This window comes from Eulemur rufifrons, chromosome 30, assembly GCF_041146395.1.
Source record: "Eulemur rufifrons isolate Redbay chromosome 30, OSU_ERuf_1, whole genome shotgun sequence".
Lineage (NCBI taxonomy): Eukaryota > Metazoa > Chordata > Mammalia > Primates > Lemuridae > Eulemur > Eulemur rufifrons.
Window position 1 is genome coordinate 19,006,264 of NC_091012.1, and position 288,358 is coordinate 19,294,621.

General features: G+C 43.5%; 4 protein-coding genes and 2 non-coding genes across 10 annotated transcripts; 2 read left to right on the forward strand and 4 right to left on the reverse strand.

Annotated features, from left to right (window-relative positions):
- The first annotated feature begins 25,629 nt into the window (after positions 1-25,629).
- On the forward strand, positions 25,630-57,257 carry MPP1 (MAGUK p55 scaffold protein 1). Of its 3 annotated transcripts, none has more exons than XM_069462805.1 (12): positions 25,630-25,802; positions 39,460-39,603; positions 39,835-39,913; positions 40,981-41,066; positions 44,467-44,535; positions 47,612-47,808; positions 49,645-49,751; positions 50,986-51,066; positions 52,007-52,087; positions 54,213-54,415; positions 54,697-54,771; positions 56,670-57,257. In XM_069462805.1, the coding sequence occupies exons 1-12, from the start codon at positions 25,701-25,703 to the stop codon at positions 56,844-56,846; spliced, it is 1,401 nt and encodes a 466-aa protein (XP_069318906.1). In that variant the 5' UTR covers positions 25,630-25,700; the 3' UTR covers positions 56,847-57,257. The 3 variants fall into 3 exon arrangements, with proteins under 3 accessions (XP_069318906.1, XP_069318909.1, XP_069318908.1); XM_069462808.1 differs by having other exon boundaries at positions 47,672-47,808; XM_069462807.1 differs by having other exon boundaries at positions 39,460-39,552.
- Positions 57,258-58,259: 1,002 nt separating this feature from the next.
- DKC1 (dyskerin pseudouridine synthase 1) lies at positions 58,260-71,420 on the reverse strand. Its single transcript, XM_069462918.1, has 15 exons — positions 71,325-71,420; positions 69,650-69,714; positions 69,065-69,151; positions 67,393-67,484; positions 66,994-67,178; positions 66,291-66,355; positions 65,969-66,095; positions 65,293-65,423; positions 64,733-64,876; positions 62,207-62,327; positions 61,879-61,997; positions 61,224-61,327; positions 60,602-60,710; positions 59,524-59,661; positions 58,260-59,037 (listed from the first exon to the last, which is right to left on the reverse strand). Exons 1-15 carry the CDS (start codon positions 71,338-71,340, stop codon positions 58,960-58,962), a joined length of 1,581 nt encoding a protein of 526 aa, XP_069319019.1. The 5' UTR covers positions 71,341-71,420; the 3' UTR covers positions 58,260-58,959.
- Positions 60,791-60,919, reverse strand: LOC138379341 (small nucleolar RNA SNORA56). The gene has a single exon (XR_011232108.1). It is a non-coding gene; the product is annotated as a small nucleolar RNA SNORA56 (small nucleolar RNA).
- Positions 65,066-65,198, reverse strand: LOC138379338 (small nucleolar RNA SNORA36 family). Its single transcript, XR_011232105.1, has one exon. It is a non-coding gene; the product is annotated as a small nucleolar RNA SNORA36 family (small nucleolar RNA).
- A 12,750-nt stretch (positions 71,421-84,170) lies between the features above and the next one.
- GAB3 (GRB2 associated binding protein 3) lies at positions 84,171-165,483 on the forward strand. 3 transcript variants are annotated; one of them, XM_069463938.1, is made up of 10 exons: positions 84,171-84,242; positions 120,927-121,230; positions 123,992-124,211; positions 124,699-125,180; positions 144,973-145,028; positions 145,519-145,738; positions 148,090-148,171; positions 149,140-149,242; positions 163,965-164,081; positions 165,367-165,483. In XM_069463938.1, exons 1-10 carry the CDS (start codon positions 84,171-84,173, stop codon positions 165,481-165,483), a joined length of 1,773 nt encoding a protein of 590 aa, XP_069320039.1. The 3 variants fall into 3 exon arrangements, with proteins under 3 accessions (XP_069320039.1, XP_069320040.1, XP_069320041.1); XM_069463939.1 differs by having other exon boundaries at positions 123,995-124,211; XM_069463940.1 differs by lacking the exon at positions 163,965-164,081.
- A 95,045-nt stretch (positions 165,484-260,528) lies between these two features.
- LOC138378809 (olfactory receptor 10Q1-like) lies at positions 260,529-261,464 on the reverse strand. The gene has a single exon (XM_069464153.1). The coding sequence runs from the start codon at positions 261,462-261,464 to the stop codon at positions 260,529-260,531; it is 936 nt and encodes a 311-aa protein (XP_069320254.1).
- Between the last annotated feature and the right edge of the window lie 26,894 nt (positions 261,465-288,358).

Genomic DNA, 288,358 nt, shown 5'->3' on the forward strand with positions numbered 1-288,358 from the left:
GTTTTTTTTTTTTTTTTTTTTGTGACGGTCTCACTCTGTCGCCTGGGCCAGAGTGCTGCAGCGTCAGCCTAGCTTGCAGCAACCTCAAACCCCTGGGCTCAAGCAATCCTCCTGCCTCAGCCTCCCAGGTACCTGGGACTACAGCCGCCACCACCACCACGCCAGGCTAATTTTTTCTATTTTTAGTAGAGACAGGGTCTCACTGTTGCTCAGGCTGGTCTCGAACTCCTGAGCTCAAGTGATCCTCCCACCTAAACCTCCCAGAGTGCTAGGGCTACATATGTGAGCCACCGCACCTGGCCCTATACCATATGGATTTTTTTTTTTTTGAGACAGAGTCTCACTCTGTTGCCCAGGCTAGAGTGAGTGCCATGGCGTCTGCCTAGCTCACAGCAACCTCAAACTCCTGAGCTCAAGCGATCCTCCTGTCTCAGCCTCCCGAGTAGCTGGGACTACAGGCATGTGCCACCATGCCCGGCTAATTTTTTCTATATATATTTTTAGCTGTCCATATAATTTCTTTCTATTTTTAGTAGAGGTGGGGTCTCGCTCTTGCTCAGGCTGGTCTCGAACTCCTGAGCTCAAACGATCCGCCCACCTCGGCCTCCCAGAGTGCTAGGATTACAGGCGTGAGCCACCGCGCCCGGCCACCATATGGATTTTAAGAATAACTTTTCCATTTCTGCAAAACAGGCCACAGGGAGGCAGGGCATGGTGGCTAATACAGGGAAGTAACAGGAATAAGAAAGGAAATAAGATTCTTTGGTTATTTGTGTTTCTCAGAATGCCTTCTTTCTGGTTCAAAGGGAAAATGGCCTCCTGGGGCTGCCCCACATTTACTCTGTCACAGATTTAACATTCTTTTTTTTTTTTTTTTTTTTTTTGAAGCAGAGTCTCACTTTGTTGCCCAGACTAGAGTGAGTGCCATGGCGTCAGCCTAGCTCACAACAACCTCCAACTCCTGGGCTCAAGCGATCCTCCTGCCTCAGCCTCCCCAGTAGCTGGGACAGCAGGCATGCGCCACCATACCCAGCTAATTTTTTCTATATATTTTTAGTTGTTCAGATAATTTCTTTCTATTTTTTTAGTAGAGACGGGGTCTCGCTCTTGCTCAGGCTGGTCTCGAACTCCTGAGCTCAAATGATCTGCTCGCCTCGGCCTCCCAGAATGCTAGGACTACAGGCGTGAGCCACCTCGTCCAGCCCAGATTTAACATTCTTATACTCCCTTTGGGTCTCACTGAACCTCCATGCACCATGGGTCTGCTGGAATTTTGTACTCATGGGCATGGCAAACACCATGTACAAATAGAGTGGCAAAGGATGGAGGGGGGCTATAGGTTGCATTTATTTACTCCGTTCATGTGCATGCTCCATTGTTCCAGCAAACTTCACTTACAAAACACAAGTTCAAAGATAAAATTATTAAGAATTTCAAGAAAATGACATCAGAGCATTAAATCAAGCTCTGTGTAACTGCACACATTGAATTCCCATGAAGCCAGCCCTGAATACCAGGCAAGCTGGGACTTTTGTTCATCCTAGCAACACCCATCTCAGTGCACCACTTGGAACCACTTCCAGTGTGTTCCTCCAGCACAGTCAAGCCTTCAGATGACTGTAGCCCCAGCTGACGTGTGATTGCAACCTCATCAGAGACCCCAAGCCAGAACCACTCAGGTAAATCACTTTAGAATTCCCGACCTGCAGAAACTGTAAGATAAGGAATGCTTTTTGTTTGCAGCTGCTAAGTTGGGGGTAATTTTTCATGCAGCAACAGATAACTTATACAGAAGCCATATTGTCTTTACACTGGAAAAGCCACAGTAGGCACAAGATGCTAATTTGAAGCTTCCTCACATTGTCACTATCTGTTGGCTTATCTTGTGGGTACAGGGTAGCAACCAACTTTGCAGGTCCTTCAACTCCTGCTGGATCTTTTGGCTCCTCCAAATCCTAGGAAAGTCATGTTTAGCTCTTTGATGAAGGATATCACCTTCTCATGCAGAGTACCCCAGCATCAAAGTTGGAAGCTTGGAGGTATTATGAGACTGGTGCATGTTTTAGTGTTTAGGGTTCCAGCTTCCCATAGACTCTGGGTTTATTTTTATTTATTTATTTATTTATTTATTTATTTATTTTTTGAGATAGAGACTCACTCTGTTGCCCTGACTACAGTGCCATGGCATCAGCCTAGCTCACAGCAAGCTCAAGCTCCTGGGCTCAAGCAATCTTTCTGCCTCAGCCTCCCGAGTAGCTGGGACTACAGGCATGAGCCACCATGCCCGGCTAATTTTTTCTGTATATTTTTAGTTGCCCAGCTAATTTCTTTCTATTTTTAGTAGAGACGGGGTCTCGCTCTTGCTCAGGCTGGTCTTGAACTCCTGACCTCGAGCAAACCTCCTGCCTCGGCCTCCCAGAGTGCTAGGATTACAGGCATGAGCCACCGCGCCCGGCCCCCCATAGACTCTTTAAACAATTCTCACAATAGCATAAGGTCAAATCCTTATAATAGATCTGTTTTGTTCTGCCATGCCCATGGCTAGAGTCACCTCAAAAGCAGTGGCAGGGGAATTCCCATAAGAGAATGCCCCAAACCCTCCTGAGATGGGGCCAGTTGGGATTGCAAAGAAAGAAGCACTAAACACCAGGGTGATCAGTCCACAGAATTTATTAGGGGAACTTACATACAGAGTGGGCTGCAGTGTATCCTTGGCAGACAGCAAGAGAAAGGGAGATCCTACCTAGGTATGTCCACAGCCAGAGGTTCAGGGTATGGCGTTTTCATTGGGGTTTAAGGAAGTTGGCTCAGGGCCAGGCCCAGTTTCTTTCAGTACTTTGGACAACAAGCTTGATACCTTTATCAGTGCCTGGGAATGTTCAAGGCCCCAGTTTGGGTTCAAGCCTGCTGGGAAAAACCCACAACTGGCTGGGATCACAGAGCGGCCAACGCATTCTGATCTTCAGTCAGGACATAAAAAGAATGTGGGGACACTGGGGAACTCTACAAACTCCCTTATTTTAGATATTTCCTAGTGGCTTTGTTTTCTCATAAAACCTTCATTGGTACATCACTGTTGCCAGTTCTGCCCAGAACTTTTTTTTAAAAAAAATAAATGATTGGGACATGATTAAATTAAAAAACTTCTGCACAGCCAAAGAAACAGTCCAGAGAATAAACAGACCACCTACAGAATGGGAAAAAAATTTTGCATACTACACATCAGATAAAGGACTGATAACAAGAATCTATTTAGAACTCAGGAAAATCAGCAAGAAAAAATCAAGCAACCCTATCAAAAAGTGGGCAAATGACATGAATAGAAACTTCTCGAAAGAAGATATAAGAATGGCTAACAAACATATGAAAAAATGCTCAACATCCCTAATCATCAGAGAAATGCAAATCAAAACCACAATGAGATATCACTTAACCCCAATGAAAATGGCCTTTACCAAAAAAACCCAAAACAACACATGTTGGCGTGGGTGTGGAGAGACAGGAACACTCATACACTGCTGGTGGGACTGCAAACTAGTGCAACCCCTGTGGAAAGCATTATGGAGGTATCTTAAACAGACTCAAGTAGACCTGCCATTTGACCTAGCAATCCCATTACTGGGCATATACCCAAAGGAAAAAAGGTCATTCTTTAACAAAGACACATGTACCCGAATGTTTATAGCAGCACAATTCACAATAGCAAAGATGTGGAAACAACCCAAATGCCCATCAATACATGATTGGATTAGTAAGCTGTGGTATATGTATACCATGGAATATTACTCAGCTATAAGGAATGATGAAGATACGACATCTCTATGGTTCTCCTGGAGAGAATTGGAACCCATTATATTAAGTGAAGTATCCCAAGAATGGAAAAACAAGCATCACATGTACTCACCAGAAAATTGGTTTCCCTGATCATCACCTAAATACAAATCTGGGAACGACACCAATTGGATATCAGACTGAGGTGGGGGGCAGGAGAGGGGATGGGGGTATGCCTACACAATGAGTGCATTGCGCACCGTTTGGGGAGTGGTAACACTTGAAGGTGCTGACTCGGGAAGGGGGGGGTGGGGAAGGGAGGGATATATACCTACATGATGGGTGCAACGCGCACGACCTGGGGAACAGACACGCCTGGAGCTCTGACTTGGGGGGAAAGGCGGTACAGGAGCAACGCATGTAACCTGCAATTCTGTATTCCCCATAACAAGATGAAATAAAAAAAAAAGTTAGTTTCTGAGAGTTATTTGTATGTTAACAATACTAATCTAATGTCTGTCATATATGCTGTGAATTTTATTACTTAATTTATCATTAATCTTTTACTTTTTTAACAATGCTTTGTTTTTCTTTTGTTTTTTGTTTGGTTTGTTTGTTTGTTTGTTTGTTTGTTTGTTTTTTGAGACAGAGTCTCACTCTGTTGCCCTGACTAGAGTGCCATGGCGTCAGCCTTTTGTTATATGAAAGTTTTACAATTTTATGTCATAAATTTACCAACATTTTCATTTATGACTGTGGGTTTTATGACATGCTTAAAGGAGCTTTTTCCACTTCAAGATTATAAAAATATCCACTTATATTTAATATATGGTTTTGTTTTTGTTTATTCCTTGTTGATCCATCTAGAATTTATTTTTCACATATTATGGCAAATGGCTCTCATTTTGGTGCATCCAAATGAATAGGCGATCATCCCAACGTCATATTAAATAATCTCTTTTCCCCAACTGATGTGAAATGCTACCTTTATCATCCATTAAATTTTCATATACACACTATTATAAGGTGTAGTAGATACTATGTGGTGAATAAAATATCTTAGAATTTTTCAAGCCTAAGAGGGCACAGCTACTGTGAGGATGAGTTTCACTATCAACACAGATGTTCACGTATAGAGAGAAAAAGATGTATGTGTGCTTAGCAGTCAAATAGAGCCTGGGGGAGGGTCAAATGCAGTAGATGATATCATAAAGAGGGGTGGAATTCTATTTGGAACTTCAGAAACCTAAGAGGAAGACTCTGCCCAGCTTCTTCTGAAGACACCTACACTCTGAAGACTGAGGCCTAATTCATTGGCTGCTTTGGATTCCTTCGTGCTAAGCCAATTTTCAGGTAAGTGGCTTCCCACTGGACATGGGTCTCAAACAGTAAATGAGTTTATCAGTTGTAAATGTCTTAAGTAATAGAAAGCCCAAATTATAATGGCTCAAATAGAAGTTTATTTTTCTCAAACCAAGCAGTCCAGAGGTAAACAGATACAGGTGTCAGTTTAGTGGCTTGAAAATATCTGAGCCAGAACATGTGTCATTTTCTTGGCCTTTTCCTCATGGACATTGCCTCATGGTCACTAGATGTTTGCTCCAACTTCAGGTAATGTTCAAAGCAGCACAAAGGGAAAATGGTAGCACCATCTCTTTTATCAAGACAGCAAAAAGCCTTCCCAAAAGCTACCCATCAGATTTCTATTATGTTTGGACCATGCAATGAACAATATATCTGCCAAAATTCATCATTCGTTCAAAAAATAATTATTGAGTACCTGAATATCCTGCATGTGCTAGGTTACTGTTCAGCAGTGAACAAAACAGACAAAAATCTCTGTACTTGTGTAGCATTATAATTAGGAGAGACATATAATAAAATAAAATAAACAAGTAAAATATATTATGCTAGATTCTGATAAGGTTTTGAGACAAAAATCAAGCAGATAATGCAATTAGGAAGTTTGTGGGAAAATGGTACAATTTTAATAAAGGGATCTCAGGAAAATCCTCATTGAGAAGGTGATATTTGAGCATCTGAAGAAGATGAGGGAATAAATTCGGAGACCATGGAAGGGAAAAGCATTCCTTGGAGAGGGGATAGCAAGTGGTAAAATCCCCAAGGTAGGAACATGCCTAGCTTGTTCAAGAGGAAACACGGCTGAGTCAGAATGATCAACAGGAGGCTAATAGGCTGTGAGGCCAGAGAAGTAACTAGGACATAATCTGACCTACAATTTAACAAGGTCTCTTTGGTGGCTGGCTCAGTGTGGAAGAGTCTGATGGAGTCAGAGATGATGGTGGGTAGCAGGGGAGGTGGTGTAAAGTGGCAGGATTCTGGGTACAATTTGTAGATTTTTCTGATGGATAAAGATGTAGAAGAGAAAAAGAAGAGTCAAAGATGATGCCACATGTTTTGGCCTGAACACTTGAAAAAGTTTCTACTAATTGAGTTGGGTAAGACTGAAGAGGGATCAAGTGTAGGAGGTAATGTCAGGTATTAATATCTGAACTGATAGAGCATAGTAAGGTTTTATTTTATTTTGTTTTTTGGAGGGGGACATGCATTTTGTTTTGGAAACTGACCATGTTCAGTATTCACCTGTGTAAGTCAGTGAATTGTCCTTGTGTTCCCAACAGGTGGGAAGGTTTTTGCAATAACAGCTAAACCACCACTTTCTAACTTTTCAGACAAAGCTGCCGTGGGAAAGAGCTAGGGACAAAGAAATCTCCCCTTGACAGAGTGATCTAGGAGCACCAGCTGCAGCTGAAGGTGGAATCCATGGAACTCCAGAAGCTGCTGAGCCTTGGATTTCTGCTGTGCTCTCTGACTTGCCTCATGTTGGAGATGGTAGCTTCCTCTCCTTCACCTTTATCTGCTTTGAGAATAAAAGACAAAGCAGGATTGAAGCCACGCTCAAGAGGTGTGTTTACTGTTAGGATCAATGTTCCTACCTACATAAGACATAAGATTCCTGTCTCAGGTCAGGAAAAACTGAGTTCATGTTTGAAAACAATGTTCACCGGAAAGCAAACTCTTCTGGTTTGGTTCGACTTAGTTTAACAAGCATGAACCTACCCACTGTGTGCCAAGCCCTCTGCTGGACTACACAGATTAGGAGTTGAACAGCCCCTGTTATGAAGGAGCTCCTAGATGAGCAGACAAAGCCATAGCAGGCAACCTTCCAGGGTGAAGGATCAATGTTCCCAGAGGGCAAGGAAATAATTAAGATTGTTTTGGGGAAGGGGTCAGAAAAGACTTGACAAAAGAGGTGAAATTTGAAATAAACCTGATGGTCCACTGATCCACAGCTTAGGGCTCCCAAACCCCTGCTTCCTACCTGCACACACATGCTGCGCGAGTGTCTTGCTGGTGAGCGGTGAACCCTCCCGACACCACGCTGCAGAAATTTTTGTCTTCCTCTTTCCTTGGTGTCAAATCACTTCTTCCCCTACTTCCTAAAGAAAAGACCCAACATGTCTAGCCTTTACTTCATCATTTACTTGACCCCTCCTCAGTGAATGTCTATGCTCTCTCTGCAGACAACTACAGGGCCTCGCCGATCAACTTCAGGGATTACCTGTGGGATTTCATCAAGAGCTCTGTACCTCCAGCAGCCATTTTTGCTTTTCTTATCACCACAGTACTAATGGGGACCCTCTGCTGCCTCACGTAAGCTTCTGTGGTAACTTAGGAAGGGAGGAGAGAGGAATCATGAAGGGGGCACAGAAACACTCAGGCTCCTCACTGGTCTGCACGTCTGTAATTAAGGGAAAGCTTTAAGGAAGGCAATTCTGGGAGCAAAACTCTGAAAGGCCATACAACCCACTTTTAAAAGTTCTCTACTTTCTCTTTTTTTCCCTCCAACTTGCCCCACCCATTACCAATGACTGACAGGTAACATTTAATAACCAGTATTTAGAACTGATCATTTCTTTTATTAAATTCATTAACTCCTAATTTTCCTTCCCTTTGGCTCAGGAACTATACTTGGAAAATATATAATTAACTGTGTTCTCAATTGCCTGAAAATTTACCAAAGTATTTATCTACATAAATCATATGAAGCCAAAGAGATTCCTAAGGAAAACAAAATAGTTAAACTTAATTTTGTTAATTCAATTGGCATTTACCAAAAAGTGACTATTTGCCTACTTCTATCCTGATAACCCCAAAATTATCACAGAATCAAGAACTGTGTCTAGGAAACAACCTTGGGCACATAGAACTGGTTGGTGGCAAATAGCTGAGAAGTCAGCGAAGCTTTTGAGAAAAGCTTATTGCCAAAGACATCATAAGCCAGAACTAAATGAGCCATCAGTTGTAAACAATATTTAAACCTCTGACCTTCCAAGAGAAGGCACCAGTTTTGAAGGCCCCTAGGACGAGAAAAGCCTTCCAGAAGATAAACAACAGGCCAGGGCGCTCCCCTTAGAAAGCAGGATCTGGGACTAATCAACATCTGCCAGCAGGATTCCGGGATTACTGCAGAACAGTGACTGCGGTGTGTCTCCCGTTCTTCCTGTTTCCAAGTGAGAATGTTTATGGTGGTTATCCTCTTCCTGTCCCATCATTGTTAGGGGGTGCAGAAATCAAGGGCAGATAACCGGGTTTAGTTCATAGGTTACTTAACCAAGCAGAGCCACACCCAGACTTCACAGAACCAAGCATCACCTGGATACCCTAGACTTTGAGCCCGACCCAGTGATGAGGGGGATTTTAGTCCTGAGGAAAGGGTTTGCCACAGGTCAGGTGTTCTGGAAGTAGACAGGAAGACAGGTGTTTGGTGTTCAAAGTATTATTAGGGATCAACACCTGTGGAAGGTAAGGGAAAGGAGAAGTAAAACTGCCTTGCAAGCCCAGCAAAGCCTCAGTTGACCCCATCAGAGTTGTCCTATATTAGCCTAAAATGGCTGGACCCCTATAACTCCACCTCAATCAACTACTGGATGTGGGCCGCCCCAGGAGGTATGAAGAAGCTGTCTGCAGCTAAGGCCAACTCCAAAAGAGCTAACAGCTAGAGGCTGTCTGCTGACAACATTTTCAGCAGCTACGGAAACAAGGCCTTTCTCAAGGGGGAAATTGGGTAGCTGTCTTCCGTGTATGAAAGGAAAAGGGAAACAGATATCGGCTGATAAGAAAGATAGACTGTGATAGAGACTGGTTATAGGTTCATCAATCCTGTTGCTTTTTTCCAAGCATTGAATAAGATTACATTTCCCAACCTTCCTTGAAGTTAGGCTGGGACCATGGAACTGAGATTTGGCCAATGAAATATGGGCAAAAGTAGTGTATGAGGCTTCTAAGCCTGGCCATAAAATGTCCTGCACAATTTTCCATGCTGTCCCTCTCTCTCACATATGCATGGCTTAAAGTGATGGAAGGAACTGAGATCCCTGAATCATCTCATTGAGGAGAACTTGACCTACATCAGAATGAGGCACGAGGGAGGGATAACGTTTTATTGTGTTAAGCTACTAAGGTCTCAGGATTGTTTGTTACAGCAGCTGAGTGTTACCCTAACTAATGTACTTAGTAACCAACTAAGGAAGCCAGGAGTCAAATCAAGACATGTCTGATTCTACACCTTTTAAGTCACTGTTACTCAAACTCTGGCCAGTAGGCCAGCTGCATCAGAAGTATTGGTTAAACATGCACATTTAGAGGGACTTCTGTGAAGATAAAGCACATAATATGCCAAGAGAAATTAATTTCTGCTTTTAAGTAGATGGCTTAACCTGAGGAGAGAAACCAATATGCCCTTGCTGGGAACAAGCATCCTAACTAGTGAAAGAAACATCTTTGGACCCAATTGGGCACCAAATAGAAGCCTAAGAGATAGATTTGTGGGGTTTTTTTCTTTGTTTTATTTTTTTTTGTTTCAGCATATTATGGGGGTACAAAAGTTTAGGTTACGTATATTGCCCTTGCCGCCCCCTCCGCCGAATCAGAGCTTCAAGCGTGTCCATCCCCTAGATGGTGTGCATCGCACTCATTATGTATGTATACACCCATCCCCCCCACATCTGCCTGACACCCAGTTAATGTTCTTCCTGAATGTGCTCTTATCTGATGATCAGTGAAACCAATTTGATGGTGAGTACACGTGGTGCTTATTTTTCCATTCTTGGGATACTTCACTTAGTAGAATGGGTTCCAGCTCTACCCAGGAAAATACAAGAGGTGCTATATCACCATTGTTTCTTATAGCTGAGTAGAACTCCATGGTATAGATATACCACATTAATCCACTCATGTATTGATGGGCACTTGGGTTGTTTCCACATCTTTGCAATTGTGAATTGTGCTGCTATAAACATTCGGGTGCAGATGTCTTTGTTATAGAATGTCTTTTGTTCTTTTGGGTAGATGCCCAATAATGGGATTGCTGGATCAAATGGTAGGTCTACTTGTATCTGTTTAAGGTATCTCCATATTGCTTTCCACAGAGGTTGCACTAGTTTGCAGTCCCACCAGCAGTGTATGAGTGTTCCTGTCTCTCCGCATCCACGCCAACATTTATTGTTTTGGGACTTTTTGATAAAGGCCATTCTCACGGGAGATAAGTGATATCTCCTTGTGGTTTTGATTTGCATTTCCCTGATGATTAGAGATGTTGAGCATTTCTTCATGTGTTTGTTGGCCATTAGTCTGTCTTCTTTTGAAGAGTTTCTGTTCATGTCCTTTGCCCACTTTTTAATGGAGTTGTTTGATTTTTTCTTGCTGATTTTCCTGAATTCTAAATAGATTCTAGTTATCAGCCCTTTATCAGATGTGTAGCATGCGAAAATTTTTAAGAGATAGAGTTGAATGAATAAGCATACAAGCAAGCCATATTTTCAAGAAGCAGTCTGTTGGTGAAGCAAGAAGGTAAAGTGTGAAGTTTCATTATGCTCAGACCTATAGCTGCTGCTTGCAGTTGGCTGGAAAGAAGTAAAGGCTTATAAGAACTCACTAGTAATACACACATCTCAGCATCATGAAGAGAATTTATTAGCCTCAAATACAGCACTTGCCCCTCCCCATGCAAATTTCCTGTAAATAACTGGTCCAGTAAGAGTTGATCTCATTCAACAGGAACCAGCACCAGATCTATACAAACTTGCTATATGGAAAAGATAAGAAATGTATAAGCAAAAAAAAAAAAAAAATGGCAGATGAGGAATAGTCAGCAGAAAAAAAAAAGTCTCAGAACAGATAAAAATTGTGCACTAATGTTTGTCATAAATTAAAAAAAAACTTGATATAAAAATCACATCTTTCCCTTCATTAGTAGGACGTGGGAAAAAAAATCACATTTCTACGTGATGACTTGGGATATAGAAAAAAATCACTTCCATAAAATAATAGTTGTAAGCAGAAATATTAACATAAGAGAGAAGGTATGAAACAGCAAAGCAAAAAAAGAAAATGAAAATTAGACAGAAAAATCTAAGAAAAATATGAAATACAATAAGTAAAACTATCACAGAAATGAAAAAGCACAATGGAAAAGAGACATTGATGAAAAAATATGAAAGAAAATATGGATAACAAGATTTAAAAAGCAAGCATTATTAAATAAAGAGTTTAGTGAAAGTAAGATTGATTAGAGAAAAAATGATAGATGCAGGAGGCACATAATGATTTCTTTGATGAAGAGACCCAAGATAATCCAAGAAAGTTATAATTTTTTAAATGCTGCAGAAATAAAGGAAGATTTGAGTCTATAGTCATAAAGGGCACATCGAGTCTCAGGAAAAGTTGTCAGTTGGTGCTGGGCACATAGTAATACTCATTGATTTTTAATTAATACATTTCACAGCAAGGACTGCAAACAGCCTCTCTCTGCCTCCTTTTTTATCCTCTATACTCACCTATATGCCACTAGCTGCTCATTGCCTGAGGAAACTAACATGGAAGCCAGGTTAATCTCCCATCCTCCTGGAAACAGAGGTGACAGTCAGGAGGACCGACTGGCACTGTCAAGATATATGTACAAGGAATGTTTAGTATGGTTTACAATAGAGAAAAAATGGGAACAACTTAAATGTCTGTCAACCGGGGGCTGAGTGCTAGATAGTTACCAAGACCTTGATGTAGAAGAGTAATATTGTGGAAACATATTAATGAAATACTGTTCACTGGAGAAAGCAGATTATAACAGAAAATAAATAGTTTAATCCAATTTTTTATATGGAGAAGAAGCCTCTAAAGTCCTAAGCAAAGTATTAGACATTGGTTATCTCCTTGTGCTAGAGAAGGGGTTGTTTTGATTATTGTCATTGTCATTGTTACTTTTTAGTTTTATTTTTATTCTTGTCTGCACTTTCCAATCTTTCTGCAATGAACTGTATTATTTGATTAGTACATTTTTTAAAAGATACTTTAAAAACAAAAGAAGAAAAATTATCTGACTATACTTTTACCACTACGTCCCATCCCAACTGTACTAGAAACACATTCTCACTATTCTTTTCTCAAGTCACCAAAACATTTTGTCTGTATGAAATCATTTGGTTCATATTAAGAAAAAAGCCGCCTAAAATCCAATCTTGGAAAAAGTGATATAATTATATAGTAACTCCGTGCAGACCAGGAGAGTGTATAAAAACTTAAACTTAGCTCGGCACTCACCATTTTATGTTCCTTTCCCAGCATTCTTATAAGTGAACCAGTCCAGTGAAGAACTAGAAGATTCAACGAGGCAAGTGTGGTATTCGGCTTGCTGAATTTCAAGAGAGTGGAGAGTGTGCTATATGCTCAAAAATGAGAAAGTATCTATTGGTGAAAATTAAATTGTCTTCCATCTTAAATTGTATTTGCCTTCATTTTCTCCTTCAAAAGATACAATTGAAAAATGTGAATAATCTTATTTCTGTTTTGATTATAAAGTAATACACATTTATTGCAAAAAAATTTCAGGAAATAGGCTGGGTGTGGTGGCTCACGCCTGTAATCCTAGCCCTCTGGGAGGCCGAGGCAGGAGGATCGCTCGAGGTCAGGAGTCCGAGACCAGCCTGAGCAAGAGTGAGACCCGTCTCTACAAAAAAATAGAAATAATTAGCCAGTAACTACTGAAAATAGAAAAAATTAGCCAGGCATGGTGGCACATGCCTGTAGTCCCAGCTCCTCGGGAGGCTGAGGCAGGAGGATCGCTTGAGCCCAGGAATTTGAGGTTGCTGTGAGCTAGGCTGACGCCATGGCACTCTAGCCCGGGCAACAGAGCAAGACTCTGTCTCAAAAAAAAAAAAAAAAAGAAGAAGAAGAAGAAGAAGAAGAGGCAGAAGAAGAAGAAGAAATAAAAATAAAAGAAAAAGTACTCATAATCCTAGCACCCCAAAATAAATATAGTTAACATCTTGATGTTTCTCCTTTCAAATCTTTTTCCACGTGTATGTTACCAGTTTCCCACAGTCTGTTCTCTGAGACAATAGTTCTGTTTTAATAAATGTCATAAACAGTAGGGTTCTGTGGTCAGTTATGTTTGGGAGATGCTGGTTTAAATTTTAACATATTTCTTTGCTCCAGGACTTGTAAGAATTTTTAACAGGCTATCAATAATATGAATCTCCACAAGGGGGTATAATAAGCAGCATTTCCCAAACTAACTTAAACATGGGATTTTTTTGTATGTAGTGGATAAGACACAAGTGGTTTAACCACCTCCCCATATAATAATTATTTAAGATGTTTCTATGTGTTCACTATTATAAATGTAATACAGGTAATAGTATTAAATTTATTAATTTGCTTTTCTCTTTTGCTGTTCTGAGTTTGAAATCATTCAACAGACACATTGAATACCTTCTGTGAGCCAGACACTGTTCTGGGCAGGTAACAAAACAGACCCTAATCCCAGCTCTTGTGGAGCCACCGCTAATGGGAAGATTCAGATCCTTGCAACAGCAGCAAGGTGCTGAAATAAGAGCATTCCTGGTATGTTTGAGGGATAGCAAAGAAACCAGAGTAAGCAAGGGGCAGAATAGGACCTTGTGGGCCATTGAAAGGATTTGGGCTCTTCCTGGGGGCCATAGGAGAGCCAACAGAAGGTTTGGATCAGAGGAGGGATGTGATTTGTTATACATTTTTGTTTTGTTTTGTTTTGTTTTGTTTTTGAGACAGAGTCTTGCTCTGTTACCCAGGCTGGAGTGCAGTGGTGTCGTCATAGCTCACAGCAACCTCAAACTCCTGGGTTCAAGCAATCCTCCTGCCTCAGCCTCCCGACTAGCTGGGACTACAGGCAAATGCCACCACACCTGGCTAATTTTTCTATTTTTTGTAGAGATGGGGGTCTCAATCTTGCTCAGGCTGGTCTCGCACTCCTGACCTCAAGGGATCCTCCTCCCTCGGCCTCCGAAAATGCTGGGATTACAGGGGTGAGCCATGGCTCCTGGCCTTGTTGTACATTTTTAAAGGGTCATCTCAGCTGCCATGTTGAAAATATAGGGGAGCAAGGACAGAAGCAGGGAGACCAGTGTGGGGGACAGCAGAGTTTCAGAAAGTGTCCAATTCTGAAGATATTGTGAAGGGAGAGCAGGCTGGATTTGATTGTGGGTTGGATGAGGTATAGGGGAGAGAGTGACTTCAGCAATGACACCCAGGTTTTTGGCCTAAGAGCTGGGGATAACTGCAGGAGGTCAGGAATTTACTACAGAGAAAATGCAAAGAGAAAGAAAGACTGAAGTGATCTTTTCACTGATGCTGAGGTGAGATACAGCAGGCCGCCACATGGCCTGTTGTGTGGCCTGCTGTGGCAAGGCATGGTGAAGTCAGTAAAGACGAGGTATGTTGCACAAGTCTTCTGTTTCCTTACTGATTTTCTGTCCAGATGATCTATCCATTGTTGAGAGTGGGGTCTTAACATCCCCAAATATTATTGTATTTCTTGTCAGTTTCTCCCTTCAATTCTATTAATATTTGCTTTATATAGCTAAGTGCTCCAATGTTGGGTGCATATATATTTAGAATTGTTGGCCGGGCGCGGTGGCTCACGCCTGTAATCCTAGCACTCTGGGAGGCCGAGGCGGGTGGATCGCTCAAGGTCAGGAGTTCGAGACCAGCCTGAGCAAGAGCGAGACCCCGTCTCTACTAAAAATAGAAAGAAATTATATGGACAACTAAAAACATATATAGAAAAAATTAGCCGGGCATAGTGGCGCATGCCTGTAGTCCCAGCTACTCGGGAGGCTGAGGCAGTAGGATCGCTTAAGCCCAGGAGTCTGAGGTTGCGAGGTTGCTGTGAGCTAAGCTGACGCCACGGCACTCACTCTAGCCTGGGCAACAAAGTGAGACTCTGTCTCAAAAAAAAAAAAAAAAAAAAATAGAATTGTTATGTCTTCTTGAAGGATTGACCCCTTTATCATTATATTAATATAAAGACCTTGTTTGTCTCTTGTGACAGATTTTGACTGAAAGTCTATTTTTGTTATCTTCTTAAATTTTTTATTATTTATTTATTTATTTCATCCTGTTGATTGACGATTCAGAATGAAAGTCTACTTTGTCTAAGTATAGCCACCCTGCTCTTTTTTGGTTACCATTTGCATGGCATATGGTGAGAGTACATATTAAGTGTGTTTACCACAAAAAAACAGTAACTGTGAGGTGATGCATGCATTAACTCACTTGATTGTGGTAATTATTTCACAGTATACATGTATACCAATCATCATGTTGTATGCACTAAATATATACAATTTTATTTGTCAATTATACCTCAATAAATCTGGGGGAAGGGGACTTAAGAAGACTGGGAGTGTTCAGCTAGGCCAGAGGCTTCAGGTACTACTTCCAGTTGGGAACAACTGAGAGCGTTGCTCAAACCAAAAGATGATGGGCTGCATTAGAGACTAACAGGGAACAAGACAAGGGTGACCAGGGACACCCCTGTGACACCAGTAGGTGCCAGCTCACACTTGCAAGCTGAAGTGAGGGAGCCGATTTCCCCCCATAGCATCGTATTAGTCACACAGCCTTTGTCCCATACACTGAGATGTTAGGAAGAGATTGCCATTCTTATCAGAGACTACCTGCAGTGACTGTTTATCAGTTTACACTAAGCTTTAAATCAGATTGATATTTACTTAAGTTTTTTCCACTAAGCAGCAGGTAGGAACTTGGGAGGGAAGTCAGTAAGTTATAACAAAAGAGAAGAAAAACTGTGAACATCTGAGTTTTGGTGTTAGTAGTATTTGGGACCCTGCTACTCCAACAGCAATTTGATGAGCATCCTTTTTTTGTTTTTTTAACAGTCGACATTGTTTAATGAGTCCAAGATTTACAGAGAATACTAGATTAGGTGCATTAGTGGAAATTTAGTTACAAAAGAAAACAGAAATTATTATTATTATTATTATTTTTGATGAGCATCCTTACACACGGCTTTGTAGTCTTTATATTCATGTCCAAGTTGTTCCTTGATATAAATTGCTTAATGGGGAATTGTTGGGTTATAAGCTATGACTATATTAAGGTTTTTGATATTGTTCCACATAATGGTTGTACCCGTTTACACTCTGGACGCACAGCCTTCCCTCCTCTGTCCTTAACATTGTGTTATTTCCTGCGTTTTCTTTATATTTTGCCAGTTATGTTTGGCAATATGTTATTTAATTTTGCCTGTATTTTAGAAAATGATCTGTGCTCTTTTCTGCATAAGTACACAGCTCAAAGTGAACAAATTCCTCCTCCCCTTCTCTGTCCATATCACCAGCTCCTCCTCACCCCCAAAGTAACCCCTATCCTGTCTTCTAACACCATAACCTTGCATATTTTTAAACTTTATAAAAACCAAGCCATACGTATGTATTCTTCTGTGATTTTCTTCTTTTGCTTGCATTATGTTTGGAGATTCATTCATTTTGATGCTTATAGTGAAAATTGTGCATGTCTCATTGTATGGAGAAAGCTCTACTCATTTAGACTGTTAACTATAGAAGGGCATTTGTATTGTTTCTGTTTTTTTCTATTCTAAATAAATCTTTCATAAATATTCCTCTACATGTCTCATAGTGCGCATGTGCAAGTTTCTGTAAAGCACATACCCTGTGATTGAATAGCTGGGTCAAAGGATAAGCGAATGTTCCACTTTATGATGCAATGCCAGCTTCCCAAAGCCAGCAGTTATGAATGTTCCCATTATCCCATTTCCTTGATAACATGCAATATCATCAGCCTTTTAATTTTTTGTTAATCTGGTGAATAAGAAATTATGTCCCATTGTTTTCTTAATTTGTATTTCCCTGATGACTGATGAGATTGAAGTCCTTTTCATGCGTCTGTAGATCATCTGTCTTTCTCTTCTATGAAATTCCTGTTAATGGATTTTGCCCATTTTTCTAATTAGTAGTTTTGCTTATTCCCTATTGATCAAAAGAAATTCTTCATATATTTTATATGCTAATCTTTTGTAGGCTACATATGTGGAAAATACTTTCTCCCAGTTTGAAGATTGTATTTTCACTCTTCATATGATGTATTTTGATGAATGGAAGTAGTTATTTTAATGCAGTCAAATTTGGCAATCATTTCCTCTATGTTAGTATTTTTAGTGTCTCTTTAAGAAATCTTTTTCTACCCCAAAGTCATAAAGGAATTATTCTATACTGTCTTCCAAAAGTTTTTATAGTTTTGCCTTTTATGTTTGAGTCCTTAAGCTACTTGGAATTTCTTTTTTGTATGGTGTAAAGCAGCCCAATTTCTTTTTTTTTTTTTCATATTGTGAAAAGTTACAATTTTCCACTCATGAACTTTGAACTGAACTTCTGTACCTAAAGGCAGTTCTAGGAACTGAGAGAAGCAGATAGTTGCAATAAATTCCAAGAACCAATAAATTCCGAGGAGCAAAACCAGATTCTCAACACTGACCACCTTAAACTGGAGCTGGCCGACCGACCATAAAAAGACATGAGAATGTTGAAAAAAGACAAGCTGTGCGCCCGCCTGGCCTGAGTCAGCTGCCTTGCTTTCCCAGTACTTTTCCACTCTGAGCTTTGCCTTAATAAAGACTAACGAAATTTTGCTCAAAGAGTCACTCTTTCTACAGTTCTTCCTACTAAAGTAGTTCGGATGAAGCGCTTACCTTCACCTCTGTCTAGTCTCAGTTTCTGTCTTGACGATATGAATACCCAACGTGCCCAGTACCACTTAGTGAACGTCTGTCCTGTCCCTACTGATCAGCAGTGCCACTCTGTCATATTATCAAGTGTCTAAATATGCATAAATCTGTTTCTAGCCTCTCTTCTGTTTTATTGTTCTATTTCTGTGCCTACACCACACGCTCTTAATTACAGAATATTACAGTCCCCCACTTTGGTCTTCTAGAATTCTTTGGCTATTCTTGCTCTTTACAACTCCATGCATATTTTAAAATTAAATTGTTAAATTTCACAAAACATATCTGTTGAGATTTTTATTATATCAGGATTGCATTGAATCTATAGGCCAATTTCAGGAGAACTGACATCTTAATAAAATTGAGTCTTCCAAACCATGAACATGATTTGTCTGTCTCTCCATTTTTTAATTCTTATTTAATGTATTACAATAGAGTTTTATAATTATCTCTATACAGTGCCTACATATGGTTCAATTTATTCCTAGGTATTTGATAGTTTTAGATGTCATGATGAAATGGTATCTTTTATAATTATATTTCCTGCATGTTGTTGTTGTATAGGAATGCAATTGATGTCTTCATAATGACTGTAGCCAACAACCTCGGTGATTTAGTGTTTACTAATTTTAATAATTTATCTGTAGATTTTTAAATATTCTACATAGACAATAATATATCTATAGATGACAACAATTTTGTTTCTTCCTTCACAGTCTTTATACTGTTATACGTTTATCTTTGCCTTACTGTGCTGAATAGGACTTATAATACAATATGGGAAAAAAGTGGATATAGAGGCATCTTTGCCTTTTTATGGTCGGCCAGCTCCAGTTCAAGGTGGTCAGTGTTCAAAATATTAAGGGAAATGCATTCAGCTTTTCAACACTAATTATATTTGTAGATGTTTAACAAGTAACTTTTTTTTTATTTCAGCTAATTATGGGGGTGCAAAAGTTCAGATTACATACATTGCCCATGTACCACCTATCCCCCCGAGTCAGAGCTCCAAGCGTGTCCATTCCCCAGACAGTGTGCGTTGCACTCATCATGTAGGCATACACCCATCCCCTCCCCCCACCCCCCACCTCAGTCTGATATCCAATTGGTATCATTCCCAAATGTGCATTTAGGTGATGATCAGGGAAACCAATTTGCTGGTGAGTACATGTGATGCTTGTTTTTCCATTTTTGGGATATTTCACTTAATATAATGGGTTCCAACTCTCTCCAGGAGAACCATAGAGATGTCGTATCTCCGTTATTTCTTATAGCTAAGTAATACTCCATGGTATACATATACCACAATTTACTAATCCATTCATGAATTGATGGGCATTTGGGTTGTTTCCACATCTTTGCAATTGTGAATTGTGCTGCTATAAACATTCGGGTACAGGTGTCTTTGTCATAGAACAACCTTTGTTCCTTTGGGTAGATGCCCAATAATGGGATTGCTGGATCGAATGGTAGGACTATTTTAATCTATTTAAGGTATCTCCATAATGCTTTCCACAGGGGTTGCTCTAGTTTGCAGTCCCACCAGCAGTGTATGAGTGTTCCTGTCTCTCCGCATCCACGCCAACATGTGTTGTTTTGGGACTTTTTGATAATGCCCATTCTCACTGGAGTTAAGTGATATCTCATTGTGGTTTTGATTTGCATTTCTCTGATGATTAGGGATGTTGAGCATTTTTTCATGTGTTTGTTAGCCATTCTTATATCTTCTTTTGAAAAATTTCTATTCATGTCGTTTGCCCACTTTTTGATAGGGTTGTTTGATTTTTTTCTTGCTGATTTTCCTGAGTTCTAAATAGATTCTTGTTATCAGTCCTTGCTACAAAACACAGTGGAAAGTCTCAAGAGCAGGGTAGATCAAACAGAGGAAAGAATCTCAGAGATTGAAGATAACTCTTTCCAATTAAATAAGTCAGTCACAGAGATAGAACAAAGAAATAAGAGAAATGATCAGAGTCTACAAGAAATGTGGGATTATGTGAAGAAGCCTAACGTGAGAGTTATTGGCATTCCTGAGGGCAAAGAAAATAATAAGCAAGGGTTGGATAAGCTATTTGAAGACATAATTGAGGAAAATTTTCCAGGCCTTGCTAAAACTCTAGATATACAGGTTCAAGAAGCTCAAAGAACCCCTGGGAGATTCATAGCAAATAGGAAAACACCACACCACGTGGTCATCAGACTGACCAAAATACCCACTAAAGAGTCCCTTCTTTGAGCTGTAAGGAGAACAAGTAACTTTTTAAATTCAGGTTAAGGATGGCTCCTTCTATACCTAGTTTGTTAAAAGTTTTTTTTTTATATCATGAATAGATATTAGATTACATTGAATATTTTTTACCTACTGAGATATCATGAGTTTTTCCATCAACATTAATACATTTTCTAATTTAAGATAATCTTTAATTCTAATATCTGAAGTTGTTGGTCCAATTTGGTTATCTTTAGTTTCTGCTGTATTTTACTCATGGAACCTGGTTTCCTTGTTTGTGTAGTGATTTATTTATTTGTGTCTTACTGTGAGCTGCATATTTTCTTAGCAAGTATATGTGGAAAGGCCTGGTCTCAATGAAGACTCCTAGAAAAGACTTGTGTTTTGCTCTGCTAGGCACCTTGTAAATTAGCCACTTAAGGTTTATCAGGTCACTCAGGTAGTGTGACTTTGGGCTGCCAACCAGAGCAAGGATCAACTTGTACTTACAAATTCTCAGGGGAAAACTTTTTTAGCCCCTTATTGTAGATTCAGTTAGTGGTCCTGCGGAAAGTAGATTAGCGGTTGCCAGGGGCTGGGAATGGAGAGTGACTGCTAATGGGTATGGGATTTCCTTTAGGGGTAATGAATATGTTCTGGAATTGTGCTATGGTGCGAATATTTGTGTTCCCCCCCGCCCCACAAATTCATATGTTGAAACTTAATTCCCAATGTAATTGTATTAAGTAGGGCATTTGAGAGGTGAGGCCTTTGGGATTAGTGCCCTTATAAGAGAGGCCTAAAGGAGCTTTTTTTCCCCGCATGCACCATGTGAAAACTCAGCAAAAAGGCCCTATGAGGAAAGGGCCCTCATCAGACACCGAATCTGCCCAGTGCCTTTATCTTGGACTTCCAGTCTCCAGAACTGTTAGCAATAAATGTTTGTTATGTATAAGCTACCCAGTTTGTGGTATTTTGTTATAGCAGCCCAAACGGCCTAAAACAAATTAGATAGTAGTGATGGTTGTACAACTCTGTGAATATACTAAAAACTACTGAAGTTTTCACTTTAAATGGATGAATTTTATAGTATATGACTGTTATCTCAATTTTTTAAAAAAGTACTTGTTTCATAGTGTAATGGTCTGAGATGCGAGAAACGACCACCTAGAGACCGATTTGAGCCAAATCAGGAGTCTTTATTAGCTGGCCAGCGACTACCCTCTGCACCGCCCAAAGGCGGCACAGAGAGCAGCAGTGAGCCTTTGAAACAGAAAGTTTTTATATTGTAAGTTTGTGGGTGGAAAATTATTAAGACTGAGCAAGCATGAGTACAAAAAGCCTTGAGTAAGCATTATATCATTTTCTTGTCTTTGGTGTAACAGGATCTGGGCAGTTTGGGCTCCGGGCCATATTTTGTTTACACAAAACGTGGGGTCTGGAATCATTTCACGCAGAACATGGGTGTTGTAGTTACTTAGGAATTTTTGTGCTGGGGGTACTATCTTGAGTAAGCAGGAGCAAGCAGGTTTACAGAAGCAGAATGGCAGATTAATGACTTTTCCGTGCAAAACTCACACTCTAACAATAGGATTGTCATAAGGCTAAATGAAAGAAAGTATGTAAAATGCACAGTGCCTGTATTCAATAAACAGTAATTCTTGAAAAAAAAAATAGTGGTCTAAAGCTTCACTACTGTAATAGAATTATAAATGAACATCCTTGCCATGGCCTCATTGTGGGTAGAGCACACTTTCCTACTCCTTGACTATGGGCTTAGTCATGTGACTTTCTTTGGCCAAGAATGTGTTCAAGAATATGTTTAATACTTTTTATCCAGCATTTTTAGTTGTTTTAGTAAGAGAGTAATTCAGGTACGGGTCTGCCACGGAGCCAGAAATTGACATTTTTTGCATCAGTTAAGTTGTATTCCAAATTAGCAGTGTGGATTCATATCTTTCCATAACTTTATTGTACTTGTATTCCTTTTGATTTCTCATTTTTATATTGCCTGCTCACATCTCTATCCCTTTGGTGCTTTTCTTCATTTATTTTAAAGAATTCTTTGTAAGTTAAATATATTAACCCTTTATATATCATATATTCAAATAATTTCTCCAGTTTGTCTCATGTCCTATAATTTTATTTGTGATAAAATCTTTAAACCACAAAGAGATTGAGTGATATTTTTTCAGTGAAGAAGGCAACATGTATGTTTATATGATTAATTTTCCATCCATTCTCTCCCCAACCTGTCCCATAGCATGTATCTGAGCATATTATTTAGTTTTAGTGTGTTAGGATCTTGGTCTACATCCCTTGGAAAACTGAACATGAGGCAAAACTTACATGCTAATACTTTATTATGGGGCACTATACTATGGCAAGAGTAAGGGGAGAAAGGGAAGTGGGGCAAGGAATGAGGAAAAGCAAATATGAGGCAATGGTAGATAGCCACAGCTTTATAGAATGCTGCTGGCTGTTTGAAGCCCTAGAAGCCCTCATACAGATAGTAACAAAACCACTACAGTTTGGAATAGTCCACTGAGGAAAAGAGTTGCAAGTCCAATCCTTCAATATGGTGGCAGTCTCCTAAAAGGACTTAAAGAGGGTTGGTAAACCTAGCTAGAGACTGCTGAAGCTTGTCTCAGGATTGTAATTGATATTCATTATCTCCCTGTTCCATCACCTGTTATACATCTCCCTCTTCTAAAGCCAGCCCTTGAATGGCCTAGGTTGCCAGTCCACTGGGGTGACTCCATTCTTCATCTTTGATAGATCTGAGCTCTTAGTTGCCTTGTCCATGTTGGGCTGTGGTTACTGCATTATTCCATTTATAGTTTTCATTGGGCATGGAAACACTAACGGGACACCCAAGTGATCCCAAGTTCCAGACATATTTATCCCTGATCTAGCAACCCTAGATCCTCATGATATTCAGCGTTGACTTGCTGGCCATTAGCACAAGGAACACAAAATAGCCAAGTAGTGGTCACAACTTCCAGTTTAGTGGAACCTTTATTGTGTCCCTAGTGGAACTGCTTCTCCCACCCCCAAGTCCTATCCGAAGGGTCTATTTCCTAAGGCAACCCCATTTCTGAGAACTGTTTTCTTAGCTGGGGTTCACTAGAAAACACAGCCTGAAGCAAAACATATGTGCTAAAGCTTTACTGAAAAATGTAATCTCATGAGTGTAAGAGTGAGGCAGAGAATGCTGAAAATAAAATATAATTTTGTTGCTCCTGAGCTTTCCACTGCTACTCAAGAAAATACAGCTTGTTTCTCAGTCTACCCGGATGCTTCCAGACAGGCTGTATCGAACCACAGCAATGAGAAAAATGAGACAAAAACCTGCTGGCAGACCAATCGCACCAGGGATCTGGTCAGAATGAGCTTGAGCACAGAAGCTCCTGCTGCAGTGGGCACAATAGAGGTCATTCCAGAACCTGGCCCTCACTTTTGGAAGAGTCTGAAGGAGTCAGAAGTGTTAGGAGATGTGACAATGGCAATGGTAGTTGGGGATTTCCATTGTTCACGGGACCGAGGGCCTGGTAAGTAGATAAGTCTGAGAAAATATGGCAGTGGCATAAATTGGAGCAAGGCCATATATACTATGGTTTCTCTACCTGGACAACCAAGGCAATTCTAGTCATGACTATTTTGAAGATGCATAGATGAAGGCTTGGAAGGTTACAGACCAAATTGGAGATAGTTGTTCCCTCTAGGAGTGGAATTGCTGGCTCAGAGGGTAGATGTATGTTCAACTTTAAGAGATAATGGAAAACTGTTTTCCTAACTAGTAGTACCAGCTTGGATTCCCACTGGCAAGATTCAAGAAATTGTATGGATTCACATCTTCTCCAACACCTGATACTGTTAGGCTTTTTAATTTTTGACAATTGAATGGATGTACACTGATATTTCATTGTAGTCTTGGTTTGCAGTTCCTTCATCACTAATGAGGTCAAATATCTCTTCATATGGTCATTGGTCATATGTGTTTCTCCATCTGTGAAATGTCTATTTATTTATTTATTGAGACAGCTTGTCTTTTTTTGCCCTTTACGGTGTCTTTTGATAAATAAAAGCTCTCAATAAAATCACACTTATTGTTATTCTATTTCATAGTCAATGGTTTGTCTGCATTGTTTAAGAAATCTTTATCCCAGTCTAAAAGTTCTTTGCCTGTGTTTTCTGTCAAGAGCTTTAAAGGTGTGTTTTTGACATTTAAGTCTTTAATCCATCTGGAATAGATTCTTATTCTTTTCAGTATCGCATGAAGGAGGGCTCCAGTTTCAACTTTTCCAATATAAATAATCATTCTCCAGCATCAATTAATGAAAAATCCCTCTTTACTTACTTAAGCTGCCACTTCTGCCACTTGTATCATATACCACAGTTCGATACATGCACAGGTGTGTTTCTGGGTTCTCTGTTCTATGCCATTGCTCAGTTAGTCCATCCCTGAACCAATATCACACTCTCTTAATCTCTCTCTCTCTCTCTCTACCTCTCTTTCTCCCCACTTTCCCCCACCTCATTCTTTTAGAGTGATCTTGGGGAAGGAAACGACCAATCATGTGAGCTTAGCCTTTGAGCAGAGGAAACTGGGCCATGCAGCTCTAAACTCCTGCCCTTGGATTTTCCCCTCTTGGTTATGAGCTCCTTCCAGAGAGCTTTGAGGAAGGCCAAAATAAGATTACATGGAGTAATGAACTGCTTCTAATACTGTAAGGCTACTAGCTTGAAGTAAGGGGGCCAGGAGCTCTGTGAGCACAGTAAATGTTTGTTTGCATCAGAAAGACTTCCATCACTGTGACTGCTATTTTATCAATTCCAAGGCATTAGGATACTAAGAAATCTTCCCCTAGGATTTGCAAGGAATGTCTGCTTTCACTGATCCCTAAAAATTTTGTGGCATTAACGGCAGATTTGGCTTAAGTAAAAACAGTTTGCCCTTGAAGGCAGTAAGGTCCTTCATCGTTGAACAACATGCAGCGATGTAAATGACAGGGTACTAGCAGCACAGGGGCCTTAAAGGCATTTTCGCAATGTCCAAATCTCAGAGGGTGCACTGCCTCTACTGTGTCCCCATTGATTATAGGTAGGGGCTGGAATCTCCAACATTTTTCAAGCTCCGGTTAAACCGGGTGATTCGGACTTCCCCTGCTTTCCTGAGTACACGAACCGCTCCAGGGGTCGCATCAGCTAGAAGCTAGCGCAGCCCAGGTGGAGTGAACGGGTGGCCGCTGCAGCCGTGGGCGCCCCGCCTGTCGCCTCCACGAATTTGCCCCCCTCCCAATTCTTGTCCTTCCGGGATTCAGCCCACCCTACCACCTTGGGCCACAGGGGCTAGGCTAGACCTATGCCTCCTTCTGGCCCCGAAGGGCCGCTGCCCCGGCCCCGGGAGCCGCGGGGTCTGGGCGTGGGCGAGCCCGTGGGCGGGGCGAAGGCGGGAGTGGGCGGGGGCGCGGGCGGAGCTCCGCCCATGCCCGCCCGGCGCGCCGCCTGCGGGGCGGTGACTGGCCCAGCCGCTCCGCGTCCCCGCCGCCCCGCAGGCCCCGGGGCCCTCGCATTCCCAGCGCTGCCGGGTCCTGAGTCCGGTGTCCCAGCTGCTGCGAGATGACGCTCAAGGCGAGCGAGGGCGAGGGTGGGGGCAGCATGCGCACGGCGCTCTCTGACCTCTACCTGGAGCACTTGCTGCAGAAGCGTAGCCGGCCGGAGGTGAGCGGGCCTGGCAGGTCCCCAGGGTGCTGGGCCGGGGCTCGGCTCCAGGCCCCTCCATCCACCCCGGGACTTTCCCGGTCCGCGGCCCTATCCCCTGGGGGGGAGGTCTGTCTCCGGGGGCCCTGTCCTTGGGGGTCCTGGCCAAGGGGTGGAGGCCGCTGCAACCAGCGGGGTGGGGACCGGGTGAGCTCGCGGCCTGATTTGTGCCGGGCTCCTGGTGCCGTGAATTGTTGCTTGGAGCAACCCTTCTTTAAGTGGAAATCGTGAGAGGCCGCGGCCCGGACCTTATTAAGGTCAAGGAAAACTTCCTCATAGACGGAAGTCAGAATAACAGAAACACTTTAAGGAACACACATCCAGGAGTAGGTCTGCCTGGTTGTCGTTGAAGTGCTTGTGTTTGGGTCAGCAGACGTGGTTGTGAAAGCCAACTTCAGGGTCCAAATTGCTCCTCACTGTCCCTCTGCGTTTAGGCAGGTCCCCTTGTGCTATGGTGCAGATGGGGTGGCCTGTGTGTATTTGTTGGTGGAGAAAGGAATCCAGGGATTTTGGAGCTAATTCTGCCGGCGAGATTCCAGTGATGGCCAGTAAACAGCTATTAACCTCTGTTCTCAGAGATGACCTGAGGCTAGGTTCTGTTGATGCCTAGCAACTCTCTCCCAATCTCAGTGGTTTACAACACTGAGCATTTTCATGTTATTTCTTATACTTCTCAGTGTGGCCTGAGCCTAGAAAGGTTGTTGTCACGCAGGGTTTCTCACTCAGGGTCACACCAGAAGGATGCTCACTCATGTGGAGGTTGATGCTGGCTCTCCTTTGGACCCATTACCCAGAATATCAACCAGCAGCCTCTCCATGTGGCTTAGTCTTCCTCACAGCATGGTGGCCAGGTCCCAAGCAGTGAATGTTGAGAGAGAGACAGAGAGACAGAGAGACAGAGAGAGACAGAGACAGAGAGAGAGAGAGAGAGAGAAAGCGTGCCAGGCAGAAGCTGTGCTGCCTTAGAAGATCCAGGCTCAGGAGTGACTGCAGGAATCTCTTTCCTAGACTGCAAGGTCTTCCAGGGCAGGGCTGTTTCCTACTCCTTTATTTTAAGTACCCAATAAGGGGGTCCTCAGAAATGTTTTCTGAATTAATAAATGACTAAAGAGGTGGACATTAAAGATTTAGAATAATCCTCTAATCTCGCAGCTGAGGAAACTGAAGATCTGCAAGGTAAAGCAAACAGGAGAGATGTAGACTTCTTTGGGCTGGGTGGCATTAGCTCAGGGAAACAATTGATGGATATCAGAACTGAGCTAGATTTTGTATCTGCAGAGTCAGAGATCAGTGTGCTTTCTGCTTCACCACATTGCCTCTCCTCCGTATACCACTCAGAGTGAGGTCATCACACCTGTCATTTCAAATCATGACTTCAACAGCCTGGGCTTAAATGAGTGCAGAAGTGAACAGGCGTGGAAGACGCTATTGCTGTAGGAATCACAACACAAAATTGGAATGGGCACTAGGAGAGAAACAGGGTCTTAAAGCTACCTGATTGCCCATGAGCTTGGACGTGTGATTTTCTTTTTCTTCCCCACAATCAGCTAACGTGGCTGAGCCTTAACTATTAAAAAAAAATCTCTTTATTTGAACTTATTTTTGGCAGTTTTATTGAGGTATGATTGGCACATCATAGAATCATGAATTTTAATTGTGCAGTTTGATAAGATATGACAAATGTATACAGTCATGTAACCACCACCACAATTGTGATAAAGAGCAAACATTTGCAACATTCCAGAAAATTCCCTCCTGGCCCTTTGCGATCAATCTCTTTCCCCCACCTGAAGCCTGGCAACCACTGACCTATCACTACAGATTTGCCTTTTCTAGAATTTTATATAAGTAGAATCATAGGGTGTGTAATATTTTGTGACTGGCTTCTTTCATTCAGCACAACCTGATTTTGTGTAAACCTGTCTGCTCCCATATGGGCATGCTGGAAAGACTGTGTGCCTCCTTGAAAAGAGGCCCTCTCACTACCAGAGTTATATTGTGGGCACACCCTTTGAGTAAACAGCAGTTTTTGTGGGACTGAATTTATACCATAATATTGGATACAATCTATCAGTTAGCTATTATAATTTGTTTTGGTTTTATTAAAGGATTTGAAGAAGATAGAATAAGAAAACTTGCTAAATCCCAAAATGAAATAGCATTCAGATCTGTCGAGGTGAACGTCTGATGGAGAATCTTCACATGATAAGGGGTGGCTGGACCCCACTAACCTGCAGATTCTTATTTCTTGAGATTCGCCTTCCCTCTGGGGCTCTTACCAGTCTTTGCTGCAGCACTAGGCTGCGCCTTTCACTTGTGTGGCCGTGGGCAAGCTACTGAAGCTCTCTTGTCTCTATAAGATTGGCATGTTCAGAGGGTTGTGGTGATGTTTACATAAGTTAGTGCTTGTCAGGCACCTTGAACCACACTGGGACATGCAGGGGAATGGCCCAACACCTCCCTGCGAGCTGTCTGCCCAGTAGTAGCAGTCAAAAAGTTTTCATACAGTGGCAAGATCAGAAGCAAGGAAACCTATGAGGAAGTTATTGGCCTCAATAGAAATCATAAAATTATTTTGCTAAAAACTTCATTTGAAGGTATCACTTTATGAAAAAGTACTAAAGATTGAAAACACAAAATTTCACTTCGAATCCTCGTCCACATTTATTTAGAGACAGAGTCTCGCTCTGTTGCCTCGGCTCGAACTCCTGAGCTCAAGGGACCCTCCTGCCTCGGTCCCCTGCAGTGCTAGGATTACAGGCCTGAGCCACCGTGTCCCCGGCCCACATTTAATATTGCAAAAGTATTGTCCAGGCTGTTGTTTATTGGAGGAGTCCACTCTCTACCAACTTGGAGAGTATACTGTCCTTTCAAAACAAAAAGAAGTAAAAATAAAAGTATTGTCCAAAGATAATTTTGTAATAAGTTCGAATGTAGCCTGTCTCCCATATTCAAGTATTTCTCCTTCCTTGGAGAAACTAATTTTATAAGCTCTTCCTTCTTTACAGTAGTATCCATTAATGTACATAAAATTGGTTGTGAAATTCCTCATACGGCTTCTCTCTTCAGGCCTATTGGAAGCAGCACTTTTTCGTGACCTGAAGCGATAGGTTGAGAGTCCCTGAAAATTCACTTGGGCCTATCCCACATCAAAAAATAACGTAACAAATAAGTCAGGCTCCAGATGAGTTTCCACTAAGAAAACTTTTGATTCTTAGGCCATTGGATGCAGCATTACTCCACACTGGTGATCGTTCACTGTGACTCCTACTGTGGGCCTGGTGCTGGGGCTCAGAAGCAAATCAGGGAGGACACAAAGGCAGAAGCACGTGCGGTGGCGGTGGGGTGTTATGCTAGAGGCAGACAGAGGGTGTTGTGAAGCGGTGAGGGGCACCTGGCGCTGTTGCAGTTTGCAGTGTCTGGGATGTAATTGACAAATAGCACTCCCGGCAGAGGGAACAGCCTGTGCAAAGACACCAAGGTTCATGCCGAATGTGGCACATTCTGGGAGTGTTGAGTCTGTGTTGAGTCCCGATTATTTATGATTTTGCCTAAGGAAGAACCTTTGCTCCAGACTTGGATCTGGTTGTTTCATTTAAGGAGGGAATGTTTCCGTTCAAGGCTTTTCTTTTCACAGAACTTGGGCTCAAAAATAAAGTGTAATGTTCAAATTATTTAGTCTTCTCCTCAGTTTTTCCAGTATGTGATGTGGTCTCAGCCAGTCTACCTCCCGTGTCCTTCACTTCCAGGCAATTCATGCCTTTTTTCAAAACTAGGAGAACTTCATATACTTTGCAGGTAGGAATCTGGTTTTATTGTGGGCCACTGGGAGCTAAATAGATTAGAATTTTGTCATGTAAGCTCTATTCTTTTTAACTAATTTGTTCTCCCTAGACAAGACACCAAAGTAGAATGTCAGGAACAGATATTTCAGGTCAAGATCAATTCCTTTAAATCAGGGTGTCTCATCCTGGGCACTAACGACATTTTGGAAATGATAGTTGTTTGTTGTGAAAAGTACTGTCCTTTCACAAGACAATCACAAATGCCTCGAGACATTGCCAGGAGCGGAGATGAAATCAGTTGACATTTCACCCATGCAGAGATTTTTCCCCTAAGCAGTGAATTGCTCTAACCTTTCAGTATAGCTAAAAAAGGACTCTGGGTGTGGAGTGCAGAAAGGCAAGAATACATAACCGTATTTCCAAAGTTGGCTGGGGAGATGGGAAGTGACGCCAGAGATGAGGAAGAGGAAGTAAAGCCCCGAATTAGGGAACCAGTACACAACTTTAGTAACATGCAGTTTTCTTTTCTGATTTTTCACTTTGTCTTTTTTTCTTTGTATAAAGAAATATCTATGAGCAAAACACATAATAGGTTTTTGTTCAAAAGTTATCCTCCCTTGCAAGGCTTTTTCTGCTTTATTTTCCTCCATAGCACCTATTGTCATCTTTGAATGTTCTAAGCAATGGGTATTGTTTAGCAGCTGTATCTGCCACTACAATGCCAGCTTTGCGGTCTCCCAAGCACCTCCATAAACCTTCACTGGGTGAACAGTAGCCCTCTTAGGTAGTCTAGCTCCAGGGAAGCTCAGATGGTCCAAGTTGTGGAATCAGCTGGCTTTCACCTTTCTGAATGCAAAAGAAAAGCTCTCCTGACATTTACACTCCAGAGGAGGAGACAGAATAAATGAGTCCTTACTTACTATAACGTTGGGGTGATAAGTTCCTGAGGTAAGGTGAAGCAGAGGAAGGGGGTAGAGAGTGGGGACGGTGGGGGTCCTGTCTTGTGCAAGGTGGGCAGGGGGCCCCTTGGTGTGGATGTAACTTGGGAGTAGAGAGTTGCCCTGAGTTATGACAGGCCCACCCCTGAACTGGTATCGCTTCTGCCATATTTTGTTGATGGAGTTCATTTGTGTTAACATGTCTGCATCCCCAGATGCTCCTTTTTACCCCAAACATTAAGGCCACCTCTGGGCCGGGCGCGGTGGCTCACGCCTGTAATCCTAGCACTCTGGGAGGCCGAGGTGGGCGGATAGTTTGAGCTCAGGAGTTCGAGACCAGCCTGAGCAAGAGCGAGACCCCACCTCTACTAAAAATAGAAAGAAATTATATGGACAGCTAAAAATATATATAGAAAAAATTAGCCGGGCATGGTGGCGCATGCCTGTAGTCCCAGCTACTCGGGAGGCTGAGACAGGAGGATCGCTTGAGCTCAGGAGTTTGAGGTTGCTGTGAGCTAGGCTGATGCCACGGCACTCACTCTAGCCTGGGCAACAGAGTGAGACTCTGTCTCAAAAAAAAAAAAAAAAAAAAAAGGCCACCTCTGTACTGTGCACTTCGGGAAGCCCTGCACCTACATTCTCTCCTTGAACCCTCACAAATTCTGAAGCCCATACTCATAGTTTAACTTCTGAAATCTGAGACTTACTAGTCATTTAAGGTCAGACAGATTTCTAAACCATTTCTTTCTTTTTTTAGACAAGGTCTCGCTCTGTTGCCCGGGCTAAAGTACAGCGACATCATCATAGCTCCCTGCAGCCTCAAACTCCTGGGTTCAAACGATCCTCCTGCCTCAGCCTCCCCAGTAGCTGGTACTACAGGCATATGCCACCTGGCTAATTTTTCTATTTTTAGCAGAGATAGGGTCTTGCTCTTACTCTTCCTGGTCTCGAACTCCTGACCTCGAGTAATCCTCTGGCCTCGGCCTCCCAGAGTGCTGGGATTACAGGCGTGCACCACCATGCCTGGCTAATTTTTCTTTCTTTTTTTTTTAAGAGATGCGGTCTCTCTGTGTTGCCCAGGCTGGTCTCAAACTCCTGCACTTCCACCTCAGGCTCCTAAAGTGCTAGGATTACAGATGTGAGCCACCATGCCCAGCCTCTAAACCATTCTGTGCCTTCAAATATTGATCACAAAATGGGATGAGAATTTAATTTAATGAGTGGTATTGTTTACACACTGTCCCGGCACGGGTTTAATGGTAGTGCAGGGACTCGGCACCAGGTATGTAGATTTGCAATCCTGTGTTTCTTCTGTGTAGAATGGTACTGCTTGCGTTTCCTGTTTTTCCTCAATGGAAGGAGAAGGCTTTGTGTGCGTGTCCAGAGTGCATTGGATAGATAAAGCATGTTGAAAAAGGATCTTTAGAGACTTGGCCTTTGGATTGATGTATGTGTTCTCAGAGGGATTTACTGCCTGAGAAACAAAGCACCTAGTTAATGTATGATTTTAAGACAGTACCTGCCAGAAAATCCTGGCTCTTAGGCCTTCCTCTCTCCCTTGTTCTTGTCATTTCTGGTTAAACAGTGTTAATCTCTTTTTGATACCTTGGAATACTCTTGGCTTTCTCACAGTTTCTATTGGTTTTTCCCAGAGTGGAAGAGCATATTGCCTGTGTGACGAGTGGGTAGGTTTGGCCACCGAGGTCCAGGGCAGGCTGGCGAGTGCTGTTGGGCAGTTCCCAGGGTCTTTGGTGTCGGCTTACCGTCTTGGACTGGGCCTTCCCTAAGTCTCTGTGTGGGAGCAGTTGGCAAAGAGCCTAACAAAAGGCTGAACAAATGTTTGTTCTTTCCCACATTCACTGTCACTTACTCTTAATCTAGTTGTTTAGTTGCCCCTGCTCTATTCTCCCCCACCACCGCCCACCCCCCACCAAGTTTCTTTTTCATCTCTTTTTTAATTCCAACTTCCTTTGAGCAACTAACTGCCTCCGCCCTTTGAACCCTGCAGCAGATGTTTCCTCCGAAGGGGGTTTCAGAGCAGCAGGCATTGCCACTCCAGCACTTTGTATGATTAAAGGCCAGAGTCTGGAGAACAAAGGCCAGCCCTGGAGTTGTGGGTGGGTGTTTACTCCCCGATTCCTCATGAATCTGAGCAGTTGTCTTTAACCAGGCCACTTCCACCCTGCCTTGTCATTGGTAAGGGGTATGCCCACCATAGCCCTGTGGCCTCCTGTGTCCACTGGAGATGAGGGGATAGTGTGGAGGTTGTAAAGTGACCTCTGTGAAATGGAATCTAATGTCTTTGACCTTCATTACTTGTTCAACATTACTCATGTCACATGGTGGCCTCAAGTACAACTGTATGTCTGCATATATCCTTGCTCCTATGATGTATCCGTAATGAGGACATACGGGGGCCAGGTGAGGGACTTTCTATAAGGTGAAGTTGTAGAGAAGCTGGCCCTCCCATTCTGAGAGTCTCAGGAAGATAGGGTGACTCAGGGACAAGTTCATGGTGGAGAAAATTGTGCTTTGCTTTTAGAAGCCTTGCTATTGCGAGCTGGTTCTTTAGTTACCATGTTGGAGGTTTCCGTTTTTCTTAGTCTTCATTTGCAACTTCTGGGTAAGTGTGATAGTGACTGTTAGTCATCGCAAAGGGGAACATCTTGATGGATAAGCACATTTGAAAGACCAATCTTTGGGATAGCAGAACTTGAACTTTTCTGGCTAGTATGTGTTTTGCCTCTAGTAAGCTTTGCTGAGTCTTTAATTTAAAGGCTGACATGTTAAAAAGCAATCATTGTAATAAAGCTGAATAAGAAGAACATGACGTAAAGGTGCCAGTTTATCTTCCTCTTCTAGGTACACTATGAACACTTGATAATATTGCATGTAGATTTCTCCTTCCTTTCAAAGGTCATTTTGTATTCAGTGGACTAAGACTTTGATCGTCATTCTTTAGAACATGCAAGGGTCCACCAAGCCTTGAAACACAGATGAATCATCATAAATGGTTCATTGATGGTACAATACAGCAAAAGATAAAATAGTACGATCTATGTTTACAGACTTTGTAACCATCTATATGTTACTATAGTTACCAAGACACATAAATGCGGATAAACTCACAGAATTCATTTCTGAGTTTGGTCTTCAGTTTTCTCAACCCCACAATTAATAGTAGTAAGAGATTTGTAAGTCAGAGTGAAGGAAAATCCCAAGTTTCTTTTATTTTATTTGAGACAGAGTCTTGCTCTGTTGCCCAGGCTAGAGTGCCGTGGCATCAGCCTAGCTCACAGCAACCTCAAACTCCTGGGCTCAAGCGATCCTCCTGCCTCAGTCTCTCAAGTAGCCAGGACTACAGGCGCACACCACCACGCCCAGCTAATTTTTCTATTTTTAGTAGAGACGGGGTCTCGCTCTTGCTCAGGCCGGTCTCGAACTCCTGACCTCAAGCAATCCTCCTGCCTCAGCCTCCCAGAGTGCTAGGATTACAGGCATGAGCCACCACGCCCAGCCCCTGAGTTTCATCTCACACTTTGAGGCCAGAAATTTGGGATTCAAGCTGATCATTGTTTCACAGCAATCATTCAGTCAGTGGTCTTTGAATTCCTCATTCTCTACATTCTGCTGATAATATATGCATGGGTGAAAACAAACAGTACAGATGATTAATTTGAGAAAAGGAATTCTTCCTTCCAACTCAATGCTGATTTTCTTCCAGTATTCTTTAATCTACATAGATATTTGATTTCATGCCCTCCAAATTGATCTGTGGCAGAGTTTGAGCCATATGGTCTCAGGTCACCATAGGTGGTACTTTGAGGAACATATTTGTGGGCCATCAGTTTGCAACTTCTGCTTTGTTGGTTACCTTGAAACTTTAAATTATACAATTATTCCTTCATTTATTGTCCAACTAATTTATATCCTTCCTTTTGACTCCCATTCCTTTCATTTCTTTTCCCCCTTTTTTTTTTTTTTACCTCTCAACTTCTATCATGTATCATGGTTCTGACATTTACAGTCTGTTCTTTAATTAGTATTTCATGACTTGTCTACAGGTAGATTCTAAAAAGTAGAAATTAATAAATGGTTTTGATATTATTATAACAGGTTGCCGACCCAACATCCCACTTCTCACTGACAGATCCCTGATCTTGTTTGGATGATAAGATGCCCAACTAAATTCTTCCCTTCCCATCCCCTTTTGCAGCTTGGGATGGCCACGTTGTGGCATAGATGCCGCTGACCTGGGCCTGGTCCTTCTTTTTTCCTTCCTGCCTTGAAAGCATCGTCCTTTGCAGAGCTTTTAGGAATAATAGGCTTTCAATTGCCTGAATAGAAATTAATCATTGGAACATAAAAATGAAGGAATGCATGAAACTTTGAATGCTGAACATTTTCTTTAGCAATATCCTTAAGGATTCTAAGTGTATCTCACATTCCCATACTGAGTGTTAACTGTGTCATTGAATCATATACTGTAGAGTACCTTGGAGTTATGTGAAGTTCTGTGATTCCAGATAGCAAAGTCAATTTTCTAAATATAACCCTGTCTTAGACAATTCTGTTATAACAGCAATGCCATCTGACTTGGTGTCATGTGAGTTTTTTTGAAGTTCTAGTTGCTAGATGAGACAGTTTCTCTTTCTCAGTACTTCCCTCATTTGAGGTCATCCAATAACTAATACTGCTTCAAGCCTCACCATTTTATCAGAATTTCTACTGACCCTTTAGAAAGGATGCAATAAATTAAAGTTCAGATGTTATTTTGTATGATTTTATGAAGAACACCCCCCTGTGTTATGAGACATATATGTCTATCCACAAGCCCCGAACCTAGACTTCCTTATCTCCCACCTTCCAGTCCTTTTTCCTCAGGCCCTTGGGTAGGCCAGTGGACATTGCCCAGGGATACATATAATCCCACCTGGGATCACTTCTACTTCCTCACAAAGTAGTCACAAGCTACACTTCTCACCGCTCTGCCTATTGGGAAGATTTTCCCTCCACATTGTCTTTGAGGGTCAACCCTGGTGTGGCTGACCATCTATTTTCAATAGATGCAGCTGCCATCTATTTTCACCTTGTACCCCAACCTTTACCCTTCCATAAACCAAGCTCAGGCCTGCTCCTCCTCCTCCAGATGGCCATATAGTTTTTGATTTAATATTTTATCTGGGGTGGGCAGGGAGCATTTTCAGAGGTATACACTTATACTTCCCCATTGTGATAGCTCTTATCCCAAGCCCTGGGCTGCTTCAACATTAATAGGTCAGTAAGATGAAAAGAACCAGCAAGAGAAAATAAGAAGGCCGGGCACGGTGGCTTACGCCTGTAATCCTAGCACTCCGGGAGGCCGAGGCGGGCGGATCGTTTGAGCTCAGGAGTTCGAGACCAGCCTGAGAAAGAGAGAGACCCCCCCTCTCTACTAAAAATAGAAAGAAATTATATGGACAACTAAATATATACATACAGAAAAAAATTAGCCGGGCATAGTGGCGCATGCCTGTAGTCCCAGCTACTCGGGAGGCTGAGGCAGGAGGATCGCTTGAGCCCAGGAGTTTGAGGTTGCTGTGAGCTAGGCTGACGCCACGGCACTCTAGCCCAGGCAGTAGAGTGAGACTCTGTCTCAAACAAAAAAAAAAAAAAAAAGAGAGAAAGTAAGAAGTCTTGTTTCAAGGAGAAGAGAGTGGTTATCCCTTGGTGTGTGGTATCCTTTGGATGGCTATGCCAAAGCGTATCCATTCTACTGTTCATGGACTTTGGAGGTGTTTCCAGGTTTAGGCTTTTAAGAATATTGTTGCGCTGAGAAAGGCATATACTTCCCTGGGATTCCTGCCCAAAATGCATAACCTCAGTCTAATCATGAGAAAACACCAGGCAAACCCAAACTGACAGACATCTACAAAACAGTAGATGTGTCCTCTTCAAAAATGTTGAGGTGATCAAAGACAAAGAAAGGCTGAGGAACTTTTCCAAATTAAGGAGTACTATAAAAATGTGAAAACTGCATGATCCTAGATTGGATTCTTATCTGGGGAAAAACTATATAGCTATAAAGAACATTATTGGGATGGTTGGTGAAATTTACATGTGAACTGAGGACCAGATGATAGCATTGTCTTAATGTTAAATTGTCAGTTTTGAGAATGCTTTGTTATTAAAAAACACACGGAAGCATTTATGGATAAAGGAGAATGATGTCTTTGGATTACTGTCAAATGACTCAAACATTAAATTTTATATTTTTTAAAAGAGTGCTGGCTGTGCTGACATTCTCTCCACGTTTTGGGTACACGTGGCTATCTGTCTCTGTTGAGTGTGAATGGGATGGCTGCGTTGTGGCCACATTGGTAGAGACCCCAGTGCGATTTCCCCAGCTTGCATGCCCACTTGCAGAGTAGGAGAGTGTCAGCTCCCCATTCCATGGCTTGCCTTTTTAGTCTCCTAATGCCATTTGCCCCCAATATTTTGTTTGAAAACTTTCAAACTTACCAAAAAGATGAAAGAATTTTATAGTAACACCCATATAGCCACACCTCCTAGATTCTACAATTCACGTTTCCATGTTTACTTTATCACATATCTATCCAAAAAACATCCATCTATCTACCGGTTTTTTTTTTTTTTTGGCATTTCAAAATAAGTTGCAGATATCAGAGCACTTCACCCCTAAAAGTTTCAGCATGCATATCATTGGCTAGAGGGGTTCAGTAAGTGTTTGCAGTTCTTTTTTTGAGGTAAAATTTACATACAGTGCGATACACAAGTGTTACATGTATGTTTGGATGAGTTTTATCAAATGCATACTCCTGTGTAATCCAACCTCCCATCACGATATAGAACATTACCAGCATCCCAGAAAGTTCTTCCCAGCTAGTCCCTTCCCCATCCCATCAGAGGCAACCACTGTTTTAATTTCTTGTTTTACAATAGTTTTGCTTGTTCTAAAACCTCATATAAAGTGTATCATATGCTATGTACTCTTTCACTCAATATAATGTTTCTGAGATTCATCCATATTGTTGCCTATATTAGCAGTTTGATCCTTTCCATTGCTGGGTAAGGTTGTATCATATGGAAGCACTACAGTTGGTCTGTGCATTCTCCTGTGGATGAACACCTGGGTTACTTCCACTTGTTGTCTATTATGAACATGAAGCTGCTGTGAACATTAGTGTACAAGTATTTATGTGGACACATGTTTTCTTTTCCCTTGGGCGAATCCCTAGGAGTGGGATTGCTGGGCCATAACTTTATGTAAGAATTTGCCAAACTGCTTTCCACAATGGCTTCACCATTTAACATTCCCACCAGCAGTGTATCAGAGTCCCAATGCTTGATATTATCTGTCTTTGTCATTTTAGCCATCCTAGTCTAGTGGGTGTGTGGTGGTATCCTGTTGTGGTTTTAATTTGCATTTTCCTGATTACAGTGGTGTTGGGCACTTTTTCATATCTTATTTGGTAAAGAGTCTGTTCAAATCTTTTGTCCATCTTTTGGTGAGTTGTTTGTCATCTTGGTACCGAGTTGTAAGAGTTCTTTATACGTGCTGGATTCAAGTCCTTTGCCCTCTGTAGGTATTGCAGATTTTTACTCTCAGGCCGTGCCATACATTTCCAGTTTTTTATGTATCTTTTGATGAGAAGTTTTTAGTTTGATGAAGTCAATGGTTTGCTTTTATGATTATTATTCCCTGTGTCTTGTCTACTAAACCTTTGCCTACCTCAGTGGAGTTTTCTTTGTTGAATAAACTTCTTAATTTTAAGTATTTATCTTTTTAGTTTTTGTTTGATACTTAGGGCCTTTTATGTGACATTTTTGCCTACTCCAGTCTCCTATGTTTTTTTCTCAAAGCTTGGCTGTTTTACCTTTCACATTTGGGTCTATAATTCATCTGGAATTGGTTTTTATATATAAAATGAGGTCAAGATTCATTTTTTCCATGTGCCTATCTGATCAGTCCAGCACTGTTTATTATGCACTGCAGGGGCACCTTTATCATAAACCGGCTGAGCGTGTACGTATGGGTCTGTTTCTGGAGTTTCTATTCTGTTACGTTGGTCTTTCTGTTACGCTGCCTCAGTGCCTTCAGTTGCTTCAGATTCATAATAAAGAGGCCTTGCTCTCTAGTATTGCATGCAAGTCATCCAGCTTTGCTGTGTTTGAGATTAGGGGAAGGGGCCACAGTGGCAGTGCCATCTTGGGATGGTGGGGAGGGGTAGTGGTGACCTCATCTGGAGGTGGCCGTTTGGTACGGGCCAATATTATTGTTATCATCATGGTCCAAGGCCTAGCACTAAGTGCCTGATTCGCCAGATCCAAGCTCACCTTATGATGTGTGAGAAACTAATACTGACCTGGATTACTTTTACCGCTGTGTGACCTAGAGCATCAGGTTGCCTGAGGGAGTGAAGAGGAGAAGAGGTCTTGTGCTCATCAGTGAGCCTGTCGCCAGAGAGGTGCTCATCGTTTGGGACGGGAATGCTGTTGTCATCTGTGCTTTCTTCTCCCTTTGCAGTTGTCCCCTTCTGCCTCCTCTCGTCATGAGTTAATTTAGACACACCTTGCATCTTTGCTGTAGTGTGTGTGTGCACCGTCCAGGTACACAGCCACTTACCAGAAACCCTTGGGGCCTGAGATGCTTTAGGATTCAGAATTTTTCAAATTTTGTCATAACATTTGTGCAGCAGTCTAGATAAATAAACATGTCTGTTAAGTTGGATGAAGAAAGCTCACAAACAGCTTCACGTCCATTCAAATGAGATTGGAAGCCAAATTTATGAAATAAGTTTTCTGAGCCTTTTGGAATTTACAGTTACAGATGCGGACCGGCTGTGGGCCTCCGCTCCTTATTTCACACGTTGCTCTCTCGTTTGGCCTCGCCAGGCTGTGTCGCACCAGCTGAATGCTGTCACTGAGGACATGTACACCAATGGTTCTGCTGCCCCAGGGAGCCCTGCCCAGGCCAAGGGGCAAGAAGTGCGGAAAGTGCGACTCATACAGTTCGAGAAGGTCACAGAGGAGCCCATGGTAATCCCCTGTCATATTGTTACCCACCACTCACTCTCTATCCTGAGAGCCACTGGGCGTCCCCCGCTCAAGTTCTTCCTCAGAGCAGGCTTCATGCCCGTTCTAGTTGAGGACTATGCCGGGTATGGATCAAAAATATTTTTCCTGAGAAATCACCTTAAATTGTGTTTAAAAAAATAACCCCAGAAAGAAATTAATATAAAACTTATTGTGCCATTGCCTTTATTTCAGGGAATCACTCTGAAGCTGAATGAAAAACAGTCCTGTACGGTGGCCAGAATTCTTCATGGTGGCATGATTCATAGACAAGGTACTCTGGGGGGAGGTCATGTTTTATTCAGGGATTAATCATTTATTCCCTGTGCATGATAAGATCGCCGTAGGAATTGCCCAGTACCACCCTCTCTCCCCCTGAGCCTTCTTTTGCACAGATATTATTCTAGTTAGTTAATCTGTGAGCAGTTACCACACGCCACCAATTAAGACTTTGCATATACAGCAGTGAAGAGAACGACCCTTTCTACCCTCCTGGAGCTAACAGTTTAACTGAGAAAGCAGACATTAAGCAAATAATTATGAACTATTGTATTTCCTTCATATTAAACTGCCATCAATTTTCAGATGCATCATGTAGTAAAACCTACTTTGGGGAGTGATGACAGAACACTAAAATACACTAAAACACTAAAATACACTAAATACACCAAAACACTAAAATACACTAAAATACAGCATGTCCTTAGCAGATGATGGTAGCCTGTATTTGGCCACCTGATTCACACACACTTTGAACCCTGCCTGAGACTTGTCCTAGTGTTGGGGTCATGGCTACTCTGAAGGAAGTAGTTTTCCTACTCCATTAACTCCTGCCCTTTTATGTTTAAGTAAGGCTTCTTTTTGTATCCAAGGTGACACAAATATTGGAAGCCGCTCTTCACATAGAATCCAAACACTGATTAACTTTACCATGTGATAGCATGTTGGGGTTTTAGCTAAACAACAAAGAAATATTGAACTTGCTGGTGAATGAGGAGTACCGAGTTCTTTGTCTTGCTTTGTTATTCTTTTTAGTATGTGCATGTGTGTCACAGTCTCCTGGAGGCAGTAGCCACTCTAGTTCCAGGACTTTGAGGGTGAGGTGCTTTTATTGCGCTGTTGGAGGTCAAGGAGGATGAGATAGTCTCGAACCGAATCAAGGGATTCAAAAGGACATTCCCATCTCTCATGGTTGAGTGTTTTCAATCCTGCATACTTTATACAATCTGTTTTATAACATGCTCGAAACACTGGGTTCTCTTCTATGGTATCTTGAGTTGTAATGACAGCTCTTGTGTGAACTTTTGTTCTTTTGTGGATTGATTTTTCATTTCATGGCAGGCTCACTTCACGTGGGGGATGAGATCCTAGAGATCAATGGCACCAACGTGACTAATCATTCAGTAGATCAGCTGCAGAAGGCAATGGTAGGTATTTTCTATGCTAGATGAAGATCTTCCATTGTGTCTGTGAACTGTTGATACACATTTTTCTGTCAAAGTATTTGTACCCTATTGAGGCAGCTCTTATCGCTGCTAATCTTTATTCTGTGTAAGAAATGATAATTCTCTGCTTTAATTTAGTAAAATTCCAAAGCAGGGCAAATAACCCAGAGCATCGATCTGGTGGGATGTAAAGAACATTGGACTGGGAGTCAGAAGGCTTTGGTCTTTAATGGCAGCTCTGAATCCTGGCTCTACTTTATTTTAGCTCTGTGATTTCGAGCAGGTAAATTAACTTCTCTAAGTCTTCATTTCCTCAGAGACTTATTATGAGGAGTGAATGGAATATTATAAATGAAAAGTTGGGTATGCTCCTTAGAGCCAATTGATATTTTGCCAAGCACCTATTACGTGCCAGGCATTGTGATAAATATATATATTATCCTATTTGCTGAAGGCCAGACCCTCTCCTGTTACAGGTACAGTTTTCAGTGGGTTCTGGCAGCCACCCATTCAGGCCTAGCAGTGGTAATGGCTTCTCCCAGTTGCAGATCCTGGAGTGTTTCAAACCCTTCCTTGCTGGATCCCTTGTTGTGAATAGTTCCTTCATTAAACTCTCTTCAAACACCCTTTTTGAATGTGCCATCTATATCTTACTGGGATCCTCAGTAATTAGTACCAGGAATACCCTCAGCAAACAGACCCTAAAAATGGGATTCTGAGATTGGGCTGCTTATAGATGAGCATATGAAAATAACCTTCTTGCTGGAGGAGATGGTACACTGGTAAGCCACAGCATGCAGTGGCCATTTGGGTCGTTACTTGTGGTGTCATGGGATGGAGGACAAGTGGAGGATGAAGTGATGGGGGATCACGTGGCTGTTGCCCTTGGTTACTATGGCAGCAGTGAGGCATACAATGATTGTAGTATAGGCCAGCTGCTTTTGATGACTCTATAGATCAACAGAGAGGAAAGGAATAATTGGAGGCATTAACTGCCCAACTCAGCAAGGTTAGAAACCAGAAAGCCCCTGGGCAGCATTAAGGGCCTTCTTTATCTATCTCCTGGAGACACCAGGCAGATGTGACTAAAGAGCAACACCAGGGCCAGGCTGTAGGGTTTAATACCACTTGGATCTGCAACTATACCAGGTCCTTTAGGGTCAGGTCATGGCACTTGAGGAGACACATTCCTTTCTGGAGGAAGCAGCACTCTCACCCCCAGGGAACTCAGTGAGGGCCTGCAATAAGCGAGGTTGCGATCTAGGAAATTTCAGGGCAGGCTGTAGAGCAGTGGTTCTCAAAACTTTAGTGTGAATAAGAATCACCTGGAGGGCCTGTTAAACCACAGCTGCCTGCCTCCCACCCGCACCCAGAGTGTATGATTCAGCCAGTCGAGTGGAAGGGCTCAAGAATTTGCACCTCTAGCAAGTCCCAGATGGTGCTGGTGCTGCTGGTCCACGGACCACACTTTGAGAAGCACTCCTTGGGTCTTGCTGCACCAAAGTATTATCCCCGGACCAGCAGCATCAGCATCGCCTAGGGTTTGTTAGAGATGCAAAACTCTTAGATCTATGCCCTAGATCTCCTGAATCAGAATCTGCATTTTAACAAGAGTCTCAGATGATTTGTATGCATGTTAAAATTTGAGAAATACTCCAATAGAGGAAGTAGATCAAAGATTCAAGGGATATTGAAGTAGGTCTATTATGTACACTCTACTCATCACTCTCTAATTGAACCAGAAGGTGGTTTTTCACTTGAGATAGAGATGAGGAAACTGAACCTTGGAGAGCTTTGAAACCTGCCCATAGTCACATGGCAATTTAAGGATAGACCTGGGATTTGCTTTAATCAAAAGTCCACACTTAGACTTCTGCTTCTGACCAAGATGTAGTAACAGGGACCAGATTTGCCCTGCCTTTTGAAACAACCCAAATGCTACAATTTCATGCACCTAATGACAAAATACTTGGAAGAAAAACTGGTAGAACTTCAAGGAGAAGCTAAATCCACAATTAAAGTTCTAGATTTCAGTACCCCTCCCTTAGTAACTGGCAGAACAAATAGCCCAAAACATCAGTGAGGATGTAGAAGACTCAAATGACACTATCAGCCAACTTGACCTAACAGACATACAGAGAACACTCAACCCAGCAACAGCAGAAAATACATTCTTCTTGAGCAGCGGTCCCCAACCTTTTTGGCACCAGGGACTGGTTTCCCGTGGACGGGTGTGCAGGGGGAGGAGGGGCTCAGGAGGTGATGTGAGTTATGGGGAGAGGCTGTGAATACTCACGCTGGCACCTTCTGCTGTGTGTCCCCCCGGCACGTGCACCCCATTTCCTAAGTTTCATGGAAGACAATTTTTCCACGGACGCAGAGGAGCGGGGAGAGGGCAGCAGAGCTCTGTGGCCGGTCCCTGACAGCCCACAGACCAGTACCAGAGGTTGGGGACCCCAGTTCTAGAGTACACAAGGAATATCCTCCAGGAGAGACCACATGCTAGGTCACAGAACAAGTCTCAAGAGATTTAAAAGGATTCGGATCGTACAAAATGTGTTGTCTGACCACAATGACATTAAATTAGAAATCAAAACCGGAAAGATACTTGGAAAATCCCTAAATATTTGGAAATTAAAGAGAACACTTCTAAATAATCCATAGGTCACAGAAGAAATTACAAGGAAAATTAGAAAGTATCTTAAGGTGAACATAAATGCAAACACATTGAGAATGTGTGGAATGCCGCTAAAGCAGTTCCAAGGGGGGAATTCACGGCACTTAATGTCTATATTAGAAAATAAGAAAGGTCTCAAATCAGGGTCCTCAGCGTCCACCTTAAGAAATTAGAAAAAGAACAAATGAAACCCAGAGTGAGAAGAAGAGAGGAAATGAACAACACAAATAGACTGGACAGGAATCTGGCTGAGTGTGAAAGGCAAAGGAGTTTTTTAAAAGATAGGTCTGAAGCAGGTTACTTGTATTTTTATGTTTATATATAAGCTAATTAGAACATCTGAAGGAACCAATTCATTTCTTTGAAAGCGGGTAAATAAAGAGAAAGCATTTATCCTTTCTTTCCTATATGAACTGTACCACTGGGTAACGAGACAGTAAATTAGGAAGAAGATTTCTCTATGGAAGTATTCTGGCTCATAAATGAAGACAGGATTATAGAATTAACATATCATATTGTTATGCTAGTTTATGGGGCACATATACTTTTATATTAAAGGAAAAATTGCTCCATAAAATCCCCAAATGTAAAGATGGCTGTTGGGGGAAAAACCTGGGGCTTTGAGGGGGAAATAATTTTATGAAACCTCAAATCATCCAAGTTAGTTTTCCTTACAATTTTCTTTCCCCTTTCTGTTTTTAATAGAAAGAAACAAAAGGAATAATCTCATTAAAAGTAATTCCCAACCAACAAAGTCGTCTTCCTGCACTACAGGTGGGTGGCGCCATTTTCTCTGTTGTGCTGATGGCAGGATTCAGGCCATGTTGTCTTGTGTTCTTAGAGATTTCATTATAAGTGATGTGAGTCTAACTGTTAAGTTCTAAATATCTCGTAAGTGTGTAACTGCTGGGCTCAAGGTCCCAATATACCCTGCCTGCTGCTCTCTGAACTAAGATACAGGCACTCCTCCCTCTTTTATTGAGGCAGAAGGCAGTGATCCTTTGTGAGTGGTCAGAGAGGAAAGGGTAATCTTATTCTACAGATGGCAAAGAATCAGTGCAACTCCAAGGGGAAAACGGGCAAAGGGAATGAAGAGATCATTCACAGAAGAAAAACTACAAATCACCATTGAACTTATGAAAAAATATCCAATCTTACATGTCATCAAAGAAATACAAATTAAAATATGCATGAGATACTAATTTTCACCAAGGAAACTGGCAGATATTTTAAAAAATAGTAATCATAAAGCCCAGTGATTTATAGTGCCAAAGTAAAGAAAGAAAAGATAGAGTCCTTTGAGCACTTATTCAAAATTTATTGAGGGTCCACCATGTATAAATTACTGTGCTAGAACATGGAGGTGATACAAAGAGAAATGGTATATTCCCAGTTCAGCAGCTGGTGGAGGAATAGATTGGACAGGGCTTTGGCAAGTGAATATGGAAGAAGTTTAAAGAAAGTCCTCACCAATACTTAGAATGGTCTGGCTTTTTTTTTTTTTTTTTTTTTTTTCATTTTGGCCATTCTGGTGGTGGTATCACATTGTGATTTTAATTTGTACTTCTCTGATGACTAATGAGAGTAAACTCCTTTTTATATATGTTTTCCCCACTTGGATATCCTCTTTTATAAAATATCAGTTCAAATATTTTCTGGTAAGAGTACTCTGTCATATGTATCCCAAGTATGTTCTCTTCCTCTGGGGCTTGTCTTCTCATTTTCTTCCTGGTGCAGGTAATGACTAGAAACTCTTAATTTTAATGAAATACCATCTACCACTTTTTTCCTTTTATGATTAGTGCTGTTTATGTCCTGTTTAAAAATTTTTTGCTTACTGCAAGGTCAAGATGATATTCTCTCCTATGTTTCCTTCTAAAATTTTACTTATTTTCTTTTTCACATTTGGATCTCCAACCCATCTGGAATGGATTTTTGTATCTATTGTAAGGTAAGAGGTCACAGGGCCAGTTTTTCCATATGAGTATCAATTGATCCAGCATCATTTATTGAAATAAGCATCCTGTTCCTATTGTACTGCATCATCACTTTTGTCATAAGTAATATGTGTAGGTCTATTTTGGAACTCTTTCTTCTTTTCCATTGGACTATTTGTTTACCCCTGTGTTAAACCTACATGTCAATTTGGGGAGAATAGACATCTTCATAATATCCCGATAGAAGTAGTGATAGCAGACATCCTTGTCTATTTCTGAATCTTAAAGGGAAAGCTTTTAATATTTCACTGTAAAGTATGATGTTGGCTGTAGGATTTTGGTAGGTTAGGGTCAGGGTTAGGTTAGGTAAAGAGGCTCCCTTCTATTCCAAGTTTGGTCAGAATGGGTTTTAAATGTTATCAAATGTTTTTTGTATATCTGTTGAGAAGATCATATGATTTTTCTCTATTTTTCTTTTAATGTGGTGAATTTATTGCCTTCAGACGGTAAGCCTTCTTGTGTTGCTGAAGTATTAATAGATTCTGTTCACTTGTGATTTATTATCCTTTTTATATATAACTATTTGATTTGCTTAATATTTTGTTTAGGATTTTTACATCACTGTTGCTGAGAGATTCTTATCAGATTTTGTTGTCATGGTTACGCTAGACTTATGAGTTGGGAAGTGCCATCATTTTCTGTAATTTGTGTTTGTTGAGATTAGCCCTCTTTCTTCAAAGGATGTTTGGAAAATTTACCAGCGAAGTCATCAGACACGCGTGCATGCGCGTGTGTGTGTGTGTGTGTGTGTGTGTGCGCGCGCGCGCTTGTTTGGGGGCAGGGGAGAATTTTCAATGATAAATTCAAGTTCTTTGATAGAAATATGAGTGTGTATATTTTCAGTTTCTTATTGTGTCACTTTTGGTTACTTATGTTTTTCAAGGAATTTGTCAAATGTATTGGTGTGAAATTGTTCATATCCTCACATAACCTTTTTATCTCTAAGTTCTCTACTGATCTCTCCTAGTAAATTGTGTCTTCTCTATGTTCTTCATCTTTTCAAAGAACCAATTTTGTCTCTGATGATCTTCTCAACTCTGTTTATTTTCTGTTTCTTTCTGCTCTTTATTATTTATTTCCTTCTTTCTTTGAGTTGCATGCCTAATCTTACTACCATACATAACCAATATTACATTCTCATGTAGTGTCTTCTGGTCTTTTTTCTATGCATAATAAATACTTATTTTTTATTTCCAGTATGCTAGTTATTATTTTTGTTTTATGATATTCTCATTTAATGTAATATCAGTACCATTTTCCAAAGGCATTACATATCTATCCTTCTACAAATTGATTTTTATCATTTATATTAAGTAGATGACCATACTTGACTAATTCCCCATTCTTGGAAAATTAGGTTGTTTCCAATACTTCACTCTTATAAATGCTGTTGTGATGAACATACTTATCTACACCTCGTTACTGACAGTTCTGTTTTGTATCAGGTAAATCCATAGAAGTAAAATGTGCGGCCAAGGGATATTAACATTTTAAGACTTTTGGCACATTCATATTGTTACATTGTCTTCTAGAAAAGGTCTACCAAGTTTATTTAACGTACTTGTAAAAATATTTTTTCAAGGAAACACATATATTTAAGATACTCAGATCCACTAACTACAAACATGTTGACCTAGAAAGGCATTTCATGCCTTCTTGTTAAAGGGATTAGTTCGGATCCTTCTGCAAACACAACAGTAAGCAACTCCAATTACTTCAGCGTTCTGATTTCTCTCTCTTATGTGCTCCTCGTTGTTCGTTCAGTTCTGACCCTATTTATTCTACTTACATGCTCTGATGCAGGTGTTTCTTTTGGAGCTGCCGCCTGCAGTTCCCTTTGCCTTCTTTTTCAGATGTTCATGAGAGCGCAGTTTGACTATGATCCCAAAAAGGACAATCTGATCCCTTGCAAGGAGGCGGGACTGAAGTTTGTTACTGGGGACATAATCCAGATCATCAACAAGGATGACAGCAATTGGTGGCAGGGGCGGGTGGAAGGCTCCTCCAAGGAGTCAGCAGGATTGATCCCTTCCCCCGAGCTGCAGGAATGGTGAGCTGCTTTTATGCAGGTTAAATCTGCAGGTGGAAGGGCCACATGCCTGCCACAAATAATTGCTTAGCTTCAGAAATCTGGCATCTGGTGTATAGTTTCTGTTTCTTGACCAAGCAGACCTCCTAGCTCCCCTGGCATAACGAGTAAGGGAGAGTCAACCAGGAGCTGATAAGCTGACTACAGCCTGCTATAGCAAGGGAGCCTGAGTAGCTCTCCATTGCAGTGTGGGCTTCCTGTTCCCTCCAACGCTTTCCCCATGGTCACTAAGCAAGTGACAGACAATGCTGGGACTACAGCCCTCCCTGGTCTCCTGCCTCGTAAGCTAGTACCCATGCTGTTTCTCTGATTTCTTCTGAGTCCGACAAAAACAGTCACATATAAGCATGTGTCCTTTTTACAAATTCCTAGCACATAGAAGAAATAATTCCTGTTCCCAAGTCACATTGCTCACATAGTTCCAGGTCATACCATAGGAGTGGTAGAAAAATCCACATATAACAGTCTAACTGATTTCACATCCAACACTGACCCTCCCTCTGCCTCTGCAAAATAACCCCACTGTATCACAACCTCGAGGTGCATTTTTGCACGTGCCAGTCTTTCAGTTTTAAGCCAGAATTCGGGTTGATCTTGTCTCCAGTGATGATGCAAAATGGCACTGAACTACAGGATGTGCTTTATAGAAATAAACTTTTAGCATTAGAGCAACAAAGGAAATACAGTACAGACCCTGGATGATATTGGTAAAAGCCCTGAGCATATTGGCTGTGGCTTCTAGGCCATTTTCAGAGCTAACACCTCATGGAGAACATTGTGGGATTGGGAGCAGCAGGTGGCTGAGGAAGACCCACAGAATACAACATCAAACTGTGGATCATAACTTATTAATGAGGCATTAAATCCATTTAGTGGGTTACAACAAGTATTTCTTTTAAAAAATGAAATTTTGTTAACTTTGGGAAGCCGAGGCAGCAAAATCACTTGAGGCCAGGAGTTTGAGACCAGACTGGGCAACACAGTTAGACCCCATCTCTACAAAAAAATTTTTAAAAGTTAGCTGGGCGTGGTGGTGTGCTCCTGTAGTCCCAGCTACTTGGGAGGCTGAGGCAGGAGGATGGCTTGAGCCTGGGAGTTTGAGGTCACAGTGAGCTATGATCATGCCTGGGCAACAAAGCAAGACCTGTCTCTTTTTAAAAAAAATGATGTTGAATAGAAACATGAGAATATATTACACATAGTAATAGAAGTTATTTGTAATGAAGCTGTTGTTTTAGTTGTATGTGTGCTGCGTATGTAGGTGTGTGTTTTCTTTATAGATGCATGTATGTGTAATATAGGGCTAAATGTATAATCTATTTCATACAATGAGGTAGGGTCATAAAGGTTTGAGAAGCACTGGGCCAGAGAAAGTGATTTGTTTGTGGGTTGTATTTGGAATGTCCTGAGAGGTGGGTGGGCACAGACTCAAGGAGGTGGTCCCTCTGCCTGCTGCCCATCTTCCTTCCCAGGTGAGAAGCGGAGGCATAGGGGGAGGGATAGAGAGACACAGAGAGACTATGAGACAAAAGAAAAACAGAGACATAGAGACGGAGAGGCTGAGAGACAGAGAAGAGGCTGAGAGAGAGTGAAGGGGACGCTGTTAGAGAATGAGTGGCTAGGAGGGTCAAGGACAACATGAAGCTTTGTGGCTAGTGCAGAGGAAGGAAGTGAACTGGTCTAGAGGTTTGGTGGAGAGAGGACAGGGGGTCATCCGGGCCGGCACAGTACAGGCAAATGAGCCCGAGGCCTTTTCACTGAGGATCTGCTGACTCTGCGGTCGTCTTTTCCCCTCAGGCGCGTGGCAAGTGTGGCTCAGTCAGCTCCAAGCGAAGCCCCGAGCTGCAGTCCCTTTGGGAAGAAGAAGAAGTACAAAGACAAGTACCTGGCCAAGCACAGCTCAAGTAAGCTTCCTCGGCCTTCTCCCTCCAGTTCCCTTAACCAGCAGAGAAGGGGAGGTGGCGCAGCGTGCAGTGGAACATACATCATACAGAAAGCATGTCATTTCTTCCGGTTTTCTCTTATTAAATTCATCTTCACAAGCTAACTGCAGTCAGACAGACAATGTCAGTAGATGTAAAGGAAGGCTCGTGGCCTGCCCACATCTCATTGCCTCACCCCTCAGGTAACCAACCCAACAGCCTTCCAGACTGTTCTCCATGCTCACACCTTGCTTAGTGTGTCAACGCCTTCGGCACCACCCGACTGCAACCCTAGAGAGGAGTATGTTTTCCTGACAACTAATTCTGGCTTTTTGACCTGCCATGATAGAACATATAATATACCAAAATTATAAATGGGTTCAAGCAGGTTCCAGATAACAAATGAATAATCAATCTACCATTCAACCACCATTTATTAAATGTACGTCAGGAGCCTACACAGAAGTAGATATGGCTGGAGTGTGTGTCCAGGGAGAAGGGAAGTGGGCTGGAGGGGCAGGCCAGAGGGACAGGCCAGGGCCAGGTCATAGGGAGCTGTGTCCACCTTCTCTACTGTTTTACATTTTGTATTGTAGTCTCTGTGGAGCTAGTGAAGGGTTTTGAGCAGAGGATTAATGTGATCAGCTTTTCATTTGCTTCTGTCTTTCTGGTAGCAGTGGAAGAAGAACCCCAGAAGAGGCCAGGAAACAATTGTGGCAGCCCAGGGGGTTGTGGGGGGTGGGATGGATGGAGAGACAGGATGAAACCCAGGTTCCATCTTGAGTAGCTGGGTTGATAGCACCATTCCCTGAGGTAAGGGACATTTTACACAGTACCGAGATCATGTTGGCGTTGTTGAGTTCTGAGTGCCCATGAGACAGCCAACTGACACGTCCGGGGACTTGGAGCTGAGGGTAGCATCTATGTTGGAAATGCCATCAGGTTACTGAAATTATAGAGAAAAAGTACAGGGGACCAATAGGGTTGGCTCAAAGTGACAGAAGAAGAAAGGTCCAAAAACTTAAACTCCCTTGCTCAAAACTCCCTCATAACACTAAAAAGAAACACAATCCAAGGGCCTTTCTCCCACTGACCTCGTCCCCAGTCGCTCCCTCCCTGTTTGTTAATATGTGGCCAGGCTCTTTCCCACCTCAGGGCCTGGACCACTGTTCCCCAGCTCTGGGAATGAACACTGCTTGGTTTTCTTTGTCTCTAGTTTTTGACCAGTTGGATGTAGTTTCCTACGAGGAAGTTGTTCGGCTGCCTGCATTCAAGAGGAAGACCCTGGTGCTGATCGGTATCTTCTCCTTGCCTCCATGCTGCTGTGATAGTTAAAGAGTACATTTCTGTCCTCACTTTCCTGCCCGCATTATGTACCCACCCCAGAAAAAGGCAGTGAGGAAGAAATGGAGTGAGGTCTCTTAGTTTCTCCGTATAGAAGAGGTATAAAGAATTTTCTGGGTCCTTTGAAGTACCCCATCTGGGTTCACCTCACAAGTGAAACTAAACCTTACAAACTATTCTTTTAAGTTGGGTTTTGTGCTGGCAGGTCCTAAACTGGGTTTTGCTCTTTGTTCATCCAAGTGGCTGGCAGTGATCTATGCTTTTTTGTTTATGCACACACGTTAGAGTGCTTTGCTAGCACTTTGTTAGTGGGGTCCCTGCGCTGTTCAGTCACACACATTAGCCCTGGAAGCTCCCTTCACCCAAGCAGTGACTCTGACCTGAAACAGAATGAGTCCTTGCTCCAAACCCAGGTATGTGAGCCTTGGCCCTGGTGGGCGGCTCACCTTCTTGTCCTTGGAGTTGAAATGTTAGTCACTTAGAGGAAGTGTATTAGGGCTCTGGTGAAATTTCCAATAAAAACACTGGCTTAGATTCAATTCCATTAATTTTGGAGAGCTCAGAAAAGTGCATATCCTTAGGAAACAAACAGAAAACCCCACATTAGCTAGCTCCTCTGTAGAAATGACAATTTTATTCTGAGCCCCAAACCGTAGTTCTTAGAAAGAGCCTCCTCCCCCAAATGGAACAAAAGGACCTAAAGCCACTTGGTGGCCCCAAATCTTCTGATGGCTTAAAGGCCCTGACCCCAGCCCAGATATGACACCAACTCATTTTTACCTCTTGGCAATTTCAAGTGCTGAGAGATGGAAATCCATACCCTATCCCCACTCACAGCCCCACCTCTGTCTTTGTGGGAAAGACGTGGAAGCCTTTCCTCCCTCTCCACACAGGAGCCAGTGGGGTAGGCCGCAGCCACATCAAGAATGCCCTGCTCAGCCAGAATCCGGAGAAGTTCGTGTACCCTGCCCCGTGTAAGTAGCTCTTGGGTGCCTTGGAGGGGAAGTGGCAGCCTGAAGGATGGAGCATCAGCGGCGCATTTGATCACAAAATATGGAAAGATAAAAATTTGTACCCACGACTGTTCTGCCTAACAAAACAACTATGTTGTTTTCTTATTGTTCTCTTCTATGCTGTTTGTCTACATAACAGAAGCTATAGTAAACATTTTTATCTTGCTTTAAAAAATTACTAAGCAAGTATTAAAATTTATGCATATTTCTTTTTTTTCATTTTACCTTATAAACATTTTCCTATGTCCCTATACTGTCGGCCTAATTCACTTTGAGAATTATTTTGTAGTGCATTGAATAGATGTACTGCAATTTCCTTAGCTATTCCAATCTTGTTTGACTCTTAGGCTACCTCTAATTTTCAGGAAATGTCTTCTAAATAAAACAGTGCTTAAGAAAGGTGCAAATAATTTTGGTAGTAGTCCTTCATAGGCGGAAGAATGGCAACAGTGATCATTTGGGGAATTAGATAACCTTTCTGTTCACAGAAGTGAATCCACATAAGATAGTTGTGCATATTCCCAGAAAGAGGTACAGTAAGTCCTCACTTAACATTGTCAATAGGTTCATGGAAATTGCAACTTTAAACAAAATGACAGACAGCAGGTCCTTGAATGACATCATTTCATTCAATTTCATTATAACATTGATGAGAAAAAAACCAGTTTTGTTATATGTCATTACACTTAAAGTCACAGTTTCTAAGAACATATTAACGTATGTTAAGTGAGGAATTACTATGCTGCTAAGCAGAATAGCAAACCAGATTCAAAACCTGATATTAGTATTTTTCTTATGCTTTGTTTCTCTGTTTTGCTTTTTTACACATTGATCATTGAAGGTTGTCTCCTTGTCAAGAGGGACAGAGAGAGAGTCATTTCAGTGGCACATTGGGAGCAGAAAGCAGATGGCCCTGACTTGAGGAGTAGAGGAAGTCTGAAAATAGAAATAGCCCATATGGGCTCCTCATTCAGTAAGATTGAATGAGAAGGGAGTTAGAGAAAGAGGATGATAGATGAAGATAATGTCAGATCAAAGGAGAGTTGTTATAAAATGTGGAAAGAAAGACATTCGTATGTGGTTATAGATTAAGGGGAAGGAGCCAGTTGAGAGACAAGTGGATGATACACAAGGCAAAGGAGATGCCCAATAGAAGATGGAAAGAAGGGGAGAGGTTGGGAGGATTGTATTTCAAGCTACAATATCTGGAGAATACTTTACTAATTAGACAATTTATATGAGTAATAAAAAATGTGACTTTTAAGAACATTCCAACTTTTTTTATTTATTTATTTATTTTATTTTATTTTTTTGAGACAGAGTCTCACTCTGTTGCCCGGGCTAGAGTGCCGTGGCATCAGCCTAGCTCACAGCAACCTCAAACTCCTGGGCTCAAGCGATCCTACTGCCTCAGCCTCCCGAGTAGCTGGGACTACAGGCATGTGCCACCATGCCCAGCTAACTTTTTTCTATATATATTTTTTAGCTGTCCATATAATTTCTTCCTATTTTTAGTAGAGATGGTGTCTCGCTCTTGCTCAGGCTGGTCTTGAACTCCTGACCTTGAGCGATCCTCCTGCCTCGGCCTCCCAGAGTGCTAGGATTACAGGCGTGAGCCACTGCGCCCGGCCTCCAACTTTTAACAATATGAGTTTAAACCAAACGAAAGTACTCTTCTTTCCAAGTCATGAAAAGGAAACTTTAAATACATTTCCAAGAAATCCTGACTACAGCCCATAGATGTTTTTAAAATATTTTCAGCTGTCATCTCTTCATTTCTGAGCTTCAGTATTCCTGGATTTGGTGGTTTGAGAGATGTAAGAGATGTAACTTCATATAGGGAAAATGATGACAGGAATTTTCTACATTGGCCTTTGCCCCTTAAAACTTAAATGTGTTCTGGGCAGATGAGGGGATTTCTCGGTCTGCATCACCTGGCATCAGCCCTTCAGGAGCCCATGGGAGGAACCATCTGTGAAACATGGCACGAAATGCAGCTGGGGTCTCAATGCAGACACCATGGTCCAAGCTCTCGTGCAAGGGTGAGGACCCAGAGTTCATCAGGGATTTGGGTTCTTATACACAGATACAACACGGCCACCAAGGAAGAGCGAGGAAGATGGGAAGGAGTACCACTTCATATCAACAGAGGAGATGACGAGGGACATCTCTGCCAATGAGTTCTTAGAGTTTGGCAGCTACCAGGGCAACATGTTTGGCACCAAATTTGAAACAGTGCACCAGATTCATAAGCAGGACAAGATTGCCATCCTTGACATCGAGCCCCAGGTGGGTAGGCACGGAAGGGCAGGCGTTATGGGCTCAGCCACACACAGGATGTGGAAGGGGGTGCTGAGGAGCAGTGTTACTGGGAATCTCCTGGGAGCTCAGGGTTGCTTCAGTACTTTTAATGGCGTCAGCCTGGAACAGGAATAGTAGTACTGGGAAGGATGGAAAATAGTATTGGGATAAAGCCCAAAGCTGTTTATTAGAAGAAATCCATTATGACAGCTATGTTTTTTTTTTTTTTTCTCTTTCCTTCTCTTCCTTCTTGCCTTTCACTTTTCTAGACCCTGAAGATCGTTCGGACAGCAGAACTTTCACCGTTCATTGTGTTCATTGCACCCACTGACCAGGGCACTCAGGTGGGAAGGAGGCTGTGCAGGGTGGGTGGGGGTTCACTCTCTCTGGGCCTGCCCAAACTAGGACATCAGTCCCAGTCATTGGCCAGAGTGCTGGCTGAAGCTCAGCTCCAGCTGGGCTTCTTCCTCCAAGGCCAAGAAGCCAAAGGCATGCACATTTTATTCACTCAACAGTTATTAAACCACTAGCTAGGCCAGCGCCCATGCTAGGTAATAGCAGGACAAAACAAACCAGACCTAGTCATTGTCCCAGAGGCGCATGGGTCCAGTGACTGAGGTTGACAACTGAGCAAATCCTGACACTGGTTTGATGCAGGCTCAGGCAAGGCAAGCAGGGAGAGCTGTGATGACTAGGGGCAGTGCCGAACCCACCCTGGGGTGCGGTGTGGCTGTGGGGAGAGGCCAGGAATATATTGAAAAGCCTCCCCTGCTCCCCACTACCCGGTTCCTACCTGCTCCACCCAGTCCTACCTATGGACTTTTTTGGACCTTGCTTTTTCATGGAACAATGGAGATCCTTCCCTATTTGCATGTAAAGAACTTCCTTTTTCCTTAAAAGCTGCATGGTCTTCTATTGCATGTATATATCATAATTATTTAGTTTAACCATTCCCTTGTTGATGGCCACTTGGGTTGTTTTAAAACATTGACTATTATAAATACTGAAGTCAATAGTCCTGTACATATGGCATGTCACATGCATGCAAACACATCCACAAGAGAAACTCCAAGAAGGATCAGTGGGTCCACGAGTGTGTGCACTTGGAATTTGGATAGGGATTCCCAAATTGAGCTCCTTTAGCACTGATTTACAGTCCCTCCAACTACCTGTGAGAGTGCTTGGTTCCCTTTGCTTGCATCTTGTTGAAATTTCCATTTTTTGCGAATCTAGCAGAGGGAAAAATGGTATCTCATGCTTTATCTTTTACTGTAATCGACTATCTTTTCATACCATTATGAGCCATTTCTATTGCATTTTGTGCAAATTATCTGGTCATGTCCTTAGCTCATTTTTCTGTTGGGTTACTAGCCTTTATTGCATTTCTAGGAACTCTGTACTAGGGTAATTAGCTCTTTGTGATATCAGTTGCAAATACTTTTTTCCCCAATTTGGCATGTCTTTTGGTGTAAAGCTTTGCATACATTTTTACTTTTATGCAGTTAAATGATCACTCTTTTCATTGCTGCTTGATTTGGGGTCAAAGAAAGAGGCCTGGGATTATAAATCACCTTTATCTTTGTTCTGGGATTGCAGCTCTAGTGGTTGCTGAAAATGGCTCTTACATGATCAAAGGGCATGAACTGGGAGATGGTGAAATCCATGCTATTGGTAGTACTGGTCACCCAGAGGGTGAGAATTGCAGTGTTCTTCATTGATTGCCTCTCTGTACTCTGTTAACAATCTCAAGCAGAGTTTGTGTTTTTAAGTAGATGATATGGAGCTGAGCAATGCTAACAGCAAATGCCTGTTTAAAACCTGTTGCTGGGCCGGGCTCAGTGGCTCATGCCTGTAATCCTAGCACTCTGGGAGGCCGAGGTGGGCAGATTGTTTGAGCTCAGGAGTTCCAGAGCAGCCTGAGCAAGAGTGAGACCCAGTCTCTACTAAAAGAAAATAAATTAGCCAGACAACTAAAAATAGAAAAAATTAGCCAGGCATGGTAGCACGTGCCTGTAGTCCCAGCTACTCGGGAGGCTGAGGCAGGAGGATCGCTTGAGCCCAGGAGTTTGAGGTTGCTGTGAGCTAGCCTGACGCCACAGCACTCTAGCCTGGGCAACACAGTGAGACCCTGTCTCAAAAAAAAAAAAAAAACCAAACACAACAACAACAAAAACCCTGTTGCTGGCCTCTCTGGGCTGATGTGCTGTGGCCTGCTTCATACGTGGCTCTTTCTTCTTTGCAGACAGAAGCCCTGCAGCAACTGCAGAAGGATTCAGAAGCCATCCGCAGCCAGTATGCTCACTACTTTGACCTCTCTCTGGTCAATAATGGCGTTGATGAAACCCTTAAGAAACTGCAAGAAGCCTTTGACCAGGCATGCAGTTCTCCACAGTGGGTGCCTGTCTCCTGGGTTTACTAAGTTTACGGAATGGGGGAACCCATGTGCTCCTTTCCAGCATTTATAACCCCATTCTCCTTGCTTTAAGACAAACAGGGCCACTCCAACTAGTTTTGTGTCAGCTTCCAGCTCTCTGCAACTATCCTTATTAAGCTAATAGGATTCAGTCTTCTTGCTCAGGCTTCTAAAAGGGCTGGGATTTGATTTTCCCGATAGATGGGGCTCCATTGATCTGGATTTCAAAAGGATCTCTGGAAATTGGGGGTAAAAAGTACTATCAAAATATAACTGCTAATCAAAGATGATGCACAGAAAAGCAATGGACCCCATCCCTCTAAAGCCTGTCCTCCTTCAACTTTAAAATGCCAAAATGAGCCATCTGTGCAATAGAATGATGTTTGCTCTAGGAGACCCTCAAAAGCAATAAAAATGTTGCTGTGTTAAAATACCAATGACCTCGTAACTCTGTGTTTCCACCAGCACCACAAACCTCTGGAGAGGAAAATGTTGCTGACTTCATTAAGCTCCTAGACAAGGGCATCAACACAAGATGCCTTTCCTGGGTTCATATGGGACGACTAAGATTATAAACACTCCTGCCCTGGAAGAACCCCCATTCTTCATATCCCCACTATGGTCTCTAGCAGCTGATGCCCATGAAGAGAAGCACCTTAAGTTTGTCTTATCTGGGTGGGAGCCCATTGTGGGCACACATTTAATCTTCCTGCTAAAACTCACATTTAGAAGGATAAAAACATGGCCTGGGCCCAGTGGTGCACCAGATGAGCGCCGGTATGAGCCAGCGCCAGGGTCAACTCCGCATACCAGGCTCATCGCACAGCTACAGCTCAGGGCCTCTCTTCACTGCATCCAAAGACCCCCACAAAGTGCTCCTTGTTCTTGATTTTTAATACCAAATTCAAAGCAATCCTAGGACCTTTCTTCCACTAACCACCTATGTCATGAAGGCCTTCAGAGTCCTCTTCCCTACTCATCCTGCCATCAGCACCAGAACTGATAGCTTCCACGGGCTCTTTCCTCCCACCAAGTCTGATCTAGACGTGTCTGCAGCTACGTAGCCCCCCAGGCCCGCTACATATAACACGTCACCTTTCTTCTCTGTTCTTCTGGAGATATCACTGGATGTGTGATGATCACCCCCTCAGAGCATTTGCTCCCATGTCAGATAGGTCCCAAAGGTAAATGTTTTATGACACAGAATCAAAGAAATGTAACGCTAGCCAAGCATAAAGGAAAAGCACCGAATTTCAAATAGGATATAAAGGTCCCCAGAGTTTTAATCAAAATATTTTATATTTTTTGCTCTGTTAGCTTGAGGTCACCAAGAATTAGAAAACCCAAGAGGAATACTTTAAAAAACTTAATGAGTCAACTTTAATGAGTAAAAATTATAACATTCTTTTCCCAGCAATGAACAATTTCATTCTTTAAAAGTAAAAGAGGGCTAAAACGAAAGGGTATAGGAACGGTTCGGCTTCTGTCACAAACACAAGCAGCCAGGTGGATTTAGGTGAATACTGCCACACACACAAGCTTGGAAGAAGTGGATAAAAGACAGACTGCTGGGCCAGAAACAAGATGAAAATCCACCAGGCTGCCAGGCCTATACCTCAGACGCTAGAATAAACCACTGTCTTCATAGCACATTGGAGACAAGATTTTCCCCAGTGAACCACGTGATTCAGTTATAGTCTTCTTTCACTTACTGAAGGTTCTACACCATTTCCCCGAGCAGACTTAAGTTTTTACAAGCGTTTTAAAAAGATGGGCTAAAAAAGCACACGCAAACTAGGAGAGGACTGTGTTTTTAAAACAACCACTAACAGACAGCTGTGGACAGTTACTGGGTCTGAAGGTGAGGCTTCCCAGCGCAAACAGAGAAGTCACTGGCAGAAAATCTGCCTCTTGTATCACCCGTATCCTTAAAACAGGACAAGATGGGATGACCACACCAGGTAACATCAGCAAGGTCTCAAATAGCAGCTAAAATGTGCCAGAACTCTCCACCCTGTGCAGGACCTATGTTCCATTCCCTCCACAACAAAAGGAACAATGTTTTCTCAATAAGGCTTTAATTTCTCCTCCCAGTTGGACACAATGCTTAACATGGCCCTCACGACTCAGAAACCACTTCTTCTACCCCTTTTGCTTTCTTCTTCTTCTTCTTCTTCTTTTTGACGGTGTCACTGTCCTAGAGAGAAAGAGAAAAAGCTCCTAGCATCCATTGACGAAATAATTATGGAAATCTGCTGAGTTCCACATAGTCAAGTCAGCCTTTATTTTCAAGATCCATAAGGATATTTTGGATGAAATAAATTTTGCAATGTCATACCAAGTTCTGTGAAATTTTCAGTGACACGCTAAGTGGTCTACTTTTATAAGTGGGAACATTCAGATTACCAAGGTACACATCCTCCCCATCCACCGTCAACAGTTCTAACTCTGAGCAGTCACTCTATGATGCCAGGTGCCTCTATCTGTCCATCCCATGGGGGTCAGCAAGGGTACTCCGGGAACACAAGGGGGCACTAAAGGCACTGACTAGCAATAGGCAAGGGGAGCATCCCACCTTTGGGCCACAGCTCCTCCCAGAGTAACAAAGCTGGCACCACCTGGGTAACTCTTCCCCCACTAAGGACTAAGCCAACCCAAGGAGCCTGAACGTGTTTATACTCACCCCGTCTCCGGGCTCGCCCCCACTCTCTAAAGCAGCTTTGGCCTTCTTGTCCTTCTTACTCTTCTTCTTTTCCTTCTTGGTCAACTGGGGAGCCGCTGGAGGAGTCTCGTCGCTTTCACTCTCACTTTCTCGCTTCCGCTGAGATGAGAGCAATTGGTCAAAAGTTAGATAGCTCTCGGGCAATAACAAACAAGAAAATTTCAGTAAGTCTAAAGATAGGGAGGCACCAAGATCCCATTTGGCCCCAACAGTGAGTTTTCTGATTCAAAACCCCGATAGGGCTTTAGTTTACTGTGGATTTGTCTCATCCCAGAAGTCAAGCCGTGGGTCATGAAAGTAGCAGCACTGGGCTTGGGGACTAAAAGGCCCTGAGGAACTGACTGTTTCATGAAAGGGGGACCACAAGGACCTCTAAGAGTGCTCCCTTAAGTCCTCAAAGAAAGCAGGCGAAGCAGGAATTCACATTTGGCAAGTGAGCAGTTGTTCCCACACAGCGTGTTGCAGGACACTCGGCACCACCCAAGGATTCTGAGTGCAGACACGTCGTTCTGCGCTCTAATGCCAGTGGTCCGCGGCCCTGGGGAGCCAAGGTGCCTCTTTAAACACTGGACTGGTGCTAGCTAGAGAATTCTGCCCATCTTGGAGCAAATTTTGCTCCCTGTTGAGTTTTACACAGCCCCAAGTGTCAACTACAACCTGCCATGGCCTCTACCTGTGCTACCACCTGACCCGGGATAGGGGCTAGAATACCGTATGTGCCATCCATCCTATCCCAGTGCTGTTCCGTAGCTGAGGGCGGAAGCCAAGGCCAGTCTGATTCCCGAGCCTACACTCCCCCCCAGTAGACGTGACAGGGACTATGAATCAGAGCGTGCAGAGCCCAACAGACAGATACCCAGGGGTACGAGATGGCATCGTGTACGTGTGTGCTGCAGCTCTGATGAAGGTGAGAACCCTCCTACACCAAGCCAGGACATGTGACTAGACTGCAGACAGTCACCAAGGTAAGCCAAAAACCAGTGCTTCTTAGAATTATCTCCAGAAGCACATTCCAAACAGATCACAGCATGCCACTCACCTTTGGGGTTTTTACTACTTCAGCAACTACCTGCGGGACTTTTACTGTTTCAAGAACTACCGGTGGAGCTTTTACTGCTTGAGCAACCACCTCTGTCTTGGTAGAATCACTGAAAGAGGAAAGACAGCAATAGGTCAAATTCACTGAATGGCTTTCCAGGGTGGCATGAATGTATCCTCAGGTGTGCACTGGTATCTGGCAAGTCTAAAGCCACCATCAAAATACTGATGCTGGACAGAAGAACTCACCACTTACTGTTGCAGACTGACTCCCTCTAGAGTCCCAGGAGCCAGACTAGAAAGGGATAACTGTCTGCTGTGCAGGCCAAGCCCTAATTGGCCCAGGCAGCCAAGGTCTCACGGGGCCCAACAAGGAAAACGGAGCTGTAACATTAATTGGTCCCTATGGGCCTGCATTTAGCAAGTTTGCCCCAAACTAAGCTACCGCCTCTCCTGGGCTCCGCATCTCCCATCCTCACCTGTTGTCTATGTGCTCCTGTGTCCAGATGCCAAGTATTCTGTCTCTACTACCTTCCTCTCCTCACCCGTCATCGATGTACTCCCACATTAAGACAGCAAGCATGCTCTCTGCCCACCCCGGCTCGGAAACAGCCTGCTCTCACCTGTAATCAACATACTCCTGCTTCCAGGTGGCGGGTGTGCTGTCTGTAGGTTTGCCATGCTTGTCCAGAAGGCCCTGCTTGATCATCAGCCTCTTCTGACTTGCCTGGTGGAATGTCATGGTCTCAACATTAGAACAGTGTCAAGGCAGGAAGCAGGCATTAAGATTGCACAGAACGGCACAAGGTTCTTCCCTTGTGTATTCTCAGCAAGGCCTCAAACGCACGTGCAAAGACTTTTGCACATGCTGTCCCACTGCCCTGAACTCTTCCCTCCCCCCTTACCTCATTCACATCTAACCCACCCATCACACTGGCATGGCTTAGGAGAAGATACCTTGCCCAGACCCCCGACCATGTCACACTCCTCACTGTGGACTCTCCAGGTGCCAGGCACCGCTCTGTACTCCTTGAAAGCCATTAACATGGCTGAATTCACCACTCCACTGTGTGATTATTCAAGTAATGCCCAACTGTTTCCCTCTATTAGACCGAAATCTCGAAGGTCCACGTCAGGGCCTATTTCCACTCACCACTGACAATCCAGAGTCCAGCACAGTACAAGGCTGGGGCAGTGGGGACACACCAAGAGCTGCCTGAGTGTTCAACAGTATAAAACAAAATAACTTGGCAGGGCACACAACCCAGTCCCACTTACCTTCGGACCCAATCCCCACTTCCGAGGGTAAGTATCTCTCTCCATGATCACTCTCTTGATCTTGGCTACTATACCATGGTCACAGGTAGAGATCACTGCTGTGGTCATTAATGCAATAGCTAGAGACATTGAAGAGAGAACAGAATGACTTAAAGGGGAAAGACCTGATAACTGATGAGCCCCAATACCACCGTTTTATGCCACTTTAAACCTCATTTAAAATCCTGAGCTCTACTACTTCAATGGTGGTTTCCTTTGCTCAGGATGTGTAAATGGAGCCCCAGCTTCAGAAGTGTTCAGGGATGTTCAGGGCAACATCCCTCCTTACCCATGCAGATCGCTTCCCCTTTGGTGGTGATGACCACAATCTCCTGATTGACCTCAATGCCGTCCTCATATCGGAGAACACCTGGAAGCATGATCTTGGCCCCATAGCAAATGGCATTCACCTGCAGAGATGGCGTCACGTGAGGGCTGCAGCCGCTGTCCTCCATCCCACTCCCATATCAAAATGGAGGATAACAAGGGGGCGGGAGCTAAGGGGGGAAACAAGGCTAATAGCAGTGATAGCCCACTGGCCGTAAAGGGGCATGAAGGGACTCAGAATAGCAGTGGCCACCTACTGTGTGCTAGGCATTCCTCTAAGTACTTTACATACACGACTCAAAAGTACTAAAATAATATCTATTTCTCCTATGTCTGTAATACTTCAGCTACTAAAGAATAATGATGTATTCAATAAATTATGCAATCAGGTTTTTAGGCTCTACCTTTTCCCCATGGAACCTACAGGCATTTTCATTTTAAACAAAAGAACAGCCTTAGCTTTCCTTAGTTGCTCCTATCTCTTATCAGGAGAAAGTAGATTTAGTGGAGATCCAGGCAAGAACAGGTTCCCAAAGAACTTGCAACGAGATTACAGAGGTCTGTTGAACCAATCACACAAAAGATTTGGTGTAGAATTTATAGGCCAAATTGGTACAAGTTCAGCTCACCTCTCCAGTTCAATGGCACCATCTGCCCCGGTGCCATCTCCACTCACCTAGATCTCTTCTGCTGACTATATTCTGCCCTCCCCTTAAATTCACCCAGAAGCCCACAGTTTGACAAGGAGGGTGTATCACATTTATGCTGTTCACTGTTTTATGTGATTAAGTTTTTTTTGATTATACTGCCACGTTTTAGTGTATCTTTTCTTTTTATGTTTTATTATGGACTATAACATTAAAATGCATCAAATGTTATACAATTTAGGATTTGAATATGAATAATTATCAACCTCAAATTACTAAATATACAGAAATTTTTATCCCTCAAGTTAGAGAAAAAAATTTTTTTTTTGGCTACATAGTATTTAACAAAAACTGATTATGTGCTGGGTCACAAAGACAATTTATAAAAGCCCACATTCTCTTATCATAATAAATAAAAATTAGAAATAAAAAGGCTATTTTAAAAATTCTGGACTACTTAGAAAATAAGAAATCCATCCTTAAATCATCATTAAAAAAGGAAACTCAAACTGAAATATTTGCATATTTATTTGCATTATTAAGAGAACTACTCTCAATTATAAAGCTATTTAATAAACATGCCAGGAAAAGGGCTTGATAAACTCAGTGAAGTTTGGGTTTTATAGCTTCAAACTATGATTTAAATAGAATAAAACCTTTATGGAAGTTCCTACAGGACAATTAACTGTTACTATAGCCCTGAAACACTCTAGTCCCAACTTTTTTCTCCTATCAAAACCTTTTGTAACAGTAATTTTTTTTTTTCTTGAGACAGAGTCTCGCTCTGTTGCCCGGGCTAGAGTGCCATGGCATCAGCCTAGCTCACAGCAACCTCAAACTCCTGGGCTTAGGCGATCCTCCTCCCTCAGCCTCCCAAGTACCTGGGCCTACAGGCATGCACCACCATGCCCAGCTAATTTTTTCTATATGTATTTTTAGTTGGTCAGATAATTTCTTTCTATTTTTAGTAAAGACGGGGTCTCGCTCTTGCTCAGGCTTGTCTCAAACTCCTGACCTCGAGCTATCCACCCACCTCGGCCTCCCAGAGTGCTAGGATTATAAGCGTGAGCCACTGCGCCTGGCCTCTAACAGTAATTTAAATAAATCAAGGTTTCTTAGGCTCATGCAGAACTATAGGAGGGCAAATTTTATCTACCACTGATAGTCTATTACTTGAACAAAGTTGCTTTGGGAGACCTCTTAAGGTAAATGTTTAATTAACTTGCCTTATTTTGAAATGGGAATAGGCCTACCATTAAATTTTTACTGTAAATTAGTATACTTGGTTTTGATTTAATAAAAAAATTAGCCATAACAACAAAGAATCCAGCGTCCAACCTATGAAAAGCCAGAAAAAAATAAATAAACCAGCTGGGCGCAGTGGCTCACACCTGTAATCCTAGCGCTCTGGGAGGCTGAGGTGGGAGGATTGCTCGAGGTCAGGAGTTCGAGACCAGCCTGAGCAAGAGTGAGACCCCCATCTCTACTAAAAATATAAAGAAAATTAGCCAAACAACTAAAAATAGAAAAAATTAGCTGGGCATGGTGGCGCATGCCTGTAGTTCCAGCTACTGGGGAGGCTGAGGCAGGAGGTTTGCTTGAGCCCAGGAGTTTGAGGTTGCTGTGAGCTGGGCTGACACCAGGGCACTCACTCTAGCCCGGGCAACAGAGCGAGACTCTGTCAAAAAAAAAAAAAACCAAAACCAAAGAAAATAACAAATATAACTTCACAATGTCAATGTTTCATTTCTTTAAACAGAATGAAGTCTTCAGAACAAGGACCAAGTGTCATCTTTGGATTCACATTCTATCCAAACCTGGATTCCTAGCTCAGAACTTACTGCACTGTCTTTCATAACCACCCTTTTATGAGATGTCAACAGCTTTTCCAAAGGGTAAACGACCCGCCGCAGGTAACTCTCATCCTTGTGGTTATCGTACAGCCACTGGGCATCAAGCACGTCATGCATCGTCACCATGTGGTCCTGAAAAGCAGCCATGTATGAAAATAATTCAGTGCCTTCATACGTCAAATAGCCCATCAGACTCCAAACTTCCTAAAAGGGAATGTAACTTGTCTGCTAGTCCAAGCTCATTAAGAGTCTTCAGCCTCTTCAGAATCACCTCTCTTCTGGACATCTTTAACTGTTGATACATTAGATCTAAGCAGCCATTTTTGTAGGACTAGGAGGTAAATGAATAGAATAATGCTTTCTACCCAATCGTCTCCTCTAGCCCATGTCAATGTCCCAAAGTTTAATTAACAGAACAGGGAAGCTTCCCTGAACTGAACTCAACACTTTGGAAAGTGCCTTTCCCAGGATGTGAAGCAAGTGGTGTTCCACCAAGGTCTGAGATTATAGTAACCAGCTCTGAAACTTCTAGCCCCATGATGGCGTACCTTCTCACTCATGACTCCAGAACGAACTCTCCGAAGTTCCTGCATCTGACCACCGACTCCCAATAATAAACCAAGGTGCACACACAGTGTCCGAATGTAGGTGCCAGCCTCGCAACTCACCCAAAAGATTCCTAAGACACATACAAAAGAAAAGCAGCGCCTATTTGTCAGAGTAAACACATCACTGGTTGAGAGACCCAGAGTTATTCTTCATCTGAGACATCAAGACTAGAGATGAAATACATAGGCCATGACTACACACAATATGCTAAGGGCATCTCCCCTGTTTAAAAAATGTAAGAATTGGGTATTTGCTGTATTGAAAAGATTTTTAGTTTTAATACTAGCAGTATAGAGTCACAGAGCATAATTTTTCACATTAATTGCAGGTATTTAAGTATGGAATGTTTTAAGGACTGGAGGAAAACGGGCATTGTAACTTTAAATTTACTACTGACAATTCAATCTGAACAGTTTGTGCTAAGCACTGATATGTTACAAAAGTAAAACTCAGACTGTTTATTGTTGCTTTTTGCCATTTAGTAGCATTTTACACATAGGCGTCAATCAACTTCAAGGACATGTACTTTTCGTTACAGGACAGAATTCTCTAGAATGTGTTCGTACCCACTTGTGGTCTATGTCAATTCAGTTCCTCACAGGCCTAATGACCCACCTAATCTTCTTTCAGGATCGTATTCAATCATTTTGCTCTCGTAGATAGTTCTCACTCGGAGCTGCCTCTTTACTGCAGCAATAAGTGGGGGTCGCTGGAACAGGGCACCGGTCAGAGTTTCTAGGGCCTAAGAACAAGCACAAACCAAAACACTCTCATCAGAAGGGACATTGCTGGCAGTTCCCCTGCCATCTGCAGTCACCCACCAGGTGGGCTAGGGCAGTCTACTGAAAAGGGCACAGGAGAGGCCAGCCAGGAAAGCTGACCTGTCTCCAGAGACCCAGGCTGCCAAAGGGCGCCCTCCCTACAATTGCAGACTTACCCTAGAAAGCTGGGTCCCCCCTTCAATAGCATTGTGCAGCCGGACAATTCCCACATACTCTTTGCCTGAAAAATGACAAAAGAGTAGTCAGGTGTGGCCACTGAGTTTTCTGTTTTCTGTATTTTTATATGCTCAATTATTCCCAATTTACATTAGCAGGAAAAGCAGGAAATTTGACCTCATGTTTCTGTAAAATCTGCATTAAGGCAGATTTCATGGTGATGATGTGAGAAAGGAATGAAGACACTTTCCCTGGGAGTCCAGTGTACTGATAGAACAGTTGGGAGTATCAAGTGTAGAGCCTGCCTGGAAAACACCTTGCAAGGTAAGAATTTTCTCAGACGAAAATGAGGCAAGGAAAAAAAAAAGAGGGAAGGACACTTTAGGCAGAAGCAACAGCAGAGAGGAGCCTGGAGTAACAAGCCAAGAGCCGGACTTGGACAGAGCTCTGCCTCAGTGCTAGGAATGGATTTAGTCAGCTCAATGTGTACATGTCTACTATCTGGAACTTCAAGAAGGGCAGACCCACCAGGACCTGGCAGGCAGAGGACAGAAAGCAACCAGAAATCAAAAGAATTTCTCTGCTTCAGGATTTTCTTTGTTCTAAGGAAGAAATAGTTTCCAAGAGCCAAAATGCAGAAGAGAAAGGCAGAAAGCCTTCCAATCTCCAAGTAGCCAGCCCTTCTCCCCATCTTCCACATACCTGCACTCTGTTGTGATTTCACCAACCGAGTGGCTCGTTCTATGCACACAATTAAACATCCAGTCACCTTGGGATCCAGAGTACCACTGTGTCCTGTCTTCTCCACCCTAAGTATTCGTCGAATCCAGGCTACCACCTCATGGGAAGAGGGGTTAGAAGGCTTGTCAAGATTAATGAAACCTGTCCTAGGATGGGGAAAAAAAAATATCACCTGTTCTCGTGCTCTAATAAAACAACAAGTATGAAGAGTTAAAAAGAAAAAGAATTCACCATGGTTACAGGTTATATATCCAGGGCAAAACTATTCTAATATGCCACTACCTCCTTGAACAGGTCATGTGAAAGCACCATTTTCAAAACAATAGATGTTTGAACAGTGCTTGCTCCCAACACACTTACCTGATATAGTCCCCAATCTCTCTCTTCAGAGGATTTGAACCTGAAGGAAGGGGTGTATAGTGTGTTGTCCTCACATTCAGCTTATCGAAATTCTAGAAACAAGACAAAGTAAAATAACAAACCATTAACACATGTAAATCAAGAGTCAGCACCACAATCGACCATGATATTGTAACCCTTTGAGTTCATAAATCTGGATTTTTTTGCTCCTATATTTCCGTTACCTGCTGTGACAGACTGTTAAGCCTCCTTAAATACCAGAAAAAATACCCATATTAGTAAGAACAAGACAAATCTGAGCAACCATAGGTTTAAGTCATTGCTGTAAAAAGAGGAGACTTCTTGGGAGTAGCACAGAATAGACTGGGATTCACTGGGTAGGATTATGAATAAAACACAAAATAGCTCTGACTTTCTCAGGGACAAAAGATACCCAAATTGAGGACACCTGGCAACATTGTTCAAGGTGGCCCCAGATACCAGAGCAGAGAGAGCTCTGTTCTCCACATGTCTGTTCTTTTTGGTCTCCTCCTTTCTGAGGCTTGACCACCACTCTGAAAGAGCTCCCCCGACTAAACCCCATCTTTAATCACTAGTTTCATTTCGTGATGGTACTTACCACAAATAGCAATTCTTTTTTTAACTGTCTATCTCACATCCCTTGATTTTAAGTTCCATGACAGTAGGGACCTTGCCTACCCTGTTCACTAGCGTATCCCCAGGGCCTACAATAGAAAAGCAGATGCTGCCTAAATGACAGATATCTGGCCAAAGAAAACCAAACTGTGTTGAATTATATAAGCAAATCTCATCCTATTACCACCTCATATATAATGGTTTCTTAAAACTCTTTCTTACAGGCTGTATCAGTAACAACTTCTACTCTCTAATTTTTTGTCCTAACTTCACAGCAGGTACCCATTTGTCTGTGAAAATTATAAAAACACAGTATAATTAACTCACTACTGAACTACCCTATTTAAACCTCAAAATAATAGCCAATAACTTCTCTTTTTAAAAAATAGATACAGGGTCTTACTATGTTGCCAAGACTGGTCTCAAACTCCTGGGCTAAAGCAATCCTCCCACCTCAGCCTTCCAAGTAACTGAGACTGTAGGCACATGCCACACCATGCCTAATCTAGCCAATAATTTCTGAAGGACATGCCAGGAACTGTGGCTAAACATGTTTCATAGATTACCTCCTGTAACCCTCAGCACATCTTACTAAGAGAAGAGATCATGAGCAAACAGCCTCAGAGAGGTTCAGTGACTGACCAAAGATCACACATAGTCTGACTCAAACTGTCTGACTTCAAAGCTCATGCTCTTAAGCACTAAAGCAGTCCTACTCCAAGTGTGACCCCCAAACTGGTACAGGTCTGCAAGATGGAGTTAAGTACAGAAACTGAGAATTGTTTACAAACTTTGATAGCAATTTAACATTGTGACATTTACGCTGTATTCTCCAAGTGTTGGATGCATTGGAAATTTTTAAAAAACCACCTCGTCCTTCATCTCAGATACCTTAAGGAACACTGCTTTAGAATGTATCATCAAGCATTTCCTAAAATCAAGCATGCTAGCAGTAAGCATTCTTAATCAACTGTTAAACACAGGGAAATAACGTAAAAGCCATGCATTCACCTGACACACGATCTTAACCACGTACCTTTAGCAACAGGGGCCACTGAGATGTGTCCAGCTGAGCAACTTTGGATTCAGGTTTGATAAGAAATTCTTCGGCATGTTGTATTTCCTTCAACAGGACAGAAACACAACCTATTTAACTTCCCACATGATTTTGAACAATTCTATTACTACCACAGAAGTATATACCTTTTAAATAGAAAACAAGGCATTCTATGTCTCTTCACTGGGCCCTCCAAGGGAAAGAGAGAAGAATAAATAGACCAGAGACTCAGAAGAGGAAGTGAAGTGCTACTAAGATGGGTTCAAATATTTAAACAGAAAGGGGGATAGTGGGTCTGTGGGTGGGATAAAGAAGAGAAATTGGTGAGAGCAGTTGGTGTGGTCAACACCATTTTAGTAAACTATGCCTGATAGGAATTAGGCCATCTGAGCTTGTGTCATTTTAGTGCTATAAGATGATCACCCAATGCCAGCCCATTCCTTGGAAACCTTTAAAAACACTTTTCTTTAGTTTATTATTTAAGTAACCTTTCTTTTAAGTCACCTTAAAAAGTTATTTAAGTAACCTTTAAGTCAAAGAAAATTTAAACACATTCCTACTCACAGCAACATCTTCTTCTGGTAGTGACTTTCGGTTCTTTTTCTTCTTATGCTTCTTTGGCAAAATAACTACAAAAAAAACAAACACAGAATTTTGTTTGGGAATTTTCCCCCAAAATAAATGAAAACAAAATCTAAAATAAAGACTGAAATCAAGGCAGGCAGGAAATGGATTTTAGGTCTACAATTACAGTCATGCACCACCTAACAATGTTTTGGTCAACAACATGGTAGTCCCGTAAGATTAAAGTATAGCTGAAAAATTCCTATTGCCTAGTGATGTCTTGATGATTCTGACCCTGTGTGGGCTTAGGCTAATGTTTGTGTGTGTGTGTGTGTGTCTTAGTTTTAAAAAAAAAGTTTGAAAAGGAAAAATTTTAAGCAGAAAAGCTTGTAGAATACTATTTGTACAGCTAGATGTACAATGTTTGCGTTTTAAGCTAAGCGTTACTACAAAAGAGTTAAAAAGTTAAAATTTTTAAGAAGTTTATAAAGTAAAAAGTCATAGTAAGCTAAGGTTAATTTATTAATGAAGAGAAAAAAACATTTTCTCATAAATTTAGTGTAGCATAAGTGTATAGCATTTACAAATCATACAGCAATGTCCTAGGGATAGGTCTTCACATTCACTCACTCAGCGACTCAACCCAGAGCAACTTCCAGTGCTGCAAGCTCCATTCATGGTAAGTGCCCTGTACAGGTGTACTTTTTAAAATCTTTTATACCATATTTTTACTTTACCTTCTCTATATTTAGATACACAAATACTTAACACTGTGTCACAATTGCCTACAGTATTAGCAGAGTCACATGCCGTACAGGTTTGTAGGCTAGGAGTAGTAGGCTATACCATATAACCTACGTTGTGTCATAGAATATACCTTCTAGGTTTATGTAAGCACACTCTAGGATGTTCACACTGTGACGGAAATCGCCTAAGAAGCACTGTATCCCTGTCTTAAAACGACGCATGACTGTACTGGAAAAAACAAAGTGCGTAAGGCCTAACATAGGTAGCAGGGCTGGGAGACTGACTGCAGGCTGATGCACGTGTCGGCTTCCCTTCCGGTTCACCACGTGGCTGTGGCAGAGCTTAAGCACCCCACAGAAGCGCTCTCCCGCGGGCTGGAAAGTTCCATAAGTGATCACTCCACTGTCCCCACAGGCTTGTGGCCTCTAGAACTTTCTTGCAACTCAACGTTATCCCCACTCTGGGACCCCGTGGCGGCTTTTCTTCCCCGCCTGTTCTCACACCCTTGCTCCCCTCGGTAGCGTGTAACTAACGGCAGCTCCGGGCTGGGTGGCAGCACAGGTGCTGCCAGGTCTCCCGCCACCACCGGTGCTGCCAGGTCTGCCGCCGCCGCCACCACCGGTAAGCGGCATGGCAGACGTCTTTCTATGGCGACCCGGGCTCTAGGGGCACTCTCGTGGAGGAAGACCCGGGCCCCGCAGAGCCAAGTCATTGCGAGGGCCTCTCACTCTCGTGCTCTCGCCGGTGGAGCCAGGGCCGAAAAACAAGGACAGCTTAAGGCCCCGCGGCTAAGGGGCCGATCCTCCAGCGGGAACCGGAGGCTAGCGCGGGCCCCGATGCCATAGCCCATAGCTCCACCCCCGATTCCTTGAGACCTTGGAGGCGGCCCCGGACGGAGGAGCACAGCCCTGCGGCCCGCAGCCCTTACCTTCCGCATCCGCCATGTTACTCTGCAACGCGTGCGTACCACCCGGGCCACCACCTAGAGAACCACCACAGACTCCCGCCGCCCCGGTGGCGTCAGGCCGCGCCGCTAGGGCCCGCCCACTCGCGCACCGCCCTGTGCGTGCCGCGCCGCCGGGCAGTGAGGGGCGGGGCCAGACCGGGGGCGGGACCTGAGGCGCGCCCGGCCCATCCGCGCAATCCCATTGGCTGGCTCTGCCACGGCTGGTGGCGCGACTGCGCGTGCGCATCGAGCCTCACCCAGCCGGAGCTAGTGAACTGAGCTGCAAGCTCCAGCGCTGCCCGCCCCCGCGCCCTGTTTGTGGGCGTGGCCTCAGCAGTCGCTTGCTTACGTCTGGGTTTAACTCGGGAGCTGGCGCCTGGACACCGGGTTGAGGGCTCTGTAAATAGTATCTCATTGCTTTCTCACGCCGATCCTTTCAGGTTGGTGTCAGAGTAGTCCAGATTGAAAAAATGAACACGTTGAGGCACGGAGGTTGAAAGGCCTTTGTTGCTTGCAGTTAGAGTTCCTATCCTGTTAGAGTGCAAGCCACTTGTGGACTTTTTAAATTTTCCAGCAGCCGCTTGGACGAAGAGTGAAAAGAAAAAGGTGAAACTGATTTTAATAATGATTTTTGTTAAACCCAGGGTACCCAAAATATTATTTCAGCATTATAAGCAAAACACATTATGAATGGGATATTTTCCGTTATTTTTTTCGCACGAAGTCTTTCTGGTGTGTTTTACACTTAAGGCACACCTCAGTTCGAACTCCACGACCAGGCTTCATGTCAAGCGGCGCTAAATCTCATAGAAACAGTATGGGCCTGAGTGTCATGAAAGGCAACGGTCTGGAAGCTGGAACCAAACTGATTTCTCCCCAAGGGTCTTTGGTGGTGTGACTAATTGATCATGGTGTCCTATAATAGGCCACATGTACTAGACCATTATCTGCATAACCCCAACAGCAAACACTCTAGGTCTGGCTAAGGGCATCCTACCTTGAATCACAATAGAAAATAATGTCTCCCCACCCCTTATCTAATTCCCAGACCTAGTCAGTCCACACACCAGAGTCTGTGAGATGAGCCTGTGAAGGTTGAGGCCAGGCACATGTGATACCACAAGTGTGTACTTTAAACCTTCCTCCTACTTTCCCCTGGGACCCATAGCCACTTACTGGGGTCCTACACTGGCCTGTGCTAATACCTGGGGACACAGAATGTCATTGTGGTGCACTGGTCAGAAGTGAAGTTTTAACCCATCTCCCTCTCAGGGTTGGCCACCCTGTGGTTTTCTTCCCAGTTCTTGAATTTATAATTGGAATAAACACAATTGGCAGCTGGAGAAATTCCCACAGGTGCTTTCTGACTTGAGGACTGAGGACAATTATGGCAATTCCTCGAAAGGTGAAACAGAGTTACCATATGACTCAGCAATTCTACTCCTACGTATAGACTCAAAAGAATTGAAAACAGGTGATTAAACAAATACTTGTGCACATACGTTCATAGCAGTATTATTCACCATAGCCAAAAGGTGGAAACAACCCAAATGTTCATCAAAAGAAGAATGGATAAACAAAATGTGGTCTATCCATACAATAGGCTATTATTTGGCCATAAAAAAGGAATGAAGTACTGATACATACTACAACATGGATGAACCTTGAAAGCGTTGTGCTAAATGAAAGAAGCCAAACACAAAAGGCCACATATTGTATGATTCCATTTATATGAACTAGCCAGAATAGGCAAATCTAGAAAGAAAGCAGGTAAGTGGTTGCCTAGGGTTCGGAGGTTTAAGGGAATTTGGGGAATTACTGCTAATGGGTAGAGGGTTTCTTTTAAAATTACACTGTGGTGATAGTTGCACAAGATTTCAAGAATTATGGGATAAGATGGACGCTCCTTGCTATTTTGGATAGTTTAAATTACAATCAGATTCCTTGAATTTTTGGTTCAGGCCATGGACGGAAACCCAGGGAATTTCTATAACAATGCTTAAGAAATTACTTATCTCTTACAGCCATAAGAATGAGATAACCTAAAACCAAACTTTTATATTCTGATCCGTCACCTTTCCAAATTACAAAAGTCAATGAATTCACAGCCTTGTCAGGTCTCTTAGTACAAGAGACCTGGGGCAACAACCAGAAAAGCATAGAACTCAGAGATTTGAAATGGGAATACACAGGAGAATCCCCAACTCCTATTTAGCCTCCATTGCTCAACAACCCCCATATTCTTTGTCTGATTGAAGATTCCATTACTCTCCTGAGGGAATTAGCAAGGGAAAGAAAGCACATTTCCCCTCAGGCACACCCATCCCTCCAGCTGTCTCACCCCGCCTCCAAACCTCTAGCTACAGTTAACCTCTGCATTGCCTCGAGGGAACAATTTACAAAGTCAAATGCAGCAGGAGTAAGCTTGCATGTGAAAACAATAGTATGAGTTTTCAAATATGTCCCAGTAAACAGACAATATTTATGTAAATGATATTTGAAGGTTCTTGGCCCAACGGGGAAAAAGATAATTTTAGATTAGGATGGGTTATTGGTATAGACGCTGGAATGTAGGTTCATGTGGAGGTGATGCCTAGACCCAGAAGCTTATCCCAGAGCTGTAGCTGCAAGGGACAACAGATTTCAGGTGAGAACAGCCAAGAATTTAAGGAGTTATTTTGCTAATATATATTGTAGGCTATTAGATTCCCATCCCAGAATATTTTTCACCACATTGTTTTCACCACATCCGGCCAGATAACAAAAACAAAATTATCACACTTGTCTGAGAATTTGTTACATGGAAGACTTTGCTTCTGGTATCAAATCTTGTACCAGGCAGAAATATTAATACTTTGTTTGCAAGTAAAAGAAGTTGACTCTTATTGTTAGAAGGGTATTATGGGCTCTTGGACTCAATAAAGAACAGCTTTAAATGATGGATATTATATATGCGAAAATGAGAATAAATGTGTGCATGGGATGAGTGAACATTAAGGATAGACCTCAAAATTTTTTCACCTCTCACTTCCACAGCGCCACTCCACACAAGGTTATACCATTAAATTCTCTTAGAGTCTTCCTGTACTCCAAGAGAAAAGCTCCTAACAACATAAGCTCTTCACGTTGTCTCTTCTTACAGATGCTCTCCTGCCCTCCGGTCCTATAGGGTTATGACTGGTTTTAAAATGTTTCACTAGTCATGTGTGGTAAACACTTTTAGTTGGCTATCTAACAGCCATCTCTTTCCTCTTGTTCAGTAATAAAGCCCCAGCTTTCTTCAGGATAGCACTGTGCCCAGCAATGTGGGGTGAGTCATAGTTGCTCTAAGCCAGTCAGATCCTTTGTTACATCCTTTACTGGCCTCTCTTGCAGTTATGGTGGCCATGTGACATAGTTCTGGCCAATGAGTTGGAAGTTGGCGGGAGAGGGCAGGGGTGGGTAATGGCATGAGGAACCAGAAATGGCCAAGTGCCTCTCAGTTTCCAAGTTAGTGGGGCAATTCTCATGTCTCTAAGTGGAAATGTGTCTTTATTCAGTACTAGAGTCTAAACCAGCCAGGTCCAAAGTCACGAGGTTGAGAAGCAAAAATTCTAAAGGCAGATCATTCAGCACACCTGTGAGATATGTCATTCTCCACCTCAACTCTCTGTTTTCCAGACCCCTTATATTCTACCTATGAGAAAAACTTCACTGTTTAATAGTCTCTGGCTCGTAGTTTATTTCAAATTCTGTAGGCTAGCACTCCAGCTTCACAAGGTTTTGTGTCCAAACTAGCAACATGGCAGAATTTTCACCAGGCCATTTTACCATTGGCCAGATGAACAGCTGTATGCAAAATGTTGAAAAAGGTGTGGAATTGTTGCAGCAAATAGACCACATCTGAAACTGCAGCAGCAGGTGGAATAACCACCTGATTAAGCTTACTGTAATCCACAGTCATTTAATGTCCACGGTTTTTGTTTTTACTGCTGCATAACAAACCATACCAAAAGTTAGTGACATTAAACAACCATTTCATTGTGCTGACAGGTTCTTCAGGTTAGGAATTCAGACAGGGCACAATGGGAATGGTTTCTCTTTGCTCCATAATGTCTGAAGCCTTGTCTGAGATGACTTGATGACTACTGGTGCTGAGATGGCTGGAGGCTATAATCTTCTGGGAAGCTCTTCGTGAACATTCCTGTTGCTTGCACTAAGATGGCTGCAAGGTCAGGTTCTGCTAGAACTGGAGCATCTACTTCACATGGCCTCTCCACGTGGCTTAGACTTCCTTACAGCATGGCAGCATTAGAGTAGTTGGACTCTATACTTGGTGGCTCAGGGCTCCAAAAGCAAGTGCTAGGGTGACTAAGGCATAAGGCTGCATCCCCTTTTATGACTTCGCCTTGGAATCTCATAGCATCACTTCTGCTGTATTGTATGGTTGAAGCAGTCACAAGCCTGTTGAGGTTCAAGGGGAGGGGACATTGGCCCCACCTTTCAATGGGAGAAGTGTCAAAGAATTTTGGAGCCCTGGTTTAAAACTGCCGCATTCACCAAGACCTAACCAACTGCTGTGCAGGCCAGACTAATGAATTAAATGGGAGTGTGATAGGAATTTCCTTCCATGCATTTTCCAGGTCTGTGATGATAGAACTAATGTCTGAAATTGCCCCCTAAGTATGTGGCATTTCATTTGATTTACACTTTTGTGGGAAGGGGACCTCTAGGGGTTTCCACTTGGGCCTTTCCCCTTGATGGCCTCATTTCATAGGTCAGTAAATCAATGTGGGAATTCTGCTGATTTTTTTTATTTTAGCCATTATGATAAGTGGGTAGTGGTATCTCCTTGTGGATTTAATGTGCACTTCCCTAATAGCTAATGATGTTGAACATCTTCCGATGTGCTTATCTGCCCTCTCTGCCCTCTGTATATCCTCTTCATGAAATGCTTCTTCATATCTTTTGTCTATTTTCTAATTGGATTATTAGAGTTTTTGTTTTTGTTTTTTACTGATGACTTTTAGGAATTTTTCATATGTTCTTTTTTTTTTTTTCTTTTTTTGAGACAGAGTCTGGGTCTGTCACCTGGGCAAGAGTGCCATGGCATCACCCTTGCTCACAGCAACCTCAAACTCCTGGGCTCAAGCAATCCTCCTGCCTCAGCCTCCCCAGTAGTTGGGATGACAGGCATGCACCACCATGCCCAGCTAATTTTTTTAATGTATATTTTTAGTTGTCCAGCTAATCTCTTTCTATTTTTAGTAGAGACGGGGGTCTCACTCTTGCTCAGGCTGGTCTCAAACTCCTGAGCTCAAATGATCCACCTGCCTCGGCTTCCTAGAGTGCTGGGATTACAGGCATGAGTCACTGTGCCTGGCCTCTTTATATATTCTTTATATGAGTCCTTTGTTAGGTATGTGGTTTGCAGATACTTTCTCCCAGTCTGTAGCTTGTCTTTTTATACTCTTAACAAGGTATTTTGTAGAGCAAAAGTTTTAATTTTGATGAAGTCTAATTTATCCATTTTTTCTTTTATGGATTGTACTTTTGGTGCCATGTCTAAGAACTCATCCATCACCAGGTTCTAGGTTCCAAAAGTTTTCTATGTCATCTTCGAAAAGTTTTATAGTTTCACATTTTACATTTAAATCTATATCTATTTAGAGTTAATTTTTGTATAAGGTGTGAGGTTTGGGTTGAAGATGTTTTGTTCTGTTTTGCCTATGGACATCCAACTGCTGCAGTTTGTTGAAAAGACTATCCTTCCTCCACTGAATTACTTTTGCACCTTTGTCAAAAACCAGTTGGATTTATGTGAGTCTATTTCTAGGCTCTCTATTCCATTCCATTTATCTATATGTCTGTCCTTTCACTAATACCACACCATCTTGATTACTGTAGCTTTATAATTAGCCTTGAAATTGTATAAAGAGATTTATGTGTTGGTCTTACATGCAACAACCTTTCAAAACTCACTCATTAGTTATAGGAGTTGTTTTTGTAGATTCCTTGAAATTCTCTATGAAGACAATTATGTCATCTGCAAATCAAGACTATTTCTTTCTTCCCAATCTATATGGCCTTCATTTCTTTTTTTTTTTTTTTTTACCACCTTATTGCACTGGATAGAACTTCCAGTGCTATGTTGAATAAGAGTGGTGAGAGTGAATATCCTTGCCTTGTTCCCAATCTTAAGGGGGAAAGTATCCAGTTTTTCATCATTAAGTATGATGTCAGCCATAGGTCTTCTGTACACACTCTTTAACAAGTTGAGGAAGTTATCCTTCTAGTCTTAATTTTCTGAGAGTTTTTGTTAAGAATTGGTGTTGGAGTCAGTCAAATACTTGTTCTGCATCAATTGATATAACCATATGACTTTTCTTCTTGAATGAGCCTTGCATCTCTGGGATAAACCTTACTTGGTCACAGTGTATAGCTCTTTTTATGTATTTGTGAATTCTATTTGCTAGTATTTTGCTAAGGATTTTTATATCTATATTCAAGAGGCATATTGGGCCGGGCGCGGTGGCTCACGCCTGTAATCCTAGCACTCTGGGAGGCCGAGGCGGGTGGATCGCTCGAGGTCAGGAGTTCGAGACCAGCCTGAGCAAGAGTGAGACCCCGTCTCTACTAAAAATAGAAAGAAATTATATGGACAACTAAAATATATATATACAAAAAATTAGCCGGGCATGGTGGTGCATGCCTGTAGTCCCAGCTACTCGGGAGGCTGAGGCAGGAGGATCGCTTGAGCCCAGGAGTTTGAGGTTGCTGTGAGCTAGGCTGAAGCCACAGCACTCACTCTAGCCCGGGCAACAGAGTGAGACTCTGTCTCAAAAAAAAAAAAGAGGCATATTGGTTGATAGTTTTTTTACCTTTTTCTGGTTTTGGTATCAGAGTAATACTGGCTTCATAGAATGAGTTGAGAAGTGTTTGATTTCGACTTGTGACAACAATTTTGTGCCATTTTAAATACAACAATAGAGGATGTGATGTTAGGATTCTCTCATGAGACATGAGAAAGACTATCATTGATAATAATAAAGTTAAATTCCTATTCAGATGGAAATTAGATGGCTTTCACTCTCAAAGAAGCACTTTATAGATGTCTATATAAGAAAAAGGGAGTTCCCCTATCTGAACTTGTACCATGGCACTCCAGGCCTTTAATTCATATGCTTTATAGATTTACTAGAACAAGAGGTAGGTGGGAGGTGGGAGATATAGGAAGGTGCAGCCCTTTCTCCTCATTATTGTCCTTCATACACATGTGTAGATATCTCCCTGTGTGTGTCCATGATCCAAAATTTTCTTTTCAATTTTCTTTTCATAGCAAATAAGTTAGATGCATAGTTACTTTGCTCATCGTGACATAATTGAAATAGAAACTCTTCTGCAATAGTGGACTTTTTTTTTTTTTTTTTTTGAGACAGAGTCTCACTCTGTTGCCCGGGCTAGAGTGAGTGCCGTGGCGTCAGTCTAGCTCACAGCAACCTCAAACTCCTGGGCTTAAGCGATCCTACTGCCTCAGCCTCCCAAGTAGCTGGGACTACAGGCATGTGCCACCATGCCCGGCTAATTTTTTGTATATATATATTTTAGTTGTCCATATAATTTCTTTCTATTTTTAGTAGAGACGGGGTCTCACTCTTGCTCAGGCTGGTCTCGAACTCCTGACCTCGAGTGATCCACCCGCCTCGGCCTCCCAGAGTGCTAGGATTACAGGCGTGAGCCACCTCGCCCGGCCAGTAGTGGACATTTATTTCCACAAATCCTTCTAGTTATACGATTTATAGTACTTAATGAACTGCCAAATTAAGCCTATTTTAAATAAGTAATACATGGGGAAGCCACAAGGGAATCCACGTGCCAAAAACCACTTGTTATTCAAATTCTCTCCTCTCCCCTTGGCTGGAGTGCCAAGAAGCTAGGATGGGTCTTCATGAAAGGAGCAATTTGGATTTATCTGGCAGGGAGAACAGTACACCCTGAAAGATGCAGGAATGATTACTCATATCACATCTTTGTTTAACCTATCTAGTTAGCCTGGAGATGAATAGTGGGTAACTGCAAAATTAATCAGGTTGTGACTGGTATGCAGTTATTCATCTGACAAATGTTCTTTTTTCCCAGTCAGCAGAGAACATCAGAAGCAGCTTGCTTTCATCTGGTAGGAACAGAAGTACAACCTCAGGGCTATGTGTATTCTCTGGCTCACTGTCATAATCTAGGGTGAATGAAACTTGATTGTCATGAACATCATGCTGGTTCATTGCACTGCTGACATTATGCTTACTGGACCAGGTGATGAAGAGGAAGCAAATATTCTGGATCTTCGGTCCCCAACCCTGGGGCTTCAAACTGGTACTGGTCAGCGGCCTATTAGGGACCTGGCCACAGAGCTCCGCAACTGCTGCCTCTCCCCTCACCCCCCACCCCTGTCCGTGGAACGGGGGGCAGGGGGTGCACAGCAGGAGGTGAGCCGCGGGCTGGTGGAGGGAGAAGCTTCTTCTGTATTTACAGCCGCTCCCCACGGCTCCCATCACTGCCTGAGCTCCACCTCTCCCCACCCCCATCTGTGGAAAAGTTGCCTTCCATGAAACCAGTCCCTGGTGCCAAAAAAGTTGGGGACTGCTCTTCTAGACGTTTTATTAAGACATAAGTATGCCCGGAGGGTGGGAGATAAATCCCAATTGAAAAGCCTGAACCTCAGTGAAGTTTTTAGATGGTCTGAATCATGTTGGGTATCCAACAAGTTGCTGCACTTCATACCCCCTACCACTCAGAAGGAGGTACAGCATTTGCTATGGCTATTTGGATTTCGTAGGCAACACACACTACATTTAAGTATGCCGCACCAATACATTCAGTGAGTAATCTGGAGGGTTGCATGTTTTCTGTGGGACCTAGGGCAAGAAAAGGCTCTATAACAAGTCCAGGCCGCTTGACCCTTATGACCCTGCGGATCCAACATGCACAGAGCCTTTGACATACCTAGAGGCTACATGGAGCCTCTGGCAAGTCTTAATAGGAGAAACATACAGCAGCCCCCTAGAGGTTTGAAGCAAACTGTGCCCTCTACCAGAAAAGAAGTATTTTCCTTTTGATAAACAGCTTCTGGCTTGCTCCTGGGCTGTGGCAATTTGAATGCCTGACCATGGGCATTCAGCTGTCCCTGATAAATTGGGTACTACTTGATCATCCACTGAAAGTGGAATATTTGAGACCAGACTCAAGCAAGTCTGGAAGGTACAGGAAAGTTGCTTGAGCAGGTGTCTCATATCTTTGTGGCCTCTAATGCTACATAACAACCTTTCCTTCAGTTCACACCTATAACGGCATAGGGAGTTCCCCATGACCAGGTGTATTGGTCAAGGTCTCAGAAGGAACAAATGATACACTCAATGGCTTGAAACAAGGAAAGTATAATGAGGGGATTTTTTTTTTATAGAGATGTGAGCAAGGCTAAGAGAATTAGCAATGAGTGAGACTCCCAAGGACTAGCAAAAGTTGATATGGCCACAGCCACTGCTGAGTACTCAACCTGCCCACAGCAGAGACCAACAATAATCTCCCAGTATGGTAGTATTCCCTCAGGGGACCAGCCAACTACCCGGTGGAAGACTGATGAAATTGAACCACATCCATCTCACTCGAATGGGTGCTTATTTTGTACAGGGATTTGCTTTTTTATAACCTAAATTTCTGCTAGCACTCCCATGCACAGACTTACTGGACTGCTTATTCACATTCACAATAGCATAACAGAGCTTCCGACTAAGGAAATCGTTATAGGGCAAAAGACAAATGGTGGTGTGCTCATGCTAATGAGCTCCAGTAGTCTTACCATGTATCTCAGAAGCACCTGGCTTGACAGGATGGTAAGATGGTTGATCTGTTGAAGACTAAGTTACTAACCTAGTGAGGTGAAAATGTGCTGAAAGGCAGAGGTCCTGTCTTATAGGATTAAGTAAATATTTTAAACAGGTGACCATTATGTGGTGCTGTTTCTGCATAGCCAGAATCCATGGGTCCAGGAATCAAGAGAGGAGCAACTCCTAATAATCCACCTGCGAGGTGTTTTTTCTCATCCTCACAACTGTGAGCTCTACTGGTTGAGAGGTCTTTGTTCTCAAGGGAGGAATGCTTCCGCCAGAGATGCAATATTGATTTCATTGAATTGCAGGCTAAGACTGCCACCTGGCCATTGGGGATTCTTTAGGCCACTGAATCAGCAGGCAAACGATGGGTCCTACTGAACTGGCTCACATGATTCACATTAATTCTCAAGAGGAAATAGGATTGCTCTCAAACAGTAGGGTCAGGGAGGACTGTGTCTTGAATTCAAGGGATCATCTGGGGCATCTCCTAGTAATGCCGTGTCCAGGTAGGACCACTGAAGATTCAGACTAGTTAGGAATAAAGGTTTGGGTCACTCATCAGGTAAAGAACTTTGACCAGCCAAGGTCCTGGCTGGAGGGCCGTGGGGTGGGGGTAGTGGAAAAAAGAAGTTACAAACACCAATTACAGTGTCATGACCAGTTATAGAAATGAAGATTTTAGTAGCTGTATGTATGTAAACTTTTCCCATCTCCCTTTTATGTTTTATGGGCATCACTTGATAAGATTAACTTTGAAAATTTTTTCTTTAGGTTATAGGATATTGACAGGGGGTACCTGAACTAGAAGAGGAATGATTATCCTTTAGAGATGGCTACTGTGCCTGATGGAACCTTTGGTCTCCTGTTTTAGGGAGTGTTTATCAGGTTATAGAGAAGATAATAGCATTGTTTTAGTGTGAATAAGTTGTTGTTGCTATAGTAAGTTTATTTTATGTACAAGGGAGTGTGTGGATATTGAGTAGCTGGTCAGGGGAGGGTGTTCTGTGCTAGATATGTATTAATAGTTTCCCTCTCAACTTTCATTTCACCGTTCTTGTATTTGGAGAGGTGGGAAATCTAAAAAAGATATTAAACATTGTCTTGAATCTATATTTGTGGATGTAAATTAAGTTTAGCTAATTAGACACGCTAATGTGAGATTTGGAAAACAGAGAGGAGGCAGATGGTTGCAGTGCTGGTCAGAGTGAAGTGGTCTCTGAGGTGTGAATGTTGCCAGCAATAGTCTCCTAACCTCTGCTTTGCAGCTCTGGTGTGAACCTAAAGCCAAAACTCTAGTGGCAGCCCCTGATTCTGGTTGCTCCAGCACTTCCAATGCCTCCCTAAATCAAATCCCTTTCTGTATGAAACACCTAGAGTGGATTCTGTTCTCTCCATTGAACCCCATGTAATTATAGAATGACAAATGAGCCATGTCATTCTTTTTTTTTTTTTTTTTTTGAGACACAGTCTCACTCTGTCACCCAGGCTAGAGGGCAGTGGTATCAGTCTAGCAACCTCAAACTCCCAGGCTCAAGCAATCCTCCTGCCTCAGCCTCCCAAGTACCTGGGACTACAGGCATTCGCCACTGCACCCAGCTAATTTTTTGTTTCTATTTTTAGTTGGCTAGCTATTTTTTTTCTATTTTTAGTAGAGAGGGGGTCTCACTGTTGCTCAGGCTGGTCTCAAATTCCTGACTGCAAGCGATCCTACCGCCTCGGCCTCCCGGAGTGCTAGGATTACAGGCGTGAGCCACTGTGATGGCCCAGCCATGTCATTCAAAACAGTCATCTCTCCTTGCAAATTTCAGATGTATGGTAGCAGGTTGAGAAGTCTCTTTGTAAGTCATTTGTTTCTTCCAAGTGTGACTTCCAGGTGAAAGGTATTACACCCAGGGGAAAGAGCACTCTAGATCAGGGAGCTGGCAGATGCCACCGAGCATTACATAGATGGTACCCACAAGGAATGGAGGGTTATGTATAAGAGGATGGGCTCTTGAGACAGCCATGGCTGTCTATGGATGACTTCCAAGTTATATGGCTTTGGACAAGTGACATTATCATCCTGTTTTTCATGTTACTCACTTGCAAAATTGAGATAATAATAGGGCCCATTTCATAGGGTATTTGTGTGGACCAAATGAGATAATGCCTGTAAAGTGCTTAGCACAATAACTGGCACTGAGGAAGGTCATGATAAATCTTAGGTGTTTATTATCGTTATTGTTATTATTAGAGTGCTCAGCACACTGCCTGACACAACCAACCTTAGAGCCGCCATCTTTTAAAACCTTACAGTCAAAGAGACTGCAAACAGCACTACCTTTTGAATCTGGGTCATTTGGGTTCATTAGGACATTTAAACAGTTTTGCCAGCAAAGCTTATCACGGAACACAATGATCTTTGCAGGAGGGGCATAAAAACACTCTGCAAACTATCAAGGGGAACAGGGAAGTCCAAGAGGAATCTTTCTTTTCTTCCTCCCTGAATCACGTACACAGCAGATGCGGGGGGGTAGGTTTCAGGGTTCTCCTGCCCCTGAGGCCCAGGGACTAGTCCTTTTGAAGTGGCGGGTCACAGATGGGGAATTAGATCTCAGGGTTCCTTCCGTGTGCTCTCTCACTCGCCGCTCGAGCTCGACTCTTAGAACAGTCAGCCCCCTGGGCCCCTGGGTGAGAGGGGCAGGGCGCCCTGCATAGAGTCCCCCAAGGCACTGCCGCTGGCGTCACTGCACTTGCTCGAAGGAGCTTCCCGGTCTCCGCTCCTTTTCCCATCGTCTTGGGCCGCGGGGCTGCGCCGGTCCCCTCCCGGGGGGCCGCAGCGGCCGGAGGTGGGGGTCGCAGCGGCCGCTCGGGGCGGCGCTGGGCAGGCGGGCGCAGGGCCCGCCCCACCGGCATCCCTGGCCCGACTTCCTCCTGCCGCGGGCGGCCGGCCCAGCTGGAGGAAACGGCGGCGGCGGCCACGATGAGCGCGGGCGACGCCGTGTGCACCGGCTGGCTGGTCAAGTCGCCCCCCGAGAGGAAGCTGCAGCGCTACGTGAGTAGGGGTGCAGCCACTCGCCGGGCCTTCGCGGCCCTGGGCGCTCGCCCGCGGGGTGGCCGCGCGGTGGCCCCGGGAGCCCCGGGGCTCTGGGCGCGCTAGACGCAGCCGCTCCCAGCTCCCGGGACTGCAGGCGAGGCCGATTGACGGAAAGCGAAATCGCACGTCGGGCCAGCGTCGCCGCGGGCCCCGGGCGCGGGCCGGGGCCGGGTAGCTCTCGCCCGCGAGGCTGCGCGGCTCCAGACCACCGCTGGCCGTAGCGGAGCGAGGCGGGTTGCAGCTGAAACCCCAGGCGCCGGGGAGACATCTCGAAAGAGTACCACTGTCTCTGGCGGGAAGTGGCTCTGAGTCCCATTGCCCGGCGAAGGGGACTGACAGCGGGAGGGGACTGGCCTGGGCCAGGCGGGCAGGGAGGCTCCTGCATTACCCTTGGACAGTAAGGAGTGCTGTCTCTCGTCGCTGTCGTCAGACACTTCTGTCTGGAGACCTACACGGTGTACCTCGTCTCTCATCGTGTTGCTTTTCAGCTTTTTCTGCATGCTGACAGCGCGCTTCTCTAGTGCCAGCAGGAACCGTTGACTTTTACTAGTATGAAATTAGGAACACTTGGAAGAGCACATCTTCCTACACATTCCATTACCGTTTTTAAACGCTCTACAGACAGCTCAAACGTTCATTATCTCCATCAGCGTCCTCGGGATAAAGTCTTTAGAACATTCTGCTTAAAGACCTCATTGCGACTGAGTATTTTCAAGCCATTAGGAAGAACCACTTCAGTCCCCAGGGAGTTGCATATAAATAGATATTAGGGCTTCTTGCCTTTTTTACACTGGGAGTAGCTTGATGGATTCATCTTGTTCCTAGTTCCTAATTTCTCTGCAACTCCACAGCATGGTGGTAGGAACAAACTCTCTCATGTCTGCACTCATGTTCTGCTGAACAACATTTTACAGGCATATTGTTGCGTTTAGCATGGAAATATCACAGATGTATAAATACCAAGATTTCTCTGATTAACTGCCAGTGTGTCCCTACATCACTTTTTTCTTTTCTTTTCTTTTTTCTTTTCTTTTCTTTTCTTTTTTTTTTTTTTTTGAGTCCATGAGTCCATAAGCACAGGGTCAAATATCTCACTACTCCTTTGACCTGCACGGGCAGGTGAGGCTTTTGTCACAGAGTGGTACTTGCAGTGCTGACTCAGGGTGGGTTTCCTTGTAGTCCTTTGGACTGAGAGACGTCGGAAGAGTGACACTTACTTTCTGGTAGATGATTCAGAAGGATGATGAGCCTGGAGGGCAAAGTTTATGGAATATTTTTTTTTCCCAGTCTTGTTTTTGTATCTTCTCCTGAGCAGACTGGCCTGGGAGTTTATTGGTGCTTTGTAAACTTTGGGGAGGCCTGGCTGTACATACCTATTATCATACATGGCTCATTCTTTTTAGGTAGTACAGGGGTGTGGCAGAAGTGGGCCCTGCACGGCTTAGAGATGTGTGGGGTATGTAATGACAAGGCGGTGATAGAGGAAACATGACACAAAAGATCCCAGATGTCATCTTGCCAACACTCCAAGACATAAATCTTGATGATTGGGACCTTTTTAAAGGAGGGTCATAGTCTTTTAGATAGTCAATATTCTCTCTCTCTCTCTTTTTTTTTTTTTTTTTTTTTTTTTGCTGAAAGGCATCTGTCCCTGGAACACACCTCAAAAAGAAAAGTCCGTTTCTTCTCTTCGCTAAATTCTGCAGGAATCCTTTTTGCCACTAGATGGCGATCATATGTCACTTTGACGCGACTTGGAAAGTTGGTTTATATTCGACTCCTCGGGTCAGGAGTACTCCTTTCTCCTATTAATTTGGCGCCAACTCTGAACTAGGCAGGCCCGGTGTTACCAGATGGGAGGACAGAGAAAAAAGACTTGATCCCAGTCCTCAAGGACTCCATAATCTATCATTGATAATACAGTAACATAACAAAGCTACTTAGTAGCACGACCAGGGCAATAACTCGGTTCTTTATGCTGCAAGGCCAGCAAGCAGCACCCATTAATGTTTGCTGTTACAAATGGAAGCTCAGTCTGTTTTTAGGCAAATCTTTCAGTCCAAGGTAAGCTTGTACTTCGTCCACTTTGAATCCATCAACCAAGACAATCAGAAAGTTATTTGTCATTGCTCTTTTAAAAGATAGTTAATTCTTTTCTTTTGTATATTTTTGTTTCACAAGTAATACAGAAATGTAGTTATTGTAAAAATTCAAACAATATAGGAATAAATAGAATGAAAAGTGAAGACGCCTTTTAGATTTTGCCCACATCCTACCCTCCCTTTGTACTCCTCCTTATTCCACTCCCCTCCCCAGGGACAACTGTTAGCAGTTTAGTCTAGAAAAATTTCCAGAAAATATATAATTTTCTCCTTGCACAAATGGGATCATATTATACTAATTGTCCTGCAATCTGCTTTTTACATGATTCTGGACATCTTTCCAGGTTAGTACATATAGATTTACTCCATTTTTTTAAACCATTGCCAAATATTCCTTACAAAAAAAGTAACATAATTGAACAATTTCTCTATTGATGAACATTTGGCTTGCTTCTATTTCCCCAATTTTAAAGAATACTATAATAACAGTGATAATAAAGTTATAATAGTTCACATTTGGTGAATGTTTATATGTGCCAGGCACTACGCTAAGAACCTTACTTGTATTAACTCATTTGGTCTTCAAAACAATGCTAAGAGCTCAGTACTGTTTTTGTCTCTGGATACAAATTCTTTGTTGGATATGTAATTTACAAACATTTTCTAGCAATCTGTAGTTTGTCTTTTATTCTCTTTACAGTATCTTTTGTAGAACTAAAATTTTAATGAAATCCCAAATATCAATTTTTCTTTTATGAATCATACTTTTAGTGTCAAATCTAAGAAATCTCACCTAGTCTAAGATCTGGAAGATTTTCTTCTGTTTTTTTCTAAAAGCTTTGTAATTTTACATTCAGATCTATGATCCATTTTGAGTTAATTTTGTACCAGTTGTGAGGTTTATATTATGGTTCATTTTCTCATATACAGATTCCATTTGTTCCAATACTATTTATCAAGTAGACTGTCTACTCCATTGACGTACTTTTGAAACTTTGTCAAAAATCAATTTACCAAATTTATGTAGGTCTATTTCTGGATTCTCTAGTCTGTTCCATTGATCTATTTGTTCATCTTTATGCCAATACTTGATGCTGCTTGATGATAGTAGTTTTAGCCCTCCCACTTTGTTTTCCTTTTTTGGAGTTGTTTTGATTATTTTAGGGCCTTTGCTTTTCTATATCAATTGTAGAACTAGTTTGTCAATTGATTTTGTTAATTTTGTATCCTATAGCTTTGCTAAACTCACTTATTAGTTCTAATAGGCTTGTTTGCAGTTGGAACCTGCAGTATTATAAATATTGCATAGAAAGGATGACAGCAGACATCCATAACTTTTTCTTGATCTTAGGGGGAAAGCGTTCAGCTTTTTGCCTTTTAAATACGTTGGCTGTAGGCTTTTTTGACAGTGCCTTTTACCAAATTGAGGAAGTTCCCCTGTATTGCTAGTTTGCTGAGACTTGTTATCATGAATTAGATTTTGTTAAATGCTTTTCCTGCATCCATAAAAATAATAATATCCTTTTCTTTTTTAATCTGTTACTATCGTGAATTATACTGGTTGATTTTTCAATGTTGAGCCAGGCTTGAACTCCTGGAATAAACTTCAGTTGGACGTGATATGTCATTCTTTTCATAAATTGCTGGATTTGCTTTGCTAATGTTTTGCTGAGGATATTTGTGTCTCTGTTCATGGGGTATATTGATCTACAGTTTTCCTTTTTTGTACTATCTTGCTGGCCTCATAAAATGCAATGGGAAGTGTCCTCTCCTCTTGTATTTTCTGAAAGATATTGTGTAGAATTGGTATTCCTTCCTTAAATGCTTGTTAGAATTAACTATTGAAACTATCTGGGCCTGGACTTTTCTTTGTAGGAAAGTTATTAACTATAAATTTCATTTCTTTAATAGGTAAAGAGCTACTCAGGTTATCCATATCTTTTTGACCGAGATTTAGTAGTTTGTATCTTTCAAGGATTTTCTCTGTTTTATTTAAGTTCTTGAATTTATTTCTGTGAAGTTATGTTCCCTTATTATACTTTTAATGTTTATAGGATTTGTAGTGAGGCCTTCTGTTTCATTTATGATACTACTGTAATTTATGTCTTCTATATTTTTTTTCCCTCATCAGTCAGGATAGAGTTTTATCAATTTTTCTGTTATTTTCTAAAAACCAGCCTTTGGTTTCATTGATCTTCTCTACTTTCTTTCTGAATTCAATTTCATTGATTTATCCTCTTATTATTTCCATCCTTTTGATTGCTTTGGGTTTAATTTGATCACTTCTTCATCTAGTTCCTTAGTGAGGAAACTTAAATTACTCATTAAAGACCTTTCTTATTCTCTAATATAAGCATTTATGTTACAAACTTCAAGTGCTGCTTTTAGGTGCATCCCACAAAATTGGATATGTAGTGTTTTCATTTTTATTCATTTCAAAATATTATTTAATTTCCCCTGAGGGTTCCTCTTTGACCCAAGGGTTGTCTAGAAGTTCTTTGTTTAATTTCCAAATATTGGATTTTCTACATACCTGTTATTCATTTCTAGTTAAATTCCATTATGATCTAAGAACAAAGTATAATTTCTATTCTTTAAAATGTGTTAAGTTTATATTATGGGCCACAATATAGTTTCACTTCATGAATATTACATGTGTACTTGAAAAACTGTGTATTCTTCCCCCATTGGGTGACATGTTCTATAAATGTTAATTAGGCCAGGTTTGCTGATATTGTTGTTCAGTTTTTCGATATCCTTATTGATTTTCTGCTTACTTTTACTATCAATTACTGAGAGAGGGGTACGAAAATGTCTATCTGTAATTGTGGATTTGTCAACAATTTGTCCATTTCTCCTTACAGTTCTATTTGTTTTTCCTTCATGTATTTCGATGTTCTGTTGTTTGTTATACACATTTAGAATTATTATGTTTTCTTGGAGAATAGAAGCCTTTCTTTATCCCTGATACTATTTCTTGTTTTGAAGCTTATTTTTCTTATATAAATATAGCTATCCCAACTTTCTTTTGATATGTGCTTGCATGGTATATCTTTTTCCATTCTTTTTTTTTTTTTTTTTTTTTTTCAAGACAGTGTCTCACTCTGTTGCCTGAGCTAGAGTGCTGTGACATCAGCCTAGCTCACAGCAACCTCAAACTCCTGGGCTCAAGCGATCCTCCTGCCTCAGCCTCCCAAATAGCTGGGACTCTGTGCATGTGCCACCATGCCCAGCTAATTTTTTATATATATTTTTAGTTGTCCAGATAATTTCTTTCTATTTTTTTAGTAGAGACAGGGCTCAGGCTGGTCTCGAACTCCTGAGCTCAAACAATCTGCCTACCTTGGCCTCCCAGAGTGCTAGGATTACAGGCGTGAGCCACTGCTCCGGCCTCTTTTTCCAGTCTTTTACTTCTAACCTCTCAGTGTCTTCATATTTAATGTGGGTTTCTTATATACAGCATATAATTGGGTCTTGCTTTTTTATGCATTCTTACCTTCTTTGTTTTAATTGGCATGTTTAGTTCATTCACACAAAGTATGATTATTGAAATGTTTGGGTTAAAATCTACCATCTTGCTAGCTGTTTTCCATTTGTTTTATCTGTTCTTTGTTTATGTTCTCTGTTTCTGCCTTTTCTTGGGTTAATTGAGCCTTTTTTATTATTCCATTTTATCTCTATTATTAACTTACCAATCATAACTTTTTAATTTTTCAGTCATTGCCCTAGAGTGTAAAATATACATCTTTAATTAGTTAGAGACTTCCTTTAAATAATATTATACTATTATAATATTAGTGGTGTGAAGACATTACAACAGTATATTCCCAATTTCATCCTTACATTCTTTGTGCTATTCTTGTCATGCATTTTACTTTTACATCTGCTATAAACATGATACATTGCTGCTGAATTTGCTTTAGACAATCAGTCATCTTTTCAAGCATTTAGAACTAAGGAGAGAAAATAAAGTTTATTTTCTTTTATTTATTCCATTTCCAGTATGCTTCATTTCTTTGTGTAGGTTCAAGTTTCCATCTGCTGTCATATTCCTTCTGTCTGAAGAACTTTCTTTAACATTTTGTGTAATTTAGGTCTGCTGGCAATGAATTCTCTCAGTGTTTTTCTTTTCCTTTTTATTTTTTCTTTTTGGTCTGAGAATGTCTATTTTTTCCTCATTTTGAAAAATATTTTCACTGGGCATAGAATTATGGATTGGCAAGTTTTTCAAAATTTTTGTTTTGTTTTTCTTTCAGAACATTAAAGATATCATTCCGTCAGGCAAACTGTTAGAACACTCAGTGCTTGAGCTAACACATTAAATCTAGGCTCTCTGGTAAGCCCACTCTTATCAATACATTTAGCTTAATCTGATATTATATTCTGCCTTCCTTGGCCTAACATCCTTAGAGCCCATTTCCATACATTCCAGTGATTTTTAAAGACAGCTTTATGGTGGTATTTTATATGTATGTGTATGTATATATACACACACATATTCACACACACTATAGAATTCACCCATTGTAAGTGTACAGTTGGTAGATTTTGAGAAAACTTATACCATTGTGAAAACATTACTACAGACCAGTTTTAGACCATTTCTAAACTCCCTTGGCCTGTTTGCAGTTACTCCTCACTCCATCTCTAACCCCAGGCAGCAACTGATCTGCTTTCTGTCTCTATAGATTTACCTTTTCTGGAAATTTCATATAAATGGAATCAGAGACTATATGGTCTTTTATGTCCAGCTTCTTTCCCTTAGCATTGACCACACAGCAGGCAGTGCACTTTCTTTCTTTCTTTCTTTCTTTTTTTTTTTTTGAGGCACTGTCTCACTCTGTTGCCTGAGCTAGAGTGCTGTGACATCAGCCTAGCTCACAGCAACCTCAAACTCCTGGGCTCAAGCGATCCTCCTGCCTCAGCCTCCCAAGTAGCTGGGACTACAGGCATGCGCCACCATGCCCGGCTAATTTTTTCTGTATATATTTTTAGTTGTCCATATAATTTCTTTTTTTTTTTTTTTTTGAGACAGAGTCTCACTTTGTTGCCCAGGCTAGAGTGAGTGCCGTGGCGTCAGCTTAGCTCACAGCAACCTCAGACTCCTGGGCTTAAGCGATCCTACTGCCTCAGCCTCCCGAGTAGCTGGGACTACAGGCATGCGCCACTATGCCCGGCTAATTTTTCTATATATAGTTTTAGTTGTCCATATAATTTCTTTCTATTTTTAGTAGAGACGGGGTCTCGCTCTTTGCTCAGGCTGGTCTCGAACTCCTGACCTTGAGCGATCCACCCGCCTCGGCCTCCCAGAGTGCTAGGATTACAGGCGTGAGCCACCGCGCCCGGCCTGTCCATATAATTTCTTTCCATTTTTTTAGTAGAGACGGGGTCTCGCTCTTGCTCAGGCTGGTCTCGAACTCCTGAGCTCAACCAATCCTCCCACCTCAGCCTCCCAGAGTGCTGGGATTACAGGCGTGAGCCACCGCACCGGGCCACAGTGCACTTTCTGAAATTAATTTAAGGTAGAAGCTAAGGTGATTGATTCAAGATCTTTCTTATTTTCTAATACAGATGGTCCCCAACTTATGATGGTTTGACTTATGATTTTATGACTTTACGATTGTGTGTGAAAAGGAAACTGTACTTTGAATTTTCAATAGAAACTGTACTTTGAATTTTGATTCAAAATTCTTTGTAACTATTATAAAATAGACTTTATGTTAGATGTTTTTGTCTAACTCTAAGATAACGCAAGTGTTCTGAGCATGTTTAAGGTAGGTTAGGCTAAGTTATGATGTCCGGTAGGTTAGGTGTGCTGTATTAAATGCATTTTCGACTTAAGATGTTTTCAACTTACAATGGGCTTGTCAGGATGTAACCCTATTGTTAGTTGAAGAGCATCTGTATAGACATTTAGTGCTATAAATTTCCCCCTTGATGCTGGTTTAGTGGCATTCCACAAATTTGGATAAGTTGTGTTTTTATTTTTATTCACTTCAAGATATTTTCTAATCTCCCTTGTGATTTCTTCTGTGATCCATAGGTTATTTAGAAGTGTGTTGTTTAATTTCCAAATATTTGAGGATTTCCCAGATATCTTTCTGTTTTTTACTTTTAATTTAATTTCATTGGGATTAGACAATATAATTTGTATGATTTGAATCCTTTGAAATTGGTCAAGACTTGTTCTATCATCTAGCATATGGTGGTGACAGCCATTGAGGGAGTCTAATAAATATGGTTGGTAGAGTTCCAGTCCCAACTCCAAAGGAGAGCATAGAGGGCTGGTCTTGGGGCAGGGAATTAATACATAAATAACTGGCATAGTGTGAATCGGCACTCCAGATATGCCTCAACTTTTCTCTCATACTTACCATCATCATGTTCTTTTGCTCATCGTTCTGAGAGATGTTCTCAGATTAAGCTTTTAACTCACTAATTTACTCATTTGTCATAACATTCTGCTGTTCAGCCATTGATTGATAATCATGTTTTCATTTTATGTGAACTGTTTCCTTTTCACATCAGCCTGTCCATCTTTTCTGGATATTTCATTATCCTGTGAGAGTTTTCCCTAGCTTATTTAGTATATCCTGGCTTCATCCCTTACATCCATACAGATATTTAGGGAAACAGGTTTCTAGAAAGAGGGAACAGTAAATGCAAGGCTTCCTGAGACAGTAGGAATATATTTGCTGTATTTGAGGAAGAGAGTTTTGAAATTTGGCTTTGAATTCTTCAAGCACTTGATGGTTCTTGATTGTCTGCTCATGTTTGTGTATGAGGATCTAGATCAGTAGTTCTCAATGGGGGTGGAATTTTCCCCCCACATAGGGTTGTCATATTGTCCTATTTAGCAAAAAATAAAATACAAGATACCCAGTTGAATTTGCATTTCAGATAGTAAAAATATAATTTTTAAGTAAGTGAATTTAGTATAAGTACAGCTGTCACCTGGTATTCTCAGAGGATTGGTCCCAGGACCCTCCCCCCATACTAAAATCCGTGGATGCTAAAGTCCCTTATATAAAATGACAAAATATTTGCACATAACTTACGAACATCCTCCTGTATACTTTAAATCATCTCTAGATTACTTGTAATACATAAAACAAAGTAAATGCTATGTAAGTAATTGTTATACTGTATTATTTTATTTGTATTTTTTTATTATTGTATTGTTATCTTTTATTTTTGACTCGTATGTGGAACCGCAACTGTATGTTAACTTTACCCCCAGGGCACATTTGGCAGTGTCTGGAGATGTTTGGTGGGGAGGATGCTACTGCTAAAGACCTTGTAACACACAGGACAACCTCCATCCACCAAAGGAGAATTTGGTCCAAAATGTCAATAGTACCAAGAGTGAGAAATTATGTTCTAGATTGAACAGTTAATTTCTTCAGCTTAAATGAGAATCCTGTTGACAGATATCCATTTTAATTATAGGAGGCTGTTTCTTGTTATGGTGAAGAGGAAGTCAGGGACCTGGGTTGGCTGTACAGGTAGCTTGTTCTCTGGGTTGTGGGCTCCCACAGCAGCTGGAAGTCTTTCTACTTAGGGTCACCACCAAGAGGGGCTCTCCTCTATGAGTCCCCTTTACCCTGGGAGGAGTTCATGGCCCTTCTTTGGAAGTCAGATCACTTGGGTGCCCTGTGATCTCAACTCTTTGACGGACTGAAGAACATTAAGATTCTGTGTTTTGCCCAGCTTTTCTCATTGTGGAGGGAGGGATGGTCTTTGCAACTTTTTACATTCCTAGAAGTGGAGACCCCTTCTACTTCTTTTCTGGGACTGGTTTCTTGATTTTCCTTCCAGATATAGTCCATCCATATACAAGCATATGTACCTCCTTGGTTTTTTACACAAATGGTAGCATATTATATTCACTATTTTGTAACCTCCTTTCTTAACAATATATTTTGGGGACTGGTCCATATCAGCACACATAGATCTTTCTCATTATTGTTAACAACTTCATAATATTTCACTATGTGGAGGTACCATGATAGAATTTTTCTTGTTTCCAGTCTCATGCTGCTATAAATAATACTGTGGTAAATATCTTTGTATAGCAACAGTGCAGGAAAGTATTTGTCCCCCTGCACCCTCTCAAATACAGGGTATTATTATTGAATGTTTTCATCTTTGCAAAAATTGATAGGTGATAAATGGTATCTTGTTTTAATTAAATTTCTTTATGAGTGAGGTTGAGCAGCTTTTCATATATAAAAGTTATTTGTATTTTTGTTTCTAGAAAAATGATCTTAAATGCATCCTAAATCTTAAATCCTTCTTTGGGTCTGTTGTGGGGCAATTCTGTTTATCTTTCTGTCAATTCTTAAACTTTTGTCTTAGTTTTAAAATTGCTATTGAATAGGTAATACATCCACGTTTCAAAAATTAAAAAATATATTTAAAATATACATTGAAAAATCCCATCCCCATATCTGTCTTAATCTACCTCATTTACTCTCACCCCTCAAATAAGCATTTTATTAGTTTTTTCCTCCATTTTCTGTATTTCTTTATATAAATACAAGGAAATATGTATATAGCTTCTTAGTCCTCCTTTTCTTACACAAAAGGCAGCTTACTGTATACACCATTCAGTATCTTAGTCTGTTCATTTAAAATTTTGTCCTAGAATTTTCTCCACGTCAATAACCAGAGTTCTTCACCATTTTTGATAGCTGTATAATATATAATTGTGTGGCTATACTACAGTTTATTCAACCATTTCCTTATTTTGAACACCTGGGTTGTTTCTACTCTTTTGCTTGTTACAACCAATGGCACAACAAATAACATTGTATGTTTGACATGGTGAACTTGTGCAGGTATGTCTGTGGGATAGATTTCCAGAGCTGGGGTTACTGGATCTGTATTAAATAAATTTATAAATTTAGTAGATATTACCAAACGTCCATTTTACATTCCCATCAGCAACATAAAAGAATGCCTTGTCAGAATGTATTGCTAAATTGGGATTTTTGCCATCTAATAGGTGAGAAATGGTATTTCTGTGTAGATTTAATTTGCAGTTCTTTTATTTGGAGGGAGATTGAACATTTCTTTATGTTTGTTTATTTTCCTGTGACCTGTGCTCTTCCTCCATTTTTGGTCTTTGTAGTCTCAATTTCTGGGAGATGGTTATCTTTTTAGATATTTTTCCCAGTTTGTCATTTGTATTTTGACTTTGCTTATGTGTGTGCAAAAAAAAAAATTGTATGTAGTGAAATTTTTCAATATTTTCTTTTATGGCTTCTGTATTTTATGTCATGTGAGGAAGGCCCTTCCCACTTCGTAGCTATAAAGGAATTCACCTATGCTTTCTTCTAGTGCCCATGTGGCTTTATTTTACTGTCTGGTTTTTTTTTTTTTTGTTGTTTTTTTGTTTTTTTTTTTTTGTTTGTTTGTTTTTTTTTTTTGATCTATGTGATTTTTCCTGGTGCAGACATAGGGGATAGATCCAATTTTATGTTCTTCCAAATGGCTATACAGTTGTCCTAACACTACTTATTAAGCAGTTCATCTGTGTCCCACTGATTTTAGGTGCTACCCTTCCTTATCAAATACGAAATTTCCACGTTTACTTTTAGTTCAATTTCTGTATTTTTCTGTTCCATTGGTATTCTATGTCTATTCATGTGCCAATATCACACTTTTTAATTATAGGGGCTTTACAGTTTATTTTAATACTGGTAGGTCTAGTCCCTTTTTATTGTTCTTCTTTTTTAGAGCTTTCCTAGCTATTTTTGCCTTTTTATTTTCCCACATGAACTTTAGAATCAGCTTGCTTAGTTTTAAATGAAAACCTGTTATTATTGGGGAGGGGAGGCAGATGTTAGATTAGATTTCTAAATAACTTATGGAAAATTGACATAGTTATGATGTTGAGACGTTCTGTCCAAGAACATGATATGTCCTTCCAATTGTGTTCAAGTGCACTTTTATGTCTTACAGGAGCATTTCCAAGTTTTTTTATGTTGCCTTTTATGCATTTCTTATTAAGTTTATGCCTAGTATTTTTTCAGTTTTGTTGTTATTGTAAATGGGGATTTTTCTCCATCATATCTACCAACTGGTTGTTGTTTGTATATATTATATAAGATTATTATTTCTGCCTTTGCCTGGGTTCCATAGAAAACAGAACTTGAGCCCAAGTTTATTTGTGCATGCTTTGTTGCGATCATAATCCCAGTGCATTGAGAGTGATGGAAAAAGGGAAGGAGGGAAGGAAAATACAAATTGATGCATTGATGAGTCAGCCACAGCTTCATAAGAAACACAGCCAGTTTTTGGGTCATGTAGGATGTAGTTGGACAGCACCACTGCACCTCAAAATGGTCCTTTGCAGCAAGGAAGGGAGAGAAATTTATCTACCAGTTCTGTTATGGCTCCTGTCTTTTATTGTCTCTTTGGGCAACCACTGGAAAAGTCAGATCTCATATTCTGTGGTGTGGTGTCTTGTCTGAATCTAGAAGTGGCAGAAGGAACAAAGATTTTGAGGGTTTAGTTGGGTTGAGCCTGGGCATGGGAGCTACTGTGACTTCTGCCATGGTAGACATGATGGGAGCTATGCCATAGACCAGCCTTTATTCCAGGGAGACCAAACTAGCCAGGATAAGAGGCACTATCAACAGAGGCCATTGCCCTCCGTTGAATGAGCAGCCAAGGCCTGGAAGGCAGGTGGGGCCAAATTCATCTGAGAGTGTACAAAATCTGTCCCAATACAATTTCCACATGTTAATATTCTATCCCCTTACCTTCAAATTCTCTTACAGTTTGTAGTAGTTATTCAGTTGACTCTTTTGATTTTTCCAGGTATGTAATCATGTTATCTGAAATTGAACTCGTTTTACACCTTTTTTTCAATTGTTATATATCTCATTTTTTTCTCTTGTCCAAATGTGTTGCTCAATACCCCAGTGTGAAACAGTAGTATTGATAATGGACAATCTTATTTTGATCTTGTAAAAGGTGGCTCAATATTAGATAATATATGAATAGAATTCATTGCTTTACTATTAAGAAAGATATTGACTCTGGGGCTGAGAGAATATATATTTTTTCATGTTAGTGAAGTAGTCTGCTGATTTCTTTATTATTGAGTGTTTTTTAATCGAAAATCATTGTTGAATTTCATTGAAAGGTATTTCAACATGTCTGGAGATGATCACATGACCTTTTCATTGAATTTAATAAAGCAATGAATTCTATTCATTTATTATCTAATATTGAGCCACCTTTTACATTTCTGTAATAATGCCCAGTTGGTTAGGATTTTTTTTATTTTTTGTTGAATTATCCATGCTAATACTTTATATTGGGTTTTTACATCAATATTCATAAGTGAGATTGATATTTGGCTTTATTTTCTATATAATCTTTAGCAGATTTTGGCATAAATGTTATACTTGGTTCATTTAAACTTTGCAAATTTGCCATATTCTAGAATATTTTAAGTAGAGTTAGAATTAACAACACTTTAAAATTTTGACAGAATCCCCCTCTAAAACTATACTGGTGCTTTTTGTGTGTGTTTAGATCTTTGTCAACTTTCTCTGTTTCTTCTATGAAAATTGATCTGTGTAGTCTATCTCTCCCTGAGTCAGTTTTGGTAAATTATACTTTCCTGGAAAAGTATCCGTTCCATCCTGATTATCAATTCTTCTACATACAATTTTACAAAATGATTCTTATGATTTTTATTCTCTGTTCCCTTTCTCTTCGTTGATTAGGATAGCTGGTGGCTTTTCTATTTTATTGACTTTTATTTTTGCAGTGAACCTGCTTTTTGTTTATTTTTTTATTTTACTTTTCTTTTGAGATGGAGTCTCTCTCTGTTGCCCAGGCTGGAGTGCAGTGGCACAATCATAGTGCAATGCATCCTCAAACTCCTGGACTTAAGTGATCCTCCTGAGTGGTTGGGACTACAGGCATGCACCACAGTGCCCAGTTAATTTAAAAAAAAAATTTTTGTAGACATAGGGTCTTGCTGTGTTGCACAGGCTGCTCTTGAACCCCTGGCCTCAAGCAATCCTCCCATCTCACCTCCCAAGTAGCTGGGATTACAGATGTAAGCCACCGTACCTGGCTCTTTTGTTTATTAATTAGCTCTATTTTTAAAAATCTTCAAACTCTTTAATTTCTCCTTTTATATTTCTTTCTTCTACTCTGGTGTATTTTAGAAATGGGGAAACTTGGGCTGACCTCATACTCCATGTAAATGTTGTACCAGTCACGCTTTTAATTTGCAAGCAAGCTGATCCTGACTGATTTAAGCAGAAAAGGTGCTTATCACAATGATATTGGATAGCTCATAGAAATGTTGAGAGAGCTGGAGAACCAGCTTTGAGGTTAAACAGCCAGGAAAAAGCACCCCAAACCACAACTCAGAACTAGTGCTGGTGAGAAATCCAGTGCCACTACTGCCTACCTGCTCCATCCCCCTTGTGTTAAAGGGAGCAAGACTGTCTGAGTGATGCCACTTATCTCTATTATTGTCATGAGCCTACCTAACAGTCTATAAGTCTATTAATTAACTGTAAAGTTCACTACCAGCAACACATCCTAGATAAAGGAATAGGGAAAAGAAAGAGGAACGAAAAAGATGGTTACTAACATGCCATAGTAAAGCAGAACAAATGGATGGTTATTCTAGTCCTTGATTCATGTTCCTCTTTTGCTCAGTCAATTATTTAGTGAGGTGACCTAAACCTTCATTCCTAAGGAGTCTGGATCTTCCTTGGTGGTCCCTCCAGTGGGTTTTGGGGGTTGGGAGATTAGGGTACTCAGAATCCTCCAAATATCTCCAAATGTCTTCATTCCAATTCTCAGAGCCCCCAGGCTTTCTTAAGAATGCTCTCAGTTTCACATATAATACCTGGTAGAGTAATTTGGCCACTTGAAGTATTAAACTCTGAAGCTTGTTTTGGGTTATCTCAGCCTGTGGCTGTAAGATATAAGAGCTTCTTTTAGCACTATGACGATCTAGTTTTTTGACCATGCATTGAGCCAAGAATTTAGGTCTTTGAGCTTGTCATCCTTTTTTCTTTAAGATCTCCTGCACGTTTAGAAACAAATCCGTGCATCTGAGTCCTACAACGCTTTATGCCCTCCATTACTATTCTGTGGTAGTGAAATCAGTATCCCACACCACACCCCTCTTCTTCAGGGGCATGTCATTTCAGGTAACTAGATGATGATTTAATTAGGCAAATAAAAACTATTGTGGGATCTGCAGAAACAATCTTAAGGTTAAACAGTCAGGAAAGATTATCAGAATATATGCCCTAGTTGTAAATGAGATGGGGAAAAAAAAAGACCCATCATTTCTAGGATATAATTCCAGTCTGTATAATTAGAGTCAGTCTCTTCTCTCCCAGAAACTTGTCTTTTTTTTTTTTTTTTTTTTGAGACAGAGTCTGGGTCTGTCACCTGGGGTAGAGTGCCGTGGCGTCAGCCTCGCTCACAGCAACCTCAAACTCCTGGGCTCAAGCCATCCTCCTGCCTCAGCCTCCCGAGTAGCTGGGACTACAGCCGTGCACCACCACACCTGGCTAATTTTTTCTACTTTTAGTACAGACGGGATCTTGCTCTTGCTCAGGCTGGTCTCCAACTCCTGGGCGCAAGCGATCCTCCCGCCTCGGCCTCCCAGACTGCTAGGATTACAGGCGTGAGCCACCACACCTGGCCCCTAGAAACTTAAAGGGTGGGGAGTTTCCCAAATATAGAAAAAGGTGTAGATTCTGGGTGACCAAAACAAATGACAGTGTTACTCCAGGTGGGTACTTAGAGTCTGGAAGTCAGTTTGATTGGGATGGAATTTAAAGGTGTCCTTTTTTTCTCTACTCTCTTTCCTGGGCAAGGGACTTACTCTAGAGTATTAATGTGAAGTCAGCAGAAGGGAAAATTATGAGAATTATTTGAGAAAAATGATCAATGGAACTTGTTGATTGCTTAATTATAAGGTATAGCAAGAGAAGAAGTAGTAAAGATTTTGAGTTTGACAGGGGTGAGGACATGGGGAAGGGGAATTAGCCCAGGATGAGTTACAGTAACGCCAACGTTGGCCACATTTTTGGCCATTTGTTATCTGGACACTTCCAGTGACAGGAAATCAGTTACATAATGTGCTTCCCAAATATTAATAATTGTGTGATAGCTCTGACTGAGAGATCTTTAGAATATACAGAACTTATCTACTTCTTTTTCAATTTGAGAGCCCTGCAAATCTGTTCCAGCCATTACTTAGGATAGAACAGTGCTCTGAGTTTCCTCACTGTCCTGTATATTTCCTCTGAACTGGTACCAGAACTGAGTAAACTCCTCCAGATTTAGACTGTCCAAGGCAGAGCAGAGCAGGACAATCACTCCTCATCTGGATGCTGTGCTTCTGAGAAGGCAGCTGGAGATTCCATTAGCTTTGTTCTGGCAGCCGCGCCACACCATTGACTCACACTGAGCTTCCTGTCAAGTGAACTTAGTTTTCCTCTGTGTTTTTGCTAAGCTATCTTTTCTCCAGTCTGTTCTTGTGTTATTGGTGTTTTGTTTAATCCCAGGGACAGGACCTTACACTATTATTGTTAAATTTCATCTTTTATTTATTTATTTATTTATTTGCAATTGTTTCTTCACAGCACTCTGTCAAGATCTTTCTGGACACTGTCTATGTCATGTAGGTGAAAGGGAGCATGGGAGAAAAGACGTAGTTTGAGAGCAGATCGGTGAGACCAGCACATTCAGGCTGGGACATACTGGGTATAAAGTGACTGTGGGATATACAGCAATCATTTGGGTGAATTTGTCAAGATCTGAGGAGAGGGACCTGGGCCTGACATGGAATTTTGGTTGTCACTGGGGAATCGGTAATATTTAAAATCATGGGGGTGGGATGAGATTATCCAAGAGGGATGTAATGATTAGGAATGACTTAGGGCAGAACTTTGGGAGATGCCCACAGTTAGAGAGCAAGAGGAAGAGTGTCAGTGTAGTTGAGCGAGATAAGAGGAGAGCACCGTTGGAGGTCTGCTTTTATGAGCGGAATGCCTGTTACCCCTTCTTCCTCCCAGAGCTTCAACCGATAGGGCACAGACAAGGAAGAAGAATGCAAAACAGCTGTTTCATCACTGAAAAAGCTGAACTGGAGAAAGCTATTTGTACCTGCAGCCAAAGTGGGGCTTCCTACTCTTTCTGGTGAAGCCAACTCCCAATATTAGTGGTTTAGGAAGAAATGGGTAGTGAGAACAGTTAGAAATGTGATAGTGGAAGAGAAGAGAGATGACATAGATGACATGGTAGTTGAAAGTGAAAGAGAGCAAGAACAAAGTGGGAGGGAAACATTTTATTCATTTGCAATTTAAGTAACCAGAAAACCAGTGACCCAGGCTATTAGACCAGGGCCTGATTGATAGAGAAAGAAATACAACCAAGTGATGAGAAAGAATCTAAGTAAATAATTTTCCAAAGGGCTAGCTGCATCTTCTGGGCCTGAGATGACTGTTTTAGATGAGTTCTGCTCTTAGGTATTTTTGAGATGGAGTGCAGTGGTTAGAAGCCTTAATGGGAAACCCCCCTGGAAAAACCTCTCCACAGTTCTTTCTCAGAATATAAGTACCCACGTGTTCAGAACCTGGAGCAATAGTGGAGAAATAAGGCAGTAAACTGGTTCTTCCATGGCCCAAACGCTTTGGGGCGAGCTCTCTGAAAGGCAGAGAGGTTCGCTCAGAAATGGGTCCACTCCTGGCCTCCTCCCCCTACCCCTGTGTTTGGTCAAGAACTTAAAAACCTTTATCATAAACAAGCAACAAAAAAACCTTTATCATGAATCCAGTATAACCCTTTAAGGAAATTTCATGAGCATGATGACTCTTAGCACCAAAATACATATACACCACAGAAAAGCAACAAGAAAACTTCAACTCTAGCATCTTGTTCTTTTTTTTTTTTTATTTTTCAGCTCATTATGGGGGTACAAAAGATCAGGCTATATACATTGCCCATGCCTCCCCATCCCCCCGAGTCTGAGCTTCAATTGTGTCCATTCCCTAGACAGTGCACATCACACTCATCATGTAGGTGTGCACCCCTCCCCTCCCCCCACCCCATCCCTCTTGCTCTTTTTAAATTGGAAGATGGCAGAGTATGGATCCACCTGCCCCTAGATTATAACAGTCAGCACTTGAATATGTTGTTATTTTCTGAGAGAATAATATAATGAACCCTTCCTAGGTAGTATTCTTATACTTCCATTAGGAGGAAAATCATATCCGATTGTCTCTGTTTTTGTAATTGTAGCAGCCACTGATGCTTAATGCTTAAATTGATGAACTAATTAAGGATTGAAAATGGGGATATTCTATTTCTCATTCACTCCCAACCAGTGTTTGCCCTTGTCAAGGTTGACCAATGTCCTGCCTACTAGGGTTGTTCTGAGGATTAAGGGGGCTATATGTAAAGCACTTCATAAGTAGTCAATAAAGGTGACCAATTCATATTTTACTGCTAATGCTAGTACTACAGAAAGATATTGGAGGCTGAAATATTTGGGGGGCTTTCACTTCCAACAGCTGTCACCTGCAGTTCCAATTTAGGAGCACTTGGCCTACTAGAGACCATTTTGCTTGAATTTTAGAGAGCTAAAAGTATCTGGGCATTTGCATACCTGACCCGTTAATCAGGGTAGGGGATGGGCAATGTAGTGCCTCTGAAGCAGGAACATGCCTGGAATGTTCCAACAGCAGTGAGCTTGGCTGGAGCCCAGGGAGTGAGGGAGGGAGTAGATGAGGTCAGAGTAGTAATCGGAGGGGATGAGGGACTCGTGTAGGGCTTTGGCTTTTCCTCTGAGTGACAGAGGAAGATATTGGAGGGTTCTGAGCATAAAAATGGCATGACTGGCATATGTGTGTGGTTTGCTTATTTGGACTTTTGACGGATATTTATTAATGACTTTTTTCAGATTTTTAGCCATTATGAAAAATGACATTGACATCCATTGTGCATATATTTGAATTTTATTTTTTGCCAATCTTACGGGCAAAGATAAGTAATAAATGATAAAAGATCATGGTAAATTAGATATGGATATATAGTTTTGGGCCATTTCTGTTTCTTTTACCATGAAATACCCAGTTTTTTCCATTAGGTCATTTATTTTTATCATAGTGTCTCATAGAAGCTCTTCATATGTTTTATTTATTAAATATGTAGTTCCCTACATATTGGTCATCTCAGCTTTGTTTGCAAGGTCTCTCACCATGTAGATATTTTTGACTTTTTGTAAGTAAATCTATAAATATGTTCCCTTATAGATTTTATGACTTGTTTGGCATCTCACAATTAATTCATGTACAATTAAACATAAAAGATTAAAAGAAAATATAGAAAATATTTTTATAATCTTGGAGTGGGGAAGGCCTCCAAACTTCTTCAGTCAGGCTGGATGTGCCCAAAGCATGCTGGGAGGCCCTGGCTGGGCTGGCTCCAGGTCTGCCGTCTCTGCAGCTGAGCACAGAGTGGAAACAGGGATCAGAGGCAATTTCCTTCCCTTGCGGAGCAGGCCTCTGTTTACTTGTCTGTCTCCCTCCCTGAGCCGGCAGCCTGTGAGTACAGGGGCTGTGGTGGACTTGCTGTGCACCATGCGTGTCCTCAGGGCCTGGAGTGGGCCACATCAAAGTCGGGTTTCTTCCCTTGCGCTCTGTCTTCCCATGAAGGAGAGCCTCGTGAGAACGCCCCACCGACCTACAAAGTGTGTGGGCAAAGACCTTCCCAGCCTCCCTCTCAGGCCCTGGACCTTCCGGTTCCAACAGCAGTCACGCTGTATTGTGATTATTTGTTTGACTTACTCACATTTGTAGTCCCAGTTCTCAGCAAAGCCTTTCACTGGAGACTTTCTATCCGAGTAGTTGAACTTATTTTGCGTTCTTTGCAGATAGGAATTTTACCTTGCTCTACACCAAGCTAAGGCCCCCTCGCTGTTACTTACTAAGAGGCAACAGCAGCGAAATGACAGCTAGGTCCCCAAAGAGGGACAGCTGCTTTTTTGTCCCCTCACATGCCTCCTTTTCTGTAGTTATTTCATCACCAAGTCATGACTTCCTGTTAGAGGCTTCCAGTTCTGGCAGTACTTGGTTCCTATTTCACAAAAAGCAAGCCTGTTACATTGTGGCTTTTAGTGCTGACAAGAAATAAGTGGTTTGGGGGCTTTGGCTATGAGAACTGTGTAATTAGAAATTAAACTGAGGTTTAAATAGTAATCTAACCCCACCCAAATTTTCACACCAAATGAGAATTCAACATTGCCTTGCCAAAAATAAGGCACACTCTTTAAAGGCTTAGCCCCTAAAATGTTATCCTGATCAACATTATAAAGCAAATATAAAAGAGATGAAAATTATTGTCAGATAATTACCTCCAAGACAGATACCTGACTCGGAAAGTTTTTATATTTGAGATCTCTTGAATTTTAAAGAAAAGAAAAAGATGCAAACTTCTTTGATTCATTGAATGATGTTAGTATGCCCCTGTTACCAACTCAGGTAAGAAGATTACAGTACGAAAAAGAAAACTATAGGTCAATCTCACTTAATGTAAATATGAGAAATGAATTCCGGATGTCTTGTATCTAAATGTAAATAAAATGAAATAATAATTTCTAGAAGAAAATGTTTAATCTCAATCTGATCTTGGGGCTGGGAAACCCTTTCTAAACACAATAGCAGAAGAAAAACTATAAAGGAAGAGACAGATTTTTGCTACATGAACATAGACCATCTTTGTTCATTCATTTATTTACTCAGTCAGTTCTTCAACAAATACCTAGTATCTCCTATATGCCGAGCACTATTTTAGGTACTTCAAAAACAACAGACACTTACAAGGCAAATGACAAAATGTGAAAAATTTTCACATCATATGTGACAAACCGAGTTCATATCCTTCACCTCTATGAATAATCCTTATTAATTATTTGAAAAAGATCAGCATCACAATTGAAACATGGGCAAAATGCATGAACAGCAGTTTACAGAAGAAGGTTAACAGCAGTTCACAGAGAGATGTGACACGTAAAAAATAATATCCAACCTCAATGGACATGGCACCAATACAGATTTAAACAAGATACTCTTTTTCTTTGATCTATGTGACTGCCAGAGCTTAAAAAGAAGTTTCTGAGAAAGATGACAGAAAGAAAGTAATCGAGATTTCTGAGTATATATTTGCATAACTCCCCTCATGAAACTCATCAAAAGGAATGAAAAGAATCCAAAATCGAGAAGGAAAAGTCCAACCAAGTCATGGGAAGACCCTAAATCAGTTATGCATCTCATCTCCCCTTGGGGACAGCACAGTTTTAACAAATTAAGAGAAAGGTTTCTGAAGGATTTCAGTGAAAAATCCTTAACTTGGAGAGGAGAGGACAGTGGCATGGAATAATCCTCCCTCCCAGACTCTGAGGCCTCAAGAGTAGACATTTCTACTTTTTAGTAATTCATATATGGCACTACTTTTCTAGCTACAGTGTCATGTTAGAAAGCCTTCCCTGCTGCCCGTGTTCCCTAAATGCCCACCTCTATTTTTTTCAGCGCTGTCTTAATTTCTTTATTTAAATATGAATCTTTTTTTTTTTTTTTTGAGACAGAGTCTTGCTTTGTTGCCTGGGCTAGAGTGAGTGCCATGGCATCAGCCTAGCTCACAGCAACCTCAAACTCCTGGGCTTTAAGCGATCCTACTGCCTCAGCCTCCTGAGTAGCTGGGACTACAGGCATGTGCCACCATGCCCGGCTAGTAAATTTTCTATATATATTTTAGTTGGCCAGATAATTTCTTTCTATTTTTAGTAGAGACGGGGGTCTCGCTCTTGCTCAGGCTGGTCTCAAACTCCTGACCTTGAGCGATCCTCCCGCCTCGGCCTCCCAGAGTGCTGGGATTACAGGCGTGAGCGACCGCGCCCGGCCTAAATATGAATCTTTAATCCAGGAAGAATTTATTTTAATTTTATGTGGAATGAGATAGAGATTCATTAATTAATTCAACAATTTACTGAGTCCCCTCTAGACACCAGGCACTGCTGGGACATTTGAGAAAGATTTGCTTTAGTATTAAACCTCAGACATTTTATATCTAATAACACAGCAAGAGACTAGGTTTTCCAAATGCTTTCCAGATTCATGTATTTTAGGAAAAAGAACAAGGGGACATCTTGGTAGATTATAAGCTCATTTTCACAAAGTGATGCTATATTTTTCTCCTTTCCTAGACTTTTTAACGCAAATACTCTCCCACAATTCCAGTCCATTCAGCTCATTCCTGTCTTTGTGGGGACTCTGACTCCTCGTGCACTGCCTCACCCTCCTGGCGTGCTGAGCTCTTTGACCTACATAGCTCTCGCCGATGGATGACAGCTTCTTCACATCGCACGTAGCCTGTGGGTTAAGAACCAGGCTGAAGTAGATGATCTGAGTTCAAAGCCACCTCTGCCACATATGCGCTCTTGCCCTTAGGCAACCGCTCTACACCTCAGTTTCTGCATACGTATAGAATGGTATAAAAAGAGTATTACCTCACATGGGTTCTAAATGGGGGTTGAATGATTTAATTTTATCCACCTAAAGCACTTAGAACAATTCCTGGGGTACATATGTTAGCTATTATTATTTCTGTTGCATATTTTGGAGGTAGTCCCAGGAGCCCTCATACCTGTGTACTCAGCTTCAGCAGTGGGGGATGTCCCCAGGAGACACCATTGGTGTGATGGTAACATTTTTCATTACTTTTATTGTGTCAAAAAATATACATAACATTTACCTTTTTAATGATTTGTAAGGGTACAGTTCAGTGGCATTAAATACTGTACCTTTATAATGTTGTGTAACCTAACACTTCAGAGTGAGAGTATTTTAGAAAGCTTATCCTCATGCTTTCATGCCTTTGCAAGTACCTCTGCTTAGAAAAGCCTCCCCTCAACTGTTTTGGTCTGGTGAGCTCTGCTCCTCTGTGTTGAACCTTCCTTGAAACTTCATCCAGACTTGATTAGTTCGTTTGTGTTTCCATTGTACTTCAGACACTTAATCTATCTCAGAACTTACTAGAGTTTAAGATAATTGTTAATTTCTAAGTTGGTTTTAGCCCATTGTTCCAACCCACCATTTTGCATTCTGATCCTGGTACCTAATTTATTGGTGACTCTCCCAGGTTTGTGACACCTGCAGATAAGATTAGCTGGTCCTAATGACCTCTAAGATTCTTCCACAAAAGAACTAATGAGAAACCAGCCAGGATATTCAGTGGCATTTAGGTTGACAATATATGAGGAAGGTCAAGTCCATGTCATGTAGTATGGCTGAACATTTCTCCTCAGGATTCTTCCTTCCAGGGCCCATCACACTGCAGAGATACAGGATTTTTTTTCCCTCTGTTGACAAGCTATGGAAGCAGATCCTGTGGGCCAGGCCATCTTCAGGACAATCACAGGAAGTTATTCCATGCCTGGGACAAGTCCCAACTCTATCTGGCAGGGAGCAGAAGGTTACAGGCCATCAGGCTGAAAGGTCACCAGCAATCCCAGGGCCAGTGGCACTGAGCCAGGACAGAGAGGACCAGGGTAACCTGCTTCTGGAAATTCCCAACCCCCTGCCCTTGGGTCCCATGGCCTTTGTGGTCCCCCTTGGCAAGGAAGTAGAAGGCGGAGAGAAAGGGCCCTCCTGAGTAAAGCTCAGCAGAAAATAGAACATTAACCAGAACTATGTTTCTTCAATGATGTTCACCTTTTGCAACACATAAACACACCCCAAACTTCCTGAGTGTGTTCAAGGTGTAACCACTGGCAAGAGAAGGGGAGCTTGGTTTAGAGGAGCAGGTCTTGGGAAGTTACCGAAAATCTCTAAGTTGTTGTTTCATGTTCTTGGACCACATCCAGGATTCTTGGGGGCCTTACAAATGGCAGTCAGTAATTGAGTTTTTAGGCTTTCTAACACTAGCTAGCATTTACTAAGTATATGTCAATAGCAACACAAGAACCCGAAATACGCTGTGGGGGAAACTTGTTCATAGAGGAACGGAGATGATGAAGAATGTACAAGGAATGAAAAGTCAGTAAGTCAGACAAGAGCAAATCTTATTATTATTTCCTTTTTTCCCTCTGTGTCTTCTGGACTCCAAAGAAGAATGTTTGTACATGAAGGGACAGAAATATTCAACTTTGGGTTACAGAGCTAAATCAGAGGAAACAACTTTGACAGTTCCATGTGATGGAACAGTTCTGAAAGTACGCTAGCCCATGACTGTTTTCCTCCAAACACCCTCCAGTAAACTTCAGAGCATGGCAGGAGTTACCAGCTTGCAAACCTGCCTGGTAAAGTTTTAAGCTATCGTGAAGGGTCACCAACCAACTTGAATGGGCATGTACCCTCTTCCTACTGTGCCTCTATTTTCTCTCTTCTTTAATTTCAACTAATTTGAAACAATGTTCTTGAACACTGAATGGGGAGCCATGATACTTGGGTTCAGATTCACTGTGAGTCAATGAGCAAGCCATTTCAATCTGAGTACCGGTTTCTTTTTCTGGAAAATTACGGTAGTAGCTGCCTTGACCACTTCACAAAATTATGAATGTAAGTTGATAAATGTGTAAGAGAAAGGAATGCCATCACTGAAAGTTCATTTGCCCTTGTTCCATGAGGCCTTCATAACGTGTTATGCAGTAATGTTATCTGCTAATTGCAAACCAGAAGCCTGTGATTCAGCCTGGACTCTTTCCTCTTCCTCATTGTCCACATGCAGTTGGTGACCCAGTCCTATCAATTCTACTCTCAACTTGTCTTCCATCAGCTGGCCACTGCCACCTCTCTAGCTTCATCCTCTGTTACTCTAAGCCTCCTGACAGTTATGAAGTCGTCCATGTGGTATATTCCATATCAGTACTTGGCCTAGTGCTTGGTCCACTGGACCACTGTGAGCCTGGGAGCAGGGCCTGGGTTGTATTAATCACTGTAACTCCTGCCCTAGAATATAGGCTTGGTCCACAGTAGGCATTTGCTAAATGTCTTTTCACAAGAACATTGAGTCCATTTTGTACTTTACAGGGTATACAGCTCTACTTCAGTCTTACAGATAGCAAATGACATCGATACCATCTGAGAGCTACTGTAGGTGTCACCCATTGTATGTGCACTCATGTGTGCATGTGTGTGCGTGTGTAGCTCTATGCAATTTCATCACCTGTGTAGATTCATGTAACCACCAATGAAATCAATACACAGAACTGTTTCATCACAAAGATCTCTTGTGTTTTATAGTCACACTCACTTTAGTCGGTCATTTGGACAATAATGTGTTGAGTATGTATTGTGTGCCAAGACCGTTAACGGTGTTAGAGGTACTTTAGGGACCAACATAGGTGACATTCCTGCCATCCCAGAGCATACAGTCTTGGTCAACACAGGCTGAGGTCCCAGGGAGAGTTGGAAACTAGCTGATGTTCATTGACTGTGGCTTGGTTTCTAGGGTTTCTGTATTCTGCCTGTAACTCCAACTGCTCCCCAAACTAGTTCCATTCCAGCTTTGTACCTCTCTTCATATGTCATAGTGAAAAATCCTATATCAGGCCAATTGACACTCAACTTGAAAGCTTTTCACAGTTGGTCCATATGGGTTCTTAGCAACATTTTTTTCTCTTTGTCGTCCCCTAATCTGAGGCATCTCTTGCAGCCTAGCCAATAGGGCCACTGAAAAAGCAGCTCAGAAGGAGACCAACAACTCTAAGCAATCAGAGCAATCAGAATCTGAGCACCAAAGTTCTGGAGCTCTAGATGCTCTTGGCCAGGACAGTATGAAGCTCATCCATGGGTCAGGAGGGAAAGAGGCCCACATAGTTCCTTTTGGAAGTTAAATCAAAAACTGCCATTGCTGAAATGACAGCAGTATTGAAGAATCAAAACCTAGAGCTCCAAACACAGATAGATACAGGTTCTGCTCCCTCAGCCTGAGTTGGAAAGCCTGGCTATGAAGGCAGGTTGCTGACCCATCCTGTGCACATGTGAAGGAAATGATTTCATAGCTTTGGGATTTCACCAGTGCAGAGGGGGCAGGGGGCCAATTCCGCTGAAACAAAGGGACAGTAATCACTCTAGTCAGAAAGGCAGTTTAAGTCAGAGGTGTCTCTTTACAGCCTCAGAGACTTTCAGGATGTTTCTCATTCATTTCAGTGTCTTTCGACAATGGATACAATCCAGAAGGGGCCCTTCAATTTTATTGGAGTGAATTCTGCAGCCAAAGAAGTGAAACTTGCTATAACCCAGCCAAGTTTATTTTACTGTGCAAGTAGAATTGAGTGCAGGAATAAAGTGGCCAAACTTCTAAGCCTTGTTCTTTGTAAACTTCAGCCTTGACAGTCTATCTTATTAACTGATAAATGCTCATCTTACATATGCTCTGGCAAGTCATTAGCTGATCACTCTCACACCCCAGCTTAATACTGAACAACATGCTGTAGCAATGTCTGGATTTGAGGTAAAAGTCCAGTACCAAGCCTTGCCTGACAGCTCAGAGACTGTGTCCATCTGGTTCACCATTGTATTCCTGGCTCCTAGCACATAAATATATGATGAGTAAATCCTGGTGATTAGGTTTGTTGCAAATCACAAAACTACTCATGTTTCTAAAGAGTAGCATTTTAAACCTATTTCTATAACACCATGAAATCATGTGTGGAATTCATCCATTCAACAAGTATTTACTAAGCAACTATTCTGTGGCAGGCGCTGATTGGTCCAGAGGAAAAAGCAGTGATCAAGACAGACAAGGCTTCTGCTGCCCAGGAGCTCACATTCTAGTGTGTGTCGGGGTGGGGGTGGGCAGGGAAACAGGCAGTAAACCTCAAACAAACAAGAAAGAAAAACATGAGGCATTGAGAAGTGGTATGTAGGAAATTAAGACAGGGTGATGTTGTGGAGAATGTCTGTGGCTGGCCACTTTAATTTGGATGATCGGAGAAAGTCTGCCTGGGGAGGTGACAATTAAGCTGAGGTCTCAGTGACAGGAAGCTGAGATCTGAATGACAGCGATGAAAAGATCTGGTGAAAGAGTATTCTGAGAAGAAGGAACAAGTAGGGCAAAGGCTTCAAGATGGAGATGAGATTTTTGTATGTTTAGGAACAGCAAAAAGACCAGTGTGGAAGAGCAAGGGAGCAGTTGAGATGAAGTGGGAGATAAAGTGAGATGAAGTGGCAGGGCCAGTTCACATGGGGATTTCTAGGTTAAAGAGTTTGGATTTTGTTATTAACATACCGGGAAGCCTTAACTTCCCAATACATTAAAAACAACATATTAATATTATTGTTTCAATTATCCAGGCCAGAGACCATGGTGACTTGGACTAGGGTGGTTATGGGGCATGGGTGGTCATTTGGAATGTTTTGAAAGTAGAGTCAATGGAACTTTATAATGGTTTGGATAGGGAGAGTAGAAGCAAGGATCACTCCAAGGTTTTTGTACTTAGAAATTGAGATACGTAAGTGGAGATGCCAGTTAGATGGTTTGTTATATGGGTCTGAAGTTCATGGGAAAGATCCAGATTGAAAACATGATTTTGTAAATCTTAATCAAATAGATGGTAGTTAAGGGAAATGAGACTGAATGAGGCCACTAAGGGAGAGTGTATGTAGTTTGGTAAGAGCAGGGGATCCAGAACAGTGTGTGTGTGTGTGTGTGTGTGCGCATGTGTGCATCACACACACACACACACGTATGTTTCTGATGAGAGAAGGTTTCATATATTTCACCAGGTTCTTTAAGTGGTTCTCAGGAATTCACTGCTGAAATGGTCTACCTTGAGACTAGTCTCTGCTGAATGTCCCATGTCTCTCCATTCTGGCTGACTAGAACTGAGACATCTCCCAGCCCTGCATGAGCTCCAGTAGTTATGCAGTTTGTGTGTCCCCAGTAGTGGTTTTTGAATTTGCCTCATGGTGTTTCACTCTACACACGTGCATATTAGTATTCAGCCAAAGTCTCGTGAGAGAACCCGAGTGTAGATTTCTGCAGCTCTTTCTCTACATAGCTCCCCCTTCTCTGGTCCTTTTTCCTGCAGATTCCAACCCCCTCAACCACCCAGAATTCTGCTCTCTGTTTTCTCAACTCTGTGAGATTACCATGGTCAAGAATGTGATTACAGGCTACAAGCCAGGGTGGTCATAGGGCTCACCTCTTTTGTTTTCCTTCTCACAGAGGCTACAGCCTTGCACTGACTGCCATCCAATGTCTGAGAGCAGTTGTCTCATATATTTGTTTGGTCTAGTTTTCTAGTTGGTTTGATAGGTAGGGGACAAGTTCAGTGCCAGGTACGCTAATGTGGCTGGAGGTAGAAGGTCTTCCAGGTGATTCAGATGCAGAGCATATTAGTTTCCTAGGGATGCTGTAACAAAGTAGCACAGACTGGGTGGCTTAGATAAGAGAAATGTATTGTCTGACAGTTTTGGAGGCTGAAAGTCTGAAATTAAGGTGTCGGGAGGGTTGGTTCCTTCTGAGGGCTGCAAGGGAAGGATGTGTTCCAGGCCTCTCTCCTGGGCTTGTAGGTGGCCTTCTCTCTGTGTCCCTGCCCAGTGTCTTCCTTTTATGAATCTCTGTGTCTCAGTTTCTCCTTTTTATAAAGACATCAGTCATATTTAATTAGGGCCTGCCCTAATTACCTCGCTTTCATTATTAATGTTTGCAAATAAGGTCATCTTCTGCCATACTGGGGGATTGGGACTTCAACATAGGAATTTTGTGTGTGTTGAGGGGGGAAGACACAATTTGACCTCGTAACAGGGAAATTCAGATTCAAGTCTCAATCTCTCTTGTCCGGATACTGTGTCCTTTGCACAGGACCCGCCTCAACCTTACAGGCCCTTGCACCCGTGTTTACTCTGGTGGGTCAGTCTCCGTTAAGAAACAAAGTAGGAGCTGTTTGTAAACTGTTAAATCAGCAAGTGGGTTTGTTTTAAGATGAGAACAATGTGTAGCTTTTGCTCTCAGAAGGATAGGATTCAATTGTGTTTAACAGTTCCATATAAATGAACAAGCCTGTGACTTAGACACACCTTCCTGAAGGAGTTCAGTGTTAGCCTCCCTCAGATTCTAGAAATGAGCACAAACACTTTTCCACAGGTTACAGGACATGGTAGGGTTTTGTTGTTGGAGATGATACTGGTGGGGTAGTAATGAGTCAGCTTGGTGGCTGTGGCAGGAAAGGCTGATGGGAAACAGATCTTTTGATGGTCAGAGCTGGAAAAGCCCTCAGAGCTCATCATTGTACAGTGAAGGGATGTGGGCTCCAGCAGGGGAGAAGCAATTTTCCCAGGGCAAGTGGTGCCATGCACCCTGGGGGCCACCAGTAACACTGTCACTTTATAAGTTACTTTCAATTGATAATGTTTTGTCATCTGTTTCTCGTTGGTTCACTACTATTATGCCACAAGGGAGACAGGGCAGGGCTCACTATCTACATTTGCTGATGACAGGACTGAAGTTTGCAGAAGTTAAGTTATTTGCTCAAGGTCACACAGAAAAGTCAAAAGTAGAATCAGATTTCAAATTCAAGTCCCCTGACTTTCAATTCAATCCCCCCTTGTTTTTGTCTTCCATTTCCCCAAGTTACTGTTGTGCATATGTGTTTGCATAGTGATTCTGCTTTCTAGATCCTCTTGACTCAGGCTCCTTTCACAGCCTGTCCTGAACGGTTCATGACCTGCCCAGTACAGAAGGCCTGAGGAGACAATGTGGAGTCCGGCGCAGCCACTTCCAGCCATCAGTCCTGCACTTAGGAATTGTAAACATCTCCTCAGTAAGAAAAGAGGGCAACTCGCAGGTCCTCACATTCTCTCACCCTCTGTGCTGAACTATTCGCCTCCATCCTTTGTGCTGTCTACCTCCCAACCCGCCTCTGAACTTCTGAGGTCCAGACCCCTCCACTCATCTCTTATTTACACTTTGATGCTGCCCTCCCCACATCTGGGACTTGATGCTGGACTTCCAACGTGGACCTCTGCCTTCCTCCCTCATTACCTAACCTCTCTATGTCTGAGGTTCTTTCCTCAACCTGCAAGCTTACCAACTCTCTAATGAATGCAGCACCCTTTTTCCTTATATGCACAGCACCTGGTTCATAGGAGGCACTCAGTAAATATTGATTGAATGAATCCATGTAATATGTCCAGAGGAATTGCTTAAAAGTCTTTTTTTTGATTGTAAAAGAAAACACAAATGTTGCAAAACCCATAAAACAAATGTATGGCTTAATGAACTATCATTCGGTGAGCCACTCATAACCACCAACCAGCCGAAAAACAGAACTTTGCCACCCACCGTAGAATGTCCCCCTTCTCGATCACAACCTCTTCCTTCTCCCCGTAAACAACTGCTATCTTGACTTGTATGGAAATCTCTTCTTTGCGTTTTTTATGTTTTTATTATTCAAATGAGCTTCTTCTAGGCACACTTTTGAAAATTTGGTATGTCTTTTAAGTCTTATGTAATCCACAGATCTCACCTCTGTCCCTTCTTTTCTTTTTTAAAGTTTCTTGTGTATATTTGAGGTTTGCAGCATGATGTTATAGATAATAAAACAGTCGCTATAGTGAAGCAGGTTAACATATCTATCATCTCACAGTTACTTTTTGTGACAAGAGCAACTAAAATCTACTTATTTCACAAAAATCCCTAATACAATTTTATTAACCGCGGTCTTCATACTGTGCATTAGATCTCTAGACTTGTTCATCCTACATGTCTGCTGGTTTGTATCCTCTGACCTACACCTCCCCATTTCCTCCCCTACACCTCCCTGCCCCTGGTAACCACTGTTTTATTTATTTATATTTACAGATATGCCACTGTATGTTTGACTTTTTATAAGATTCCACATGTAAGTGAGATCATGCAATATTTTTCTTTCTGTATCTGGCCTAATTTACCCAGCATAATGTCCTCCACCTCCATCCATGTTGTGGCAAATGGCAGGATCTCCTTTTTTTAAAGCTAAATAATATTGCATTGTATACATGTATCTCGTTTTCTTTATCCATTTGTGTAACAACAGACATATCTTGGCTATTGTGAATAATGCTGCACAGAATACAGGCGTGCAGATGTCTTTACAAGGTGGTGATTTCATCTCCTTTGGGGTATATACCCAGAAGAGGGATTGCTGAGTCATATGGTAGTTCTAATTTTAATTTCTTTAGGAACCTCCATACTGTTTTCCATAATGGCTGCACCAATCTTCATTCCTACCGACAAACAATGTAATAGGGTTCCCTTTTCCTACACCCTTATCAACACTTGATGACCACATGCCAAGCAGATGCTGGTGCCATGCCCTCAGGCCTCCCAGCTTCCAGATCCATACGTGAAATAAACTTTTATTGTTTATAAATTACCCAATCTCACATATTTTGTTATAACTGCAGAAAACAGACTAAGACACCTGATAGCCATTTTTCCTTCTTCTTTGGAGAAATGTCTGTTCAGATCCGTTGTGATTTTAGAATTGGGTTATTTTTTTTCTGCTATTGAGTTGTAAGAGTTATTTATTTATTTATTTATTTGAGACAGAGTCTCACTCTGTTGCCTAGGCTAGAGTGCCATGGTGTCAGCCTAGATCATAGCAACATCAAACTCCTGGGCTCAAGCAATCCTTCTGCCTCAGCCTACTGAGTAGCTGGGACTACAGGTGCACGCCACTACACCTGGATAATTTTTTCTATTTTAAGTTGCCTGGCTATATTTATTTATTTTTCGAGATGGAGTATCATTCTGTCAACCTGGCTAGAGTGCAGTGGCATCATCATAGCTCACTGCAATCTCAAAAACTCTTGGGCTCAAGCGATCCTCCTGCTTCAGTCTCCTGAGTAGCTGGGACTACAGATGTGCACCACAAGGTGCGGCTAATTTTTCTATTTTTCATAGAGACGGGTTCTCACTGTTGCTCAGGCTGGTCTCCAACTCCTGACCTCAAGCCATCCTCCTGCCTCAGCCTCCCAGAGTGCTAGGATTATAGGCATGAGCCACCACACCCGACCGAGTTGTAAGAGTTTTTTTAAAAATAAGTTTTGGATATTAACCCCTTATCAGATATGTGGTTTGCAAATATTTTTTCTTAGTTGGTAGGTTGCCTTTTCATTTTGTTGATTGTTTCCTTTGCTATACCTTTCTTTTTCTTGTTATTTATCTGAAGAACCTGGGCCTTTGACCTGCCGAGTTTCCCATTCTGGCCTTTGCTGACTGCACCCTTACACCAGGCTATCGGAGCGACAGGGTGTCTGCTTGTTTCTCTTACTGAGTTACCCGCTGTTGATACTTAATACCTGTACATATTAATTCACTGGGGCTAGAAAAATGGGGATATTCAAATTCTATCATTTGTTTTTCATTTATTAGCCAGAATACATTCATAAAGAGACATCTTCCTTCATCTACCCAGTGGGACAGCTCACAGGGGAAGGGTGGCACAATGCTTGCTTCTTTCCCTTAACTAGTTTTCAAGGTAATGAAGCGGTTCCCTCACATCCTGTGAAGATGACAAGTTCTTTTTGTTTTTTAATACCACAATGAACTCGTGGATTTAAATACATTTGCTGGGCCGGGCGCGGTGGCTCACGCCTGTAATCCTAGCACTTGGGAGGCCGAGGCACGTAGATCATTTGAGCTCAGGAGTTCGAGACCAGCCTGAGCAAGAGCGAGACCCCATCTCTACTAAAAAAAAAAAAAAAAAATAGAAATTAGCTGGACAACTAAAAATATATAGAAAAAATTAGCTGGGCGTGGTGGCGCATGCCTGTAGTCCCAGCTACTCAGGAGGCTGAGGCAGGAGTATCGCTTGAGCCTAGGAGTTTGAGGTTGCTGTGAGCCAGGCTGACACCACGGCACTCTAGCCTGGGCAACAGAGTAAGACTGTCTCAAAAATAAATAAATAAATAAATATGTGTGTGTGTATATATATATATATATATATATATTTGCTGGATTTCAAGCTACTGTAATTATTATACAATCATGCATCACTCAACAACGGGAATATGTTCTGAGAAATGCATCACTAGGAGATTTCATCGTTGTGTGAACATCCTAGAGTGTATGTACACAAACCTAGATGGTTTAGCCATCACCTACATAGCAAAGAGATCCAAGAACACATCATTTCTGCTTTTTCATAACCACAAGTCTTAGGTAGAGGTTTAAAAACCTAAGGAGGGCGTGCTGGCGATTTTGCATGGATTAGCATTAAGACTATGCTACATCCTGTTCGAGTGACTATCCTCTTTCCTTTCTGTTTGCCTGCCTTTCAGCCCTGCTGAACTATTTACGCAAAGCTTCATGCCTTTTCCATCTTAATGCCTTCGCACATGCTGATTCCTCTGCCCTGTTGTTCCAGTCTCAGCTTAGCTACCACTTCTTCCTGGAAGCTTCTATAGACCACTGATCTGACAGAGATGTCTCTCTTGTGTGTTCCGTAGCATCTTGGTTTTCTCTTATCATAACATTTATCTCTCTGACTGCAATTGTGTGTTTATTCATCTGCCCACCTCACCCGCCACCCATGAAACTGTGAGTGGCAGGGCCTGTGGCTTGCTCACCTCAACTTCCCCGGTCTCTGCACCGTGTCCAGCATATCAGTAGGTTATAAATAAGTAACTGTTGAACGGATGGATGAAGCCCGAACTGGTCTGTGTCATTCTCGTCCTTGCGCTCTCACCACTCCTGGTTGGCTGTTCTGCTAAAGCACTCATTACCCTGTGTTGAAATCCACCCATTTCGTATTCCTGTGCCCCCCACAGCCCAGCTAGAGAGTGATCAGCTGTGACCCCTTCTCTAGCAAGACACATGGTGCAGAATAGGCACTCCATAAATAAACTCTTGTTGTCACTATCTCTCAACATTGTTATTAAATCTGTTGTTTCCATACAATTAAGAGCAGTTAATGTGAAACTTGTTTCTGTACTCAGTTCGACTTCCCCTTTTAGAATCATTTTTGGGAAGTGTGACAAAGTTCCTCTTCACATTTCCCCACCAAAGTGGCCTTTGGAAAGTTTGGGGTATCCCATGCTCCCCATGAAAGCTTTCCTCATCTCAGGAAGCATTCGGGACCAGGCCTTACATTCCCGTTTGCCTCAGTTGATGCCAGAAACCCTGGTTTCCCACCTCCCACGTTCCAAACCTCAAGCCAGACTCAAGCTCCTTCTCACGTGTTTAGTGGCTCCACTCTCGTCCAATGCCATGTGTTTGCAACAGGAATTTATTGAATCACTAATTTTTCCTCTCCCTCCTAGGTCACCCTCATAAGCATACAAACATGTTGTTATTTCTCCTGTCTTAAAACCATGGACTTAATCACACTGTCTTGTTCGTGTCCTGAGTGACCAAACCTCTTCTCAGAGCTTTATACTGTCTGCGAAGGCGGAACCAAGCCAGGGTTCACCTGCCACAACCTGACATGGAGTGACTGCCCTCCTTCTCCTCGCTGCTCCTTGCCACCACCCTGAAAAGAGCTTTTGATTCTGAGGCATAACTATGGGTCATCTGTGACGACTGGCCTTCACTCTTCAGTGCTGCTTTGGCTTCTCTGCTACCTCAAATATCATGTCCTCTGAGCAGGGAGGGAGCTGAGAACACTCCAAGTACTGGCTTTTTCTTTTTCTCTGCCCCCTTGGTCAAAGCTGGTGGACTTATGAAAATGTCAGGCATAAATGAAGCTACAGATACAAAAGACTTCCTGTCCCAGTGGTTGCCATACCTCCTGGCAGAAGCCTGCACTTCCTGCTGTCACACATGCCACCACACGGGAGAGAAAACCACAGAGCTATAAATCTCTCCGCTGTAACGTCAAGTGTCTCCAGTGGAGGAAAAGCCTGCGGTCCGCCTGTCATCCTCCTCTGTGCTCAATTCCCAATCGAGGCTAATGCCACAGTTCCCTACGGCAGAGGTTCCACATTTCTCCTCCCTGGCTCTTGGAGAGGGCAGGGAAGTTTATAGATTCAGAGGACTCCTTAGGGCTTTGGTCAACTGCAAATAGCCGCTTCCCCAGACCTGTCCCCCTTCTCTGTACTGAGCCAAGATGGTACTGTCTACAGCAAACATTTTAGGTCAAGGCTGACTGGGGAGCAGAGAAGCCCAAAAAGCCACCTGCCACTGGTTTCTGTGGAATATCATTCTCTTTTCTGAGCATGGACTAACCTTTGCTCATCTTACCTCAAGGTTCAGCTCTTTCCAAGATTCGTATTACGTCAAAGAAAGTTCTGTTTAGTTCTTATAGTGTACGAACAATAACAGGGCCATTGATAGCTTTAATCCAGACAATTTCTGCCATGTCCCCCCCCTTTATGATGAGCAAAAAATGCATATTTTCACATGCCCCCTAGGGGAATGATACTATCCCTGGTTGAGAAACACTGTGACTCCAAGGCAGTGAATGCTTAAGTACCTCTCATTTTTTAAAATTTTTTTTATTTCATCTTATTATGGGGGATACAGAATTTCAGGTTACATACGTTGCCCATGTACCACCTATCCCCCCAAGTCAAAGCTCCAGGCGTGTCCATTCCCCAGACAGTGCGCGTTGTACTCATCATGTAGGTATGATAAGTACCTCTCATTTTAAAAAACATTCCTTGACCCTACAGCTTTCCACCTTTGTAATCAGACATCTCTAAAGGGTTGGCTACACTCTTCTTTCTACTTTTTTTACTTCATTATTGACCCTTCTACCCCCATCTGAGTTCACATACATTACTACAGCTATTTAGCCACATGACTTTGGGTGCTTTACTTGATCTCTCTGAATTGCAATTTTATTATATGTAAGATGGAGACAGTAATGGTTACCTCTCCCATTTGGAGATTAAATGGATTACAGTAAAGCAATGAGAAAAGGCTCTCTTGCATAGGAAGTGTAACCAGCCGTGCTACTTAATTCTCTTAGAATTCCATTAGTGTTTTAATCATCCTTGGAGTTTTCATGGAAAGACAATTATGTTACCTTCAGATAATGGTAATCTTCTCTCTTCCTCTCAAATATGTATGATTTTTCTTCTTGGCCAATTCTTCATAACTTAAATAACAATGTTAGATGATACTGGCAATGGTGGACACTCGTCATTTGTATCTGATTTGAATGTACCATATTGGCTCTTGGACTGAGATAGACAATAGTAGGAAAGTTTCCTTCTTCTTCATTACTAAGATTCTTTTAAAGCCTGAGTATACATTAAATTTATATTACATGCTTTATGTTGCATCAATTGCAATGATTGTATAATTCTGGTCCTTCAAACTGTGAGTGTGAATCCCATTACTAGACTCCCTAATCCTGACCCATCCTTAAAAGCATCTAATAAAGTAGACTTGAAGATGGTACACTGGTCCTTTAATACAAAGTGTTTCATCATTATAATGGCTGATTTGCTTCCTTCCTGCTGTCCTTGTCATGACGTAGGTTCTTGGCAGAGCCTGAGAATCAAGAGCAATTAGTCCAGTAACTTCTTATTGAATTGCCTCTCTGCAGGCCTGGCGCAAGCGTTGGTTTGTCCTCCGGCGGGGCCGCATGAGTGGCAACCCCGATGTCTTGGAGTACTACAGGAACAAGCACTCGAGCAAGCCCATCCGGGTGATAGACCTCAGCGAGTGTACAGTGTGGAAGCACGTGGGCCCCGGCTTTGTTCGGAAGGAATTTCAGAATAATTTCGTGTTCATTGTCAAGACCACTTCCCGTACGTTCTATCTGGTGGCCAAGACTGAGGAAGAAATGCAGGTGTGGGTACACAGCATCAGTCAGGTCTGCAACCTGGGCCACCTGGAGGACAGTACAGGTAAGAGTGGAGTTGAGGCTCCTGTATGCTAAGTGGTAGCGCGGGACGCTGCACCCGCACTGGAGAGCTACCGCAGAAAAACGGTTCAAAGTGCCAAGCCGGCCTCCTTGAGGGTGCTTCGGCAGGCAAATTTATATCAGAACTGTTCCTACCAAGTACTGGAAATTGCCCTCTTTCGCCTGGTTGTAGGATTCAAGTCCAAATATGGGAAGGCAGAATCTATGCACACATTGAGCATTGAAGGTGACTTTGATGCCTTTCAAATCCTTTCATGTCTTTGCTCTCATTCGGCCACAGTGAAAGTCAAATGTGGGTGAAGATGTCCTACAGGGCTCTGTTTTTCCCCAAGATGATGACACTTCATTTTCTAGATATATGAAATATCACCATCTTTCAAAAATTCATGGAGCTCCAGCTTTTGTGCTGCCTTTTTGGTTTTTCAGCACCAAATGGTAGAAAGACAGAACTTGGCTACTTATCGCAGGCAAGAAAGAGTTCCTCATATCTCCAACTGTCTCAAGTTCTCTGCAGGGGAAATTAGTTGTAAGTTTGCTGTGGGCCATTTCTGGGCAGTGGGGGCAATTGACTCATAAAGAGCCCCCCCCCCACCCCGCGCGCACACACACACATACCGTTCTTCCTACGTAATAGACCAGGTATATTGTAACCTAGGATTACAATTCACTTCCCTGCATGGATTTTGTTGTTGAGCCCCTGGAATTATTGTACCATGCCCTGATTACAAAAATATGGGATTTTTGAATCTGTGTTTTTTTTGTTTTTTTTTTTTTTTTCGGCCTCTTAGTCTAGTAGATAAAATCTTGCCCCTAAATCCTGTGGTCTACAGTTGCTTCAACATTTCAACAGTTACTCTGTTTTTTCTTTTTTTTTTTTTTTTACCATCTGCCACTGAAATGTCTACATTGTACCACTAGGTGGCGATGGAGAGTCAGAGTTGCATTTCCCACTAGAACAGACACACGAGGGTGTGTGCTTCCTGAAGACAAATTCCTTTTCTTTTCATGAACCAGAGAAGCTGGTGAGGCTATTTAGTAATATTGCTGAACTTTGAGAGCACTCAAATAAAAGAAAATGAAGTGATGGCAAGTTCTTTATTCTTGGTGCAAAGACACAGCTTTCATGCAAAGTTACAGTAAGTCCACCCTGGCTAGTCTGATGCTATGCAAACCAAGCTTTGCTGCTGGCTCCCTTTTCCCTGTCTTCAGCCCTGACTAGATATGTATTCATGTATCGTGTTATATGCCTCCTCTGCTTCTTTCCTCATCCAAGAGTTACCATAAAGCACATGTACATAATGTGTTGCCCAATAACCCAAGAGCAACAGGAATAAAATAAGTAAAGCATCAGGCAAAAAATGAAGAGCCCTGCCCTGGTGTAAAGTTGGAAGAAGCCAGAAAATTCCCCTGACTCCTTTCATTGCTGTAGCGCCCTCCCCCCCTCAGTTTAAGCGCAGAGTCCTCCTTGAGAATTACACCGAAAGGGCTTTCTTGTGGCTTTTCACGTATAGTGTTTGGTTCTGTCTCCAGCAACCATAGAATGGTCAACACATTATGTGTATCCTGGCCAAGAGCTCTGTTAAAATGATTTTGCATATTAACTCATCTCATCCCCATACCAGTTCGATGTCATATGTGCTATTATTATCTTTACAAAGAACGAAACTTGGAGAAGGCAGGCCAGTAAGTCACGCAAGGGTGGGGAACCTGTGGCCTTCTGATATCAACATTGTTCTTTTTTAAGCATCAAAGGAGGCAAGAAAAGCTTCATCTTTCTGTGCTGCACCCCTTCTAATAAAAAGATTTGTTCTGTAAAATTTGGATTCAGTCAAAAGGCCACACTTAAGGACCTAAAAGACCCCATGTGGCCTTAAGGCTGCAGGTTCCCTACCCCTGCAAGAGCCTGGACTTGAACTCTGGCAGTTCTGGGTCACTCTGAATCAGGAATCCTGAAGTACCAACTCAGTTAAAAGGGGAAATAAAAGCAGGTTTTTAATTGGCCATTTCTGATCTGAAGTTCTCATTGGTTCGTGATCTAAATTCATCTTAAGAGCCATGTTCAGGCGATGGAGAGAATGTTTTGCTCCTTAGGAAATGTGGGCTTTTCCAGCCATCACAACACCCTGTTTATTTCCTTCCTTCTACTTATAATAGTCATTAACAGGATTCTTTATTTATGTGTTATTTGTCTGTCTCCTCTGCTAGAATGTAAACTCCAGTAAGGGCAGGGTCTATGTCTTTGCTGTATTGTTAAGGTTAGAAAGGTTCTAGGCGCATAGTAGATGTAATAGGCATTTCATATAGACATCTCTCTCGTGTGTGCGTGTGCATGTGTATAGACACATACATACATATTTATGCATAAGCATGCATGCAGATATAGACATATACTTGTTATGCATAAATACATATATGTAGATACATGTTTGTTGAGTGAATAAACTATGATGCAGGACTATTTCTGAGGGCCATAAAGAAGCTGTGTGCAGACCATCTCACTGAAGATTTTTAGGCCAAGAATGCTTGGGTTTTTTTTACTCTTAATTGATTCAACACTTCACTGTTGGAACATTGGCCTTCTTTCCCAGACATTGTTTATAGCTTGGGGAAATGGTCTCGTCCATCAGTACAAACACCAGCTGTGATTTGCATCTTCTATTTGGCTTCTAAGATGCTGTTTGAGAAATTTTGAGTGAGTGTTATAGCCATTCTTACAACATTAACCTGGGAAATGATTTCTCCAGCAGATTCCATGGAGAGCCTCTCTCACATGCCCTCCTCCCTCCAGCCATCTCCTGCCAGCTGCCTTCATACTGCCCAATCTGCCAGCTCCTCCTTGCCAAGAGATGACCCAAACACTAATGCCATAGCCACTGAGGAAACCAGAAGTGAATCGGAGCTTCTCTTCCTTCCTGATTATCTGGTTTTGTCCAACTGTGAGACTGGAAGACTGCACCATGCCAGGTATGCCTATGCCCAGGCCTCTGTTCCCAGAACCCACGCTGCTTCCTTTTGTGGAGTCTGTCGCTGAAACGTGCTCACTGTGCCTCATCAATTCAGTCCACTTAGCAGTAGCATTTTCTAGTGGTGTGTCTGCTCTCCCCTGTCCTCCTGCCCATGCCAAGGCAGTGACAGAGCACCATCAACCCCTGTGAAAGATGAAGCATGCAGTATACTAAACAAAATGAGTCATATATTTCAGCATTGTGGTTTTCACTTCTAACCGTGCATTTTCATATGTCTCTGATGCTTGTAGGATGAAAAAAATCAGCAAACCATTTTTCTTTTTCTGCACAAAGGGGTGGTGTAACTGAGGGTTGTAGAGGGAATATGGCTCTATAAGTAGAAAAAGGGTGTTATTGGAGGAATGAGAATGAGGCCAGCAAGCATGGGTTTTGTGACGGGTGGATGGCTACATTTCAGTCCAACGTACATGCTTTTCTTCCCCCAGTCTACCCACTAGATGTGACAGCTGGTCAAACTCAGACCGCTCTTTGGAACAGACTTCCTTTGATGACGTCTTTGTTGACTGCCTGCAGTCGCTGCCCTCCAGTCATTTGGTCCACCCCTCACGCCATGGAAATGGGTCCCAAGAGGCCCCTTCCACGAGGCCGCAGGCTGCCCTCATCTGGAGTAAAGAAATCAATGGGCCATCCAGGGACCACCTGTCTTCTTCATCATTGCTGGAAACTTCCTTAAACGCCACCATCCAGGTAGATAAAAACCAAGGTTCCTTGCCATGTGGGGCAAAAGAACTAGACATTATGGCCAGCACTCCACCTCCCCGCCCCCCTAAGCCAAGCCATCTCTCTGAACGGTGCCAAGAGGAGCAGCTCCTGTGGAGTGGGCACAGCAGCAGCAAGAAGCCAGGATGCACTCTGGTTCCAAGAAGAATCTCTCTCTCCGGTTTAGACAACATGAGAACCTGGAAAGGTAAGTGTTGGGCGCTAAAATTAAGGCGCAGAGAGAAGCCTGAGCAAGGGCTGCCTTGCCTGGCTCCTCTTCACTCCTGTGTCCATGTGAGGACTTTACTCAGTGTCCCTTGCTCTTGCTGGCACGGTCTCTTGATGTGTCTGGGTCCTTGGTGGAAGCCTGAAAGTAGCACTCTCTGCTCCTGGGTCCCCCTACCCTTTTTTGAGCCTGGCCACCAGGAGAGATACTTAGGTCCCTGTAGATGCTGAAAGAAGTTGGAGCCCTGGCCCCTTGTGATGGGCTTGCCATGTGATCCCTTGTCCAAGGAGGGGATCCCCACCTGAGACTGAGCTCCTAGTGTTTGTTTAGTGTCACTCAGGGACCCATTTGGTACAGAAAGTGATGTCTTTTGCCTCAGCTCAACCCCATTTCCTTCTCTGCCTCTCACATACATAGTGATCCCTGAGACTACAGACCACAGCTCCTTTCTTCTATTTTTCAACAGTCTCATCATCTCACCAGCCTCATTCATCACCCCACCTACTCTTCTTTCTTATGTCAGCCTGTGTCTCTCAGATAGACACAAGCTCATTCTTCCTCTCTGTCTCTCTCCTCTCTTCTCTCTCTACTTCCAAATATAATTACCTACACATTGGTACCTATTTTGGCCATGTTTCAAAGGAACTATGGAAAGTATAAGGAATGCAAATGCATTTTCAAATTGTATGAGTCTTTCATTCTGACTGAGGTACTAAGTCACTCTGGCAAACACTTCCCCCAGTGTCCCTAATGCCGTTAGCAACCATTCCACATATTGCTTCCTTCTGACAATCCCAATGATATGCATATACGCTAATTACACAAAGGGTGTTCATGTGCTAGTATTTGTGAACAGTAGACAAAAAAGGAAAAAGGAAAGAACAGCTAAGCAAATTTTAGAAGGTGAAATGAATAAAACCAGTAGAATAATAGAATATGAAACTGAATCAAAAGTCTAAAGTTGAAGAACAACAACAACAACAAACAATGGAATAGTTTACAAATTCAAGACAAACATAAAGCAGGTTGTATTCTTTTACATGAAGGCAAACAAAGGTTAAAAGTCAGTAAAATAGAGAGTCTGACCATGGCACAGAGACCAAAACAACAGCGGTGCCTGGAAGCAGAGTGGCCCGGATGAGGCAGAGGGAACGTGTAAAGTTTATGGTCCCACCTTTGCCAGCGCCACCCACCTGGACCAGTGTCGGTGTGTGGTGGCAGAGTGGGGTCAAGCTTCATTTTTGTCCATCTGGATCTCCTTCCGATGACCCGGCACCCTTTATTGGAAAGGCCGTCCTGTCCCCGCAGTTCTCCAGCCGCCCCCCCTGGCACAGATGAAGTTCCCGGGGACGTGAGAGTCTGACTCTGGGTCCCGCTTTCCATCCCACCGGGCCCACTTGGCCAGCTTCCACCAATACCACACTCACTTAATTACTGTACGTTTCTGTCTTGATATCCAGCAGGAGAAGTCCTCCCAGCTAGTTTTTAAGAGTGCCATGGCTAGACTCAATTTTACAATCAGCTGGTCAGGTTCTAGGCACATATACAAATATATTGGAGATTTGAGGAGGATTGCATCATATCTATAGATCAGTTTGTGACAATTTGACATGTTCACAATGCTAAATTTTTCAATCCATGAACAGGAAATATCCTTCCGTTTAAATTTTATTTTTTATTTTAAAATATTTGACAAATAAAGATTGTATATATTCAAAGTATACTATGTGATGATTTGCTATGCATATGCATTGTGTATTTATTATCACAATCAAATTAGTTAACACATCCATCACCAACTGTGCTGTGCATTAGATCCCCAGAGCTTGTTCATCTTAAAACTAAAAGTTTTTACCCTTTGATCAACATCTTCCCATTTCCTTGTGTGCCCCACTCCCTGGCAACCACCATTTTGCTCTCTATTTCTATGAGTTTGATTTTTTAGATGCTACATATCAGTGGGATCAGACAGTATTTGTTTTTCTGTGCCTGGCTTATTTCACTTACCATAACGTCCTCCTGGTTCACTCATGTTGTCACAAATGACAGGATTTCTTTCTTTTTTAAGTCTGAATAGTATTCCATTGTGAATATGTACCATATTTCTTTTGTCCATTCATCCACTGATGGACACTTGTGTTGATTCCATATCTTGGCTATTATGAATAAAGCTGCTATAAATCTCCATGTGTAGGTTCTTGTGTGGACATAAGTTTTTTAATTCCTTTGGATACATGTACACAAGATAATAGTTTCATATCCTTTGGATAAACCCAGAAGAGGAATTGCTGGATCACGTGGTAGTTGTATTTCTAATTTTTTGAGGAACCTTCACAGTGTTTTCCATAAGGGCTGTATTGATTTACATTCCCACCAACAGTGTACAAGGGTTCCCTTTTCTCCATACCCTCACCAACAATTATCTCTTGTCTTTTTGATATTAGCCGTGCTAACAGGTGTGAGGTGATATCTCATTGTGGTTTTGATTTACATTTCCCTGATGATTAGTGATGTTGAGCATATTTTTAATATATTGGTTGGCCATTGTATGGCTTCTTTTGAGAAATGTCTATTCAGGTCTTTTGCCCACTTTTTAATTGGGTTATTTGTTTTTGTTGCTACTGAGTTGTATGAGTTCCTTATATATTTTGAGTGTTAACCCTTATCATATATATGGTTTGCAAATACTGTCTCCCATTCTGTAGGTTGCCTTTTTGTGTTGTTGTTTCCTTCCATGTGCAGAAGCTTTTTAGTTTAATGTAGTTCCAGTTGTTTATTTTTGCATTTGTTACCTGTGCTTTTGGAGTCATATCCAAAATATCATTGCAAAGACCAATGTAAAGGAACTTTTTCCCTATGTTTTCTTCTGGCAGTTAAATGGTTTTAGATCTTATATCTAAGTCTTTAATCCATTTTGAGTTAATCTTTTTTTTGTACACGGTGTTAGACAAGGGCCCCATTTCATTGTTTTGTGTGTGGATATCCAGTTTTTCCAACACCATTTGTTGAAGAGACTTTCCTATCCCCTCTGTGTATTCTTGGTGCTCTTCTCAAAGGTTAATTGACCATATATGTGTGAGCTTATTTCTAGGATGTCTATTTTGTGCCTTTTGCTCTATGTTTCTGTTTTTATGCCAATATGCTATAGGCATTATTTAATTTCTGTGGATAATGTTTTATAGTTTTTAGTGTAGAAGTTTTACGTATCTCTTATTAATGTATGTCCATGTATCTGCTATTTTTTATGTTATTGACATGACACTTTAATAACTATTTTTGCTGTTATAAAACTTAAATTGAGTTTTGAATTTTAATTTTATATTTTTCTATACTATAGATTATTTTGCATTTTCTTTGCATATAATCATATCACCTGCATATAATAATAGCTTTGTTTCATCTTTTACAACCCTTATATTTTTCATATGTCACTGCCTGGGATAGGAAGTCAAGAGCATTGTTGAATAATAGTGGTGATAACAGGGATCCTTGTCTGATCCTTGATCTCAGATGGAAAGCTTCCAACATTTCACCATTATAATGTGGTTTACTGTAGATTTTTATAGATACCATTCATTAAGGATCTTCTCTTATACTTTGCTAAGTGTTAGTTTTTGAAATCATGAATGGACATTGTATTTATTTTATTTTATTTTCAATTGGCAAATAATGATTATATATATTTATGGGGTACAATGGCCTTTATTATGTTGAGGTACATTCCTTCTATGCCTAATGTATTAAGAATTTTTATCATGAAGGAATGTTGAATTTTATCAAATGCTTTTTCTGTATCTATTGGGATGATCATATGATTTTTGTCCTTTATTCAGTTGATTATCACATCTATTGATTTGCATACGTTGAACCATCCTTGCATCCCTGACATAAATCCCACTTGATCGTGATATATTATCTTTATGATGTACTGTTGGATTAGGTTTGCTAGTATTTTGTTGAGGATTTTTGCATCTATGTTCATCAGGGATATTGGCCTGCAGTTTTCTTTTTCTTTTTTTTTTTTTTTGTTGTGTCCTGATCTGGTTTTGGTATCCGGGTCATGCTGGCCTTACAGAATGAGTTAAGAAGAACTCTCTCCTCTTTATTTTTTTTTGGAATAGTTTGAGAAGAGTAGGTGTTACTTCTTTAAATGTTGGGTAAGCCAATATGGTGGACTAGAAACAGCCTGCACATACCTATCTCAAGGAGAGGATCACAAGTTGCAAGTAGATGTTCACCTATGGATGGATCATCTTAGAGAGATACCCAAAGTGAAGGAGAGGGAAGCTCGGTGAACCACTTGGCAGGGTTTGAAGGTTCCTGGGGAAGGTGCTCACATGTGGGGAAGGGTCAGATGAGAGAACCCCAGGATTCCACGCTCTCCCTGTGTGGACACTGCAACCTGAGCTGTGAGGGGACCCCACCACCACTATTGCAGACCTCTGGACTGATCAGGGAGCTGCTTAGGGACTGTGCAGCAGCAGTGCTCTGGAGAGCAGAAACCATGGGGTCCCACTGCCTTCTGATGATCCCGGATTGCTGCAACTGATGCCATTTTGAGAGCTCAGCCCCAGAGTACCTGCTTTGCATGAGAGTCGGCTCCACTGCAGCCACCTTCCCATTGCCCCTGCCAGGCCAGGGAGGGAATGAAGAGGGCAGGCACTCTTGTGTGCCCTATACTTGGGTGCTGTGTGCCCCACCACCACCAGGGCATCTGAGCAGAGCAGGAGCCTAGACTTCCAGCATCTGCCACTGCCATCTAGTTAGTGCTGCAGCTGCCACCACCTGAGTAGCACCACAAAAGCTGCCACAATCAGTCCTGGATGGAAAGAAAGCCTCAGCTACCATAAGCCATCTACAATGTGTCATGTACCTCCACGGCCCTGCTCCCTGCATGCTGCTCATTCATCACCCCTCCATCTACTGTATACCTCAGTGGCCCCACCTGCCACATCCCAGCAAGCCACCATGGCCCCAATCCCCTATGCACTGTACAGCTGACACAGTCCCTGTGTACCACATGACTCAGTGGCCCCACTCCCCAAGTACAGCCTGGCTGCCATAGCCACACACACCGCTTGCCTCCATGGCCCCAGCCACCACTGCAGTGCTGCTATCCTCAGCCATACACCACTGCATGCTGCCACTGCACCTGGACTTGGGCAGAGCAGACACCCCCAGCCATGGCACCCCGGCCATCATCTAAATAGCCTCACCCAGCTGCTACTGTTACTGCTGTGAGGAGTCCTGGGCAGAGTAAATTCCCACACCACTTGCCTCCATGGAGCTCCCTCTTGAGCTCCCAATAGCAGCCTGGGGAGCAACCCACCAGTCTGCATGAAGACCCACAAGCACTGGCATGGACTGTGACAACCATAGGAGAACAGGATGATGCAGGAGAACAGCTGCATTACAGGCTTTCAGTGCATTCATCCCTTTCCATTCATCCCTTTCCTGCTGTGTCAATCTTCCAGAGTAGGAAACAAGTGCACCGTCCAGGGACCTCTCCTCCTATGCACTAAGTAGAAGAGTTCCCAGCAGAGGATAACAGGTGCACCACAAAAGTATCTGTCTTGAGCTGAGAGGTTGAGATGAGAAGAAACCAGCATAAGAACTCTGGCAACATGAAAAAACAAGATGTTTTGACATCCCCAAAGGATCATAATAGGTCTTCCACAATGCACCCCAACCTAAAGGAAATTGTCAAAATGCCAGATATGGAATTCAGAATATGGATGGCAAATAAGATGAATGGGATTGATGAGAAAGTTGAAAACCAACACAAAGAAACAAAAAAAAAATTCAGGATATGAATGAAAAATTTTCTAAAGAGATAGATATCACAAGAAAAGATATAACAAAACTTAAAGAAATGAAAGAGCCATTTAGGAGATTTCAAAACACAGCTTTAACAACAGACTAGACCAAGCAGAAGAAAGAGTTTCAGTGCTTGAAGACTAGGCCATTTAATTAACCCAATCAGTCAAAAATGTAGAACAAAATAAGGAAGAATGAACAATCAGTCATAAAAATATAGGACTATGTAAAATATGCCAATATAAGAATCATAGGTATCCCTGAGGGAAAAAAAGGAAAAGCAAAAAGCATGCAAAACCTATTTGAGGGAATAATTGAGGAAAGCTTCTCTGGCATGGCCAGAGATTTACATTTCCAGATAAAAGATTGTCCTTGAATGCTTGGAAGATTGATAGCAAATAGGACATCACCAAGACACATAGTCATCAGTCTGGCCAAATTCAAAGTGAAGGAGAAAATCCTACAAGCTACAAGATGAAAGCAACAACTAACTTACAAAGGAAAACCCATTAGACTAACAACAGACTTCTCAGAAGACCTTATAAGCCAGAAGGGATTGGAGTTCCATTTTTAGTATTCTTAAACAGAATAGCTGCCAACCAAGAGTTGTGTGTCCAGCAAAACTAAGTTTCATAAATGAAGGGCAAATAAAGTCTTTCCCAGACAAAGAAACCCTAAGGGAATTGATACCACTGGGCCTGCCCTACAGGAAATGCACAAAAGTACACTATACATGGAACAGAACAAGTAGTACCCACCCAGGTATAAAAATACCTGAAAGTTAAAGCTCACAGCACCTTATAGAAGCATGAGGAGGAAAACAAAACAACAAGGCATCATTCAACATGATGAGTAGAACAGTATCTCACATATCATTAATGACATTGAACAGCCTTAATGTTCCACTTAAAAGATATAGATTGGCTGAATGAATGGAAAAACAAAACACATCCAAGAAACCCATCTAATTCACAAGGACTTTCTTAGACTCAATGAAAAGGGGTGGAAAAAATATTCCACACAAATGGAAACTAAAAGTGAGCAGGAATAGCTATTCTCATATCAGATAATATAGACTTTAAATCAACAATAGTTAAAAAAAGACAAAGATTGTCATTATGTAATGATAAAGGGAGCAATTAAACAAGAAGATATAAAATCCTAAATGTATATGCACCCAAGACGGAGCTCCCAGATTCATAAAATGAATTCTACAAGATGTAACTAAAGAAATAAACAGCAGCATCATAATAGGTGGGAGCTTCAACACTCCACTGAAAGAATAGGACAGATCATCAAGACAGAAAATAAACAAAGAAACATTGTAATTAAATGGGACTCTGGAACAAATGTACCTAACAGACATTTACAGAACATGTCCCCCCAAAACTACAGAATATATATTCTTCTCATCAGCACGTGGGACATCTTCTAAGATAGATCATATATTAGAATTCAGAAAAATCAGAGTCATACCATATATCTTCTCAGACTACAGTAGAATAAAACTAGAAATCAATTCCAAGGAACACTCAAATCTACACAAATATACGTAAATTAAACAACCTGCTGCTGAATGACCAATGTGTCAATGACAAAATTAAGATGGAAATCAAAAGATTTTTAAAACTGAATGACAGAGAGGACACAAGTTTCCTAAATCTATGAGATACAACAAAAGCATTGATACAGGGGAAGTTCATAGCTTCAAATGCTTATATCAAAAAGACAGAAAGATCACAAATTAACAACCTAGTGTCACACCTCAAGGAACTAGAAAAAGAAGAACAAGCCAAACCCAAAGCCAGCAAAAGAAAAGAGATAAAGCTCAGAGCAGAACTAAATTAAATGGAAACAAACAAACAAATAAAAAACTATACAAAGGATCAACAAAACAAAAAGTTGGTTTTGTCAAAAGATAAACAAAATCAATATAATATTATCTAGATTAAACAGAAATATAAAAGACTCAAATAAGCTCAATCAGAAATGAAAAAGGAGACATTATAGCTGATACCACAGAAATACAAAATATCATCCATGACTACTATGGGAACCTCTATGCACACAAACTAGAAAATCTAGAAGAAATGGATAAATTTTTGGAAACACACAGCCTCTCAAACCTGAATCAGGAAGAAATAGAAATCCTGAACAGACTAATAACAAGTAGTAAAATTGAAACAGTAACAAAAAATCTCCCACCCCAAAATTTACAGACCAGATGGATTCACAGCTGAATTCTACCAGACCTACAAAGAAGAACTGGCACCTATTTTACTGAAACTGTTCCAAGAAGGAGGGAATCCTCCCTAACTCATTCTATGAAGCCAGTATCACTTTGATACCAAAACCAGGAAAGGACAAAACAAAAAAGAAAACTACAGAACAATATCCCCTATGAACATAGATGCAAAAAACCTCAACAAAATACTGGCAGACAGAATTCAACAGCATATCAAAAAGATAATTCACCATGATCAAGTGGGTTCCATCCCAGGGATGCAAGGATGGCTCAGTATACACAAGTCAATAAATGTGATACACCACATAAACAGAAGTAAAAACAAAGACCATGTGATCATCTCAATAGATGAAGAAAAAGTACCCCTTCATGATAAAAACCCTCAACAAACTAGGCATAGAAAAAACATACCTCAAAATAATAAAAGTCATATGACAAACCCACAGCCAACATCATACTGAATGGGGAAAAGTTGAAAGCATTCCCCTAAGAAATGGAACAAGATAAGGATGCCCACTGTCACCATTTCTTTTCAACATAGATAATACTGGAAGTCCTAGCTAGAGCAATCAGACAAGAGAAAGAAATAAAGGACATCCAAATAGGGAAAGAGGAGGTCAAACTATCCCTCTTTGCCGGCAATATGATCTTATATAGAGAAAAATGTAAAAACTCCACCAAAAGACTCCTAGAATTGATAAATAAATTCAGCAGAGTCTCTAGTTACAAAACCAGTGCACGCAATTCACACAGCATTTCTATTTACCAATAACAGTCAAGCTGAGAGTCAAATTAAGCACTCAGTACCATTCACAATAGCTACAAAGAAGATAAAATACCTAGGAATATATTTAACAAAGGAGGTTAAAGACCTCTACGAGGAGAATGACAAAACACTGATGAACGAAATCATAGCTGACACAAACAAATGGAAAAACATCCCATGCTCATGGAATGGAAAAATCAACATTGTTAAAATGTCCATACTGTCCAAGGTAATTTACAGATTCAACACAATTCCCATCAAAATACCAATGCAATTTTTCACAGATCTGGAAAAAATAATCCTAAACTTCCTATGGAAACAAAAAAAGAGCCCAAATAGCCAAAGCAATCTTAAGTAAAAAGCATAAATCCGGAGGTATCACATTACCTGACTTCAAATTATACAAGGTTATAGCAACCAAAACATCTTGGTACAGGTATAAAGGTAGAGACATTGACCAATGGAACAGAATAGAGAACCCAGAAATAAAACCATATAGCTACAATCACCTGATTTTTGACAAAGCAGATAAAAACATACACTGGGGAAAGGACATCCTATTCAATAAATGGTGCTGGGGAAATTGCACATGCAGAAGAATGAAACTTCATACCTATATCTCACGATATAAACAAATCAACTCAAGATGGATTGAAGACTTAAATGTAAGACCTTAAACCATAAAAATTCTAGAAGAGAACATAGGAAAAACTCTTCTGGACATCAGCCTAGGTACAGAATTTATGACTAAGCCTCCAAAGGCAAATGCAGCAACAACAAAAATAAATAAATGAGACTTAATAAAATTAAAAGTTTCTGCATAGCAAGGGAAACAATCAACACACTAATTATACAACCAATAGAATGGGAGGAAATGTTTGCAACCTATATATCTGACAAAGGGATAATATCCAATAAAAGAACTCAAGTCAGCAAGAAAAAAATCAAGTAACCACTTTAAAAATGGGCAAAAGATATGAACATAGTTTTTTAAAAAGAAGATAGACAAATTGCCAATAAACATATGAAAAATGCTCAAATCACTAATTACCAGGAAAATGCAAATTAAAACCCCAGTGAGATACCACCTTACCCTTATCAGAATGGCCATTATTATAAAAAAAAAAAAAAAAAAACAGTAGATGTTGGTGTGGATGTGGTGAAAAAGGAATGCTTACCTACTGTTGGTGGGAATGTCAATTAGTACAACATCTGTGGAAAACAGTATGGAGATTCCTCAAAGAACTAAAAGTAGAAGTATTATTTGGTCCATCAATCCCCACTCCTGGGTATCTACCCAAAGGAAAATAAGTTACATTAAAAAGACACCTCCACCTGAATGTTTATCACAGCACAGTTCACAATTGCAAAGATATGGAATCAACCTAAGTGCTCATCAACTAATGAATGGATAAAGAAAATGTGGTACTTATATACCATTGAATACTACTCAGACATAAAAAGGAATAAAATAACATCTTTTGCAGTAACTTTGGTGGAACTCGAGAACATTATTCTAAGTGAAGTATCTTAGGAATGGAAAAACAAACACCACATGTTCTCACTAATAAGTGGGAACTAAACTGTGGGTACACATGGTAATAAAGTGGTGTAAAGAACATTGGAAAACTGAGAGGGGGAGAGGGATAAAATCTTACCTATTGGGTACAAGGTACACTATTATGGTGACAGGCACACTAAAAGCCCTGACTTCACATTATACAATTCATCCATGTAACAAAAGCACTTGTATCCCCTTATTAATATTTTGAAATTTAAAAATTGTTGGATAGAATTCCACATTCAAGCCATCCGAGCCCGGGCTTTTCTTTCTTGGGTGACTTATTATGGATTCAGTCTCGTTACTGATTATTGTTTTGTTCAAATTTTCTATTTTTTCCTGTTTCAATTTTTGTAGGTTGTATATGTGTAGGAATTTATCCATTTCCTCTAGGAATTCGTTAGTGTGTAGTTGTTCATAATAGTCTCTAATGATCCTTTGTATTTCTGTGGTATCAGTTGTTATGTCTCCTTTTCCATCTCTTATTTTGTTTATTTGGGTTTTCTCTTTTTTCTTAGCTATTTTAGCTAGCAATTTATCAATTTTGTTTATCTTTAAAAAAACAACCTTTCTTTTTGTTGATCCTTTGTATTTTTTTAGTCTGTATTTCATTTAGTTCTGCTCTGGTCCTTATTATTTCTTTCCTTCCACTATTTTTGAGTTTGATTTGTTCTTGCTTTTCTAGTTCCTTAGGCTGCATTGTTAGGTTATTTATTTGAAATCTTTCTGCCTTTTTAATGTAGGCATTTATTGCTATAACCTTCCTTCTTAGCACTGATTTTTCTGTATCCCATATGCTTTGGTATGTTGTGTTTTCATTTTCATTTGTTTCAATAAATTTTTTTACTTCCTTGTTAATTTCCTCATTGACCCATTGGTTATTCAGGAGCATGTTGTTTACTTTCCATGTATTTGTACAGTTTCCAAAGTTCCTTGTTATTTATTTCTAATTTTATTCCATTGTAATCTGAGAAGATATTCAATATGATTTTGATTTTTATAATTTTTTTGAGATTTGTTTTGCATCCTAATGTATGGTCTATCCTGGAGAATGTTCCATGTGTTGAGGAGAAGAATGTGTATTCTGAAGCTGTTGGGTGAAATGTTCCATAAATGTCTGTTAGGTCCATTTGGTCTATGGTGCAGTTTAAATCCAATGTTTCGTTGTTGATTTTCTTTCTAGATGATCTGTCCAATCCTGAAAGTGGGGTGTTGGCATCCCCATCTAGTATTATATTAGGGTTTATCTCTCTCTTTAGCTCTATATTTGCTTTACATATCTGTGTGCTCCAGAGTTGAGTGCATATTTATTTAGAATGTTTATAACTTCTTCCTGAATTAACCATTTTATCATTATGTAATGACCTTCTTTTCTCTTTTTGTGTTTTTTGACTTAAAGTCTATTTTCTCTGATATGAGGATAGCTATACCTGCTTACACTTGGTTTTTGTTTGCATGGAATATCTTTTTCCATCCCTTCACTTTCAGTCTATATGTCTTTATAAGTGAAGTGAGTCTCTCTCTCTTTTTTTTTTTTTTTTTTTTTTTTTGACAGAGTCTCACTCTCTTTCCTGGGCTAGAGTGCCATGGTGTCAGCCTAGCTCACAGCAACCTCAAACTCCTAGACTCAAGTGATCCTTCTGCCTCAGGCTCCCTAGTAGCTGGGACTACAGGCATACACCACCATGCCCGGCTAATTTTTTCTATATATTTTTAGTTGTCCAACTAATTTCTTTCTATTTATAGTAGAGACGGGGTCTCGCTCTTGCTCAGGCTGGCCTCAAACTCCTGAGCTCAAGCGATCCACCCACCTCGGCCTCCCAGCGTGCTAGGATTACAGGCATGAGCTACCGTGCCTGGCCTGAAGTGAGTCTCTTGCAGCATACAGTTAGATCTTGTTTTTTAATTCCCATTCTACCGGTCAGTATCTTTTAATTAGGGGACTTAAACAATTTACATTCAAGGTTCTTATTGACAGAAGAGAACTTCTGTTATTTTGCTCTTTTATGATTATTTTGTATATCCTTTGTTCCTTTCTTTCTCTTTTATTGTTTACCTTTATGATTTGGGTTTTTGGGTTGTTTTTTTTTTTTGTAGGGGTAACATTTGACTCCTTTCTCTTTCTCATCTGTGTATCTGCTTTACCAATGAGTTTTATACTTTCATGTGTTTTCATGATGGTATATGTTGTCTTTTTGCTTCCTGATATAGGACTCCTTTAATCATTTCTTGTAGAGCTGGTGTAGTTTTGATGAATTTGCTCAGTTTTTGCTTGTCTGGGATAGATTTTATTTCATTTTTGAAAGATTACTTTGTTGCATTTAATATTCTTGGCTAGCACTTTTCCTCCCAGCACTTTGACTAGATCATACCATTCTCCCCTATAGGTTTTCTGTGTCTTTGCCTATCATTTCTGCTTCTGTAACTCCCCAAATTTGAATATTTTGTTGCTTTGTAGTGTCCCATATGTCACACAGGGACACTATATTCTTCCTTCTTTTTTATTCTTTTTCCTTTCTTCTGCTTGATCTAGTTGATTCTTGAAGCTCTCAATTATATTTTTTATTGAATTCTTCAATTTTAGGATTTCTGTTTAGTTGTTTTTTGTGATATCTATCATTTTCGTAAATTTTTCATTCGGATCATGAATTGTTTTCCTAATTTGTTTGTATTATTTATCTGTGTTCTATCTCACTGAGTTTCTTTAACATCATTATTTTGAATTCTTTTTCAGGCATTTCATAGATTTCCTTTTTGTTGCTATCTGTTACTGGAGAATTATTGTGTTCCTTGTCTTCAGCCATACCACCCTGAATGCACTCAATCTCATCTGATCTCGGAAGCTAAGCAGGGTCAGGCCTGGTTAGTACTTAGTGGCTCAGACTGTGTTTCTTAGTGGAGGCTGTGGCAAGGCTTTGCTGGGGACAGGAATGCCAGAGTGCTACCCCTTGGGCATCAGTGGTGTTAGCATCAGGCCAGGCATACCAGTTCTCAGGCATCCAGCTGTTAAATGTGGGTGCCAGTGGTGGCAAGTATGCATGTACCAGTCCTTGGACCTCCAGGCAGCTTTCTTGATTTCTAGCAGTGATAACAGTAGACTAGATGTGAGGAAGGATTTTTATATTAAAGATTTAATTTCTTTAATTGATAAGACTATTTGGATTTTTCACTTCTTGTGCTCTTTTTTGTAAGTTATATTGTTTTAGGAATTTGTTTATTTCACCTAATTTTTCCAATTTTTTTTTCTGCATTTTCTAGAATGTCATATAGTTAGAATCATACAATATGTATCCTTTTAAGATTGGCTTTTTCACTTAGTAATATGCACTTAAGTTTCCTCTATGTCTTTCATGGCTTGATGGTTCATTTCTTTTTTAGTACTGAATAATATTCCATTATCTGGATGAACCATAGTTTATTTATCCATTCACTTATTGAAGGACATCTTGGTTGCTTCCAAGTTTTGGCAATTATGAATAAAGCTGCTATAAACCTCCATGTGTAGGTTCTTGTGTGGACATAAGTTTTTTAATTCCTTTGGATAAATACCAAAGAATGCAATTGCTGGATCATATGGTAAGAGTATGTTTAATTTTGTAGGAAACCTCCAACTGTCTTCCAACATTGCTGTACCATTTTGCATTCCCACCGTCAATAAATAAGAGATCCTATTGCTTCACATCTTCTCCAACATTTGGTGTTGTCAGTGTTCTGAATTTTGACCATTATAATAGGTGTGTAATACTATCTCATTATTGTTTTAATTTGTATTTCTCTGATGACATATGATGTGGAGCATCATTTCATATACTTATTTGCTATCTGTATATCTTTTTGGTGAGATTTCTGTTAAGGTCTTTTGATTATTTTTTAATAAAGTTGTTTTCTATCTTAGTGTTGAATTTTAAGAATTCTTTGTATATTTTGGATTACAGTCCTTTATCAGATATGTCTTCTTTTGAAAATATTTTCTCCCAGTCTGTGGCTTATCTTTTCATTCTCTCTGTTTTATTTTAATGAAGGCCAGCTTACCAATCCTTTCTTTCATGGACTGCCTGTTTGGTGTTGTATCTAACAAGTCATTGCCAAACCTAACGTCATCTAGATTTTCTTCTATGTTATCTTATAGGAGTTTTATAGTTTTACATTTTACATTTAGGTATGTGATCCATTCTGGGTTAATTTTTGTGAAGGGTATGAGATCTGTGTCTGTATTCATATTTTTGCATGTGAATGTCCAGTTCCTGCACCATTTGTTGAAGAGACTATATATAATATAATCTACATTGTATCACCTTTGTTCTTTTGTCAAAGATCAGTTGACTATATTTATGTGGATCTATTTCTGGACTCTCTATTCTGTTCCATTGGTCTATTTGTTTATTCTTTCACCAATACTATACTTTATTAATTACTGAAGCTTTATAGTAAGTCTTCAAGTCAAGTAGTGTCAGTCCTCCAATTTTGTTTTTCTCATTCAATATTGTTTTGGCTATTCTGGGTCTTTTACCTCTCTTTATAAACTTTAGAATTTGTCGATATACACAAGATAACTTGTTGGAATTTTGATTAGGATTGCATTGAAGCTATAGATCAAGTTGAAAAGAATTGACATCTTGACCATATTGAGTGGTCTTATCCATGAACATGGAATATCTCCCCATTTATTTAGTTTCTCTTCGGTCTTTTTCATCAGACTTTTATAGTCTTTGTCACATAAATCTTGTTCCTATTTCATTAAATTTATACCTAGGTATTTCATTTTGAGGGGGGGTGTTAGCATAAATTGTATTGTGTTTTTAACTTCAAATTCCACTTGTTCATTGCTGGTACTGTATATAGGAAAGTAATTAACTTTTGGATATAATTAACCTTGTATCTTGCAACCTTGCCATAATCACTTATATTTCCAGGAGGATTTTTTATTGATTCAGATTTTCTATATAGATTATCATGTTATCTGTGAACAAAGACAATTTTATTTCTTTCTTCCTAATCTGTATACCTTTCATTTCCTTTTCTTGTCTTTTTGCATTAGCTAGGACTTCCAGTACGATGTTGAAAAGCAGTGGTGAGAGGGAACATCTTTGCTTTGTTCCTGATTTTAGGGGGAAAGCTTTGAGTATCTCTTCATTAAGTATGATGTTAACTGTAGGATTTTTATATATATATATCCTTTATCAAACTGAAGAAGGTCCCCTCTGTTTCTAGTTTATTAAGAGTTTTTATTGTGAATGTGTGTTGGATTTTGTAAAATGCTTTTTATACATCTATTGATATGATCACATGATTGTGCTTCTTTAACTTGTTGATATGATGGATTATGTTAGTTGGTTTTCAAAAATTGAACCAGCGTTATATACTGGTAATAAATCCCACTTGGTAATGGTGTGTAATTATTTTATATATTGTTGGATTCAATTCACTAATATTTTGTTCAGGATTTTTGCATCTGTGTTCATGAGATATATTGGTCTGTAGTTTTCTTTTCTTGCAATGTCTTTATCTGTTTTTGGTATTAGGGTAATGCTGGCCTCATAAACTGAGTTATAAGGTATTACCTCTGCTTATATAATCTGAAAAATATTGTAGATAACTGGTAAAATTTCTTCCTTAAATGTTTGGTAGAATCCACCAGTCCACCTATCTATGCCTGGTGCTGTCTGTTTTTTAAGATTATTAAATATTGATTCAATTTCTTTAATATACTTAGGCCTATTTAAATTATCTATTTCTTCTTATGTGAATTTTGGCAGATTGTGTCTTTCAAGGAATTGGTGCATTTCATCTAGGTTATCAAATTTGTGGGCATAGAGTTATTCATAGTATTTTTGTTTGTTTGTTTGTTTGTTTTTGTTTTTTTGAGACAGAGTCTCACTCTGTTGCCTGGGTTAGAGTTCCATGGTGTCAGCCTAGCTCACAGCAACCTCAAACTCCTGGGCTCAAGCAATCCTCCTGCCTCAGCCTCCCGAGTAGTTGGGACTACAGGCATGCGCCACCATGCCCGGCTAATTTTTTCTATATATTTTTAGTTGTCCAGCTAATTTCTTTCTAGTTTTTTAGTAGAGACGGGGTCTTGTTCTTGCTCAGGCTGGTCTCTCACTCCGGAGCTCAAACGATCCGCCCGCCTTGGCTTCCCAGAGTGCTAGGATTACAGGCATGAGCCACTGCGCCCGGCCCATAGTATTTATTATTATGTAATAAATAAGTATATGGTATGTTAGGTGATAGGTACTTTGGGAAGAGAAAAACCAGAGCCAGCTAAAGAAAATCAGTAGAGCAGGCAGGGGACAGGTTGTAGTATTAAAAGGGATGATCGGGATAATTTTTATTGAGAAAGAAGTTTTGAAGAACCACTTGAAGGAACTGAGGGAGAAAACTATGCTGATATCTAGGTAAAGAGTTTTGCAGGCAGACGATAAAACTAGAGCAAAGGCCCTTATGTGGGAGATGTTTGGTGTGCTCAAAGAACAGCAAAGTGAGACCAGTATGATTGGAGTGGAGAGAGCTAGGAGATGAGTTGTAGGAGATGAAGCAGAGAGTTAAGGCAGGGTAAGATTATGTTGTTCCTTGTAGACCACTGTGAGAACTTGGGCCATGACACTAAGTGATAAGGGGCAATTGGAGGTATTGAATAGAGAAGAGATATCACTCTGGCTGCTGGGTGGCAAATAAACTGGGTGGAGGGAGATTCCAGATCATGTGGATTTGTGTAGACCACTGTAAGGATTTGAGCTCTAACTCTGAGTGGGATGAGGACGTTGCAGTGTACTGAGTGGTGGAGAGACATGGTAGGGCTTACATTTTAACAGGGTCACTGCTGTGTTAAGAAGAGACTGAAGAGAGGCAAGGGTGGAAGCAAGAAAACCAGTTAGAAGACTAGTGTAATAATCAGGCAAGCTATAATGGTGACTGGCACTAGGGTAGTAGCTTTTGAATTTGATAAAAGTGGTTGTGTTCTTGATATATCTTGAAGGTAGAACCTCAAAGACTGGATGTGCAATATAAGAGAAAACTGGAGTCAATTATAATTTTATGGTTTTTGGCCTGAGAAACTGAGACAGGGAAAGGAACAAGTGAAACAAGTTGGATGATAGGGGGAGACTGGGAAGTTGTTTTTAGATATGTTGTGTTTGAGATGCCTATTAGATGTCCCAGTGAAAATGTCAGGTAAGTTGTTAGAAATATGAGTGTGAAGGTCGGGTGAAAAGTCTAGGCTGGGGTTTATGAATTTGTCAGCACACAGATGGTAAATCTAAGGGACTAGATGAGATCACCAAGAGAGTAAATATACAGAAAAGAAAAGGACCGAGGATTGAATCTAGAGTCCTACAACATCTACAGAGAGTTGACAAGAGGAGGAACCAGCAAAAGGAATCTAAACAAGTGACCAGTGAGGTAGGAGGAAATCCAACAGAGTGAGATTCTGGCAGAGACTCTCATTTTCCAGGTGTCTGTTTTGCAGGAGCATGAACGTGAATCCATTCCTGGTGTCTTCCTTCACTTTGATCCCACCTGCATTCTATCTGTCATAAATCCCTTAACACATTACCTGCCCTGTGAGTTGTATTTAACTCACGCTGGTTTTGAGCCCGGGACCTCGTGAAATATATGTAACTCACATGTCTCTTCACCTTGGAAGCCACAAGAACTGGTTTTCAAGTTGCATATAACTCACACACAGAAAACAATAAAAAATAACAAATTTTTCATTAAACTAGAAGGGATCATTTTGTTTTCAAAGTTTTTATTCTATTTTCATAATAAAACACTGTGGTTCCAAGGAAAAATTTCTTTTTCTAGTGTGGCAGAGAGTGTGTTAAACTATCTGGCACATGGATAACACTTACACCTTTGCTGCAGGATTTTCTCTATATTTGTGTTCTTAGGTGATTTCAAAAGGGATCTGGTAGTCGAAACGGAATTAGGGGCCTGTGTTCACACATGCAAGTCCCACAATAAGAAATTATTCCATAATCATTTCTAGGATTCATTAAGTACTGTCTGTGTTCCAGGCACCGTTCTAAGTCTTCTACATGCACCTAACACATCTAACCTTTCCCGCAGTCTTATGAAATAGGTTCTATTATTGGTATCATTTTATAAATGAGGAAACTGAGACACGGGAGGGTAAGTAACTTGCCCAGTGTCACACCGTTAATAAGTGGTAGAGTGGGGATTTAAAACTAGACAGTCTGTCCCCAGAGTAGCTTTTAACCAGTACTTGTTTATCTTTCAACATATACAAGCATAGATATGCCATATACATATATACATACATATATGTGTATATAGAAAATAAATGCTCTTAATTCCATCAGTCTCCATCACATCTTTCTAAGCTGGGAGTTATCCTTGCACTTTAAGATGGTGTTGACTTTTCAATTTATTTCTCAGAGGCAGCCTGACTTTTCATACCTCCAGGTTCTTAGGGGCTGCTGTGCTCTGGCCCCACGTGCTGAGAGCACTTGCTAGACTTCTCTGCAGCACTCAACATGACTGGCCACTCTCTCCTTCCTTATACTGCCATGGCACTGTGCCCCCTAACTTTCTTCATTACTCTATGGTTGTTCTTTCTCAAGATACTTCACTGTCTCATCTTTCTACCCTTTGAATCTTGACATTCTCCAGGGTTTTGCACTTAAACTTCTTTCAGCCCCGGCAACCTAGATAACCTCATCTACTTTAATGGGTTTGACTGCCAGTTCTGAGCTGCTGATTCCCCCAAGTCATATCTCATCTGAGTCCAGGTCCTTCTATCTTGCTGCCTTCTAGACAACTCCTCTTTCATTTCAACAATTATTCTGAATTTTTATGTCACACTGTTTGTCACATCCATCTGACAAGTTTCTAATCCTGGATTAATCCAACTGTCCTCTCCATGTCTGTAACTGAGTGGCTGACCACTGCTATAGACAACCACAGTCACCAATTCACGGTCACAGATCTCAAATGGGCACTCAGTGCTGCTGCACGATGCTATTGCTTCTCTGTCCACCCTATTCTCCCACTCATCACAAGGGGTATTTCAAACCTTCTCTCATCTCCTCAAACCTCCAGCTCTGCCTCCACTATCTCTAAGCAGAAGATTCATGTTATAAATGCAATAAACACTTGTTAATTACTTGCTATATCTTCTCCTAATTCACAGGGAGAACTGAAGCCATCAGATGGAAACTGCCTCACAATCTGGTCTGATTTTCCATCTCTTGGGGGAATGTGTTCTGACTGCCCAGCTAGACTCAATGGTGAACCTTGCTCATAGAAACTTTGTATTATACTTTTCTGCCTCATTGCAGCCGAGAACAGGGTGCTGGGATATATGGAGACCTGGACCCAGGTATATTGTCCTGCATTTCTCACCCCCTTGGCTTGTTTCTTGCAGCTGATGTAGAAGGCCAACCCTTGAGACACCGAGACAAGCGGCTTAGTTTAAATTTGGTAAGTTCGGCACTTGGGCTCCTTTAAGCCTCAATTTTACCAAAAATATCCTGACCTATATATAAGCCCTTCAAGTCATTTGAGACACAGCATTCTGAATCTCTGAGTACTCTTCTAGTCTCCTTTTAAGACTTGAACTTGTTTGGGAACTACTGGACTTAGTGTTCTATAAGGGCCCTGCAAATTCTACTGTTCTAGACACTTGTTCAACTTGGGGTGGCTACTTAAGGCATCACATTATGCTTAAAGGACTTGCATAAATTCATAACCTTCTGTCTTCCAGCATTAGATCTGGGAGAGTTAATCCTATATACACACAATTATTCCAGGGGCAGAATTTGAGCTAGAGGCTCGTCCAACTTTCCTGAGGAAGTTCAGAGTTATTCTTGGATAATTTCGAACTGAAACCACATCTGCGGCCTTGGCTGCCCGCTGGTAGCAGTTTCCGTGATTGGTCTGTGGTTCCCAATCTGTACCTATTCTCTTGCAGCCGAGCAGGTTCTCCCCGATGTACCCCACAACTGCAGCCAGTGCTGAAGACAGCTACATGCCCATGAGCCCCCAGGCCACTGCCTCTGGTCTGGGATCCCACTGTAGCCCTGATGACTACATTCCAATGAGCTCAGGAAGCATGACGAGCCCGCTACCTGAGCTACCTGCTGACCTGGAGCCTCCTCCGGTGAACAGAGATCTCAAGCCTCAGAGGAAACGTAAGGCACTTGGCCAGGCCTGCTGTACAGAGGGAGGGGAGCAAAGTCCTGGTGGATGAATAGAAAAGGTTTCCTTCCTGACCCTCTCAGGGAAGGAAGAGCTAGAGAAACCACCCCAGAGGGCTGGAAAATATAAAGGCAAGAAAGAAGTGGCTGGGATGGAATGGGAAGTGCTGGGGCACCCTGCTGCCCCAGATTGTCATCGTAAAGGAGTCAGAAAACTAACAGGCACTATGGCCCTGCAAATACAGCCTACAAAGTCAAGTTCATTCCAGAGGTCTTATCTTTGGCTATTTCTCTAACAAAGGCCTAGGAATAAGTGATGATGGATTGGAATGGAATCCACCTGGTGTGTCTTCATTCAGACAGCACTTGGATGTATTCATAGTGTCAGCCTTCTGTAAAGCAGCCAAGGATAGCCTTTAACACCAATTCCTGAAGGTCAGACTTGGTCACATACAATTTATCATTCACTGCTCTGTGAATGCCCATCAGCAGAGGTGTTTGGAAAGTAGGGGTGTTACTCTCAGGCAGCTTCTCTGGTCTGCTAAGCAGTATGGACAGACAGGGAGGTAGGAGAAGAGAGAAAGAGGAAAAGCAGGTCAAAGCAACTCGTTAATTTCATTCTTGCCCCGCCTCACCTGCCCAGTCGGCTGTGTGAGTACAAGGAAGCCTTTGGTATAATGACTATGATCTGACACTCCATCTGGTCCACTCCAACCTCTCTTTGCTCTTTGGAAAAACTACCACTTCAGGTGGCCATGCCCAAAGCTGCTACCTAAGCCCCCTACTCATGCCTGGTCCATTCTCATCACACTCACTTAAATTTGAGTCAAACCACATTGACACATTTGCAGTGTATTTGCTGCGCATGTGGTGCTGCGCTAGGCACTGGGCGGGATGCAAAGATGAGGTTCTTCATTCTGAGGGGAGGAAGCCATGCAAAAGCCACATGGATGAAAAAGTAGAATTATGAAGTCAGTACTGAATAGGAGAACAGACCTGTCTTATGAGGTTCTGAGGAAATAACCATTCATTCTGGTCAGAAACAATTTCACAGGGGCCTGTAACTTTGAAGTAAATAATAATGTTTCACTCAATTAATTTTCTGTGGCAGTGCCATCCAACAGAACTTTCCTGAAATGTAGCTAGTGCATCTGAGGAACTGAATTTTAAATTTTATTTAATTTTAATAAATTTACATACCTGTGTAAATAGCCACATGTGGCTAGTGGTCACTATATTGGACACTGCAGCTCTATGTGACCTGGAGAGAGGCAGACAGAAGATGTTTGGTGGACTCAGGGCTGGAGATGTAGTGAGTGGATGCAGGGTTAGATGCCCAGCCCAGGAGGAGTGGGTTCTGGAATGAACACTGTGGCCCAGGAGGGAGAGGGCAGGTGGTGAAACTGGGAGGTGGCTGTTGAGTGAACCTTCTCCCCACGGACTTCATGACACATGTACCCTTTCCAGCCCAGCCACTTGCCAGGTCTGAGGCTCCTGGGAAACCAACTGGGCAGCAGGAAGGTTGCCGTCCTAGACTCTGGTGACATGGAGGGGAATTGGAAGTCTCTACCCACGTAGTCTAGTAAAGGTGGTGATAAAGGAAGACATGCAGGATGGGCCACTGAGATGGAACAAGGGTCAGGCAGGTGCCACATGCTTCTCTGGATGCCGAGGCTACTGCAGTGACCACACCAGATAAACCCTTGTCCTCCTAGAGCACAGTCCAGACCTGAATCAAGTAATTATAGATGACTGTACTGTCACAAACTAGGGGGACTGCTGTGAAGGGTAAGTACAGGAATCTATGAGAGCCCATGATATGGGGCCTGATCATGTCTGGAGGTCAAAGGCCTCCCTAGCAGGGGACATTGAGCTGAGATCTGAATATGAGTAACTAGGCAAAGAGATGGGGAAGAATGTTCTAGGCAGAAGGACCGCTGGGTAAACAATGAGTAGGATGTGGGGAAGACTAGAACCTGGGTGATCATCTCTGCCTGTGATAAGAAGGGTAAATCTGCATTTTAGATACGTCATGTGTGAGGTAGGTGTTGGGATTCCGCAAGGTGCAAGACTTTTGTCTGTGTATTACATACAGTGAGTTCTCAACAAATGTATTTTGACTAAATATGTCACCACGTTGTTACCTCCAGCAGGTAATGCGACCATTTGCTTGGTCTTTACTCTCAGTGGGGCAGGGAAGAGGAGGATAGTGAAATTCACACCCATCATGAGTGCTGCCTGTCAGTAAATTTGGACTTGGTGTGCTAGGAAAGTTTACTGCCTTTAGATTCTGGCCTTGAACTCCCGAGAACTAACCATACTAGATATCGTGTGCTGTCTTGCAGCACGGCCACCTCCCCTGGACCTGAGAAACCTCTCCACCATCCGGGAACACGCATCTCTAACCAGGACCCACACTGTACCTTGGTAAGTTTCTGATTGCTCAAAGGCACCTTGTGCAGCACAGATACCCCCAGGGTTAGTTAAGCCTCTTTGATTAAATGTAGTAGAAGCCCACTCTATCTAGCTTAAGCCAAAGGAGGGGTGAGGTTTATTATCAAGAGCCAGAGTTGTTTTATAGATCACAAAGGAAGGAATATAACTGGGTCACCCAGGATACTGGAACAAGGAACTGGAGTGTTGTTGGGAACCCAACACATCTGCTTCTCTCTTCACATCTGCTCCTTCCTTTGTCTTTGCAGAATTGGGTAGGAGAAGGGAGTTCTCAGAGAAGGAGGGATGGTGATGGTTCATGGGCTGGATAGACAAACCTCAAAATGTACTTGCACTCTCTCATCTCACCTTTTAGAAATTGCATTTTCAGAGCCCTGAGCCCAGGAGTTTCTTGGTTCACTCTAATGCCACAGGACATAATTACTTTGCAAAGCAGAATTCTGCAGTGAGCTGTATTTCCAGCTAAGACTGCAGGGAAAGTCACCCTGTGCTTGACTCTGGAGTAGGATGGAAGTTGATTCACACAGTCTTCTTGTCTTATCAGAGGAATGACCTTACTTCCGTACTTTTCCTGGTTACTTTGAATGGAAATGAGAGGGCCCAGAAGAAGCTTTTTCTTTTCTTTTCTTTCTTTCTTTCTTTTTTTTTTTTTTTTTTTTTTTTTTGCTAAATTATATGATGCCTTGGTCTGTTTCTGGAAATGAGCTATGTCTCATAGAGGGCCTGGAAAAAAGCAGCCTTTGTGAGTTGGGATCCAACTGCCCCAGAGTGGGACAGAAACTGCTGGGCAGCCTCTGCTTCTTCAGGAATTGCTCTGGCCGGAAGGAAACTGTGTGTGGAAGGGGAGGGCAAAAACCCCATGGGGGCCATGTCAGTTCCTGGCTGGCTTTCAGAGCAGCTGTAAGACATTGCTTTGACCTCATCTATATTTTTGTTCTTAGCAATCGGACCAGCTTTCTCTCTCCAGAAAGAAATGGTATTAATCCTGCAAGATTTTTTGCCAATCCTGTTTCCAGAGAAGAGGAAGACAGCTATATCCAAATGGTAACCTATATTTTTCACACTCTTGTTATTCTTCACCCCAATCTACATTCTTGTAAGTTCATTGTAAAGGAAACATCCTTCAGAAAGCCCTGTGCAATCTTAAAACGATCACTTTTGATTGTAAAACCAGGTCACAAGCTTTTCTCAACTGGGAACAAATTGATTTGAAGCTGTTTTCTTTCCTGCAATATTCAACTCCTCATATCATTTTGAGACCACAGTATTTCAAGAGAACCCAGGGCTGAGGCATGTGAAGCGGGAACATGGAAAGGCCAGAAATTCTTTTCACCAAGGTTGTGATGTCCCGTTTGACCCCAGTAGGTTTGTAGTTCCCTGGGTGTCCAGAGTTTAGGCTGTGAAAACTCACATATTGCGTCCTCCCTTCCACTGAAACACCTGGCAGGCCTGCCGTGATTGCCTCTGAGCTTTCCTGAAGGATGAACCACCAAGAATTCCCTTGGGGCATGTACAGTGCCCTGGGCCATGGATGTATCTTAGCTTCTGGCCACTACTGTTTAGGGCGTCTTTCTGTAGACCTGAGTGGATGGAGAACTGACCTCTCTATCCGTTGATTAGCCATTCACAGTTCAAGAGTCCTAGCGTCTCTCTCCTGCCCTGTTGTCCCTTCTGTTCTCTTCATCTTAGATGCTACTGAGAGCATGAGTTTTTGAAGATGGAGAGGGGCTTTTAGCACCTCTGGCAATTAGCTGCACTTGAACCAGGACTGTGCCCATTCTGCAATTTAGAAATGTAGGAAACTCTAGAGAGTGCCTCTGTTTGAACTATGAAATTTTGAAAAGAGGTCTTAGAAGGACAATGTTCAAGGCATTGTGCTATGCACTACTCTTGAGAAGATAATTCTACCCTCCTATATGTGAGGATAATAGGCTATTGAAAATCTAAAAATCGTAATCGCTAGTAAAGCAATAATTAAATGCTTCATTTTGCCTTTTTATTTGATTAAAAGTGTGCTGTAAGTGCACTCAACCATATACAGATGGAAAGTGACTCATACACAAATCTGCTGTGGTCTTCCCAGTATTTCTCACACTTAGTAATGGCCCTTGGGAGACTTCTAGAAGAAAACACTCTTACAAAGGACACTGAACAGCTGCATTCTGTCTCCAGAGAACAGAAAATGGAAGTGAATCTAAAATCTAAAGGAAGCATGTGCGCAGTCCTGCCAGACACCAGCAGTTCATTTCTGATCTTTGAGGTTGTGAGAAAGACCAGTATTTCATTAACAACACAGTTAGGGATTGAGTGTTTGCCTGGGCTTATCACTCATCAGTGACTGTCCGTATGCATCACAGTGGATTAAGAGCCCAGAACACTAGCTGGAGGTAGCTGTGAGGGAATGGCCATATAAAAATGTTTAAAGGATATCCCATTTCATTCAATTATGTTTGTGTTAACTTCAGTAATAAGATATGACTTTGATTTACATTTTTCATTTGTGCCACACAACAGCCCTATTTGGAAGTGAAAATTAACATGATTTGACTCTTTAATTTTTATTTATTTATTTATTTTTTGACTCTTTAATTTTAACAGTGTTTTGTTTGTTTGTTTGTTTGTTTGTTTGTTTTTCTTGAGACTGAGTCTTGCTCTATTGCCTGGGCTAGAGTGCTGTGGTGTCAGCCTAGCTGACAGCAAGCTCCAACTCCTGGACTCAAGTGATCCTCCTGCCTCAGCCTCCAAAGCAGCTGGGACTACAGGCAGGCACCACCACACCCGGCTAGGTTTTGCTATTTATGGTAGAGATGGGGTCTCGCTCTTGCTCAGGCTGGTCTCGAACTCCTGGCCTCAAGCACTCCTCCTGCCTTGGCCTTCCAGCGTGCTAGGATTACAGGCATGAGCCACTGCACCCAGCCCAATTTTAACAGTTCTGTAAGGCTTTTATAGTAGAATTCTAGACTCTTAAATTTCACATTAATTTTTTATTATGGTATAAAGTTTTTAAGTTTTTAGATTGTACAGTGAAATTGACTTTCTCTTGGTGTGCAGTTCTATGAGTTTGAACGTATATGTAGATTTGTGTAACGATCACCACAATCAGGATACAGAACAGTTCCCAAAGTGCTCCTTCACTCTACCTCTTTATAGCCACACCCTCCCTCCACCCCTAAACCTCGGCAAGCACTGATCTGTGCTCCGTCACTATGGTTTTGTCGCCTTAAGAATGTCACACAAATAGAATCATACAGTACCTTTTGAGACTAGCTTCTTTCACTCAGAATAATGTCTTTGAAGTTCATCCAAATGGTTACATGTGTAAATTGTTCTTTCTGTTGTCTTGCTGAGCAATATTAAAGTGTTTGGATGTGCCACATTTTGTTTGTCCACTCACCCACTGAAGGATATTTGGATCATTTCAAGTTTTGGGGCAGTTAGAACTGTTATAAACATTCTTTTACAGTTTTTAAAAAATATTTTTACTGTATTAAAATGTACATGACATAAAATTTACCATTTTAATCATTTTAGATGCACAATTCAGTGCCATTAAGTACATTCATGATGTTGCATAATCATCACCACTGTCCATTTTCAGAATTTTTTCATTATCCCAAGCAGAAATTCTGTACCCATTAATAATAACTCCCTATTTCCCCACCCACAAATGCCTGGTAATCTCTGTTCTACTTTCTGTATCCATGAATTTACCTTTGCTAGGTACCTCATGTAAGTAGAATCATACAATATTTGCCCTTTTGTCTCTGTCTTCTTTCATTTAGCTTAATGTTTTTAAAATCCATCCATATTGTAGCATATGTCAGAATTTCATTCATTTTTAAGGCTGAATAATATTTAGTTATATGGATATACTACATTTTGTGTATTCATTCATCTGTTAATGGCCATTTGGGTTGATTCTATCATTTATTATGAATAATGCTGCTATGAACGTTAGTATACAAATATATGTTTGAGTTCCTACTTTTAATTCTTTTGGATATATACCTAGAAGTGGAATTTCTCAATCTTGTGGTAATTCTATGCTTAATTTTTTAAGGAACTACCAAACTTCTTTTCCACAGTGGCTGCACTATCTTACATTCCTGTCAGTAATGCACACAGACTGCAATTTGTCTGTGACGTCATCAACACTTGTTTCCTTTTTTAAAAATAATAGCCATCCTACTGAGTGTGAAGTGGTATCTCACTCTGGTTTTCATTTGCATTTCCCTAATGATTAGTAATCTTAAGCATCTTTCCATGTGCTTATTGCCCATTTGTATATCTTCTTTGTTTTTGTGTTTCTTTTTTTTTTTATTTTTGAGGCAGAGTCTCACTTTGTTGCCTGAGCTAGAGTGCCGTGGCGTCAGCCTAGCTCACAGCAACCTCAAACTCCTGGGCTTAAGCGATCCTACTGCCTCAGTCTCCCGAGTAGCTGGGACTACATGCATGCACCACCATGCCCAGCTAATTTTTTCTATATATATTTTTAGTTGGCCAGATAATTTCTTTCTATTTTTAGTAGAGATGGGGGTCTCGCTCTTGCTCAGGCTGGTCTCGAACTCCTGACCTTGAGCAATCCTCCCGCCTTGGCCTCCCAGAGTGCTAGGATTACAGGCGTGAGCCACCGTGCCTGGCCTTTATATCTTCTTTGGAGAAATGTCTATTCAAGTCCTTTGAACATTTTTTAATTGCATTGCTTCTTTTTTGTTGTTGTTGAGTTATAGGATTTTTTAAAAATATATCCTCGGTCGCAACCCCTTATCAAATATATGATTTACAAATATTTTCTCCCATTCTGTGGAGATGTCACTCTCTTGATAGTGTCCCTTGATACACAGGAGTTTTTAATTCTGATGAAGTCAAATTTATCTTTTTTTTTTCCTTTATTGCCTTGCTTTTGGTGTCATATCCATGAAATCATTGCCAAATCCAATGCTGTGAAAATTTTCTCCTGATTTCTTGTAAGAGTTTTATAATTTTAGATTTGTGTTTTTTTTTTTTTTTTGAGACAGAGTCTCACTCTGTTGCTCAGGCTAAAGTGCCATGGCATCAGCCTAGCTCACAGCAACCTCAAAGTCCTGGGGTCAAGCGATCCTCCTGCCTCAGCCTCCCGAGTAGCTGGGACTACAGGCATGGGCCACCATGCCCAGCTAATTTTTTCTATATATTTTTAGTTGTCTGGCTAATTTCTTTCTGTTTTTAGTAGAGATGGGGTCTCGCTCTTGCTCAGGCTGGTCTCGAACTCCTGAGCTCAAAGGATCCACCGGCCTTGACCTCCCAGAGTGCTAGGATTACAGGCGTGAGCCACCACGCCCAGCCCTATAATTTTAGAGTTTATGTTTAAGTCTTTCATCCTTTTTGAGTTAATTTTTGTATATGTTATGAGGTTAGAGTCCAGCTTAATCCTTTTGCATATGGACTTCCAGTTTTCCCATCACCATTTGTTGAAAAGATTGTCCTTTCCCTACATTGAATGGTGTTGGCACCTTTGTTGAAAATCAGTTGGCCAGATGTGCAAGAGTTTATTTCCAGGCTCTCTATTCTATTCCATTGGTCTATGTCTCTGTCCTTATTGCCAGAGCCCTGCTTTTTTAATTACTGTAGCTTAGCCTTGCAGTGAGTTTTGAAATCAGAAAGTGCAAGTTTTCCAATTCTGTTCTTCTTTTTCAAGATTGATTTTGCTATTCAGGGTCCCTTAAGATTACATGTGAATTTTAGGATAGGTTTTTCTATTTCTGCAAAAAATGCCATTGGGATTCTGATAGGGAATACTTTGAATTTGCTGATTGTTTTTGTGTAATATTGTCATCTTAACAATATTAAGTCTTTCAATCCATGAACACACGTTTTTGTTTATTTATATCTCCTTTACTTTCTTTCAGCAATTTTTTTGTTTTTTGTGGTTTTTTTTTTGCAAGGAGAACACCACACATACTTTATTAGCACAAAAAAGCAGCCATAACAAAGCACAGCAAACAGAAACATACATTAGCAGTCAAAGGGTTAGTGTTGCATACAAATATAGCTTTTCTTTTTTGTAGCCTTGGCGATAGCCATAGGGATATAAAATGACATTCTGTAGCAGCAGGTAAGGAGACTATGGATCACTCACCAGTAGTATAGAGCACATTAACAAAAAGACACAAGAATGGATTTGGCTACTTTAGTGCAAAATGTCTAGGACAGAACTGTAAACTCAGTCCAGTTACTAAGAAGCAAACACTAGAACTTGGTATAACTTCCAAAAGAACTCACTCAAGTAGTATTACATTATTCTAAGTGACAAAAAGGTGCTAATTAAAGTTATTTACAGATACAGTGGTTGTACAGTACCTTTTAAATCTGCAATTCGGGTTTCAGATTTTCCATTAAGAATTAACTGCACTGAAATTCTATAAATTATACTTAAGCAATTGAGCTAAGAGTTTACAACAAAAAGATAAATGCTGCCATCCAAATTATTAATTACAGTTTAATAAAAATCTCAACATTAGCAACCCTGTAGTTACTATTATCTGACTTATTTGGGCATCTTCTAGTCTCATTTTCTTCACAGTTAACAAACTCATGATGGGCACAGGAAAAGATCTAACTTTTACTGAATGATTAGACGGCACATGTGAACTTGAAAACTCACATGCAAGACACTGCAGTGCAGCAGCTATTCAAATATCTGTTTTAAGTAAAGCACTCATTGAAAAGATTAATACCTAGGGCCTTTAAATAAAATTCTGCTACTTCACAAGCATGAAAATTTTAAGAACTACTATATAGAAAACCTGGTTTACTTAACAGTACCTTTTGCAGAAGAGAAAAGGAGTCTCACTATAAACTACATCAATACTTAAGTGAACTGCATTATGCCCTTGTGGCCAGAAATTGCAGGTTTTTTTTTTTTTTTTTTTTTTTTTAAGGAAGGCAGTCTTTTATTTCTTGGACTTCCAAGGCTTGATTTATAGTAACTACAAACATCACTACTTTTGGAAGGTTATAGAGAAACTCTTAGAAAAAAATAATTTCAAACATTAGTCACACTGTTGAAATATTCATCCAATATTAATAATTTGTTCTTCGGTAAGAAATAGAATTCTTCATAACAAATGCCCCGGAGTTGCCTCACTCAGTTACTACAGCCATTAGAAACAAAACTGTTAGCTAAATCAGCAAAATGTTTTTGTAGTCTTACTGAACACCTGTAGTGCTATCCTCTGTTCTTCAATAGGCACCACGTTTATCTGAATAAGTAACAGCAGACTGCATGTGACAGACACTAACACTAAGCTTACACACTCTACGAAAAAACCTAGCACTGACATGTGTGCTTGCTATAGGTGTACAGTCTGATGCACATGAAAGCAGACCTAGCTGATACCCTTTGGGGACAGGAGCATTTACTTTGCCTTAACTGGTTCTCTTTCTAACCAGCGAACCCTAACTTTTTTTTTTTTTTTTTTTTTTGAGACAGAGTCTCACTCTGTTGCCCAGGCTAGAGTGAGTGCCATGGCGTCAGCCTAGCTCACAGCAACCTCAAACTCCTGGGCTCAAGCGATCCTACTGCCTCAGCCTCCCGAGTAGCTGGGACTACAGGCACGCGCCACCATGCCCGGCTAAACGAACCCTAACTTTTTGTTTATAATGATAGTCCTTTAAAAAATCCTGTAACATTGATGGTAAAGGGAGCCCATCGATTCCATCATAGGTAGTGCACCTGCAGATATACTGCAGGCTCAAAGGAAAGGTCCTACTGAGTGATATAGGAAGCAATGGTTGGAAAAACGTGCAAGAACTGGGATCTTTACAATGTTCTAAAAGCGCTGTTACAGTGGAGGAGTGACATAAACACGGGTCATGTGCATCAAAACTAAAGTTCAATTCGGGCATGCAGGGATCTGTTGTAGCGGTGGGAGCTCACAGAGAAGAGGTAGTCCTCTTGCACAGAATCCCTGAGCAAAAATGTGCCTTCAGGCTTCCCTCCCCACCTCAGCAATGTTTTATAGTTTTCAGTGTACAAGTCTGTCTTCTTGGTTAAATTTATTCCTAAGTATTTTATTCTTTTGATGCTATTATGAGTGAAATTGTTTTCTCAATTGCCTTCTGGGATTGTTCATTGTTAGTGTATAGAAGTGCAGCTGATTTTTGGATGTTGATACTATATCCTGCAACTTTGCTGAATTTATTTGTTTCATTTATTGTTAGTTTTTATGTGAAATCTTTAAGGTTTTCTACATATCATCAGCAAATAGAGATTATTCTACTTCTCTCTTTCCAATTTGGATGACTTTTATTTCTTTTTTCTTACCTAATTGCTTTGGATAGAACTTCCAATACTTTGTTGAATAGAAGTAGCAAAAGTGGGCATCCTTGTCTTGTTCTTGATTTTAGTGGTCTTTTACAGGCTTTTTTGTGGATATAAGTTTTCATTTGTCTAGGGCAGTAGTTCTCAACCAGGGGTGATTTTGCTCCTCAAGGGACATTTGGTAATGTCTAGAGACATTTTTGGTTGCCACAACCTGGAGTGAAAGGGGTGTTGCTACTGGCATCTAGTGGGAAGAGTTCAGAGATGTTGCTACACAACCTACAATGCACAACCCCCACAACAAAGAACTATCCAACCCAAATGTCAATAGTGCCACTGTTGAGAAACCCAGCTCCAGGGTACTCAGAAGTGGGAGTGCTGAGTCATCAACTATATGTTTAACTGGGTCATCCATTGTTTATTTAACTTTATAAGATACTACCAAAATGTTTTCCACAGTGACTGTACCATTTTGAGCTCCCACCAGCAATTTATGAGAATTTCTGTTGCTCCACATTCTTGCCAGCATACAAGGTATTACCGGTTTTTTTTTTTTTTTTCCTTTAGACATTCAATAGGTCTGCAGTGTATTCAGTGTGATTTTAATGTGTATTTCCCTAATGGCAAATGTTGTTGAATGTATTTTTGTATGCTTACTTGCCATCCATATATCTTCTTTAGTGGAGTACCTTTTTTGCCCAACTTTTAATCAAGTTGTTTGTTTTCTTATATTGAGTTTTAAGAGTCCTTTATATTTTCTGTGTGCAGGTTCTCCAATGGATGTACAATTTGCAAATATTTTCTCTGAATTTGGAGCTTGTCCTTTCATTCTCTTCTGTCTTTTGCAGAGCAAACATTTTAAAATTTAATTAAGTCTTGTTTATTGATTTTTTTTCTGAGACAGAGTCTCATTCTGTTGCCCGGGCTAGAGTGCCGTGGCATCTGCCTAGCTCACAGCAGCCTCAAACTCCTGGGCTCAAGCGATCCTACTGCCTCAGCCTCCCGAGTAGCTGGGACTACAGGCATGTGCCACCATGCCTGGCTAATTTTATATATATTTATATATATATATATATATATATATATATATATATATATTTTAGCTATCCAAATCATTTATTTCTATTTTTAGTAGAGACGGGGTCTCATTCTTGCTCAGGCTGGTCTCGAACTCCTGACCTCGAGCGATCCTCCTGCCTCGGCCTCCCAGAGTGCTAGGATTACAGGCGTGAGCCACTGCGCCCGACCTGTTGATTTTGTTTCTTTCATGGATTGTTATCATGTCTAAGAACTCTTTGCCCAACCCTAGTTCATTAGGATTTTCTCCTATATTTTCTTCTAAAATTATTATGGTTTTACATTTAGGCCTATAATCCATTTTGAGTTAATTCTTTTTGTAAGATGTGAAGCCGAAGTTGATTTTTTGCATAGGGATGTCCAAATGTTCCAGTACCATTTGTTAAAAAGGCAATCCTCTCTTCATTGAATTGCCTTTGCACCTTTGTAAAAAAATCAGTTGGGCATACTTGTGTAGAATCTCTATTCTGTTCATTGTCTGTCCCTTTGCCTATACCACACAGTCGTGATTATTGTAGTTTTACAGTAAATCTTAAAATTAGGAAGTGTATTTTATCCAACTTCATTATTGTTTTTAAAATTTGTTTTTGTTATTCTATTTCCTTTGTCTTTCCATATAAATTTTAGAATCACCTTTTCTTTATCAACAAAATATCTTGATAAGATTTTTTACTGGAAGTGTACATTTGAGAATTAACATCTTTACTATACTGAATCTTTTAATTAACAAATGCAGTATGTCTTTCCATTTATTCAGATTTTTCTTTGATTTCTTTCCTCAGAATTTTGTAATTTTAACATATAGATCTTATGCACGTTTTATGAGTTTATATCTAAATATTTCATATTTGGAGCTATTATTAATGGCAGTTTTGTAATTTCAGCTTCCAGTGGTCCATTGGTAGTATATAGAAATATCAATTTTTGTGTTTTGATCTTTTATCCTGAAACATTGCTAAATTCATTTATTAGGAGGTTTTTATTTTCTTTAGATTTCTTGGGATTTTCTGTTTACATGATCATGTCATCTGTGAATATAAAGTTTTATTTCTTCATTTTCAATCTGTATGCTCTTTATTTCTTTTGATTGCCTTATCACCAGGCTAACATTTCCAGTATAATGTTGAATAGATGTCTTGTTTGCCATCTTATGGGAAAAGCATTCAGCGTTTAACTATTAAGTACAATGTTAGCTGTAGGTATTTTATAGATATTCTTTATCAGATTAAGGAAGCTCCCTTCTATTGCTAGTTTCCTGAGAATTTTATCATGAATGGATGTTGAATTTTATTAAATGCTTTTTTTGCATTCATTAATATGATCATTTAATTTTCTTTTTTATTTTACACTGTTAACATTATGAGTCATACTGATTTATTTTTGAACATTGAACCAGTCTTGTGTTCACTGAATAAATCCATTTGATAATGGTATATTATTCTTTCTATATGTTGCTAGATTTGATTTGCTAATGTTTTTTGAGTATTTTTGTGCCTCTGTTCATAATGAATGTTGAGCTGTAGGTTTTTGTAGTGTCTTTGTGTGGTTTTGTTATCAAGGTAATGCTGGGCTCCTCAGGAAGTGTTCTCTCCTCTTCTATTTTTCTGGAATGGATTGTGTAGAATTAGTTCTATTTATTCTTTAGATTTTTGGTATAATTCACTAGTGAAAATGTCAAGTGAATTCAATTTCTTTAATATTTATAGGACCATTAACATTATCTGTTTAATCTTGAGTGAATTTTGGTTATTTCCTAGGAGCTTTATAGTTTTACCCTCACATTTGGATCTATAATGCACCTTTAATTAATTTTTGTGTATGATGTGAGATAGAGGTCAAGTCTCATTTTCTTCCCATTGTTCTCAACAGGAAGGATGGTCAAAATTAACCCAACATTACTGGAAATGGAACTACATTTATTATATATTTTTAAAAATGTGATGGGGCACTTTGGTAGGCAAGGTAGCATGAAAAACATCCCTCATATAAAATATATTTATTTTATTTCTTTTAAGAGATAGGGTCTTGCTCTCTTGCCCAGGCTGGAGTGCAGTCACATGATAATAGCTCATTTCAGCCTCAAATTCCTGGGCTCAAGCGATCCTCCCACCTCACCCTCCCGAATAGCTAGGACTATTGGCACATGCCACCACACCCAGCTAATTGTGTGTGTGCGTGTGTGTGTGTGTGTGTGTGGGCGTGCACGCGCACGCGCGCTCAGAGATAGGATCTCACTATGTTGCCCAGGCTGGTCTCAAACTCCTGTCCTCAAGTGATCCCTTCAGCCTTAGCCTCCTAGAGTGCTGGGATTACAGGCATGAGCCACTCTACCATAAAATATCTTAATGTGCTAGAGCATATATTTAAAAAAAAAATTTTTAAATCAAAAACTCAGCTGACAAGTATGGAAGGGAAATCTCTGGAGCCAAAAATGTTGAGAAATGACAAATCCTGAAAATAAACTAGAATTATAAATAATAGGCTCAAATATAGAAGTAAGTAATTTTTAGAAATATTGGAGTTTAAATATAAAATAAGTATGTTTGATATATTTAAAGAAATAAGATGAGGAATTGAAAGTTGGATTGAGTAACAATATACTATTAAAAATGGCCAGGTAGATTACAAAATATCATTTAGAACTTCTAGACATAAAAATAGGGATGAAAGTAGAAACTCAATGGATAAGTTCAACAGACTAAACATAAAGAGTGATTTAGTGAACTGGAAGATTATTATGAAGAAATACTAATAAATCAGGACAAGGAGATAAAAACATGGAAAATATCAAAGAAAGTTGAGACATAGAAGACAGGATGAGAAGGTCAAACATTTGTCTACTCAGAGTTGCAGGAGGAGATCATAGAAAAAATAGGAGAGAAGCAATATGTAAAGGGATTATGACAGAATTTCTCCCAATTCATGATACCAATCCTGAGAAAGTCCAAAGACTCACAAGCAGGTTAGTGGTGGAGTGTAGATGATGGGTATATATTTTTAATTTGGCTGATTGTTTGAAAAAATCTTAAATAATAAGTTGAAAAAACAAACTCTACAAAAGTAAAATGAATAGTCAAGGAGAGAAATTGACAAAATAAACAACAAAATTAGAGAGGATCAACACAGCCATAACCGGCTCTTTAAAAAGAATAAAACTGAACAAAACTAATCAAGAAAAAGATATGGATACAAAGAAATGATATTAAGAATAAAAAGGGGATAATAACTGCAAATACATCAGAGATTAACTACGTAAGAGAATATTGTAAACTTTACACCAATAAATTTGAAACTTTGGTGAAAAAAATAGGCAAATTTTTGGAACTTCAGAAATCAAAGACTGAATCAAGTAGAAATAGAAAACTGAATGGTTATATATCCATTAAAGAAACTGAATCAGTGGGAAAATTTTTACCACAAAGGATCACAAGGCCCAAACAACTTTACCAACAGTTTCTACCAAAAGGAAGAGATAATTGAAATCTTATATAAACATCTCCAACAATGGAAAAAGAAAATATTACTCAGCTTATTTTATGAGGCTAAAATAACTTGATACCAAAACAAATAGCAATAACATAAGTATAAAATTATAGGCCAATCTCACTCAAGGATGCAGATTTAAAAATCCTAAAGAAGAATATGTCCAACCAAATACTTGTACGCAAAGTTTTGCAGCAGCATTTTCATAATAGCCCGAAGTGAAAACAACTGAAATATTCATCAACTGATGAATGCATACATAAAATATAGTGTAGCCATGGAATATTATGCAGCCATAAAAAATAAAGTACTGATACATAGAACAATGTGGATGAACCTTGAAAATAGTGTAATGAGTAAAAGAAGCTAGTCACAAAAGACCACACATCATATGATTTTATTTGTATGAAGTATCTAGAATAAGCAAATCTATAGAGACAGAAATTAGATTAATGTGGTTGCCTAGAGCTGGGGGAGATGAGGGGACTGGGAGGTGATAACTAAGGGGTACAGGATTTCTTTTTGGGGTGATGAAAATGTTCTGAAACTGATTAAGGTTATGATTGCACAAATGTGTGACTACACTAAACACCACTAAGTTGTACACTTCAAATGGGTGAATTGTATGGAATGGAATTTTATTTCAATAAAGCTGTTGCATAAGAAATCCTAAAGATGATTTTAGTAAAATGAACTCAGCAATATATAAAACTGATTATAGGCTGGGCACAGTGGCTCACCCCTGTAATCCTAGCACTCTGGGAGGCCGGGGCGGGAGGATCGTTTGAGCTCAGGGGTTCGAGACCAGCCTGAGCAAGAGTGAGACCCCGTCTCTACTAAAGATAGAAAGAAATTAGCTGGACAACTAAAAATATATAGAAAAAAAAAGGAAAAAAAAAGGAAAACAGATTATATACATGAATAAGTTGGATTTATCCCAGTTATAACATTAGAGAATCTGTTAATAGACATCTCAGTAAAGATGGCAGATTGACCACAAGCCTCTATTTTCTCTCCATTTTAAAACACCTTCTAAAAAAATTGTAAAGAGATTTGTTAAAGTCATAAACCCACAGGGATGTGAGGAATTGGAGAAGAAAATAGCAGTAACATACTGGATACTGGAAGGCAGATGGATATGTAGTAAATGACTTGTAAGATCCAGGACAATTAAATCTTAAATATGCTGGGAGGAAGGAATAAGCAACTTGCCTTATACTGTAGAATACCCACTTGGTTCAGGAATTGTCCACAATAGGTAGTTCCGGAAGGAAGAAGACAAACAGTGATTATTCATAAATGAAGTGATTGTGTAACCAGAAAACTTAAAATAATCTACTTGAAAATAATTATAATTAATAAGTTAATTAGTAAAATAAATAATGAGAATTAATAAAATATATTATCGAGGTTGATGGATATAAAATAAATACATAAAAGTCAGTTGAATGTCGACATAGCGGTAACAAACAGAAAATGGAATTTAAACAGAACTTACCATTTACAGTAACAACAAACTCTAAGTATTTAGGGATAAATCTAACGAAAGATTAGTAAAAACGTTATGGAGAAAATTATTAAAACTTTCCTGAAAAACATTAAGGAGAACTAAATAATGGAAAAGTATACCATGTTCCTGAATAGGAAGGCTCAGATATTAAAGATGTCATCTTCCCAAATCCCTAACAGAGGTTTTTGAGGAACTTTGTAGCTGATTCTAAAATGTACATGTAAGATTAAAGGGTCAAGATTACTCAAGAAATTCTAGAAGAACAAAGTGGATAGAATCTGTCCTACCAGATATTAAGACTCATTAACAGCTGGAGTAGTCTCTGCAGAGTGGTTGCGGTGCAGAGGTAGACCTATATACCAATAGAACAGAAGGGAAAGCCCAGAAACAGACCCAAACACGTATGGGAACTTGACCTATGGATGGAGGTTGCACTACTGCGGAAAGGATGGTTATCCATCTGGGGTAAGAACAAACAAACAAAAAAGGAATGAATTGTATTCCTATTGCACCACAATATACAGTATTAAAATCAGTTCAAGTGAGATTATTGCTTAAATATGAAGGGCAGAACTTTACAATTTTAGGAGAAAATATAGGGAACTAAATTATGAAGTCACAATAGAGAAGGATTCCTTAAATAAAATGCAAATATAAGCCATACAGGAAAAGGTTGACGTATTACATTAAAATTAGTAACTTCTCTTCATTAAAAGAAATACCATAAAAAGAAATGAAAAGACAAGCCACGAACTGTGATGGGCTATCTGCAGCATACATAACCAACAAATGATTACTCTCTAGGCAAAAAATTAAAGCCACCAAAAATACGTATGATGTGATTCTGTTGGTAAGACGTTCAAAACTGGCTAGATACTTGCATACTTACAAAACTGTATTTAAAAAGAAAGGGAGTGGTCAGCACAAAATTCAAGATAGCACTCCACTTCTTGGGAGAACAGGAGGAGATGGCAGAGGGGAAACAATCGCTTCAAAGGTATTGGTAGAATTCCAAGCTGGGTAGTGAGTTTCGCTTATGTTATAACTGTTTGTATTGTGTAAGGTATCTTTAAATGTGTTGGGATGCCTTTACTAGAATTTTAATAACTGTAGTTAATCTTTTGAAGTATTAATCTCTAAGATATCTTGGGCCTGTGAGATCCATAAAGCAAATTCCTTTTTGAGAGCATTTTGGCAAACTGCTTCCATGGTGAATAATGTTATGGTTTCATAGTAAAGACCAAACTGCCTATAATATGTTTGAACTGCCAGCTCTCACTCAGATATGCAGGCTGATCTGCTCAGGTCTCATGAAACCACTGTGTTACAATCTCCTTCCCTTGGGCAGCCTGGCTAATCAGCATTAACCTGAGTCCTGTGATGTTGGTTCCCAGGAGGAGCACCAAACAGCCAGCTCCTTGAGCAGTGGTGCTCTCATGTGGACGAAGAAATTCAGCCTGGATTATTTGGCCCTGGACTTCAATTCAGCATCGCCAGCCCCCATACAGCAGGTAGGAAGGTGATTCCATTTCTGCTCAGACTTTTCTGATTATCAAACCATGCATATTCTCTTTAGAAGGTGTTAAAAATATAGACATGTGTAATGAAGAATATTAAAATCAGTCCTAATCCTGCCTCCTACAGAGAGTGAAATCCTGGCGTATTTCCTTCTAGGATATGCTCTTTGTGTGTATATGTATAAACAGATGTCATATTCACACTCTTCAAAATTTGGACCATAAAGTTTCTAGAAAAATTTCGCAAGCAGAAATGAGGGTGGGCTAGAGGGCTCTCCAGGCATAGGAAAGGCCTGTTTAGAGAACAAGTAGCAGCCAGTTTGGCTCGACTTTAGGGAGTGGTGAAAGGATCTCTAGGTTGAAAGGCCCTCAATAAAGGGCCTCACATACCGGCGTGGGCAGTGTTGACCTCCTTGGGTGGTGTTCTTATCTGTAAAGTGGGAATCAGAAATAACAACTGTTATGTTGAGGGCTGTTGTGAGGATTAATTGAGTTAATACACGGAAGTGGTCTTAGCCATTGTCTAGTATCCCCCACTGCACAGTGTAAGGAATGAGTGAATGGTGAGCAGTGGATGACAATTAAATATTTTTGAGCAAGGATGGTCATAATCAAAGCTGTGCCTAACAATGTATTGTTAGGTGAAAAAAAAGCAACTCACTGAACAGAATGCATGGTATGGTTTCATGTGTATGTGTATATGTGTGCAGAAAAACTCTTTCCTCCCCTTTTGCTAAAGTAACTCCTACTTCTCCTCTATGTTTAATATCATTCCAAAAACCTGAACTGAGATCCAAGAAAACCTGATCAGAAGGGTGGGAGCAACAAGTACTAAAGGTGCATTAGTTAGTTTTGGTAGAGTACGTACTCAAAACAAACAGCCCCCAAATCTCAGTTCCTTGCGACAACAAAGGCTCTTTCAGCCTACTCATGAGACAGTCTATTGCAGTCCAGGGCCTTTGCGTTCAATCCAGGGCCCAAGCAGGAGGAGTAGCCCCCATCCAAGGTGTGCTTGTTTTCTGGCAGTGAAAAAAGAGAGATTGCAGAATCACAGGATGCCTCTTTTCTCCTCAGGATTGGCACATATCACTTGCACTCATGTTGCATTGCTCAAAGCACATGGTAGAGCAAAGCCGAGGGGAGCAGACACAGACACACGCAAACAAGGAGGAAGGGGCAGCAAATACCTAGTAGCAATGCAACCTACCACAGAAAGGTAGGTGCTTTCCTGAAACTTTGCATTAGATGTAATGAAGGCCTTTTTGTTCTCCCCCTTCAGAAACTTCTCCTTTCAGAAGAGCAGAGAGTGGACTATGTCCAGGTGGATGAGCAGAAGACACAGGCTCTACAGAGCACAAGGCAGGAGTGGACGGACGAGAGGCAATCCAAAGTGTGAGAACTGTGGGCTCGGGCTGTGTGTGAAACAGGAAGCTCGCTTGGGGCTCAGTTTGAGTTTATTTTCTTACTTTTATTTTATTTTATTTTATTGGCTAAAAACATACTGATGATCAACACAGGTCAAAACCAAGAGAGGATGTGTAGTTCCCGTGGTCTTGGCACAAACCTTTAGGAGAGAGGACCTGTGGGAGCAGTTTCCTTCCCCAGCGCCCCGCCCCGCAGGGGTGGCTGCCTCGGGCTCTGCAGTCGCAGGAGGCGGGGATAGAGGATTCCGTAGCCACAGACTGGGATGTGAAAAACTCCATTCATTCAGGCAGGGTAGGAATAATAAAAACAAGACTTGAGAAAACATTTTTCTAAAAATTATGTTAAAAATCTCTTAAACAGAGTATTTGGAGCGAAGATTGGAGCCAGTGTTGCTACCAACAGGATGACATCGTCTGACTCCAATACCTGAAATTCTGACCTCTCTCCTGTGCTCCAGAATGATAAATTATCCCACTAACGGGGTCCCTGGAGACCATCTTGTTCCAGCCCCTAAAGTCACAGCAATGGTGGCAGAATCTGCACTACTTATTCCAAAGACTCCGGCAGACCAACCATTTCTATCCCCAAAGAAACTCAAATGACAGGGGCAATGGGTCCCAGGCTCTGTGATGAGCATAGCAGATGGCACTGGTAGCTTTAAGGATGTTGTGATTAAGCAGCTACCTGTAGCCAGGTATTCTGTTGCTGTTGGCCTTTCCCAGCGTGCTTTCACATCCACCATCTCATCTCTTTCCCTAAAAGACCTCAAAAGCTAGGCGCGGCGGAGACTGTTGTTCCTACTTTGAAGAAAAGAAAACTGAGAAGTGGAGAAGGGAACATTTTGCCCAAGATCACTCAGAGAGCTGAGACACAGAGTTGGGCTGAGAATAGAGTTGTCCAGGCTGCCCGTTGCAGACTCATTCCACCATCTCACACTGCCTCTGAGTATTTTGACAAAATGGATTAGTCGGGTCAACCTTGGAGATGTGTGGGAAACACCAGCAAACACAAGATGAGTCATCATCCCTCTCCCTTTCATAGGGATGTGAGCAGGTGCTTTGATACTTGAAAGATATGCATGTCAAGCAAGGGTTTCTCTGTGTGATGTTCAACTGAACTCTAACACCATCCGTAGTTACAATTAGAAATATCTCCTGATGAAATCCATTCTTGGATCATATGGTCCCCTATGCAGTATGTCTCCCTGTGAGCTGGCTAATGCTGGGAGAGGAATTTTTACTGCCTTGGGGAAGCATAAGTTGTCCCACTATCCATGATGGGCCCAAGCTTTTGAGTGACAGAGAGAAATGACCGGGGGTGGGGGGGGGAACCAGTGAGTTCCATTCTCAGATTTCCTGGCCAATTTTTCTCTTCTGCTTGAGAAATGACTAGGTCCCGAGAGTGCAAACACTCCCACTTTGTAATGAGAACATAGTGTCACCCACTTCCTTTACAGTCCTGGGGTCCAGGGGACCCAGAATAAAGGTCTCAATTGGGCATGGAGTTTCATTTAATGCCCGCTCTGAACTACTGGGGACTAAGCAGTTACTGGTCTGCCATTCCTACTAGCACTGTGTCTTATATACAAGGATGGCTCAAATAGGCAGGCAGGTCTATGATAGTGTAGTTGGAGCAGTGGTAGACTTTGCTACAGGGTTTCAGGGTTTCAAACCTCCCCAAAGGTAAGTAAATGCCAAAGTTTTGGTTTTTCAGACCATACAAGAAGTCATTTTGATTTTCAAAGCAGCAGGTTCTGGTGACATTATTTTCTTCCTGGGGCAAAGTGAGGAAAAAATTTCCACATACTTTAACTGGGTTCAGGGTCCTTAGTGAGTCTAGACAGTGAGGAGAGAGCTCCCCACTCCCTGTACCCCGCAGCCAGCGCCATGTCATGACACACAGGCCAGAGCCTGTAAGGAGCTGTCTTCCTCCCCGTGTGACTTGCAAAGAATCACAGAGTCTCAGGCAAGAAACCAGGGCTGCAGACTGCTGGTTCGCATAGATGGTAGCTTCCCCATGTGTGGGACACTTGTGTTAGGGTCACTGATTACCTGACAAAGGCTGGTATAGAAAAATTTTAGCCCTAAGTGTCAAGAATCAGATTGACACTTGGGGCTACCAGCTTGAAGATAGAAAAAAAAAACTGCAGCTGAAATTATGTCAGTAGTGAAATGTCATTCAATTGACCAAAAAAAGAAATATGTTTCTAGAAAACATTTCCAGGAACATATTTACAACCTAAAGCAATACACATATGAGTAGCGTGACCTGTTTGGATGTGATTAATTAAAAACAGACATGCTCTGAATAGGTGTTCTCTACATTTAAGGTATGAAAGATGATAATAGGGGTCAGAAGAAAAAAATTCATTTTAAAAAACGTAACTTCAGCCCTCATTTCCAGGGTATATGTGATTATGTCATGCTTTGATAAAACTGCTATAAACAACAATTCAAGGAAACAAAGTACAGGTGGTTTTTGAGCTGACGGCAGCATATACTCCTGAGAAAGGCACCGTAAGTCAAAATGATGCCAGCCAAATCTTGTTTTCTGGTGGAGACAGTCGATGTGTACGGAGAAAGGGCCTGCTATTTGTTACAGAAACGATCCCAGGAGACCACTGTGAGTCAAGCGTACACGGCGAGTCTGCACACTGTGCGGTGCACACCTTCCTAAGAGATCTGGGAGTCGGCATCACAGGGCAGGACAACAATTAACCCCGCATTGTTTTCTGTAGTCGTTTTTGTTTCATTTCCTTCTGTGTCATTTCGTTAGGAAATTCCTCCAGAACAGGGGATGTGCAGTGCAGGACAGGGGAAAGAAGGGTCTCAAGCCTGCAAACCCAGAGGGCTATAAACCCAGGACCCCTGGGAGTGAAGTTTTCCTTAGGAAGAGAGGAAGCCTAGGCCCAGCACACAGCCTGGCACAAGGCGACCCAGGGGGAGGGTCGCCATACAGGCCATTTCACCACGGAACAAGAATCAGCTGAACGAAGGGTCCTCTCAAACCTGGCTTTCTCCTCTTATGGTCCCCTCGGTCCCCATTCACACCGTCTCTATACCCACAGTCACACTGATTTTTCAAATTTATTTTGTTTTTATTGTTTCATTTCTGGCATTAATAAAAGTCTTATAAGGAGGAATCATGACTTAATTTCTTTCTTATTTGTTTGAAATGATGACATCCAATGTAAATAAAGAACTGGTTTTGAAAGCCGAGTATTTGCAAATGGACGTTATTACTGCTTTTAAGTACAGCAAACTCAACCCGACTCACGTGCAGTGGCCTTCGCACACGTTACTGCCCTGCAAAAGCTTGAGCGGTGGCTGTAATTAGCACTGCTCGGCCAAACCACAGGTTGACATTTTCTTTTTTTTTTCTTCATCAGAAACTAGCTTCAATAATTGGCAGTAAAATCAACTGCTCTTCCTGACACCACATATAACACAACCTTTGTCATCACTCACATGAAAAAGCAACCGCCTCGGCCTGCCTCTCCCCAGCAGGCGTCTCCTTTGCCACCACCTGCCTTTCCTCTGTGGCTGAGGCTCCCAGCTGCCCTGGGTGCTGGGTCAGTGGCCTTTCTAGGTCGTGAAGCAACTCAGGGACAGTCAAAGTAGGGAGGGGGTGAGCTCGGGTTTGGGGGAAACAGGCCAAAGGCACAGACAAGCTAGGTCCAGGGGATCCTGGAGCTGAGAGAAAGGACAGAAAGCCACATTAAACTCCTCGCCCCTACTGAAGTAGGAGGCCAACCGTGAACCCAACACACACACACTAGACCAAGCCCTCACCCAAAGGAGAGCAGGCTGGCCTGCAGGGCTCCTCAGGGACCTCGACACCTAAGCTAAAGGGTCTTCAAACCCCTGGCCGCTTATGCTCTGGCCGCTTTACTCACCTCCCTAAATTTCAAGCTTCCTTCTACTTTATTCCCCTTGATGTTCAATTGCATTTTTATCACTTCATTATTTTAATTATGCCATTTGTTTTATAAACTTGGTTTTTATTTTCTGCAACTGAGAGAGTGTGGTATTGGTGGAAGCTGGCCAAGTGGGCCCGGTGGGATGGAAAGCGGGACCCAGAGTCAGACTCTCACGTCCCCGGGAACTTCATCTGCGCCAGGGGGGGCGGCTGGAGAACTGCGGGGACAGGACGGCCTTTCCAATAAAGGGTGCCGGGTCATCGGAAGGAGATCCAGATGGACAAAAATGAAGCTTGACCCCACTCCGCCACCACACACCGACACTGGTTCCAGGTGGGTGGCGCTGGCAAAGGCGGGACCATAAACTTTACACGTTCCCTCTGCCTCATCCGGGCCACTCTGCTTCCAGGCACCGCTGTTGTTTTGTTCTCTGTGCCATGGTCAGACTCTCTATTTTACTGACTTTTAACCTTTGTTTGCCTTCATGTAAAAGAATACAACCTGCTTTATGTTTGTCTTGAATTTGTGAACTATTCCATTTTTTTTTTTTTGTTCTTCAACTTCAGACTTTTGATTCATTTTTGTACTCGATGGTGACAGAAGTCAGAATCATGGTTACCTTGTTACCTTTATTAGGGATATTATTATTTATTGGAATGGGGCACAAGATAACTTTCTGGCATGATGGCAACATTCTGCATCTCAATCTGGCTGGTGTTTACAAGGATGTATACATACGTAAATTTTTACCAATCTGCAAGTTTAATATTTGTACACTTTACTGCATGTAAATTATAATTCAGCCAGCCACTGAACATGGACGGGAAAAAAACACTCCAAGGGCATTAGGAAGTTCATGCAAGAAACATGCCTATAAAAAGTATTAGAAGCTACAGGAAAACTTAATATCTTGGGTGTGGAGGACCTTCAGCATCAAGGCACAAAAAACAGAAGCAAGAAAAGAAACATTTATTTCCATTGACAATTCCATTAAATTCAGCAAATATTTAATGACCACCTGCTGCAGGTACTCTTGTGGGTGCTAGGGGATACAGGAATGAGTGAAACAAAGATGTCTTTCCTTAAGGAGTCAGAATGTAAGCTCTGCCCAAATTCTCTGGTAGCCCTTATTCTGTCTGGTGTGCCCCTTCCCAGCTCCAATGCCTCGGAATTGACCCTCCCTGCCGTCCCCTCTGAGGGGTGCAGCATTACCAAATCCCAGCTCCTTTACCTCACATTGGGACAAACTCAAATTAGGAATTACACTCCAGAGTTCTCCTGAGGGACCAGGCTGAATCTTTCCTCCTTCTGAGATTGCACCTTTGCCTGGATTCTTCCCCTTCCCTGTCCTACTTCCCCCACTACGGAGTCCTAGCCTTTGGGGGACCCAATTTAGTACATTGCCTTCTTTAAAAATGGTTGCAACAGTATTTCCTGTCCTGATTGCTCTTCTAGAATCTAGCCAGTCCCCATTAAGAGGGGGAGTCTACATCCCCTCCTCTAGAACCTCGGTAGTGAGGGCCTTGGTCAAAGGCATAGAACAGAGGGGACACTGAGGCTGGGTCATACAAGGTGATATATCTTCCAGCTGGTGTGCATGCTCGCATGCGCGCGCGCTCTCTCTCTCTCTCTCTCTTAGTGAACTCTTGGAACCCAGCCATTATGCTGTGAGGAAGCACAGGCCACATGGAAAGGAACCAAGGTGCTTGGCCCTCAGATGCGGCTGAGTGGTCCCAGCTGGAAGCCAGCATAACATTGCCCCCTGTTTAAGACCTGTTGGAAGCATATTCTTCCAGCCCTCACTTCAGCCACCTCAGCTGTTGCTGTACCTTCAGTGACTGCTCAAACTGGAGATGAAAATGATTGCTGTTTTAAGTCACTAAGTTTGGGGGTGGTTTGTTATATCACAACGGTTACTAGACCACCAACGGAAGACATAGTGAGACAGGAAATACCAAACAAACAAAACAGATTTGTACATTATACTGTGTTTTAGAAGGCGGAGAGCAGTATATGGCAAAGAGAAAAAGCACTGTGAGGGGATTGATTGCGTGTTAGTCCGTGGGGGACAGCTGCACGAGGGAGCAGAGTGAGGAGACGAGAGCTGAGCAGATTTGAAGGAGATGAGCCATATTTGAGGGAGAACAGAGTGTGCAAAAGCCTCAGTCACCAGAACTCCTGGAATGTTGAAGTCGCAGCCAAGAGGCCAGTGTGGCTGGCGTGGAGTTTGCAACAGAGAGCATAGCAGAAGAGGTAGAGACGTAATGGAGGATTCAGAGTTTATAATTTAGGGCCTTGTTAGCCCTTGTAAGGACTTTGGCTTATGTTCTAAGTGAGAAGAGAGCCACTGAAGGGAACTGAGTAGGGCAGACACAGGATTGGACTTACATCTTCTGTAGCTTCTCTGTTGAGGACAGGCTATAAGAGGGTTAAGATTAGAATCAGGAAGACCAGGTAGGACGTTACTGCACTCAGACAGCCAAGAGATGACTGTAGCCTGGACTGATGTGGCAGCAGTAGAAGTGGTGAGATGTGGTTGCATTCTAGATATTTTAGGTAGAATGGCAGAATTTGCTGAGTGATTGGATGTGGGCCAGGAGAGCACCCAAGCCAGGCAAACCATTAGGCCCACATAATAAAGTGACAGCTACTACTGGAATCATTGCCCTAGGGAAGGATACAGTGCCTAGGAAGGAGCATTAGGCTAGATGAATAGGGGAGGAGAAGGGAGCAGTGCACATTCCATTTTGGAGGATAGCCAGGTCTTCCTTAGTCCATAGGCTAAATGTGAAGAAAAATGAAAAGCAAGTTAGAGGTGAGGAATGTCGCCTTCCTTGCTCTGCTGCTCAGGCATCCATTACATGGAACCCTTGGGACCCACAAGTGATCTCTGCCTATGGGGGAAGGAGAGAGGCACCAGGAGGATGCTGGTGGAAATCCAGTTACTGTACCGTCTGATACTGATGCTACAGGCCCCCTTCCCCCTCCAAGGTCCATCCTCCCCCAGCCACCACTCAAGGCCATCTACAGCCCCTTGACGCTGCCCTGAGAATGCCACCTTTGTCAGTGCAGGTTCCCCTTCTTCTGGACTCCAGTATTCTGTCTTTCCCCTCCTCTTACCCCTCCTCCCAGCCAGTCCCCTTGTGTCCTGGTCCCTGAGGGTTTCTTGGCTAGGATGCAAATCCAGCAGTGGCCTTCCCGGGCCTTTGGCATTGGGCGTGGGGGTGTCCACATGGCCCGCAGGCCTGTAGAGCCCACAGAAAGGAAAAGCCACCAGCCCTGATGTGCACTGAGCTCGAGATGCTGGGACTGCATGCATGGCAAGGGGCCATCCTGGACCGCCATGACCATTGGAGTCACCACGGCTGGGAGCTGCAATATGGCCAGGCCTATGCAGGCCACCCCGGCCGACGGCGACGACCGCCACTGACTTAGTCTCCTTCCACAGATGAGCCCCCTGTGCTCTCCAGACGCCATAACTCTGCACCATCATCTGTGGCCTGTATGGCTGCTGCTGCTCTGCCTTCCCTCTCAGAGGCCCTCAGAACCTTATATGTTGACAAGAGAATCATCAACACTGAAGACATTGTATCGTCATGAAGAAGAAATAACAAGTACAAAAATATACACAACAGACAAAAGACAAACGTGCAGGGTCCGTTCCTGTCAGGAGAACACTGAGGCGCCCTTCCGAGGTTGCGCACTTAAAAGCCGGGCGCGACCAGGGCTCCCCCGTGTGCCTGTGCGAACCGGCTTGTGCTGAGGACTTCAGGCATCCGGCTGCTTCCTTCTGCCACTGGGCCCCGTCGGGACGTTCTGGCAGCGGGTGGGGCGTCCCTGGGCCTGGCCCGTCCCATCCAAGGGTCTCCCCTGCGCGTGCACGCGAGCCCCGGGATGCGGAGCAGTCACTCCCAGTCCCTGCCTGTCCTCGGGGAGCACCCAGGCCAGTCCCTGGGGCTCGCACGGGCCTTGCTCCTTCAGCGACACGGTTCACTGCCCTTCCCTTGTGCCCGCCTCGCCTGGTGGGGGCCAGAGTAGGGTGGGGGCCGTGGGCCCTGGGGCCTGGGGCTCGGGACTCAGCTGGGGGCCCCACCGCCTCCCGCCGGCCATGGACTCCCAGGTGCCAGGCACACCGCGCCGCCTGCAGGCCTGGCCCAGGTGGACGACGGGAGGGACCGGCTGGACCGAGGACTGCCAGAGCCAGGAGCCACGAACCCTCAGAGCGGATTCCAGTGGCGTCGTCCGTCCTCTGCTGGCACAGCCCTCATGGCATCTCCTTCCCCTAGGAACAAAGTCTTGCGGCTGTCTGGGGGGCTGGAGGTGCCAGGGGCCCCAACTGGGAGGTGACCCTGTGTCTGCTGGCCTGCTAGGTGCTGGTGTACTTCTGTGTATGAAATCCAAGCCACTCTATCCCCACGGCAGGCTGGATGATCCTCCCCACCCTCCGAATTCAGGCACCAGTAGCCTTCCCTCCTGTCAATATTTGCTTCCTGGACGCTATGGTTCTTTTGTCTGTTGTGTGTATTTTTACACTTGTTATGTCTTCTTCATGAACACATTACAATGTCTTCAGTGTTGATGATTGCTTTGTCAATGTATAAGGTCCTTCTTTATCTCCTGTAACAATTTTTTGACTTAATTTGTCTGATAATAGTGTAGCTACCCCAGATCCCTTGGATACAAAGTGAGCCTTTTGTACACAATATATAGTCTCAGCATGGTTTTTAATCCATTCTATCAATGTCTGTCTTTTGATCAGAGAGTTTTAACCCATTAACATTTAAAGTAAGTATTAATAAAGAATGTTTTGTTTCTGCCATTTTACTATTTGTTTTCTATGTAGCCTGTCTTTGTTCTTCATGTCCTCCTTTACTGCCTTCTTTTGTGTTTAATTGATTTTTATAGTTTATTTTTTTATTCCCTTTCATTTACCTTTATACTTTTTAGTTTTCTTTTGAAAAATTTTTTGTTTTTAATTGTGGGTAGATGATACTTGTATATATTTATACGGTACATGTGATGTTTTGGTACAGACCTACAGTGTGTAACAATCAAATCAGAGTAATTGGGGTATGCATCACCTCAAGCATTTATAATTTCTTACTGTTAGGGACATTCCAATTCTACTCTTTTAGTTATTTAAAAATATACAGTAATTTATTGTTGACTATAGTCACCCTGTTGTGTTGTCAAATACTAGAACTTGTTCATTCTATCTAAGCATATATTTGCACCCACTAATCATCTCTATACTCCCTTCCCACTACCCTTCCTGGCCTCTGGTAACTACCATTCTACTCTGTATCTCCAGGGGTTCAATTGTTTTCATTTTTAGATCCCACATATGAGGGAGAACATGCAAAATTTCTCTTTCTGTGCTTGGCTTATTTCACTTAACATAATGTTCTCCAGTCCATCCATGTTGTTGCAAAACACAGGATTTCATTCTTTTTTATGGCTGAATAATATCACATTGTGTATATGTACCACATTTTCTTTATCCATTCATTCACTGATGGACACTTAGGTTGATTCCAAATCTTGGCTATTGTGACTAGTGCTACAATAAACATGGGAGTGCAGACATCTCTTCAATATACTGATTTCCATTCTTTTGGATGTATACCCAGCAGTGGGATTACTGGTTAATATGGTAGTTCTATTTTTCAGTTTTCTGAGAAACCTCCATAGTGTTCCCCATAGTGGCTGCACCACTTTACATTGCCACCAACAGTGCACGAGCATTCCCCTTTGTCTGCATCCTTGCCAGCATCCATTATTTTTTTTCCTTTTGATAAGTCATTTTAACTGGGGTGAGATGATGTCTCCATTGTAGTTTTGATTTGCATTTCTCCGATGACGAATAATGTTGAGCATTTTTCATATACCTGTTGGCCATTTGTATGTCTTCTTTTGAAAAATGTCTATTCAGATCTTTTGCTCATTTTTAACCAGATTAATTCATTTTTTCCTATTGAGTCATTTGAGCTCTTTATATATTCTAGTTATTAATCCCTTGTCAGACATGTAGTTTGCAAAGCAAATATCTTCTCCCATTCTGTGGGCTGTCTCTTCACTTGGTTGTCTATTTCCTTTGCTGTGCAGACGATTTTTATCTTAATACAATACCATTTGTCCATTTTTGCTTTGGTTGCCTGTGATTTTAAGGTACTACTCAAGCAATCTTTGTCAGTGTCCTGAAGCATTTCTCCAAAGTTTTCTTCTAGTGGTTTCATAGTTTCAGGTCTTAGATTTAAGTCTTTAATTTATTTCGATTTGAGTATTGTATATGGCAAGAAATAGGAGTCTAGTTTCATTCTTCTGCCTGTAGATATCCAGTTTCCCCAACACCATTTATTGAAGAGACTGTCCTTTCCCCAGTATATGTTCTTGGAAACTTTTTTGAAGATAAGCTCACTATAGAAGTGTGGATTTATTTATGGATTTTCTGTTTTTGTCCATTGGCCTATGTGTTGTTTTTATGCCAGTATCATACTGTTTTGTTTACTGCAACTCTGTAGTATAATTTGAAGTCAACTAATGTGATTCCTCCAGTTTTATTCTTTTGGCTGAGGATGGCTTTGGCTATTCAGGGTCTTTTGTGATTCTGTATAAGTTTTAGGATTATTTTTTCTATTTCTGTGAAGAATGTCATTGATATTTTGATAGGGATTGCATTGAATCAGCAGATTACTTTGGGTAGTATGGACATTTTAACTATATTGATTATTCCAATCCATGAACATGAAATATCTTTTCATTTTTTGTATCCTCTTCAGTTTATTTCATCAATGTTTTATGGCTTTTATTTATTTTTATTTATTTATTTTTTTGAGACAGAGTCTCACTCCGTTACCCGGGCTAGAGTGCCATGGCATCAGCCTAGCTCACAGCAACCTCAAACTCCTGGGCTCAAGCGATCCTCATGCCTCAGCCTCCCATGTAGCTGGGACTACAGGCATGCGCCACCATGCCCAGCTAAATTTTCCTGTATATATTTTTAGTTGTCCAGATAATTTCTTTCTATTTTTAGTAGAGATGGGGTCTCACTCTTGCTCAGGCTGGTCTCAAACTCCTGAGCTCAAACAATCCACCTGCCTCGGACTCCCAGAGTGCTAGGATCACAGGCGTGAGCCACTGTGCAGGGCCTGTTTTATAGTTTTTATTGTAAAGATCTTTCACTGTTTTGGTTAAATTTATTCCTAGGCATTTTATTTTATTTGTACCTGTTGTAAATGGGATTATTTTCTTGCTTTCTTTTTCATATTGTTTGCTGTTAGAATATATAAATACTAATGATTTTTGTATCTTGATTATGTATGCTGCAACTTTACTGAATTTTTTTATCTGTTCTAAGTTTTTTGGTGGAGTGTTTAGGTTTCTGTAAATATAAGATCAAATTGTCTGCAAACAAGGATAATTCAGCTTCTTCTTTTCCAATTTGGATGCCCTTTATTTCTCCTCCTAATCCTCCTTCCTCTCCTCCTCCTGCTCTTCTTCTTCTTCTTCTTCCTCTTCCTCTTCCTCCTCCTCTTCATCTTCTTCTTCTTCTTCTTCTTCTTCTTCTTCCTCCACCTCCTCCTTTTATCTTCTTTTCTTTTTTTATTTTTTGTCTTATTTCTCTGGCTAGGATTTGCAGCACTATGGTGAATAACAGCGGTGAAAGTGGCCATCCTTATTTTGTTCCAGATCTTAGAGGAAAGACTTTGGGTTTTTTTCTCATTCAATGTGAGACTAGCTGTGGGTCTCCTGTATATAGCTTTTATCATGTTGAGGTATGTTCCCTCTATACCCAGTTTTTTTAAAGTTCTTATCAGAAAGCGATGTTTAATTTTATCAAATGCTTTTCCAGCATCAATTGAAATGATAATATAGTTTCTATCCTTCATTCTGTTGATATGATGTATCACATTGATTGATTTGCATATGTTGTACCATCCTTGCATCCCCCAAATGAATCCCACTTGATCATGATGATCTTTTAATATGTTTTTGAGTTTGATTTGTTAGTATTTTGTTGAGGATTTTTGCAATTGTGTTCATCAGAGACATTGGCTTATACTTTCCTTTTTGTGTGTGTGTCTTTGTCTGATTTTAGTATCAGGGTGATGCTGGCATAGTAAAATGAGTTTAGAAGTATTCCCTCCCCTTTGATTTTTGGGAAGACTTTGAGTAGGGATGGTATTAGTTCTCCTTTAAATGTTTGGTAGAATTCAGCAGTGAAGCCATGAGCTTCTGTGTTTTTCTTTTATGGAAGACATTTTATTACTGCTTCTATCTCATCACTTGTTATTGATCTATTTTGGTTCTGGATTTCTTCCTGGTTCAATCTTGGTGGGTTGTACATTTCTAGGAATTTATCCATTTCTTGTAGGTTTTCCAATTTATTGGCATACATTTGCTCATAGTAGTTTCTTATGGCCCTTTGAATTTCTATGGTATCAGTTGTAATGTCTCCTTTTTCATCTCTGACTTTATTTATTTGGATCTTCTCTATTTTTTTTCTTAGTCTGGCTAAAAGTTTGTCAATTTTGTCTATCTTTTATTTTAAAAAAAACTAATGTTTGGTTTCATCGTTGCTTTGTATTTTTTTGTTTCAATTTCATTTATTTCTGCTTTGATATTTCTTATTTCCTTTCTTCTCCTAATTTTAGGTTTGGTTTGCTCTTGCCTTTCTAGTTCTTTAAGATGAATCACTTTTATTTGATGTTTTTCTACTTTTTTGATGTAGATGCTTATTGCTATAAATTTTCCTCTTAGTACTGTTTTTTCTGTATCCCATTGGTTTTGGTATATTGTGTTTCTATTTTCATTTATTTCAACAATTTTTTTCATTTTCTTCTTAATCTCTTCATTGACCCATTGGTCATTCAGGAGAATGCTGTTTAATTTCCATGTATTTGTAGTTTCCAAGGTTCCTGTTGTTATTGATTTCTAGTTTTATTCCAGTCAGAGAAAATACTTGATATGAATTCAATTTTTTAAATTTTCTAAGACATTTTTTGTGGCCTAACGTGGCCTATCACTGAGAATGATCTGTGTGCTGATGAGAAGAATGTGTATTTTGTAGCTGTTGGATGAAATGTTCTTAAAACTTCTATTAGTTTCATTGGTCTATAGTACAGATTAAATCAGACGTCTCTGTTGATTTTCTGTCTGGCTGATCTGTTCAATGGTGAAAGTAGGATGTTGAGCGCAGTGGCTCACGCCTGTAATCCTAGCACTCTGGGAGGCCGAGGCGGGTGGATCGCTCAAGGTCAGGAGTTCGAGACCAGCCTGAGCAAGAGCGAGACCCCGTCTCTACTAAAAATAGAAAGAAATTATATGGACAACTAAAATATATATAGAAAAAATTAGCCGGGCATGGTGGCGCGTGCCTGTAGTCCCAGCTACTCCGGAGGCTGAGGCAGTAGGATCGCTTGAGCCCAGGAGTTTGAGGTTGCTGTGAGCTAGGCTGACGCCACGGCACTCACTCTAACCCAGGCAACAAAGTGAGACTCTGTCTCAAAAAAAATAAATAAATAAAAATAAAAAAAATGAAAGTAGGATGTTGAGGTCTCCAGTTATTATTGTATTGCTGTCTATTTCTCTCTTTGGTTCTAATAATGTTTGCGTTATATATCTGGGTGCTTCAGTTTTGGATGCACATATATTTACAATTGTTATATCCTCCTACTGAATTTACCCCCTTATCTTTTTTTGTCTTGAAATCTATTTTATTGACATAAGTACGACTACTTCTGCTGCTTTTTTTGCTTTCCATTTGCATGGAATATTTTTTTCCTTCCCTTTATTTTCAATCTATGTATGTCTTTACAGGTGAAGTGAATTTCTTATATGACAGCATATAGTTGGGTCTTGTTTTTTTATCCATTCAGCCACACTGTATCTTTCGATTGGAGAGTTTAGTCCATTTGCATTCAATGTTATTATTATAAGTAAAGACTTATTACTGCCATGTTGTCATTTGATTTCTGGTTGTTTTGTGATCCTCCCTTCCTTCCTTCTTTCCTTCCTTCCTTCTTTTATGTAAAAGTAATTTTCTCTGGTAGTGTTTCAATTTATTGCTTTCAATTTTTTGTGTAACAATTTATAGGTTAATTTTACTACAATCTAGCTTTACTTAATACCAGTTTAACTTCAATAGTATACAAAAGTATGCTCCTATACAACTCTGCCCTTCCCCATTTGTGTTCTTATTGTCATAATTTGCATCTTTCTACATTTTGTGCATATTAGCCTAGATTTATAATATTTTTATGCATTTTTATTAAGTCATTAAAAATGAAATGGCTGATTTCGAATCAAAAGTGTAGTTTATTATATCTCAAACAAGAATCAGTACAATTAATCAAAGTATGCACCTGAAATATCGACACAATTTTGGCATCTTAACAGTAGCTTGTTTATGCCAGCAGCGAAGAAGCCTGGAGAGTGAGTGGTGAGGAAATTGTGAAAGGCATTTTCCACAGCTTGTTGAAAATTGAATATTTTTCCTTGCAAGAAGTGGTCCAAAGCCTGGAAGAAGTGGCAGTCAGTTGGTGCAAGGACTGGTGAATACAGTGGATGACAGAGAGTTTCCAAGTCCAGCTGCTGTAGTTTGAGCAGCATTGTTTTTTGTGACATGTGATCTTGCAAGAGGATTGGCCTGGCTCTGTTCACCATTCTTGGCTGGTTAATCACAAGCATCCTCATCATTTCATCCAATTGGTTGCCATAGACATCCACTGTAATCGACTGACCAGGTTTCATGAAGCTGTAGTGGATAATACCAGTGCTTGGCCACCAAACAGACACCATTAGCTTTTTGTGATGAATGTTTGGTTTTGGACTGTGTTTCAGCACTTCATCTTTATCCAACCATTGTGTCGAATGCTGGCGATCATCAAAAATAATCCATTGTTCAACACATGTAGCAATACCATGGAGAAATTGTTTGTCCTTTATGTTGTGATAGCAAAGAAAGGCAAGCTTCAAGACGATTTCCCTTCTGATGCTTGTTTAATTCATGTGGAACCCATCTATCCAGCTTCTTTACTTGGCCCATTTGTTTCAAATGGTCCAATATTGTTGGAATAGTAATGTCAAACCTTGCTGCTAATTTATGCATAGGTTGAGATGGATTTGCTTCCACTACAGCTTTCAGGTTATCATTATCCACCTTGGTTTCAGGTTGCACGCATAGCTCATCTTCAAGATTAAAGTCACCAGAATGGAACTTCTCAAACCATCCACGTACTGTGTGTTCATTAGCCACATCCTTCCCAAACACTTTGTTGATATTTCAAGCTGTCTGCACTGCACTGGTTCCACGACAGAACTCATTCAAAAATAACACAATTTTTTTGCTTACCCATGGTTTCACAAAAATTGCTCTAAAAAAATTGGAAAGATAATCACAAGCCAAAACATGTATTTGAAAGAATGAGGATGTACTTTCACAATAAAAAAAAAAAAAAACACCAAGAAATGTCAAAGTGAAATGTCAGAAATATCAACTGTGAAACATAGTATTTTAGGAAATCAGCCATTCCATACTTAATTACATAAAAATTTAAATAATATAAGAAAACAGAGGAGTTACAAAACAAAGATACATTAATGCTGACATTTATGTTTATCTATATAGCTACTTTTGCTAGTGTTCTTTATTATTTCGTCTGGCTTTGAGTTGTGCTATGTTCTTCATTTCAGCCTGAAGAACTCCTCCTAGCATTTCTTTTAAGGCAGGACCATTAGTGACTAAATCTCTCTGCTTTTGTTTTTTGGGGGAAGGTCTTGATTTCTATTTTTGAGTTTGCTCATTATTTCTTTTGCTTGCTCAAATCTGCTTTTAAAACCTCTAACAAATTTTTCATTCTCATTATTGTAGCTTTTAGCTCCAGAATTTCTATTTGGTTCCTTTTTTATAATTTCTACCTCTTTATTGGTATTCTTCATTCATTGAATAACCGTCTTGTGGTTTCCTTTAGTTGTTTATCCATTTTAGCTCTTTGGCCAAATTTAGGACAGTTGATTTAGTTTTTGTCTAGTTAGCCTAATGTCTCTACTTCCTTAGGAACAGTTTTTGTTCATTCTTTTCCTGTGAATGGGCTATACTTCCTTTTTTGTTTGCATGCCTCATTATTTTTGCTTGTAATTGGACATTTTGAATAATATAATGTGGCATCTTGAAAATCAGATTCTTCCTCCTTTCAGAGTTTGTTGTTGTGCTTGCTGTGGATTGTAGTTGCTTCTCTGTTTGGTGACTTTTCCAATGTGTTTTTTAAAATTGTATTCTCTGTTATGTGTGATCTCTGAAGTCTCTCTTAATTTAGGTTATGGCTAGCTAGTGGTTTGACAGACATTTTCTTAAATGTCTGGAGCCAAACAAAACAAAACAATTACTCTTTCAGGTTTTGCAGAATGGCTGTGTGTTGGGGCACTCCTTCAACACTTAAGTCTATGCACAACTTGCTACAGCCTTACATTTTCTGCTTGTGCAGAGCCTGAAGATCAGCTGGAGGTAAAAGTTTATCTTCCTCTTTGCTCCAGCCCTGGGCATGAGTGCAGAATTTTAGATTCCTTGTTATACATGGGAGCTATTCAAAGCCCTTATTACATAAAGTAAATGTCTCCTTAGTTCTTCCTCCAAAGCTTTCAATGTGCTTGTTGTTTGCCCCAAAAGTAATCTTTTGCTCCAGGAAGGATCAGTTTATTCAACGATATTTCAGTGTGTTCCACGAGTGCCTTCTGCATAGCTACTTCTCCACCCTGAGAGAGTATTCACTTGGTTGAAAGAAACAAAAGAAGCTTGTGTCAGTCCTTCAAGAATTCTCTAGACATGTCCAAAAGAACGTAATGCCTTGGGAGCCTGGTCCACTCTACTCCCTACAGAACCAACTGCCCAACCAGGAATATGGGCTGTCATCTTCAAAACCACCACTGCCCCAAGGAGCAGAGTAGAGCAAGGTGAAGTTAAAGCACCACGAAGTTCCCCGACAATGTGAAGTCACCTTTCTCTTCACATTTGATCTTAGCCAAAAGGCCGAGAAGTCATAATAACCTTTCTCTTGATTCATCATTTTCTTGGTTGCTGGAAATCTTTGACTATTTCTATGATTCTGACAGTTTTTGTTTATTGAATCAGCGTTTCTGTGAAGAGACAGGACCCTGGAGCTTCCTTTTCTGCTATCGTTGCTGATGTCATTTCTTGGCTTTTCTTTTCGAAGGGTAGAGGAAAGACTGGGTTGGAAAGTAGCCCTGGGAGAGAGGAGGGGGGTCACTGAATCTGCCTCCTGTCCCTGAGGTATACGGGTTGTGGGTTGTGAGAGGAAAAGACGGTCTTCCCTGGACAGGGCTGGGAGAAGGCAGTGCCCTCGGGGACAGAGGAGTCAGGTCCCATCAAGGCGGAGGGCAGAGGGATGCCTTGAGAAGAGACGGCCTACACATTATATGAGTTCCAGAGAGCACAGGGAAAGGCTTGGGATGCCAGGGGGAGGTTCGGGTGAGGCGACTGGCATGGGGAGAATATGTTCAGACTCTAGTGCTTTGAGAATAGCCTTTGATTCTAGTTTCACTAAGGGTTTTAAAAATCAAGAAGGAATGTCAGCTTTTAGAAGCTCCATGTTATCATCCATCAGATTTATAATATGGATTTTCTCCTGCCATCAATTAGTGTGGTTAATTGCATCAGTAGGAGTCATAATACCCATCATTCTTACATTTCTATTTGCTGCATCATCCCTTCAGCATACTGACTGCCGCCTCGTTATCCTTTTGTGCGTACGCTGCTGCTGCCTGGTTTCAGATTCCCTATTATGCTGGCTTGAGGCTCCGGGGATTCGGCAGTGAACCAGACAGACGAGGTTCCTTCCTTTGCAGACTTTTAGTATTTGAGGAGGGGGTTAGGGAGCTGACAATCTGACGACTTTAAACGCTTTGCTCTTAAAAACACCTGGATTAAAGTCACGCAGTAACTTATTTTCAGGTGGAGACCCATGACATCTTTTTCAATTTCTTCCGTGGGTATTTGGTCATCATCCACCCTTTCTTGAGTCAACATTTTAAAGTCAGATTTTATGTTTACGGTTCTCCATTTCATCGGAGTTTGAGCTTTACCAGTGTAGATCTGTCCATCTGGTGCAATCACACCACATGAGCATGTGGCCTTTGTGGATTCCATGACATAAACCCGAGGTGAGACAACGACCCAGGGACGTAAGTTCTCAGACATGCCCTTTTGTATGACAGTGCTTTGAGCGTGAGCCCTCTAATTGTGCCTGTGCCTCAGACGTCGTCCACCACAGAAACCTCTTGAAAGGCCAATTAACATCCAGGTAGCACAGTTTAGAGAATATATACATGTTTATTGTTGAAAAAAGATGCAAGTTAAGATCTGCCACCCCAGAAACAATCACTGTTAGTTAACATCTTGCTGAATATCCTTCCAGACGTGTTTCTGTGACTACATGCACATGAATATATGCACACACACAGGCTTCACCTTAATGGTCGCCACCCAGAGCCCGACATAGATAAAGTAAAAGGGCCCATGAGGATCCAACCATGCTCCTCCTGGGAGGGGGGCTCCCACTGTGACAAGTCCACTGCCCCTGCTGTCTCTCCCCACTCTCCCCATGCCCCGACCTTATTTTCAGTTCTCTTTGTCTTCTTCTCTGCCTGGTTCTCCTTTCCTCCCCGGGAAGCAAGAGGAGGTCCTGACCGAGGTCGGCCACAGAGAGCCTCAGCAGCACCCCGCCCCCACCCCTCAGACTCTTGGTGACTGTCTTACTAACCCCAAGTTGGAGATGCTGCCACAAGCATCACAAAGTATGACTTCAGCCAATGACAGTAAATTCCGTGCCGTGCATGTTTTCTCAGGTTGCCTCTGCTCTCACTGACAGGTGTATGTCCGATGAATGTTTACAGAAAGCGGAATCCATGGCGAGAGGCAACACAACCGTCATCTCAGAATTCCTCCTCCTGGGACTGTCGGAGGTGCCTGAGCATCGGCCTCTCCTCTTCAGCCGGTTCCTATCCTTGTACCTGGTCGCCGTGGTGGGCAACCTGCTCATCGTCCTGGCCGTCAGCTCTACCCGCAGCCTCCACACCCCCATGTACTTCTTCATAGCCAACCTGTCCTGTGTGGACATCTGCTTCACGTCTGTCACCGTACCAAAGATGCTGCTCAACATCCACACTCAGAGCCAATCCATTGCCTACACTGGGTGCCTCGCTCAGATGTATTTTCACACTCTGTTTCTCGAACTGGACAATATCCTCTTGGCAGTCATGGCCTATGACAGATTGGTAGCCATATGTCACCCCCTTCACTATGCCACAACCGTGATTCCCAAATTCTGTATCACCTCGGTGTCTGAGGCTCTGATTGTCACACACATCTACCCCTTGATCCACACCCTCCTTATGGATACGCTGTCGTTCTGTGCCAGCGTGAGCATTCAGCATGTTTTCTGTGAGCTGCACGCACTGCTGACGCTTTCCTGCTCGGATACCCGCGTCAGCGAGCTGGTGGTTTACACCCTCGGGGGCGTTCTCTTTGTCACCCCCTTCCTCCTTCTTGCTCTCTCCTACACGTACGTTTTCTCAGCCATCCTGAGACTGCGTTCTCCGCAGAGCAAGCCTAAGGCCTTCTCTACTTGTAGTTCTCACCTTGCCGTGGTGGCCCTGTTCTAAGGGACGCCGTTCAGGGTCTATCTGAGGCTTTCCTCCTCCTACACAGCGGAGGACTCCGCGGCCACAGCGCTGTATGCAGTGGTGGCCCCCATGCTCAACCCCTTCGTTTACAGCCTGAGGAACAGGGACATGAAGGGAGCCCTAGGAGGCCTCCTCAGCTGGAGCAAGGTCTGCTCTCGGTGACGGCAACTCCTGCCTCCGAGCAGAGGTGCCTCGTCTTCGCCTCCTCCCCTTCCTGTGGGAGGGGCTGTCCCCAAGGTGGACCCCACAGGTGTCCAGCTCTGCCCGGCGCTCCTGTTGCCAGCACGTTCCTCGGCTCGTTTCGCCAACACTCCCCGAGTGACTCTCGCGTGCCGGGCCCTGCAAGACAGCTGGTCGGCGTAGAGACCTCCCCTCCCATTCTTTCTATGTCCTCCACGGTCCCTCTTGGCCCCTGCCTGCCCCACGAACTGTTCCCACAAGCCCCCATCAGCGTGGGAGACTCATAGCCAGTAGCGGAGCTCCTTATGGGCGCTGGCAGTGTTTGGAGCAGTTGCGTGTCTCTGGTCACTCGCTGTCCTAACCGCCCTGTGCGTGAGATGCCGCCGTCACCCCATCTCCTAGATGCGGAAAGGGAGCCCCAGAGAAGGGAGGTGGCATCCCACCGTCTGCTCCTGGAGGAATTCTTTCTTGGACAGGACGGGAGCGGTCCTCTGCCCTCTCCAAAGAACGAAATATGCGACTGGGCGCTCCTGCCACTAGGTGGCGGCAGACGCTCGCGTTAGGACTTGAGGGCATCGTCTCAGGGCTCCTGAGCCGCGTGGCGACAAGCGCAGGAGCCCCATGCAAACTCCTGTGGGCACCTCCGTGCGCCCTCGGGCTTTCCTGGCTGTAGATGGACTTGCTGAGTTCACAGAGAACATTCCCAGGTGAAGTGAGGACAGTGGCTTCACCACCACGTGCTGACCTATGCGTAGGGTAGGGATAACGGCGGTGTGGCCTTTCCAGGTGCCTTTTTCTCCAGGGAGGGAGGGGACGGTGGCCCGCCCCACGCGCTCTCGTGCACGAGGGCCCTGACGGCCTCCTGGTGCCAGGCGGGGTCTGGGTCCCGTCCCTTGGATCTGGGCACTCACGGGACCGCTGCCACCCGTGGAGTACAGTGGGAGTGTTGTCGTGTGACCTCGAAGCTCGGTCGCGAACGGAGAAGGGCGGTGCGGCTTCTGGAGTGTTCCCCGGAATACGCGCTCTGGCTACCCTGAGCTGCCTGGAAGAAGGTGCACGGCCTGGGGCCGGCAGGCTGCGAGGAAGCCATGCTGCGTGGGGGGGCCACGCGTGGCTGCACCGGTCCCCTGGGCCCAGCCTTACGAGGGCCGCGGGCGAGGAGGGAATGAGCCCTCGGCGGGTTCCAGCCCCCACCTGCTGAAGCCTCCCCCGCTGATGCCATAGACCTTGCTGGGCAGAGGCCACACGTCCCCACTCGTGCCCTGCCTGAATTCCTGGCCCGCTGAACCTGCGTGCGCGATGAAACGGGGGTCTGATTAACATACGACAGTGTCGCATCTACCCAAAAGAACAAAGGACATTCTATAAAAAAGACATCTGCACTCCAATGTTTATAGCAGCACAATTCACAATTGCAAAGATGTGGAAACAACCCAAGTGCCCATCAATACATGAGTGGATTAATAAAATGTGGTATATGTATACCACGGAGTTCTACTCAGCTACAAGAAACAACAGTGATCTAGCACCTCTTGTATTTTCCTGGATAGAGCTGGAACCCATTCTGCTAAGTGAAGTATCCCAAGATTGGAAAGACAAGCACCACGTGGACTCACCATCAAATTGGTTTTAACTGATGAACACCTAAGTGCACATATAGGAATAACATTCATCAGGCGCCCGGCAGATGGCAGGGGACAGGAGGGATGGGTGTATACATACATAGCGAGTGCGGTGCGCACCCTCTGGGGGATGGACATGCTTGAAGCTCTGACTTGGGGTTGGGGGGCAAGGGCAATATACGTAACGTAAACATTTGTACCCCCACAGTATGCTGAAATAAAAAAAAAAAAGATACAACGGTGTCACAAAAACAGACAAAGTTAGCACAGAGAGAGGGGATGGAGACTAAGTGTTTAAAAGGCAAAACAGGAGGGGCACAGTGGCTCATGCCTGTAGTCCTAGCGCTCTGGGAGGCCGAAGAGGGAGGATCCCTTTAGCTCAGGAGTTCGAGACCAGCCTGAGCAAGAGTGAGACCCTGTCTCTACTAAAAATACAAAGAAATTATCTGGACAACTAAAAATATACATAGAAAAAAATTAGCCGGGCATGGTGGTGCATGCCTGTAGTCCCAGCTACTCGGGAGGCTGAGGCAGGAGGATTGCTTGAGCCCAGGAGCTTGAGGTTGCTGTGAGCTAGGCTGACTCCACGGCACTCCAGCCCAGGCAACAGAGTGAGACTCTGTCTCAAAAAAAAAAGAAAGAAAAAAAAGGCGAAACAGTTTTGAATGCAGATGAAAGGGTAATGTCGTAGGCATAGACTAACTTTCAAGATTGAGTTGAGAAGAGATAGAAAATTTGTTTACACTAACAACACAGGGGAGTTGTAGAAAGTTACCAGATAGTGTGAGTTGGAAACGAAATCAGGCCCGGATGATTTCATCAGAACTGCAAGAAAGAGAAAGTTCCTATGTCGTTCAAAGTGTTTAAGAGCAGCAGAACACACGGCCTGCATATTAGTTGATAATTTAAAATCAGTATGACTGACATCAGCTTGGACAAGAACAGCACACAGGTGTGCACACATGCGCAGCACACAGAAAGAAAAAAGAAATGAAGACACTAATTATTTGTCACAGGCGTGTAACACAGTGACTAACCACTTACTCTGTCTTGTCTTCTTAGCACTTACCACCGCCTGAAATCGTAATATTATAGCATTTTGTTTCCTTCCTTATTCTCTGTCTCCCCCACTAAAACGTGAGCTCCGTGACACCAGAGATTTTGTCTGCCTTACTCACCTGACATCAGTAGGTGTTCAGTAAATTTCAGCTGAAGGAAGATCTGAGAGAATGCAATTCACCGCCTTATAATTTACTACATTGGGAGGTGTATAAATAAGATCTGAGGATGTGTATATATCTATGTTAACTGGGTTTCCACTGCTAATTTAACTGATATCCATTGAAAAAATCATTAAAAAAAAGAAGTCCAACAGAAAAAGGGGCCAAGTGCATGAACACGAATTCACAGGAAAAAAAAAAATACAAGTGGCTCTTAAACACAGCAAGAGATGGTCAACCTTCCTGATAATTTGAGAAATGCAGATTAAACCTACACTGAGATGTCTTTTTTCAACTCTCAGTCACCAGAATCCAAGAAAGTATTAAAATACTTTTCTCTAAAAGGACTCCAGGCTTGCAGTGTTTTATGGACAAAGCTTATATTTTAATGTTCTTGGAACATGCAATTACCATACCATGGTCTGTTGGAAGCATGAAAAGATATCTAACTCATTTTTAAGAAGCTACTCTGACCCTGCTATTGAATCATCTCCAATCTAACAGAGAAGAAATATGTGAGATATGGCCAAAGCCATGCCATAGGACAAATAGCAACCCTAAATGATTCAGGTAATTAATTAATAAAAAGTATTCAATATAATTGAACTAAGCATTCAAGTCCAGATGCTAGAAAAATGACAATAACAGAAACACAAAAACAAAATGCTGAAGGGGGAAACCAATACAGAAAAAAGCAGTAAACATGAAAAACCCACGTGGGATAGGTCAGTAAAACCAAGAGCTGGTAGGTCTTTGAAAAGACCTACACAAAGAAGGAAAACCCAGACAGACACATCACAAATGAGAAGACAGTCTAACAACAATCTCTAAACGTGTCAAGGACATTTAAAAAATTTACAAAAATACTCTACATGGTTTTACAACACTCAGCTTTAAAATCTAGGTGGGATGGGCAAATTTCTAAGAAAGGTTGAAAAATAATACACGCAACTCAAGAAAAGGTAGAAAAATAAACCCGGTCAATCAATAAACAAAGAAAGAAATAGAATCAAATGTGTGCTTTACCAAAAGGCACTAGGTCCAACTCATTCTATGAAACTTGTAAGCAGAGATGATCCAATGTTATTTAATCTGTTGCAGAGCAGAGCAAAGTGAAATCTGCAAAACTTATTCCGTAAAGCTGGCGTTACCCCAGCATACTCAAACCTGAGATGAAGCTGTCACACAAAGTGAAAACTTGCTTAAGGTGTTAAAGAACACTCCTTCCCAAGATAATTTGGCCAATTTAGGACTCAATGTTAAAACACTATGGGCATTCCCATTAGAACCTGGTCCCCTCTATCATGACTGTCGTTTAACATTTTTTATCAAGATTCTAGCCTAGCAGTAAAGCACAGAACAGATGTAGCAGGTACTACTGTCAGAAAGGAAGGGGGAAAAGTCACAATCACATGTAAATATGACTGTCCTTCTGGAAAACCCAATCACCCAGAAAACTTACTAGAGCTGAGAGGAACAATCAAATTTATCCAGTGCAAAGTAATTAATGTGAAAATCAGTAATGTTCCTTCAATCTGGAGGAAGGAAACTACTTAAAAGTGGCAATGGAAAAATATCCCAAACACAATAGCAACAATTTCTTAACTAGAAATGAGTGGAACCTACGTAAGGAAACTGCAGAGCTTCCCCAAGGAACCCAAATGAGAACCCGGACAGAGGAAGAGACTTAACACCTTTTGGGACTGGAAGGCTCGGATTAACCTATAGGTTCCAGGCATTCAGAACCAGGATACAACGTTTTATTTTTGAATTAGAGAAAAGGCTCCTGCTGCTCACCTGGAAGAATGAATGGCAGAAAAGAGGGGGGGAAATTGCAATCAGTGAGGACTTTTTCTACCAGACATTAAAAGATAAAATAATTGGAACAGAGGGGGCATTGGCAGGTGAATCGACATACTGACCATGTGAATATACAGCTACTCTCAAGAGGGAGTGATACTCCTGGAGCCTGAGGGCCATGGAAGGGATCCGAAAGGAAAACCAAGAGATACACCCACATAAAAATGAAAAGATTAGTCAAGAGAGGAAAATAGTTGCTGTCTAAATAACAAATGCTGATACCCTTCGTGTTGTAACCCAAACATGTATTTGGTCTTTTGGAGGAAGGTGAAAGGAAAGCACAGAGCTCCGAAAAGCCCCCTTGTGTTTTCCTGGGTGATAGGGGTGAAAGGAGAGTGTCCTTATCCCCGGTTCCTGACACAGAGTTCCTAAATCCCTTGGAATTTCCTGGGTGATGGGAGCATCTTTTTGTCCTAATATGGCAACTCTCATTGGGACGCTAGATGGCTTCAGGATCGGGGTTGGTCACCAGAAAGACCAAGCCTTGCTTAGATGCCTGCAACTCTTAGCCCCCCTACCCAACCTCCGGGCAGGGTAGAGGTGCTGGAGATAGATTGAGTCAATAATCAATCATGCCTATGTGATGAAGTCTCCACCCAAACCCCTAAACAACATGGCTTGGAGAGCTTCCAGGTTGGTGAATGCACGCACGTGTTGGGAAGGTGGTGCACCCCAACGCCACTGGACCCCTCTGGGCCTCGCCCTACGTACCTCTTCATCTGGCTGCTCATTCGCATCCTTTGTAATAAACCGATAAATGCAAGTAAAGTGTATTTGTGAGTTCTGTGAGCTGTTAGAGCAAATTATTGGACCTGAGGAGGGGGCCGTGGTAACCCCCAATTTATAGCGGGTCTGTCAGAAGTATGGGAGGCCTGGGACTTATGTCACAAGTGGAGAGCGATCTTGTGGACTGCGCCCTTAACCTGTAGGGTCTGTGCTAACTGTGGGTGGTTAGTGTCAGAACTGAATTGAATTGAATTGTATTGTCGAACCCCAGGTTGGTGTCCGGAGAATCAGAGAATTGGTGATTGGTGTGGGAAAACACCTCTTCACTGAATCTTAAGAGCTTGTGCAATAATTTAAAAATCCAACAAGACACAAGGGTAAAATGAATAAAGAATATGAAAAGACAGTTCACAGGGGAAGAAACAAAATGAATGATAAAATATGGAAAAAGTCAGCTTTATTAATAACCAAAGAAATGTGGATTGAAACAATCAAGTTACCGTTTTCATTGGTGAAAACAGAAATGCGATAAAGTGGGTACTCTTATATTGTGAGGCGAAGTGCAATCAATGCAGCCTTTCTGCATGCAAGTTGCCAAACCAATGAAGAAAGTTACAGTTACAGAATGCCAAGCAGCCAACTCTCTGAAATAAATTTCTAGAAGTGGTATCTGGGGTCGAATGATATATACGTTTAAATTTTGACAGATCATGCAAAATGCCTCTTCTCAGAGGTGTACAAATGTACTTGCCCATCAGCATTTTGTGAGGGTGGTTGTTCCTCTCTCCCTACCCTGTACGCCTGCACCGTCAGAATGGTACCCACAAGGCACATGTAGCTATTGAGTGCATGAAATGTCCTAACTGAGCTGTAGGTGTAAGTGTAAAATACACACCAGAGCTCAAAAGCTTAGTATGAATTAAGAATGCAAAATAGTTCGTCAACATTTTTTATATTGATTACATGTGGAAATATGAAATGTGTTTTAAAATTACTTTGCTCCTCTTCTTTTTGTCTCCCTTAATGAGTACCTATAGTTTTGCTCTCACACATTTTCTTCTTAAGTTATTCCTGGTTATTTCATAATTTTTATTGTTACCGTGAATGGTGTTTTGTTGACCCTCAGTAGTTATTGTTGTTAGTGATGAAGCCTCCTGATTTTTATATATCAGTTATGGACTGGGCCACATTACTAAATTCTCTCGTCATCTGTAATGATTTCTCAGTTGGGTTCTCTTGTGTTTTCCAGGTGTGCAGTACTGGCACCATCAGCTAGTGATATATTGACCTTCTCCTTTAGAGTTTTAGACTTGCATCTCTTTCTTGCCAGATTTTACTGTTTACCTTCAGAAGTATTAAACCATAGTGGTGCAAGAGAATATCTGTGTTTTGATACACACCTTTATGGAGATGCTTCTAGTGTCTTTCTCATTAAACTTGGTTTTCGATGGATACAGCTATATCACGTTAGGGAAGTACCCACCAACCTGATTTTATTGACAGTTGGTTTGTTTGTTTATTTGTTTGTTTTGGTAAAGCAAGAAAAGGTATTGAATTTTGTTAAATACCGCTTCGGTGTCTGTAGAAACAATCATGTGATTTTTCATTTTTGGCCTATGAAAATGGTAAAATATATTCACAGATTTTCCGATATTGAATCATCTTTCTGTTTCTCAGATAAATCCCACCTGGCCATGTTGTTTTAAATTTTAAATGAGATACTAAATTCTGTTTGGCTGTATTTGATTGAGTAATTTTGTAGGGATATTCTTAGGTGAAGTTCATCTGTAGATGTGTAGTTTTGTGCTTTTTGGCATCAATCTTTCATAACCAAAACTTGCAAATTTTACTTTTTTATGCCTTAGAATACTTTACGTAGCATTGGAATTATCCGCACGTTAAAGGTTTGGTTGAATGCGGTATTTCTCTCTCTGTGCCTGGCTTATTTCACGTAACATAATGACCTCCAGTTCCATCCATGTTGCTGCAAATAACAGGATTTCATTCTTTTTTATGACTACATAATATTCCATTGTGTATATGTACCATGTTTGCTTTGTCTGTTCATCCATCGATGGACACATAGGTTGATCCCAAATCTTGACTATTGTGAATAGTGCTACAATAAACATGGGAGTGCAGACATCCCTTCAGTACACTGATTTCCTTCCTTTTGGATATATACCCAGCAGTGGAATTGCTGGATCATCTGGTAGTTTTATTTTTAGTTTTTGGAGGAAACTCCATACTGTTCTCCATAGTGGCTGTACTAGTTTACATTCCCACCAACAGTGCACGAGCATTTCCCGTTCTTCGCATCCGTTATCTTTTGTCCCTTTGATCCAAGCCATTTTAACTAGGGTGAGGTGGTATCTCGTTGTGGTTTTGATTTGCATTTTCCTGATGAAATTAGTGGGGTCGAGAATGTTCCCCCCCATATACCTGTTGGCCATGTATATATCTTCTTTGAGAAATACCTATTCAGATATTTTGCACATTTTAAAATCAAATTATTTGGGAATTTTTTTCCCTTCTCTATTGAGTTATCTGAGCTCCTTACATATTCTGGCTATTAATCCCTTGACAGATGGATACTCTGCAAATATTTACTCCCATTCTGTAGGCTGTTTCTTCACGTTGTTGATGATTTCCTTTGCTGTGCAGAAGCTTTTTAGCTTGATGTAATACCATTTGTCTATTTTTGTTTTTGTTGCCTGTGCTTGTGAGGTCTTGCTAAAAAGATCTTTGCCCAGACCAGTGTCTCGTAGCGGTTCCCGAATGTAGTTTTCAAGTAGTTGCATAGTTTCAGGTCTTATGTGTAAGTCTTTAATCCACTTTGAATTGATTTGTTTTATTATTTTATGAGAAACAGGCGTCTAGCTTCGTTCATCAGGCATATGGTTATCCAGTTTCCCCAGCAGAATTTATTGAAGACACTGCTGTTTCCCCCATGTATGTTCTTAGTGCCTTTGTTAAAAATGAGTTGACTGTTAGAGTGCAGATTTATTTCTGGGTTCTTTATTCTGTTCCATTGGTCTATGTGTCTGCTTTTTTATGCCAGTAAAAACTATGCTGTTTAGGTTACTATGACTTTGTAGTACATTTTGAAGTCAGGTAGTGTGCTGCCTCCCGCTTTGTTTTCCTTGCTCAGGATGGCTTTGGCTGTTCCAGGTCTTTTGTGTTTCCATACAAATTTTAGGATCCTTTTTTCCATTTCTGTGAATAATGTCATTGGTATTTTGGTGGAGATTGCGTTGAATCTGCAGATCGCTTTGAATAGTGTTGACATTTTAACAATATTAATTCTTCCAGTCTGTGAGTGTGCAATATCTTCACAATGTTGTGTGTCCCCTTCAATTTCTCTCCTTGGTGTTTTATAGTTTTCCTTGCAGAGCTCTTACAGGCGGTTGGTCAAATTTATTCCTAAGTATTTTATTTTTTATAGCTAGTGCAATTGGGATTGCTTTCTTGATTTCTTTTTCAGTTTGTTCACTGTTGGCAATATATAAATGCTACTGATTTTTGTATGTTGATTTTGTACCCTGCAACTTTGCTGAATTCATTTATCAGTTCTGAAAGTTTTTTGGTGGAGTTTTAGGGTTTTCTAAATATGAGATCATGTCGTCTGTGAATAATGATGATTTGATTTCTTCCTTTCCAATTTGGATGCCTTTTGTTTCTTTCTCTTGCCTCATTGCTCTGGCTAGGACGTCCAGTACCATGTGGAATAGGAGTGGTCTTGTACCAGATCTTAGAGGAAAGGCTTTCAAAAATTTTTTCCCATTCGGTATGATGTTGGCTGTGGGTTTGTCACATACGGTTTTTATTGTCCCAAGGTACGTCCCCACTATACCCAGTTTGTCGAGAGTTTTTAATGTAAAGGGATGTCGAATTTTATTGACTGCTTTTCCAGCATCTGTTGAAATGATCATACAGTTTTGGTCGTTGATCCTGTTAATGTGATGTTTCACATTTATTGATTTGCGTACGTTGAACCATTCTTGCATCCCTGGGGTGAATTCCACTTGATGGTGGTGAATGATCTTTTTAATATGCTGTTGTATTTGGCTTGCAAGTATTTTGCTGAAGATTTTTGCATCTATGTTCATCAGGGATCTTGGTCTGTACTGCGCTTTTGTCGTTGTGCCCTTGTCTGGTTTTGGTACCAGGGTAATGTTGGTTTTGTGATACGAGTTTGGAAATAGTCTCCCCTTTTCACTTTTCTTGGAAGACTCTGAGGATAAATGTTGTTAGTTCTTCTTTAAGTGTTTGGTAGAATTCAATAGTGAAGCTACCGGGTCCTGGGCATTTCTTCGATGGGAGACATTTTATTATGGCTCAAAACTCATTGCTCATGATTGGTTTATTGAGGCTTTACATTGCCCCATGGTTCAATCTTGGCAGGTTGTATGTGTCCAGGAATTGATCCATTTCTTCCAGGTTGTCCAACTTGTTGGCATGTATTAATAGTTGTTCATACTAGTCTCTAATGATCCTTTGTATTTCTGTGGTATGCATTGTTATGTCTCCTTTTTTGTTTCTGATTCTATTTACTTGGGTCTCCTCTCTCTCTCTCTCTCTCTCTTTTCCTAGTTACTCTATCTTAAGGCTTCTTGATTTTGTTTCTCTTTTCAAAATGCCAACTTTTCATTTCATTGATCTTTTATATTGTTTTCTTAGTCTCCATTTCAATTATTTATGCTCTGATCTTTATTATTTCTTTTCCTCTGCTAAATTTCTGTTTGGTTTGTGCCTGCTTTTCCAGTTCCTTGAGATGCATTGTTAAGTTGTTTATGTACAGTCTTTCTGCTTTTCCGAGGTATGCATCTATTGTTGTAAATGTCCCCTTTTAGTACTGCCTTTGTTGCCTCCCATAGAGTATTGGGATGTTGCATTTCCACTTCCGTTTGTTGCAACGAATCTTTACATTTCCTTCTTAATTTCTTCATTGGCGCATTGATCATTTAGGAGCATGTTGTTTAATTTTCACGTGTTTCTACAGTTTCCAAAGTTCCTCTTATTATTGATTTCTAGTTTTATTCTGTTGTGGTGCAAAAAGATATTTCATATGATTTTGTCTCTTTTGAGTTTGTTGAGACTTGTTCTGTGGCTTCACATATGTTCTATCCTGGAGGTCAGAAGAATGTGTATTCTGTAGCAGTTGGATGAAATGTACCGTGAATATCATTCAGGTCTATTTGTTCTAGAATGTAGTTTAACTCCAACGTTTCTTTTGTGTCTGGATTGTCTGTCCATGATTGACAGTGGAGTGTTAGATTCCCCTACTATTACAGTATTGCAGTCTGTCTCTTTCCTTCAGATCTACCAATATTTGCTTTGTACATTTGGATGCACCAGTGTTGGGTGCATATATATCTACAATTGTTTTAGCCTCCTGCTGAATTGACCCCTTTATCATTAGGCAGGGACCTTCTGTTTCTCCTTTTGCAGTCATTGACTCGAAGTCTATTTTATCTGATGTAAGTATAGCTACTCCTGCTCTTGTTTGGTTTTCATTTGCGTGGAGTATCTTTTCCTGTCCTTTCACTTTCAGTCTATGTGTGTCTTTATTGGTGAAGTGAGGCTTTTGTAGGCTGCATATAGTTGGGTCTTGCTTTTTTAATCCATTCAGACATTCTATGTCTTTCAATTGGAGAATTTAGTCTGTTTACATTAAATGTTATCATCGATAGGTAAGGACTTACTCCCGCCATGTTGTTGCATGTTTTCTGATTGTTTTGTAACTCCTCCCTTCCTTTCTTCCCGTTTTTCTTTGTGGGTGAGTGATTTTCTCTGGTAGTATGTTTCAATTTATTGCATTCTTTTTACGTGTATCTGTTATAGGTTTTTGCTTTGTGTTTACCATGGGGCTTACAAAAAACATCTCATAGATGTAACAAGTTATTTTAAACAAATGACAACTTCACTCTGATCCCAAAGAGAAGAAACAAGCAAAGGAAACCTAAAAACCTCTGCAGTTTAACTGCATCTTCCCCACATTTTGACTTGCTGTTGTCTCAAGTTACATAATTTTATATTGCCTCTCTCTCAAGAGGCTGCTGTAGTTACTATTTTTGATAGCTTTATCTTTCCATATTCTTATTGGAGATACAAAGTGGATTACACACCACAATTATGGTACTAGAGTATTGTGAATTTTTCTGTACTCACTTCTACCAGTGAGTTTTGTACCTTCAAATGTCTTCTTTTTTGCATGTTAGTGTCCTTTTCTTTCAGATAGAAGAACTCCCCTTAGCATTTCTTGTAAGACAGGTCTGGTGGTGATGAATACCTTCAGCTTTTGTTTATCTGGGAAAGACTTTATTTTTTCTTCCTGTTTAAAGAAAAGGTTTTCTGGGTACCACAGTCGTGGTTTGGAAATTTTTTTTCCTTCAGCATTTTGAACATGTCATCCCATTCCCTCCCGGCCGATACGGTTTCCTCTGAGAAGTCTGTTGCCAGAGGAATCGGAGCTCCTTTGTGTGTTATCTGCTTCTTTTCTCTTGTTGCTTTTAGGAACCTCTCATTTTCCTTGACCTTTGAGAGTTTATTACGTGCCTTGGGGTAGTCTTATATGGGTGGAATCTGTTTGGTGATCTCTGACCTTTTTGTACATGGATATTCACACCTTTTCCAGGTTTGGAAAGTCTCCTGTTGTCATTTCTTTGAGTAAGCTTTCTACCCCTTGCTCTTTCCCAACTCCCTCTGGGATGCCAATGATTCCCAGATTTGCTCTTTTGAGGTTATTCTCTATATCTTGTGGGCATTCTTTGTTCCTATTTATCCCTTCCTCTGACTGTGTATTTGAGCTCAATGACTCGTTCTTCTGCTTGATCTCTTCTATGTTGAGAACCTCTAATGCATTTTTCAATTCAGGAAATTCAGTTCTAGGATTTCTGTTTGATTTTTAAAATTTATTTCGATTTTCTTGGTTAAATTTCTCTGATAAATTTCTGAACTGATTTTCTGTGTTATCTCAGAGTTTGCTGAGTTTCCCTAGAACTGCTATTTTGAATTCTTGATCTGAGAGCTCACACGTTGCCATCTCAGTAGGGTCAGTCGCTGAGTCCTTGGTTTGTCCATCTGGGGAGGTCATGGTTCCCTGCATGCTGTTGTTTCTTGTGGATGCATGTCTATAGCTTTGCGTAGGAGGACTAGTTATTTGTTCCAGTCTTTGCTGTCTGGCTTCTTTTGATCTTTCCACGGTATGTTCCCTTAGAGGGTCTTTGCCTGTGAGTCCTCTTAATCCTAGATCGCTGTCTCCTTTTTGGCACCAGATGTCAACTGAAGCCCAGCCTTGCCTTGGCTCTAGCAAATGTTTGGACCCCTGCCCGGTCCCAGTGTGGCGAGGGGAACCCGAAAGGTATGCCCTGGCTGGGTGGGAAAGCTGGCTAGAGGTTCATGCCCAGAAGACCCGTGGAGCATGCCTCCTACAGTGTGGTGCTGCTAAACGGCCACTCTGACTTGGCATCTCCTTTGGCTGAGATAAAGAGCAGGGTTTTGCAGTTGGGAATTCTAGTCCTGTCCCTCCTGCCCCCCACCTCTTTGTCTCTAGCCGACCTCAGGGTTTTTTTTCACTCTACAGGCACTTGTGATCCTTCCCGTTGGTTGGTTGAGGCAGGAAGAGATTTCCTACGAGGGAAAGCAATGTGGTGGGGAAGTTGGCTGTCCACCTCGATCTCACTTTTTCCCAGTGCAGAGTCCAAGGGGACTTTTCTGTGTGCAGTGCCTGGTAGGTTGGGGGAGGGACATCACGGCTAGAGAAGTCTGTTTCTCTTACCATCTGCTTAGAGTTTTTCAGTTCTCTGTGATCCCAGGGATTGTCCCAGCCTTAGATTTGGGTTCTGGGATATTGCTGGTGATAAGTCCTGGCACTAGATATTTGTTGTTGGTTTTTTGTGGCAGAGAGTGAAGCCAGACTGCTTGTACTCCACCATTTTGGTGATGTCTGTTCTGCAGGTTGCCTTTGAACAACCTTCTCTATCTCTTTTATAGTAAGTGGTCTTTAATTTTTAAAGAGCTTCTTTCTTCTAAGGTGAATTTGGGTAATGTATGTTTTCCTAGAAGGCCAAACTTTTTCTCCAGTTTCCCAAGCTTATGTACCTATGAGAAACAGTGTCCTGTCAATCATGATCCATATAATTAGATCTAAATATATGCTTCTCTCCCATTTTCTTTTCTTGTTTTGTGTATGTGTGCTTTCTCCCCTTTTTAACTGATTATGTTAGCTAACGGTGTATCCATTTTGTTGTTTTGAAGAGCCTCCTCTTGGATTTATTCTACTACTTTCTAATTAATGGATTCCTGCTTTTCTCTCTACTATTCCATTCATTCTAGTTTTCTCAGGCTTATTTTTGGTTTGTTTTCTAGCTTTTTGAGCTGGACCCATAATTCCTTTATTTTCTTGTTTTCTGGTTCATTAACACAAGTATCTTAGGCTATAAAATTTCCCCAGAGTACTGCCTGAAACCTTACCACATGGGTCTGAATACACGGTGCTTTCATTGTCACTATTTTGTAGATAATATTTAAATTTGGTATTGGGTCAAGAGCTTAAGAAGAAACGTTAAATTTGCCAGATTATGGGTTTGGTTTTTACTTTTTAAACTAATTTCTAGTTCTGGCATATTTCCTCATTTATTTTCACTTTTCGGACTTTATTAACATTTTCTCTGTGGCCTAACATATAGCCACTTTTCATGAATGCTACATGGACAGCTGAAAAGAAGGTGTGTTCATTGTTTTCAGGGTATAGATTTAATTTTAATTAGTTAATCAAATTTCATATTAGTGAATTAATTTTATGAATTTGATATGCCTTTCCAATTATTTTACTGAGTTCTTCTGTATCTTCCCTTTTGCCCTCTCTGTGCTTCAGTTTCTCAGTTGGTAAAATGGGAAAATAAGAGACTCTACCTCTAAGCATGGTTTCAAGTAGCACATGTGTTAATACTGAAAGGTGCGTGGGAGAGTGCTTCCGGACCCACGTGTTCAATAAATGCCACCTTTCCTGGAGTTAATCAGTCTGTCTGACCTGTCACAGACTGAGAACGGCAAACACAAGTTCACTTCTATGAATGTTTTCTGTCTACTTCTTCTTGAATTTCCAGTCATCTTTTTCTTGCTTTTCAATGACAAAGCTTCTCATTTTGCACGTACATTCAAAAGTCTTAGCTATTCATTGAGGGTGACACCTTTTATTCTTATAGGTGTTCTTCTGCCCCTCGTCATGTAAGGCCTTTTGGCTGAGTTCAACCTTGTACACAATTGGGGTCTTGTTTCCTTTGTTCACCTCCCCTCAGAAAGACCTTCCCTCATACTGGCATTGCCTTCTCTCGCAAATACCTTCACTGCCTCCTCCCTCACACAAAGTACTAATTCTCTCTTACCTCCCTTACAAAGACTTCCCTCCATCATCTCTCCTCACAAAGTTTTCACATCCCTCACCTCCTATTGTGAAGGACTTGCCTCCTTTACCTTCTTCACAAAAGATTTCAGTCCCTCACTTCCCCCGACAGTGGATCTTCTTCCATCCTCTACCCTCTCAAATATCTTCACTCCATCACCTCACCTGAAGAAGGACGGTACTAGCTTCTCCCACCTCCCCTCACAAAGGCCTCCCCCCTCACTAACCCTCATTAAAGCATTAAAGCACTAGGTTCCTTCACCTCACTTCACAGGGCTTGTTTCTTTCCTCACTAATGCCTCCACTGCTGGACTCATTTGGTTTCCTGTCATTGCCTGCTATCCCCAAAAGGCCTTCACTCCCTCACCTCCCCTCTCAAGCTGTGCCCTCCCCCCACCCCCCCATAAAGGTCCCTCCCAAAACTCCAACCTTCCTCGTCTCCTAGCAGAGAGCCCTTCCCTCCCTCCCCTCCCCTCACACAGTTAGTTCTTTTCCCTCTCACTTCCAGTCACAGAGGCCTTCCCTCTCTCACCTTCCTTGGAAAGGCCTACTACCCTCTCTCACCTCCTCTCTCAGCAGCCCCTCTCTTGAATGTACCCTCAAAACACCCTTCCCTCCCTCACCTCCCCTCGAAAAGCCTTTCACGCACTCACCTCCCCTTTCGAAATGCTAATCTCACACCTCCCTCAAAGAAGCCTTTTCTTCCTTACAGCTCTCACTAATGCATTCTACGACTCACCTTCCTTACTAGATCTTCCCTCTCTCAACTGCCCTCTCAAAGCACCAGCCTCCCCCCTCTACCCTCACAAAGGCCTTCCCTCCCTCAGCTCCCCTTTGAAAGTATTCTAAGCAACATACCTCCCCTCTGCAGACAGAGCTGACCTCCCTCACCTCATCTCACAAATGTTTTCTGTCGATCACCACGCCCCCCCGACCCCCCCACCCCCCGTCAACAACAACAAAAAAAGCTTACCCTCCCTGGTGTCCTCTCACAGAGTACTAACCTCTGTTAGCTCCCCTTGCAAAAGCCTTTCCACCCTTATCTCCGTCCACAAAAGCCTTCCCTCCCTCACCTCTCCCCCAATGGCATTCCCTTTTCTTATAAATGCCTTCCACCACTCAACTCCCCTCAGAAGGCATTAAGCTCTCCCACCTGCCCGCACAGAGATCTTACCACCCTCTCAGCCCTCATGAAAGCCTTCTCGCCTCTACCCCTCCTCACAAAGGCCTTCCCTCCCCTCAGCAACGCCTTCCCCGACTCACTTACCCTCACAATGGACATCACTCCATCACCTCCCTCACAAAGGTCTGCCCTCACCCACCTCCTCTGACAAAGGCCTCTTTTCTTGAGGCCTTCACGTACAGTCCTCCCTCTCCTGCCCTCATAAAGTACTAACCCTCCTCACCTCCTGCCACAAAGTACTTCCCTCCCCCCTCCCAACTAAAATACGCCTTCTGCATCTCTCCTTCCTTCCAAATAGTCTTCTCTCCTCCCCTCCCCTCCCAAAGCCCTTCTCCCTTTACTATTTAAAAATAGTATGTGTCTGTGCCTGATTCAGAAATAATGTCATCTAAATTAGCGAGCGAGTGCTTAGGGATGCGGAGATTTAATGCCTTGGTGCTATGTACAGAGAGGGCTGGTTTTCATTAAGGTTATCTACTTTTCTTTGAATAAACCTGCTTGATTTTCATGATCTTGAATGGTTTGTCACAGCTATAAGGTGGATTCTTTCTGTTTTTATCCAACAAGGTAAATGTATTTTAAAAAGTTAGCTCCCCTCGAAAGAGCCTTTCCACCCTTAATGCCATCCACAAAATGAAAAAGTTTTAAAAACCTGATTTAAACCAATGTCCGGAAGGGAAGTGTGCAGCTTAGGGTTTATCAGGGGCAAAGGGATAATAGTATCACATGAAAAGAAAAGTGTAATTAATTGGGATGAGGGGATGCCACATCAATCAAACAAAAATAGGTTGATACAGGAAAGAACCATTTCAAAATTTGGAAATCAAAAGCGATAGTTGAAATAGAAAAACAAATGTTTGAACAGGACAAACATTAACATGGACGCATCTGACATATGAGTCAGTGAACCCAGGGATCGAACCATGGGGTTTTCCTAAGACACAATACAAAAGAGTGGACAAACAGAAGGGATGTGAGAAAAGTTGAAACAGAAGTGTCACCATCAACCATTTAATGGCCATTGGAGAGAACAGACAGGGAGGACACAGTGAAAAAAGTCTCAGAGTCAGGACATGACTCCTGGGAGCAAGGGCTCACCAGTCCCGGCAGGACAAAGGAAGACCTTTGTGGAGCGAGTTGAGGAAGTTCCCTCCTTTTTCTAGACTCTGAAGCAGGGTATAAACCCTGGAAGTAGTCTGATCTTTGCAGCATCTGGGCCTGTTGTTATCATTCTGTAATTGCTGGTTGCTGTGGTCTGAGTGTGTCCTCCAAAATTCATGCATTGAAAACGTAACCCCCACTGCAACAGTGTCGGAAGGTGTGGCCTTTGGGGAAGTGTTAAGTCAGGAGGGCTCCGCCCTCATGAATAGATGACTGGTGTCATAGAAAGTGCTTGCTTGGGGGCGTGGCTTCGCTGCTCTCTTCTGTTCTTTCCCCCTGTGAGGGCACAGCGATCTTCCTCTCCGGAGGATGCAACCACAAGGCAGGATCTTGGAACCAGAGACCGAGCCTTCCAGCACCTTGATCTTGGATTTCCCGTCCTGCAGGACTGTGAGAAATAAATTTCCATTCCTTGTAAATTACTTGGTCTCAGGCATTCCGTTAATAGTGACACAGAACAGACTAATACACGACCCTTTGGGTTATTTTGCCCCGGCCATACAGAGCAAAGGGATTGTGCCAAGTCCTCCCTGGAGATTCGGAACCTCTAACGTGTTTGCCCCTAAATCGTCACGTTCATTAACTAACATCTTTGCCATGTTTTCTAGAAGCATGGGCTTCTAGCAGATGTCCTTGCCCTGCAAATGCATGAATTTCCGCGTGAGCTGTATCTTAGCCACCCTAGTGTGTCCTCTGATGCTGCCCTCAGAGTCATCCTCTCTGTTCAGTAGTCTCTTTGAGGCCAACTTCCTGCAGTGGTAGCTGTGAACTTCAGGAGCAGGGTGCTATGAAATGTCCTTCCGAGGCTCAAGGCCAAAGTGAGCCTCGGTGCAGAGCACAGCTTGGCTCGGCTGATCGGCACTCCCAGGTGCGTTCAAGGCAAAAGCATCTCAGAGAGTGGTAAACAGCGACCACCACGGCCGCCGTCTGTTGACCTGTGACTACCTGCTAGTCACTAGGTCTGACTTAATCCTCACAAAAGTTCTGTGATGCTGACTTACAATGCGCTTTCATGCAAGTGAGGAAACGCCGGCTCAGGCAAATTAGGTGGCTTTCTCAAGGCAACAGGTGGGGAGTTTCAGAGCTGGGTTTCAATCTGGACTGATGGTTCTTTGCTTGCTTTGTAACTCTGTTTTTAACTTTCACTATGACAATAAAGTGCACACTTTTTAGCAGCGCCCACGCGGCCCCGTCTTTGTGGGTCTCTCTGGTCTCAGTCTCCTGGCTCTACTCGGCACCCCCTCTCACTGCCCTGTTCACACCGGCCTCTCTGCTGTTCCGCAATACACTGCCCTTGTTCTCACCCCATGACGTGGCGACTTGCTGGCCCTTCTACCTAACATTTTCCTCCTCGCAGTCTTCACACTGCTCATTCATTCTGTCTCATTGTTCAGTTCTCAGCTCAAGATGTTAACCGCTCAGACGTTTCTCCACAAGCCCCAGCTATGCCGCTGTCCCCACCACGCCCCAGCTCAACCACCCCGTTCCCCAGGAAAACGCACACTCCTGATGGCAGGAGTGTTTGACGTCTTGTGCCTCACTGTGAGCCTGGCGCCTGTAACTGTGTCTGAGGCACACTAGGCACCAAGACATATTTATTTCCTGAAACACTGGTATCTTCTGTAAAGTGCCATAGCCAAAGGCATATGACATACGTATTCCATTACCTAAGCTCCGAGAGCTTCTCGTAGTCACCCCACAGAAGTGAGACGGGCCGTCCCGCCCCAGATGTGGTGCGAACATGGAGTCCGATGTCCAGCAGGGAATGGCAGGTTTGTTACTCACATAATGCGGCAGGCTTTCTGGGCAGGGCTGGGCGGGCTCCCTCCAGCGCAGGTTCCAGAAGGGTTTCCGAGGGCCAGGCAAGGAGACGGCCGGCCCTGGGGCTCTATGGTGGTGAGGGCCTGGGACCCACGAGGGTTCCCGTACCCGGGCGGGGGCTGGCGTGGTTTCGGCTTCCTGCCAGAGGTCCTGATCAGCTTGTCCGGATGTGGGGCAGAAGGGAAAGAGGGAGGGGACAGTCTTCAAAGCTGTCAGCATCACAACATGCAGTCAGACATTTTATGCCGCACCGTCACCCCCTTACCACATCACGCATCTATCTCCCCGTCTGGTGGGCCAATCGAAACCCTGAGGAGGTCACCCCACTTCCCCCTTCCCAGCTACGCTCCCTCCCTCTCCCCCGGGGCCAGGGAGGCTTTTTCCTTCTTGCCTGTGGGTAAAAGTGTCAAAGAGGGAGACCTGTCTTTAGCGCTCAGCACAACCTGGTCCTTGTCCCCAGGGTCTGCGTACCTGTCCACCTGCCAGTCTGACCCCAACTCTGCGGGACCCTCCCTTCCTCCACATGTAGCTGCCTCTCCCCTTTATTCCTTCGTCCCCACCACCAGGGAACTTACAAAACTACAGACACAGCTCTCCACAGCCTGCCGATTTTAGTAACTGTCACCATGAGCGTACCCACGCTTGTGGTGTGAGATTCAGTCTCTACGGGGTTGGCTGTTACTCGGGAGCCTCCTCTGCACACGCAGGAGCTGGCGCGGGCGTCTGGGCTCTGCCACGCAGAGGGCCGTGCTTGGGGAGGCAGAGTCGTGTGGGCTCTGCTGTTCTGGGTCTGCCTTCTTTCCATCTTCTTCCTCCTCACCCTGTGGGAACAGACTAGTAACTTGGGGCTGGTTGTTCTTTCTGGCCTTCTGGAGCTCTCACGAAGGGCTGATGTTACCCTCGCTGTGGTCTTCTTCAACTGTGGGGGAACAAGGTGAGCCCACAAGGGCATCACTGTGGGGGCCGTGGATGGGGGTGCATGGGAAGGGTGGTTTTATGGAAAAGGGTGCAGGCTGAGCAGGGGGGTGGTGCCAGCTCAGGACAGGTGGGAGTCCTGGGGGTGAGGCAGGTGGGGAAATAGAGGAGGATCCATGGGTAGTGTCGTGTGACCTCTCGACGTCTTCGGTGTGGGGTTGACAGGGCGTCTTCTGATTCATCCTCTCCCAGATGCTTGCGACTGGTGGGTTAGCATTCGTGGTTGGTGGCTCTGAGTCTGTGCTGGGCTCTCAGGGTTCCTGGGCTGGTTTCCCACTCACCTCTGCCATATCTGAGCCAACAGGGGCCCACGCCAGGGCTCCTGGCCCCCTCTATATGCTCTCCCCAGGACAGTGAAGAGCCACACTTTCAGCTGTGTCTGGTCAGCAAGGAAATCCTCCTGACCAGTGGTCATCTTGGGGGGGGGGGCTTAGACACCACAATGTACCACCACCCTGACACTCCTGGTGGGTGGGAAGGAGAACACAAGAGAGGCCCAAATTCTCTGGTTGGAGAAAGGGGTCATTTCCCCTACTCCTCCTAAAGAGCCTGCCCACGCCAGCCTTTCTTCTCTCCTCTTCGCCTCTGCTTCAATCACAGTGGCTCACGGGGCACAGAGCGGGTGTCTTCTCCAAGCCTTCCCCCGTGCTCACCCTCCTCAGTGCTCCATCCTCTTCTCTTCCCCGCACCCCCCCCCCCCCCCCCCCGCCCCGTACACCGTGACCCAGTTGTTGTTATGTCTTGCCTAAAACCCCTCCAGGGTCACTCATGAGGTTGCATTTCAGTCTCAGGAAGCGGGGGATGATTCATACCTCCCCACTGCCCTGCAGCAATGTTCTTGAAGGCTGTTTGCCACTCGACTACCCTCAGGCAACTGTCCCAGGGAGCATGTGCGTGTGTGTGTGTGTGTGTGTGTGTGTGTCCGTCTGTGGATACTGGATATACTTCCTGGGCGAGGGCAGGCACTATATACCCTCCTCATATTTGTATTCTTCTTCTTCCAGAGAGCCGCCGATCAGTCTCACTGGTGTTCTGGACCTCCTCCATGGCAATGGTCAAATTGGTCCCTGGGCTGTGCCACAGGGGTGCCATAGCAGTGAGGATCAGGATCTTTTCTGGTGACAGAGGCGTAGGCAACAGCAGAAGCATTCTGTAAGTGTCCCGGTGAGCCGTCGGCCTTTCGGAGGGTGACCTCAGCGTGCCGCACAGTAACTGCTCTTCCCTCACTCAGGCAACCACGCAGTGGGCCTGTGAACCGCGCAAGGTTAGCAGTCTTCCCCCTGAGCTCTGCGTAGAACGGGGCTCAAAAGCACAGGAGACAAAGAAGAATCCGATTGAACTACATCAAAGTTAAAGACTTTTGTTTTGCAAACAAGACCTATAATGGATTAAATAATTCCTATGCTGCTTAAGCTGTTTCGGTATAGAAAAGCGATGGGAAGCTTCCTGACCACTTTTGTGAGACAGATATAAGCCCTGCAGTGAATTCTTACAATCTTATGTGGCCTCAGCATCCCCTTTGAATAGGGCTTGGGCTTTCTCATAGCAGAAGCAGGGCGCAGTCACCCTTGACACAGTGTCCAGTTCTCTGCTGCCTCCCAGCTCCTCAGTGTGCTCAACCCAGATGTCTGCCTTGTACAGCTGCCTCCTGGTGACCACCTCCCTGCGGGATGGCCAGAGACAACCTACTGGACTCGCCCCACTGACCCCCACACCCCACCTGGGCTGCTCAGATCTGTTGCGGTGACCAAGTGGCCACTCTCAGTCACCGTGGGACCCCCTGGAACATGTGCCTGCTTGCTGTAGGCCCACCGACTAGAACTGCCCGAGGGCAACCAGCTTGGGTAATGTCCTGGACCCCAGTAAAGGCCCGGTTCCCTCCCTCGCTCTTTCTTGCTCCCACCCGCTGGTTGGGCGTGCCTGTCCAGGTGGCTCCCTCCTTCCCGTTGGTCCTGGGAGGCATGCTGCCCTCCTCTCCCTGGGACCTGTGAAGAATACACACGGCTTCTGTTAGTTCACGTGTTCTGTTGAGTTGCCTCCTCTGCGTCTCCCCTGACCAACACACCTGAACCTAGCTTCTTTCCGGGTCAGGGCTCTCCTTGACAGTGGCTCTCGTGGTGGGAAGAAACTGGGCATAGGCCAGACAAGTGCCACAAGGGCATCTGCTAGCATAAACAAGTTTCTTGCCAGAGGGACACCTGGTCATGGGTCGGACACTTAGGCATTAGACGGTCCACCAGGATACAGAAGTATCCTGTGAAAGGCACTCTGTGACTATCCACGACCTCCTCCCCTGGAGGCCAGTCGGGGCAGGGCTAGAGTTTATAGCCTTTCTCCAGACAGAGAGAGAGAGAAAGAGAGACCGCAAGACCAAATTAGAGGGAAATACGGCTCCTCATGCCACTCAAGGGAAGACTACAGACACACTTTTGCTTAGCCATGTTGATCCGGAAATCTTATAGAAAGCATTAGCACTTGTGATATTTATGTCCAGAATGCAAAAACATTTTAATATTGGTAAATCTATTGGTATACAACCATTAATAAGCTGGGGGAAAAATAGGATTATGGCAGTGAATTTTAAAAGAATTTGATGAAATCCTATTTCCATTCCGGATCCAAAATGAAATAAAGTGACAACAGAAGCCTTGCAGTAAACTAGGACCAACAAATCTTGGTCCTGTAGTAAACTAGGAGATTCCTAATTTAATAACAACAACAAAAATTCTATCTTAAACCGGCAGCCAGCATTACACTTCACGATGAAACATGAGTGCATTCTCATTAAAATCAGGATCTACTCCACAACGTCCATGATCATAGCTACTGTCTGACATGGTTTAAAAATTCTAGGCAATGCGATGAGAGGAGAAGAAATGAGCTGTGAATATTAGAAAGAAAAGAGACAACGCCATCTATATTTAGTGATAATGTGATTGTCTGTCTGGAACAAAACTAGAGAACCATGAGAACTAAGGAGAGTCGGCCACGGTATTAGGTTACAAAACACACCCACAAACAAAAACCAACAGCTTTCTTAAATACCAACAGCAACTAGCTAGAAGATGTGGTGAAACAGAAGATAACATTCACATAACAAAAAATATATATCTAGGAATAACCATTATAGGAAATTTGTAGGACCTGTACAATGACAGCTAGAAGCCTTACTCAGGGACTCAAGAAGAGCCTTGACCGATTGGTGAAATACACCGAGTTGTGGGTGAGAGGATTACAGTAAAGCATCTCATTAGAAGTTTTTTGACTTGGCAGAATGATTCTAAGGTTTATTTTAAAAATTCCTCAGAATTACAAATAAAATTTTGATAATGAAGACTAACGAAAGAAACGCCAGATCAGTTATCAAACATGTAAGAACATACAAGAGGATAAACTACGACAGTGGTATTGGTGCCTCAGCTGATAGTTTAGTGGAACAGAACAGAGGCAAGAAAGAGACCTGTGAACACTCACGGACTTAGAACATGTCAGAGCGGCTGGATCATTTAGCAGATGGTGTTGGAACAACTGGAAAAAAAGGTATCCTTGCTTCATAGCATACGCCAACATATATTCCAGGTGAATAATTAATCCTTTAAGTTTAGACAGTGAAGCCATAGAAGTACTAGAAGAAAATATTCCAGTTTAGGATGTCTTTCTCAACGTGACCTGACAGGCGGAAACAGTAAAGGAAGACATTGATAGCTTGGATTACATGAAAAAAATTAAACTTCTGAGCCTCCCCAGAGACCATAAAATGTATTGGTACCTGGTTACCTTGACAAGAAGAATATTTGCAACATGTATGGAAGATTGAGTGTTAATTACTATTCAAGAAATGTACAAAAGACTTAAGCTCACTGGCGGCCAAAGGTGTGAATTCAAACTAAGGGGACACCACTATTTTGGTCATGAGATCGGCAAACACACAGAGAGCAAGGTAAGGGTGCAAGAAAACCGGCAGTTGCTTATGCTACTGGTGGAATTGGAGTTTGGGGCAGCCTTGTTGGAGGATGATGTGGGCATGGCCAAGAGCTGTTCTGCAAGAATGTATCCTATGGAAATTTTCTTGAATGTCTGCAGATATATAGCTCCAGTGCTAATCACCGCAGCATTCTTTACAATATGGATAAATTGGAAACAACCAAAAAGTCTTCCTGTGGGGAAGTGCTTAGCACATGATGGAATACTGAGACGTTATTAACCAGAGTGTTGGGGTATATGTAATGACGGGACGCATCCATGCTGTGGAAAAGAAAAAGAAGAGGTTATCCTTTCCTCTTATATTGGAGAGAATGGTGCGAGTAACACTAAAAAGAGGTTCTTTGAAGTAGTGAGGAAGAAGGGTAAGGAAGGTTTTCCTTGGATCTAAGGCCTTGATTTTTTATCAGTAAATGAGGAAGCGTTACCAAGAGTTTCTGTGATGAGATCTGATTTAGTTGGAACACATACCGTTTCCAAGCAGTTGACTGATTGGACCTGTAAACATCGATCCTGTTTGTCAGAGGCACATTTGCTTTTGCAAATCCGTTTAGGGCAGGGCAATGGGGGAGCCACCGCCTGTACCTGCAGCATTTGTAAACTTAATTGACCAGGGACTGGTTCCAGGACACCACCCCCCTCCCCTGCAGATACCATTGCCTCCGATGCTCAAGTCCCTCACAGAAAATGGCACAGCATTTGCAAATAACCTTTGCGATCCTCCGGTATAATTTAAATCATCTCTAGATTGCTGATAATACCTAACACAGTGCCCACACGGCACATCATTTGCGCAGATTCAAGGTAGTACTGGGTGCCTGGCAAATTCAAGCTTTGCTTTTTGAAACTTTGTGAAATTTCTTTTTCCTCAAATGGTTTCGATGTGAGGTTGGTTGGATCCATGGATGAGGAACCCACGAGTAGGGAGGGCCGGCTGTACTCAGGTTTTCAGTTGCACAGCCAAATTGAATTCTGGTTAATAATAATGCCTCAGCGGGTAAGAGGTGAAAGTTCAGTATCTGTTAGCTATTAGACTTTCCACAATTATTTCAAATCCTCATTAAGCAATGATGATTACTATTCAAGGGTCATCAAAAGTGGTAAGTCTTTATGTGTTGGTTGGGATTGATGATTTACTTCTTCTTAAGGGCTCTCAGATTCTACATCTCCAAACAAATGTATCTGTGGGGCCACGAAGACCATAACGGACAGTCTCTGGGAGAATCACTGGCACGAGGAGCTCTGCTAAGAGTTTTTCTCTCCAACGAGTAAGTTCTCGTTTGATTTCCACCCTCCTCCTCCCCTAACGTCCTTGCTTTGAAAACAGTAGTTAAATGTTGAGGAGGCAGTGTGGTGTATCAGCATCAGAGTGGGACAGAGCTGGGTTCGAATCCTGGCTCTGGTCTTTGCCTTAGGCAAGATAACCTCCCTGAACCTCACTGTCCTTGTCTGTAAAAAGAAGACATCTACCAGAAAGAAGCCTGAGGACGAACTGAGACTGTATTTGTGAGGCATTGCATAAATGTTTTATTCCTCTTTATATAAAAAAATACTTTTCCTTCACTAATATTGAAGCCTTTCCCAATTTGCCTGAATGGCATTGCCTGGAATTTAGTCCCTGACCTGGCATCGAGAGGGACAGGGCTTCTGTGGCATTGAGGAGGGTACAGGGTGGCTCTGATGTTAGGGGATATGCCAGGTGTTTGTCCATGAGTGTTCACAGTAAAAAGTTCAGGTTCAAGGCACATAGTCCTTTTGTGACTCTATGTAGTGTGTTTCTCCATCACGGAATCAGCCCTGAGAATCAATAACCACAAAAGGCACATGTGGTGTCAATAACCACAAAAACCACACGTACAGCACGTGGTTCCCCCCCCAAGGATAGTCTTCACGCAAATGGACACAGGTGGATTATAAAGATTCTATCAACACTCATGCATAATTTACTCTAATAAAATTAGGTATACATAGGCCGGGCGCGGTGGCTCACGCCTGTAATCCTAGCACTCTGGGAGGCCGAGGCGGGTGGATCGCTCAAGGTCAGGAGTTCGAGACCAGCCTGAGCAAGAGCGAGACCCCACCTCTACTAAAAATAGAAAGAAATTATATGGACAGCTGAAAATATATATAGAAAAAATTAGCCGGGCATGGTGGTGCATGCCTGTAGTCCCAGCTACTCGGGAGGCTGAGACAGGAGGATCGCTTGAGCTCAGGAGTTTGAGGTTGCTGCGAGCTAGGCTGACGCCACGGCACTCACTCTAGCCTGGGCAACAGAGTGAGACTCTGTCTCAAAAAAAAAAAAAAAAATTAGGTATACATATACGAGCACACAATTATATCCATTGTTTGATTTCCGTTCCAGATTCTACCCCTGATTTCTTCTGAGTCCTTGCCTAAATCTCTCTGTGTTTCTCTGTATTTGTTTCATCACGTACAAGGTGGGGATCATAACACCTACTTCCAAGGAGAAAAGCAAAATTCGCGAGCTCCTTAGGTACATTGAAAATACAGTCATAATGCAATTGAGTGGGAAAAAAAAAGGAACCTGAGCGGGGGTGTGTTGTGCTGGCTAAAAGAGAGTGCTCCAGTGAGCGCCAGAGTTGCTCCTAAACAACCGCAAGTGACCGTGTAACCTTTAGCACTGACGGAAGGTAGTAGACGTAAACTGCCCCATGGTTACCTATGGGAACTACCTCATACCAACGCTGAGGCTGCCTTCAGAAACAGGTCTGAAGAAGAATCTGTTTTTCCCAAAAACTCCTCCAAGCTGGTGCAGGAAGTTGGGTCAAAGCCAATTGTATGACATAACATTGTGGCTGCAGCCCTTCCCAAATCAAACTGTTCCATTTCTCAGGGAAACACTCTGGCCTAGGTTGATTCAAATCTTTGAAAGCAGTGACTGAACATGTATACAATGGACACACTCTCATCTTGGAAAAGAATCGCTACAGGTTCATAAAATGCAAACCACTTTAAAGCAATTCATTCTCTCTCCGCCTAACAGAAAATGAGCACTCTTCCCAGTCAGGCATCACAAAGCAAGTCTGTTGTTTTGTCCAGAGGCTGTCTGTAAAAGACTAAAATGCCGACCTCGAGACAGACTGGCAAGGGAGGCTTAGAGGTCACCACGTCCTTCTCCTGATGGACATGGTTATGTGCTTAAACTTGATGAAAATAGTTCTACCCTTTTGCCTCCTTTGTATTCACCAGTGTATGCTAGTCATTTGAGTCTGACAGTTAATTTCAGTGTGCGACCTAAAGCCCATCAGATGCTAATTTGGTGTAAAACTACAGAGACGCAGCATCCAAGGAACCTTGCAGATCGTCTAGTCCAGACTCTTCTGTGATGTGAACACTCTCTTCAGCTCTCCCGGAAAGCGGTGTTTGAACCATGCCAATGGCATGTAGGAAGTCTATCCCATCTCGGACGAGGCCCTGACTGTTTGTTGACACCCTTTTCTGGGTGTGTGTGGCTCCCAGAACTGAGCACGGTATTCCAGGTGCAGTCCTGCCTGCATGGGGAAGGAGAATCTCTCTGGGCCTGGAAGTGTTGAAGAACAGATTGCTTAGACCATATCCCGATAAAGTCGGCTGAACTCACACGTGTCTAGAGTGTTTGGGACGTGAATATTCCCACCATCCGGCGGTGCATTCAATTTGTGACCATGCACGAGTTACCTGGATTGTGTATTTCCTCACCTTTAAAAACGAGATTGTAAAACAAGTTTTGGGAGTTTGCTGCAAAGGTTAGTGATAACTTATGTAAAGCATGATTCCTGGCCCAATTGGGTGCTCTGAGCAAATGGTAGCATTATTATTTTTACCTCGGTCTCAGGAATTGCCAATTTGAGGAAGGGGCGTATGAAGAAAATATTCTAAGATGTAAAAGCATGCTTGAATCAATTACATTGTTCCTTGCTGATGTGGAAGTGCTTTAGAGAGATCAAAAACATCAGTTGTTACTTTTCTAGGTCTAGGATTGTTCACGATACAGCAGCTTGAACTGAATCTATTCTGGCCTTAGGACACACCGGGGAGGTTTCTCTTCTGAAAAATGCTGAAATCTGATATTGGTATTTTTAGCTGTAATTTGTTTGTCTTACAAAACAGGATTTTTTTTTTAAGTCAGCTCTTTGAGCTTGCAAGCCTTGTAGAAACAGACAGGGGGGAAATTATTGAGGTGTAGGTATCTTAAGATAGCATAAAATATGCCATTTCAAAATGAACAATTCAGTGGCATTTAGTACATTCACAGTGTTGTGCAATCGTCACCTCTACCTAGTTTCACAATAGTTTCATCACCTCAGAAGAAAACCTGTCAAGCTTTCAATCAATTTAACGGGCACTACCATTAAGCGGACACTCTCTACCCCCCACCACGACCTCCGCCGCAGCCCCTGCCGCAGCCCCTGCCCCAGCTCCTGCCCCAGCTCCTCCGATCCGCTTTTTGACCCTATGGATTTGCTTATTCCAGACGTTTCCTATAATGCAATCATGCAACATGTGACTTTTTGTGTCTGGCTTCTCTCACTCAGCATAATGTTTTTGAGGGATTCCCTCGTTGTAGCACATGTTACTACTTCATTCCTTTTTTTGGCTGCATAATCTTTCATTGCCTGGATATACCACCTCCTCTTTATTTATACATCCCCCGATGGGCATTCAGGCTGTTTTGGCCTTTTGGCTGTTGTGAATAGTGCTACCATGAACATTTGGGTACAAGTATTTGTTTCAGTGCCTGTTTTCACTTCTCTTGGGTAGATACCTAGGAGCAGAATTGCTCAGCCATGTGGTGATTCTGGGTTTAAAATTTGCAGTGCTTGTACTTTTCCATTTTTTAAATTATAGACATCCTAGTGGGTGTGAAGAAGTTGTGTGTCATTGTGGTGTTTGTCAGTACTTCCCTGATCACTGTCGATGTTGAGCATATTTTCACGTGCCTGTTGGTTACTTCTATATCTCCTTCATGGAGATGCCTACTCAAGCCTTTTGCCCAGTTTTCAATTGAGTTTTTAGTCTTTTAGTTGTTGAGTGGTAAGAGTTCTTTATATATTCTGGATACTAGAGTCCTCTAGGATCTATGATTTTAAAATACCTTCACCTTTACTGAAGGTTATCTTTACCTTTGATGCACAGAAGTTGAAAATTTTTTTTTATTTTTTTATTTATTTCAGCTTATTATGGGGGTACAAAAGTTCAGGTTATATATATTGCCCATGTCCTGCCCATCCCCCCAAGTCAGAGCTCAAATCGTGTCCATTCCCCAGATAGTGCGCGTCGCACTCATCATGTAGTAATACCCCCATCCCCTCCTGCCACCCCTATCTCCCCTAGTCAGAACATTCAAGCGTGACCATTCCCCAGACAGTGTGCATCGCACTCATCATGTAGGTATACACCCATCCTCTCCCCCACCCGCCACCTCAGTCCGATACCCAGTTGGTGTTATTCCCAAATGTGCACTTAGGTGATGATCAGGGAAACCAATTTACTGGTGAGTACATGTGGTGCTTGTTTTTCCATTCTTGGGATACTTCACTTAATAGAATGGGTTCCAACTCTCTCCAGGAGAACCAAAGAGATGTCGTATCACCATTATTTCTTATAGCTGAGTAGTACTCCATGGTATACATATACCACAATTTACTAATCCATTCCTGAATTGATGGGCATTTGGGTTGTTTCCACATCTTTGGGATTGTGAATTGTGCTGCTATGAACATTTGGGTACAGGTGTCTTTTTTATAGAATGACTTTTGTTCCTTTGGGTAGATGTTCAATAATGGGATTGCTGGATTGAATGGTAGGTCTACTTGAATCTGTTTAAGGTATCTCCATAATGCTTTCCACAGGGGTTGCACTAGTTTGCAGTCCCACCAGCAATGTATGAGTGTTCCTGTCTATCCACATCCACGCCAACATGTGTTGTTTTGGGACTTTTTTTTTTTTTTTTGAGACAGAGTCTCACTTTGTTGCCCAGGCTAGAGTGAGTGCCGTGGCGTCAGCCTAGCTCACAGCAACCTCAAACTCCTGGGCTCAAGCGATCCTCCTGCCTCAGCCTCCCGAGTAGCTGGGACTACAGGCATGCGCCACTATGCCCGGCTAATTTTTCTATATATATATTTTTAGTTGTCCATATAATTTTTTTCTATTTTTAGTAGAGACGGGGTCTCGCTCTTGCTCAGGCTGGTCTCGAACTCCTGACCTTGAGCGATCCACCCGCCTCGGCCTCCCAGAGTGCTAGGATTACAGGCGTGAGCCACCGCGCCCGGCCGGGACTTTTTGATAAAGGCCATTCTCATTGGAGTTAAGTGATATCTCCTTGTGTTTTTGATTTGCATTTCCCTGATGATTAGGGATGCTGAGCATTTTTTCATGTGTTTGTTAGCCATTCTTATATCTTCTTTTGAAAAATTTCTATTCATGTCGTTTGCCCACTTTTTGATAGGTTGTTTGATTTTTTTCTTACTGACTTTGCTGAGTTCTAAGTAGATTCTTGTTATCAGTTTTTTATGTGATGTGTAGTATGTGAACATTTTTTTCCCATTCTGTAGGTTGTCTGTTTATTCTCGTGACTGTTTCTTTGGCTGTGCAGAAGCTTTTTAATTTAATCAGGTCCCATTCATTTATATTTGTTGTTGCTGTGATTGCCTTAGGGGTCTTATTCATAAATTCTTTGCCTAGGTCAATGTCTGTAAGAGTCTTTCCTACATTCTCTTCTAGAATTCTAATCATTTCACACCTAAGGTTTAAGTCTGTTATCCACCGTGATTTGATTTTTGTGAGAGGTGAAAGCAGTGGGTCCTGTTTCGGTCTTCTACGTGTGGCTATCCAGTTTTCCCAGCACCATTTATTGAATAAGGAATCTTTTCCCCAGAGTATGTTTTTGTCTGCTTTGTCAAAGATTAGATGGCTATATGAGGATGGTTTTGTATCTGGATTTTCTGTTCTGTTCCACTGGTCTGTGTCCCTGCACTTGTGCCAATACCAAGCAGTTTTAAGAACCACAGCCTTGTAGTATAGTTTGAAATCTGGCAAATTAATACCTCCCATTTTGTTTTTATTGCTTAAAATTGCTTTTGCTATACGGGGTCTTCTCTGGTTCCATACAAAGTGTATAATTATTTTTTCTATATCTGTGAAAAATGATGTTGGTAATTTAATAGGGATTGCATTGAATCTGTGGATCACTTTGGGTAGTACAGACATTTTAACAATGTTGATTCTTCCAATCCACGAGCATGGTATGGTTTTCCACCTATTAACATGCTCTGCAATTTCCTTCCTCAGTGTTTCGTAGTTCTCCCTATAGAGGTCCTTTTTCTCTTTAGTTAAGTATATTCCTAGGTATTTTATTTTCTTTGTTGCTATTTTGAAGGGTACTGAGTCCTTAATTTGGTTCTCTGTTTGACTGTTATTGGCATATATGCATGTCTCTGATTTGTGTGTATTGATTTTGTAACCTGAGACTTTACTGAATTCATTGATCAATTCCAGGAGTCTCTTGGTTGAATCCTTGGGGTTTCCCAGATATCACATCCTATCATCAGTAAAGAGTGAGAGTTTGATCTCTTCTTTCCCTATTTGGACTCCCTTGATTCTGCTGTCTTGCCTGATAGCTCTCCCAAGGACTTCCAATACTATGTTGAAAAGTAATGGGGACAGTGGCCAGCCTTGTCTGGTTCTAGTTCTAAGTGGGGATGCTTTCAACTTTTCCCCATTCTGTATGATGTTGGCTGTGGGTTTGTCATATATGGCTTGTATCATTTTTAGGTAGGTCCTGTCTATGCTTATTTTGTTAAGCGTTCTTATCATAAAAGGGTGCTGAATTTTGTCAAATGCTTTTTCTGCATCTATTGAGAGGGTAATATGGTTTTTGTTTTTTCTTCTATTTATTCAGTCAATTACATTTATAGATTTGCATATGTTGAACCATCCCTGCTTCTCTGGGAAGAAGGCTACTTGGTCGTGATGGATTATGTTCTTGCTAGCCACCTAGATTCGATTTGCTAGGATTTTACTGAGAATTTTTCCATGTATATTCATAAGGGATATTGGTCTGTAGTTTTCTTTTATTGTTGCATCCTTTCCTGGTTTTGATATCAGAGTTATGTTGGCTTCATAAAATGTGTTGGGGAAAATTCTGTCCTTCTCGATGTGCCGGTACCGCACTGTATTTTTTAAAATTATAATAACTATTATTATTAGTTTTAATACCAAACTATTAAGGAGGCACAAATGTTTTTGTTACATAGATAGCTTTTATAATGCTTAAGTCAGGGCTACTAGCATGCCCATCATCCGAATAGTGTTCGTTGTACCTGTTAGGTCGATTTTTAGCCCCCCTTCGCCCCCCACCCTTCTTGATTTCCAATGACTTTAACTACCGGAAGCTTTTCAGAAGAAGATAGACAAATGGCCAAGAGACATATGAAACAAAATGCTCAACATCACTAACCATCAGGGAAATGCAAATGAAAACCACAATGAGATATCACCTTACCCCTGTCAAGAATGGCCATTATTAAAAATTCAGAAAACAATAGATGCCGGTGTGGATGCAGAGAGAAAGGAATGCTTATGCACTGTTGCTGGGGACTGCAAATTAGTACAACCCCTATGGAAAACAGTACGGAGATTCCCCAAAGAACTATAAGTAGACCCACCATTCGGTCCAGCAGTCCCACTACTGGGTATCTACCGAAAGGAAAAGAAGTCATTTTATCAAAAAGAGGCCTGCACTCCAATGTTTATTGCAGCATAATTCACAATTGGAAAGATGTGGAATCAACCCAAGTGCCCAGCAATTCATGAGTGGGTTAACAAAAATGCATTTTTTTTTTTTACATTACTGTCCCTTTGTGTTAAGTGCTGAGATATGGAAAGGTGAATCCTCCAACTTTGTACGTCTTTTTCAATATTTTTTTGGCTACTCGGGCTCCCTTGCAATGCTGTATGAGTTTTAGGACCAGCTTTTCTGCCTCTGTAAAAAAGGGACCATGGGAATTCTGATGGAGATTGCACCAAATCCACAGCACACTCTGGGTAGTCAAAGACTTAACAATTTTAAGTCTTCCAATCCGTGGGCACGGGATGCTGGTCCGTGTATTTAGGTCATTTTAATTTTCTTTCAGCAATGTTTTGTCTTTTTCCACTCACTCATCTTTCACCTTGGTTAAATTTACTCCCAGGTGTTTTACTCTGTTGTTTGTTTGCCATCGTACCTGAAATTGCCTTATTAAGTTCCTTTTCAGATTGCTCATTGCAGATGTACAACATTGCAGGTCGGACGCAACTGATTTTTGTGTGTTGATTTTGTACTCTGCTACTTTGTTGAATTCGTTTGTTTATTAGCTCCAGTAGCGTTCTTGTGGATTCTTTGGAATTTTCTATGTATAGGGTCTTGTCATCTATAAATAGAGATTGTTGTCTTTTTCCTTTCCAATTTAGATGCTTTTCTTTTCTTTGTACTTGTTCAACTGTTCTGCCTAGAATGTCCAGTACAATATTGAGTACCAGGGGCAAAAGTGGCCGTCCTTGTTTTGTTCCTGATCTTAAGGGGGAATCTTTCAGTATGAAGTTCCTGGTGGGACTTTTGTGAACGCCCTTTATCATGTTGAGAAAGTTCCCCTCTATTCCTAGTTTTCTGAGAGCTTTTGTCATGAAGCACATTTTCAGGCTGTTAGCAGTGGTGGAGTGTGTGTGCGTGTGTGTGTGTGTGTGTAAATGTTCAGTCTGTCTTAGTCTGGTCTGCAGTGTTTGAATGATTTTTCTTGGGGTAAGATTATTTTGGGGATCAGCAGAAAATAATGAAGTTGGCTGCAACTGAAGGGACACTGGCCTGAGCTGGCGCCTCAGCCCATGTCCTGACGTAGGTCTAGGGGGCCCTGCACTGTTTGCTCCCGATCTTCAGCTGCAGGTCCCTCCTACACGGCACCTAAGAAGAGGCAAAAGCTGCCCGCCCAGTGCAACAAGAGGACACCGAGGGTCTCAGCACCAGGGCCAGGCCCTGTTTGGTGACCTTGCTGGCTGAGATGCTCCCTCAAGCACTAAGCCACCCTCTGGCTCCTTGGACGGCTTCCCGACCTACCAGGCAGGTGGGCCTTGATTTTCCTGGTGTCCTGGGGCAGACAGACCTATCTGCAGACACACAGACAGGTGGTCACAGACTGACTTCCACAGAACTCGGCCTCACTGTGCAAACTGTGCTGGTTGTCCCGCTGCCCCGGGGCAAGGCGCGGCTCCTCCGCTCTCTCTGTCTTGGGGACTCACCTCTCAGGGTGTCTGCATGGGGGCCTCCTCCACTGCCCCTGCCCGCCCCCGCGGTGCTCCTCGAGGAGCCCCGCTCTGGTGTGACTGGGGGCAGCTCTCCAGGGAAGGCAGGAGTGGGAGAGCCCGCTGCGTCGCTCTCCCTCGCCTCAGGAGCAGCTCCTGCCCCTGTGCGTTTCCCTGAGGACCCTTGCCCTGACTCTAGGGACAAGGGCGAAGCTTAAGGAGCTGGAGGAAGGTCTTGGGAAGGATGAGGCTGGTCTGGGTGCTGGCCCCGCTGGGTGCCCAACTTACCAACCGCAGCCCCTGTGAGGTACCACCTCGCTGGCACCAGCCAGCCGCCTGCTGGAGGGTGGATTACATTGGACCCCTTCCCCTCTGCAGTGGGAAGCAGGTTTTTCTTTCTGGAACAGAGACTTTTTCTGCACGTGTACCTGCCCTCCCACCTGCCATGGTTTTGCCAAAAATACCATCCATGGACGTCCCAAAGTCTTATTCCCCATCACATCCTCCCAACGAAGGCTCTACTGGACTGGATTTCAGGGATTTGCCTTGCTCTCCAGGGCGCCTCGTGCTATTGAACCAACAAGCCGAAGGGGGTCATCGTGTTGGCTGCGGGATGGGTCCTCATTATCCAGAGGAGAGAGAACTGCTGCCACATCGTGAGGTCAGGGAAAAGTGCATGCCTGAGAGCCACAGCGTTTGGGGCAGCGCCTCCTAGTACTGCCGTGTGGAAAGGTCACATTTACTGGGGGATGAAGGACCGCAACCCCCTATGGACAGGGCCAGCAAGGGCCCAGCCCCTTCAGGAAGGAAGGCTTGGGTCACTGCATCCTCATCAGCTGGGATGTTAGCTGAGGGCAAAGGGGACGTGAGAGGAAATGAAAAACTGAAAAACTCAAGCATGTCCTTTTGTCTAATTGCAGAAGTGAGGACTGCAGCAGTTGTGTCCGCTTTACTTCTTTGTTATTTCCTGCCTGCCTGTGTTTTATTTGCATTCCCAAATTTCCTTCCCTCCCCACCTTCCCTCCACTGTTTTACACTGGCTGCCATGGTTTGAATGTGTACCCGAAGTTCACGTGTTGAAAACTCAATCCCCACGGCAGCAGTGTGGGGCTTTTAAGAAGTGATTAGGCCACGAGGGCTCTGCCTTCGCAAGTGGATTAACACCATTATCATGGAAGGGGGTTAGTTATCATAGGAGTGGGTTCCTGATAAAAGGACAAGTTTGGCCTCCTTCCTTTCTCTGTCTCTGTCTCTCTGTCTCTCTCTTGTTCTTTTGCCCTTCTGCCTACCGCCATGGGATGACACAGTGATCTGGAGGCACTCGCCAGACTCGGGTCCTGTGACCCTGGACTTCCCAGTCTCCAGAACTGTAAGGGATAAATCCCTGTGGTCTAGAAATTACGCAGTCTCAGGTGTGCTGTTGTAGCAGCACAGAGCAAACTAAGACACTGGTGATGTTGGTGGGAGATAACTTTATAATTCATTCCACAGATTATCGATTATCCACACAATATTATCAACGAACTAGAGACGGAACGATCATTACCAAGAGATGAGTGAGGCTTTGAGTCTGCGCTGATGGGGAGCCAGTGTGTGTGCTTTTATTTGTTTGAAGGATGGTGACATTATGGCAGGCAGGAGGTTGTTGCTGCTATTAACATCTGAAAATGTAAGTAATGGATTGATATGTGTAAAGCATTTGAAACAGCATCCGGAACGTATAGTAAGTGTTTGCGATTAGTGCGTATCATAGGAAGTGTACATATGGATGTGGAGGAGCCCAAGGGAGGACTGTGGTGCGTTCTGTGGTCTGGCTCCTCACCGTCCAACCCCACCTTCGTCTAGCGAGCCTTCTTCAACAGCAGACACTGGGCGGAGGAAAACTACACGTCCCTGGCTCCTTTGCGAGGAGCACTCGGTGCTGCCTCCCGGGATAGGGCTTATATTGGACCAATGAGTTGCACTGGCACGTGACTCGGAAAGCAGAGTGAGGTGGAATCTGCTACTTCTGCTCTCTCTGCAAGTCACAGAGATGTGAGTTTCCAGGTAAAAGTGTGCCGTGTCTGCCGTGGTTACACTGCGAATAGCCTGACAACTTGGGGAAATATTTTTCTAGTATTCACCAAATACTGTGATCTGACTCAGCAGACAGGTCACACTTGTCCTTGCTGAAGGTGTGAAGGGCCTTCTTCCACTTTTGTCTGTCTCGGCAAAGTAAATGAAAATGGCAACCATCATTCATGTCAGAACGGTAAGTGTTCATCACCTTCAAACATAGATTGGTCACAGTTACAAGAGCTTGGCAAAAGCCACTAAAGCAAGCTGTGAGAATGCATTAGGTACATGGAATGTACACTAAAGAATGTTTTACATTGTATTGTTGGTTGTAAATTGTGTGGCATACACTTTATGTGAGTCAAAATTGTAATAAAGTTATGTGCGTATGTATGTGTACATGCCTCCTTTCCACCCCTCTACACACGCACACACACACCCTCAGAGAAGCAGTCGTCAAACATTTAGCAGCGCACCACTGCTAAGAAGGGATGGTCAGGCACCAAGGAGAGCCGTTACCAGACCTAGGCTTCAAGGCACAACGACAGGGGCTGGTACTACTGCACTCCAGTGAGAGCTAGAGCCATTTGGGGAATTCCGCCACTCCCCGAGCTGTAGGGAGACTGGAAGTTTGCAGGGGATCCAATGTCTTTGGCTGTCTGTCCTCCTAAGGTGTGGTGTTCTGTGCCTTCCATGGGCTTCGCCTGAGGGGCAGAACAAGGGAGCCCCCTGAGTGGCACCATCCTTCATGGGGAAGCTTTCTGGGGCATGGAGCAGGCAGGACAGGTGACCCGATGTGGGGTAGGGGGCAGTAACCAGCACAGGAGGTAAAAGAGTCGCCTGGGAACAGCAGAGAGGAACCAAGCAAGACGAGGCCAGTGTCACCTCCCGGCCCTGAGATTTGGGGGCCTGGGCCTGGCACAGGAGAATGATGGGTGAATGCCACCGGCAGGGATCGGGGGGCGGGGAGGGGGGACAAGCAGTTTCCTCCAGACAGGGAGCACACGGAGGGCAAGGGAACATGTCTAGAGCGCGCTGAGAGAAAGTGGAGTAATAACTGAAAGAACAGCCTTGCTGACAGCTAACAAGAAAACAGACTTTTAACTCGCAGTCACTGAGAGTAGCATGAACCCTGCCACTGAGGTTAGTAAGGGGAATATCTCTCCCACAGAGATATTTACCTGGCATTTAAAGGAAGCTGAGCAAACAAAAGAAGGTGTAAATCCCCATTAACCTTCACCAGAGCTGGTCAATTCACATTCCAAAAGGAAAAGGGTTTCTGGGAGAGGGAGGAAAGGGTACACTACCTGATGGACTGCCATCAGAAGTTCACTGCCTGCAAAAAGGGTTTTTTGGTCTTGTTTTGTTTTGTTTAAACGGCCTTCAAAATGTTGCAGAGCAGACAGTAGGAGTTCAAACTCCTTCCCACTTTCTCCAGGAGAGATGGCACCGGATGCCTCCCGCTATCGAGAGAAAAGAAGAAACTAATTTCTGCTATCAGTCTGCTACCTGAGAAACAGAAAAGGCCAACAGAGTAGTTTCTCAGCTGTCTTCTGCTAATCAGGCTGCAGACATAAGTCCTCCACCCCCAGCGTGGCCTAATAAAGACTCAGGGTCGTGTGGCCTCAGGGCCAGCACCTCTCTTTCTTTCTGTCGCTGTGTCCTCTCTCTCTTCGGAGAGGGAATAAATAAACTTTGCGCTTCTATGTATCTTAAACATTGTCTGAGAAATCTTTGTCACCCTAGTGCTGACTTCACACCCTAATAATTACCATGGTGACAAGTCTGGATCTCCATAGTGCCTTTGATTCCAGGAGCTCAATGGAGGCTTTTGGATTTGAATTGCTTTGACAGGTTTGTGTCCCGAAACCTTAGCTTACCGTCTCCATCCTGTCCCCCGACTGGGAGTACCCGTGACACCATGGTTCCTCCCTCTGTCATACCTCTGTCCACAGCTCACACAGACTGTCAGTCAGTGAGGATTTTTTCCCTGGTTGGTGGATGAAATCGTGGGCTCCCTGTTAAAATGTATTCACACACTGGGGTGAGCGAGCAGCAGGGCACACTACATCATTAGGGATCTAACAGACTATTTTGTCCTATGGCTGAGAGTAGGACTCTGAAGGACTGGGGCAGGATAGGAGTATTGTTGACGGCTGGAAGGGAGGATGAAAGCGGCTGCAGCACTGATTTCCGGGGCGGTCGTGCTGGTGCGGTGGTGCTAGGGATCAGCCATGAACACAGGCATCAACAATCACCTCGAGGTTTGGGGAGACACTTTAAGCTCGTATGTTTTTCTGGCTTTATTTGGGGGATGGGTCGGAGGGGCTGTGGGGGTAGGTAGCCCCTTAGTGCCTGGCGTAGCGTGCTTTGGGAGGTGCGGGAAGGCCTTGGGAGTGGAAAGTTGCCATTCAGCTCTTGGTGTTGCCGCCACGGGCACTTGGGCGCTCTTGGAACCCACCCTCCAGGGAAGTGAATTTTGGGGCTGGCCCGGGGGACCTGGCTGCTTTGTGGCCAGGAGCTCATTCGAACGGCCTGTTATTCTTGGAGTCTGAGAAGGTGGAGACTGGAAGAGGCTCTGTAATCTGCTCCAGTTTCCCCCAGCTTGCCACTCTCGCCCTGGCCTTTTACAGATGGGGGGACCTTGGACACACAGAGGGACCACAGGGAATGGACAAGATCTTTCCCTCTGTGCACACCGATCCAAGTCCTCAACCATGGTGGCCAGTCTCCCCTCCAGGCTAACTCAGGCCCTGTGTCTCGGCCCCATCTGCCCTGTGACACAGGGCCCGGTCTTTCTTATTTCGGCTGTGTCGACTCCTTGAGCTCTGCCCCGCCACCTCCTGGCCCCCAGCTGCACCTGAAGCGCTCCTGCCCAGCTTCCGAGGGGCCCGTCTGCGCAGGCGCCCTGGGGAGCCTGAGGCACCTCTCCTGCGGAGCGGCCAGCACAGCCTTGCGAGAGGGCCTCAGTCTCAGCCAGGGCACGCAGGCGGCAGGGCGGCCTTGGCGGGAACCAACCGCGTGCAGATGGCCAGTGTGCGCCAGCGCAGTGGGCATCCCGCCATATACTGTGGGGGAAGTTGCGGAGGGTCGTGGGGGAGCCCGGGGGTCTCCCAGGCTGTGGGTCGGGCAGGGCGGCTCGCTTCCCCGTGGGCTGTGAGGGAGAAGCAGAGAAGCCATGCAGGCCCCAGTTGCAGGCGCAGCGGGAGGCGCAGGCGGTAAGGCGAGCGATGCTGGGGCAGCGGGTGTCCCCGCAGGCCCCAGAGGTGCTGCAGGATGGGGCGGCGCAGGAGCGGAGGCCGCTGCGGCTGGGGTGCTCCCCCGGTCGAGGGTGCATCGCACGCTCCAGGGCAGGGTGGAGAGACCCGGGTCGCGGCATCGGCCTCAGCCTAGGAAGGAGGCCCTGGGCACTGAGTGTTGGAGTTGTATCCTTTCCAAAGAGCCCGCAGGGTCAGGGCATGGGTGGGGGAAGGACGGGCCCGGGGTGGCCTTGGACAGGCAGGGAGAGATTTGAGGGGCCGGGCATTGGGGGCGTCCCGAAGACACGGTGTGTAGGGGTCTGGGGTGGGCCGAGGGGCGACCTTGGAGGAAGGACGCCCGAGGCACGAAGTCGCCTTAACGGCACCTCCACCAGCGCCCTCATGGAGCCTTTCCTGCCCTTCGTGGAGGTGCAGATTGCCCACCGGTACCTGGCCCCAGGTGGCGGACACCTCAAAGGGACGGTCCACCGGGTGTTCGCAGTGATTGGCAGTGGCCTGATTCTGTAAGTGCCAGGAAGGGGCGGGGCTGAGTGGGAATGGCAGCAGGTGACATAGCCAGTCTCAGCTTGAGGCCGGGCGGGGTTGGGGCAGGGATGGAGGCCTGGAGACACCTAAGGGTTAAGCCTGTGCTGAGCCTGTGGCCGCCTGACGGGGGCGCTCTAAGCAAGAACCAAGGATTAGGTTGCATGGCCAGAAGGCTGGGGCTGGGGCTGGGGCTGGGCCTGGGGGTCTGGGGAAATGAGGAGTTAGCTCCGCTAATGTGATTTTCCTTTGCCCTCACTTTTAGCCCAGTAACTGCTGAAAACTCTGGCCTCCTCCACATTTCCGTCGCCCCCTTGCTCAAGCAGCTTTCCGTGGTGGTGCAGACAGACCCTGCAGCGCCACGTGCCCCGGAGTTTCGCTAAGCCTCGGCCGGGAAAGGGCGGTTGAAGCCCGGCCCTGTGTCTGTTCCTGGGCAGCCCTCCCTAGGTCAATGATTCCTGGAGCAGCAGCCACTTTATTGGGGCGGGGGGGACCTAATTGGTTGCCCGCACTGGCCCTTGGGTGCTCTCTCCCCACTTGTGCAGATTGCTCTGTAAATGTTTGTTGCCGCTGAAAATAGAACGGAGCTACTTTGCTGTCTTTGAGTTTCTTTTCAGCTGTTGCGCGTCCAGGTTTTCTCACCTTTGTCCTCAGGTTGGCGCAGAGATTCTGGGATTCAGAGAGTCAAGTAGTGCAGGGTAATCGAAGATAGTTTAGGAAACGCAAGAAGATGACAAGCAACTGGGTCTGGGTACTGTCTGAGCATTAACTACCCGTCAGCAGTTTGAAATACTTTTGTACTTTTATAGTTTTATTATACATTAAATGTACAGCAGTCATATAAACATACAAGGTTTGGCAGGTTTAATAATAGGGTTTTTCCCTGAAATGTTTTCATGGTGACCTGGGAGCTTCACTTCTTTCTAAAGAGTGTCAAAGCCCTGTTCTTGAATGGATGCGTAAAAGATACATTTCAGTGTAGTTGTTGAGCACATAACTTGTTCTCCATTTTTGCCCTGTCACACATAAGGATTCACAGGGAGTCTTGTATAAACATCTCTGCATGAAGGGTTGTTTCCTTCACATGGATCCCAACAGGTAGAATTACTTTCTATTTACTGTTGTATTTCTTTAAGGCTCTGGGTGTGCCATGCAAAGTTGCTCTTTAGAAATTGTGCCCTCCTGCCAGAATGAGAGTTTCCCCACATCCTTGTCACTGTGGGATCTGCTTCCAGGCGAAAATTTAAGAAACTTTGTTTGCATGACAAGAGCAAACAATCCAGAAACACTAGAATAAAAATTTTGTGGCTTCCCGGCCTGTTTCAGATCAGTGAAGAAAAGTGCCTGGACAATTGGTTCAGTGTTTTGGAGGAGGGAGGGATGCAGGGCTGGGAAAATATAATTAAAAACAAAATCAGCTGCCAAGTCGGGAAGCGTCTCCACAAAGGTGGAAAACAGTTTTATTACTGCATGAGCGTTGCACCAGAGTGTGATGCCCATCACGGGCGATCTGCTAAAAGACTGCAAAGACAGAAAGAAATCTCCCCCTTTTCCCGAGCCAAGCGGATACGACCCATTGCACACAGGCCCTCAAGACTGACAGTGGCTGCTCGGCAAGTGAGATGACTTGACGGCACCATCTTTGGCCCATAGTTCACCGAAAATTTACCTGGTAATTGGGGTGACCATCTGTATTAGTTAACTGGTGTTACAGACTGAATGTGTGTGTCCTCTCCCCGGCCCCGCATCCCTATGCGCAAGTCCTGACCCCCAGTGTGGCTGTATTTGGAGTTGGCGCCTCTAGAGGAGTAGGAGTAGTTAAGGCTATGGCAGGTCTTAGGTTCAGGGCTCTCATCCAACATGATTAGTGTCCTTGTAAGAGACGCCGAGAGAGCCCTCATGCTCTCTCTCAGCACACACCCACTGGGGTGGGGCTTTGTGAGGACGCAGGTGTCCACAAGCCAGGAAGGTAGCCCTCACCAGAAACTGAATTCGCCCGCACCTTCACCATAGACGCGTAGCCTGCAGAACTGCGGGAGGCAAATGTCTGCTGTTTAAGCCAACCGGTCCATGGTTCTTTATGACAGCTGCCTGAGCAGACTAGCACAACGGACTTCATCCAATAAAAAGAAAAAAATATAGTAAAGAGTTCTCATATCGTTATGAAAGGAGCTACATTTGCAACTGGGAGCAAGGTGCCCACTGACGTTGTTAGGTTTCAGTCCTCCCACAGAAACTGGGCGATGGGGCTGCTTTCTCCCCTGATGTTTACATCTCAAAGCCAGGGCTCCTAGGTCCTTGAAAAAGACCTTCCTGGGTCACAGAGCTGCCAAGAAGGTTTTTAGCTTTTAAGAACATCTACATCCTTTTCAAAAGAGACAGAGGAAGAACTTTAAAATTCTCTGGAGTGAATGCTTGCTCAGTGTAGTCCCCAAGCCCTGCAGACCGGTACCGGCTTGTGGCCTGTTAGGAACTGGGCAAAGCTTCATCTGTATTTACGGCCACTCCCCACGGCTCCCATCACCACCTGAGCTCCGTCTGCCTCCTGCCACGTCAGTCACTGTCTCCCGTCACCCCCAGATGGGACCGCCTAGGTCCAGAAAAAGCAGCTCAGGGGCTCCCAGTGATTCTGCCTTATGGTGAGTTGTATAATCATGTCATTATATATCACCACGTCATAGTGATAGAAATAGAGTGCACAATGAATGCCATGTGCTTCAGTGACCCCAAAACCTTGTCCCCCACCCCCAGGTCCATGCAAAAATTGTCTTCCAGGAAACCGGTCCCTGGTGCCAAAAAGGTTGGCGACAGCTGCTTTGACAAATGAGAGGAGGAGGAGTCTCTTCCCTTAATCTTCAACAGGGAGAATTAGTGTTCTTATTTTCATTAATAGTTTGCATTTGTCCTTACTCTCTCTAAAACACGCCGTGTCCTGCAAACTTGCTGAACTCACTAATCCGTCTAGTCGCTCCTTTGTCAGATCTTCCACGTACACAGACGGTCATGTCTGCAAACAAAGGCAGGTTTTCTTCTTCCTCGCCGATCTGGACGCCTTTCGCTGCCTGGTTTCTCTCCTCGTAAGGGGTTGCATTTTCCTGCTCTGTGCACCCCTGGTAGTTTTCGACTGGATGCGAGACATTGCGGCGTTTCCCTTGACTGCTGGGTATTTCTGTTTTCCTAGACATGTCCATGAGCTGTGTTCTGGGATGCTGTTAAGTTACGGGGAAGCAGTTTGATCCTTGCTTTGAAGTCTTGCTTTCAAGATGTGCCGCGGGGGACCGGGGCAGCTCTTAGTGTAGGATGAATTTTCCCACGCTGCCGAGGCGAGACCCCTCTGAGCGCCCTGGCCGATGATGAGGTTCTCCGTCCTGGCGGGTGGGAACAGCCACCAGTTGCTGCCCTGCTTGGGCACTGGGCAGAGTTAGGTTGCATTTTCTCAGCGGGGTTGCAGGGGTCCTTCCCCTGGCCTCAGCGTAGTTCCCTCACAACGCTTGTGCTCATCAGTGGCCTGTCTGCCGACTGCTCCACTACTCGGGCGGGACCCTCTGCGGGTGCTCAGGGGTCTCTCCCTCTGCAGCTCTTCTCTCTGGTCCTCTGCCCTGCAAACCGCCGCCACCGGACTCTCTGACCCATCTCCCAAACTGCGGGTGTCCACCGGGCTCCACCAGGAAACTCTCTCTCGTGTATTTTCCCTCTCTCTTTTGTCTTTTTTCTTTCTTTCCTGATTCATATTTTATAAACATTAATTACTGACGAGTCGTTGAGAAGGTAGCTCTTCTACAGCACTATCTGCTCTGCCTTCCCCTCCTCACTCCCTCCCTTTCTGGTTCTATTAGATTCTATTCATTTCTGAGGGCTCCCCCCACCCCCGCCCGTGTCAAAAATGGCCTGGTTTCTTTTCGTTTGGTTAGTTTCCGTATTTTCATCATGGTGATAATACTTTAAACTATCTCCCTAGTGTCCTCTGTCCTGTCTGTCGGGCTGGTTCTGTCTAGGTCGACTGACTGCACAGCTGTCATCCTGGGACTTCCCTTTGTCCTCGCCTGGCATCCAATCCTGCCCCCCAGGTATTGCTCTTTACTATTTTACTCCTTACTTTTGTTTAGTTGTATTTGTTTTGTAACTCGGGTTTATTGAGGTACAATTTTCATACTGTAAAATTCACATCTCTTTGGTGTACTGTCCTGTGAATTTTTGCAGGTGCATACAGCCGGTTGCCACCAGCACGACTGAGATATAGAGCATTTCCAACACCCCAGATGTTCCCTCCTGCCCATTTCTAGTCAACTTCTCCCCCAGTCCCTGGCCCCGGGAACTCTTAAGAGTCAGGGGAAACAAAGGACAGCCCTTTTGCTGGCTCTTCAAGGAGCCATCGCACAGGCTGAGAAGGACAACCAAAATTCTCTGGGAAGAAGGTCCACACTGCTGCCGCTGGCATTAGCCGCCTGGGCCAGGTGTGCTGGCGGTGGTCCTCACGGCTGCTGCTGATCTGGCTGTTGGGGGATGTCACTGCTCTCCTACCACAACAGCAGCGCCTCCTTTCTTCGCCAGTTCTTTCCCTGGTGGTTGCAACGTTTTGGCTAGATTCCAGCGTTCTGCAAACGTTGATTCTGACGGTTTTTGCCAGCTCATTAGTTGCTTTTGTGGAGGAATGGAGCCCTGGAGTATTCTACTACCTACTACTGTTTTTGGAGTTATCACCCAGAAAACCCATGCCTTATATTTTACTTACTAAGTAACCAAGTTCTACAGCCAAATACAGGGAGGAAAGAAGGAAGGGAGGGAAGGGGTGGGAGGGAGAGTGTACAGAGAGAAGGGAAAAAGAGAAGAGAGCGGGAGAGGAGAGACAGAGACAGAGAGAGGGAAAGAGAGACAGAGAGAGAGAGAGAATAAGGAAGCAAGCAAGCAAGAGTCGTGGGCTCTGGGGTAAACACAGCGCAGCTTGCACTCAGAGGTCTTAGTGGGTGGCCATCGGCAATTAGTACACCTATGTGGCTTTTAACTTTGTTACCCCAAAGCCTACGAAACATGGTGACTCAATCACTGTTCTCAGCAACTGCGGTGATGTGAGAGACTATGAGTTTTGTATGTTGTCGCTAGAGTGATAAATGCAGATGTGTTATCCCTACATCAGTGGGGTAGAAATCGTTGCTTTAGTTGACCACATACTTACAGCTTTTGCCTCAAACAAATAAAGATACTTCTAAGATGGCAGAAACCTCATTTGCACTGCAATTGTCATCTATTATCTTCCCAATTTATCCCTAATATTTTCCTCTGAGGCTATGACGGTAACAATGATACATATGTTCTCCTATGTTTTAGTAGCGATTTTACATATGTGAAAAAAGTGGGATAATGAACAATCGTAAGGTCAACTGTAAATGATGCAACAATGTCCCTTGTGAATGGAAATACAGATGGTATTTCTATGCCAGAAAAAACTGAAAATGTATATGTCTCCTAGCTGCCTGACTCTATATGTCCCACAGCCAGGGCAATGAGCCATCCCTCTGGGAAGTTCCTGCACTTCCCCAAAGAGCGGCCCAAGTATTTGCTAACTGTTTCTAGGGCTATGGTTTCCAACTTTAAAGTTATGTTAACCGTGCAAAATAAAAACTGAAGCCATTCCGTGGTAATTCCAGAGATAGCACATCTATTCTCGTGTAAATTAGGCATACAGTTTGGTTGTATTATAGCAGTAAGGCAGTGCCTGGAATAGAGAAGAAATGAGAATCAAGTTTCAGAGATGTATGGTCTTATAGAAATTATTAAGGAATGCTCAGTTTGGGAAGATAAATTATGGTGATCATGTGAAAAGCTGTAATATTCACGAAATCAAGTCACGAAATAAGCAGCATGTACCAGGTGTGATAGTAATCTGAACTTAACTCAGGGTACTGTGTTGTGTAAAGATTCTAGATAAACAGATTGAACACATATCCTATTTTGGCTGGTGATGATTTTAATGCCGTGTGAAGCCAAGCGATAAATCTTGATAGGGCAATCGATGACAACAAGGAATCTACTGATACCACTGTGGTAGAAACAGCATAATCACGTATACCTCGGGAGATGAGTAATGCTTAGCGTTCCCCATTAGATGGATTCCTTATACATCATAGTCATGCCGCACAGATCGCATTCGTTGATATGACCAGAGCATCCAACATTTCTAACATTCACGTTGCTTACTTGAGAATTGCAAGAAATGTTGACTGTCCCCCAACCAAGACCTTGGCAACAGCTGGATAAGCAGGTTTTCCATATCTTCAAAGGCCATTCAAAGCTCTGCTGTGAACTCAGAAGAGTAAAATCCAGGAGTTTTATCTGATTTTAAATGAATAAGTAAATTCCCACTTTAAATTTATTTAGCAAAATGTTCACCTTTGCAAAACACAAATATAGAAGTACCCAATTTAAACTTTCCAAGAAACGGATACCGGTAAGCTACACAATAAGACAGGGCTATAAAGTAATGAAGACAAGAAATAATGACAGTCTTTGTGATGGTTGGCAAAGTGACCACAAATTCCTCCCACCCCCATATGTGCCTTTGTCCAGGGACTTTGCCGTTTGCTCCTCCCGAAAAGGGGTGAAGCCACCTTCTCCCTCGCTTAGGCGTGGGCTCCACCCTGTGACTTGTACCGGCCAAAGGGACAGAGCCAACTTGCCACAAGCAGAGACTCTTGAAGCACTTGCACCTTGGGCTTTGCCCTCTCTTGCCACGGGGGAGCCCTCTGTCACCGTGATGTGACTGAGCTGGGGCTGACCTCCTACAGGATGAGGGATCTGTGGAGAGAAGAGGCAGCCCCCTCACTCATCATAGCCAACCTGGACGGGTGCGGGAAGGTGTTCTACATCATCCAGCCCCAGGCAGTCAGCCTAAATGAGAAAAACTGCCCAGGGGATGCCCACAACTGAGACCAGTAATAAATGCCGGCTTGAAGCCATTAAGTTGGGGGCGATGTGTTTTGCGGGAAGAACGAACTGAGTCAGTCTTCACGTAGCCTTTTCTAGCTTTCATGCAACTATACTCTTTTTCAGAACCACCATCATTACAACAAAAGGTCGACAAAATCCAGCAGGATCAAAGCAAAAAATTAAGTTGAATGTAATTAATGTGATAGCAGGATATAAAATTTTTAGTTGATCAAAATTAATATTTTTGCATACTTCCCCATAGAAACTATGTTACTGTCTATTAGTGTCACGAATCCTGACATAATATACAAGATTAGACATTACATTTGATAGACCATTTACCCAATTAAACATCACACCCAATAAAATGTAAGGCACTGGGAAATCTTAAAATTAATTTCTCTGAAAGAGCCTTTTCCTTGATCAGATGGTTTCTCAAGACCCCGCTTTGATAGAATCTCGGTTATCTGGCCTGGCGGGGGGCTTTGATCCTGCCCTCCTGATTTAGTGTCTGCTGATCAGAAGAGGAAACCAGCGTGGCAAATGGGGAGGAAGGTGAGTGAAGCGCTGCTTGGGATGCTGACGGCAAGGGATGGAAAGACGAAGAGGGCAAGAGTGATAGGGTGTGACCTGGGCGCTGACGAAACGAGGACCACAAAGAGCAGTGAGTGCCACAGGTCACCTGCAGACGTTTGCATAAGTTATAGTACATTCTTCCTTTCCTACTTCAGGATAAAAGGAAAAAACACGGTAAAGTGCGCTCTCACGTCCACAGGAAACCGAGGGAAAGAATGTAGCAGGAAGAAAAGAAAAGACAATGAAAACTTGTCAGCAAACGGCTTTTGTTGTCCTGCACGGGTACTGCAGGATGCGAGGCAGAACCGCAAAGATACTCCCTTGTGGCAGCTTGTGTCAATAATTCACTTGGCAAATAGTCCCAGGCAAGAAAGGAGACGGCGGACGGTTACCAATCACAGGTGAAGCATACTGAGGGAAAATCTTTGCGCACACTTTCATTTCAAAAAGCGAGAAAGTGATAGCGAGAGAAAATGAATTTTACTGAAACATTTCATCAAGAAAATGAAAGGAACAAATACCTCTAGAGTATCGTGGTGTTTTCTAATGCCCTTGTCATAACTTGAGTGTCTGTAGGAGTGAAGCAGTGACTATCTGACACCTCACACAACGTGATTAGCTACCTGTCCTCTCGTCGTCCCCCTCCTTATTTCCCAGTCAGTTGAATTTCATAATTGATACTTTTTTTTTCCCGGTTAAAAGGCTAGGGACCAGGTAATTCAGTTTCAGTGAGGTGTCAGGGTCAAAGAAACAGTTCGGCAGCACAAAGCACATTTTAATGGTTCAAAACCTTTATTCGCACATCTTATAATTCATGAAAAGAATCTGAATATAAAATTCCTTTCCCTCCCCCTCTCCTCACTCTTTTTCCTCCTTTCCAGAATTATGTGCGCTGACCTAACCTTTCCTCAGCAAGAATGACTCTTTCCTCTTTGGGAGGAAATCAAACGTGTCTAAATTAAAATTGGGTTCTGTCCCATGCTTGACGTCATGACCTCCTGTGAGTTCTGTTATCAAGTTGGTTTGTAACTCTCCCATCATTTTTTTTTTCTTTTCTCAGGAAAAATACACAAACATATATCCACATAGATGAATGGATGTTTTGGTGGTTGCTCTTAAAAGGGAGGAGAAAGAGACAACGGATGGAGAGCAAGACTTACTTGGGCATATGATAAAATGTACTTCAATAATAGGCGTGTCTAACATTTCATTTTATATTGTTTGTATTACCGCAGCATGAACCCCCTCCATCTCCTTCCAACTTAAGTCAGGTCTTTACATAATCAAATCTCACTGTGACTGTGCGTGTGTGTGTGTGTATGTGTGTGGCGGCGGGGGGCGCCTTTTAGGGGGTAAGAAAATTGGGGAATTCAGGAAATGACAGAATTTCCTATTTGGGCATGTGACATGGCAGAGGAGAGAACTTGCTCACGGTACAGGGGAACAGTAAAGGAAGAATTCAGTGGTGATAGCACATTAGAGCTAGAGGTGATCATTGGTTTGGGAGTCCCCTGGAAATCCATCGAAATCTTGTGAACATCGCTGGGTGTTTCATAGGACACAGAGCAAGAGTTAAAGCCAAATTTCTTAGTTTCTGCAAAGCAGGGTGATCAAAGGCAACATATGGGTTGACTTGCAATGAGAGTGTTGCAGCATGTCGCCTCTTGATAAAACTCAAACTACATTGAATGTAAATTTTCCATCTTTTTTGATCCCTGGGAATTTGAGGGTCTTGATCTGTCTCAGTAAGGTTGTGATAAAGATTGCTCATTTTATCACAGATGTGCTGATTCAAAGTAAGTTCTGGTCTATACGAGGCTGCTAAATAATTCGCAAGGGTTCTTCTTTTAATAATCCCCTAATGGACGCATAAATCACCAGAGTTTTTAATTGCTGTGGAGAGAGATAATTAGCAAGGAGGGACCGTATCCCAAATCTTTCAATGATTTTATTAATGTGAACCCAAAGAAAATCAGAGAGGAAGTGTGGTGGAAATGTGTAAAAACGGGGAATTGTGACCATGAGAAATTATGAGCCTTTGCAATGCTGAGGAAGCATATTGTAATGAAGTCTGGATAGATAAGCAGTTACAGCATTTGTGACCGGTGCTGTTTTGATAGCTTTAAGTGAGCGTGCACTGAGAAAAGCACAGGGCGACCCTAGCCATGTTGGTCAAGACCTGTGATTCCCAAGGTAGAAACCAAGAACATTGAGGTTTCCATAGATCACGACAGGAAGGGGGAAGACCTCTCATCCTCCGTTTCCATGTGCTCTTTGGAGGAGATGAGGGAGGCACTAAGATTTTATTTGGAGAACAGACCCCACATCAGAAAATGATTTATGATCCACCCATCCATCCAATGACAATATTTTCATTGGGAATAACAAAGAGTATTGGATTTCAGTGTGAAGATACTGGATATTTCTCTCAAATTCCATATCTCTATCTGTGTTTCCTCAGTATAGGGCCATGTCATCAAACTTATAACACTCTACATCTCAGAAATACAGTTATGCATTGCCTAATGATACGGATATGTTATGGGAATTGTGTTGTTGGTGGGAATATCACAGAGTGTACTTACACACCCCTAGATGGTATAGCCCACTACACTCCCACGGTCTGTGGCACAGCCTACTGCTCCTAGGCGACACACTTGTACAGCAGGTGACAGTACTGAACACTGTAGGCATTTGTGACACAGTGGTAAGTATTTGCATATCTAAACATATCGAAACATAGAAAAGGTACTGTGGTGCCCTAGGACACTAGGACTGCTACGACATCCCTAGGCGATTGGAATTTTTCCACTTTGTTATAATCTCATGGGGCCACCGTCGTATATTCTGTCTGTGGTTGACGGTAACGTCCTTATGCAGTGCATGACTGTATTGAAAAGAATGACTGTCTAATACATTAAAGTTCTGTAGCCCAAACTAATGGGAGAGAATGAAGGACATTTTCAGGTAGCGTAATGTCTGCTTGCTGTCTTAAAACAAATGTATTTTGTTAGTTTGAAAAACATTAGATTAAGCAAGTGTGAGCTAATCTAGGTGCTCTAGAGCTGCGGTTTCCGCAGTCCCCAGGACGTCGCCCGTTAGGAACTGGGCCAAGCATCACTGCTGGAAAAGATGTCTTCCATGAAGGTTAGGAACCTGGTCACACAGCAGGAGGTGAGCAGCCGGCGAGGGAGTGAAGCTTCATCTGTGTTTACAGCCGCTCCTGGTCCCCTCAAATGTTTTCGACATGATATTTGAAAAGATTTGCTATCAAGACTCTACGGTTTACAAGGGGTAATATAGCTGACTTCGTGTATATTGTGTTTGTGTTTGAAGTGCAAGTGCCAACTAACCTACATCACCAGGAAACTAACCTAACTTTCTATCAGAAAACAGTGAACTTTGCTTCTCGATTGCAATAAATGTGTCCATATTGTTCCACGATAACTAACTTGCCTTTGATGTATAACAGAGGTGATAGAAATGGCTAGATAGATGGTGTTAACTAAAAAAATAAGTTTCACACAGAGATGTAAGGAAACAGCATTTATTTGGGAAACAAAGAATTACAATTTGAGTACGCTGAATCAAGGCAGCCCTGAATACTGTCCCGTATGGCAGCACAGAAGAGGTTTTTTACAGATTTCAACACACACACACACACACACACACACACACAAAAGTTGTTTTGGAAGGCGGTTCACTGGCCGGGCGGAAATGCTCAATGGCAAGCTTGTTCTGATTAGTTAGGGAGTTAGGGTACTCCCAGCTGCGAGATGCTGAAGGCCGGCAGAAACTGACTTCAGTGGTTTATCCAGGTCTATGGGAACATTCCGCGCTTTGTCCGTTAGCAGCTATGGGTGTAATCCTCTCACAATCTCCTGACTCGACTTTAGAAAGCCCTAGCCTCAGTTACTTCATCTTCTCTCACAATAGATAGATGGATATGAGAGATGATAGGAAGGAAGGAAGGCAAGGAGGGAGGGAGGCAGGCAGATATATTTGGCCATGAATTTGTCATCTGGATGAATGTGTATGCTGCCCGGTCAACAGTTCTTCTTCTTTTTTTTTTCTTTTTTGAAGTTGTGGTAAAGTCAGATAACACAAGATGTACCACGTTAAGTATATGTGAAAATGTGCAATTTTAAGTGTACAGTTCAGTAGAGTTAAGTATATTCACATTGTTGTACAAAAGATCTCCAGAATTGTTCTCCTTGCCAAGATCAAACTCTATACCTCTTAATCAACAGGCTCCTGTTGCACCCCCTCACACACCGCTCAACTTTCTGAAAGAATCTGGATGACTTTCTCTGTGAATCTGACTACTCTAGGGATCTCACGGACGAAGAATCATATAGTATTTGTCTCACTGTGACTGACTCATTTTACTTAGCGTGATGTACTCAAGATTCACCTGTGTTATAGTGTACAAGAGATTTTCTTATTTTTTAAGGCTAAATAATATTCCGTTGTACGTATGTCCCACATTTGGTTTATCCATTCATCTGTTGATGGCTATTTGGGTTGATTCCACTTCTTGGCTATTGTGAACAAAGCTGCAATGAACTTGGGTGTACAGATCTCTGCTTTGTCCGTGACTCTTCTTTCAATTCTTTGGGGCATATAGGCAGCAGTGGAATTGCTGGAACATCCGGCAGTTCTATTTTTCACCTCTTGAGGACCCACCATGCTGTTTTCCATAGCAGCTACAGCGTTTTACATTCCCACCAACAGTGCGTGAGGGTCCTTCTCTGGGCTTGTGTGTGTAATCTCCCAGTTAAAGAGCCTTGCCTTTGTTTCTTCTCAGGAGGCCACACCTCCTCCTCCCCCACTGCTGGGTGTCTACCCAAAAGAAATGAAGTCATTTTATTGAGAAGACACCTGCACTCAAATGTTTATCTCAGCACAATTCATGATTGCAAAGGTGCGGAATCAACCTCAGTGCCCTTCAGTTCATGAGGGGATAAAGAAAATGTGGTATCTATACCCTATGGGGTGGTACTCAGCCATCAAAAGGAATGAAATAATGTCATTTGCAGCAACTTGGATGGAACTGGAGACCATTATCCTAAGTGAAGTGTCTCGGGAATGGAAAGCCAAACACCATAGGTTCTCACTAATAAGTGGGTGCTGATAGATGGGTACGCACAGGCACAAAGCGATATAAAGGGCTTGAGACACCAGGAAGGGTGGGTGTGGGATAGAAACTTACACAGAATGAACACTGTTGTGGTGATGGGCACACCAAAGCCCCTGGCTTCAGCATTGTACAAGATATCCATGTATCAATAAGACTTGTGCCCCCTTAATTAATAATTTGAAATTTTAAAATGAATAAATAAATAAATAAAATAAAATAATGGTAATATTCTGTTTGGGGTGCGATGTAAGAAAATGTGTACTTTCATATGCAATCAAGGTTTAAATAGCTGCAAACTTTTTTGAGGACAATTTGGTGATAGACATCAAACACTTTCAAAGGGGCTTGTTAATTTTCTGAAGACAATTTGGTGATAGACATCAAACACTTTCAAAGGGGCTCTTGGACCCAGCAATTCCCCTTATAGAAACCTATTGTATGCAACGAATTGCAAAAAAGAAAAGAAAAAGAAAATGTACCAGGATATTCATCACAGCACTGTTTGTAACACTAACATCCTAAAAACAATGGAAAGTTCTGTGCACAGGGGACTGGCTAACATACCTGTGGATTATACATTCTGTGGAGTATTACACAGCCATTAAGAATAATGTGGAACAGGCAGGCTTCCATCCGAGGTGGACATGCCAGCAGCAGTGTAAAGACATGTGCCGAGGGATGGGAGAAGCCCCAGGAAACGCACAGTTTCTATTCCTGAAGGCTGAAACTATTTACTGGGAATGCCGTAAAATAGCACGTTCATATATCAGTATCCACATGACAAAGCTAGGAAGGAAAGACGTATAGCTGCTCTATTGTTTCGTATTTTAAATATGCTCGGGCAGGCTATGGAGTTGAGCCTCTGGCCCTGCATACATTTTGCACTTGCCTGGAGTTGGCCCAGACTCACGGGGTGTGTGGTCACGGCCCCCGCAGGCTGCACGCTGCCACCTGCACGTCGGGTAGAGAAGCTGTAGGAGCACAAACAGCTGTGGGCGGCCACACGCCAAGGCGTCAGCGTCCTTGTGAGGGACCTGCTGTGCTGCACATACAGGCCACCTGCGATGCCCTCTTTCTGCCTTCCTCAACTTCTTTCTCACCAGGATCCCGTGTGTTTTATCAGCAAAACAGGAAAAGAGGAAGAAAAGTACTCTGACAGAGGCCAGAAGGCTCGGGAGCAGCAGCAGCGCAGGCAGAAGGGGTCTGGTGTGTGCTCTGTGTCCCCTGCACGGTGGGTCAAACCCACGCGAGACTCAAACAAGATGACCATGTCGCCAGAACTGGCCCCTCCGTCCTGGGTGTCCACCCCCTCACGCACCCTCTGAATCCCAACACCGAGGCCACTCAACCCGTGTCTTCTCCTGTCGCCTGGGCTTGGCGCATGGGGTCTGTGAGCTTGGCCGTGGCAGTCAGTGGCTCAGACTGACCCAGCCTGTCTGGGTGCGGTCGTCCAGCAGAACCTGTGATGGGGCAGAGCAGAGGCCCAGGCCACGGGTCCCGGGGAGCACACGGGATGCCACCTCCCCAGTCGCCCTGTCTGGGTGCCTCCCAGACTCATGGCTAGCTTTGCCCCGGCCTCCCCACCCCTCTCCTTTCCACCCCGTGATTTTCCCACTGTTGCCACCAGGGTCTTGTCCCTGATGTGGGGACCTGGGGGCTCGATCCCGTCATGCCTTCCTGGCCAGGGTTCCTCCTCCAGGGTCATCTGGAAGGCACAGCTTGGCCAGCTTGCGCAGGGAGCGCAGGCCACCTCTGCTCTCGGGCTTGGCCTCAGGGACCAACCCCAAAGCCCCCCAGATGTTCCCCAGAGTGACCAGGGCCAGCTCAGCAGCCCCTGGCACACACATGGGCCTCTCTCCTCGGTGCCAGCCTCGCCCTTCTCCTCTGCCAGCGCAGTGGCTTCACTCAGTCGCCAGCGCTGAGGAAAGGAAGGCCTGTGCCAGCCGGTGTTCCCAGCGCAGGTTAGAGCCCCTGCCCCGAAGCCTTCCTTTGCCTCCTTCCCAAGCTCATGCTCTTGCCCAGGGTCTCCCGTCCTTGGTGCCTGCGCCCCACCCAGAAGTCTCCCTCCTGCGGTGTCTTGGGGATGGGGCTGCCATCCTACTCAAACACACGCCTAGTCCCTCTCCCGCTCATCGACCTCGGGCATGCAGAGCAGCCCGCCTTCCCTGGGCGGGGATCCCTCTCTACTGCCCACACACGCTTCTCTGTGTGTTTTCAAGCCTCCCTTGCAAGCTGCTGGCATGCAACAAAGTCCAGTCTCCCGCACGGACCAGGGTTCCTGAGAGCATGAGCTCTACACACGTGTGTATGGGTGCGTATACACTCTCATACACGGTTCTGTAGGCATGTTTTGTCCACATGGACATTTAGGTCTTCCAGAACGATAGACATTGAAAAGACTATCCTTTCCCCCATTGACTTGTCTCATCAACTTTAGTGAAAATCAGTGGGCCAGATAAGTGTGCAGGTCTACTCGGGCACTTCCAATCCCGTTTCATGGGTCTATGTGTCTGCCCTGGCACCAACTCTACCCTGTCTTGATTGCTGTATAGAGTAAGTCTTGACATTGGCGCATGTTAGTCCTTTAACTTTGTTCTTCAAAATTCTTGTGGCTGTTGTAGGTTCTTCGTATTCCTGTATAAATTTGTAACTCAGCTCACCAATTTTTACAACAATGCCTGCTGGGATTTTGACTGAATCTATAGATCGGTTTGGTGAAAATCTGACACCTTACTATCTTCTATGATTGGAAGAGCATGAGCATGGTATGCTTCTACATTGATTTAGATGCTCTCCAATTTCTCTCATTGTTTTCATATATAGGTCTTGCCTGTGTCTAGGCGTCCCCCCGCTGCAGCTGAGCCACAGTGTCCCCTGGAAACATCCTGGGGGGCAGACTGTACATTCTTACGGGGCCCTTCTCTCTGAGCACCCGGAAGGCTATAACCAGGCTTGAGCTGGGGCCTTACCCGGGGCTCCAGGATGCTCCTTCTCCCCACCCTACTGCCAAACTTCCCGTGTGGTCCCCAATTGCCCTGGACCCCCTCCTCCTCAGCTGCCCTGTCCTGTGCCCACCCCGAGGGGCCAAGGCGGCAATGCCTTACTGCTGCGTGTCTTCTGCCTCCCCTGAGGGATCTGGCCCCGTCTCATGGTCCCAGACCTCAATTCTCTCTTCAGTTGCCTGAGTTTTCCTTTGCTCCTGTAATATGTGTGCCTAATTAAATGTTGGGAAACTGGAGTCGGCGCGTGGCTGTGTCTTTGGGACAGGTGGGCAGACCCGTCGGACTCTGGATGAGCTGGACTCCCGTTCTGTGAGAAAGGGTAACTCACTGCAGGGTCCCGAGCATTTCAGGAGGTGCAGGGCCACATCCAGCCCGTCAGCAGATCCTGGTGGTTCTACCTTCAAGATACACGCAGAATCTGTCCCCTGCTCCTCACCGCCACCGCCCCCACCCAGATCAGGGTGACATCGTACCTCACCTGAGTGCCGGTCTCCCTGCTTCTGCCCTGGCTCCCTGCAGCCCAATCTCAGCATCGGAGGCAGAGAGATCCTGCTAAGATACAATGTGGATCGTGTGGCTACACTGTTGTTTAAAACCCTCCAGTGGTTTCGATGATACCCGACCCCTAGAAATTGGACAGCTCCTTACCGTCCTGGTGTATCTCCAACATGACGCACCAACCAACCTCGCATCCTAACCTGTTAGAGCAGGGCAAAGGAGGGAAGCCAGGGCAGGCGAGGAGTGTTCTGGGCCAAGAGAATGGCATTTAAAAAGACTTGGGTGATAGAGGGACCACGGTCTGATCAGTAGCAATTTGGTCTGGGTCTACTCTGTGCCAGGCTGGCACTGTTCCAGGAGCTGGAGATAATGCAGGCCAGGCAGGATGCGATTTTAAACACGGTGGCCAGAAAAGCCTTTCTGAGGGGGTGACGTTTTCTAAAATGTCATTTCAGAATAACACGAGAGTACGCACGTTCTTGTTTCATAAATTGCTTTTGTGCCATTTGAGTGAAAGTTGTAAGTGTGCCCATAACCCAGAGAGTATGCATTGTAGCCGCTGAGGTGACATTTGAGGAGCACCCGAAGGAGGTCAGGGAGGGGCCCAGGTGAAACCTGAGGGTAATAGCTCCAGACGGGAAAGGCCACTGTGGAGGCCCTGAGGTGGGAGTGGGCCTGGTGTGTTTCTGCCGAAAGAGCAAGGAGGCCAGTGGGGCTGGGGTGGATTGAACAAGGGGGAGAGTGGGAGTCGGTGAGACCAGAGAGGAAATGGGCCACACTGGATTTTCTAGGCCACCGTAAGGGCTTGGCTTTGACTCTGAATGGGAGGGGAGCCCATTTGAGTGTTTTGAACAGAGGCCTGACTGGGGTTTCAAAGCAGCCCAGCAGCTTCAGCAGTTCATCTGTGAGGCCTGGGCGGCAGGCCGATTCCAGTCTTTGCTGGGAGAGGGAGGGACAAGCAGACCACAGTCCGGCGTACTATAGATCAAGAGCTGCAGACAGAGAGAACCCTGGCCGCCTACAGAGGGTCCCCTTGGAGTATTCAGCAGACCATGGATCAGCATGCGCACGTGGGGGAACTACCCTAGGCCTGGGAAAGGGCCACCAGACAGGGTTAAAGCAACTATGCTCAGTGTCCAAGGAGGACCAGGAAGAGCACTTTGTCCCTCCTGCCAGAATAAAAAATCTCCTAATGCAGCAACACTCAGAAGGATCTTGCCCCAGTAGTTGGGAAATAAATTAGTCCTACACTAAAATCTGCTGTGGTTTCACCTCGCAATGAAAAAAAAAATCTCTAATTCCGGTGGCATCGGGCAAGTCACGCAGAAGTAGCTTACCTCAATAGTGTGGGAGAAATGAATCCTACCCTAAACACTGCTCCCATCCCACCTAGCAGACGTTAAAAAGCAAAGAATGTAAAGGATTAAACTGTTTTCAGGTGACCTGACGGCATTCAAGAACAAAGCTCAATAATACGTTTACGAATACAAAAATATACAGTACCCCCTCAAGGCAAAATACACAATGTGTGCAATCCTTTAAAAAGTACCAGGCATGCAAAGAATTCACAAATCCAACGCATCATGAGGAGAGAAATCAAGCAGTGAAAGGCACCTAGACCGGAAGAGGTAGAACATTCTTTATCTGCGGGCAACCTGATTGCCCATGTAGAGAATCCAATGAGATCTAAAGAAGTGACTGCAATAGAACTCACTGGTGAATTGAACAAGACTGCAGGATATTTTGGAGGGAGCTAACCCGTCTTGCTCAAATACTTAACCAGTTGTGCCAGCACTTTTCTTCACTGATCTGGGATAAGGCAAGTGAGCCACAGATTTCCTATTCTAGTGTTTCCATGATGTTTTCTCTTCTTACACAAAAGAAGTATTTTATTTTGGCAGGAAGTCAACGCAATGGTGACAAAGATATTGGCAAACCAGAATTCTGGTTGGGAGGGCACATCTTCTGGGGAACCATTGTGAAGTGCAGATCAAGAGTCCTAAGTTTCTGAAGGATTTCTGAAAGGAAAAGCTTATATGTAAACCGAAAAAAAAAAATCAGGAAAAAGGTAATGTTAAAATTACAAAAAGTAAGCTATACATTCATATGATTTGTGTGCATTTACTGTGTAAATACAAATTTAAAGCTATAATAAATTTCAAAATGGCAAGACTCAATGCTTTTCATTTTCTTCCATTTCCTAAATAGTCTTCAATTACATTGTACTATTTGAATATCTGAATCCCAGAACCTCCCTTCCAACCCTAGGACGAAGGATGAAAATTAGAAGGTGGTGTCGCTGAAAAGAAGGTCTGACGCAGAATCATAGCTCAGTTTTATTTTCTGCAATAACAAATATTTATTCATCTCCCTCCACCAGCAACAAGGAAACAAAACAAGTGGGCCCCGAGCACCGAAAGTACAGTATAGGCAAAACGTTAGGCTCCAACAATAAAGTGGCAATGCATCCAGGAATCAGTGCCCTAGGAAAGGATGCCTTGCCTGGTTCGGGACACAAGGTTGAACTTCATCCCCCATTTCCTGGCGGGTAGTTAAGGTACAACAGGGGCCCAAAGCGAATCATGTTCCGCAACATCAGGTTAAGTTGGTTAAGAAAGGACAGAAAGGCAGTTCGGAGGAGATGACCATCTTCAGAGGTCCATCTACTAAAAGTGAGGGAAAGTGAAAAGCAAGTTAGCAGTAAGAAGCTCTGCCTACGCCCGGTACACCGCCCCTCTTCTTCTGACCTAATACTTAGGTGTCTCCCTGTCTCCATTACCATGCCCCTGCATCTGAGCACCTATCGCCACACCTCCACCCCAGCTCCTTCTAGAACTGACACAATCAGGAGGCTGCCGTCCACCCAGAACTCCTTATGAATGGCCTGCTGCTGGGGTTCCTCACGAGGAGCCAAGGATCTGCAAGCAATCTCCGCTTCCACGGGAGACGGGAAAGGGACTGTGAGAACGCTGGAGGAGAAATGGTTAAGGCATCATCCACTACTGGCTTTACTTGTCCCTCAAGCCTCCTTAACCCTCTAGGCCCACTTCCCCCCAGGCAGCTGTCAGGCTAGCCCCGCATGCACCCAGTCATCTCAGGTCCTGGCCCCTGTCCCTGTCCGTCTCCTCAGTCTAACCCTCAGGTCATCCACGTCCACCGCACTCAGTCTCCTCAGCCTGGCCTTCTCCCTCGGCCTTCTCATGTCTGTTTCTCCACCTCCTGCATTCTCAGGCCTTCCGCACCCCCTCTCCTGTCCCCTCAGGCCATGCTGGCCTTCCTCCTGCTCCCCTGTGGTCTTTCCCTTCCAGGTGTTACTGGTCCCTGCCCTGCTCCCCCATCTGTACCCTGCTCTGCCCCACCCCTTTTACCTCTCTGCTCTCCCCTGGCCTCATAGCCAAAGCTGGATCGCCTTAAAGGATACAGTTGCGTTAGTTGGATTCCTGGCCTTGCGTCTGCGGGCACAGGCTCCCCACCTTGCCCTGGAGCAGGGGCACCCACCACAGGAGCACCACCAGCTGCGCCCGCGCCACCCTGGCCACTGGGGCTGCCCTGACCATCAGGGCTTCTGCGACCACTCTGGTCTCCTGCGACTTCCGCTGCGCCTGAATCTGGGGCCTGCATGGCTGCTCCGCTTCTCCCTCAGAGCCCCCGGGGAAGCCAACCGCCCTGCCTGACCAACAGCCGCTGAGGCGCGCGGGCTCCTGCAAGACGCTCTACCCCTTCCCCCACAATGCACCACGGGCTGCCCACTGCGCCGGCGCACACGGGCCACCGGTATGCGGTTGGTTCCCCCCAAGGCCTCCCTGCGCCTGCGCGCCTTGCTGGAGACCGAGGAGCTCTCAAGAAGCCCCGCTGGCCGCTCGGCACGTGAGGCACCACAGGCTCCCTAGGGCGCCTGCGCAGAGGAGCCCCTAGTGATGCCTTTTGGAACGTGGTTAGTTCCCGCCAAACTGGCCCCAAGGGTGTGCGGCTGCCAGCCTAGTCAACATTATGTATAGCCAGCCTTCCCTGAAGCCCCCTCTCCTAGACGGCAGGCCTAGGGTCCCGGGTGCCCCATCCCTTCCCTGTGGAAGCCTGGTGGACGTGCAGACCACACAGAGAACTCGGGCAGGTGAAGGCTGGGGGGGAGGTTGGGACTCTCGACAAGGCAAAAACTGATCAGGCTCAGCTGGGCTAGACGCGGGACCTGCCCGACGCACTTGGCTCTCCAGGGCTGAGTGAATGGTGGCTGAGCATGAGATGCGATGATGGGAGAAGGTGCCAGGGGCTGGCTGTCCCAGGCTGGAGGGCCAGCCTCGGGAGCTTGGACTGGATGATGCAGGCGGGGGGGGGCCGTTGTGAGTGCATGGTCCGAAGGGAAGGACTAATGGTAAAGGTCACCTTCAAGTCCTCGCTGTGTGTGGGCAGTGTTTCTCCATAGGTCTCTATGCCAACTCACACACCAGGATATAGTATTCGCGCCACATGGATACAGATGTAAATAACCCCCAAAGCATAGATACCAATAAAATGCAGTAAAACAGTGAGAAAATAACCCGTTTCATATTCGTCACCTTTGTTTTCAATATAATTTATTGAATTAAAAGTTTATGCAATTAAATTTTAGTAATGGCAACAATTAACAAGCTCCCAAATTTCTGACAGTGTAACAGTTATCTCTCAGGAGCCCATATGACCCAGCTCCAGCACATCAATTCTTACTGATCTCCTTTTCCTACTAACACCTCTCTAGATAGTTCTAGTAACTGCTCTTCAGTTAAAGATGTTAGAATGTGCTGCTTCCTGCTGTGCCCTTACACTCCAAGGGTGGATGCAAGCATCTTAGAAACGACATGAAGGCTTCTTCGTGTATCAGTTGAGGTTTGTTCCCAGATAACATAAACCTCTCTGGCTAGTTTTGCACAGGAAATTTAACACAGAGAACCAGTTGCTTACAAAAGCATTTAAAGAGCTGGAAGAACGGAATGTAGGCTGAGGCTCTGGGAAAGACTCCCACGACACCACAGAACTGACCTGCCAAGGGAACTGGTACCCATGCCATGAAAGGAAGGTAGAGAATCAGGAGGCTACTGGCTCCACCTTTGGTTCTCAGAACACACCACCCTTGCTATGATTCAAGTACCAGGAAGTTGCGTCTCTTAAGCATTGGTTCCAGAGTTACTGTGCAGGCGCTAGATCAGAATAGGCCGTAAGAAAGGATGCCTTGAAACCAGTGGTGTACTGGTAACAATGGGCTCTCGGGAGGCAGGGAGGAGCCGTGATTCGTGGCATTTGCTGATTTCCATGGTGTACATATGCCCATCAGAGCTGGTTTCAAGCGACTGACATAATATCTCTGAGGTTGAGTTGTGAAGAGATGCTCCCAATGGGCTGTCACCAGCAGGTACAAGCTGGCCCTAGCACACCACTGCTTGCCTTGCATCTGCCTTGCACCACACACAGGAATCTCATCTAATGCCGACCCAGAAACGTTAGTCTCTGTGACTTGCAGAGAGGGCAGAGGTAGCAGATTCCTCTTCACTTTGCCTTCCAAATTAAGTGCTAGTGCAACTAACTGGCTAGATCTAAACGACATCTAGAATGCTACTTCAAAAGGAGCAAGGAAAATGTAGTTTTTATTTCTCCAATGTCTGCTGTTGAAAAAGGCTCACTAGACGAAGGTGGGGTTGGATGGTGAGGAGCCAAACCACAGAACGCACCACAGTCCTCCCTGGTGTTCCTCTGCATCCACATGTATACTTCTGAAACACAACGATAGCCAACACTTACTATGTTTCAGATGCTCTTTCCAGTGCTTTATATGGGTATGAATATCCATTGCTGGATCGGCACCTTTGTCAAAAATTATTTAGCCATAGATGTATGGGTTTATTTATGGACTCTCAATCCTATTCTTTTGCTTTCTATGTCTGTCCTCATGCTAGCACCACACACGGTTGTTACAGAAGCTGTGTAGTAAGTTTTGAAATTGGGAAGTGTGAGTCTTTCGACTTTGTTCTTTTTTGAGGTTTTTTTTTTTGTGTGTGTGACTTGGTGCCCCTTGCAATTCCATAAGAATCTGAGTATCAGCTTTTCCGTTTCTTCAGAAAAAAAAAAAAGGCTGTTGGAATTTCGACAGTGATTGCATTAAATATGTGGATTATTTTGGGTAGTATTGACCACTTAACAATATCAAATCTCCCTACTCATGAACACAAGAAGTCTTTCTATTTATTCAGGTCAGTCTTTAATTTCTTTTAGCAATATTTTCTAATTTTCAGTATGCAAGCCTTTCACCTCCTTGCTTAGATTTATTCCTTGGTGTTTCATTCTTTCAGATGGTATTTGAAATGGAATTGTTTTCTTAATTTCCTTTTTAGGTTGCCCATGGCAGGTGCATAGAAACACAATTAAGTTTGGCATGTTGTTCTTTTACCCTGCAAACTGCTCAATTTGTTCATTAGCTATAGTAATTTTCACGTGAATTTTTGGGGGATTCTGTATACATAAAATCATGTTATCTGTGAACAGAGATAGTTTTACTTTTTTCTTTCCAATGTGAATGCTTTTTATTTCTTTTTTTCCAAACTTCCTCTGGCTCAAACTCCCAGTACAGTGTTGAAAGCAGTAATGAAAGCAGTCATCCTTGTTTTGTTCCTGATGTTAGGAGGAAAGTTTTCAGTCTTTCACCATTAATATGATGTTAACTATGGACTTTTCATGGATGCCCTTTATCGTGTCAAGGAAGTTCCCTTGTATCACTAGTTTTTGAGTGCTTTTATTATGAAAGAGTGTTGGCATTTGCCAAGTCCCTAGTCTGTGTCTAATGAGAGGATCATGTGTTTTTTCCTCTCTTGGTCTCATTAATGTGGTATATTACACAGATACATTTTTTTATTGCTGTTGAGTTATACATGCATTTCTGGGATAAGTCTCACTTGGTCATCGTGTATAAACCTTTTAAAATCCTGTTGGATTTGGTCTGAAGGTATTTTACTGAGAATTTTTGCATTGATAGTCATAATGAGTATTGGTCTCTAAATATCTTTTGATGCATGTGTTGTTATCATCTAGCTTTGATATCAGGGTAATGCTGGCCTCACAGAATGAGTTAAGAAATATTCCCTTCTCTCCTATTTTTACAAGACTTTGAGGATTGGTGTTAATTCTTTTAAAAATATTTGGTAGATTTAACCAGTGAAGTCATCTGGTTCTGGACTTTTATTTGGAGGTTTTTGATTACAGATTGAATCTCTTTACTTGTTATACTTATGTTCAGATTTTTTAAAATCTCTTATAATTTAATTTTAGGCAGTTTGTTGCCAGGAAGTTGTCTATTCATCTAGTTTATCTAATTTATTGGTGTACAATTGCTCATAGTATTCTTTCATATATTTTTTTAAAGTTTTGTAAAGTTGGTACTAATGTCTCTACTTTTATTTCTAATTTTAGTGATTTGTATCTATTCTCTTTTTTTGGTAGTCTAGCTAGAGGCTTGTCAATTTTGGTGATCTTATCAATGAACCAACTCTTTGGTTTCCTTGATTCTCTCTATTGTTTTCTCTTCTCTATTTTATTTATCTCAACCCTAATATTTATTATTTAATTCATTCCTCTATTTCAGTTTGCTCTTATTTTGCTAGTTCCACAAGACATAAAGTTAGGTTATTGATTTCAGAACTGTCTTCTTTTTTATTTTTTATTTTATTTTACTTATTTATTTATTTTTGAGGCAGGTTACCGCTCTGTCACCCTGGGTAGAGTGCTATGGCGTCAGCCTAGCTCACAGTAACCTCAAACTCCTGGGCTCAAGCAATCCTTCTGCCTCGGCCCTCCCAAGTAGCTGGGACTACAGGCATGTGCCACCATACCCAGCTATTTTTTTCTATATATTTTTAGTTGTCCAGCTAATTTCTTTCTTTTTTTTAGTAGAGACGGGGTCTCGTTCTTGCTCAGGCTGGTTTCGAACTCCTGAGCTCAAAGGATCTGCCTGACTCGGCCTCCCAGGTTGCTAGGGTTACAGGCATAAGCCACGGAGATCAGCCTATTTTTAAAATATAGTCATTTACAGTTATAATATTATTTACCACCTTCACTTCTTATCATAAATTTTGTGTTTTGTTTCATCTTCATTAATCTCTAAATATTTCTAATTTCCCTTGTGATTTCTTCTTTGACCTATTGGTTGTTTAAAATGTATTTTTTCATTTCTGCATATTTGGGAATTTTCCAGTTTTCCTTTTTTTATTGATTTCTAGTTTCATTCTGTTGTGGTGGAAAAGATACTTGGAAATATTTCAGTCTGTTTACATTAATTAAGACTAGTTTTGTGGTCTACCATAAGGTCTCTCCTAGAGAATATTTCATAGGCACTTGAGAAGAATGTGTATTCCGCTGTTGTTGGGTGGAGTATTCTACATGGGTCTGTTAGGTCTAGTTGGTCTATGGCATTGTTCAAGTGCTCTGTTTCCTTATTAATCTTTTGTCTACATGTTCCACCCATTATTTAAAGTGGTGTACTAAAGTCTCCAACTATTATTGTAGAGAGGACTATTTGTCTCTTCCACTCTGTAAATTTTACTTCATATATTTTGGAACACTATTGTTTGGTGCATATATGTTCTTAACTGCTATATCTTCTTGCTGACATGACCATTTTTGAAAGTATACAAGGCCATTCTTTTGTGTTTTGTACAAGATTTTCACTTGAATTCTATTTTGTGTGATATTAGTGCAGACACCCAAGCCCCCCCTTTTTTTTTACAGTTTGCATGGAATATCCACTTCTATTCTTTCAGTTTGATTCTATTTGTGTCTTTGGATATAAAGTGTACAGAGTAAAATCAAGATAAACCATATACAAATATTTAGAAGGGTTTTATGTAAGAAGAAAATTATTTAAAAACTAGCAGAACACATAGGTGCATATTAATATGTTTAGTGCCGTCAACTAGATCAATCCTATTTTTATTTGTGGCATTATTTTTACATTAAAAAAATCAAATGTCTATCTGAAACAATATAGTAAAATTGTAGCCAGGAACATTCTGTGAGTGGAAAGTAATGACTGGAGACTAGTGGTGTGATCCATTAAAATGTATAGCAAAAATAATTCTTAAGACTATGATGTGTCACAGCTATAGCAGTATGTATTCCACAGAGAACGTTCTGGGGATATTTACAGCTCAATGGGAACAGGCTGATTTTTGACCTACTGTGAAACTTGGCAACAAACAAAGGTAAATTAGAGCAACATACTGGGAAATGCACTTGCAATGTGTTTGATAATCAAAGGGCTAATATCTTTACTATACAAGAGCTCTCACACATCACTAAGCAAAAGCCAAACAACCAAGTTGAAAAACAGATAAAGGTAAGAACAGGCAATTCTTAGAAGACAGGTAGGAGTCATATGGCCCAGCAAAAGAATAAAAAGATGTTAGGCTTCAGTAATAACCAAAGAACCGCATATAACAACATTGAGTATTCATTTTCTCCCATTCTATTAGCAAACATTATGATGATTGATAAGACCCTTACTATTAGCACAAATGAAGATGGGGTGCCACCATTTTGGTAAACAATTTTGCAAAGTCTCTCAGAAATTTAAAAGTGAATGTCTTCTGTCCCAGCAACTTAAATTCTTAGCTTTGTCCTTTGAAAAGTCTGTACAACTACAAAGATGAGTATACAAGAATGGTCATTGCAGCATTCTTTTTTATTCTTTCTTATTTCAGCATATTACGGGCATTCAAATATGTTTCTGTTATGTATACTGCCCTTCCCCTACCCGAGTCAGAGCTTGGAGCATGTCCATCCCCCAGACGGTGCACACATGTACTCACCATCAAACTGGTTTTCACTGATCAACACTTAAGTGCAGTATTCTTTAAAAATGAGTAAAAGTCAGAAACAATATAGGTAAACAGTGTAGCACATTTTAATGCATCCATAAAATGGTTTACTGAAAGAATGAGCTGCATGGCTCTGCACACTGCTAGGGAGAAACATCCACAAGATATATATATATATGTTAAGTGAAAAGAGGAAGCCACAGGGCAATGTATATAGTATCATCGCATGTGTATGACATGAACAAACTCTGCCTTTGAAGCACAGAAGCATCAACCCAGCCTGTTAACTGTAGTTACTTTGTGTGTGTGTGTGTGTGTGTGTGTGTGCAAATGTTCAGTCTGTCTTAGTCTTGTCTGCAGTGTTTGAATGATTTTTCTTGGGGTAAGATTATTTTGGGGATCAGCAGAAAACAATGAAGTTGGCTGCAACTGAAGGGATACTGGCCTGGTCTGGCGCCTCAGCCCATGCCCTGACGTAGGTCCAGGGGGCCCTGCGCTGTTTGCTCCCATTCTCCAGCTGCAGGTCCCTCCTACAGGGCACCTAAGAAGAGGCGAAAGCTTCCCACCCAGTGCAACGTGTCAGAGAACAGGACGCCCAGGGTCTCAGCTCCAGGGCCAGGCCCTGTTTGGTGACCTGCTGGCTGAGATGCTCCCTCAAGCACCAAGCCACCCTCTGGCTCCTTGGACGGCTTCCCGACCTACCAGGCAGGTGGGCCTTGATTTTCCTGATGTCCTGGGGCAGACAGACCTATCTGCAGACACACTGACAGGTGGTCACAGACTGACTTCCACACAGCTCGGCCTCACTGTGCAAACTGTGCTGGTTGTCCCGCTGCCCCAGGGCAAGGCGCGGCTGCTCTGCTCTCTCCGTCTCGGGGACTAAGCTCTCGGGGTGTCTGCCCGGGGGCCTCCTCCACTGCCCCTGCCCTCCCCCACGGTGCCCCGCGAGTAGCCCCACTCTGGTGTGACTGGAGGCAGCTCTCCAGGGAAGGCAGGAGTGGGAGAGCCTGCTGCGTCGCTCCCCCTCGCCTGAGGAGCAGCTCCTGCCCCTATGGGTTTCCCTGAGGACCCTTGCCGTGATTCTAGGGACAACGGGGAAGCTTAAGAAGCTGGAGGAACATCTTGGGAAGGATGACGCAAGAGAAGAGCCAAAGAAAAGGAGGATGCTGTGGGAACCCGGGGGATGAGGCCTCTGCAGATGCATGAGCACTGCGGGCAGAGTGGCGACTGTGGCCCAGGCGAAGTCACTATTTCAGACAAGTGGTGATTAGCTTAGGTTAGGAGGAAAAGAGGCAGGTCAGGGAAGGAATACCCACCATCTGGGACAGGCCACTGAGTCACTCCAGGTTTCCCTGAAGCACTTGTAACATTTCTGCATTCACTCAACTAGCAGGTCTACCTGAGAGTTACTGTACCCTTGGACCTTGAAATTTGCTACCTGGGCTTTGTCCTTCAGTCCCCACGAACGTGGCTGCAGGAGGCAGTTCCTCAGAGTCTGGTTTGTAGTGCTCTGGGTGCTGCTATAGCCAAAATGCAGCGGGACTTTGGAGCTGGCCGGGCTGTGGATGAGGCCCAGGGGAGTGGTGACCACACTGGGCATTGCTTCCCTGGGCGGGGACATGCTACAGTTGTGGCCATTCTTGCCCAGGTGTCCCCGCTTCACCATGACTCAAAGTCCTCTACCTACCCATGTGATAACCATTCTACATATTTGGGAAGACAGCAGTCAAGTTGACTCCGGAGGACTTGACTTAGAATTACAGAGTATTAGGGTTGGAAGGAACCAGTAGGAACATCTGCATCTGGGGCTTGGATTTCCTCTACCACAAGCCTGGCCAAATGCTCCCACCACCTGTGCCTGAGCCCTCAAGGGCTGGAGAGCTCACTCATTCCCCAGGAATCCTGCTTGCAGGACAGGAAGGTCTTTGTGACATGGCTCTTTCTCTTTCATTTTCCTTTGTGCACCTTGACCTCAAACAGAGTAAGTTCCGTTGGTCCCAACAGTCCCAGTGCCCTTTCCATAGTCCACAGGTTCCCCCACATCTCAAGCTGGTCGAGACAGGAGGGGATGGCAATTTGTAGTTGCCCAGGGTCTTCAGCGGTGAGTCGGCTAAAAGTGAGGGAAAAGGAAAATCAAGTCAAAGATGGTGTCTCTGCACTTACCTCCCTCCGCTCTCTCGGGCTCTGCACAGGCCCAGTGCACCAGGTCTCTGTTCTTAGACCCTACTGTGTGGTGTTCCCATTTCTCTATTAGAATGACCCTCAGATGCCGATTAATCCCAGCCACCTGCCACCACACCCCACCCAGGCCCCTTCTAGAACTGACATAGTCAGTATATCGCCGGACATTGTGAGTTCCTTCTGAACGGCCCTTGGCACGGATTGGGCATGAGTGGCCAGGGACTGGCACACCATGGGGGATGAGAAAGGCATGGTGAAGATGCCGGTGGAGATCAGGTTAAGGCACCATCTGATACCGACTTTGCCTGTGTCTCAGGCCTCCTTTATCACTCTGAGGCCTGCTTTCCACAGGCTGTCCCTCCGGCCACCCACGGCCAACTCACCCTGCCTGCAGTCTGCTCCCCCTTTTCAGGCCCCTCAGGCTGTCTCCCTGCCCACTGGCCCATGTCCCCAGGCCACCCCTTCCAGCTTTCCTGGTTCCCCACTGTTTCCCTTGCTATACCCCCAAGCTGACTCCTCCATGCCCTTCCAGGGTACCCCTCCCAGCCCATCTGCTGAGCCCCGGGCCACTACAACCTCTTTGAAGAGGATACAACAGAAGCTGTCGTCTTCCTGGCTCTATGGCCGTGGGCTCGGTGTGTCCATCCAGGGCTGACACAGCAGATCCACTGGGCCCTGGGGCTGCGTGTCCACCGGGCCCTGCGGTTCCCTGTGCTCGTGCAAACTGTGGACCTCTGCTGCCAGCGACCCCCGTCTCTCCTGAGCCACCTGGGCCTCCGTGGCCTCCGTGGCCATCTGGGCCATTTTGGCCTTCAGCATGGCCTGCTGCACCGCCTGCACCTTGGTCTGCAGCCGACATGGCTCCCCAACCTTTGTCTTTTCCCTCAGAACCCTCTGAACCTCTGAGCTCCGCTGGTAGCCTGTGATGCACCTTGGGCTCCTGAGAGCGCCTGCGCAAACGGCCCTGTTCTGCGTCCCTGGAGACCTCGGGTGAGGCCACTGGGCACGTGATTGCTTCCCGCCCAGCCCGCCCAGTGCGCGTGCTCCCCGGGCCTGCCTGGCAGGCGGTGCGGATGCCCACAGGGCCAACCCCTCCTGGTGACAGGTCCCCTGTTGTGGGTTCCTGTCAGGAGAACACTGAGGCGCCCTTCTGAGGTTGCGCACTTAAAAGCCAGGCGCGACCAGGGCTCCCCCGTGTGCCTGTGCGAACCGGCATGTGCTGAGGACTTCAGGCATCCGGCTGCTTCCTTCTGCCACTGGCCCCCGTCGGCACGTTCTGGTAGCGGGTCGGGCGCCCCTGGGCCTGGCCCGTCCCATCCCAGGGTCTCCCCTGCGCGTGCACGCGAGCCCCGGGATGCGGAGCAGTCACTCCCAGTCCCTGCCTGTCCTCAGGGAGCACCCAGGCTAGTCCCTGGGGCTCGGACGGGCCTTGCTCCTTCAGCGACAGGGTTCACTGCCCTTCCCTCGTGCCCGCCTCGCCTGGTGGGGGGCAGAGTAGGGTGGGGGCCCTGGGTCCTGGGGCCTGGGGCTCGGGACTCAGCTGGGGGCCCCACCGCCTCCCACAGGCCATGGACTCCCAGGTGCCAGGCACACCGCGCCGCCTGCAGGCCTGGCCCAGGTGGATGACGGGAGGGACCGGCTGGACAGAGGACTGCCAGAGCCAGGAGCCATGACCCCTCAGAGTGGATTCCAGTGGCTTCTTCCGTCCCCTGCTGGCACAGCCCTCATGGCGTCTCCCTCCCCCTCCCCTAGGAACAAAGTCTTGTGGCTGTCTGGGTGGCTGGAGGTGCCAGGGGCCCTCAACTGGGAGGTGACCCTGTGTCTGCTGGCCTGCTGGGTGCTGGTGTACTTCTGTGTCTGGAAGGGGGTCAGATCAACAGGAAAGGTACTGCTGGAGGTGGGCAGGGTGGGGGCAGCGTTGGCATAACCGGGCTCTACCGATATGCGGCCATCAAGGAAAAAAGCAGGCTGGTGCAGGGCGACAAGCAAAGAGTTCGACTTTCCAGCTCTTTCCTGTATTTTCTATACATCTCTTGAATCCCTTCTGGTCACCATCATCTGCAGCCTGCCTATATTCCTGTACCTTTATATTTCCCATAGACACTTTTCTACATCTTCGATCAGGCTGCGCCTCTGGGCCCCCTGCACTCTCCTCATGCCCTCTGGCTCTGAGCTGCTGGAGTGGGCACCTCTGTGCCCTGTGCCAGCGCTCCCTCCAGCTCCCTCCAGCTCCCAGCACATCTCCCTTTTTCTGTCCCCTACCCAACCTGTGCACAGGGTGGTCCTGGCAGTGCAGGGGAATTTGTGCCCTTGGACACAGCCCTCCCGCGATGCAGCCAAGATCACTGAATAAATGCCTGAGTCTCTCACTCTTTGGAGGACAATTCTGAGGTGCAAGTGACAGTCAAATGAATGAAATGAAACAAATGAATAGTAATAGGAGCGGGCAAGTAAGTGCTGACTTACTAAGCTGCTATTACATATCTTGGTAAAAGCAACGGTGGTGTGTAAAGGAATAGAATATGTGGAAATATTTCTATATTATATGAATTGTGTATAATTAAAATGTATTCAGCTAATATATACACAAAAAAACTAAAAATACTTGAAGAAAATTTAGGTGAACTTTATTTGATTTTGGATGGGAAAAGACTTTTCTAAGCCTACTAGGAATGGAATAATGATAACCAATCACATTTATTGAGTGATTACTGTGTTTCAGTCACTGTTGTAAACACTAAGCAGGAATTAACTCATTTATCCACAAATATACCACATTCTCCTTGTAGTTATCTTTAGTGGTGAGATAATGGTTGATTTTTATTTTCTTTTCCAAACTTGCCCATATTTTCTCTCTATTTTTTTTATAGTGAACACATATTTCATTAGTAAGCAGAAAATTAAGAAATGTATTCATCAATTATTGTTGAGAAAATCTTCTAATTAGTTCCCAAGTGAACTACTTTGCTGAAGTTTTAATTGTCCTGTTCAATTCATTGGAGGCTGTATTTTTCCTCTGAAAGTTCCTTTAATTGGCACTTTTTCGTGATGCAATGAGGAGGACTATGCTATGATGAAGTCTCTGAAGTCACTGAGCCTCTGGGCCGTGGGCAGACACTATGGGGCCAACGCCATGCCACTCTACTCTCTCTGTGGCTTTGAGCTGCTTCCAAAAAGCAATCCTTTCTAAATTCTACACACAGTGTTCATCCTATCCTGAAAGTTATTCCTCCAGAGGGCTACTGACAGTTTGCTTCATCAGCATTTTGTTAATATTACACAATGAAATATTTTTTCTTCTGCCCCTTCCAAGTGCTCCTGTGTAACACATGTGTGCTTGAACACAAAAAATACATCATACACACACACGGGGTGCTCAGCAAATAACAGCCCCTCCTCTCCACAGTGCCAGTCCTAAACATTCTGGCAATCAAAGCCTTTGTGTTTCTGAATCAGAGAAAACTTGTTTGGAATGTATTAAATATATTTTCAATCACAGGCATAATCTGCAATGATTAAGCCTCAGAGCTGACAGGGCCAGTGTGTATAATTCAAGGAACGTGATAGTTAAACAAGGATCTTTTTGCCAGATACTCAACATCTTTCTTGAATTCTTAAGCTTCAAACTGGTATAGCCGCATGAATTTGGAAGCCCTGTAGGTACCTCAAACCCAACCAACTCCCAACTGACCTCACTGTCTGTTCCCTCACTCCCCAAACGCTTCCGTCTCCTTAGTTCTTTGTCTCCTTTGTTTGGGAGGCATTTCCTCGGCCTCCCATACTCTCATCTCACTTTCCATCTACTCAATTCCTTTCAACGTGTCCTGTCTACCCTCCCTAGACATCATCTCTTACCTATATGACGAGAACAGCCTCTCCCCTCATCTGCAGATTCCTGGGCCCCTTCCCTAGAGATTTGGCCTGAGCGGGGCCCACCGCTCTTGGGAGGGGGATGGGCCCGGCACGGGTTGGCCTAATATGGACCGGGGTGGGGGGCCAGGCCTTTCTTTGCCTGTGCAGGTCACTGTGGGTGCTTCTGCTGGACCCAGGACTCTCGGGGTCGGGGCCCAGTGGGAAGCCTTGGCTGGCCTTGTGTCCTGGCCTTGTGCCCTTGGTCTTCTCTGATCCCCTTCCCCTCCCTCCCTCCTGCCATTTGGGGACAGTGAAAGGCAGCTGTTGGGGGCCAGGACCAACCTGGGAACAGGGGAAGCTGCTCTGCTTTGAGCAGCTCAGCTGCTCCCCCAGGTACTGCCTGGACTGGGAGGCCACCTGCCATGGATGGCCCTTTTGATGGTGTCCATCCCCTTCTCACCCCTCCCATCCTGATGTATGACCCCCCTTGACTGGAAGGGGCCTCTCCCTCCTCCCTGGAGCCCCCTGTGTTGCCACATCCTTATCTCGCAGCCTGGGAAGGCTTGACTCCCTGTGCTTCCCCCAAGGCCCCGTGTGTGCATGAATGGGGGGATGAGGCGGCCATTCTAAGCCACGAGGGGGGGGCGGCGAGGGGACTGCTGGGCAGAGAGGACCAATCAGGAGTCTTTAACTTTTAAAACTTTTTATTATGGAAATTACATATCTACACACAAGGAGAGAGAATAATATTAAAAAAAATCTACCCTTTATCCAGCTTCAACAGTTGCCAACATTTTACTAGTTTATTTTGAAAGTAGGGGAGGATTTAGGGATGCAAGCAGTAGGAGTTAGTGTTTCTTGACAGGATAGCAGAAGCAGCATCCACCTAAGCGTGCACAAATAAAGGGGTGCCCACTGCAGGCTACAAGGGCATCATGTGGCCCTGAGGACAGGGTCCACAAAGGGCTGGAGTGGTGGTGTCAGCACCAAACAGCTGTTATTTTGATCACTGTCCTTCTCTTGTTCGCACTCCCATTTGCAGCCTGAGGGGGGAGGGCAACATGGAAGGGCCCAGTGCTGCCCTAAACTGCCGCTAATCCTCACTGCGTCCTGGCCATGTGTCACTCCCCATGCAATCCTCACCACAATTCCAGGAGATGTGGAATAGCATTGCCTCATTTGATAGCAACTTGAGTCTATCTTTGGGCGTAATATTGATAGCACTGGGCTGTCACCAGGTATTTGCTGTTCTGTCTCCTGCACTGGTTTGTGAGCTCCCAGGTAGAGCCTATAGTGGATTCTTTTCTGTAGTCATCGTCTTCTCTCACTGACTTGCCATTGCCTTGTCACTGACCAAAGAGCAGGCAGGGCTGGGCACCAGGAAAAAGGACCAGATGGTGCCTGCCCTTCAAGGTCTCCCACTCCCATCTGGGAAGGAGTGCCTCAGTGGTGGCTCCTGCAGCAGGGTCATTCCCTAGGCATGACGGGGGAGGTGGCGGGCAAAGTGAATTGAGGACAGCTGGCAAGGTTGGAAATAGCTGGTACTTGTGGTTCCCCTATGCCTCATTTAGGAATGCTTTTTGAGTTCAAACCACAGGAAATGTATTGTTGATAGAACACAAAGTCCAGAGGGAGGTGGTCTTGGTGTTGGTTTAGTTGCCCAATGAAGGGTCCATCAAGGACTCAGGCTCTCTCCTTCCTGACTCTTTTAACAGCATGTGGGTGTTCCGAGGTTTGGTGGTAGAAATGATTCATCCTCTCCTGTGAAGGAATAGCAGGTAGCCACTGTATTAAAATGAGTTGTTTCAGTGTCTGATAGTCCAGGATAGTTTGTGAGCTCTTTGAGGACAGGGGCTTTGTCTATATGCCTAGTGCCAAGCCCAGTGCCAGGTACACATGAGGGACTCATTCATTCATTGAAGAAGTGTTTCCTGCTAAGTGTCATGGTTGAAGGAAACACAGGGATCCAAGGCACTGAGCCCAGCCTATGGGTTGGGAGTGAGGCCAGTAAATACTTTCTCGTGAGGTCACAGAGGCCTCAGCCCAGCAACATACTAAAAGTTTTCATTCCATTACCAGCTGAGGTCTGAAGACATTCTTGTGCCAAGGCTCATGGGGGCTTACAATTCAGTTCAATTACCATGTATTTATTGATTTATTTTGAGACGGAGTCTCGCTCTGTGGCCCGGGCTAGAGTGCCGTGGTGTCAGCCTAGCTCACAGCAAACTCAAACTCCTAGGCTCAAGAAATCCTTCTGCCTCAGCCTCCCGAGTAGCTGGGACTACAGCCACATGCCACCACACCTGGCTAATTTTTCTGTTTTTAGTAGAGACGGGGTCTTGCTCTTGCTCAGGCTGGTCTCAAACTCCTGAGCTCAAGCGATCCTCCCTCCTCGGCCACCCAGAGTGCTACGACTACAGGTGTGAGCCACTGCACCTGACCAATTACCATTTATTGAGCATCTGTTATGTGCCAGGTGCTGGGGTGACAGAGATTAATAATAGTTCTCATCTTCAAGGAGTCTCTAGGCCATTCAGGGAGACAAGCCATTTCAGTGCTAGATGATGTGTAAGCATGTGAGGCTTCTGGGAGCAAGTGGCCCTTTAACCAAGATTTGAAGGATGAGGAGGGGTCAGCTGGCCCAGAAGCTGAAGTGCCTCAGTGAGGATGGTGCGTGGATCGAGGGAGGAGTCCTCAATGCTGCTGCTTCAGGTTGCGTTCGTGTGTCTCAAGTGATCTTTAGGTCATTTTCTGATGGTGCAGGAATTCAGTTTCTGGGCTGGCTCTGCATTTTCATCCAGACTACCTACTTTGGATCTGGGAGTTCCTTGTATTTCTATCTCTGCTAGTTCTTTGGCCACAGAAGTGGCTGGTTTAATGTTTTGTTCTGGTCATCTAATGACCCTCTGCCTGTCCGTGTCCACGTCTCTGACAGTGCTGTGGGTGATGGATGGAACTGTTCATGAAGGGACAGTAAAACATCCGTCAATGCCTGAGAACTGCTGCATCTCAGAGAGTCTTAGGATTCCTTCTGTAGTTCTGATCACAGAAAAAGAGGCAGTGAGAAAAGGAAGGCGTGGAGCCACGAGGTGCACAGTGAGATGCCTGGCTGGTGGGCCTTGACCTCCCTTCAACTTGCCTTGGGCTACTGCTTCGTCACCAGGAGTCTCCTGAGGGCAGCCTTCACTTCCTTGTTCCTCAGACTATAGATCAGAGGGTACAGCATGGGGGTTACGTTGGTGTAGATTAAGGACACAATTTTGTCCTGTTCTGGGGTGTAGCATGACTTGGGGCGAATGTAGATGAATATCGCACAGCCATAGTGCAGAAGCGAGACCAGCAGGTGCCCTGCGCAGGTGGAGAAAGCTTTGCTCCTGCCCTCCGCTGAGTGGATTCTGAGGATGGCCGTGATGATGAACCCATAGGAGAGCAGGATCAGCAAGAAGGGCATCAGCAGGATGAGCATGCATACGAGGAAGACTGCGATCTCATTGGCTTGTGTGTCTGAGCAGGCCAGGAATAGCACAGCGGGGATGTCACAGAAGAAATGATTGATCTCATGGGACCCACAGAAGGGCAGGAGGAAGATCAGCGTGGTCAGAGTGAGAGAGAGTGCAAAGCCGCTGCTGCATGCCAGAGCCAGCATCTGCAGGCACAGGGCCCTGGTGATGATGAAAGCGTAGCGCAGGGGGTTGCAGATGGCCACAAAGCGGTCATAGGCCATCACGGTCAGGAGGAAGCACTCTGCCCCACCCAGGGCGATGAAGAGGTGCATTTGCAGGGCGCAGCCCAGGAAGGACATCCGCTGGTTCCTGGAAAGGAAATTGGCCAGCATGTTGGGGACAATAACCAGTATATCACCAATTTCAATGGTGGACAGGTTCCGGAGGAAGAAATACATGGGGGTCTGGAGGCGGGAATCAATGAGGGTGATGAGGACAATAGTTGTGTGCCCTGCTAGGGTGACAAGGTGCATGATTAGAAAGAGTCCAAAAACAAGGATTTGCAATTCACCAAGGTCCCCAAAGCCCAATATAATAAACTCAGAGCTGAAGGTGTGGTTTTTCTGCTGTGGGTCCATCCTATATTCTTCTTTGTAGAACTCCTAGGATGGAAAGGTCAGTTTTTTTGTTTTTTTTAGCAATTCTCCAAGTTGTGGGAAACCTTGTAGTCCTTTCCAGGGATGGAAGTGTAGCCAGCTCTCCAGGCCCTCCAGGCCCCTTTTCCAGGATCAGCCCTTGTCTTCATGCTACTAGCTTTTTGAATTCTGCCCTCTGCTCACTGAGAATGAAGCCCTGCTCATGTGACATCACTTTTGTTCACCTGTCGAGTTACTACAAAAACGACCTGAGACGAGCGAACTCTAAATAGGAAGTTGCTTTTCCTGGACTCTAAGGACAGTCTTTCTGTCAGAGCTGATCTCCAGTTTGAGAGTTGTCTGGGGTGGTGGTGGGAAGCTGCAGACTCAGTGAGCTGCAGGGGATTCTTGTAGGATCTAGACGCTTTTGACTTGGCGCATTGGCTATCTTGTTCTTCCCTTACTACCGCCTCCAAACGCCTGGAGTTCCTGCAGGTGACAAGCTGTGAACAGAGTGCTCGAGAGCTGCCTCTCCTATGTCCCTGCCTCAATTGCAGGGAGGCCCTGCATTATGTGTCACCTCCTTCTAGATACCTCCCCTGACCCCTAGGCTGTGTGAGGCCCTTCCTTATGTTCCCACAGCACTCTGGGCTTCCTCAATCATATTATTTATCCCTGAGTCCTGTGATTCTTTGATTATTTCTCTGTCTACCCCAACAGCCAATGAGCTCCATTATGGCAAGAACGGTGTCTTGTTCAGCCTCTCAAACAGTGGCTGGAACATATTTGGAATATCAATAAATGTTTGTTTAACAAGTGCCTGTTGTTCACTTATGCATCTTCCACAGTTAGCACAGGGTCGGGCACAGAGTGAGAAGAGCAGAGGGCAAAGGGGTGAGCCAGGTCACAGGACAGAGTAAGGAGAGAGTCAGGGAGGGAATAGTCTCAGGACAATGGGCTGCTGAGTGCCCGGCGGGACCACACTTGGCTGCTCTGCTTCCCAGGCTTCGAGGAGCTGTTTGCTTCCCTCCTTCCCTTGGCAGGACCCACGTTACCAGTAGGGAGCCTTGTGTTTAGCCTCTGATTTCTTCCCATACATATCTCCATCACAGCGTTGGAGAAGAGGAGAAGGTTTCCTAAGATTCTAGAGATTTAGCAAATCAAGAATGAACAGGACTTAAGGGCCCTGCGGAAGTGGACTTGCCTCCTAAAGGAGCATACTTTTTAGGGGCATGCCATTTCTGCTGGGATCACTGATGCGCAAAGTGGGTTAAATGAAACTAGAAAACCCATTTGGACGATAGCTTTGCTTGGCATGGAGGGGGGTTCTTCCAGCCTCCCAGCCACTTTTGTGTTACTCTGAGCATTATTTTGTTTTTTACTTCCCTAAAGGGCACCTGCAGTCTTTGAGCTGGACAGGTCCCTAGAGGGCAATGTGCCCACTCCTCACTGGAGAGCAGATGGTCACAAAGCCTCCTTCCCTTGATGACCCACCTCCTGCTCCTGCCCTCATCACTGGCCCTCCCCAGAGATCACAATGAGTCCCTGCCTGACAGAGCCCGGCCAGCCCGGGCTCCCCCCCTCTGCCATCTTCCCCACTACAGTCACAGGAGCCCAGTCTGGAAGGACTGGCAGAGGGCAGGGTGACCAGCATCCCTCCAGACAGGGGCCCTACAGCTTGAACCCAACCCATTCCCGTGACCTAGCCCAGCCTCCCACCCTCAGTGCCCCTTGATAACTCTGTCTGTGAGTGAGAATGTGCTTCCTGGGTTCATGTTTGCCCTCCTTGGGCTCATACGCTTGGCTTTGCCACACCACATCACTTCCACTCCTTGCCCCCATGACACTGCTGCAGAAATGTGGGCATTGCTTTGTTTTATTTGGGCCCTAAACCTTACTGAAAATACTGAAAAGCACAAAAATGAAAGTAAAAGTCACACGTGACCCAACACTTAAGAAGTAAGCGGTGGAAGTCGGTGTGCAAGTTACTTCTCCTTTGCTCCCCACTCTTCAGAGAGAAGCGTTCTTAGCATTCCCTATCAGCTTTCCTGTGGGTATAAACACACACTCATGCACTCACACACACACACAAGCACACACACAGACACACGGTCTTGCACACACAGCCACACTCACACACAAGCACACACATACCACGTATGCACATAAATACTCATCACACTCACACATTAAAACATCAAATAGCCAAGGACTGTTTGGAGCTATGAAAAAAAAAATACAAACAAGCACACATTAAATGGGATCATAGTGTACTAAACTTACGGTCATTATTGTAGTAATATGTCACTTAATAACACGTCTGGGGGAGGTTTGCAGTCAGCACATATCGGCTTTCTGCATTCTTTTTATCTGCTGCATTCCACAGTGTGAATGCACTATATTATTAATTAAAAATAAATTATAAATAAATGCTAATAACATACATAAACAAAAATGAATAAAACATAATCAAACCATAAAGTATAATTTAATTAATATTTTATTACTTCGACGTTGGAGTGTTTCCTCAATTTTTTAAATTGCACAAAGCACATCGCAGTGCAGAGCCCAGCATGCCAGGCGGTGCAGACTGCTAGTGTGTCCTTCCCTGCTCCTTTCTCACGCCTCTCCGCACCGGAGAACAGGACTAGGGTTACCTGGGAGGGGCAGATCAGTGCCTGAAGTGGAGATTCTTCTGTGACCTTCTCCTGTTGCTGAGAACTGAAGAAGGAAGAGCAGCCCGCTGACCAGGAAGCACAGCTCCCCCGAGCCCAGACCGTGGCTTTCCAGCCTGTCTGGACCGCGGGGAGCAGCCCTCGGAAGTGCTGCTGCTGGCTGCTAGGAAGGGAGTGTCCTTAGTAACTTGTGTTAAGTGGCGGTAAGGCAGGACTCAGGGAGTCCTAGGAGAGGTCATGGAGGAGGCCGCGCTGGGCTCCACCCACCTAGGGGAGTGCCGTCCCCAGGTCACACAGCTGGAAACCCCGATGGCTTACGTTCTTACTGGAAACCTTGGATACCGTGGGGGTCTGGACCGTGTTTTTTAAGTCAGATGTGCTGAAACTGCAGTCCCCACTGTGCAATTACCAGAAGGCGAATGGGCCGCAGGCTGATTCCAGAGGCAGAAAACAAATCCAGTGAGCAAGGCTTGCTAGAGAGGAGCGTAAAGTGGGCAATGGAGCCTGGGATTGGTGGCCATTTAAGCGCCCCCTGTCCCGCTCAGATTCTGCCGTTGTTTGTAATAATTAAGAGGGGCATAATCAGAGCCATCAAAGTGGCTTGTTTCATGCAATGGAGTGAGGAGAATGCCACTGCTAAGCTGATCTAACCTTCCTCTAATACTTACATCTCTCAGGCAAGTGTCGCCACACCCTGATTTAGCTAGGTGCTGCCCAATGTCCAACCCGCACCACAGTCCGCATCTCGGCAAAGCAGTCACTTCCTCTCAGCCTGGTGCGCCCCATCGTCCCCTGATGCTGCTTCACCCGTGTTCAGGAGCCTGCGGCGGCAGCCACTCTTGTTCAGAAAAGCCTCCTTTCCGCCACACTCCCAAACAGGAAACAGGAGCCCTGATCAGCCCCGTCTGAGCTAAGAATCATACACGCAATCCCCCTTAAGTCATTCTGGTAGTTTCTGCCTCTGCTTCCACCCCCGGAGGGGCTCCCCACACCCCAAGGTGGCACTTTTCCTGCCGCTCAACTTTCCTCTTCCTCCTCTCCAGCCCCTCTCATCTTGGCCACAGTTGCTGAAACAAAAGCTCTTCTGCTTTTAGTAGAGACAGAGGCCATGGAAACCTTACTGTCCTAAACACCCGTAGAATAGGCTTTGGGAAAAGCTCCCTGAGGTGATCCTGTCCTGTATGTGGGAAATGTGTGGGCCTGTTATAAAGTCACCGAGCCTTCCTGAGCCCAGCCAGCGAACAGCAGACGCCCTGGGAGCCCGAGGGAGAGACCCGGCCTGGAGAGCGAGGGTGCCTGCTCCCGGAGTCCAGGGGGCTTTCAGCAGGCAGCGTTACGACGAGGGTTACCGCCACATGGGGCCCAAAGGGGGGAATGGAAAGCAAGAGGTTTCAAATATAAACTTAACATTTTGGAAGAAAGGCACCTCAAAAGAGACCTAAGTAACTGGGCTTCTGCCTTTGCAAACCTAGGTGTTCTAAAGCGGTGATAGTTCAGGTACCAGTGCTGTCAAAATTACCCAGATTTTTTGCCTCTCCCTCCAATTAGACACCAGTTAGCGGCCACAGATTCTGTTAGGATTTGGGGCAACATGGTACTGAGTCTTATTAACTATTTGAACTCTTTAAAAAGGGAAAGTCACAGTGAGTTGGCCTTTAAATAACCTAATTGACAAGGCACTGAATAAACAGCACCCATGCCTGTGGATGGTGGCCCAGACTGCAGAACTCTGCGGCCTCAAAAACCATCCAGAACCTTTAGCTGAATGCGAGCACAGGGGAGGGTGGAGAGAGTGATTAGGGATTCCAATGTCATTCAACTTTAGCTCATAAGATGAAAAGTCTTATTTTTTCCCCCCAAGACAGGGTCTGTCTCTGTTGCTTGGGCTAGAGTGCACTGACATGATAATAGCTCAATGCAACCTCCAGCTCCTGGGCTCAAGTGGTCCTCCTGCCTCAGCCTCCTGGGTAGCTGGGACTACAGGTGCACACCACGACGCCCAGCTCATTTTTCTATTCTTGGGAGAGACAGGGATCTCGCTCTTGCTCAGGATGGTCTCAAACTCCCGAGCTCAAACAATCCGCCCACCTTGGCCTCCCAGAGTGCTAGGATTACAGGCTTGAGCCACCGCGCCCGGCCCAAAAGACTTTTATTTTGGACTTTTCTCCCATGTCTTTGAACTTCAACTTGCTAGGAAAATTTTGAACTTTATTGTCTCCTCTGGAAATTCTTTGTGGGAGAGGGTTTATATTTAGGACATCTTGTATGTTGGACTGTTATTTTTATTGTGAGGAAGCCACAGTCACACCCACAGCCTGGACACCAGGTCAGCTGAATGGAACTGTCTGCGTGTATTGGGGTAAAACATGATGAAATAATCTGGTTGATCATTTTTTTTCTCACTTGACCTTACTAATTACAGTCTTTGTGTTTTGGAAAGGTTACCTACAGATTTACATGTTCTTTTAATTCTCTCGTCTTGTGTTTGGGGTAACCACAAAGAATTTCATAGTTGGAATTGCCCGAAGGTAGGTAAGCATTGGAGTTCCAAGACCACCAGATACCCCTTCAGGACAATCTTGGGGTGGAGGGTGGGTGGATGTGATTTGGTCTCAGCCAGTCCAGATTCTGGAGTTCAAGGGGATACGTGATGGCCTAGTTTTCTTGTGCATGTTGTCCTGGGTTTTCGGTTTTGCTATCCTATTCTCTCTCTTTTTTTGTGGGGTGGGGGAAGTAAGTTATGAATATGCAAAAACAATGTTACAGCCATGTTGCTACCTTTTCAGAATCTAGAAATTGTATTATTTCTGTATCAGAATAATTAGTAAGGTTGTTTTAACTTTGATACAACAAAGCAGTATACAATGAGAACTTCTGGGCAAAATAGTGACTTAAAGGCATGGATCTAAGTCCTCTCCCCAGATTTCTCCTGAAATGAAAGTGAAATATAAATTATAGGGAAAGGCCAGTTCAACATCCTACTAGGAAACACCATAGGAAACAGCACCAGCCCGGCACCAGAAAATCTGAGGAATTGCCGCCAGCTCTTTTTTAAGAGTAGCACTTCTCAACTTTCTTTGGTGGATAACCTTCTCTCTCTTTCCCTCTCTCTCCAAGCTATCATGGAATGATACTTTAAAAAATACAATAACATTAGTAGTAAGACTAAGTGAAAATAGATATACCAAATACAATTCCACATTTTTTATTATTAGATTCAGCAGACACACACTCACTCTGTCTGCCTACACACCCAATTTCTGTACTTATCACAGGCCACAAACAGTTTATGGACCATCATCAATTTGCAGAGCATATTCATTTCCAAGGGCTGTCAGAACAAATATCACAAAACATGTGGGTTTAAAACAACAGGAAAGCATCCTCGTATAAGTTCTGGAGTCCACCAGTCTAAAATCAAGGTGTTTGCAAGGCCATGCTCGCTCCAAAGGCTCGTAGGGAAACATCCTTCCTTGTCTCTCCTAGCTTCTGGTGGTTGGTGGCATTCCTTGGTGTTCCTTGGCTTTTAGATGCTTAGACACAGCACTCAAATCTTTGTTGTCTCTGTTGTCATATGACCTTCTCCCTGAATGTGTCTGTCTCCAAATTTCCCCTTTTTATGAGGAAATCAAGTCATATTGGATTAGGGCCCACCCTAATGACTTCATCTTAACTTGATTACATCTTCGAAGACTCTATTTCCAAATAAGCTCATGTTCACAGGTTCTGGGTGAACGTGAACTTTTTGGGGGACACAATTCAACTCACTATATAGACCATCATCATTTTGCAAAAGTTACTTTCCATAACCCTCATGTAGATGGTACAAGACTGTCGCTGTGGGGACCAGATGTCTGCTCCATGTTCCTGGCTCTTGGTTCCCCATCAAAATTAGCCCCATCAAATTGTTATGAATATTCTCCCATTTGTCTTTTGCTGCACATACATTTTTAACTTTATTCAGATCCTTTATCGTTTTTCTTCTCTGTGATTTCTGAGTCTAGAAACATTTTCAGCACTCTCAGAAAATAAAAATATCCACCAGTGTGTTTTTCTAGCAGTTTTAGTGTTTCATTTTTCTATGTTAACTCTTTGATCCACCTGGGATTTATTTTGATGTAAAGACGAGGTAGGGATCCACCTTTGTGTGTGTGAACGTGTGTGTGTGTGTGTGTGTGTTCAAAATGGAGAGCCAGTTGTCCAAAATGCCATTTATTGAATGTTCCCTTTATCATTTACTAAATTTCTCCTTTATTATATACTAAATTTCCATATGGATTTAAAAAAATCTATATCTGGACTCTTAATCCCATTTTATTGATCAGGCTTCCTATTTCTTCTTCAACACCAAACTGTTTTCATTATCATATTTAGTTATTATTTGATTCATATTTCCTGACACTTATTCCACCTAGTTACATACAATGTCCATGGGAAACATGGTGGGGCTGCCCAAGGGCTGTCTCCACCTCTGCACTGGAGGAGAGACAAAAGAGCCAGGCTGGCCTGGACTGCTGATGCTCTCTGTGTTGTTGCTGAAGGAATAACCCAGTACATGTCCATACAGGACCATTGTGTTCGATGTCAGTGCCATAAGAGCCATAGGTGGAGACCTTATTTGTGGGGGTAGGGGAATACTGGGCTTTTTTGCTGAAGGATGCCTGTACCTATGAACTAGTTATACATATGCTCTCTCAGTTATTCCTCCGAACAATGAAGTGTGGTAGTTACCGTTATTTGCTCCATGTCAAAGAGGAAAAATCTAAAGCTGAGAGAGGGGTTAAGTATCATAGCTTACTCCAAACCACACAGCCGGGAAGGGGTGGAGTTCAGCTTGGAACTCTGGTGATCTGTTTGGTTCCAGCTCAAGTCCACCCCTTGGTCAAGTCTTGCCCTTAGTTTTCCTTCTAAACTAATTCCAATTCTAAGCATTCTAAGCAGACTTAATTCTAATGCCTAATTCTTAACGCCTGTTTCAAAGTGTTATGTTTGGCCTTCTGTTAGTCTGTGAACTCCTGCTGATCTCTCCCTTCCTCACAGCAGCAGCACAGACCCTGGCATATAGGAGGTACAAAGTAAATGATCACAGTCAGTCTCATAATTCTTATGTCTGGACAAGAGTCGCTGATTCTTGAAAGTGTCCTGAAACATAGTTATGGGCAAGGAGTGCAGAAATCCCATGCATTGGGCTGGGAGGCTGCAGCATGAACTTGTTATTTGCTGTAATTATTTGGCTCAAAGAGTTACTCTGTTTGTTCCACCTGGGACCGCATTTACAAGTTTGGCTGCCCACAACTTCAGTAATACGGGTGGCGTACACCTCTAATTGTCTCTCCTCAGGCTCTCTTGCCAAGATCCTTTTGTATTTCCTAAATCTCTCTCTGCTAAATAATGTCAGCAGAGTTAACCCTCAAGTCAACTCTCACCTCTCCAATCCAACTGGAGGTTGAAAAGTCAGGATTACTTTATTGAGCCACATTGTGAGCCACGTGACTCTGGGAAGTATATCTCTCTTCTTACAGTGCAATCTTGCTGGAGATGTGCCAGCTGTGGTGGGCCTTTGTTCCTAGCAAGAGGACTGGACCGTCATACTATTGATACCTATGTTGCCTTCACTGCAGCCCTGAATCATGGGCAATGGGGTAACAGTGGAGGACTGTAGGGCAACTCAGATTCAGAAGACTTTCTTGGCATAGTCCAGGCCTGTGGGGTCCTTGGCAAGTTTGTGTCTAGGGAGATGTTCCTTCTGTCTGTCCCAGGTGGACCTCAGAATCTGGAAAACAGCTAGTTAGGGATATTGATAGTTATGGAAAAAGAGTAAAATTTACCCTACACCCCTGAGAAGAAGAAAATTCACCTCTGTCCACATGTTCATTTTCTACTACACTGCTTGCTTTTTCAGAAGTAGAAGAGAATTACCTATTAAGCATCCAGTCTCTGAAGAAGCAATCAGGAAATAATTCATCAACTATTGCTATATACAGCTCTTAGGTCCATAAAACTATTTTAATCTCTTACTGTTGAGCTCTTCAAGTCACTAACAATCAACCCTGTTGACCTCTGTCTGAAGGAAAGCACTCTCTGAACGGAGACCAAAGTTATTCCCATCCCCAGGTAGAGAACTGTAAGCCAACACTGTAGGTGCAGCCTTTGTAGGGGCAATTTCAGTAGCTATAAAACCAAACATTTGTTCTTGCCCTCTGCATTTCCTGCTCTGAGAGCACTGGGGCAGATCTGCAAGGCCAGTGGCTCTGAAAATATCTAACCTGGAACAAGATGTCAATCTCTGCTTTGTGCAGACTCCCACAGACTGTACACCTGAGATGCTAGCCCTGTACCCTTCCAGACATTGAGAGAACCTTGAGGAGAAGGGTGGTTCTTCCCCGAAGGCGACTCCTTCACCTCTGCCCTCTTTATGAGAAAGCTGTAGAAAGGGCTTCTTTTAAATGGCACCTCTTGACAATCCTTGCAGGGCTGGTCCTGAACATGTGGCCCTCTTTGTTTAGAATGGGAGGTACTTTGAAGATCTTTAATCACAGCTGTGGACCTTACTCATCAATTCTAGGAAAATAAGAAGGACCCACTTTGGCATTTCATGTCATCATGCCACCTCAATTCTTCTACACCACAGAAATGCTTGTAGATGTGTGTAATGGGTATGTGCAAGAATGCCTGTTAAAGCACTCTTGGGACTTGGGAGAATTTTGAATAAAAGCCCCAAGTGTCTGGTCAATAGAGCAGTGTTTAAATACATCACAGTACATCCATATTATGGAACATCGTGCAGCTAGGATGGCCCTATTCCACAAGTCTCTCATTCTTCTGAGACCAGAAGGTCACCTGGCTATTTCACATATTCTTTTCATGATGATGGCAGACGTTTAAGAGGGGTGACCATGATGCCTCTTAAGGCCTAGGATCAAATTAGCACTTTGTTACTTTTGTCCACATTCCATTAGCTAAAGGTAGTCACACAGTCAAGCTCAGTATCAGTGGGCAGGGAACCATATCCTGGCACTAGAGGTAGGACCTTCAAAGTCATGTGGCTAAGGATGTGGATGAAGAGGAGGGCTGGGCAGTGCTAGGCCATGGGCAAGGAGGCTGGAAACTTTGCCTGTGGTAGATGCATGTGTTGGAGAAAGAAAACACCAAGTATGTAGCCAATTCTCCACTATGAGATGTGGGCATAGTGGATGGCTCTGGTTAGCAGTCACCGTCACCTGTGGGCCCCAGGTGAGTGTGGGCCTTTTTAGTTGTCTACTGGGTTGCTAGACAATAAAAACCTCCCTATAGCACACACGTCTATCGTTAGACTTCTGGATGTCTGATTTGCAAGTGCTTTCAGGAACATGTCATGTACAAGGCAAGAAACTACCTCGATCCAGGTCATCTATTCGGACTTTGTGGGCAAAGCTTGTGGAGAGAACAAGCTCTGAGGGGAGTGAGGGCAGCATAGATATTCACATTAGACTGGGGTCTTGAGTTTCTTTTTGTTTTTTTTCTTTTTGAGACAGAGTCTCACTCTGTTGCCCGGGCTAGAGTGCCGTGGCGTCAGCCTAGCTCACAGCAGCCTCAAACTCCCGGGCTCAAGCAATCCTCCTGCCTCAGCCTCCCGATAGCTGGGAGTACAGGTGCCACCATCAACCCCGGCTACTTTTTTTCTATTTAAAGTTACCCAGCTATTTTTTTCTATTTTTGCTCAGCATGGTCTCGAACTCCTGGCCTCAAGCCATCCTCCTGCCTGGCCTTTCAGAGTGCTAGGATTACAGGCATGAGCCACCGCACCTGGCACGGTCCTGAGTTTCTAATGGTGCCAATCTCTCTGGTTGTTTCCTCCAGCCATGCACCACAGCTTATGAGCAAGAATGGAGAAAATAGATGGTCAGATTAATCTTGGGTTGGGGCTTGTGATTGAAGGTCTAGGGGTGTAGCAATTGTGTTCCCAGTTCCTAAAAATATGTCTTGATGAGGACCAGGAACAGGGAGAACGAAAGTAATGAAGTTAAAGAACTAAAGTATCAGGAAGTTCTAGTCAGAAAACAATATATTTTCCATTTTATTTTGAGAAAATTTGGAACATAAAAAAGAAAGTAAAATTTACCTATAATTATGTGATTTTGAAAACAATCTAATAAGTGAAGTCCTGGCCAAGGTGTGGCTCATAGTGGGCCCACTGGATCCACCCAGAGGTCATTTTCCCAGCCCCTGAGTGCATAATTGGAATTGGCACACTTGGTAATTGGAGTAACCCTCACATTGGGTCCTTGACATATGGAGTCAGAGCTTTCACACAGAGGAAGGCCAAGGAGAAGCCTATGAACTGCATCCTGCCCATCCAGGCAGAGACTGAGTCAAAGGCAATGTGACCATCTGGAGGAAGAACAGCCTGAGCTTGGTTTCTGACTAGATTGGCTTGGTATTTGGGTACAAGCACAGAGTAGAAGGCAGCTGCATTCCAGCCACACCCAGGGGTGACCCTCACTCCTGGATAGGGATGCAGAGCTGCAAGTGGTGCACCCCATCCTCCACTTTATGGGGAAGGAGAAGTGGCCCCAGGTGGGACTATCTATCTATCTGTCTATCTGTAAGTTGATGGTATGTTCCCCAGAGCCAGTCAATGTGACCTTATTTGGAAAGAGGGTCTTTGCAGATTATTTAAGTTAAGGATATTAAGATGAGGCCGGGCACTGTGGCTCACGCCTGTAATCCTAGCACTCTGGGAGGCCGAGGTGGGCAGATTGTTTGAGCTCAGGAGTTCGAGACCAGCCTGAGCAAGAGTGAGACCCCGTCTCTACTAAAAATAGAAAGAAATTATATGGACAACTTTAAATATATATAGAAAAAATAATTAGCTGGGCATAGTGGTGCATACCTGTAGTCCCAGCTACTCGGGAGGCTGAGGCAGGAGAATCACTTGAGCCCAGGAGTTTGAGGTTGCTGTGAGATATGCTGATGCCCCGGCACTCTAGCCTGGGCGACAGAGTGAGACTCTGTGTCAAAAAAAAAATAATAAAATAAAATAAAATAAAAATTTAAAAAAAGGATATTAAGATGAGGTCATCCTAGCTTATCTCACTAGGCCCTAAATCCTATGACACAAGAGACAGAAGAGGAGAGACACAGAGAGGAGATGGCCACGTGAAGATGAAGGCAGACACTGGAGTGATACAGCCACAAGGGAGGAACACCTGGAGCCCCTAGAAGGTGGAAGAGGCAGGAGGGATCCTCCCCTAGAGCCTTCAGAAGGAGCATGTCCCTGCTTACACCCAGATTTCAGATTTCCGGTCTCCCGAGCTGTTGTTTTAAGCCACTCAGTTTGTGGTAATTTGTTATGGCAGCTCTGTTTTTTTATACACACAATGCACACACACATAAATAAAATACAGGTAAATATGTATGTATATATGTACTGTATAAAATATGTAATATTTTCATATTATGACATTAATATAATTAACTATATAATTAATTATAATTAATATATTAAATAGAAATAGATGCATAAAAATGTTTCTGGGCAATGCCCAATGGCTTGGGTTTTGGTCAGGAGCCTGAGGGGAAAGGACTGGAAGATCAGGAGCAAGGAAGAGGTCTAGGGGAGAGGCTTGTGGACGCACATCTGGGAGTGGGCATGAAGTGTGTGCAAACTCCCAGCAGAAAGCATCCACCGTGGAAGAGGCACTGAACAAGGCAGTTGATGTTGGCCACCTTTTGTCCTGAGTGACCCCAGATGGAGCCCCAAGAGTAAAGACTCCCATGTACCAAGGCCGATGCATCTACTACTGCCAACCTTCCAGCAACAGGGACCGACACTGAGTCCCTGCTGTGGCACAATTCCTTGAAGAGACTGACGGGACACACAGTGCCAGCCAACTAGACTGGGCCCCTTCCATCCCGAAGCAGCAGGCAGTGTATCCTTATTGGGACGATGTGACAAATAATACTTTAGATCCATATGTGATGGTTTAAGATGCTCTCTAAGGCATGTTGTGTAAAAAGCAAGGCGCAGGACAGTGACTGTAGCTTGCTGTGCTTGCGCATGACAAGAAAAGGATATCTATTCCTACATGCTTGTATCTGTATGGAATAACTTTGGAAGGATATTCAAAAATTTGGTTAACGACCTGAGCAGGAGGATTGGAGGTCAAGGATAAGAGGGAGACTTACTTTTCATTGTATATCTTTGAAGTTTGTTTTTGCCATGTGCACCTGTCACTTCTAAAAAGGTAAAAGTTGCAAACCACTCTTGTTTTAAAAGAGAGAAAGCAACAGGAAGGCTCGAGTTGAACGGGAGAGACTAAGTGCCCCGGAGAGGGAAGGGTACTCAGCAGTGAAGGCAGGAGATGGAGACCAAGGCCAGGCGCAAAGATGGGCCTTGAGCAGAAATGCACAGGCCTGCAGTGTGGCAGGCGGGAGGAAACAGAGGTGGGGCAAGTGTTGGATGCCAGGCTGATGGGCAAGCCGGCAAGCCTGGCTTTTCTCTAGGAAGCTCTCGGGATTCTCTCTGTGGTGGGGTGGGGAGAGGAGGGAGTAAATGGAACCCACCGAGGTACATTAGAATCTTCAGCTGGGTACACAAGACTTTGCTATAGCCTTCTTTACCCCTTTCAGTACGTCTGACATCAAAGTCACGGTGGAGCTGAGGGAGGGAGTTAACAAGACACAGCCTGAAATGGGAGAGTGGGAGTTATGGGGCACCTCATCTGCCTGCTCTGCAGGAAATCAGACATCTGAGTTCCCGCAGGCAAGAAGTGTTCAGACACTCTGGGCCTCTGTTCTGCGGAATCAGCCAAAATGGGGATGTGCAAGGACAGGAGTTTGAATGTGAAAGAGAGGAAGGGAGGCGTGTAAGGGGCAGAGGCCTGCTGGAGATGGGGAATTCTGACACAAGAAAGAGGGCCTCAGAGAAACCCAGAAAGGAGCCACTCCTCAGGTGTTAGGGCAGTCAGCTCCGGCAAGCTTGGAACCGCTAAGTTCAGGGAAAAATATGTGAAACAGTTGGCATCCCCACCCCGCCCCACCGTCTGCCATCCCCCAGCCAGTGTTAAATATTTGTTGTGTGTCACTGCAGACACACAACATGTTTACATACATACATGTATCCACACCCAACATACAGGACTTTTGGGGGCATTTTTAATTTACAAATTATAGCCTATTCTATATCTTGCTCTGCACCTTGCTTTATACAGTCATCGGGATGCTTTGAAAATGTACATTAACACAGCTTCATCCATTCCTTTCCACTGCTGCATTTTAATCTACTGGATGAACAGGCCCCATCACATTTATCCATTTCCTTACTGATGGGAATTTAGATTGTTCCTTGTTTTTCCTATCACCAACATCCTTGGGCATGTGTCTTTACATACAGCATATACTAGTGTTTTTCCGGGAGATGGGCCTGGCAGTGGATCTGCTGAGTCATAGAGAAAGCGGGCATTTTAAGCTTTAATACCTTCAGTTCAAAGCAAGACCCTGGAGCCAGGCTGCCTTGTTTTAGTCCTGCTGCTGATACTGACAAGCTTGAGGACTCTGGGCAAACCACTGACTCTTTCTGTGCCTGTTTCTTCACCTAGAGTTGTCGATAATAGCACATACTTCAATCATACGATTGTTCCCGGGATCAGCTAATATTTACCTACAGTGTTTAGAAGAGCGGCAGGAGCCTCAATAAGTGTTGTATAATTTACTATTCATAGATTCTGACAGACTAGCCTGCCAAGCGGCTGTCCCAGTCTACATGGCCTTTAGCAGTGTGCAGAAACACTGGTTCCCTCATAACCTTGTAATATTATGCTCTTTAAGTTTTGCAACTACAATGTGGGAAAATGATTTGTGGTTTTAATGTGCATCTCCAGATTAGTGATGGTGATCATTGGACATGCCCTCTCCTTTGAGTTAACTCACGGTCGGCAAACTACAGTGTATGGCCCCAATCCAGCCGGGCAGTAAAGTTGTAGTGGAGCACAGCCACAAGGATTACTTTACATATATGCTAAGGCAGCTTTCCCGCGACAGTGGCCAAGGTGAGTAGTTGTCATGGATCACAGGGCCCTCAAAGCCGAATCTATTTCCTGTTTGGCCCTTCACAGAAAGAAGAGCTGTGTTGCCCCTGCTTAGTAATTGTTTGCTTCCTTTGACCATCCATCTAGTGGGTTGTTAGCCTCTTTTGGGAGCATAGGCTCACAACTCTTTTCGGCCTTCGAATGCTTCACAACTACCATTGCATTTAGACCTCGCAGGCCCGGGAGAGAAGGGCACCTACTTCCGCATTTTGCAGGCGGTGCACCGGAAGAGGCGGGACCAGAGCCTTGGAACCCGGAATTCAGCGGCCACCCAGACTTAGGACTGCTAGTCTCTGAGTCACCGCATAGGGGCTTGAGCATTGTCCTCAGAGGGCGGGGCCACAAGGCACACGCTGATTGGTGGGTTGTGGCGCACGCGCATTCTGCTTCTAGTTTGTGGAGCCCCACCCCCACCCAGACGGCTTCGAGGCGGAGGCCGCGGAGGCTGTGAGGGTCTAGCTGTTTCTCCGCGAGGCTGCCCAGACTTTCTCAAGACATGAGCTCCTCGGATGATGGCGAGGTGTCTGCTCAGGGAGCGGGTTTCGGCTTAGGGCACAGGGAGGGTAGCGGTGGGGATGAGGGCTGCCTGGGTGAGGGCCCCCAAGGGCCACAGGGTTGGGGGAAGACGCCCTGAGTGGGAGGCCCTGGGGCGGCGGAGGCAATGGCCACCTGGCTGAGGGGATCCTCACAGGGCGGCAGGGATGAGGGTAGGCTGAATGAGAGGTTGGTGAAGGCAGGGTGGCCCCCCTGGGTGGGGGTCCCCTGAGAAGCCTGGGTGAGGGGGGCCCAAGGGACAGGGGGAAGGTGGCCTGGGGAAGGTCAGGACTGGGGAACTATGGAAGTGAAAGTGGGTTGAATATCACTGTGGGTCTCCAGGGGCCGACTTCACCCGACCAGCCACCCTCAGACCCAGAGTCCTCTTGTTTGTCATCGGATGAGTTCCCTGACACACAGCTGATGACGGTGGGCATTTTCCCCAAAGAAGGAAGCCAAGCCAAGTCCAGTGGCCTGGGGAATTCTGGAGACACGCCCAGTCAGGATGCCCTCGGGAGGCCAGGCGTTCGCTTCTCTGTTCCGCTGGCACTAGCTGCAACCATGCAAAGGCAGATAGTTCGAGAGTTCAACATGTTTCCTCCCACCAAGTCATCAGCCGAAAAGTTGCCAAGCATGGTCAGCGGGAAGAGAGGAGGGAAGTCCATCCACCTGCCTCAAGCCACACCTAGGAAGAAAGTGACCCAGGAGAAGAAACCGCTAGGTAACATTGTCTCCAAAGTTGTCCTGGGGAAAAAATCCCAGGCCTCTCTTTTGGGATATCCCCTGGCACCAGCCACCTTACCTCCAATCTCTGGCTTTCATGTGCTTGGGAGACCGCAGAAAAATTCCTTGGTCCCTCTGGGACCCAGACAATCCAAGTACAATGCTGGGAAGAAACCTGTGGCGAGCAGGACAAGGGAGTTCCAACTGGTGGCCCGAGAAGAAACCAACCCAAATAGAGAGCCAGTCCCAAAAGGCCAAGTGAGTAGGCCACCCTCATTCTTCCCCCGTCCCGTTCCCTCTCGCCTTCCCCTTCCCCATCCGTACCTGCAGCACACATTTTTTTCATGTGCTCCTTCTGCCCTTTGAGGTTGTCATTAGGATGCCAAGCTGGTGTCATTTTAATAGAATCAAATACTTAATATGTGCCAGGCACTGTTCTCAGTACATGATTTTGGCTTCTTCCTTAGAGAGGGATTGGGAGGAGGGAGCCTGGGAAAAGGGGGGACTGGGAAGGAGGGGGCTAGGCACTGATTTGGACTGGCCAACCCCTTAAAGGCTGGGCTGCTTCTGATCCTCCTGCCTTCCTTGAAGTGGCCCTGGACTTTCTCAAAGCCCCGCTGGCCTCACTGGCTGACCCAGGAAGAAAGTGCTCAAAATATTAGGCTTTTACTTCCCATTCCTATACCCTGCTTCAACCCAGTACCTGCATACACAAGTGTGTGTGTGTGTGTGCGTGTGTGTGTGTGTACACACCTCGCCCCCCCCTCCATCAGCCAGAAATTTGTCTTTTAGCTTCCAGTAAGCAGGCCAGGACCATTTCACCTGTCCATGCGTCATCGATTAGGCAAGATTGGGGACTCCAAGACCAAGACCTCTCAAGTTCCAGGAAATTCACAACACTTGGCCATGGTCCAGGGAGGTGTCAAGCCCATAGTGCCCCTACCTTTAGGTGAGTCTAGAGGATTTGGTCGAGAGGGCGGGGGATGTGGAGGGAAAACTGGCTCTGGCACTCCCAGGGCCTCAGCCTTGCTCCCGGACCTCTTTTCCTACTCAGATAGTTCTCCCACAGGAAAGTGTGGCAGGGCTCGCCTTAAGCCAGAGTTCCTGGGAAGGCAGGCCCGGACAGCAGGGTGGAGCTGCTGAGCAGAGCAGGGGCAACTTTTTGCCCCCAAAGGGTGGTGCTGTCTCACCACAGACTCTGCTGGGCCCTTTCTGCCTCTCTCCTGGGCTTGGGAACTGGATTTTGTGTTCTCTTTTAGGTGATCACGGGCCACCTCTTCATCCTCCAAGACGCGAAAGGAGGCAGCTGCCACCAGGAGCACAGTTCTGCCCTCAGGTAATGCTCTCTAAGCTAAGCAGTGGGGTCTGCGTCCAGGTTAAACTGACTCCTGTTGTCCCCCTTTCACCCCTGTGGAGAGAGGGTACCTTCTTGTCACCGAAGGTTCCATTCCAGTCTAGTCACTGGCCTTTGGAATGTGGGGGTAGAGGCCAGAGAGGGATGTGGAGGATGAGGAGAGAGAGGAGGCAAGAATATATTAACCATTTCACTTTCTCCCCTGTCTGCTGGGCTAGTGTCCTGTGCTGCAGAAAGAAATTGACAGCCTTAAAGATCAGCTTGGTAGGTTGGGACAGGGGAAGACGAGGGTATCTTTAGTGCAGAACCTGGGGCAGTGTGGGGCTGGGGCGGAGCACGTAGGTGGCCACCCAGGGACCGCCATTCCTGTGGGAGAGAGACTCTGGCAGGCCTGGCCCTGCGGATTTCTGTGCATTTACATTATCTGTCTGTCTCTCCATCCAATCTATCCAATCCGTTTAGCTGACTTCCTACTTCATCTATCCATACATCCATCTGCACGTAGAAATATATTGTTTGAAGCACATTTATACTTTGCCATTAAGTCCTGGAGATCTTATTTTTTTTTTCATTCCTCTTTTGTTTCTTTCCCCTAAGTCTTCAAGGAACTAGAGATCTTATTTAACACATTTGGAAAAACTGCATTTATTTTCTCTTTAGCTGCTACTTGACGGGGAGAGTACGTGTTTTAATAAGTTCTGAATGATTCTGATATGCACCAAAGTTTGAGAACTATCCATATACTGTGTTCCTATTTAGAAAAACATATCTGCCTTTAACTCGGGTGACAGGTGGGTAGGTCGGTCCCAGGGCTGGATGCTACTAGGTGTGGATGAGGTGATCATGTTGCCGAGTTAGGCCTGTCCCGTGGGATGAGGGGAGGGTTTCTACCTCTCTGTGCCTGGAGTGCCCAGTTATGCCTCTCTCTGTTTCAGTGGACATGCAGTGTCTCCTTGACAAGTGCCAGATCCTTTGAAGTGAGTGGTACACATTCTATACACTTTCCCACTACTTTCCAGTGGGCCCAAGCGCACTGGAAGCTCCTGCCCGACTCTACTCTCTTTGACAGGTTCAACACAGCGTCCCATACACAGAAAGAGCTGGTACCTTTTGAGTCAAGGAGCTGTGGCCACACTGGTTCCCCCGACCTGCCTGCATCTCTTTGGAAAGCCCTGCCCTGCTGCTCGGCCTCCCTGCCTCCCTGCCCCCCTGCCTCCCTGCCTCCCTGCCTCCCTGCCAGGGCTTCCTCTCTTTCCTGAGGTTTAGTGTGGCTTTTGTCACTCAGTTCATTGCAGTTTGCAATTAAAGTACTTCTCAGATTCTGTGGTCTGCCTTTTCTTTGTTGGGAGCCTGGGCTCCCCTCTGAGCAGGAGGCCTATAGCCCACTGGTTATAGTGACCTGGATCTGGGGACCGTGTGGCCCTGGCCCTCCGTGCACTATGCTGTTCTTTCCTCATCTCCTCTTCTGCAGTCTGTTAGTTTGCATCCCTCACTGTTATCCTCCTGCCCCTCAGCAGCAACAGATTACGCCCTTCCAGAGCTCCAGTCCCTCTTCCTGCTCCTCACTGGGTTCTTCATCCTGGTTCTCCCCCCCTCCCCTTCTTCTCTGCCATGGCAATATCCTGCATCTCTCCCCGGCTTGATGTTGGCCGGCCTCCCCTCATGGTTATGTCAGCAGCAATTACACAAAGCAATGAGCTCACCTTCCCGCTTCTCAGCCAGAACCTGTGCGTTGTCCTCATTTCTTCTTTTGCCCTCGCCTGCCGCTTTTCAATAGAGGGTGGAGGCAGGAGTCACAGCACGGTGGATGGTGGATCCAAAGGGGGGGACATCAATCTGTTCTGACAAATCTGGGCCAACTTTGGGGAAGCTGTCCACGGGAGTTAGACATGGATAGTCAAGGGGTCGGGGGTTTCCCATCCTTCATGTCCCAGCCACTGTCGGGGCCCCACGTCACCCCAGACTGCCCCAGGCATGGCACACATGCTGCCTACTGTCTTCATGCCTGGCTGACACCAGCATATTTGCTTTGCTCACACATGTGCCCCATTGTCCCATCAGAATCACATAACACAAGTTCAAATATAAAATGATTAAGAATTTCAGATGGCAACAACAAAGTATTGGACCACACATGAGGGCCTTTTAAGAGCAGGGCCCTGTGCAGAGGTCACGCACCCAGGAAGCTGGCCCTGGGCACATCTAGTACCTAATGATTAGGGAGGCTGGGTATAAGTCTCTAGCTCGATGGTAACGTGCATGGATAAAACTTCAGAGAGTTTTATTTCCAAAAGGAAGATGGGGGAAAGTAGCCACTGGAGGGCAATTTGAAGTCAGCTGGAAGGGGGAAATGGGAGACATACTGCAGTCTCCGGTTCACAGCAAGGGAACAAATCGCTCTGCGCAGGAATGATACGAGCACCGTGCGCCAGCAGTAGAGCAAATGGTCCTTAGTTGGTCCCTGGATCTGTCCTCTGGGAAAAACTCACGTGTACTCACGTTGTTGTCTGTAGCTACTGGCTTTGCCATCTGGAGATCTTTCCTTATCATCTGTTCCCCTGGGCCACACCTGAAGAGAGCACCGAGGAGTATGCTCTTGGAGGTTCCATGGTGTTGGCAGCCTGCTACCTACTGGTTACAGGTTTGGGGCCCCTGGAGGGTTGCTTTGAGTTGGAATAATCACTGGCTTTGGCAAGCCCAGCTTGTGGTTTCCCTCTAAAGATTGGTTGGCTTCCAGCCAGTTCAACTACAAAAATTGCTGATGCAGACTTGGTTCTTAAGCCTGAAGTCTGTTATCTTTTACTTACTGGTCTCCCTGCTGGCCTGTGGCCCTCTCTGACAATGAATGGCACCTGCCTTGAGGCCATCTGCCTCATCCTAAACTGTGGGCTCAGATGGGAACACAACACTCTCAAGCTGGTCCTAACTACTTAGCTGGCTCCTGTAGTCTGTATCCCTCCTTGGGAAGCTAATTCTGGGCCACCTGTACAAATTGCTGGATTTGGAGCTAACCGCTTTTTCATCCTGTAGGGTTCCAAATGATCAGGCTCTCATTCAACAAAGATTTCTGGTGTCAGGCAGAGAGCACCGCCCTCTCAGTTCTGCTTGTAGACTGGTAGCTCTAGCCTGAGTTCACCTTTCTCTTGTAGGACTCCTCTGAAAGTGGCAAGAAGCCACTGCCACACGCCCAACATTTTGATTCTTTTTACCATTTCTCCCAGCACTTCGGCATTGGACAGCATGTCATTTGCTTTCCAAGGTCCTGTGGGAGGCAGCTGTTTTATCAACTTTACTGAGGAATAATTCCCAGACAATAAACTGCATCCGTGACAAGTGTATACTTCCATGAGTTCTGAAAATTGCATACACCATAAAGCCACCACCAGAATAATATAGAACATTTTCCTCATCCCCCAAAGATGCTGTGTGACCCCTTGCAGTTGATCTTTCTCACTACCCTAAGTCCAGGGTCTTCCTTCTTCTATTCTAGATTAGTCTGCATTTTATGCCAGTGGAGTCACACAGTATGTAGTCTTATGTGTTTACTTTTCCTTGGCTTAATGACTTTCAGATCTGTCCCTGGCATCGTATGTACCAGTAGCTTGTTCTTTTTATTTTATTTTATTCAGACCATTTCCTGTTCTTGGCTATTGTAAATCAAGCTGCTATGAACAATCATGTGCAAACTTCTGTGTGGGCGTATGGCTCATATTTCTCTGAGATCAATGTATAGGAATGGAATGGCTGGCTCCTTCGGCAAGTGTATGTTTAACCTCTTGTGAAACAAGCAGGTTGTACCATTTTGCACCCCAACCAGCAGTGTATGAGAGTTTCGGTTCCTCCACACACTTGCCAATGCTTGGTATGGTCAGTCTTTTTCATGTTAGCCATTCTAATAAGTATGTGGTGGAATATCACTGCGGGTTGAATATGCATTTCCCTGATGACAAATGACGCCATTTCTGTTGTAGCTGAAGATAAAGGCTGGCTAATGTCAACTGGCCAAGTCATTCTGTCTACAGTGCTGATGAGGGGGAGCAGCACACGCCAGCTGTAGCGTTGGCCAACGTGCTGGGCTGGTAGCAACATCAGCCCAGGATAGGGCCTACGGTTCTCCCAGGACAGCTGCCACTTCCTCTTTGGCTGGATGCCAGGCTTAGCGGACAGGCAAAAAGAAGGCACAGAATCGATGGTGGCGCCTGACCTGCTCCTTTCCACTGGGGCCTAGATATGTTTCTTTAAACTCAGCTTCAGTGTCTGCCACTTCCCCCGGTGGAACTGGAAAGCCCACCCTGAGCCACAGCTGTGCACGTTTACAGCAACGTCTTCGTGCGCAAGGGCCGTGTTTGTGGCTTTCTCCTTCCCTGCCCTCATGACCAGTGACCCCTTGCCTTCTGGTGCTGGCCTTCCTCCCCAGGCCAGAACTTGCCCGGATGTCTCAGCAGCCAGAAATCCCAGTTGGAAAGTCTCTGCCAAACTTATTCAGTCAGACGACGGTCTGTTGTGTTATCCCTCCAAGTGAGAATCATTTGAGACAGTGTCAAAGCCTTAGGACTCAATCACATCTTCTCAAGTGAGGGCATTATTATTCACTGTATTATATAAAATTATGACACCAAAATACTATTTTTGTCATTTGTATTCTATGTTGTTACTCATAATTCACTATTATTCCTATTTCTTTTATAAGTGATAAAATAATTTAAAAAAAACACTTGATATTTTAATGCCTTTAACTGGACATTTTTTCTGAGATTTGAACTAAGGGTTCCATATTTTCATTTTGCACTGGCCCTGCAAGTTATGTATGCAGCCCTCTGTGTGATTAAGTTCTGCCGAAAGGATATGAGCATAAATGATGTGTGCAATTGTTGGGCCATATTTTTTAAAAAGGAAAATGCTTGTCTTCTACTTCCTGTCTGCTGCGCCTGCCCTAACCCTCCATCCCCTCCCTCCCTGCCACGGGTGGGAAAACAGCAATAGCTGGAGCTGTTGGAACAGCTAGAACAGCTGGAGCTGTCCTGGAACTAGAAAGGGAAGTCCCACGTTAGGTATGGCACAGCCAATTCACCAGCACGGGTCCCTGGACGACCACATTCAGCAGAGCTTCCCATCTGCTAGGGGCCATCTGTCTGCTTACCTCTGCTTGACAAACTGACTTGCATCTCCTTCCTATGTTTTAGGGTCTCTTTGTTATAGTTGATTAGCCAGAAAGGCAGGATCTGGCAGAGATGGCATCTTCCATATATCTTCTTTGCTTCTTCCATTTAGTAATAGAACTTTCCTCCCCAGGTTTTAAAAATTGTGATGTAATACACATAACATTCACCATTTTAAAGTGCGCAATTCAGTGGTTTTTAGTATATCCACAGAGTTGTACAACCATTACCACTATCTAGTTCTGGAGACATTTTATATATATGGAATCATACCATTTGTGGCCTTTTGTGACTGGCTTCTTTCACTTATGTTTCCAAAGTTCATCCATTTGGTGGCGTGTATCAGTACTTCATTCCTTTTTATGGCTGAATAATACAATATTCCACTGTATGGATAGACCACATTTTGTTTATCCATTCATCCATTGGTGGACATTTGGGTTGTTTCCACTCTTTTGGCTATTATGAATAATACTGCTATGAACATTTATATACATATTTTATTGCACACATATTTTAATTCTTTACATTATAAAATGTCTTCCTTTCTTTCCTTTTTTATTTTTTAGACAGAGTCTCACGCTCGCCTGAGCTAGAGTGCCGTGGCATTATCATAGCTCACCTCAACTTCAAACTCCTGGGCTCAGATGATCCTCCTGCCTCCGCCTCCCAAGTAGCTGGGAGTACATGCGTGCACCACCACGGCAGGCTATTTTTTCTTACTTTTTGTAGAGATGAGTTTCGCTATGTTGCCCAAACTGGTCTTGAAATCCTGGCCTCAAGTGATCTTCCTGCCTTGGCCTCCCAAAGTGCTGGGATTACGGGCATGAACCACTGCACCCAGCCATAAAATGTCTTTCTTGATCTCTAATAACAATTTTTATCTCAAAGTCTATTTTGTCTGATACTAACATATCCACTCCAGCTCTCTTTGATTACTCTTTGCATGATACATTTTTTTCATTCTTTTACTTCTATTTGTGTCTTTGAATCTAGAGTGTGGCTCTGGCAGAGAGCATATAGTTGTATCATATTCTTTTTAAAATCCATTCTGCTAATCTGTGCCTTAAAATTGCAGTGTTTAGGTCGGGCATGGTGGCTCATGCCTATAATCCCAGCACTGTGGAAGGCCGAGGCAAGAGGATTGCTTGAGGCCAGGAGTTCAAGGCTGCAGTGAGCAATGATTGTGCCATTGTACTCCAGCCTGGGTTATCCTGGGTGACAGAGTAAGACCCTGTCTCTAAAAAAATAAATAAATAAATTAGAGTGTTTAATTCATTTACAATCAATGCAATTACTGATAAGGCATTCAGTAATCACTGATTTGCATCGGCCACTTTGCTATTTGTTTTCTATGTCATGTCTTTTTTCCCCTCTGTTCCTGCATTACTGTTTTCTTTTGTGTTAAATAGATATTTTCTAGTGACCATTTTAATTCTCTTGCTTGTTTTACTACATTTTTTGAGTTATTTTCTTACTGGTTATTCTGGTGATTACAAACAATATCTTAACTTGTGACATTCTAGTTCAGATTTATGCCAACTTAATTTCAGTAGCATACAAAATTTTGCTCCTATATAGCTCCATTCCTTCTTTCACCTGCTTTTGTGCGATTTTTATCACACACATTGCATATTTATACACTATAAGTTCATCAACAGTTTTTTCTTTTCTTTCTTTTCCTTTTCCGTTTCTTTTTTTTTAGAGACAGGATCTCGTTCTGTCACCCAGGCTGGAACTCCTAGGCCTCCGCAATCCTCCTGCCTTAGCCTCCTGAGTAGCTGGGACTACAGGTGCATGTCACCATGCCCAGCTAATTTTTTTAAAACTTTTTATGAGACAGGGTCTTGCTATGTTGCCCAGACTGGTCTTGAATTCCTGGCCTCAGCTGGTCCTCCCACCTCGGCCTCCCAAAGTGCTGGGATTACAGGTGTGAGCCACTGCACCTGGCCAGCACAGTTTTATCATTACTGCTTTATGCAGTGGCTTTTTGAATCAGATAAGAGAAGAAAAGTGTTACAAACAAAAATACAATTATATTGTCTTTTATGTTTATCTCTGTAGTTACTTTTAGGTACTTTTTTGTGTCTTTGCATGTCTCATAGTGTTATGTCGAAAACTGGACATTTTCAATACTATAATGTGGCAACTCTGGAAATCAGATTCTCCTCACTCCATGAGATTTATTGTTGCTGTTTGTTTCAAGAATTTTCTGAAGTGATCCTGTAAATCAGTATTCTTTGTCATGTGTGGCCACTGGAGTCTCTGCTCAGTTAGCTTAATGGTCCATAATAATTGGGCTGATATTTACTTCAATTCCTGGAACCAGTCTCTCTCCCGCCTTTGCTGATGGGTTTTGTGTGTGTGTTGGGGCACACCTTCACCCACTCACCAGGTAGCTGACAATTCTACCTTAGTCTTCACTTCCTGCTTGGGCAGAGCCTCAAGTCTAGCTAGAGCCGAGGGCTTAGAGCCCCAGATCTTTCCTGAGCTCTCTAGATTCCCAGGACTATGTCACAGGTTTGCGAAGCGCTCTATGGCCATCTCATTCCCCAGCCTTTTCTTTCAAACTTTTTGGTCAGTCTATTATTTGTCCCAACTGTTCTCCACTGTCTTGGGTCCAACAATGTTAAACAATTGCCTCTGATTGTTTCTGACACCCCTACCCCACCTCCAGGGTAAAGGCTGTTTTGTACTGGGTGATCTCTGACTCGGGTCAAATGAAAACAGCCTCTGTGTGGGGTCTTCTGGGGAAGCACCAGACAGATCAAATAATGACTGTCTCAGAATGGGGCTCTGAAGGAGCTTCAGCCCCATCCTGCCCTCTCCAATGGCCATTAGGGTTCTGGTTTTCGCTATGACAGCAGGCTGCTGGTTTTCAAGGCTACTGCAGAGCTGGGGAGAAGGGGTTGGCAAGAGGACAAGTTAAAATGCCACCAAGGTCACTGTTTATCCTGAGATTTAGCTGATGATGGTGCTAGCTCATGGACCTCACTTTGAGAAGCACTGTTTGGAGAGAGGTATGTGAACGGGGAATAGAATGAAGCCAATAGTCTACTACTGGGATGTAAGCTTACTCAGCCTCCGTTTTCTTCTTTACTCAGTTCTGATCACTGAGCCAACGGGTGTACAAGAAAGCAGGGCATTTTCTGTCTTTGTTAGATATTGAAGATGGGCCTGCCCCAAGGGATCTCTCAGTGCCCTTTTAAACCAGTGCCTATAACAGGAAATACATTTTCTTAAGTACGGGTTATTTTAAAGCCCTGCTTGCCCAGTGGGATGGGACTAATACACCAGAAAATATGAAAACATTTCTCCTTCCCAAGGGCCTATTACACTGTTTCTGTCAAACAACTACTTCTGAGAATTGCCCTCCCAAGACCCTAGGAGTCCCCGAAGCTTCTCTGTTTTCCTTCTTCTGACAGTGCTCCTGGCTGCTTCTCACTGCCTCCACCCTGCCTCGCGCCCATGGCTTCTGCTCTCCTGCTCTTGTGGATCGAGGCTCCAGGGAGGCCCCTGAGCTCCTTGTAAGGAACTTCCTGGTGAGAGGTAGGTGAAAAGACAGCTGGCTCCCTTGAGTGGCACTGAAGCCAGGTGGGGAGGTTGGGTGCACACCTGGCTATGAGGATTTGGGTCTTACTAGTTTGCTTTTCCTGGGACCAAGGGACGTTCTGTCCTCCTTTGCCCATGGGGCAGATGAAAGAACTCCCATCTGCGTGTCACTTGGGCTGCAGACTGTGCCCGGGATACAGGCTCTTTTGTCTTATGGAGACATGTGAGGGCTTGACATTCCTGGACCTGGAGAGGGGACAGCAGCTGAAGGGAGCATTCTGGGAAGCTGTGGCCAACCGAGCATGAGGAAGGGAGGGATAGAAGTCATAGAGGGGTTGTAGGGTCCCTGATGCTGGTCAACTACCTGGGAGACCTAGGCTGGGGACCAAAGCTGCTGTTCAAGACAGGCCCAGGCCCAGAGAGAGCACAGCAGAGACAGCTGCTGTTCTGTGTACTCCATCTGTCCAGTCTGTGTGCGTGCACTCTTGCTTGACCTGAGCCAGCAGCTGGCTAGGAGCTGGGGGTGCCAGAGAGCTCATGGACACCACAGGAGTACCCACGGTAGTCAAGATGAGGAGATATCTGCAGGTGGGAGGTGGAGGGCCAGGAATGGACAAAACTCGGAAGGCATCTGGGAGCAGGCAGGCAAAGCTGGGCATGGTGTCAATGCTGTGCACCTCTTGTTTTACAGTATGCATGAGAGTTTTCTTGTGTGTGTGTATTGACACATGTATAATGTGTGTATAGATATTTAGCACATGCATGTAGAGCAAGCCACGTGTGTGAGTGCATGGGGTGCATGTGTGTAGAGCTTATACTCTCAGGAACCCTG

What these genes read in the sequence shown, in the direction of transcription:
- GAB3 (XM_069463938.1), top strand. Translation starts at nt 84,171, where the DNA reads ATGAGCGCGGGCGACGCCGTGTGCACCGGCTGGCTGGTCAAGTCGCCC. An exon ending in CAACATGAGAACCTGGAAAG is followed by an intron (nt 125,181 to 144,972) that starts GTAAGTGTTGGG and finishes TGTTTCTTGCAG; the next exon opens with CTGATGTAGAAGGCCAACCC. An exon ending in TCTCAAGCCTCAGAGGAAAC is followed by an intron (nt 145,739 to 148,089) that starts GTAAGGCACTTG and finishes GCTGTCTTGCAG; the next exon opens with CACGGCCACCTCCCCTGGAC.
- MPP1 (XM_069462805.1), top strand. Translation starts at nt 25,701, where the DNA reads ATGACGCTCAAGGCGAGCGAGGGCGAGGGTGGGGGCAGCATGCGCACG. An exon ending in AGGTCACAGAGGAGCCCATG is followed by an intron (nt 39,604 to 39,834) that starts GTAATCCCCTGT and finishes CCTTTATTTCAG; the next exon opens with GGAATCACTCTGAAGCTGAA. An exon ending in TGGCATGATTCATAGACAAG is followed by an intron (nt 39,914 to 40,980) that starts GTACTCTGGGGG and finishes ATTTCATGGCAG; the next exon opens with GCTCACTTCACGTGGGGGAT.
- LOC138378809 (XM_069464153.1), bottom strand. Translation starts at nt 261,464, where the DNA reads ATGGACCCACAGCAGAAAAACCACACCTTCAGCTCTGAGTTTATTATA.
- DKC1 (XM_069462918.1), bottom strand. An exon ending in AGTGGCCCCTGTTGCTAAAG is followed by an intron (nt 67,485 to 69,064) that starts GTACGTGGTTAA and finishes TCTTGTTTCTAG; the next exon opens with AATTTCGATAAGCTGAATGT. An exon ending in GAAATCACAACAGAGTGCAG is followed by an intron (nt 66,356 to 66,993) that starts GTATGTGGAAGA and finishes GTCATTTTTCAG; the next exon opens with GCAAAGAGTATGTGGGAATT.